The sequence below is a fragment of the Aquarana catesbeiana genome, linkage group LG02 (genome assembly GCF_042186555.1).
Source record: "Aquarana catesbeiana isolate 2022-GZ linkage group LG02, ASM4218655v1, whole genome shotgun sequence".
NCBI classification, from domain to species: Eukaryota; Metazoa; Chordata; class Amphibia; order Anura; family Ranidae; genus Aquarana; species Aquarana catesbeiana.
In genome coordinates, this window is record NC_133325.1 from 30,947,662 (window position 1) to 31,191,454 (window position 243,793).

Below are 243,793 nucleotides of genomic sequence, written 5' to 3' on the forward strand. Positions count from 1 at the left end.
AGCATGTCATCTCAGAACCGCGCGCACACTGTGTTTGGAGGATCAGCTGGGATCTTACAGCTGCTGACCGGCTTTCGTTATACCTGCATGGGCACGATCTACGGTGACCACTATACAGCGAGGACACTGTTTATCTGGCAGAAAGGTGGCTCAAGACAGATTTACACTCCTGCCATCTTCTGGGGTAGAGTACTGCAGGCTGCGGACGTTGGATGTCCTTTGGATGGTGAGATATGTATCGTTTCAACCTATACTGTTTATAATCCTCCTCTAGCTGCCAACACTCCCCCTACTGCTTCTGCCATGAACTAATGCTGTCACCATTCTTATATCCATAACTACCTTATACATACAGGATAGCATTGCTGATTACATGTGCTGTTTTCCCCGGGCTAATAATCTATTAGTTCAGGCTCTTACTTGCTCAATCTAATGTGCTGAATTAGTTCCTTTAATGGACTTTCTCCATCCACATTTACCCATATTCCCGTTATACCACGCCTCTGAAGAGTGATCCACTGATCTTCACTAGCAGCTGCTTTGTAATTTATATTTACTCTATCATCAGTGTTTATGAGTGGTGAATGGTGTCTGTGAGTGGTATGTTCAGCCGCGGTCCCCTTGTTTATAATGACAACGTTGTCAATTTTTAATAGGGTCTGTGATAATCATCTACCATAGCCTGCTTTATTTTTTGTAATATTCTACTAGTGTGGGGTTTATATTTTTGTTTAACCACTTCAATACCGGCGTATAGTAATATGACAGCCACAGATGGGATCTCCTATCCTGGGTGGCCGTCATATGATGTCCTGGGCTTCCCGGCCATCTAGGGGGCACGCGCGCCTGCCGCATTGCTCGGAACCTGGTGCGCATGCCCGGTGACCACGATGTCCGTCGGGCACCCACGATTGCCCGTTAACCGAGCAGAACCGTGGATCTGTGTGTGTAAAAATAAATAAATATTTTTTTTTTTTTAAAATGCCATAAATCTATCCCGTATTTTGTAGACGCTATAACTTTTGCGCAAACCAATCAATATACACTTATTGCATTTTTTTTTTACCAAAAATATGTAGAAGAATACGTATCGGCCTAAACTGAGGAAATTTTTTTTTTTTTTTTTTCTAATTGGGATATTTATTATAGCAAAAAGTAAAAAAAAGATTGTGTTTTTTCAAAATTGTCGCTCTTCTTTTGTTTATAGCGCAAAAAATAAAAACCGCAGAGGTGATCAAATACCACCAAAAGAAAGCTCTATTTTTGGGGGAAAAAGGACGTCAATTTTGTTTGGGTACAGTGTCGCATGACGGCGCAATTGTCGTCTAAAGTGCGACAGCGCTGAAAACTAAAAATTGGTATGGGAAGGAAGGGGGTGAAAATGCCCTGTATTGAACCGATTAATAAACTTTGACTTGCTTGTTCAGGTGGTTTTTTGCCCTCTTAAGAGACCTTCATTCTCTTTGTTTTTCTTTCCATGGTGTACTCCTCCCTGGGCCATGGTCCTACGGTAATCTCTCACAACGCCAAAGGACTGAACATCCCGGAAAAGCGAACTGCCCTCCTGAGAGATCTTAAAAAAGGTAGACCACGATTTGTTTTCATACAAGAGACACACTTTAAAACTCAACAAGTCCCCAGACTCACAGACACATTCTTCACACAGGCATATCACGCGACCAATGACCTGGCCAAATTCAAGGGAGTATCCATACTTATCAGTAGGGAGGCTTCCTTCGAACTTACAGACAAATTAGCAGACCCGGAGGGCAGGTACCTCTTCTTGAAAGGGAAATGTGTAGGTACCCCAGTTACATTAGCTAATGTATATATTCCTAATACATCTCAACTGTCATTCTGCAAACATATGGTAGATGAACTTAAAGGACTTCAGTTCTGGTTGCCTGATCCTGGGAGGCGATTTAAACCTACCACTGAATCCCCTTACAGATACATCTATAGGCAAAACTTATCTCTCCTACAAAATTCTCAAATGACTTAAAACACTATTATGCAACTCATAGACACTTGGCGTTTTCCTCACCCAGACGATAGGGATTTTACCTTTTATTCCGCGGTACACAACCGCTACTCCAGGATTGACTACATTTTTGTAACACAAAGAGATCTCAACCTGATCTCAGGGGCCCACATAGGGATACAAACCCTGTCTGACCATGCACCAGTCTCCCTGACCCTAGACCTGACGAAACCACCCACTAATTCAGACACCTGGAGATTAAACTCATCTCTGTTAACTGATCCCATTCTCCTACCCCGAATCACCGCCCTAATTAAGGACTATTTTGAAATCAACACAACCCCCGGAATAGACCCCATGATAATCTGAGAGGCTCATAAATGCTCCCTCCGGGGGGAACTCATTAAAATGGGCGCTAGACGTAAAAGAGAAAAAGAACAGGAAATCAAACACTTGACAGAGAAAATACACTCGCTTGAAACCAAACATAATTCTGGGAAGACAAAGATGCAGTGACTTAATTTCTTTTTTATTGTTCAACAGTGAGAACTATATTATTGTATAAACTTGATTCTATTTCTGGAAATACGCCTGTTTATGCTATTATGTATAATTTAATTGTAGACTTCTTGGACTGTATGTACTTGTTTTTCAATAAAAACTTTTTCTTGGATAAAAAAAGAAACCAAACATAAACAATCCCTATCAGAACAATCTGCCCTAGAATTATTGAACACCAGAAAGGCCCTCCAACAAATATACGAGGCTAGGACAAAACGTTTCCTTTTTTTTTTAAAGAAAATATACTATGAACATGGGGACAAAATGGGACGATTTCTTGCGAAAGCCTTGCGAGCTGCTAAATCCAACCAAAACATACGATCAAAAACAGGAACCATTGATGTTACCACCAAACAAATTGCCCAACACTTCCAGGAATACTATTCCACTCTATACAACCTTCCCAAACAAAAGGGCAGCAGCTCTCCTCAGGGAGATAGGCAACACTTTATATTAAACTATTTAAGGGAATCAAACTTGCCCACCTTAAAAGTCTATAGATATAGAAGCCCTAGAGAGACCCATGGAAGCTATAGAACTTTAGCAGGCAATAAAGAATCTCAAACCAGGGAAAAGCCCAGGCCCAGACGGCTACACAGCAATTTATTATAAAACTTTCCAAACCATCCTGCTTAAGCCGCTACTAGAAGCCCTTAACTCAATGTCAAAACCCAGAGAAATTCCGCCATCCTTTCTCTCGGCCCACATTACGGTCCTTCCCAAGCCAAACAAGGACCTAGCTGATTGCGCAAGCTACAGGTCAATATCCTTGCTTAATCTAGATGTCAAAAATTATTGCCAATAGGCTGAGACCCCTGCTTCATGTCCTGATAGGTCCTGAGCAGGCTGGATTCATGCCAGGCAGGGAAACCAGAGACCATGTTATTAAAGCTTTAAACTTGATACACACAGCCAGGGCAGACGACTTCGAAGGCCTTCTCCTATCCACAGATGTGGAGAAGGCCTTTGACGGAGTGGCCTGGGATTTTATGCTGGAGTCGTGCAAGTTTATTGGCCTGGGAAACCGTATGATGGCTTGGATTTCATCTCTATATAAAAACCCTACTGCACAACTTCGAATTAATGGCTCTCTATCAGGCATAGTTAAAATAAACAATGGCACGAGACAAGGTTGTCCTCTCTCGCCCCTCTTATTCATCTTAACACTTGAGCCTTCCATTAGACGAGTTATGGCGGAGAGATCAATACAAGGGTTTGAAGTGAAAAAAAGGGAATACAAAGTAGCGGCTTATGCGGATGATCTGCTGTTCTTCATAATGAACCCCCGCACCTCGATACCCACCTTACTAAAATAATTCTCCTTGTTCAAACTGGTTTCCAATTTAAAAATCAATTTCACCAAAACTGAAGCGATGAACATTTCTATTCCCAGACACCATTACCTCAATAAAATCTATTTGCCCCTTTAAATGGGTGGACTCAGCCCTTAAATATCTAGGGATATGGCTAACACCTGTGATAACCCAGATGTATGAACGTAAGTTTGTACCCCTACTAAAGGCGATCACCAAATACCTATTTATCACTGGCACATTGGATTTTTTTCATATACTAGATTTCTGATACAGCAGATATCCATATTTATTATTTTGGCATTTTAGTTTGCGGACTCCAGAGGGTGTAGCACAAAGTGGGACACCCTATCTGAAGTTCAGCAACTTTAAATACATACATTTTGTTACTCACCAACAGAGGGTGTAACACCATTATGCATATAGGCTACTTTTGATTTTGCCCCTAGGGGGTGTAACACTAACTAGTGTTTTTCTATATCATTGCATTTGTTTAGAAGTTTGGCATTTATATATATTTTTGCATTTGTCTATTCCAACACACCCTGAGACCGTCAGACAGAGGGTGTAACACAGTTTATTTCAGCACATTAGGTGCAATTTATTCACATGGTGATTTCATATTACTACCTTTCACTTTGTAATTTACCTCCATCTCTATGTCTCTATATTGGGAGAGACAGAGGGTGTAGCACACCCACCTCTTTCTGGTCTTGACTTACCATTAATGGGAGGTTCTTTTCATCAGGACCCAGTCAACTATCCCTAACATTTTTATATTTAATTGTACGTTTTTATTTTTTTACATATATTTTAAGGGAAACAGCGCCACGTCTACACTCTCTTAATTCATTTTGTGCTCCACCTAGGCGGTAGTAATTTGTAGAGGCAGCAAATTTTCTCTTTTGAATACCAGGGCACTCATCTGCCAATCCCTAAAATACCGTTATCACATTTTATTTGTGGATTCCATAGAGCAGTGTCATTTACGTTTTTCTAAGTTGTAATCATGTAGTAAACCTGTTGCACAGTCTACTTGTTTAACATTGTCTCTCTGTGCAAGAGAATTGATAAATTCAGGTTTGTTGGTGCTGTACACTCTGCTCTGGTCACCAGAGCGAGACAAGCCGGTGCTAGAGGTGGATGGACCTTATATACTCCCCTCTAGGCAGCAGATGGCAGAAAACTAGTGTTAAATGTGTGTGGGTGCTGTATGTCCTGGTCAGAATGTGGCAGTATGCAGCTCTTGGAGGTGTGTGGGTGCTTTATATACACTGCTCTGGCCACCAGGTGGCAACCACCTAGTGTTAAAGGTGTGAGGGTGCTGTATACTCTGCTCTGGCCAGAAGGTGCCAGCATGCAGCTGTTAGAGGCGTGTGGGTGTTTTATCCCAGATGGCAAGGATAACTTGCCACAAATTTGTGGCAGTGTTGAGTTGTAAGTCTTGTTAACTTGCTGCTGCATTTTCACTGACAAGTTGTACACTCGCAGAGCACTTGAAGCACAAGTTCTAGTTGACACTTTTCCAATTTGTAGCAAATTTGCGTGGCAAGTCACTAGCAAGCGCAAAGTTGCAGTGGTGAGTCTACAGCAAGAGCTCTGCAAGTCTACAGCATGACAATTCAGCCACAGCGACCCCTTGTGGTTGGATGACTATTGCACAACATAATGGAACCAGAACTTGTAGCAGACTTGCAGAATGTTTGCAAAGAAAGTTGATCTGGAGTCATGCAATGTGGACTTGCTGCAACTTGTGAACCCTGGCAAGTCTATGATAGTTTGATGATATCCTGTCGGATGAAACATGTCAGGCTGGCCGATGCAAGCACGATGAGAGCCGCGGATTATATTTTATTTCATGATGACTGTATTCTACTATTACCTGTAAGTGAACTACAATAAATGACTGCCTTTTTATCTTACGGGCTTCACTAGTGCTGCCTTTTTGTTTCCATTTGGGTAATGCTAAATTGGTGAACGGTTATCATATCAACTTTAGCCTTGGAGTTCGATAAATTGGTGGCTATACACTATTGGAAGTTTAGACCTCCTTTTAGTTTCATCTGTATCATTTGGAGAGTGACACCACAATTTCCTATGATTAATGATCACATGCCTATATATCATTTCCTTCTGGTAAGCAAATTGGATTTACTTGGGTGTGGTGTGCCTTTCCATACACACAGAAGCTGGTGAAGGGTCCTTTGTATCTTCTATCCGTTTATTGAAAGAACTTTCAAATGAGTTCAAGCGCTGCCTTTTGGACTTTTATAAGTCTAGCAATAGCAAGTCATTTTCAAATTTGCAGCTCAATTGCTTGCTATCTGGCATATACTCTGCTCTGGCCAGCAGTAGGTGGCAGTAGACCTATGTTAGCTGTGTGTGGTTGGTATATTTTTTTCCTGTTGCCAATGGGTGGTAGTTAGGGTGCCCACGTGTCCCAGATTGACCGGGATTGTCCCTTAATTCAAATTTGTGTCCCGGGCACCTTCATTCCGGGACAACACAGTGTCCCGGAATGAAATAAGGACACACAGCCACCCTGTTGGTAGGGCCGCCCCGCCTCGAGTTTAGCAACCAGTGACGTCAGCTGAGCGTGGCCTTACCAAGAGCTGCCCTGTGCAACGCTCCGGGGTCCACCCACCTCCTTTCCTTCTCCGCCTCCGACCGCACCACAGCAGCAGAGAGAGCAGCCAGACTCAGAGCCCATGCCAGAGTGAGAGAGCATCTCCTGTATCTCCTCCCTCCTGAGTCCTGACTCCAGTCCAGTTCATTCTGCAGTGCTAGCAGTGGCACTGCTTGTAAGCTAGGATCCACGGCAGCCTGTGCCCAGTGCCAGTCCCGGGGCCAACCTTCTGCCTGCAGTGCATTGCTACCATTTGCCAGCAGCCCGACTTCTCTCCTCCTGAGCCTCCTCCCGCCCACGAGGGCCACGACCGTCATCCGAGCCGCCCGACTGAGTGCCTGAGGACAGGATCCTAGGGGCCCCTATTCCTGGAATCATCAGGTGAGTCCTATGAGTTGTCCGAAAACTGCTGCAGAAACCTGTATGACATCAGAACAGAGAGATCATGGCGTGCTGAGCTCTTATTTTCATTACCTTTTATCAGACTTTTAATAAGACGCCAAATAATTGCACTAAAAGCTTGCTTCCACATTAGTGTGGAGTTGCGACACACACACAAAATGACAAAAAAAAGTGTTTGCGGCGCCATTAAATGTCCCTGAATGGCAGTTTGGAAATATGGTCACCCTAGTGGTAGTGGGCGGAAGCAAGCTGGTGTTGGAGGTGTGTGGATGCTGAAGTCTTTCCTGTGGCCAGCTGGTGGCAGCCGGCTCCTGTTAAAAGCGTGTGGACAATGTATTCTCTTCTCTGGGTAGTGGGTAGTGGTAGGTCTGTAGACTGCTGGAGATGGAGTCTCCTGCAAACATGCTGGCCGTGGATCAGTGGTGGTCAGATATTCTGATATGGGGGGGCTTTCACCATCATCACAGGGCCACACATAAAGTTCAGTAAATATTCAGTGTCACAGACTACAGACACACAGCAGGATATAGTCAAATACTGTGGGCATGATACAAGAGATGGTCAAAGTCCTGGAGATGGTCAGAGACTGCAAACAGGAAACAGATATGGTCAGAGACCACAGACACAATACAGGTGATGGTCAGAGACTGCAGACATGATAAAAGAGATGGTCAGAGACTGCAGACATGATAAAAGAGATGGTCAGAGAATGCAGACATGATACAAGAGATGGTCAGAGACTGTGACTATAACACAAATAGATGGTCAGAGACTGCTCACATAGTAAAGGAGATTTTCAGAGACTGTGGACATAATACAGGAGATGCTCAGAGACTGCAGACGGGGGGCTGTGAATATAATAAAAGAGATGTTCAGAGACTGCAGACACGGTACAAGAGATGATTAGAGACTGTGAACAAGCTAATGGAGATTGATAGAGACTGTAAACATGCTATAGAAGTTATTGGAGGCCGGGAACATATTGCAGAAGACATTTACAGACTAGAGAGACATATTACATGAGACTGTCTAGAGATTACAGCTATAAAAGGGGACTAGGGAAACACAGTTTGGAAGCTACATGGGCCCGTATGCTTCATAAAAAGTACCTAAGGGCAGCACGTGGCCTCTGGGCTGTAGATCCATTATATTGGGGAAATTTTGTTTCAAAAGGAAATCATGTGCATTGTTTACTCTTCTCAGGCCAGCAGGTGGCAGCAAACTAGTGTTTAAAGGTCTGTGGATACTATACTCTTCTCTGGCCAGTAGGTTGCAGCATGCTGATTTTACAGGTTTTGCAGCCACTGTATACTCTGCTTTGGCCAGCAGGTGCCAAAAGACGTATGCTAGTTGTGTTGGGAGGTTAATTCTGTGCTCTGGCCAGCAGGTGGCAGTAAATTTATGTTAGTTGTGGGTGGGTGGTTTATTCTGTGTTGTGGCCATCGGTTGGTTGGCGGTAGATTTATGTTAGTTGTGGGTGGGTGGTCTATTCTGTGCTGTTGCCAGCAGGTGGCGGTAGATTTATGTTAGTTGTGGGTGGGTGGTCTATTCTGTGCTGTTGCCAGCAGGTGGCGGTAGATTTATGTTAGTTGTGGGTGGGTGGTTTATTCTGATCTCGGCCAGCAGGTGGCAGGATGCTGGTGTTGGAGATGTGTGGATGCTGCATTCTTTCCTACAGTCAGCTGGTGGTGGTGTAAAGTCTGAAGAAGGGGTTTACAGCATCTATAATAACTTAATTAGCCATCAAGGATCATCACTTAAACTCCTAACTTACTGCAGTAATCAATGAATAAGGCAGTACAGTACACCACTGCTGCTAAGAAGGAAATCATACAAATGTATTGGTATAATGATTCATAATATGTTGCTGCTATTTAAATAGGGGGATAAAATAGTTTAAGTTGTCCACTGTAGCTGATATTATTGGTGGATGGTCTGTATTGTGTAGTATGATGTTCTACCTATATATAGCAAGCAAAAACCATCCATTGGAAATTATCACCTGTCATAGGTGTGCGCAGCCTCTTGCATTAGGGTGTGTAAGCTCAAATACATATGCATGTGTGTATGTACTGATGCTGTCAGTAGGGTAGTGGACAGTGTAATTTTGTTTATTTTATTTTTCAAAAAATTATTTTCTTTTGTAACATTTTTTTGGGGGATGAAATATCAGTGGTCTAAACAGGGGGGAATATGCACCACACAAGGCAATTAGGGTGTGCCCAGGCACACCTGGCACACCCTGTGCGCATGCCTATGTCACCTGTGATGTATTTCAGTTATCTTGCAAACCTGGCCTGTTAGTGGTCCTGAGGACAGGGTTGATGACCACTGGCCTACACAACCCCTTAGATGAAGCCGGGGATGGCAGTCCCCACACTGATCATTTACTGAGTGGTGTGATCATTCAACCTCCACCTTATTATGTCTAAAGCACTCCAAAAACTCACTTTCTAAGGACAAGCAGAAAAGACACCCTCCCCCTGTGTACTGTATATGTGATATTTTGTGCATATGGAGGAGGCGGAGGTGAAAGAGGAAGCTGTGGACACGCGGGTCTCAGAAAGTCCATTCTGTTGTAACCATCTGTATTTATAGAATGTTGGAACTCTGGTGATGATTAAAAAATTATTATGGTTGGATGGTGAGCCGAGAACAGGGCGAGAAACTAGATCCTAAACAAACCTCCCCGTGTGCAATTACACAGGTAAGGGTTCTGCTCTGTGTTATTCCTATCTATATGTATATTTATATTTGTATATGTATATCAGTATATCTACCTATATGAAGAGGAAATTGCCAGGCTTGAACCTCCCACTCAGCTCCATAAATCTGCCTTCGGGTTCTGACGTACTGTTGGGTACAGTAGGCATTTGCCTATAGGCAGCGGAGGAGAAGAGCATTTTGCAATCCATTGGATTCCATTGGATTCATGCTGAATCTGCAACACATACACTACATTGCCAAAGATATTGGGACAGCCCTCCAAATCATTGGATTCAGGTGTTCCAATCACCTCCATGGCGTATATAATGATGTATATAATCAAGCACCTAGGCATGCAGGCTGCTTCTACAAACATTTGTGAAAGAATGGAGTGCTCTCAGGAGCTCAGTGAATTCAAGCGTGGTGCCATGATAGGCCACCTGTGTGTAGCACCCTGATGTTCAGGCAGGGTTGCTATTAAATGTATCTGCTAAGCGATAGTTGCCTTGGCTAATTGTTAGGAGGTTAATTTATTTTGCCCTAATTCTGGAATTGCTGCACTTCTCTCTTCTGTCACTAGATGGCCAGGTGTCTGGTGACATTGGATAAGACAAGGGCATTGCAAGGACATATTAGGAATGAATGGGGTGTCTCAGCCAATGGGCAGGGATTTTCTTGGGTCCCTTGGTCCCTTGGCCTGCTGGGAGGGTGATTGGGGTTCTGTGCCAGCTGGACGGCTGTCTGGGTGGATGTGTGTTGTTTTGCTCCAGGCTGCTAGGCCAGAAACCTAAAGCCTATCCTGGGAAGATCTGGCTGCTAGGCTATATGAGAGCTTATCCAGAAGTAGTGCAGGGTTGGGACTGCAGGCTTGTAGTCCAACCAGAAGTAACGGTTCTGCTGGCCGGGGAACCAGTCGTGGTCAGAGGTAGAGGGGAAGCTGTCGCCACAAAGGGACCATCCACCTTGCTACCGGAGACCATTGTGAGTAAGCTGAGGCCAGTACCAGAGCAGACTTCTTGCCAGCCATGGACGGTAAGGAAGTGGGAAAACTTCAGCAAGTTCCAAGTCAGGGGCCCAGCGGGACAGCAGAGGTGACGCTTGTCGAGTGCTAACATATCAAGCAAGGGTGAAGCTTGAGGAGTATCTGTGAGTGCCAAGCCAGGAACCCAGCAGGGAATCAGGAGTGATGCTCGAGGAAGATACTGAGTGCTAACAGCGAAAGAGCTCAGGGGATCCAGTGGCAATGGATCTGAAGTCTAGTTAGACTGGGAGCTTGTTGAGTGAAGACCAGGGCTTTTTTTCAGGGGAAACTTGGTGGAACACAGTTCCACCACCTCTGGCTCAGACCCTTTGGTGCCTGCTCACCACAATCACTTGTAAACACAGAAGTCTGATATCTGTGTTTACAAGTGACAGCTCTGCACTCTGTATTTAATGCCCCTTTAAAACCCTCCTACTGTTTTCATGAAATTTGACTGAACACACCCACTATTTGATGTGATTTGGAGGGTGTGTGTAGGGGGGGGGGGGGAGGTTGTGGGGCTGGTTAAGTTCCAGCACCTATTGTTTGAGAAAAAAAAGCCCTGGTGAAGACCCACAGTGAGTGAATGTGGGGTAAAGAGAACTGTTTGTGTTGCAGATAGTTGAATACCTTTACTGTTAGTAACATCTACAATATTCCCATAGACACACTGCTAAACCTTGTGGACGGCCTTCCCAGAAGAGTTGAAGCTGTTATAGCTGCAAAGGCTGGGCCAACTCAGTATTGAACCCTACAGACCAAGACTGGGATGCCATTAAAGTTCATGTGCGTGTAAAGGCAGGCGTCCCAATACTTTTGGTAATATAGTGTATCTGTGGCCCCATTGGACAGGTTGGGAGTATTTTAGCTTATGGCTGACACAACCTCTGAGATAAAAACAGGGTCAGCAGTCCCCGCATTGTTTACTACATTGTGCGATCCTTCAACCGCCACCCTTTGTCTGTGGCTCTCCAAAAAATGTGGTGAACCCCCTTCTATGGACCAGCAAAGATACATTCCCCCGTTGTATATGAGACATTGAGCAAATATGGAGGAGGTAAAAGAGGTAGCTGTCATTGTATTTATCAACATATCAGTGATTGCTCCAGAGGAGCTTACACTCTAATATCCCACTAAAGTCACACATTTTTATTATTATTATTATTATTATTATATGTTTATGTAGCTCTGACATATTCCACAGTGCTGTACAGAGGTACAAAGGACACTTGTTTTTGCTTTCCCAAAATCCAGAACTGATTTTCTGTAATATCATGAGCCTGAGAGGACTTAGGCCTCTTTCACATGGACGATCCGTATGTCCGTTTTTCATCCTTCGGTTTTCGGATGAAAAACGGACATACATTCATCCCTATGGAGCGTCGGATGTCAGCGGTGACATGTCCGCTGACATCCGACCCCGCTCCGATCCGAAAAGTGTAACGGAGGAAAAACCTACTTTTCCATCCGTTTTCGGATCGGATCGGGTGGCGACGGACACTACGGTCCGTCGTCATCCGATCCCCCCATAGGGGAGAGCGGCGCTCTGACAGGTCCGTCGCTGCACAGTGTGCAACGATGCACCTGTCATCTTCCTGCTCAGCGGGGATCGGCGGAGCGATCCCCGCTGAGCCAGCGGATGTTCACGGGGCGGATCATCCCTGATCCGCCCCGTGAGAAAGAGGTCTTACTTGTCCATGATTCCTCATGGTATGTTTTCATTTAGGCCTCATGCACACTGGACGTTAAAATAACGTTATAAAAACGTCAGTAGCTTTGCAATGAGTTTTTCAACTTTTTTCAACGTTTTTGAAATAGCGGTTTTTAGAGTTTATTATCGTTTTTTTAGCGGTTTTCTGCGTTAGCATTATAGCAGGGTTTTTTTGAAGAAAATGTTTTTTTTTTTTTTTTTTCAATGGATCAAAAATGTTAAACACTGGTGAGCAACGTTTTTGAGCGTTTATAGACATTTATCAGCATTAGAGCGTTTTTACAGCTGAAAAAAGTCTCTCAGAACCCACTATTTTTTTTTTTTTTTTTTTCTGCCCAAAAACGCCACTGCCCAAAACTGATGCTAACAGCCTACTGTATGTGTGCATGGACACATAGGATAACATGATGGAGAGTTTAATGACTGTAGAAAAAAACGTCAACAGCCAAAAACAGCTGCTGTAAAAACGTAAAAACGTCCAGTGTGCATGAGGCCTCACTCCTCAGTCATATATCGGGGTATTGGCTTCTTCCCCACCTTTTCCCCTTTTGTGTCTGTCTTTATTACGGTGCCCCAAATATCACTGATTGAGGATACTGGATGGTATAAGAAATAATTGCTTCCCGCCGACCGTACGCAGATATGCGTACTCGGCTTTCCGGGGTTATACCGGGATAATGCCCGCAGCTGCAGGCATCATCCCGGTACCGTTGTTTACAGCGGGCGATCGCCTACCCGTGTATAACAACTGATGCAGCTAAAAGCCGCTCAGCTGTTATACCGGAGGAGCGGGAGGGGACATCCCCCCCCTCCCGCCGCTGTTACCGGGCCTCCCGTGCGATCGGGAGGCCCGGTGTCCATTCGGCTGCCTTCGGCGGCTGGGGGCGGGCTGGAACGAAGCTGCGAGCGGCTTCGTTCCAGCCTTCTCGTTGTAAACGCGGAAGCGACGTCATGACGTCACTTCCCGTTTACTTGGCTGCCAATGGCGCAGAATTTAAAAAAGTACACAGTATTCAGAATCGCCGTTTTCGGCGATCTGAATACTTTGAAGTGTAAAGGAGGGATCCCTCCATAAAGAGTACCTGTCACCACCTATTACTGTCACAAGGGATGTTTACATTGCTTGTGACAGCAATAAAAGTAAAAAAAAAAAAAAATTTTTTAAACACAATTTATAAAGTACAAAAAAAAAAAAAAAAAAAAAAAAAAAAAAAAAACATTTTTAAAGTGCCCCTGTCCCCGCGAGCTCGCGCAGCGAAGAAAACTCATACGGAAGTCGCGCCCGCATATGTAAACGGTGTTCAAACCACACATGTGAGGTATCGCCACGATCGTCAGAGCGAGAGCAATAATTCTAGCCCTAGACCTCCTCTGTAGCTCAAACCTGGTAACCGTAAAACATTTTTAAAGCGTTGCCTATGGAAATTCATAGGTACCATAGTTCGTCGCCATTCCACGAGTGCCTGCAATTATAAAGGGTGACATGTTTGGTATCTATTTACTCGGCGTAACATCATCTTTCACATTATACAAAAAAATTGGGGTAACTTTACTGTTTGGATTTTTTAAAATTCATGAAAGTGTCACTTTTCCAAAAATTTGCGTTTAAAACACCGCTGCACAAATACCGTGTGATAAAAAATATTGCAACAATCGCCATTTTATTCTCTAGATTCTCTGCTAAAAAAATATATATAATGTTTGGGGGTTCTAAGTCATTTTCTAGCAAAAAATATGGATTTTAACTTGTAAACACCAAATTTCAAAAATAGGCTTAGTCATGAAAGGGTTAATAATGGTAGATGCAAAAATTGGAGGAACTGGTTAGAGGACAGAAGGCAAAGCATCATTACTAATGCATCATGTTCAGAATGGGCTAAGGGCTGTGATAGAGTACAATAGGGATCAGTGCTCAGTCCATTCCAGCTAAAAATACTGCAGCTGCTGACTTTTAGCATAAGGACTAGGGGTGGCCCGTCCATTGTGGGCGCACGGGTGCCGCCCCCCCCCATCCATGCCACCGCCCTCCCTATCCATGCGCCTGGCCCCTTTCAGGACACTGGGCGCATGAATTCCTATGGTGGGGGGGTTTGAAGCACCTGATTAGAGCCAGAGGCCACAGAGCATTGCGTCTGGAGCCCAAGCAGGTGTGTTGCAACAGCGAATGAGTATTCGTGTTTGCAACGCTGATCCCCCTCCCGGCCAATCTGGAAGCGGGTCTGATACCCGTCACCCAATTGGCTGAAAGAACAGACGATCCTTATGGATGCCTAGGAGGAGGGGAGAAGATGCACGTCGGAAGCGAGGAGGAGAAGACACAGGAGCCGCTGCCCGATGCCCTCCGCAGCCTGATGTCCCCGCCGTTGCCCGATGTGCCCACTGATGCCAGATGTGCTCGCCGCTGCCCGATGTGCCTGCTGCCTAGATGGGGTAAGTGCCCAAACAAAATGCCACCAATGTTTACAATAACATAAATTTTCCTCACTATAATGTGCAAACATCCCCTACCATCTAACTACAAATAAATCATAAATTATTTCAATAGGTAAGCATATTTAAAAAAAAATGTATACAACATAAATAATAAATAATTCATTATTCAATTCTTCTGGGTACACACCCTATAGTATAAAAGGGGGCAGCTAACACCACATGCATTCAACCACCTGTGAAAAAATACAAAACAATGTACATTTTTATAAAAAATACTGCATCGCTCACCTGTCATGTGTAAAGAAGAAAAAAAAAAAAAATATATATATATATATATATATATATATATATATATATATACGCATTTTAAGGAAAAAAACTTACATTTAAATGCCCATCAATGCAGCCTTGCACAGCGTCCATCTGCATGCTTGTCCAGTGTCAGCCTTGCAGTCAGCAGCCTTGGTGTCATTTGCAGCCTTATCAGTGTCCATTTGCAGCCTTGTAGCTTTGCCAGTGCCGATCTGCAGCTTTGTCTGTGTCCTTTTGCAGCCTTGCCTAGGCTGCAGTTAAACTGCAGTGACATGTCAGTGTCACTGCAATTTGAAAATGGCGCTTCCGGCGCCGAAATACACAGAGCCGGTCCTCGGCTCTTCTCGACGGCTCTCGTTCACTTTCGGCCACTTTCGGCTCCACTCGTAGTCCCGCCCGGGATTGGCGTGACTGCGAGCGGAGCTAGCCGAACCTAGCCGAGTACACTCGGCTAGGTTCGGGCTGCGCTCGAGTGAAGCCGAAAGTGGCCGAGAAGAGCCGAGGACCGGCTCTGTGTATTTCGGCGCCGGCGGCGCCATTTTCAAATCGCGGTCGGCGATCGCTCCGCTCAGTCAGCGGGGGGATCACAGGGGATCAGCGTATAACACGCACCCGTGACTTTCCCCTGATTTTAAGGGGAAAAAAGTGCGTGTTATACGCCAAGATATATATATATATTACTTTTATATAAATATATGTAAATATATAAATGTATTTGACAATAGTGCTTTAAACAATAAATGGATGACCATGAGATAAATAACACATAACACAAATAACACATGTGAAAAAAATGCATCTAAATCATAAAAAATCAGAACATTAGTCCAAAAAAAAGGTCCATAAAAATCCAATAAAGTTGATATTCGTGACAGTGCAATCCCATCTACCAGAACAGATCTTGGCTTAAAGTGGTTGTAAACCCTTGTGGTTTTTCACCTTAATGCATTCTATGCATTAAGATGAAAAACCTTCTCTCATGCTGCAGCCACCCAGAGCCCGGCCGGTGTCTCGTGTCCTGATTGGATAGATTGATAGCAACGCAGCCATTGCCTCCCGCTGCTGTCAATCAAATCCAATGACGCGGGCACCGGGAGGGCAGGGCCGAGTCCTGCTTTCTCTGTCAATAAACGCAGAAGCAGGACACAGGAGTGTGCCTGCACGGGGTGTCCCAAAGGAGAGCACTTCTCCGACAGGGCACTAGAGAAGAGGAGGAGCCGCGAGCGCCGCTGAGGGACCCTAGAAGAGGCGGATCCGGGCCACTCTGTGCAAAACCAACTGCACAGAGGAGGTAAGTATGACATGTTTGTTATTTTTTTTAAAAAGGGGGGGCGTGGGTTGGAACTGGACTGTAATGGACAGACATCTGATCCCTGTGCTCCGGTCTACAGAGGAGCCTTTTATAAGTTTAGCGGAGCCATCTACCCCCGCAGACATGGGGAAATCGAAGGGAAGTTCATCCCCAACCCGATCCCGATCCCCTAGGGGAACCAACTCACAAACGAGCCACAGCATACAGGAGATATTCCGGACGCAGCCACACGAAGCCCAGGCTTCATCTTGGGCCTACTCCTCCACAGCCTCAGCCCTTCAGGCAGACACCAGGTGCACTCCCCACTGCCAAACACAGCTGCAGATCAGCCCCCTGAGCATCAGGGATCTAAGATCTATGACAGAAGATATAAAAGCCACATTAGCGACAGCCAATACAGACCTCAGGAGGGATATCCAGTCCATGACAGTAAGCATGGATGAAATAGAAGAAACAACAATGTGCAATGAGAATGCCATTCATCAGCTTCAGACATCCTCCCAAGCAAACAATGTCCAGCTCAGGGATCTACACAGGTACATGGAAGACCTGGACAACCGTGGTCGGTGACACAACATACAGGTAAGAGGCATGCCAGAAACGTTTGATCATACCCAACTTGCCCAGGCCACTATAGCCGTATTCAACGACCTTTTAGGCAGGCCCCCCGAATTCCCCATTGACTATGAATGCCTGCATAGGGCTCCCAGATCCAGGGGAAGAGACACTGATCCTCCCAGAGATATAGTGTGCTGCTTGGTCAATTTTAAGCTGAAAGAGGAAATCCTGCGTAGGTCCAGGGATCGCCGAAACCTAATGTACCAAGGCACAGATATGAAAAAAAATTTCAAGACCTATCGCCCATCACTCTCCAAATTAGAAGGGACCTACGCCCCCTCCTTGACCTACTACGCGCAAGCGAGATCCAGTACCGCTGGAAATTTCCCTTCTGCCTCTCGGCCTCAGCACAAGGCCGCACGGCCAACCTGAGGGTACCAGAAGATCTCCCTGCATTTTGCGAGGCACTGCACATACCCCGCATTGAACTACCTGACTGGTATAGAACCCTCCGACCTCCTCATCTCAGGAGATGCCATACCAGTCCGAGATGATTTCCATATCCGATGATGCAGATCCAACTCGCCCAGAACCAACACATCTGCAGAACCCAGGAACACCTCAAATAATAGCCCCACGGCTTCCCCTGCGCACAGAAGACCCCGCCATGGAGGTTCAGAATGAAGATTCATCTTTTCATCTTTTCTTTACTTCTACCTGAAGCCCTCAAACCTGGTACTTCGCAAATAGTTCATTAGGCTACTCTGCTCTCGGGATTACCACTAAGAAGTTATCTGCATGCAGAACCTCGACATCCGAGATGAACTGATCCACGTTTCAAATGACCAGTCCAATGTCTCCCCATCATTCTGAACTTGGAAGCTGCCACTTACTTTGACCCCAAGATTTGCCCACATCCAGATGAAAATCTCTTCTTCACTCCACTATACAGCGTCTACCCAAGAAGTAGGAACCCACTAAGACGCTTGAACACCCTCATCGGAAGCAACGAACGGTATCCTTTTCATCACATAATGCTTACTGCCAACCTGAACTTTCTCACGCAAGTATAAGTACACCTGCAATGAGATGAACAATCTCTAAGACTACTAGATAGTCCTCCAAGCAGCATCACCCCTTCCCATCCCCTCTCCATCTCCATAACCTTCCTCCCCCTCACCCACTCTTTCCAATCCCCCTCCAATCCCACTGATCGCATACTATTCCTGACAATGGATCTCGTATTGGCAATACCCCAAAAAAGGCCTTTCTATGCTAGTCTACAGGCCTCTACTAAAGGACTGGTCATTGGAACTATACAATGTATAATTGAACCCTTCTCCAGAGGGGCGACTTCACACAGAATCTTAGACTTACTCTTATCGCTACCCCTTCCCTTACTATCCAATCCCAAGCAAATCCTCTCTCTCACTAAGAGGATACCTCTAGGCATGTGCATTTCGTTTCGTTCCGAATCAAAATTCGGACGAATTTTTCATTATTCGGAAATTCGGATGCATCCGAATTTCCGAATTACAAAAGTAAAGAATTTAAACGAATCCGAAAAAAAAACGAACGAATTCGAAAACATATTCGAATCGAATTCGAAAACATATTCGAATCGAATTCGAAAACATATTCGAATCGAATTCGAAAACATATTCGAAAACATATTCGAATCGAATTCGAAAACATATTCGAATCGAATTCGAAAACATATTCGAATCGAATTCGAAAACATACTCGAATTCGAAAAAAATAGAAGACGTTTTTCTAAAAAAAAACAATAAGATAGAATATAAAATAATAAAGCAATAGCAATAGAATAATAAAAAAAAAAAAATTATATATATATATATATATATATATATATATATATATATATATATATATATATATATAATTTTTTTTTTTTATTATTCTCTTCTATTGTTTTTTTATGCTTTTCTTTTCTATTATTTTATATTTTATAATAGTCTTTTCAATTCAAATTCATTCTATACGAAATTCAAACTTCAGAAACCATGTACCGAAATTCGAATTTCGTATAGAATGAATTCGAATTGAAAAGACTATTACAGAATATATATATATATATATATATATATATATATATATATATATATATATATATATTATATATTCTGTAATAGTCTTTTCAATTCGAATTCATTCTATACGAAATTCGAATTTCGGTACATGGTTTCTGAAGTTTGAATTTCGTATAGAATGAATTCAAATTTGAATAGAAAAGATAGAAAACAGAATAGAAGAAAATATAATATATATATTATATTTATTTTCTTCTATTCTGTTTTCTATCTTTCCTATTCAAATTCGAATTCATTTTATAAGAAATTCAAATTTCGGAAGACGGTTATATATATATATATATATATATATATATATATATATATATATATATATATATATATATATATATATATATATATATATATATATATATATATATATATATATATGTATATGTGTGTGTATGTGTATATTATATATATATATATATAACCATATATATAGTTTACTTTTTCAAATTCAGTTATTGTTTTTTTCAAATGCGGTAGAATTTTTTCAAATTTTATAGTTTTTTTCGAATGTGGTAGAAATTGTTCAAATTTGACAGTTTTTTTTGAATGTGGTAGAATTTTTTCGAATTTGATATTTTTTTCGAATGTAGTAAAATTTTTTTTGAATTTGATAGTTTTTTTCGAATGTGGTAGAATTTTTTCGAATTTGACAGTTTTTTTCGAATGTGGTAGAATTTTTTCGAATTTGATAGTTTTTTCGAATGTGTTAGAATTTTTTCGAATTTTATAGTTTTTTTCGAATGTGGTAGAAATTTTTCGAATTTGACAGTTTTTTTTCGAATGTGGTAGAATATTTTCGAATTTGATATTTTTTTCAAATGTGTTAGAATTTTTTCGAATTTGACAGTTTTTTTCGAATGTGGTAGAATTTTTTCGAATTTGATAGTTTTTTCAAATGTGTTAGAATTTTTTCGAATTTTATAGTTTTTTTTCGAATGTGGTAGAAATTTTTCGAATTTGACAGTTTTTTTTCGAATGTGGTAGAATTTTTTCGAATGCGGTCGAATTTTTTCGAATTCGAATACGAAACGAAACAAATTCCGAAAACGAATGTAATGAATGCAACGAATTTAACTAAACGAATTTAGTTAAATAACGAATCGAAACGAAACTAAACTAAACAAATTTTTTCATCCTGCACATGTCTGGATACCTCTATATGCAGCTACCCCCCCCCCCCCCCCACCCCCTTCTTAAAAATCAGCAAACAGCTAAAAATGGGCCTCATAACCAAGGTACCACTAAGCTGGCCTAAATTGGCTATCCCTTAAATGCACAATGCCCCCGTAGACGTACTTTCCATGTGAATTTGCCCTCCCCCTAAACTACAATGGTAATCTAAGGTCTCCAGTTGAGACAAAATCTCTAGGCAAGCTGGGAATCCTGAAAGGGAGTACTATTACATACTGTTTACTGTTATCGATTTCTGTTGGAGATTGTCACATCTCCCCATTTTGATATACATAATTAACGACTGAATAATTAGTCTCATTGAAATGTTGTCTTTGTTCTCTATTATCTTTTTAAGCAGCTAAACAAAGAAATCTCGGTGGATCTCTGCCGTTTGAGGCCGACCTCTACACCTCACCTGCATTACGTCTCCTACCTCATCGCTTTTTAGGCGAGCATGCAGTCAGGTGAGTAAGACCGGTCTATTCTTATGACCAGCTCTCGGAAACCCATTCACAGACTAACTGGGGCTCGGCCACACACGCTAGAGATCTAATCTAGACAAGCTTGGATACTACAGCAAAGTAGACATATTGGTTGCCAAATGTTTAATTGACACAACAAAGGTATTCTTATAGAGAAGGTACTTCTGTCTCTACAATAGAACTAAATCCACTTTAACTTTAAATGACTGGTACTCACCCTCACAATGCCGATGCTGTCCCACTTTAAACTATGCTGATATACCCTAACCCCCAGTTGACCTCATATTTATACTCTGTTTTACAATTTTCTACCACTTTGCCATCAAGTTCTCCCTCTGTTGAACCATAGTCTTTCTGTATAGTGTTAAAATCCAAGGGCTCCACCACCTAAATCTAATACTTACATACCACTGAGGACCAGAGGACTTTACTTACCAACTTATTTGTTTCATACCGGTAACCTTCCGCTTCTCCACACAACGGGATCCTACTCATTCCAGTTGACCCCTGCTGGACCACGTAATAACTCATAAGGAAGGTCTCTGAACCCTTCCTTACCTCCAGAACACTTCCTTTCCTTCTCCCCCACCTTCAGTAATACTCCCCTTCTTTTTCTCTTTATCCTATTGACCCCCTTCCTACCACATGTTCCTCTCTCTTCCTCACCCCCTTTTTATTCCCTCCACTTCATCTTTTCTTCCCTTGATCCCCTTCCCCACCCCCCTCCTGCCTACTCGGTCTCCGCCACCCTAATATCACGACCACAACCCTATCCCCCGGGTTACCAATATTTTCATAACCCACCCCTAACCACACATAGGTGTGAAAACAGACGGTAACCTCAGATTCTCTCACTTACTCAAAGCCCTACCCCCCACACAATATGTCACATACAAGACCTAGCACTAAACATACCACGCTGAAAGTATCATCCCTAAATGCAAAAGGTCTCAATATCTCAGAGAAACGCAGCCAAGTTCTCTCTCAGATGCACAAACTAAAAGCCAACATTGTCTTCGTACAGGAAACACATTTCCACACAGATAAGATTTCTAAGCTCACAAACCACTTGTTTCCAACTTCCTATGATTCTAATAACACACATGCAAAAACCAAAGGCGTTTCAATTCTGATCTCCAAAAACCTGAACTGGAAACATACTGACTCGCTTATTGACAAGGAAGGCAGATTCATCTTTTTAAAAGGTAAGATTCAAGGCCGACCTGTAACCCTGGCTAATATTTACAGCCCTAACTCTGCACAAACCAGCTTCTTTAGGCAGATCTCCCATCTCACCCAACTCCCAATAAGTACGCTCCATTGAGTGACCTTGGTGAAACCAGTCAGGGACCAGCACTGCTGGAGCTGAGGGACTCTCTTAGCTGCCGGGGGAAGAACTCCTCCAGTGAGAGTGGGGGGGAAGTGAAGGGAAAGGAAAGACAGATTATGGTGGTAGGGGACTCAATTCTTAGAAGGACAGAGAGGCCAATCTGTAACAAAGAACTGAAGTGCAGAACAGTATGTTGTCTACCAGGCACATGGGTTTGGCACATCACGGATTTGGTGGACAGATTACTGGGATAGGCTGGGGAAGACCCAGCTGTCATGGTGCATGTTGGTACATGGAGTACATGGATTGAAAACTGGCTACAAGGGCGAATTCAGAGGGTGGTGATAAATGGGGAATACTCAGAATGGTCAGGGGTGGGTAGTGGGGTCCCCCAGGGTTCTGTGCTGGGACCAATCCTATTTAATTTGTTCATAAACGACCTGGAGGATGTGGACGATACTAAGCTAAGCAGGGCAATAACTTCTCAGCAGGATGTGGAAACATAGTTACATAGTAGGTGAGGTTGAAAAAAGACACAAGTCCATCAAGTCCAACCTATGTGTGTGATTGTGTCAGTATTGCATTATATATCCCTGTATGTTGCGGTCATTCGGGTGCTTATCTAATAGTTTCTTGAAGCTATCAATGCTCCCAGCTGAGACCACCGCCTGTGGAAGGGAATTCCACATCCTTGCCACTCTTACAGTAAAGAACCCTCTACGTAGTTTAAGGTTAAACCTCTTTTCTTCTAATTTTAATGAGTGGCCACGAGTCTTGTTAAACTCTCTTCTGCAAAAAAGTTTTATCCCTATTGTGGGGTCACCAGTACGGTATTTGTAAGTTGAAATCATATCCCCTCTCAAGCATCTCTTCTCCAGAGAGAATAAGTTCAGTGCTCGCAACCTTTCCTCATAACTAAGATCCTCCAGACCCTTTATTAGCTTTGTTGCCCTTCTTTGTACTCGCTCCATTTCCAGTACATCCTTCCTGAGGACTGGTGCCCAGAACTGGACAGCATACTCTAGGTGCGGCCGGACCAGAGCCTTGTAGAGTGGGAGAATTATCGTTTTATCTCTGGAGTTGATCCCCCTTTTAATGCATGCCGATATTCTGTTTGCTTTGTTAGCAGCCATTGCCATTGCTGAGCCTATCATCTACTAGGACCCACAGGTCCTTTTCCATCCTAGATTTCCCCAGAGGTTCTCCCCCAGTGTATAGATTGCATTCATATTTTTGCCACCCAAATGCATTATTTTACATTTTTCTACATTGAACCTCATTTGCCATGTAGTCGCCCACCCCATTAATTTGTTCAGGTCTCTTTGCAAGTTTTCCACATCCTGCGGAGAAGTTATTGCCCTGCTTAGCTTAGTATCGTCTGCAAATACAGAGATTTAACTGTTTATCCCATCCTCCAGGTCGTTTATGAACAAATTAAATAGGATTGGTCCCAGCACAGAACCCTTGGGAACCCCACTACCCACCCCTGACCATTCTGAGTACTCGCCATTTATCACCACCCTCTGAACTCGCCCTTGTAGCCAGTTTTCAATCCATGTACTCACCCTATGGTCCATGCCAACGGACCTTATTTTGTACAGTAAATGTTTATGGGGAACTGTGTCAAATGCTTTTGCAAAATCCAGATACACCACGTCTATGGGCCTTCCTTTATCTAGATGGCAACTCACCTCCTCATATAAGGTTAATAGATTGGTTTGGCAAGAACGATTCTTCATGAATCCATGCTGATTACTGCTAATGATACTGTTCTTATTACTAAAATCTTGTATATAGTCCCTTATCATCCCCTCCAAGAGTTTACATACTATTGATGTTAGGCTAACTGGTCTGTAATTCCCAGGGATGTATTTTGGGCCCTTTTTAAATATTGGTGCTACATTTGCTTTTCTCCAATCGGCTGGTACCATTCCAGTCAGTAGACTATCTGTAAAAATTAGGAACAACGGTCTGGCAATCACTTGACTGAGTTCCCTAAGTACCCTCGGATGCAAGCCATCTGGTCCCGGTGATTTATTAATGTTAAGTTTCTCAAGTCTAATTTTAATTCTGTCCTCTGTTAACCATGGAGGTGCTTCCTGTGTTGTGTCATGAGGATAAACACTGCAGTTTTGGTTACTGAAGCCCCCCGATTCACTCGTGAAGACTGAGGAGAAGAATAAATTCATTACCTTCGCCATCTCCCCATCCTATGTAACCAGATGTCCTTCCTCATTCTTTATGGGGCCAATATGGTCTGTCCTCCCTTTTTTACTGTTTACATACTTAAAGAATTTCTTAGGATTTGTTTTGCTCTCCTCCGCTATGTGTCTTTCATGTTCTATCTTAATTGCACTCTTACATTTCCTGTTGCATTCTTTATAAAGTCTGAATGCTGAGGATGATCCCTCAACCATGTATTTTTTGAAGGCCTTCTCCTTTGCTTTTATATGCATTTTTACATTGGAGTTAAGCCATCCAGGACTTTTGTTCGCTCTTTTAAATTTATTACCCAATGGGATATATTGGCTAATGCCCTTATTTAATATGCTCTTAAAGCAAACCCATCTCTCCTCCGTATTCTTTGTTCCTAATATTTTATCCCAATTTATGCATTTTAGCAAGGTTTGTAGTTTAGGGAAGTTGGCTCTTTTGAAATTCAGTGTCTTTGTATTCCCTTTATGTTTCCTATTTGTGTGATTTATACTGAAACTAATTGACCTGTGATCGCTGTTACCTAAATTGCCCCGTATTTCCACATCCGTGATCAGGTCTGTATTGTTGGTAATCAGTAGATCCAGTATTGTTTTATTTCTAGTTGGTGCGTCTACCATCTGACCCATAAAATTGTCCTGCAAGACATTAAGGAACTGGCGAGCCTTAAATGAATGCGCGGTTCCCTCCGCCCAGTCTATGTCTGGATAATTAAAATCCCCCATTATGATAACACTTCCCATCCTTGCTGCTAATCCAATTTGTGATAGGAGATCTGTCTCTACTTCCTCCCTCAGCATAGGCGTGCGCACAGGGTGTGCCAGGTGTGCCTGGGCACACCCTAATCGCCTTGTGTGGTGCATATACCCCCCTGTTTAGACCACTGATATTTCATCCCAAAAAAAAATGTTACAAAATAATTTAAAAAATAATCTAATAAAACTACTGAAACTGTCCACTGCCCTACTGACACCATCAGTACATATACACATGCATATGTATTTGAGCTTTGGGGTGCACACCCTAATGCAAGAGGCTGCGCACACCTATGTCCCTCAGGTTAGGGGGCCTATAGCATACTCCCAGTATTATTTTCCCCTTAGCTTCATCCCTTTGGAGCTCTACCCATAAGGATTTCACCTCCTCTCTAGCTCCCTCAGTGATGTCATCTCTCACATTCACTTGTACATTATTCTTGATATATAGGCATACCCCTCCCCCTTTTTTACCCTCTCTATCCTTGCGGTATAGGGTATACCCTTGAATGCTTGCCAGCCAATCATGAGAGCTGTTGAACCAGGGCTTTGAAATTCTCACACCTAGTAGATGATAGGTTCAGCAATGGCATGCAATGCCAAGCTGCTGCTAACAAAGCAAACAGAATATTGGCATGTATTAAATAGGGCATCAACTCCAGAGATAAAACGATAATTCTCCCACTCTACAAGACTGGTCCGCCGCACCTAGAGTATGCTGTCCAGTTCCGGGGACTCCAGTCCTCAGGAAGGATGTACTGGAAATGGAGTGAGTACAAAGAAGGGCAACAAAGCTAATAAAGGGTCTGGAGGATATTAGTTATGAGTAAAGGTTGCGAGCACTGAACTTATTCTCTTTGGAGAAGAGATGCTTGAGAGGGGATATGATTTCAATATACAAATACCATACTTTTGACCCCACAATAGGGTAAAACTTTTTTGCAGAAGGGAGTTTAACAAGACTCATGGCCACTCATTAAAATTAGAACAAAAGAGGTTTAACCTTAAACTATGTAGAGGGTTCTTTACTGTAAGAGTGGCAAGGATGTGGAATTCCCTTCCACAGGCGGTGGTCTCAGCGGGGGGGGCATTGATAGTTTCAAAAAACTATTAGATAAGCACCTGAACGACCGCAACATACAGGGATATACAATGTAATACCCACATATCACACACATAGGTTGGACTTGATGGACTTGTGTCCTTTTTCAACCTCACCTACTATGTAACTATGTACCTCCTGGCAGGCTTTTCTGCTGGACTAACCATACTCGCTGGGGACTTTAATGTTGCCTTATACCTATGCCATATCAAACTGCAATGTCAAGAGCTACTTACATGACACATGGCGCACCCTCCATCCCAGTGAAAAAAACTATACGTTCTTCTCCGCCCCCACAATAAATATTCCAGAATCGACTACCTCTTCCTCTCCCAGACAGATCTCCCTTTCCTCTCCCTTGCAACTATTGAACCAATTCTCCTATCCTGATCAACACCCAATCACTATGACATTAACCTTCCCAGACCAAAATACCTTTTCGAAGATTTGGCGCTTAGACTCAGTTCTATTGATCTCAGAAGAAGATATCAAAGACGTTAGGCAAGCCATACATGACTTCTTCCTAGACAACGACCGTGGAGAAACTGCTCCACTAACACAATGGGAGGCCCACAAATGCGTCCTAAGGGGTAAATTCCTTGCCTTAAAAACTTCACAAAAAAAGGGCCATCAAGCCAAAACCACAAACTTGATCTAAAAAATTAAAACCCTAGAGCTAGCTCATAAACAGACCCAAGCTCAAGAGACATACCATGACCTATCACAAACCAGGGAACTCCTACTTGCGGAATTATCCCACAAAACAAAATGTAAATTTGTTCTACAACAGAAATTATTTTATGAATTTGGGAACAAAAGCGGAAAGTACCTAGCCAAAGCCATTCAAATGAACAAAGCTCAGACCAATATCCATACTATCGATGACTCCTTTAACTCCCTCTCTTCCTCCACGCTCCCCTTCCACAGACTTCTTGAGGCACAAATTACAGTCATACCAAAAGAAGGAAAGGACACAACACTAGTTACTAATTATAGGCCTATTTTTCTACTGAATGTGGACATAAAACTTTTTGCCAAAATCCTTGCCAATCGCTTGCTTCCTCTCCTGCCATCTCTAATAGAAAAAGACCAAGTAGGCTTTGTTCCTGGGAAAGGAGCAAGAGTTAACACTATTAAAGCCATAAATCTCCACCACTGGATGACGACCAACAAGCACAAAGGGTTCTTCCTGTCGTTGGACGTGGAGAAGGCGTTTGACAGATTGGCCTGGGACTAGATGGGAGCAGTACTGAGATGCTTAGGACTTCAAGACCGAATGTTCAACTCAATAATGTCCTTATATATGACACCAACTGCTAGAGTCCGGATTAATGGCCATCTGTCAGACGCCTTCTTCATAACCAATGGGACAAGACTAGGATGCCCACTCTCCCCTATCCTTTTCGTACTAACCCTGCAACACACCTATAAGTTAGCAGCTTTTGCCGATGACATTTTACTTTCCCTTAGCGAGCCTCATATTTCAATCCCAAATTTACTGAAAGACTTCAAACTCTTCCAACACCTTTCTAATTTCAAAATTAACCTCACCAAATCCCATGCCCTCAATATCACCATCCCACAAGAGACGATTCCACATTGTGAAACTATATTCCCCTTTCAATGGCATCATGATGTGATTAAATACCAAGGGATTAGCCTAACAGCGAACCTTTCAGATCTCTTCGCCAAAAGCTACCCATTCTCAAAACTATATCTGATGATCTTAAAATATAGAACAAACCACAATTCTCTTGGTTCGGCCACGCGGCAATCCTAAAAATGAATATCCTTCCCCGTATTTTATACATCCTACAAACTGTCCCCATTAAACTCCCCTATCCTTCTTCCTATCTTACAGAAGATTAACTACAGGATTTTTATGGAAGCAAAAACATCCGAGAATTGCATATGACATTCTAACATGACCAAAAATAAAAGGGACATTGGTCTTCCAGACCTCAAAAAATACTACTGGGCCTGCCATCTTACTAGAATTGTAGACTGGACACTACACAGCCAATGCAAAGTCTGGGTTAGATTAGAGAACTCAATGTCCCTCATACCAATACAATCGACACCCTGGTTGTCGCCTAACCACATCCCCCTCCCCCACACTAAAGGAACACCCTCTTATTGACCCGACACTCTGCTGTTTTAGGGAAACTTGTAAAAAACTACACATCTCATCCGCTTTGGGACCCTTACCTCCTATAAGACTTAACCCTGCCTTTCTCCCTGGTATGTCTGCACAATTTTTAACACATCAATGGCAATACCCAGAAATACTAGCGCACCAATTTTTCCGTGACGGCTCTCTCCTAGATCGCCTCGCATTAGTACCCACTCTCACCGAAAAACCCTCTCCCGTTCTGGACCTACTTTCAAATCCGCCACTTCTTACAGGAGATCAACCCGGCTCCTCCATTACACGATCATTAACTACATTTGAACACCTATGCTCCCAATCTAGCCCCCAAAAACATTTGATCTCCAATATCTACACTATCCTATTTGAAGATATCTCCCCTAAGTATGGGAAAAGCCTATAATTCACTGGAAAGAGAAACACACTTATGCCCCGTACACACGGTCGGACTTTGTTCGGACATTCTGACAACAAAATCTAGGATATTTTCCGACGGATGTTGGCTCAAACTTGTCTTGCATACACACGGTCACACAAAGTTGTCGGAAAATCCGATCGTTCTGAACGCGGTGACGTAAAACACGTACGTCGGGACTATAAACGGGGCAGTGGCCAATAGCTTTTATCTCTTTATTTATTCTGAGCATGCCTGGCACTTTGTCCGTCGGATTTGTGTACACACGATCGGAATTTCAGACAACGGATTTTGTTGTCGGAAAATTTTATCTCCTGCTCTCCAACTTTGTGTGTCGGAAAATCCGATGGAAAATGTCCGATGGAGCCCACACACGGTCGGAATTTCCGACAACACGCTCCGATCGGACATTTTCCATCGGAAAATCCGACCGTGTGTACGGAGCATTAGAGTTATCAGAAGACCAATGGGAACGTATATTCACAATCGCCCATAAAGGCTCCCTAAACGTCTCCAGTCAGGAAAACAACTACAAGACCCTAACTCGCTGGTACAGAATCCCAGCAAATTAAACAAACACAACTCTTCCTATCCCAACAAATGCTGGAGATGCGCCGGAGAACCGGGCACATTGCTATACATTATGTGGTCATGTCCAGTAATCCAACCATTTTGGTTACAAGTCCGAGAACTCACAGAATCAATATCCACGTATACCTTAGATCATACCCCAGCCCAGTGCTTTCATCACTCAGATATACCAGCTCACCACTATTGTACCCTGATCTTACCCCTAATCAATGCAGCTAAAATGTGCATTCCAAGACACTGGGGCTCTCCTCACGTACCAACCATCCCAGAATAGTTTAAACAAATTATTAAAATAGCTTAAATGGAAGAACTCATTTTCATTGCCTGAGACTCCCCAGCCAAATTTTCCAAGACATGGGCCTGTTGGAAGCATTTTCGAACAACCAACAGGTATCTGACATTGATGAACTAACCCATGACCATGACCTGCTCATTTGTACAAACACCTACTGATTACACTACGTAGCCCCCCTATCCTCTTCCCCTTTTATCTCTTCTCCTTTTTCAGATGACATGGGCCTCCCACCCCTACCCAAGGGATGAGTATAGGAGACCACATGTCAGTATTTTCCTTCCGCTGTAAGACATCTCTGATACCATCTCTGATTGGGTCTTGCATACCCAATCCCCACCACCCTAAAGCGACAACACACCGAAACCACTTATCAATTAGCGGAGACCGAGGAGACAACCACTAACCCTTCAATCCCTCTGACCTTCCCTCTCCATTCCCACCACCCCCCACGCCTCTTTTTGCCTACCACCCTAAACCCCCCCTGTCTCTCACTATCCACCAAAACCTAGTCTTACTACCTGTTGCTACTCGGATGCTCAATGACAGAGCACCCGGCCAGCAACTTCATAATCCTATGTAGGGATGGGCCGAACACCCCCCGTTCGGTTCGCATCCAGAACATGCGAACAGGCAAAAACGTTGTTCGAACACACGAACACCATTAGAGTCAATGGGACACGAACATGAAAAATCAAAAGTGCTAATTTTAAAGGCATATATGCAAGTTATTGTCATAAAAAGTGTTTGGGGACCTGGCTCCTGCCCCAGGGGATATGTATCAGTGCAAAAAAAAGTTTTAAATACGGACGTTTTTTCGGGAGCAGTGATTTTAACCACTTCCCTACCCGCCCATAGTCATATGACGTCCACAGATGGGATCTCCCATCCTGGGTGGACGTCATATGACGTCCTGGGATTCCCGGCCGTCTAGGGGGCGCGCGCGCGCCGCCGGGTGCGCGCGCGCCCGCCGCGTTCCTCGGGACCCGGTGCGTGTGCCCGGCGGCCGCGATGTCCGTTAACCGGGCCGGCATGTGGATCTGTGTGTGTAAACACACAGATCCACAGTCTGTCAGCTCTGAGGAGAGCGATCTGTGTTCCCAGAACGGAGGAACACTGATCGGTCTCCTCCCCTAGTGCGTCCCCTCCCCTTTCAGTTAGAATCATTCCCTAGGAAACATATTAACCCCTCCCCGCCCCCTAGTGGTTAACCCCTTCACTGCCTGTCACATTTACACAGTAATCAATGCAATTTTATAGCATTGATCGCTGTATAAATGTGATTGGTCCCAAAAATGTGTCAAAAGTGTCCGATGTGTCCGCCATAATGTCGCAGTCACCAAAAAAAAATTTGCGATCGCCGCTAAAAAAAAAAAAAAAATGTTTTTTTTTTAAAAATGCCATAAATCTATCCTGTATTTTGTAGACGCTATAACTTTTGCGCAAACCAATCAATATACGGTTATTGCGATTTTTTTTTTTTTTTTTACCAAAAATATGTAGAAGAATACGTATCGGCCAAAACTGAGGAAAAAATGTGTTTTTAAAAAAAAAAATTGGGATATTTATTATAGCAAAAAGTAAAAAATATTGTGTTTTTTTCAAAATTGTCGCTCTTCTTTTGTTTATAGCGCAAAAAATAAAAACCGCAGAGGCGATCAAATGCCACCAAAAAAAAGCTCTATTTGTGGTGAAAAAAAGGACGTCAATTTCTTTTGGGTACAACGCCGCACGACCGCGCAATTGACGTTTAAAGTGCGACAGCGCTGAAAACTAAAAATTGGCCTGGGAAGGAAGGGGGTGAAATTGCCCGGTATTGAACCGGTTAATAAAGCTTAAAGTGAAACAATAAAAGTGTAATATTCCTTTAAATTTTGTACCTGGGGGCGTCTATAGTATGCCTGTAAAGTGGTGCATGTTTCCCATGTTTAGAACAGTCCGAGTGCAAAATGACATTTCTAAAGGAAAAAAAAAAAATTCAAAAGTACTAGCGCTAGCGCTGGCTATAATGAATTGTCGGTGCGGCAATACACATAAAAGTTCATTGATAAAAACGGCATGGGATTTCCCCACAGGGGCACCCCAAACCACAATTAAAAAAAAAATGTGTGGGGGTCCCCCCAAATTCTATACCAGTCCCTTCAGGTCTGGTATGGATTTTAAGGGGAACCCCGTGCCAAAATTTTTTTAAAAAATGGCGTGGGGTCCCCCCAAAAATCCATACTAGACCCTTATCCAAGCATGCAACCTAGCAAGCCGCAGGAAAAGAGGGGGGCGAGAGAGCGCCCCCCCTGAACCATACCAGGCCACATGCCCTCAACATTGGGAGGGTGCTTTGGGGTAAGGGGTCCCCCAAAGCACCTTGTCCCCATGTTGATGGGGAGAAAGGCCTTATCCCCACAACCCTTGCCTGGTGGTTGTGGGGGTCTGCGGGCAGGGGGCTTATCGGAATCTGGAAGCCCCCTCTAACAAGGGGACCCTCAGATCCCGTCCCCCCATGTGAATTGGTAATGGGGTACAAATGTACCCCTACCATTTCACAAAAAGTGTCAAAAAGGTTAAAAAGACAAGAGACGGTTTTTGACAATTAGTTTATTAATTTCTTCTTCTTTCCCCACTTCTTCTTCCATCTTCTTTCTTCTGGTCTTCCTTCAGTGTTCTTCTTCTTCCTCCATCTTCTTCTTCCCCTGCTTCTTCCTCCACTTCTTCCTCCGGTCTTCTCATATGGCATCTTCCTCCGGATTCTTCTCCGCTTCGTCCTCCGCACAATCCACCTCAGTGGGAGTCTTCCGCTGTGTGAAGCTCCTGTTCAGGTGACAGTTCTTATATAACGGAGGGCAGGACCACCCGGTGACCCTGCCCCCCTCTGAGGCACGGGGACTTCCCTATGGCTTTCCCCATGTTGTCATAGGGAAGACCCCATGTGTCAGAGGGGGGCGGGGTCACTGGGTGGCCCCGCCCTCCGTTATATACAAACTGTCACCTGAACAGAAGCGTAAGAAGAGGTCAGTAGCACTTTGCAGTAGTATAGTGGCACGGCTTCCACTGGCTAGATACTCAAAGTCCACAGCTCCCAGCGAGATGTCAATCATATAAATTATAAGAGGAAAGACCCATAGCTGAAAATTTGTAGATCACTCCTATAATAATTTATTCCAAAGTAAAATACATTTCAGAGGTCAAAAAACAGCATATCTCAGATGACTTCAGGCATTCAAAGCTCCGCCCGCCTCCTCCCAGCGTGATCCCATCACCGCCTACCTCACGTGTTGCACCCAATGGTCTTTCTCAAAGGGATAGAAATTTTTATGGACTTTTTTTTTCATGGACTGATGTTTATGATTTTTTTATGATTTAGATTTTGCCACATAATATTCTGTGTGTTATTTACAGTCAGGTCCATAAATATTGGGACATCGACACAATTTTAATCTTTTTGGCTCTATACACCACCACAATGGATTTGAAATGAAACGAACAAGATGTGTTTTAACTGCAGACTTTCAGATTTAATTTGAGGGTATTTACATCCAAATCAGGCGAACGGTGTAGGAATTACAACAGTTTATATATGTGCCTCCCACTTTTTAAGGTACCAAAAGTAATGGGACAGATTAACAATCATCCATCAAACTTTTACTTTTTAATACTTGGTTGCAAATCCTTTGCAGTCAATTACAGCCTGAAGTCTGGAACGCATAGACATCACCAGACGCTGGGTTTCATCCCTGGTGATGCTCTGCCAGGCATCTACTGCAACTGTCTTTAGTTCCTGCTTGTTCTTGGGGCATTTTCCCTTCAGTTTTGTCTTCAGCAAGTGAAATGCATGCTCAATCGGATTCAGGTCAGGTGGTTGACTTGGCCATTGCATAACACTCCACTTCTTTCCCTTAAAAAATTCTTTGGTTGCTTTCGCAGTATGCTTTGGGTCATTGTCCATCTGCACTTTGAAGTGCCATCCAATGAGTTCTGAAGCATTTTGCTGAATATGAGCAGATAATATTGCCTGAAACACTTCAGAATTCATCCTGCTGCATTTGTCAGCAGTCACATCATCAATAAATACAAGAGAACCAGTTCCATTGGCAGCCATACATGGCCACGCCATGACACTACCACCACCATGCTTCACTGATGAGGTGGTATGCTTTGGATCATGAGCAGTTCCTTTCCTTATCCATACTCTTCTCCTCCCATCACTCTGGTGCAAGTTGATCTTGGTCTCATCTGTCCACAGGATGTTGTTCCAGAACTGTGAAGGCTTTTTTAGATGTTGTTTGGCAAACTCTAATCTGGCCTTCCTGTTTTTGAGGCTCACCAATGGTTTACATCCTTTGGTAAACCCTCTGTATTCACTCTGGTGAAGTTTGAATTCTCTTGATTGTTGACTTTGACACACATACACCTACCTCCTGGAGAGTGTTCTTGATCTGGCCAACTGTTGTGAAGTGTGTTTTCTTCACCAGGGAAAGAATTCTTCGGTCATCCACCACAGTTGTTTTCCGTGGTCTTCTCATGTCTTTTGGTGTTGCTGAGCTCACCGGTGCGTTCTTTCTTTTTAAGGATGTTCCAAACAGTTGATTTGGCCACACCTAATGTTTTTGCTATCTCTCTGATGGGTTTGTTTTGTTTTTTCAGCCTAATAATGGCTTGCTTCACTGATGGTGACAGCTCTTTGGATCTCATATTTAGAGTTGACAGCAACAGATTCCAAATGCAAATAGCACACTTGAAATGAACCCTGGACCTTTAATCTGCTCCTTGTAAATGGGATAATGAGGGAATAACACACACCTGGCCATGGAACAGCTGAGCAGCCAATTGTCCCATTACTTTTTTTTGGTCCCTTAAAAAGTGGGAGGCACATATACAAACTGTTGTAATTCCTACACCGTTCACCTGATTTGGATGTAAATACTCTCAAATGAAAGCTGAAAGTCTGCAGTTAAAGCACATCTTGTTGCTTAATTTCAAATCCATTGTGGTGGTGTATAGAGCCAAAAAGATTAGAATTGTGTTGATGTCCCAATATTTATGGACCTGACTGTATCTGATGGCCATGCGTTTATTGTTTTAAGCACTATAGACAGAGGCATTTTTATATATATCTATCTAAAAACATATATATATATATATATATATATATATATATATATATATATATATATATATATATATATATATATTCTTTACACATGAGAGGTGAGTGCTGCACTATTTATTTATTTTTTTAATATTTTATACTGTTACTGTGGATAAAATGTATACTTTATTCTATAAATGGTCCTGTTAAAAGTGATACTAAAACTCTGATTCCTGTAAAAGCATTACAAAGGTATTTACAAATTAAATAATGGCGTTCATTTTTAAAATGACCGCGGGACAGGTTTGCTTTTGTAGCAGTCTGCTCATGAATTGATGATGTCCACTTCAGCCCCAGAAGGTTTTTATCCCCTTTAATGACCAGATCATTTTTTGCGATACGGCACTGCGTTTTTTTAACTGACAATTGACACGGTCGTGCAACGCTGGACCCAAATACAATTTATGTTCTTTTATTCCCCACAAATAGAGCTTTCTTTTGTTGGTATTTGATCACCTCTGTGGTTTTTATTTTCTGTGCTATAAACAAAATAAAAGACTGACAATTTTGAAAAACAATTTTTTTTTTTTTTTTTTTACTTTCTGCTATAAAACGTATCCAATAAAAAAACATATAAAAAAATCTAATTTCTTCATCAATTTAGGCTAATATGTATTCTGCTACATATTTTTGGTAAAAAAAAATCCAATAAGCGTATATTGATTGGTATGCACAAAAGTTATAGCGTCTACAAACGATGGGATATTTTTATGGAATTTTTATTTATTTATTTTTTTACTAGTAATGGTGGCGATCAGCAACTTATAGCGGGACTGTGACATTGCGGCAAACAAATCAGACACCTAACTGAAAGTTTTGACACTCTTTTGGGGACCAGTGACACCAATACAGTGATCAGTGCTAACAAATATGCACTGTCACTGTACTAATGACACTGGCAGGGAAGGTGTTAACATCAGGGACGATCAAAGGGTTAAATGTTTTCCCTGGCAGTGCTTGCTAACTGTGGGGGGGGGGGGGGTTGCTCTGACTGGGTGAAGACAGAGATCTGTGTTACTTCTAAACAGAAACACCTCCCCTGTCAGAACGGCAATCTGCCTTGTTTACATAGTGTGACACAGACATAGTGTTTACATAGACATTGAGCCTGCCAGACCCCTTGATTGGCTCCCCCTATGTCCAATCAGCGCACTATCAGGTCTCCAGCACCCCCTAGACGCTATTGCACGAAATGACATACAGGTATGTGATTTCGCACAATAGAGCCACTTTGCCGCAGTAAATGTACGTTACGTGGTCGGCAAGTGGTTAAACTGACCCCTCATATTTAAGTTTCCAGGACTTTAGCCATAATATAGCCTTCTTATTCCTGATAACATTGTAGCTATTTGTTGCTGTTGGCATTGTATTATAATTTACTGGAAAGCAGCATGATATCTTTTCTTTTCCAGGTAAGCCCCAGAGGAATATTAGTAGGTGTGTGTGGAATGTTCTTCCGTTGTCTTGTAGCCTAGGAGTAACTGTTGACACGACATCCAAGCTGTGTTGACAAGGCAGCCGGATAATTTCTATACTCTGTAAGACGTGTTGCTGAGACATCATACAGATAAAGAATAAATAATGATGTACTACTGCTAACTCCAATTAGTCTGAAGTTTTATTTCGAGAAAGAGTACATCTCCTACGGGACGCATGTTCTGCCCCTGATGAATTTCACCCATAATTGGGATTAGTTGAGTAGAAGGAGAACTATAACCAAGCCCAATTAGAGGTGAAATACACCAGAGGAGAAGCCTGCATTTGGCAGGTGAAGTATTCATTCTCTGAATTAACGATGGACTGACTGGATTAAGCAGAATTTTGGCTCTGTTCTTCTCCATTCTTGCTATGTTTGAATCTGGGAGTGTCTTAGCAACGTCCTAGCGACAAGTCAGGATTGGATGATGCTGTTCTTTAAGCCAGACTTTGGGAGGTATGTATATGACCTACACCTATAACAAATAGGTATTGTTAAAGTGTTACTAAACCCAAGAGCCTGCATTCACTATATCTGGTCTCCCCAGGAGCCTGCATTCACTATATCTGGTCTCCCCAGGAGCCTGCATTCACTATATCTGGTCTCCCCAGGAGCCTGCATTCACTAAATCTGGTCTCCCCAGGACTCTGCATTCACTATATCTGGTCTCCCCACGAGCCTGCATTCACTATATCGGGTCTCCCAGGGCTCTGCATTCACTATATGTGGTCGCCCCAGGAGCCTGCATTCACTAAATCTGGCCTCCCCAAGACTTTGCATTCACTATATCTGGTCTCCCCAGGATCCTGCATTCACTATATCTGGTCTCCCCAGGACCCTGCATTCACTAAATCTGGCCTCCCCAGGACTCTGCATTCACTATATCTGGTCTCCCCAGGACCCTGCATTCACTATATCTGGTCTCCCCAGGACCCTGCATTCACTATATCTGGTCTCCCCAGGACCCTGCATTCACTATAGCTGGTCTCCCCAGGACCCTGCATTCACTAAATTTGGCCTCCCCAGGAGCCTGCATTCACTATATAGGGTCTCCCGGGGCTCTGCATTCACTATATGTGGTCACCCCAGGAGCCTGCATTCACTATATATGGTCTCCCCAGGACTCTGCATTCACTATATCTGGTCTCCCCAGGACCCTGCATTCACTATATCTGGTCTCCCCAGGACCCTGCATTCACTATATCTGGTCTCCCCAGGACCCTGCATTCACTATAGCTGGTCTCCCCAGGACCCTGCATTCACTAAATTTGGCCTCCCCAGGAGCCTGCATTCACTATATAGGGTCTCCCGGGGCTCTGCATTCACTATATGTGGTCACCCCAGGAGCCTGCATTCACTATATATGGTCTCCCCAGGACTCTGCATTCACTATATCTGGTCTCCCAGGGCTCTACATTCACTATATGTGGTCACCTCAGGAGCCTGCATTCACTATATTTGGTCTCCCCAGGACTCTGCATTCACTATATTGGGTCTCCCAGGGCTCTACATTCACTATATCTGGTCTCCCCAGGAGCCTGCATCCACTATATCTGGTCTCCCCAGGAGCCTGCATTCACGATATCTGGTCTCCCCAGAAGCCTGCATTCACTATATCTGGTCTCCCCAGGAGCCTGCATCCACTATATCTGGTCTCCCCAGGAGCCTGCATTCACGATATCTGGTCTCCCCAGGAGCCTGCATTCACTATATCTGGTCTCCCCAGGAGCCTGCATCCACTATATCTGGTCTCCCCAGGAGCCTGCATTCACTATATCTGGTCTCCCCAGGAGCCTGCATTCACTATATCTGGTCTCCCCATGAGCCTGCATTCACTATATCTGGTCTCCCCAGGAGCCTGCATTCACTATATCTGGTCTCCCCAGGAGCCTGCATTCACTATATCTGGTCTCCCCAGGAGCCTGCATTCACTATATCTGGTCTCCTCAGAACTCTGCATTCACTATGTCTGGCCTCCCCAGAACTCTGTATTCACTATATCTGGTCTACCACAGTACACAGGACATGGGAATGCAATTATTTTAGTAAATATAAACTGCTAAATACCTTTTCTCATCAGCAGTGTCTGGCTGAGCACTGGTTAAAGCTTCTAGGAGGAGTTTTCATTCTCCCCTGATTGTCCTATGAGGCTGCAGGACCCCTGGCCCTCTGTCTGCATAGTGCTGATTGGCCCTGTGCTGATCACATGAACCCTCCCAAGAAAAAAAAACTCCCTTGGAATACACAACAAACTGAGCGCCCCACAAGGCTCTGTACCATCAGGGGATGGATTGGGGACAGTGGAAGAAGGGGAGTATCAGAGAAGACAGAATCAAACAGCTTTTTTACACAATGCAGAGGATTAACTCCTTAGGTTCCACAGTGAGTATAACAAGCATGCTTTACTGCATATACAGACTTATTTTACTGTTGTAGGTTTAGTAACATTTTAAACTTTAGTCAAAATTGCACTTTTTTTTTTATTAGGGGCTTTTCACAGAGTCTGTCCTCAGTTCCCCTTCACATCACAGCCCCCCTTTACATCACAGTACCCCTTTACAGAGCAGTCCCCTTTACATTACAGTGCCCCCCCCCCCCTACAGAGTACCCCCCTTTTATTACAGTGTCCTCTTAAAGAGCAGTTTCCTTTACATCACAATGCCCCTTTACAATGAAGTCCCCTTTATATTACAGTACCCCCCCTACAGAGTAGTTCCCTTTTATTACAGTGCCCTCTTGAGCAGTTTCCTTTATATCACAGTGCCCCTTATCAATAATGTAAAGGGGACTGCTCTGTAAAGGGGGCACTGTAATGTAAAGGGGGGGGGGTGTTGTAAAGGGGGCACTGTAATGTAAAGGGGACTACTTTGTAAGGGGGCACAGTAATGTAATGTAAGGGGGACTACTCTGTAAAGGGGGCACTGTAATGTAAAGGGGACTACTTTGTAAGGGGGCACAGTAATGTAATGTAAGGGGGACTACTCTGTAAAGGGGGCACTGTAATGTAAAGGGAACAACTCTGTAAGGAGGGCATTTTAATGTAAAGGGGACTACTCTGTAAAGGGGGTAACTGTAATGTAAGGGGAACAACTCTGTTAGGGGGGCATTGTAATGTAAAGGGGACTGCTCTGTAAGGGGGCATTGTAATGTAAAGGTGACAACTCTGTAAGGGGGGCACTTTAATGTAAAGGGGACTACTCTGTAGATGGGGCACTGTAATGTAAAGGGGACCGCTCTGTAAAGGGGGTACTGTAATGTAAAGAGGACTACTCTGTAAAGGGGGCACTGTAATGTAAAGGGGACTGCTCTGTAAAGGGGGCACTGTAATGTAAAGGGGATTACTTTGTAAAGGGGCACTGTAATGTAAAGGTGACTGCTCTGTAAGGGGGGCATTGTAATATAAAGGGGACTACTCTGTAAAGGGAGCACTGTAATGTAAAGGGGACTACTCTGTAAAGGGGGCACTGTAATGTAAAGGGGACTGCTCTGTAAAGGGGGCACTGTAATGTAAAGGGGACTGCTCTGTAAAGGGGGCACTGTAATGTAAAGGGGACTGCTCTGTAAAGGGGGCACTGTAATGTAAAGGGGACTGCTCTGTAAAGGGGGCACTGTAATGTAAAGGGGACTACTCTGTAAGGGGGCACTGTAATGTAAAGGGGACTACTCTGTAAGGGGGCACTGTAATGTAAAGGGGACTGCTCTGTAAAGGGGCACTGTAATGTAAAGGGGGCTGCTCTGTAAAGGGGGCACTGTAATGTAAAGGGGACTGCTCTGTAAAGGGACACTGTAATGTAAAACAGTGTAATGTAAAGGGGACTGCTCTGTAAAGGGGGCACTGTAATGTAAAGGGGATTACTTTGTAAAGGGGCACTGTAATGTAAAGGTGACTGCTCTTTGTAATAGGGGCACTGTAATGTAAAGGGGACTACTTTGTAAAGGGCAAGCAAGGGCGGCTGAGACTGAGCTCCCCGATCCTCAGCCGAACTGTAAATTGGCACACTGATCATACCTAAAGTGAAAGCAGTGTGTGCTGTGCTCTTTGTCTCCCCCTACAGTGCAGTACCTGACAGGAAGAATGGTACAGTACTGTCGTTTTTTAAAAGGCTATCTATGTACTGTAGTCTGTATGTGTGTGTGCATGTATGTGTGTTTATATGTGTGTGTGTGTGTGTATGTATGTATGTGTGTGCATGTGTGTCTGCATGTGTGTATATGTGTGTGTGTGTGTGTAGGGCCGGGACAAGAGGTGCGCAGGAGGGGCGTCTGCCCTTGGTGCAATGGTTTATTGCAGGAATGGGGGGGTACCCTGACCCTAACCTTAAGGGAAGGGGGGTCGCAGTTTGGCATCCTTGCCCTGGGCGCTGGATGACCTTGTCCCGGCACTGTGTGCGTGTCTGTGTATGTATGTGTGTGTATGCATGTGTGCATGTGTTTGTGTGTGTGTATGTATGTTATTGCATGTGTGTGTGTTTGTGTGTGTGCATGTGTTTGTGTGTGTGTTTGTGTATGTGTGTGTGTGTTTTTATATGTGTGTGCATGTATGTGTGTGTGTTTATATATGTGTATGTGTGTGTATGCATGTGTGCATGTGTTTGTGTGTGTGCATGTATGTTTGCATGTGTGTGCATGTATGTTTGTGTGTGTGCATGTGTTTGTGTGTGTGTTTGTATATGTGTGTGTGTTTTTATATGTGTGTGCATGTATGTGTGTGTGTGTGTGTGTGTGTTTATATGTGTGTGCATGTGTTTATATATGTGTATGTATATGTATGTGCGTACATGTGTGTTTACATACGTTTGTATGTATGCACATTACTTTTAATCCTGGCCCCCTATATATGTACAATCAGAACTAATCTTTGTTTTACTGTTTGCTTAAAGTACCAGCAAAAAAATGCAGTTCCTCTGAAACGTGATCCATGATCAGATCACTTTTCAGAGGCATTTGACAGGCGGTAAAGAGGCAATATGTTGCCTCCTCACTGCCTGTTTTAACCCCCTTAATGCATCATCACTATGCTGCAACTGCATGCAATGCACACAGTTGCAGGGTGGTTGCAGTGCAGCCCCATTCACCTAGGGGTATACTTCAAGGGCGCCCTGACTGGAAAAAGATTGAGAAACACCGACATAGAGGAACCAATCTCTCCATTTTCCTCCTGCAGCCGCTGAATGCCTGCGGGAGGGAGAGGAGGAGAAGCGGGGGAAAATTGAGAGATTGGTTCCTTTATATGCAGCCGCCCCCTGCCACTCCTCCTATCCAGCTTCTTTCTGCTGCCCCCCTGTGTGCTCTCCAGCCCCCCAGTGCTTTTTCCTGCCCCCACCCCTCCCCCCCGTCCCCACAGCTGTGCAGGGTTCCTCCCTCTCCCGCCGACTACTGTGGGGGGATCTGTCAGGTTGAAGCCTTTTCTGAAGGGTGTGATCATCATCTTGCCATTGCCATGATGAGTGTGGGCATATGATCCCCAATCGCAACCTCTTCCTGGATAACCGATATCGATATTGCGCATGCAAGATGCTGCGGCGGCCGTAGCGCCCATTGTTTATCAAGTTGCCATAACAATGGGCAATGACAGAGGAAGGTCCTGCCCCGTTGTTATGGCAACATAGATAGATAAATAGATCTGCCTTAAATTGCGTAATTTCCAGTCGGGAAAACGCAATTTTTGCACACAGTCCTGCCCACTGACTCCTGGGAAATGATGACTCACATTTCCCAGGAAGCACAGGTGAGGGAGGAAGTGATGCGGAGCGCCGCGGAGCCAGAAGTGGCAGATTAGGAGCCACCACCTAGCAACAGGGCAGTTCTGGTAAGTAAAAAAAAAAATGTTCTCTCCAAATGTTTTTAATTATTAATCAAGGACTTGGAAAATGTGAAAAAAAAATCAGGGTGGATTCAGAGTTTAAGAGATTGTCTGTTTGTGGGTGCAGTCCTTTTAATTTCCTCTGCAAAATGGTCAGACCTCAAAACCATATTCTGTTAGTCTCTCAAATTAACATACATGTGTTTTTGCTTTCCTAGCTCTTTTCCAAGTCCTGTTTTGTTGACCAACAAAATTTGAAGCAAATTTTTATGTTTTATGTGTTTTGTTTTGTATTTGTTTTGCAGATGCATGCAAGGGTTGCCACCTTTCCGGGATTCACACGGACAGTTCGGGTTTGGAATCATGTGTCCGGGTTTCAGGCTGCCTGAAACCCGGATACATTATTCAGACTGGACTATGTCTTCCCAGCAGGGTTTCTGGCTGCAGTTGTCTAAGCTGAGAGTGTCTGTTACACTTTCTTTCACACTGCCCAAAGCCAACACTAACAATCCCTCCCTAAACACACAGACGGCAGAGGAGAAAGGGCTTAATCTGCACCTCTTCCTCCTGGTCCTACCCCACTCCAATCCCCAGTGCTGTGCCTCAGAAAAGGAACGTGGGGGCTAGAAATTTGAAGTCCAGCAGCCTCAGATACATCTGGATGAGAGGTGCCAAGGGGTGAATGAGCTCACAATCCACCCCTGTCTGTGACTGAAGTCTCCCCCCATCTCTCTCCTGACTCTGAGTGAGTACACTAAGGTAAATCAGAGTTCTCAGAGCACCCCTAACTTCAGAGGCCGCAGTGTTCCCCCTTACATCCCAGTCCTCTCCATACATCAGAGTTCTCGGTGTTCTCCCTTAAATCAGGGTTCCCAGAGCATCCCTTATGTTAGAGTTCCCAATGTTCTCCCATACATCAGAGTCTGCAGAATCTCCCCTTACAGTAAAAGGGAACTCTGCGAGTTCATATGTAAAAGGGGAACTCTGTGGACTCTGATGTAAAGGGAGACTCTTGTTATTAACTTCATATGATTAGAAATGTTATTTAATATAAAAATATATGTATAGTTTAAACTATAACATTTTTTTTTTGCTGTTTGCGGCTAAAGTGTTCGGGTTTGACTTGAAGAAAAAGTGGCAACCCTTATGCATGCTCAATCCAAGTAATGCAGTTTACACTCCCTCCTAAACAATTTTCCTGAATTTTCCAGCTGCAGCTTTATTAGGCTGATTGGCATGGCAAAACAAAAAAAGGTGTGATTTGTCTAAAATAAAGCTACTTTAGAGCAGTGGTTCTCAACCTCAGTCCTCAAGTACCCCCAGCAGGACATGTTTTGGGAATTTATCTTAGATGAAATAGCTGGGCCAAAATACCAAGCCATTGACTCTGATTTAAAGCACCTGCGCAAGATAAAGGAAAACCTGAAAACATGGTCTGTTGGGGGTACTTGAGGACAGCGTTGAGAACCACTGCTTTAGAGCACTGAGCTAAATAAAATCTAGCTCAAGAAAATCCTATAATTCTAATTGTGGGCATTTGAGAGAAACCAAGTGTTAGAACCCCTGCTTGTCTTTTTAGGTTGGGCTTTGTGTCCCTTTTCTGAAAATTAGCTTCACTTCCTGTCTCATAGTCATACAGGAAGTGAGGGTAAAACCCTACCAATGTCTTTCCTTGGGGACACACAGGTCAATCTAACTCGTGCCCCCATTAGGCAAATTGCACTCTAGCACTTGGCTGTGGACACCTCAAATTATAAGGCATTTTGGACTTTAGGGTTTATTTACTAAAGGCAAATCCATGCTGCACTGCAAGTGCGCTGAAAGTGCACTTGGAAGTGCAGTCACTATAAATCTGAGGGGAAGATCTGAAATGAGCGGAAGCTCTGCTGATTTTATCATCCAATCATGTAGAAGCAAAAATGCTGTTTTTTATTTTCCTTGCATGTCCCCCTTGTATCTCCAGCGACTGCACTTGCAGTGCACTTGTAGTGAAAACTGGATTTGCCTTTAGTAAATAAACCCCAAATGTTTTTAATTATTAATCAAGGACTTGGAAAATGTGAAAAAAAATCAGGGTGGATTCAGGGTTTAAGAGATTGTCTGTTTGTGGGTGCAGTCCTGTTAATTTCCTCTGCAAAATGGTCAGACCTCAAAAACATATTCTGTTAGTCTCTCAAATTAACATACATGTGTTTTTGCTTTCCTAGCTCTTTTCCAAGTCCTGTTTTGTTGACCAACAAAATTTGAAGCAAATTTTTATGTTTTATGTGTTTTGTTTTGTATTTGTTTTGCAGATGCATGCAAGGGTTGCCACCTTTCCGGGATTCACACGGACAGTTCGGGTTTGGAATCATGTGTCCGGGTTTCAGGCTGCCTGAAACTCGGATACATTATTCAGACTGGACTATGTCTTCCCAGCAGGGTTTCTGGCTGCAGTTGTCTAAGCTGAGAGTGTCTGTTACACTTTCTTTCACACTGCCCAAAGCCAACACTAACAATCCCTCCCTAAACACACAGACGGCAGAGGAGAAAGGGCTTAATCTGCACCTCTTCCTCCTGGTCCTACCCCACTCCAATCCCCAGTGCTGTGCCTCAGAAAAGGAACGTGGGGGCTAGAAATTTGAAGTCCAGCAGCCTCAGATACATCTGGATGAGAGGTGCCAAGGGGTGAATGAGCTCACAATCCACCCCTATCTGTGACTGAAGTCTCCCCCCTTCTCTCTCCTGACTCTGAGTGAGTACACTAAGGTAAATCAGAGTTCTCAGAACACCCCTAACTTCAGAGGCCGCAGTGTTCCCCCTTACATCCAATCCTCTCCATACATCAGAGTTCTCGGTGTTCTCTCTTAAATCAGGGTTCCCAGAGCATCCCTTATGTTAGAGTCCCCAATGTTCTCCCATACATCAGAGTCTGCAGAATCTCCCCTTACAGTAAAAGGGAACTCTGCGAGTTCATATGTAAAAAGGGGAACTCTATGGATTCTGATGTAAAGGGAGACCCCAAAGTCCAAGATACATAATAATTTGGGGTGTCCACAGCCAAGTGCTAGAGTGCAATTTGCCAAATGGTGACACTAGTTAGATTGACCTGTGTGTCCCCAAGGAAAGGCATTGGTACAGTTTTACCCTCACTTCCTGTATGGCTACGTGACAGGAAGTGAAGCTAATTTTCAGAAAAGGAACACAAAGCCCAACCTAAAAAGACAAGTTCTTAACTTTGCAAAGACACATTCCTAAGTTCAACTGTGATGCATGTCAATGGCCCATTTGGACCTTGTTTAATAGAAAACACCAGCTGCCTTTCACATTTGTTAGTCCAGTGCTGGAAATCTGCATCTGCTTTCCTATTACATAGTTGCCAACATTGAAAAAAAAATATGTGGGACACTTTTTTTGGCTGTAGGTGGAGCCGTACAATAATTAGAGGGCGGAGCATTCGTTTGTAGTCGTGGCTTAGCAAAAAAATACAAGTGTGGCACGCTTTGCGCGTCGTGGCGAAAAGTGGGCATGGATTACGTGGAAAAGTGGGTGTGGCTTAAATGGGCGTGGCTCAAGAGGGTGTGGTTAGAGTCTGAGATGAATGAGGGATGGAGAGGGAAAGGGGGAGAAGGAAAGGGGGAAAGGGGGAGAGGGAAAGGGGGAGAGGGAAAGGGGGAGAGGGGAATGACGGGACAGCAGCCCCAGATCCTACACAATAGAAATATGTGTATTCTAGAAAGTTTAACAATCAGCAGATAAAGATACTCCAAACACCTGGTGTTAACGCTTCAATCATCCTGGCACCATGGTTGTTATGGTGTCAGGATGATTGAAGCGCATTATTTCTATTATTACATTGTAATATAACATTCAACTCACCATAATGCCGAATCAGTGGGATCCCTGAGCGTGTCACCTACCACGTCGCCTGCCACCAGCAGAGTCTGTCCTTGCATCAGGTGCCCCCGGCAGAGTCTGTCCTTGCATCAGGTGCCCCCGGCAGAGTCTGTCCTTGCATCAGGTGCCCCGGGCAGAGTCTGTCCTTGCATCAGGTGCCCCCGGCAGAGTCTGTATAGACCCCCTCAGTGCAGACCCTCTCCATCAGTGCAGACCCCCTCAGTGCAGACCCCCTCAGTGCAGATCCCCTCTATCAGTGCAGATCCCCTCCATCAGTGCAGACCCCCCTCTATTAGTGCAGACCCCCCTCTATTAGTGCAGACCCCCTCTATTAGTGCAGACCCCCCTCTATTAGTGCAGCCCCCTCAGTGCAGCCCCCCCCTCTATTTGTGCAGACCCCCCCTCTATTAGTGCAGACCCCCCTCTATTAGTGCAGACCCCCCTCTATTAGTGCAGACCCCCTCTATTAGTGCAGACCCCCCTCTATTAGTGCAGCCCCCTCAGTGCAGCCCCCCCCCTCTATTTGTGCAGACCCCCCCTCTATTAGTGCAGACCCCCCCTCTATTAGTGCAGACCCCCCTTAATTAGTGCAGACCCTCCCCTCAGTGCAGCCCCCCCTCTATTAGTGCAGACCCCCCCAGTGCAGCCCCCCCTCTATTAGTGCAGACCCCCCTCAGTGCAGCCCCCCCCACTCAGTGCAGGAGCGGCCGGTGTGTTCTGCCAAGAAAGTTCCCCTCGGCATGTAAGGACCCCCTGTACTGCGCAGGCGCAGCGCTTGCGCAGTACGGGGCTGGGGAACTTTTCAGCAAGACACGGCGATGGCGGCGCCGTGTCTTCTGCTTCAGTGGAGAGGGGAGGGGCTGTGCAGCTAAAAAAGCCCATTGGCTGCACGGATCGGGCCCCCTTCCTCTCTCCACTTACTCAACACTAGGGGGAAAATCGAGCGGCGGCACCGGCCGCCATTTTGCTGGAGCCAGCTGCTCCAAAAATAAAAAAAACAACATTCCCGATTTTCCTTATGGAAAATCCCGATTCTGGTCAGCCTCCAATCGGGACGAGGGTCCCAAAATCGGGATTGTCCCGGGAAAATCGGGACTGTTGGCAACTATGCTATTATTCGCCAATTAGGTAATGGGCCTGCAGCTAGATGCATGACCGCTGTGTGTGTTTATGTATGTTCCTGTGGAGCATATCTGTTTCCCGGAAGCGATGGCCAGCACACAGGAATGACATCACGCCCCTACAGGAAGTTGCTTGTACAGCTGCTAATTTCTTTCCACCACCATGCCCCGCTCACTGTTCTCTGAGGAAGAGATGATCCTTATTTGCAAATTTAGATAATTTTTTATTTATTTTTAAATGTGAATGACCCTCCCTGTTGCTGTTTTGCCCATCTAGTGCCTCTAACTTTTTCATCGTTTTCCTTACAGGATAATATGCCTGGGTGAGATTCATAGAAACACATATAATGGAAAATACAAAAAGGAAAGCCAAAGGTCTGGTTGAAGTGGACAGCATAGAGCTTCAGGATGCCAACTTTCAACAAGCCAACTTTCAACAAGCCAACTTTTCTTCCTCTTACCAACCCATCACTGCTAAAGCCAAGAAGAAGAAGAAGAAACAGAAGAAGACTGACCCACTTCTCCCGGATGGAGCCAAGGTTTGAAACATCATAATCAAAATACTAAGAAACATTAAAAGAAACACTAACCTAAAAAAAAAAAAATATATATATATATATATATATATATATATATATATATATATATATATATATATATATATATATATATATATATATATATTACTTGAATACTTTTTTAAGGCACTGTGTGTATATATATATATATATATATATATATATATATATATATATATATATATATATATATATATATATATATATATATATATATATATATATATATATATATGTATATATATATATATATATATATATTCCGTATTTATCGGCGTATAACATGCATCGGCGTATAACACGCACCCCAATTTAGGAGGGAATTTTAAGGAAAAAAAACTTTTAGGAGGGAAGTTGAAGGGAAAAAAACTTCATTGCAGCCTTGTCAGTGCAGCCTTCCCCAGTGCAGCCTTGCCCCAGTGCAGCCTGGGATCCCCTGTTCCTGCTTCCAGGGCTTCAAAATCGCGGTCCGCGATTTGAAAATGGCGCCGCCGGCGCCGAAGTACACAGAGCCGGTCCTCGGCTCTTTCCGGCGGCTCTCGTTTACTTTCGGCTCCACTCGTAGTCCCGAGCGGAGCTATCCGAGTAGGTTCGGATAGCTCCGCTCGGGACTACGAGTGGAGCCGAAAGTAAACGAGAGCCGCCGGAAAGAGCCGAGGACTGGCTCTGTGTACTTCGGCTCCGGCGGCGCCATTTTCAAATCGCGGTCCGCGATTTTGAAAATGTGACAGCTCGGGATCGGCGGGGATCGGCGTATAACACGCACCTGCGACTTTCCCCTGATTTTAAGGGGAAAAAAGTGCGTGTTATACGCCGATAAATACGGTGTGTATATAATATATATATATATATATATATATATATATATATATATATATATATATATATATATATATATATATATATATATATATATATATATATATATATATATATACACAGTGCCTTGAAAAAGTATTCATACCCCAATTTTCCCCATTTTGCCATGTTACAACCAAAAACGTAAATGTATTTTATTGGGATTTTATGTGATAGACCAACACAAAGTGGCATATAATTGTGAAGTGGAAGGAAAATGATAAATGGTTTTCAATTTTTTTACAAATAAATATCTTAAAAGTGTGGCATATGCCTTATGGCAACGTTGTGACATTTTGTGGCACATTTTGCATCGGAGAAGACCCCTAAGTGCTCACACATGAAATTCCCTCATATGTTTAGCGCCACAGCACCTAAAAAAGAAAAACGGGGTCCTGTTAGCTATCAGGGATACAAACTCTTGGACGAGCACAGCAGATTTATTGTTCTTATTGCTGAAGTGAACAATGTGTTATACACCATAGTTACTTTATACACCCCCAATAAGCACCGCATATGTGTCCAATAGGATTGCCTGTCCTTTCAGCTAATCGGGTGATGGGTCTCAGGACCCGCTTCCTGATTGGCCAGGAGAAGGATCAGTGTGAATATTCCTTTGCTATTGTCACTCAACTCGGTGGGCCTAGGGTGCAGTGCTCTGCTCCCCGAGCCCACCCTTTTTTGAAGACTATTAGAGCCTCTGGCTCTAATCACGTGCTTCAAAAAAATAAAAAATAAACCCATTGGAATCCATGTGTCCTGTGCCCCGCATGTAGATTTGGGGGCCAGGCGCATTGATGGGGGGGCGGCGCCCGTGCACCCCTAATGGACGGGCCGTCACTGTCGGCTACTACTGTTTAGTGTGCCCACAATGCATATATGAGGGGCTTAATGATACAAATGGCTTCCAGAGAGAGGAGAAAGAGGCAGCAGCATCTTAATTCCCTATTTGAAAAAATTGCTGAATTGGAGGCCTAGCATAAAGTATTAAACCAGTCCACGCTTCCCCCTTGCCTTATCGCATGTAGAAAGGAATTACGGCAGCTGCTTATTGCAGATGTAGCACCCTCTACATAAAGGTAAGTGCTAGAGTAGTGTTTTTCTAGTGCAGGAAAATTTAGCCAGGCCTGTGCTTTAGCCTGGGCCTGTTTGTTGTGATTTGGGACTGGGAGTGATCAGTGTAGTGGGGGGTGTGGTCACCTACACTCTGACTCAGAGATGCCTCCCCTGCTTTCAGAAGGATAATTCTGGAAGAGAGGTTGGACTTGAGATCTGAGTGGCAGGCAGTTCATATGAGGAGCCCTGACCAATTATTAACTTGCATTGGCAGGGGGCAGGCCTCCCATATAAGCTGGGGTCACATGCTTCCAGGGAGGTGTGTGGAGTTCCAGAAACTACAGCATGGAGTAGCAGGTGCTGTTCTGGGCATGCCCATGCGGGGATGAGCCATGCGTGGAGGAGGGATGGAGGAACCGCTGGGAAGGAACTAAAGATAAGGATCTTCATCTCTAAGGAGGCATCAAGCTGCTGTGACCGGGGAACACAGGACTTGGATGTAAAGAGGATCAAGCCAAGGAAGTAGCAGTCAAGCGGAGGAGAGTAGAGCAGAATTCTGTGACTGGGGACACAGAACTGTTCTGGAGGAGAAGGTCAGTGTAAGAGAGAAACTGGTCAGAGCAGTGTAGAATGCTGTGGCTGGGGAACACAGCATTAATCATCCTGGACTGATTAAAAGCAATAGTCCATTCACGGCCATATGTCAGGTCATCATGTGGGGATACAGAGTCATCTCCAACCTGGTTAGCATAATGGCGGTGCCTTCCAAAGACTGTGTGGGTGTTTAACTCTCTGGGACATTGGGAAGAAGCGGGTACAGTTTATGGCCTTTTGAGTCTCAGGGATGATCCTATCAAAGTCTACAACTGAAGAGTTATTCAGAGTGATTCTTTGTTGTTCAATTGGAAGGGAAGAAGTAGGACATTAGTATGTTTTTGCAGTAAGGATTTGCACAAAAGAAGAAGTAAAAGTCTGTAGAAGAGTTATCAAACCAAAAGAAACTGGGAAGAAAAGAGTGTATCTAGTATTCTTACAAGGCCACGGCTATTTACTACATGCAATACATCAAATGATAAAGGCATCTCATGTCATCCTTTCCCCATCCAAGTTTAATCCTGAAATACAGTACCTGACCGCAAGATTGTGTTTCCAGCACGATACCATTGCGCTGGTTCTCGGAGACAGGGTACTGTGCATGTCGTGCTGGCTCACTCATCGGGAAAGGAAAACTTTGTTTTCCTTTCCCGATGAGTGACAGGCAGTGCTGACAGCTGTCTGGTATGAATCCTGAGGGGGAACGCCGCGCCAAATTTTAAATGAAAAAAACGGCGTGGGTTCCCCCCCAGGGGCATACCAGGCCCTTAGGTCTGGTATGGATTGTAAGGGGAACCCCCTACGCCGAAAAATCGGCATGGGGGTTCCCCCAAAATCCATACCAGACCCTTATCCGAGCATGCAGCCCGGCCGGGAAGGTACCGACTTCGATTATCCACCGGGTTCCACTCAATCTACAAGGATCCTCATGGTGTAGCAAGGAAACAAGGAAAAAACCTCCACATAGTGTAAATCCGTTGCAAAGATGGAAAATTTATTGGTATAAAAAAGTGAAAAAAGTTATATCCAACAAATAATAAAATTATGGGCGGTAATAATTGGGTTCAATTGAACTGGACAGCGCAGTAAGAGCTGGCTATGGTAGCAAAACGGACCGACGTGTTTCGTCCTCTAGGACTTCTGCTGGGGTCCTAGAGGATGAAATGCGTCGGATCCGTTTTTGCTACCATAGCCACCTTTTACTGCGCTGTCTAGTTCAATTGAACCCAATTTTTACCACCCATAATTTTATTATTTGTTGGATATAACTTTTTTATACCAATAAATTTTCCATCTTTGCAACGGATACACTATGAGGAGGTTTTTTCCTTGTTTCCTTGCTACACCATGAGGATCATTGTAGATTGAGTGGAACCTGGTGGATAATCAAAGTTGGTACCTGGATAGGAAACAGTGTCAAGCAGGACGTCCGGGCCGAATTCATCTCCTCCAGCGATGCATTAGCCTTTTAGGCTTTTCTCCCCCACCAAGTCTACTTGCCTGATTGGAACCAGATTTATCTCACCGTTTGACGGTACAAGCCTTTCTGACTCACCGCCGACGGACTGTGAGTCCACCATCTCTGGTAAGGGCATTTTATTGCTGTTTGCTTGAAGTTATGTTTGGAGAAGATAATATTCTGCATGCTGAGATGTCCATAAGACCCCTTTCACACTGGGGCGGTTTGCAGGCGGTATTGCGCTAAAAATACCGCCTGCAAACCGCCCCTAAACAGCCTCCGCTGTTTGTTCAGTGTGAAAGCCCGAGGGCTTTCACACTGAAGCGGTGCGCTGGCAGGACGGTGAAAAAAGTCCTGCAAACCGCTTCTTTGGAATTGAAATCAATGGGACAGCGCGGCTATACCGCGGCAATACCGCGGCTATAGCCGCACTGTACGAGTGATTTTAACCCTTTTTCGGCCGCCGGCGGGGGTTAAAACCGCACCACTAGCGGCCGAATACAGCTGCAAGAACGACGGTACAGCAGCGGTAAAAATAGGGCTGTTGTACCGCCGACGCCCCCACCGCCCCAGTGTGAAAGGGGCCTAACACTCTTGTAGAAACACTTATGAAGATTTGGAGCACCGACAGTGTCATACTGCCACCTTTATGAGTTTACACTCTATATATGGACTATAGACTTATTATGCTATACCGACATGTCATGTATTTTACATCCCATCAGATGGATTTGATAGACATGTAGTATTGTTAATTTCATGTTACTCATATCTATATCAGCCCATCTGTATGATATTTCAATACGCCTTACTTCTATTGGGTTGCTTCCACTCTTTGATTTATTTATATAATTATTTATTTTCTTGATTTTCACCTTTGAGGTCACATTCAGCATGACCTACTCACCTTTATGACTAAAGGTCACATATAGTACCACCTATTCACTTTGATGGTCACCAATACAGTGTTGCACCTTCAGATTTATGTACCACAACACCTTTGTGGTCATACACCTCATATCAATTTTTATATTAATTACACTTTTTTTATGTGTCACTATCATCTACTGTGACTCTGCATTTATCAATGTAGATTTTCAGCACATCCTATGAGCGCCACACATTGTTGTTTCAATCTTAGAAGAAAACCTGTAATGCCGTGTACACACGAGCGGTCTTCTCGTTGGACTGAACACCGAAAGACTTTTCAACGGAGTTCCGACAAAGTTCCGATGAAACGGACTTGCCTACACCAAAATTATTTCGAATGTGATGACGTACGACCAGACTAGAATAAGGAAGTTCATAGCCAGTAGCCAATAGCTGCCCTAGCGTTGTTTTTGGTCCATCGGACTAGCATTCAGACGAATAGGACTATTGAAACATGTTCTATTTCTAAAGTCTGTCAGATTTTTTGACAGAAAAGGTCCGATGAAGCCCACACATGATCGGAATGTCCGACGGATTTGTTCCGTTGGGCCTTTTATGCTGAAAAGTCCGGTCATGTGTACACGGCATTAGAGTCTGCAAAAGACTTGAGACTGGGGTGGAGGGTCACCTTCCAGCAAGACAGCGACCCTAAACATACAGCCAGAGCTACAATGGAAGGGTTTAAATCAAAGCATATTCATGTGTTAGAATGGACCAGTCGAAATCCAGACCTAAATCCAATTAAGAATTTGTGGCAAGACTGGGCAAAAACTTCCCTATCTAGATGTGCAAAGCTGGTAGAGACATCCCCAAAAAGAATTGAAGCTGCAATTGCAGCGAAAGGTGGTTCTATAAAGTATTGACTATATACAAATGCACGCCACACTATAAACATATTTATTTGTAAAAAAAAATTGAAAACCATTTATAATTTTCCTTCCGCTTCACAATTATGTGCCACTTTGTGTTGGTCTATCACATAAAATCCCAATAAAATACATTTACGTTTTTGGGTGGAAAATTTTAGGGGGTATGAATACTTCCAAGGCACTATACCAGGGATATGCAATTAGTGGACCTCCAGCTGTTGCAGAACTACAAGTCCCATGAGGGATAGTAAGACTCTGGCAGCCACAAGCATGACACCCAGAGGCAGAGCCATGATGGGACTTGTAGTTTTGCAACAGCTGGAGGTCTGCTAATTGCAGATCCCTGCACTATACAGTATACAGCCTCAGACAATCCCTTGTTGGCAAAGTAACCAGCAGGGGGCTGAGAGGTGTACAGTATATAAGGTCTACAGCACATGCAATTGAAATGTCCTTTGCCTGCTGGAGAGTGACCCGGCCTGTACGTGCTGTTAAACCTTCCAAGGCCTTTGAGAATCAGGGTGGTTCTGGCTCAGGAGAGAGCTGAAGGATCATTCACAAGTCACAGGAACAGCTGAGGCAACGTCCAAGGAAGATCTGGTCGGGAGGCTCATGGTGTAGTGTCAGCTGATACTGGAAGGAGGCATCCAAGTAGACAGTGACACAATGAGTAAGCCTGAGATAAATTTTGGGACAGAGACTGTTGCCATTGTGCTCCCTTTTTGTTGGAGGGACTGTTTCAGACCTGCTGGCCAGGGTTGTTTCCACTATGGGATTCCCTCTGTGCTGAATTGTTTGCATTTTTCTACATAGAAGACTATTCTATTTAACTATAAAAGTTAACTGTTTGCTAGATAGTGTCCTTGATCGGGTTTGATTGCTCTGTGTATACCAAGGCCCACCCTAATCCCTATTTCAGTTCTTCAAATAATAAAAAAAACATAAAAAGACACTATCTGCTTGCCCATCGTGTGAAAGACTGAGTGAAACTTTGTGCACCTGGCTAAAAATACCTGGTAAATGTCCGCTCTGCACTAAATTGGGATCAGAACCTGGGTTAAAGGAGAAGTCCAGGCCTAAGCTTGTTTGGTTCAGCTTCTCCTATGGATCACAGGAGTGCAATTTGTTTTGCACTCCTGTGATCCATTTTCAGCTCTCTGCTGACGTCACAGAAATCAGTCCAAGCACCGCATCTTCCTGACAATGGAAGTCTGGATCCGCCAGGCGCCTGGACTGATGCCCATCTCATCGTCTCAACGAGCTGCTGAGACAGCCGCTCCCCACCCCCTCCACAGCTCAGCGCTCTAATGAGCAAGGAGGAGCAGAGCGGAGAGCTGCTGATTGACAGTCAGCAGCTCTATGCTTGAGGAGCTGTGAGAACCGAGCCATCGGCGGTGTTTGATCGCTCGGTTCCCAGAGGCACCAGGGTACCGATGCTGCATCCGAGGTAAGTAGAAACCTGCAAAAAAATTATTCCTTTACTTCTCTTTTAAACAGCGGGACCAAGTAAAAGGTCTGAGCTACATTTCTGTGAAGCCTTTTTTTTCCTTTTCTGATAACCAGAATGTTTTTTGTCGCTTTCAAATTTACAATCATTCATTTACAGGTTGATGACCTTAATTCCTGGGTTTCAACACATATTAAGAAAAAAGAGTGTGTTGTTTTCATCCCACAAGTGAATAGCGAAAAGTAAGTACATCATCGGCAACAAAGTTCTTTAGTTTTTTTTTTGGAATATTTTGGCTGAAAGTGATCAAAGATATTGATCAATGTGTTTAGTTGCAAAAAACAGGAGACCTATTCTTAAAAGCTCTATTACTACATATCACTTGATCTACTATGCTATGTCACGGATGTTCTGTCCCTTTAACCAGTTCTATAGCCAAAATCCTGCTACAGCATGGTCGTCCAGTTCTGGGAGGACATCCATAGACATCCTCCCAGAACCCCGCCCCCTGAGCACCTCCTGCTGCACATATCTGACGCGCTCTGTGATCGATATGTCTTTCGGACACAGCTGATCACAGATCGGGGTAAAGAGCCAATCATAGTGGCCCTTTACAATGTGATCAGTTGTTTCCAATCACAGCTGATCACGTGTAAATAGACTTGTTCTCTTATCGGCATGCCTCTCCTCTCACACTCATACCTCCCAACTTTTTAAGATGGGAGCGAGGGACACCAATTAGCAAATGTATGTAGGCATAGGACACACCCCCTGTCACGCCCCCTTAAAGGAGAATTATACAAAAAACATTATTAGTTAAACCCACAAGTGTTTTATTTTTACCACTACTATTCCTTGATATTGGTTTTTGAAGTTTGAAAAATGCAGCAATTTAGTAATTGGATGAAAGGTTTAGCACCGGGAAACATTTTTTGAAAGATATATAGTGCATTTTATATACAATTATATGGATCAGACCAAAATGAGGGACAAATGAGGAGGAATGAGGGACAGAGGGACTTTGTTCCAAATCAGGGACAGTCCCTCAACATCAGGGACAGTTGGGAGGTATGCACGCTGTGTCTGTGTGAGGAATGGAGAGGCGTTAACTGGCAAGCCCGTCATCACATCATTTACACCAGGGATATGCAATTAGCGGACCTCCTAGCTGTTGCAGAACTACAAGTCCCATGAGGCATAGCAACACTCTGACAGCCAAAAGCATGACACCCAGAGGCAGAGCATGCTGGGACTTGTAGTTTTGCAACAGCTGGAGGTCCGCTAATTGCATATCCCTGATTTACACTGATAATCAGTGTAGCCCCATCAGTACAAAAGCTGTGCACTGGTAAACGTGGGTGTCCGGGAATGTACCAAAAGTAAATGGATGGGAGGATAAACAAATCTTGCTTCAAAGAAATCCATAAAATACTTTATTTGTGAAGCAATGAGATATGAATGCAGTCTTTGTAAAAGGGTGCCATCCTTTTTTTACTTGTGGTAAAAACGAGGGTCTGTAAACACATGCCAGCCGGGAAAGTCCAAAGTAAACACACCGGGTAGTGGCCACTGGAGTCCTGCGGAGATGTCTGGCTCTAATCAATGTGTAAACAAGCAAGGACCCACCAAGAAGATGGCCACTCTGTGTAATCCACAGGACCTGGAAGTGATGTCATCGGCAGCTCTGCGGACCAGGGGTGGTGATGTCACCACCAACCTGGAGTGGGTTGTGGGAGTTGACCCAGGGTCACTCTCCCACCAATGGGATGACACGTTTTAAAGCTCCTCACTTCCTTATCAAATCTGAATAGATGAGGGAGCAAGGGAATTAAATAAGCACTACAGATCACATGGGGAGAAGGAGGGACTGGCTTATTGGTTCACAGACCCATCAATCCTCACACCAACCACTGAGCCGCTCTACTAAAGCCTAGTACACACAGGCCAAATGTTGGTCAATATTGGCCAGTTCAATAAAAAAAACAGCCAACATTCAGCCCGTGTGTATGTCAGCTGGTCTGACAGAAGCCGGCCTATTGGCTAGCTTCTTTCGGACGCACAGGTTGGAAAAGTACCACCTATCCGTGCCTCCTCATTAATGTCTGTCAGTGCTGCCTCAACAGTGCCCATCAGTGCAGCTGATCAGTGTCCATTATTACAGCCTATCAGTGCAGTCCATCAGTGTAGCTTCATCAGCGCACATCAGTGAAGAAGAAAAAAAATGTATAAAAATTGTATAACAGAAACTAAGAAATTTTTTTTTTATTAAAAAGTTTGGTCTTTTTCCGTCTGTTTAAAAATAAAAAACCCAACAGTTTTGTCTAAAAAAAAAAAAAAAAATACAATTTTCACATGGGTACAGTGTTACATGACCGCACAATTGTCATTCAAAGTGTGGCAGTGCTCAAAGCTGAAAATTGTCCTGGGCAGGAAGGAGATGAAAGTTCCTAGTGCTCAAGGGGTTAAGGCTCAGTTCAGGTCTTTGCAGCTGGGTTTTGCACGTAGGAAAGCCCATTCATTTTAATGGACTGCCCTACACACAGAAATGCAGTGAAAAAAGTTACTGACCCCTTTTTTAAACTGTGCCTCACCGGTTCTGCGACACCATTGGGTTTGGCATGTGTGGGGTACCATTAAGAATTAATGCAACCCCCAAACATCTGCTAAATTACAGCCTGTTTTCCTTGCGGGTCAGAAATGTAAGTGATTTTGCATTTTCCCCAAGCATTGGTGCCAGTGGACACCATAATAACCCCCAACACAGATATCAGAGGACGCATTAATACCCCCCCATTGATGTCAGTGGACACATTAATGACCCCCAACACTGGTATCAGAGGACGCATTAATAACCCCCAACTCAGGCATCAGAAGACACATAAATAACCCCCAACACAGGTATCAGAGGACGCAGTAATAACCCCCAGCAGTAATATCAGTAAATGAATTAATAACCTCCAACACTGGTATCAGAGGACACATTAATAACCCCCAGCATTGATGTCAGCGGACACCTTAATAATCTCTAGCACAGGTGTCAGTATTATTAACCCCTTCCTCCAAATTGGTGGTCAGTGGCGTTGCTATAGGGGTGCGGGCCGCACCCGAATGACACCCACCAGAGGGGTGACATCAAGGCCAGGACAAGGGGGTCATGAAGTGATGACAGTGCGGGCAGTGCCGGCTAAACTCTGCCCGATGGCGGTTGAACATGCACATCGATAAACAGATCTGCCAAAGTCAGACCCTGCAAAGTGCCCTTGCAGAGCTGCAGCGGGGTGCCGAGTGCTGGAATGTTCCCTGTGCTCCTACACTCAGCACTAGTAGACATCGGTTACACTTCTCTATCAGGCGGAGTGAACTCTGTCCAACGGATCATTTATAGTCTAGAAACTGCCACCAATGCTGGCGGTTATTATTGCAGAAACTATCACCAATGCTGGGGATCATTGCAGAAACTGCCACCAATGCTGGGGATCATTGCAGAAACTGGCACCAATGCTGGGGATCATTGCAGAAACTGCCACCAATGCTGGGGATCATTGCAGAAACTGCCACCAATGCTGGGGATCATTGCAGAAACTGCCAACAATGCTGGGGATCATTGCAGAAACTGCCACCAATGCTGGGGATCATTGCAGAAACTGGCACCAATGCTTGGGGGTTTTATTGCAGAAACTGACACCAATGCAGGCAGTTATTATTGCGAAAACCGACACATATGCTGGTGGTTATTATTGCAGAAACTGGCACCAATGCTAGGGATTATTATTGCAGAAACTGACAGTAATTCTGGGGATTATTATTGCAGAATCTGGCACTGATCCTGGGGGCTGTTATTTCCTGGGAGAGTTCTATTGTTTTCATATCATGTTGTTATTTAAATTTGCTAGTTGCTTTATAGTTGTTAATTTCACTACTATTGCCATTATATGCAGTGTTATATGGGGAAAAAAAATATTGTGGGGGGGGGGGGACACCATGTTTTACTGCACCAGGTGACACCAACCCTAGTGACGCCACTGGCTCCAGTCCCATTCCCCTAGTGCTCTGGTGCTGGACAGGGGGCAGCAGTAATTAAACAAGTACAGTTAGGTGAGCTTACCTCAGCACACACTCTTGATAAGCTCACATCTCCCTCTTCCAGGAGTTCAGGCAGGCAGGTGGCTGGACGTGTGGGAGGATTAGGCAGGCGGGTGGGCGGTCCAGGCAGGTAGGCAGGCTGGATCTCAGAAGTTGGCCACATCTCCATCCTACCCACACAACAAACATCTGAAACTGCCAGAGGAAGTAGGTGGAGGAGATCCAGTCCTAAAGCTGGAGGGAGAAGGGAGCAAAATCCTCCCTCCAGCAGCCATTACAGCCTGCACTGTGTGCTGTTTGGAATGATAGGAGTGATAGCAATCTCACTGCTGCTATTCAGGCAGTTGGAGAGCTGAGCGCTCATCTGCTCTCAGCACCCCCTTTCCACTCGCCCTCAGCTTATTTCCACTCTCCTAATGTGAGCAGTCGAGTGGAAATTTTGAGGGCTGTCTATAGGATCCTATACATTTATTATTTGTTGTGTGGTGGAATAGGTCTTCAGTGCTGGGTTCAATGTGTCTATTGTCTATTCAAATATAGCAATCACATTATGCAGAAAATATTTTATGAATGCTCTATTGCTCACTTAGGGAGACCTGTAGATGTGGTTACACCAGGGGAACCCATTTCGATGACACCTCACATCCTAATAGGCCACCTGAAACCAGTTGGAACCCTCAGAAACACGTCAAAGAATTCCCTAGTGATGCACATGGGGACATGACATTTACAGGAACCACCAGGACCCGGGCCAAGGTAAGCTTGTTGGATGGTAAAGCACATGACTGTATTCAGTAGAAGACTAGACTGCTGTTGGACACATTTTATCATGTTAATGGTTAGGTTTAAACATCTTGTTGTTGTATAAGTGACTTTAGACTGTTTGTCAACAGTATGTGCGAGCATCCTGCGACACTCATCCCAGCAAATTGTTTGAGTTGATGACAGAGAAGTGGGAGCTTTGTGTACCAAGTCTCCTTATATCTGTGACAGGAGGAGCCAAAAACTTCAACATCAGTCCAAGGCTGAAAACTCAGTTTGGTCGAGGCCTTGTGAAGGCTGCACAAAATACAGGTAAGGGGGCCTTCTACAATGACCATCCTTCTGTTTAACTGTCACTGCTATCCACACTTGTAATGCTTGGCAGAAACACTTTAATGATCATGATTTGCAGTGGCTATTGAGGATAGAGAATATATTAAGGCAATGTTTAACTTTGCTGGATAAAATGGCCACAAGCAAAGCTAATGCCGCGTACACACGGTCGGACTTTTCGTCTACAAAAGTCCGACAGCCTGTCCGACAGACTTTTGGCGGACTTGCGGCAGACTTTCTAACGAACGGACTTGCCTACACACGATCACACAAAAGTCAGATGGATTCGTACGTGATGACGTACACCGGACTAAAATAAGGAAGTTGATAGCCAGTAGCCAATAGGTGCCCTAGCGTGGGTTTTTGTCCGTCGGACTAGCACACAGACGAGTGGATTTCTGGGTCCGGCGTAGTTACGACGTAAAGATTTGAAGCATGTTTCAAATCTAAAGTCCGTCAGATTTGAGGCTGGAAAAGTCAGCTGAAAGTCCGGGGAAGCCCACACACGATCGGATTGTCAGCCAGCTTTAGTCCATCGGCGTCCGTCGGACTTTTGTAGACGAAAAGTCCGACCGTGTGTATGCGGCATAAGACTTGAGGCTTAAAGTAGACCTCTCAGTAACTTTTCAAGGCTATTCGAATAAATTCCTGACGTTTCACAATATACAATATATGTAATATACAATATGCAATAGTGTTCTCTTATCAGAAACACTCTATTTGTTATTAAAATACCCATCTTACCAACATACTTCTCTTTTTCAGACAGAGATAGGAAACAGAGGTAACATGTCTATGCAAGGTTCATTTTCATTCAGAAACCTTGCATAGACATGTTACCTCTCCAATAGGGATGAGCTTCGAGTTCGAGTCGAACTCATGTTCGACTCGAACATTGGCTGTTCGCAAGTTCGCCGAACAGCGAACAATTTGGGGTGTTCGCGGCAAATTCGAATGCCGCGGAACACCCTTTAAAAGTCTATGGGAGAAATCAAAAGTGCTAATTTTAAAGGCTAATATGCAAGTTATTGTCATAAAAAGTGTTTGGGGACCTGGGTCCTGCCCCAGGGGACATGGATCAATGCAAAAAAAAGTTTTAAAAACGGCCGTTTTTTCAGGAGCAGTGATTTTAATAATGCTTAAAGTCAAACAATAAAAGTGTAATATCCCTTTAAATTTCGTACCTGGGGGGTGTCTATAGTATGCCTGTTAAGGGGCGCATGTTTCCCGTGTTTAGAACAGTCTGACAGCAAAATTACATTTTGAAGGAAAAAACTCATTTAAAACTACCCGCGGCTATTGCATTGCCGACAATACACATAGAAGTTCATTGATAAAAACGGCATGGGAATTCCCCAAAGGGGAACCCCGAACCAAAATTAAAAAAAAAAAATGACGTGGGAGTCCCCCTAAATTCCATACCAGGCCCTTCAGGTCTGATATGGATATTAAGGGGAACCCCGACCAAAATTTAAAAAAAAATGACGTGGGGTTCCCCCTAAATTCCATACCAGACCCTTCAGGTCTGGTATGGATTTTAAGGGGAACCCCGCGCCAAAAAAAAAAATCCATACCAGACCCTTATCCGAGCACGCAACCTGGCAGGCCGCAGGAAAAGAGGGGGGGACGAGAGTGCGGCCCCCCCTCCCTTCTGAACCGTACCAGGCCACATGCCCTCAACATTGGGAGGGTGCTTTGGGGTAGCCCCCCAAAACACCTTGTCCCCATGTTGATGAGGACAAGGGCCTCATCCCCACAACCCTGGCCGGTGGTTGTGGGGGTCTGCGGGCGGGGGGCTTATCGGAATCTGGAAGCCCCCTTTAACAAGGTGACCCCCAGATCCCGGCCCCCCCCCTGTGTGAAATGGTAAGGGGGTACATAAGTACCCCTACCATTTCACGAAAAAAGTGTCAAAAATGTTAAAAATGACAAGAGACAGTTTTTGACAATTCCTTTATTTAAATGCTTCTTCTTTCTTCTATCTTCCTTCATCTTCTGGTTCTTCTGGTTCTTCTGGCTCTTCTGGTTCTTCCTCCGGCGTTCTCGTCCAGCATCTCCTCCGCGGCGTCTTCTATCTTTTTCTCCTCGGGCCGCTCCGCACCCATGGCATGGGGGGAGGCTCCCGCTCTTCTCTTCTTCTTTTCTTCTCTTCTTCGCTTCTTCATTTTCTTCTCCGGGCCGCTCCGCAATCCATGCTGGCATGGAGGGAGGCTCCCGCTGTGTGACAGCGCTCCTCGTCTGACAGTTCTTAAATAACAGGGGGCGGGGCCACCCGGTGACCCCGCCCCCCTCTGACGCACGGGACATGACGGGACTTCCCTGTGGCATTCCCCGTGACGTCACAGGGAAGTCCCGTCAAGTCACCATGCGTCAGAGTGGGGCGGGGTCACCGGGTGCCCCCCCCCCCCCCCCCGTTATTTAAGAACTGTCAGACGAGGAGCGCCGTCACACAGCGGGAGGCTCCCTCCATGCCAGCATGGATTGCGGAGCGGCCCGGAGAAGAAAATGAAGAAGAGAAGAAGAGAAGAAAAGAAGAAGAGAAGAGCGGGAGCCTCCCCCCCATGCCATGGGTGCGGAGCGGCCCGAGGAGAAGAAGATAGAAGACGCCGCGGAGGAGATGCTGGACGAGAACGCCGGAGGAAGAACCAGAAGAGCCAGAAGAACCAGAAGATGAAGGCAGATAGAAGAAAGAAGAAGCATTTAAATAAAGGAATTGTCAAAAACTGTCTCTTGTCATTTTTAACATTTTTGACACTTTTTTCGTGAAATGGTAGGGGTACCCCCTTACCATTTCACACAGGGGGGGGCCGGGATCTGGGGGTCACCTTGTTAAAGGGGGCTTCCAGATTCCGATAAGCCCCCCGCCCGCAGACCCCCACAACACCGGCCAGGGTTGTGGGGATGAGGCCCTTGTCCTCATCAACATGGGGACAAGGTGTTTTGGGGGGCTACCCCAAAGCACCCTCCCAATGTTGAGGGCATGTGGCCTGGTACGGTTCAGGAGGGAGGGGGGGCCGCACTCTCGTCCCCCCCTCTTTTCCTGCGGCCTGCCAGGTTGCGTGCTCGGATAAGGGTCTGGTATGGATTCTTGGGGGGACCCCACGCCGTTTTTTTTTTTTTTTTTTTTGGCGCGGGGTTCCCCTTAATATCCATACCAGACCTGAAGGGCCTGGTATGGAATTTAGGAGGACTCCCACATCATTTTTTTTTTTTTTAATTTTGGTTCGGGGTTCCCCTTTGGGGAATTCCCATGCCGTTTTTATCAATGAACTTCTATGTGTATTGTCGGCAATGCAATAGCCGCGGGTAGTTTTAAATGAGTTTTTTCCTTCAAAATGTCATTTTGCTGTCAGACTGTTCTAAACACAGGAAACATGCGCCCCTTTACAGGCATACTATAGACACCCCCCAGGTATGAAATTTAAAGGGATATTACACTTTTATTGTTTGACTTTAAGCATTATTAAAATCACTGCTCCTGAAAAAACGGCCGTTTTTAAAACTTGTTTTTGCATTGATCCATGTCCCCTGGGGCAGGACCCGGGTCCCCAAACACTTTTTATGACAATAACTTGCATATTAGCCTTTAAAATTAGCACTTTTGTTTATTCATGTTCGTGTCCCATAGACTTTAACGGTGTTCGCGTGTTCGAACGAACTTTTTTCCTGTTCGCATGTTCTGGTGCGAACCGAACAGGGGGGTGTTCGGCTCATCCCTACTCTCCAAGAAAATCCCCCAAAATATGTCCATTATGTTCAAGTTCAATGTGGAAAATTTACTGAAACTGGAGCACTCAAAATCTGGTGCAGCTGTGCATGGTAGCCAATCAGCTTCTAACTTTTGCTTGTTCAACTAAGCTTTGACAATGAGCCCACGTTCAAGACTGCACCGTCTGAATCAGTGTGACACTGACTTTGCGGCACCGCACTAATTCCCAAAAGCACTACCTTTGGCGACTTGGGGGGGGGGGGGGCAATTTGAATATACATCTGTGCATGAACCCGCACAGATGTCTGTCAAATCGCCCCCTGAAGTCGGACTGAAATGCCAGATTGAAATCATGCAGGTTCAGCTGAACTCGCACTATTTAAAACTGGCCCTCGGTGTGAAAGTGAGTTTAAATCTGGAAGTTGTTTTATTTCTTTGCAGAGCTTCATCAAATTTTGCACTCTCCAGTTTTATTAAATCCCCCATCCCTTATGACCAAATGTTTGTTGGCATCTGACCATTACTCATATATGGGCTTCTCAGACAACCAGTTCCCAAACCATGAGCAGTAACATAGAATCGCCCCCCACCTCCCTTTGTGCTGTTCTGACAGCCACCACCCTTCTAGGTAGGCTTTCCACAAGATTTTGGAGTGTGTCTATGATAATCTCTGCCCATTCAGTTAAAAGAGCATTTTGTGAGATTGAATGAGAGGTAGCATTACTGCGGTTGAATGAGATGACCTGTCTTATAATCAGCATTCCAGTTGATTCTAAAAGATGTTCAGTAGGCTTAAGGTCAGGGCTCTGCGCAGACCATTTGAGTTTCTCCACATCAAACCCATCAAACCATGTATTTATGGAGCTGGCTATGAACATAGAAGTATAGTCATGCTAGCACAGAAAAGGGTCTTCAACAGTGCTCCATGTTTTGGGGGGGTGGCAAACAAACCCTACAACCCCCCCCCCCCGTACACCCGCTCGACTGCTCACTAGCCCCGCGCTTACCCCATCCAGGTCGCGGATGGCTTCCCCGGCTTCTCCTCCCAGCCAATCAGATAGATTTTCCCCTCTGACAATCTGGTCTTAGGACCCATCTCCTGTCCTGATTGGCCAGGAGGAGAAGCAGAAAGAAAATAGTGAATGTTGATTCACTAATGTCATAAGTGGGTGGACTCAGGGTGCAGTGCTCTGCGCCCAGAGCTCGCCCTTTTTGAAGCCAATTAGAGCATCAGACTCTAATCATGTGCCTAATAAAAAAAAAAAGCCTTGTATAAATCTATGCGTCCGGTGCCCCGCAAGGAAATCAGGGGCAGGCGCATGGAGATTAGGGGGAGGCGCCCCTGTGCCCCTTATGGACCAGCTATCGCTGGTCTTCACCTGACTCTTACCACATGGTTGGAATAGCACAATTATCTAAAGTATCCTTGTATGCTGCAGCATTAACAGTACCCTTCACTGTAAACACCTGAACTCAAAAATCGTGTGCATTTTTTATTTTGGCCATACAGTTTAAGTAAGGAAGTGGGTGATAATATAGGTGGACACAGAGGATTACAGTGCAGAGAGTGAGATGACCCCAGGCACTAGGAGTACTCTATTTTTCCTATAGCTGATCTCTCCTCCTTTTCTTACATACAGGGGCCTGGATCATCACTGGAGGGACTCACGCTGGGGTCATGAAGCACGTAGGTGAGGCCATACGAGATTTCAGTAGAGGCGAAGAAGAATCTGAGATTGTCCTGATAGGCATTGCAACCTGGGGCATCGTCCACAACCGAAAATCACTGCTCAGTAAAGCGGTAAGTATACATATTCTACAGCATATAGAGTATTACTTTCATAGAAATACTCTGCACTAGCTGCTATCACTATAGGTTACAATTTGATCAGCTTTTTTTGTGACCTTTTCTTTATGGAACACAAGATTTAGGAATTAAGGGAAGCTACACATCTGTTATTCAGCTTAGAAAATCATTTTCCAATAAAATTGGGAGTTTGAATGAAAGTTGATCTTATGACACAATGCTGCTTGTGTATGGCAGCTATTAGCCTTTACAGTGCAGTATCTCTACGAATAAGCTCCGCAAGGAATGAAACGTGTTGCGGCTTGCAGCACCAGCTGGAACAGTTTGTGCATTGAGCTTTTGATTAGGTATACAAGGGGCTTCTCATGGAGAGGGCTTCCTTCATTTTCCTTTCATGTTCCATTCGGCCCCACATCCAATCAATAACCAAAGCCTGCCACCTCAACCTCTGCAGCATCTCTAAAATACGCCACTTCCCTTCCTAACCAATGACACGCCAAGCTCCTAGTTCACTCCCTGGTCATCTCTCACTTTGACTACTGCAACTCCCATCTCATTGGATTAGCTTTACATAGGCTACCCCCCCCCCCTTCAGTCCGCTATGAATGCTGATGCCAGACTCTTCCACCTTACCAGCCTCTCAGTGTCTGCCACCCCTCTCCGCCAATCCCTCCACTGGCTTCCGATCACCCAGTGAATTAATTTCAAAATACTAACAACTTAAAAAGCCATTCACAACTCGATCCCCAGCTACATCTCTAACCTAGTTTCAAAATACAAACCTAATTGTTCTCTTTGTTCCTCCCAAGACCTCCTGCTCTCTAGTTCCCTTGTCACCTCCTCCCATGCTCGCCTTTAGAACTTTTCCAGAGCCTCTCCCATCCTATGGAACTCCTTACCCCAATCCTACTATCTCCTACTCTGTTCACTTTTAGATGATCCCTGAAAACGCTTCTCTTCAGAGAGACCTACTCCCCCCCCCCCCCCCCAACAACTGTATTTCCACATTCTCCATCAGCTCATTCCCCAAAGTTGAGACCTTTTGTATCTATTGACCCTCCCTCTTTGATTGTAAGCTCTGAGGAGCAGGGCCCAATGATTCCTACTGTATTAAATTGTATTGTAATTGTACTGTCTGTCCTTATGTTGTAAAGTGCTGTGTAAATTGCTGGCACTACATAAATCCTGTATAATAATAATTTTCTTTTGTTTTAGGCCTCATGCACACTGGACGTTTTTGGACGTTTTTACAGCTGCTGTTTTTGGCTTCAGATGTTTTTTTCTACTGTCAATAAACTCTCCAGCATGTTATCCTATGTGTACACGCACACATAGGCTGTTATCAACTGTTTTTGGCTGGGGGGTGTTTTGGCTGTAAAAAAAAGAAAAATAGTGGGTACTGAGAGGAGTTTTTCAGCTGTAAAAATGCTCTAACGTCAAAAAAAGCCAATATGGCATCCTATGGCAGCCAGCAGATCCTGTGATTGGCAATATGACTTTTAATACACTTACACTAATGCCGCGTACACACGAGCGGACTTTACGGCAGACTTTGCCCGGCGGACGGGATTTGGTTGGACAATTCGATCGTGTGTGGGCTCCAGCGGACTTTGTTTTCTCAAAAGTTGGACGGACTTAGATTTGAAACATGTTTTAAATTAATCCGTCAAAATCGAGTCCGGTCGAAACATCTGCCGTCTGTATGCTAGTTCGACGGACAAAAAGCCACGCTAGGGCAGCTATTGGCTACTGGCTATGAACTTCCTTGTTGTAGTCCGGTCATACGTCATCACGTACGAATTCGACGGACTTTGGTGGATTGTGTGTAGGCAAGTCCGTTCATTCAGAAAGTCCGTCGTAAAGTACGTCGAAAAGTCCACCGGGCAAAGTGTGCCGTAAAGTCCGACCGTGTGTGCGCGGCATTAGTGGGCTGCTATGCCCTCTCCTGAAATCCCTCATAAGCTGCTCAACTAAGATCTTAGCTGTGTAGCCTACTCTGTACCGTGCAGCCTTTCCTTGAAAACTGTCATGTCAGCTCCTCCCAAGATTTGTGATTTCCATTCAATCCAATGAAGATTTTATAATTCACTTGTTCCAGCAGACCATTGGGGTTCACCCGGAGTAAGTGCACTTTGAGCTAAGAAGGTTTAATCATAGCCCCCAGATCTGTAATACCACAAAATCCAGGCAGAGCTGCTAATAATTCATACCAGTCCTTAGATGTGGCGGCTGCATTTGTTTTCTATTTTTTTTTTTCAGGCTAAGAACATTTTCAGCAAGTATAGAAAACAATCTCAAAAAAGACCAACATTTTTAAAAAAAAAAGTTTTTCTTTTTTTTCTGTTATAAAATTTTGTTTTCTCTTTCACTGACCAGCACTGATGAGCTGGCACTGATGGGCACTGATGAGGTGTCACTGATAAGGTGGCACCGATGGGCACTGATGGGGAGGCACTAATATGTAGAATTGATGGGCACTGATATGCAGCACTGATGGGCACCGATAGGCTACACTGATATGCAGCACTGATGGGCACTGATAGGGGGCACTGATAGGTGGCACTGATGGGCACTTATAGGTGGCACTGGGCACTGATAGGTGGCACTGATGGGCACTTATAGGTGATACTGATAGGCGGCACTGGGCCATGATAGGCAGCCCTGATAAAGAGGTACTGACTGGCATTGCTGATGGGCATCTGTGAAGGGCACTGACAGGCGTTACTGATGGGCACTGATTGGCACTTTGATAAGCACTGATTGGCGATTTGGGTGGGCACTGACTGGCAGCTGATGGGCACTGATTGGCATTGTGGTGGGCACCTCTGATGGGGGCTGCACTGATAATCAATGTGCTGATTACCAGTGCACACCCCCCTCTGAAAGGAGAGCCGCCGATTGGCTCTCCCTCTCAGCGTGAACCATGGAAACTGCTTACTGGCACTTCCTGGTTCACTTCCGTCAGAGGCTCTTTACCGCAATCCAAGATGCGGTGTGTCAGACTGACACACCACACCACCGATCGCCATGCTGCGTGCCCCCGTGGGCACGCGTTGGCTTGTTATCCTGCTGGATGTCATATGATGCCCATTCAGGATAACGGAACCACTTCCCGGCCGTCATTTTGCTATAGGCCAGACGGGAAGTGGTTAAAAACGATAATGCAGTACCCGTGGGCCCCCATACCCTTTTTATGGCCAATAACTTGCATATAAGCCTTCAAAATGGGGACTTTTGATTTTTCATGTTCGGGTCTCATAGACTTTAATAGAGTTCAAACTTTTTCTCTGTTCGGGAGTTCTGCTCTAAATCAAACCAGGGGATGTTCGGTCCATCACTTCTATTGCTTTCGCTCATACGAACAAATTGGATGAATGTAACATTATCTTGCTATAAAACCAGTAAATCCAGTTATTTTTTCACTATTATACACAAAATTTTAAAGTGGGTGCTGTTCATGAATGGTTACTTGATCCCAGGAGTTGCCATTTTCAATCTGTTGACTAGCCCTCACATTTCTTCCAAAGTGCCATGAGCTGATGTCAGACATTATTCTAGCAGAAGGTAATGTTATTGACTGCAGAACTCTTTTTCTCCCACAAGATGGTAGTAGCAAGCGTGCTTTGTTTAGCTTGTAACTGACTTTGGGCTGTGCACTCTGGGAGCTGTGTGGAGGAGTATCCGAGCCTTGGCCCTCACTGGGAAGCCAACTATAATACCCAGTGATATCTGACAGCAGGAGGGGTCTCATAAAAAGGAAAGCCTGGGAAGTAGCCAGGGGAGTTGGGGAGCACACCAACCGGTGAGAGGAAGGGATAAGAAGTACTATGCTATTTTGTGCTTGCTGAGCTGTTCCTGTGCTAAAATTCGCTGGACACTCCTACATCTGGGAGCTAGGAGGGTGCATTGGTCACAGTTCTATGCATTATCAGCTGTTCCAGTGCTCACCCTGAGATGCTTGCTGCTGATCTAGACCGCCATAGCGCAGATCTGCTGAGGAGTCCCCAAGAAGGTCGCCATCTCACTGGCTGCCAGTATCGGTCAACTATGGAAAACAAAGGGGGGGCCCACCTCCGGTCATCTAATCAGCTGCCATCAGAGAACTACAGAGAAATTAAGTAGTGAGAGGGTCACAGACCCACTGTTAAGTTACATTAATTTACAAATAGATTACATTGATAGACCCCACTCCTGCTGTTGATTAAGCTTCTCATGCTGTATAGGCCGGGCACAACACAATCCAGTTATTTTATCTGCTTCCCAACATGCTGATTTTGTGCATAATACCATCACATCTGACTACTGCAACTTGCCCACCCTTCCCTAACTAGTGCCACCAGGCATCTCAGACCTCCAGAGCCAGACTGCTAGTTTTAAACATGTGCCTGTGTTACACCCTAGCATCCTGTGAGTGCATTCCTTTTTGATTTTGATTTTAATACTTAATAAATTGACATACTTAGATGGTTGCACCTTCTCCTTCTTCTCCGCATCTCTTAGCACCTGGCTGCTGCATCTGGGTCCCTATTCTTCTAAGTATTCATATGCACCTAAGGAGTTCCTTCCTTCCTTAACACCAGTCTACTAGATACATTACTGCAATACTCAGTTCACTGACATAAATCCACTACCCAGCACGCAATATTCTTTAAGGGCCTCAACATAGCCAGTAGAAGATCCCCCAGAAAGCCTTAAACCATTTTAACCCAAGGGCAGATTTATGTCTAACTGTTGCTTTTTTGCAAGCCTAAACCTAGCCCCTTTGTTTGAGAGCTCTCAAGTGGCATAGTTGACAACATTGTTACTCTTGTTTAGTCACTTGGGGTGATTTATCTCATACGGAGAGCTACTGTTTATGCCTTTGGGGGTCACAGTATATGCTGGAGTCTGAAGTTTCTATAAGAGGACCTATGAAGTCAATTATTCGGTCATTATTGTGTTCATGCTGATTGATGTTCACGTGCCAATATATTCTGCTATACCTTTATGATCTTAACCTGCCAATACAGTCTGCTTATCTTTTCTAGAGTTGTGAGTCCAATTCTTCTGTGCCTGTTGAGGTTTACAGTATACAATGGTATACTGGTGGTGTCAGTGAGGGTGATGCCTCACCTAAGGCTGGACCAGAGCAGAGGACCAAAATTACTAATAGCTCCTCCTGGGTAGCGCTACATTATTAATGTTTTCTTGTGCCTCCTGTTCCAGAGAACCAGACTCTGAACAACACCATGATCAGGATGACCAGGTGATGTCTGCTACTCTGCCTCTCTGATGCAGTGGCAAAGCATTCTGCTAACAGCCTAAAGCATGGTCTGTCTCACAAAATGTCCTCTCCACATCTGCCTCGACCCCGGGAACAGACTTTTCTTTTCTTCTCCACAGAGCTCTATTAAAGCTGGGATACGTAGTCCAAGAGCCAATCTGTAATACAGGCTCAGTCTTTCCTGGGAACTACATTCACCACAAGTTTCAGTTCCTCCCAGCAGGCACTTGTTGTCCCAGAATGCACAGCAGTTTATATCCCCTTCCTCTGTGTACTCTGTCAGCCAATTACAATCCATCCAGCATACATATCGGCTCACCCAAAACGGCAGCCCCCAATGTGGAGAGGAAAATACATAGCTGAGTACAAATACATTGTTTATGGTCTAAGTGAACACTAAGTGAAAAGTGAACTGTGCGGTGATACTATAATCATAAACACATGCACTATAAAATTGATATATAAAAATATGTGCTGACAAAAAATGTATACAATTACTAATAAAGTGACAGTGATTAGTCCCTGATAAGTGCCATACTGTGCAAAATTCTTGGTAGCAACCCCACTGAATAATAGCATCTCTTCAGCCTATGCTGACAATCAGTCACCTGAAATACTGCGGTTAGATGGCTCTGATGTAATGCAGTTCAGAAGGCAGAAAGGATGACTCTAAATCATGGTAGGTGGGATAAAAGCATGGAGATGTAGACCATCAATTCAAACCCAAAAGACAATATGGTGAAGTACTGTGGAGAAAGATATCACTTGCGCATCACAGCGCTACTCACAAGATTCAGGGTTGCAATCAGGCATATCAGAAAAACTTCCGCGATCGCCGCTGTAAGCCTGCGTTCCACGGGAACAGGAAGAAGTGTCACTGGTTGAATGTGAGCCGGATATTGCGTCGATGCGTTTTGCCCCTCCTCCAGGGCATCATCAAAGACATAACCTTTGATTTATGTCGTTGATGACGCCCTGGAGGAGGGGCGAAACGCGTTGACGCAATATCCGGCTCACGTTCAACCAGTGACGATTCTTCCTGTTCCCGTGGAACGCAGGCTTACAGCGGCGATCGCAGACGTTTTTCTGATATGCCTGATTGCAACCCTGAATCTTGTGAGTAGCGCTGTGATGCGCAAGTGATCTCTTTCTCCACAGTACTTCACCATATTGTTTCTCCTTGTCTTTTGGGTTTGAATTGATGGTCTACATCTCCAAGCTTTTATCCCACCTACCACAATTTAGAGTCATCCTTTCTGCCTTCTGAACTGCATTATATCAGAGCCATCTAACCGCAGTATTTCAGGTGACTGATTGTCAGCATAGGCTGAAGAGATGCTATTATTCAGTGGGGTTGCTACCAAGAATTTTGCACAGTAGTCCAGCTTATGACACTTATCAGGGACTAATCACTGTCACTTTATTAGTAATTGTATACATTTTTTGTCAGCACATATTTTTATATATCAATTTTATATGTTCAGCACGTACTCTCTAAGTGCATGTATTTATGATTATAGTATCACCGCACAGTTCACTTTTCACTTAGTGTTACATATACGGTTGTAGTACTTGCTTTATTTACCAGCGCTGTATGTATTTTGTTTTTTTTATTATTTAAGTATTAGTACTTTCCTTATAGCAGCGGCAACACTTTCACTCTATTTTGGTTAGTCACAAGCGCTGCATTTATATTTTTTCTCCATTAGCAAACCTGGCTACATTAATTTTCTCTTTTTGTATGTAAAATTTTTTGTAGGGGGGAGCTCCTGCCCTGTACCCCATGGATGAAGGATCACAGGGGAGGCTGTGCTGTCTGGACAACAATCACACACACTTCATACTGGTGGATGATGGGACACATGGATGCTATGGGGTGGAAATCCCACTGAGAACTCGTCTTGAGAAATTTATCTCTGAACAGACAATGCACAAAGAAGGTGAGGGGGGGATGACATGGGGGTTTAGCTGGCAAACCAGGCTGATTTGGTGACACAATGAAGAAAAATCGAATAGATTTTATGGCTTGGTAACTTGAAGGACAACTCATCAGTATTATCCAGTCTTGCCATTGTATTGTAGAGAGACATATCATAAGGACTGTTCAGTATTAATGTGTCCAAAACCACATTTTATTGATAGGTAGAATCTTGGGACCCCACAACTTCATATCTACTGAGCCTTCCCATAGTGAGGACTCCCCCAAAGTCCCCCCAAAGTTCCTTGTCCCGTTCTTACCCACCTTAGTGTGTCCTTTATTTTTGTTGAAATCTCCAAGCAAAGGGAGAGTGGGAGCCCTTCATGATGGCGCACCTTAGCAAGTCTGCAGATCCTTGTATAAGCCACAAACATCTCAGCTATACTTTATAGTGTATCTAAAGCCAAAATGTTTTTTTTTTTTTTTTTTTTTAGTAGGGGCTGGTTAGGTCCTCTGTCAGGTCTTATTTCACTCTGTGCCCCTACAGGGGAGATTCACTGCCTCTGTTTTTATATTGACCATTGTCTTGGAACAGAAAACAATAGGAAGTTCAGAATTTCAAGGCATTAAGTTCTGGTACCATCCTAAAGGGTTATCTCGCTCCTTAGAAAATCTAGAACAGTGGGACATTGAAAGAAAAAAAAAAAAACCTGAGTATGGTTTAAACATTCTCTACCCACCCTATCAAAAACAAAAAAAAAAGTTTGACATTAGATATATTTTATCTCTCTAGCATCCACCAGACAAATGTCAGTTCTGGGTTAAGTGATCTTTAAAAGGATATCAGCACAGATTATTAGTTTGAAATATTTATATGCAATGTGCTCACAGACTGACAAATTATGAAAGTAGCAGGAGGAATTATCCATGTCACAATAAACTGAGATGCATGTTTGTTATTTTCTTTCTTTATCTCAGGAACAGCCATTAAAACGGTGTGTGTGGTGCTGGAAGGAGGTCCCGGAACATTGGATGTAAGTTCAAAAATGCCCAACCAGGTCTATATTTGCTATATAGTAGATATAAATGCACTTTGTGAGCACCAAATGCCTTTGCAAGCTTACTTACTACCCTGTAAAAACAGCATCAAGATTCATGTCGGAATATACTGTACATGCCTCTTGTAGGTATAGAATACACGATAACCCCAGAGTTCAGCTTCTACTGAGAAGCCTATAAAACCTTATAAAGCTACAGTTAACCTTCCAATGCCCCCTGGACTTGGATCTAACCACTCTTATTTGTTTTCAATAAAGCTACGCACTACACATTGTAACTCTTTTGGATTCTATTACTCTGAAGACAGTTTACTGACTTTTTCATGGAAAAGCACATGGAAAAATGTGTCTCATTGCCATTTGGCAAGAACTATTTCCCTATAGGCCTAGACATAGCTTTGGATTTAGGTAGATAGGGCTATAAACTAGTCTTTTGGTTCCTGTCTGGCAAATACAATTTTTCTGATATCAGATTGGTGCTGGGAATTGTCTTGAGGTCTGCATGCATGTACTGGAAGCATATCTAATATAGACCACACTATTGATAAAGTTTCTGTGTACACATGAGTGATTGTACTGCATAGTTCTGTGTCTGCGTGTGTATGTGCTTATGTTGCTGCCATTTCCCATATCTTTGTATATATTGTGTACCCATCTAAAAGTCATGCAACACTGTACCCAAACTACATTTTCTTCCCACAATACAGCTTTCTTTTGGTGGTATTTGATCACCTTTGCTTTTTTTTTAAAAGGATTTTTATTGAGGTTTTACAGGGTTACATAGAGAAAAGAAAAACAGAGGAACTTAACATTTTTATAGAACACATTGTCAGTACATCAAACCACTGAGACAAGTATATTGTAAACAATCAAGTAATCGTTGTAGGTATATGTCTTTTTCCACGCCTTCTATATACACACAGGGAGTGTCCTATTGTAAACCGACTTGTCTGTATTTATATGTAGTTATCAATAAAAAAACAAAAAATTGGCATGGGTATGGGGTATTATATAATGTTCCATAGTATGCAGTGGGAATTTGTTCGTGTGAAGAGCTCCATACGAGATCTGAACGTACACCGACAATATCAACTCTCCCCCCGGCCACCCCGAAAGGGCTCTGACTGTGGCCGAAGGGGGAGAGTACAAATGTGTAGTGATGGTGCGAGAACGGTCGGTACTTCGTATTGTGGGAAGGGGCCCGTGTCAGTGGTAGAAGGGTCCCACGTCCCTAAGTATGTGATGTATAAACTGTCTCTGAGAGACCTCCAGGGGAGTGAATTCATCCGTATAGGTTTGGAGAGCTCTAGTTTGAGATGTGTATAAACCATATTGTGCAGTGTATTAAACAGAAGGTAATTGTGAGGTGGGGAAATATGAGAGGGGGGATAGGTAGTGGGAGGCGGAGGACTGTGGGATGGTTAATAGAGATATCCAGGGATTATCCTAGGACGTGGAAGAAGTAGTCCCATGCAAAGCGGATGTTGTGGACGACTCTTTAAAGTGAAACCAACAGGCCCAGGTTTCCCAGTACTTTCCCAGTACAACAGTGTTGGCTGGTCTCTGGATTGGTGTATGAGATTTTCCATTTCAGCCATTCTGTCAACCCGCTGTATCCATTCTGTAATCGTGGGTGGGGAGGTACTTCTCCAGTGTACCGGGATACATTGGTTGGCAGCATTGATGAGGTAAAGTACAATGGATTTGTTTGTATGTTGACCTAGAGATGGACGTGTAATGTAATAGAAATTGGGCGTGAGTATAATCGGGAGTGAAAGTGGTAATTTGGGTGATCAGGTGGTGTATTTCTAACCAAAATGGTTGTATGAGTGTGCATCCCCACCAGATATGGAGAAATGTGCCAGGAGCTGCATTACATCTCCAGCATAATGGGGAGAGACTGGGGTAAAACTTGTGAATCTTGTCAGGTGTTCTGTACCATTTTGAAAATATTTTAAATCTGCTTTCTTGTATGGAGACGTTAATTGAGCCTTTGTGAATACGACTGTATATGTGTCCCCACTCCTCTAGGTGTAGGTCTGATTCCCATTGTCTGACCAGCTTGTCTTCTTTAATTTTGTGTGTGGAGTACAGGAGCGAATACACAGTCGATAGTAAGTGTCTTTGGGGTATGAGTTCCCGGTACCAGAATGTATTGGGTTTAGAGTTTTGAAAAAAGTGTCTGATTTGTAGATAGTTATAGAACGGGATATGGAAGTCTGGGAAATAAGCAGTCATAGCTTGATATGAGAGTAGTTTTTCATTGTGAAAGAGTTGATGTGCTCTAAGACGTGCTCTGAGTGGTCCCATCATTGGAGAGCCTAAGGGTAGTCCCGGTTGGAATTCTGGATTGTCGTCAAGGGGAGTCATGGGTCCATAGGTAGTTTTCAAGTTTAATTTTTTGCATGCAGCTCTGAAATTTAGCATTGTAGCATTGAATAAAGGATGTGAGTTAAGTTCTTTTGGAACGTAAGAAGGACTAAGCCAAGGTATATTTGCTAGCGGGATTCTAGAAAATGCGTTCTCAAGTTGGATCCAGTCCTTTTCGTGTCCATGTAAGTGCCAATCTACTATTCTGGTCAGAAGACATGCCCAGTGGTATTTCTGGACATACATAGTTACATAGTAGGTGAGGTTGAAAAAAGACACAAGTCCATCAAGTCCAACCTATGTGTGTGATTATGTGTCAGTATTACATTACATATCCCTGTATATTGCGGTCATTCAGGTGATTATCTAATAGTTTCTTGAAGCTATCAATGCTCCCAGCTGAGACCACCGCCTGTGGAAGGGAATTCCACATCCTTGCCGCTCTTACAGTAAAGAACCCTCTACGTAGTTTAAGGTTAAACCTCTTTTCTTCTAATTGTAATGAGTGGCCACGAGTCTTATTAAACTCTCTTCTGCGAAAAAGTTTTATCCCTATTGTGGGGTCACCAGTACAGTATTTGTAAATTGAAATCATATCCCCTCTCAAGCGTCTCTTCTCCAGAGAGAATAAGTTCAGTGCTCGCAACCTTTCCTCATAACTAAGATCCTCCAGACCCTTTATTAGCTTTGTTGCCCTTCTTTGTACTCGCTCCATTTCCAGTACGTCCCTCCTGAGGACTGGTGCCCAGAACTGGACAGCATACTCCAGGTGCGGCCGGACCAGAGTCTTGTAGAGCGGGAGAATTATCGTTTTATCTCTGCAGTTGATACCCCTTTTAATTCATGCCAATATTCTGTTTGCTTTATTAGCAGCAGCTTGGCATTGCATGCCATTGCTGAGCCTATCATCCACTAGGACCCCCAGGTCCTTTTCCATCCTAGATTCCCCCAGAGGTTCTCCCCCCAGTGTATAGATTGCATTCATATTTTTGCCACCCAAATGCATTATTTTACATTTTTCTACATTGAACCTCATTTGCCATGTAGTCGCCCACCCCATTAATTTGTTCAGGTCTTTTTGCAAGATTTCCACATCCTGCGGAGAAGTTATTGCCCTGCTTAGCTTAGTATCGTCTGCAAATACAGAGATTGAACTGTTTATCCCATCCTCCAGGTCGTTTATGAACAAATTAAATAGGATTGGTCCCAGCACAGAACCCTGGGGAACCCCACTACCCACCCCTGACCATTCTGAGTACTCCCCATTTATCACCACCCTCTGAACACGCCCTTGTAGCCAGTTTTCAATCCATGTACTCACCCTATGGTCCATGCCAACGCACCTTATTTTGTACAGTAAAAATTTATGGGGAACTGTGTCAAATGCTTTCGCAAAATCCAGATACACCACGTCTACGGGCCTTCCTTTATCTAGATGGCAACTCACCTCCTCATACAAGGTTAATAGATTGGTTAAATACATAGATTGGACATCTGGTAGGCTTAAGCCACTTTGCAAATTGGGAAGTGTCAGCCTCTCCCAACTCAATCTGGGTGGTTTGGATGTCCATATGAAAGTCCTGCATAGCCGTTTGTATGTTGAGAAGAAAGATGGAGGGAGTTTAATGGGGATGGCTTGAAAAAGATATAAAAGTCTGGGCAAAATATTCATTTTTAAAATAGCTATTCTTCTAAACCATGAGAAAGGTCCTGCATGCCATTTGTGCAGCTCTCCTTGGATGGTTTGTAGGATAGATTGAAAATTCTGGGAGTATAAATCAGTTAGTTTGGTAGGTATTTTAATACCCAGATAAGTAATGGCATGGGCTTCCCAGTTGAATGGGAAATTGTTCTTGCATTGTGCAACTAATGTGTTTGGTAGAGTTATGTTCAGGGCTTTTGATTTAGAGAAATTGATTTGCAAATTCGAGAGAGATTTGAAAAGTGAGAAGTCCTGAAGCAAATTAGGGATAGTATTTATCGGGTCAGTTAGGAAAAGTAAGATATTGTCTGCGTAGGCAGCTATTTTATAATGTTTGTGATTGATCTCAAGACCTTTGACGTCCTGATTCTCTCTAAGTTTATGGAGTAGGGGTTCCATGGTGAGTATGAAAAGTAACAGAGACAGGGGGCAGCCCTGTCTAGTACCATTGGACACGGAGAAATCGTCCGACAGGCGACCATTTACCCTAATTTTGGCTGTGGGGTGGGAGTACAAAGCTAGAATCATCTGCAGCAGGCGGTGAGGTATACCTACGGCACAAAGTGATTCCTCCATATAATCCCAGGCCATCCTGTGGAACGCCTTCTCCGCGTCCAAGGATAGAAAAAAGCCCTGAGTAGACGTAAATGAAAGCCAATGGTGGATATTGAGAGCTTTTGTAGTGTTGTCCCTGGCCTCCCTGCCAGGGACAAAACCAACTTGGTCCAAGGAAACTAATCTGGGAATTAGGGGAAGGATGCGGTTGGCCAGCGCTTTGGTGTAAATGTTCACGTCCGTGTTGAGAAGTGAAATGGGGCGGTAATTTGATACCAATGTGGCGTCCTTGTTAGGTTTTGGTATAAGGGTGATATGTGCCTCCAGGATGTCCTTGTGGGCTGTACTGGAGGGATTTAAGTTGTTGAATGCCTTAACTAATTGTGGGATAAGTGTGTCTGGGAATGCTTTATAATACCCGACCGTGAGGCCGTCCGGTCCTGGGCTCTTGCCCGACTTTAATTGCTTCAGAGCCTGTAGGGTCTCTTCTATTGATAATGGTGAGTCTAGTTCTGTGGATTCTTCAGCAATTAGGGGAGATGGAGTGTGGTGTTTTAGGAAATCTTGGAGCATTGCCCTCCTTTCATTTGTGGTGGATTGTATTTGTGGAGCGGGCAGATTGTATAATTTAGAAAAATATTGCACAAATTGATTAGCTATATCATCTGAGGTTGCAAAGGCTTTCCCTGTGCTGTCTTTAATCATGTGAATGGTGTTTGTCGCTTTTCTAACCTGTAAGGCTCTAGCCAACAGCCTCCCTTATTTATTACCAAATTCATAGAAGACCTTTTGGGTCAGGGTGTATTTACGTTTTACTGATTTATGTAATTCTTCTAACAGTTCTTCCCGGGTTTGTATCAACTCTGTCAGGGCCTCAGTTGCCATAGTGGCTTTGTGTTTTTGTTCTAGTGTGGATATGCGTTTAGTTAAATCTTCAATGCAAACTTTCCTAAGTTTAGTCCTTTTGGGGGCCAGGGATATGAATTCACCCCGAATGACGCACTTGTGTGCAGCCCATACTGTTTCCGGAGAGGATTCTTCCTGAATGTTTTCTGAAAAGTAATGTGCAAGGGTTGTAGATATGAGCTGGGTGGTTTCTGGATCAGTGAGAAGGGAATTGTCAAGGCGCCAGATGTGCGACCTGACCATTGTCATTGGTAGATTCAAGGTCATTGTAATAGGATTGTGATCCGATAGAATCATCGGTTCAATAGTAGCTTTCGTGAGATAGGAAAGGTCATTTTGGGAGATAAAGAAGTGGTCAAGTCTCGAGTACTTGTTATGTGGCGGAGAGAAAAAGGTGAAGTCCTTATCTTTAGGGTGTAACGTGCGCCATGTGTCATGTAGTAACATGTCGCTGAGTTGTGATTTAATCGCACGCAAGGCTCTGTATGTCAATGAGGATAATCCGTTGGATGTATCAATTGGGGGATTCAGGGCTACATTGAAATCTCCAATGATTAACGTGCCCGACTGGAAATTTAACAGATGTTGGAATGTTTTTTGAAAGAACGTAACTTGTTGAGTATTTGGTGCGTAGATTTTGACTAAGGTGATGGGTCTCTTATGAAGCGTGCCTTTTAAAAAGAGGTATCTACCTAGTGGATCCCTTTGGACCTCCGTTATGAGTAATGGGCATTGTTTGGATATCAAAATGGAAACCCCCTTGGACTTGGCATCTTTATTTGGTGCATGGTATACTGTCGGATAGTGCTTGTTGTGCATTTTGGGAATGCTGTCTGTTCTGAAATGGGTTTCCTGAATAAGTGCGACATGTGTTTTGGATTTCAGCTAAGAGGATAGCAATTGAGATCTCTTTTCAGGTGTGTTGAGACCTTTTATGTTTATGGAACATAGCTTGAGTTGTGTGTGTGGTGGAGACTTGTCATATGGTGAAGTGGGCGTACCCATTCCCTCCGCCAGGAAGGGATGTGTAGGTGGGGTAGGGGGTAGTTAGGAATGGGGGTAGAAGGATAACTCGGGGTCTAAGATAGACTTAGGTCAGACTTATCTAGTATGTCTGTATTACCGATGAGGTGGTGGGGTACTTATCCTCCCACCTCGGAATCGGGGGAATCGGTATTGTACAGAGCGGAGACAGTGTGCACCTCACTAAAGGTGAGACAGCACCCTTTTCCGCTACTGTGTGGGGGTCGGCCCAAGCCGTACACGGAAGTGTCCGCAAATCAAAGGGATACCTGCCACCATTCGACCGTGAGTGAAGATGCAGGAGGTATCTGACATTTACAAAGGTAGGTGTGAGGGATAGGGGTTAAGCATATGTCAAGAGTATAACAAGTATATTAAGTATATCAGATGACGGAAGTCCTATTGTAGGGCGACTAGTTCCAATTTATCTAGAGGAGGAGTGTTAAATGAACCGTCTGTGGGTGCAAACCATAAGTGATGTGAATTTTGAGAATTCCATCGAGTTGCCATTGTACCTAGGGAGGCTAACAGTGGGAAGTCCAGCGAGATAACGGGTGGGTATCTCTAGTTTGTCGTGAATGTTGTATCGTAACAAAAGACTGATATAATATTTACGTAGATAAAATGCATGTAGAAAACGCAACTTAAATGCATTACATTTTGAGTGGATAAATCGGATACCATACCGTATGTAAAGATAATATACTGCGGGTGAGTTCAGTACTTGAGTTCTTGAATGGAGAATAATATGTAAGAGAGAGGCAATGTATATACCTTTGTAAGTTCTCACCGGCATTGAAAAAGTTCGTCGGGGACTTGAAAGATGGTAGCGGCAACGGCAGAAATACATGTAACTTGTTGTTGTCCATTTAAGGAAGAGGAGTAAACGCAGGGGTCTGAGAGGTGTCTCGGAGTGCACAGGAGAGTTTGCAGTGCCATCACGTTTGGTGGGAGTGTCAGCCAGCTTGGTGCACGTAGTGCTATGAAGGGAGGAAGATTCCCTTGATAAATCGTGGTTATCTCCATGCTGTATCATATCCTCAGTCGAAGTCCTGTAGACCCGATTCTAGACCAACCGTAAGTATGGGATTCCGGACCGTGATGTAGATCCATGGAGGTCAAGTCTGTGCTTGTCAGGTGGTGGCAGAAGATCTCCTGTGTGTCTTGTGAAGAACACACGAGAGTAGTCCTGAATATCGTGGGATTTCCTGCAGAGTGTGGAGTTTGAGGTAAGTTGAGGAGAGCGTTGGTACAATCATACATGGTGGGCGGGACTTCAGCCACTGGGGGTTATGGGGATCATAGTTTAAACTATTCGGTGGGCCAACATTGCGGGTGGTAAATGGGAGCGCTGTCAGAGAGGTCTGAATGAAGCGGTCGTATATATTTGGGAGGAGCACCTAAGCCCCTAATAAAGTTCCAAGGGTGTCCTGTTGCAAGTAAAGTCCAAGTAAAAACAATGAAACATAACCTATTAAAACTAAAACAAGCCAGACAGGGCTAAACTCTAGTGCCATCACACTGATAAATCAAGAAGGATGTTAGCGATCCCTCCTGGCTCTCCTTGAACTGGAAGAGCTGAAGGGGTTAGGGCCCTGGTATGTGCCTCGGGAGGCTTGACGGTTGCCTGGAACCGAGGGAGAGCATCTCCTCCGGTGCCTTGATGCCTGCGCCTCCATTGGTTCCTCCGCTGGCTGTTCTCTGCTGACTGCCAAATGGCGGAAGCCGGCATACCAGTTCGGTACCTCCACCCGAGGGATGTTTAGGGTATCGCAGAACTGTGTAAGGTCTTCTGGCACCTTTAGAAGTGCGGTGCGTCCCTGTGAGGTGGCCGAGAGGCAGAAAGGGAATTTCCATTTGCATGGAATTCCCTGAGTGCGGAGAGCGTCTAACAAGGGTCTCAGGTCTCGGCGATGCTGTAGTGTTATCCCAGGAAGAGATCTTGATAGATTTGAATCGGCTTCCCTTCATGTACGATCTGTGGCTTGTCTCTGGCTTGTCTAAGAACTTCCTCCTTTAATTTAAAATCAACTATGCAGCATACGATGTCCCTAGGAGGACCAGTATCTCTCCCTCTGGGTCTCAGCGTTCGGTGGATCCTCTCTATCTTAATGGGGGTCTGTGGTGGTCTGTTTAGGAGCTTGTTAAAGAGGCTAGTGACTGCTGGTACTATGTGATTTCCCTCAATCGTTTCTGGGATTCCTCTGACCCGTAAGTTGTGGCGTCTGCCCCTATTGTCGAGATCTTCCAGGTGTCTTTGCATTTCCCTCATCTGAAGGGTGTGAGTATCAACATGATGAGTAGTTTTACGGAGCTGGGTGTCATGGTGCTCAGTTGTCTTTTCCACCGCTAGTACCCTGTCAGTGAGCTTGTGTATATCCAGTCGTTCCGAGATAGCCACTGATCCTTTTTATCAGTGGCAATGGTTCGTAGATCATTGATGTTTAAGTGTGGCAATGGGGCATCTTCTATGCCCTCCCTATCTGAGGAGATTGCCTGAGGTGAGGATGAGGGCATCCCTGACAGTGAGGGAGCTAGGGTCTGTGACTGCTAATGGCGGGCGGAAGCCGCATTCCCCCAACCCGAACGGAACATTTCAGGTATGTGTCCCTGAGATCCTGGTTGTTCCTGGGGGAGCGGGAACGGGAGGTGGAAGAGTTCCTTGAAGCAGTCCCCATCACACCAGCTTGATTTGGGGTGTTTTTACCTCAGTTAGGCTGATAACAGGTCGTGAGGTAGCAGGAGCCTCAGAGTTAAGCGGCCATCTTCATGACCTTTGCGGTTTTTAAGACTGACCATTTTGAAACAAAAAAACTGATGGGCACTGCATAGTTGGCAACATTGCAAAAAAAAAAAATTCGGGACACTTTTTTGCATGTAGGCGGAGCCTGCTATAATTAGGGGGCGTGGCATTCATTTGTAGGCGGGTCATACTGTAATAGACAAATGCGGCGGAAAATAATGGGCGTGGCTTGAGCGGAATAGTGGGTGTGTCTTAAATGGGCGTGGCTCGGAAGAGGTGTGGTATGAGATGAATGAGGGATGGAGGGAGAAAGAAAGAGAGTGAGAGAAAGAAAAAGAGAGAAAGAAAGAAAAAGAGAGAAAGAAAGAGGGATGGAGTGACAGCAGGTCCAGATCCTACACAACAGTAGAAATATATGTATTCCAGAAAGTTTAACAAATCAGCAGATAAAGATACTCCAAACACCTGGTGTTGGCGCTTCAATCATCCCGGCACCAAGGTTGTTATGGTGTCAGGATGATTGAAGTGCATTATTTCTATTATTACATTGTAATATAAAATGAAATTATTTAACTCACCATAATGCAGAATCAGTGGGAACCCTGAGCGTGTCACTAGCCACGTCACCTGCCACCAGATGCCATCAGGTGTCCCCAGCGGAGTCCCCCCTTACATCAGACATTGCAGCGGAGTCCCCCCTTACATCAGACATTGCAGTGGAGGGGAGGGAGAATTTTTTTTTTCCCCCTCAAACAGAAGCTGGGAGCACTTTGACTTACCGAGTGACACACTAGCTCCCCCCACACGGTGCTGACTGTTCCCTGGTGGTCCCGGCCTTGGGCTCCCCCTGACCTTTCACGGTCTCCTCCTCGGGGTCCCTCCCAGGCTGAGTCTGAGGTGCTGTGTAAACAGGAGGAGGCGAACCTCCTCCAAGTGAGAGTCTTGGCGTCCTGGCACTGACATAGCAGCAGCAGTCAGCGTGACACAGCGGCATGCACCTCCTCCCCCATCCATCCATGTGCTCCGACTACAAAGTAGCCACGCCCCCGCTTGCCATACTTGGCAAATCAAGGCAGGCAGAAAGAGCATGTGTCCTCCTTGTCCAATAGAAGACAAGGAGGACAAAATGAGGCGAGGGGGGACGCTCTGGAGTAGGGGAGGATACGAGGCTGCGGCGATATAATAATTAACGCTTTTATTGCCCACATTTTTTTTCCGATGCTCGGGACAAGTGGCAAAATTCGGGACAAATAGCGGCAAACAATAAAATCGGGACGAGGCTCCAAAATTCGTGAATGTCCCGGGAAATTCGGGACTATTGGCAACTATGGCACTGATAGGCAGCACTGATGGCACTGATAGGCAGCACTGATGGCACTGATAGGCAGCACTGATGGCACTGATAGGCAGCACTGATGGCACTGATAGGCAGCACTGATGGCACTGATAGCTGGCACTGATAGGCAGCACTGATAGCTGGCACTGATGGGCACTGATAGGTGACACTGATGGGCACTGATAGGTGGCACTGGATAGGCAGCACTGATGAGGAACTACTGATAGGCATTTCTGAGTGGCACTGATTGGCACTTTGATGGGGCACTGACAGGCAATACTGATTTGACACTTTTTTGGACACTGATTGGTACTGTTGTGGGCACTGATCAGCACTGTTGTGGGCATTGACAGGAGTTTATAGGGGGGGGACAGGCTGGCAGGTGATGGGCACTGATTGGCAGCTGATGGGCACCTTTTGATGGGGGCTGTGCTGATAATCAATGTGCTGATTATCAGCACAGACCCCCCCCCTCTGACAGGGAGAGCCGCCAATCGGCTCCGCCTGTCAGCGTGAACCAAGGAAAGCCGTTTACCGGCACTTCCTGGTTCACATAATGATCAGCTGTGATTGGTCACAGCTGATCACATGGTAAGAAGCCTCTGTACTCCTCACTTTTTAAAGATTGTAGGATGCGTTAATGTACTTTCTTAGCCACTATGATACACTGTACTTCCTATGAAAACCCCTGATGAAGGAGAATACAGTCCATCTCTGAAACGTCATTGGGTTTAGGATTGTGTATCATGTCTTTCCGCTAAACGTTTGTACTATACTATGCATCCTTCCATATGTGTTTATTCTTTATTTATTATGTGTTTTCTTAATGTACAATAAACTTTATAGTTTTCTATATATTTTTTGTTATGGTAGTGCCTTTAAAGTCCCACCCATAGGGGGTTCCTCCATTTCCATATCTATTTGGGATGTGGCACACCTTTGCTACAAGCAGTTTTATTTGGATATCCTTTTTTCATTAAGGTTACATCACATCATCTCCTCACTGCTTGCACACCATGGACTGGGGAGGTGAGGGGACCCATCAACAGACAGAAAACTCCTAGGAATCCTAGGACTTCTTGGAACAGTGGCAATGCTGGGGGGTTGATGGGATCAGTGGCAGTGGTGGGGGGTGGGACTAGTTAGGAGGCAGTACACTGTGGCAAATTCTGAATCATGTGGAGCGAAGCTGGAAATCTTTGGCAAGTATATAGTGGGGGATTCTACACTGACCACCAATCTAATGAGGAATTTACAATGACCACCAATATGAGGGGAGATTTACACTGACCACCAATGAGAGGGCGGATTTTATGCCACCCACCAATATAAAGAGGGATTTCTACACTGACACCAATGTAATAGGAGCATTTACACCAACCACCAGTGTAAGGGGGAATTTACACTGACAATCATTGTCAACGAGATTTGTACTGACAAGCAATGTAAGGTGACAATTTTACACCAACCACCAATGTTGGGGGGTGGGTTTGCACTGAACACCAGTATAAGGGCAATTCTGCACTTACCACCAATGTAAAGGGAAATGTACACTGATCATCAATGTAATGAAGAATTTACACTGACAACGAATGTGATGGAGGATTATACAGTACATCAACAACCAATAAAGGGGGATTTATACACTGGCCATCAATTTAAAGGGGGGGGGGTGTTACACTCACCACCAATTTAAATGGGGCTTCTACATGGACCACCAATGTAAGGGAGGATTCAAAACTGACCACAAATGCAAGTTTGGATTTTTTTTACTGCTTACCAATATAAAGAGGAGTTTCTACACTGGCCACCAATGTAAAGGGGATTTACACTGACCACCAATGTAATAAGAGCATTCACAGTAACCACCAATGTAAGAAGGGATTTACACTGGCCACCGATGTAAGGGTAAATTTGCTTACCATTGCAGAATGGGCTGATGTTAGGCTAAAAGACCAGCATAACCCTTTACCTCCCCAGTGGGCAGAATTCAGCAGAAGTGATGGTGGATATGACCTCAGAGGGCATGATATACATATGAATGCTGTCTCTATTTATATATGATTGCAGCGGCCTGCAGCTATTTACAAATTAATACTGTCGCTATTTACATATCAATGAAGGTTATTTACATGTAAACACAGGGTCTGCAGGTGAGTCATCTGTACATGGCAATAGGGCAGAGCTGGGCAGCATTAGTAACAGGACATCACACTGAGATATTGGGACACAGCATGGGACTAAAACTTCAAGGGACAAGGGAATTTAAACTGGGATAGTTGGCAAGTATGAAGCAGCTGCTTTGGGCCCCACAACATTGATGGGGCCCAGGGCATCTTCCCTTTTTGCCTTGCCTTAAAGACAACCCTGACCAACAGCAAACACTGAGATTGAACTGTTTATACCAACCACAATGTAATTTATGAACACATTAAACAAAATTGGTCCCAGGACAGAGCCTTATGGTACCCCACTTACTGCCACAGATCATTGAGAAGATACACTATTTATTACCACCTCTGGGCGCACTCCAGTTTTCTATCCAGGTACATACACTATTGTCAATGCCAACAGACCTCAGTTTGCAAATTAAACATTTATTGTTGTAACAAATGCTTTCTCGAAATCCAGATACACCACTTCCACAGGCATTTCTTTATCCATATTACAGCTCACCTCCTCCTAGGCCGTCAACAGGTTGGTCTGGCAAGAACAATCTTTCATAAATCTATGCTGGTTACTACTAATGATAGTATTTTCAACAGCCAATTCTTGGATATGGTCTCTTATTATCCCCTCCAATAGTTTACATAGTATTGATGTTAGACTGACTGGTCTGTGGTTTCCAGTTATATACTGTATATTGGCCCTTTTTTAAATATTGGGGAAACATTAGCTTTTCTCTAATGAGTTGGCACCACTACAGTTAGTAAACTGTCCTTAATGATTTGGAAACTTGGTTGGTTTGAGGGGTGGAAAAAGGGTGAGAAAGAGGGATTCAGGTCCTTGTACGCATTTATACAAGATGTACATCTTGACTTCTTTCAGATACTTTTATCTTTGTTATTCTTTCTATGCAGTCTGTAAAAATACTTCCAAACCTGCTTATTATTTATATCTTGATTGCATATGATTTTGTTTTGATTGTTCATCTGATATGTATAACTCTGTACACAACTTTGATTCCCTGTTCTCTCGCTCTGTATTTTTGAAAATTTTCTGTAAAAATAATCTGATTTAAAAAAAAAAAAGATTAGAAATAAAAGTCTGGCTATAACATGGTTAAATTATTTGAAGACTCTTGGGTGTAGGCCATCTGGTCAAGGTGATTTATTTACATTAAAGCGGAGTTCCACCCAAAAAAGGAACTTCCGCTTTTCCGGTTCCTCCCTCCCCTCCGGTGTCACATTTGGCACCTTTAGGGGGGGGTTTCTAGGGCTCCTCCTATGTTTATATGTTAATTCCTCTTGTCTTAGATTAAGATGAATCACTTTAATCCATTGATCTATCGTTGGTGGATATTTTGATATCCATTTTTGTAGTGTAATTTTACGAGCCATATACATAGTTCTCAACCACATCACATGCATTTCAACTGAGAGGGTATCTTCTGGTATAACCCCTAACAATGCTATTCTTGGGTCAAAATGAACCTGTGTAGTTTAAGGTATTTAAGGTATCAAATACACACTCTCACTAGCGATGCAGTTTGGGGCATCGCCATAGCATAGCAAGTGTACCTGTATTAGTAGTGCATCTTGGCCAATTTGGTGCATCTGCTTTACCCCAGGAGTCTAACTTTAATGGAGTATAATGGGCTCTGCGAATGTTGAATAGCTGAGTCAAGCATTGTGAGGAGGACAAAGGATACCTCAAATTCTTCACGGCTTGTTCCCACTCCTCATCGCTAAGTGTCTCTAAGACAGTCTCTACGCCATCGCCCAAAGCTGCCCTCTTGTGGATTATATCCAGCTGACATTTGTAAAGAAGAGTATATACTCCCTATAGGTTCCTGTTTAGAGCGTTTTACAGTTACTTCCAGGGCTAAAATTGGTGAAGAATTATATTTTAATAGGGAAGTTTTGCTTGACTCTGCAAAGTATGCCGTAGCTGTAAGTATTGAAAAAAATAATCTATTAGGCAAATGGTATCTCTCTGCCAACTTATCAAATGGATAAGTTGATAATGGAAAATCTCATTATCAAAAAGCTGACATAGAAGCTGAATGCCAGCATCTTATTGTTTGAAACAACCATTTACCGTGAGTGTACCAAAACCCATTTTCCACAGTAGAGTGCAAGTAACCTTCTTCTCTCCAATGTTTTAATTGTTCCCTCTTACAGACCATCTACAATTCTATGTGTAACAATACACCATGTGTCATTGTGGAGGGATCTGGTCGAGTTGCTGACATCATAGCACAAGTGGCAAATCTTAGTTCCTCCAGGATTACCGTCAACCTCATTAAGGAAAAACTAAAGTATCTTTTCTCAGAGTCGTATGACACTTTCACACGGGATCAAATCATCATGTGGACCAAGAAAGTGAGTGATGGTCAGGTCACACAATAACTAATCTTTTCCTTTTTTACTTTTTCAATATATACTGTCTTACACCTTTTACAAAGTTCAGCCATGTACAATATCACCCTTGTGGTCACCCTTATGTATAAGTCTACTTCTGAGTTCACATTAACCACATGCCGACCACAATACGTATATATACATTGAGGTTTGCAAGTGGTTTACCGGGATCATGGCTGAAGATATCAACCATAACCCTGGTACTGTTTTTTTGCAGCCGGCAGTTGGCTTTATCATGAAAGCATTCTGAGTGACTCATGAGCTGCTGGAATGGTTTCCGAAGTGGCGGGAGGGGACGTCCCCCCCCCCACCCCCCGCTGCTCACCGACATTTCTCAGGCTTATAGTTTCCACCGCTTCGCCGAGAAACAAACCGATGGTGCAGCTGGCAGCTCCCATAGGCGATCAAAGAGTATACTCATTGATCGACTCTATGGCCTTGGAGGACTGGAGCGACGTTCAGGTCCTGGCTGAAAGGATATATATATATATTTAGGACACATTTTTTTTTTTGCTTTTACAGGTAAAGAAGAGATTTGGAGTATTTTTAAACCCCAGATCTCTCCATAAATAGGACCTGTCATCCTTATTTCTATTTCAAGGGATGCCTACATTCCTTGTAACAGGAATAAAAGTGATAAAAAAAATTAAAAGAACAGTGTAAAAATAAAAAAATAAAAAGTGAAATAAATAAGTAAAAAAAATTTGGTGCCTCCAACCATCCTTTCTCGCGCGCAGAAGCGAACTCATACATAAGTCGCGCATGTATATGTAAATGGTATTCGCATCACATGTGTGAGGTATCATCGCGAACATTAGAGTGATAGCAATAATTCTGGCCCCAGACCTCCTCTGTAACTCTAGGTTACTTGTAAAGGCGTTTAAAGCGTCACTTATGGAGATTTTTAAGTACCATAGTTTGTCTCCATTCCACACGTGTGCGCAATTTTAAAGTGCGACATGTTAGGTATCTATTTACTCAGCGTAACATCATCTTTCACATTAAAAAAAAAAAAAAAATCGGGGTATATGTTGTGTTTTGCTTTTCTTTTAAATTATTAAAGTGTATTTTTTGCAAAAAAAATTGCGTTTGCAAAACCGCTGCACAATACTGTGTGATATAAAAATTCAAACAATCACCAATTTATTCCCTAGGGTCTCTGCTAAAACAATGTATAATGTTTGGGGGTTTTAAGTAATTTTTGTATCAAAAAATACTGATTTAAACTTGTAAACAAAAAAGTGCCAGAAAAAGCCTGGTCTTTACTACAATACCTAAAGGTTCTGTTTTTTTGTGCCTCTACTAGCTCTGAATGACTACCAGAGGGGCAGTCTTTGGCTAAAACATACGCTTAATCCCACTGCAGATATTCATGTGTCTCCAAATTTCTACACAGATTCAAGATATTGTCCGCATGGAGTCTCTACTCACTATCCTCCGGGAGGAGAAGGTTGGGGATCAAAGGATGGATGTTGCAATCCTGCAAGCATTGTTGAAAGGTCAGATTGACACCAGCAGAAAAAAAACATTGCTCTGAGGCTCAGTTACAGAGAAAGTATCCTCTTTCCACTAAACATTTTGCGGAGACTTGACTTACACATTAAAGTGAATCTATAGACATCATTTTTTTCCTTTCGTTTTAGATAGATGATTAAAAATTGTGGACTAAGGCAGGGATCCCCAACCCCCGGGCCACAGACCGGTACTGGTCCGTGGCCGGTTGTTAAGCAGGCCACCGTCCCACAGCAGGGGGTGAGTCCCGTCATGGACTGGGGACCATTTAGCAGCCTGTGTCTATTCTCCCAGGTCCAGCTGCCAGGACAGAGAGTGGAAGACTTTTCATAAAAACAAGCGGGTAATAACATGCTTGTTAATATAAGTTTGGGAGCTCACGATTTCTGTCCCAATCTACAGCTGATCCAGCCCCTTGCTTTGCCAATAGGTTAACATCGGTGACCAGTCAGGAGACCTGGGAGAATAGACAACCAGGCAGAGATTGGAAGGGGCACTGTGGATCACAGATGGGAGATCAGAGGAAAGGGGGGCAATGACTGCAGGGAGGACTGTGATAGGGGGGAGGGGAGCAATACTGCAAGGAGGACTGTAATGGAGGGGCCATGACTGCAAGGGACACTGTGATATAAAGATCACTTGCACTGTAAAGAGACACTGTAATCAGTACAGTGCAGCAGGGTGGATAAAAATCAATGATTTAAAAAAAAATCAAATCCAATTTTTTTTATTTAAATCAGATTTTTTTTTATTTTTATCAAATTTATTTTAATAAAATGCTTTTGGAGTTAAAATCTATTTAAGATACATCAACAATTTAGATTATTCAGCATAAAATGTAGCGTAGTTATGTAGCATGAGGCTGTATATTCTGCAATATTTACATTTTTGGTAAACTCATTCAATGAATCCAAGCTTTGTAAGCTGAGATAACATGCACTGCATTGCTGCATTCACACAATTTCACAGTAACCATGAGATAAAACAAAGTTCAGAAATATTCCTTTATCCATTTGTTTTGCAAATCTATGTACACTACAAACTGTATGATTGAATTGGTTCTGATATTGACCTGACAGCTTATTATTCTAAATAGGAAACCCGTATTTTGTTTGCAAATATTAATAACCACTTAAGGACCAAGCCTCTTTCTGAGATTTGGTGTTTACAAGTTAAAAACATTTTTTTTTTGCTAGAAAATTTTTTTTTTAATTAAAAATTAAGACAACAGTAAGCCCATTTTTTTTATATTGTGAAAGATAATGTTACGCCGAGTAAATTGATACCTAACATGTCACACTTCAAAATTGCGCCCGCTCGTGGAATGGCGACAAACTTTTTCCCTTGAAAATCTCCATAGGCTACGTTTAAAAAATTCTACAGATAAAGGTAATAATAACTGTAAGCGCATATACAGAAAAGTGCATACAATAGTAGGGGTATATATGGGTGAGCCAGGCATTTAGTCCATGGCTGTAGTACTGGCAGTCCAGGGGTTAAGTAAGTATCTGACAGTTCAAAGTGTGTAAAAAAGGCTGGTGGGATGGTTGATCTAGAAGACGGCTGCTGTTCTCAGAGAGGTGGCTCTGTGGTAGGCAAGAAGGGGGGTAAAGAAAGGAAGCGCCACCTGAGTGCAGTATTAGTATGTATATTTAATGACACATCATATGGGGCCGGCGTGGAGTGCACGGAGGATGTGCGTGACGTCACGGGTCATCCAGCAGCTTCCGGGTACACTCCAGGGGGAGGGCTTACACCGAGGGAGGGTTCTGGCAATGAGTGAGCACTGAATAGGGTGAGCACTGAATAGTGCCTATTCAGTGCTCACTCATTGCCAGAACCCTCCCTCGGTGTAAGCCCTCCCCCTGGAGTGTACCCGGAAGCTGCTGGATGACCCGTGACATCACGCACATCCTCCGTGCGCTCCACGCTGACCCCAGCTTCTCCCTGATGGCCACAGGAAGAACCATTGGCTGAACAGCTTCCACCTGCAGCCCTACACCACTGGTACACCATCCGGACTGGTGCTCGAGGAATCCATCAAGGACTGCCTACTCACAGATGAGCTTTGTATTCATGTTATTCCTGTAAAAGTTACCATATGATGTGCCATTAAATATACATACTAATACTGCACTCAGGTGGCGCTTCCTTTGTTTACCCCCTAAAAAATTCAGGTTGCATGTTTTGAGTTACAGAGGAGGTGTAGGGCTAGAATTATTGCTCTCACTCTACCGATTGCGGCGATACCTCACATGTGTGGTTTGATCACCGTTTTCATATGCGGGCCCTACTCGCATATGCATTCGCTTCTGCACACGAGCTCGGCGGGACGGGGCGCGGTTATTTATTTTTTCTTATTTATTTTACCTTTTATTTTTTATTTTTACACTGTTCTTAAAAAAAAAAAAAAAAATTGTGTCTCTTTTATTTCTATTACAAGGAATGTAAACATCCCTTGTAATAGAAAAAAAGCATGATAGGACCACTTGAATATGAGCTCTGGGGTCAAAAAGACCCCAGATCTTATATTTACAGTAATGCATAGACCACTTTTATCTGAAAGCGGACCGCCCGCTGAAGAAGAGGATACCGGGGTAATGGCAGCTAGCTTCTGCCATAACAACAATATTCCTCTTCAAAGTAGCGACGTAAAACGACGGCGGGCAGTCTGTAAGTGGTTAAAGAATCTAACTAAAGAGACAATGTAAAAAAATAAAAATAAATAAAAGTAATAAGAATTTATATATTTTTTTAAGTGCCCCTGTCCCCACGAGCTCACGCAGCAAAGAAAACACACACATAAGTCGCGCCCGCATATGTAAACGGTGTTCAAATCACACATGTGAGGTATTGCCGCGATCATCAGAGCGAGAGCAATAATTCTAACACCAGACCTTCTCTGTAACTCCAACCTGGTAACGGTTAAGTTATTTAAAAGTGTCACCTATAGAGCTTTTTAGGTACCATAGTTTGTCGCCATTCCATGAGTGTGCACAATTTCAAAGCATGACATGTTGGGTATCTTTTTACTCATTCAGTGTAACATCATCTTTCACATTATATAAAAACATTGGGCTAACTTTACTGTTTAGATTTTTTTAAATTCATAAAAGTGTCTTTTTTCCCAAAAAATTGTGTTTGAAAGACCGCTGGGCAAATACAGTGTGACATAAAATATTGTAACGGTCGCCATTTTATTCTCTAGAGTCTCTGCTAAAAAAATATATGTAATGTTTGGGGGTTCTAAGTAATTTTCTAGCAAAAAATACAGATTTTAACTTGTAAGCAACAAATGTCAGAAATAGGCTTATGCAGCGTACACACGAGCGGACTTTTCTATCCGGCGGACAATCCGATCATGTGTGGGCTTCATTGGACCTTCAGCTGACTTTTTCTGTCAAAAGTCTGATGGAATTTAGATTTGGAACATGCTTCAAATCTTTACGTCGTAACTCTGCCGGACCCAGAAATCCGCTCGTCTGTATGTTAGTCCGACGGACAAAAAACGACGTTAGGGCAGCTATTGGCTACTGGCTATTAACTTCCTTATTTTAGTCCGGTGTACGTCATCATGTACAAATCCGTCGGACTTTGGTGTGGTCGTGTGTAGGCAAGTCCGTTCGTTAAAAAGTCAGTCGGAAGTCTGTCGAAAGTCCGTCGGAAAGTCCGTCGGACCAGTCCGGTCGAAAAGTCCGCCCGTGTGTACGTGGCTTTAGGCATAAATGGGTAAAAGCATTACTGATGGCGCATCTGTTTACAAACATCAATGTATTTTTACTAAGTGTCCCTTACTGTATGGCTTTTTTTGTCAGATACCCTGGAAGATACTATGGGTGTAACATACATGTCTACAACCATTCCTCATGCTTCAAATTAATATAATAATCGTCAAGTTTGATATTACATAGAACCAGTTTGTCAAACCATTAGATTGTAGCTTTGAAAATACTATACTTCATTGATGTACCCTAAAAACCAGTACAAAGTACCCCTAAGGGGACACATAACTGGCTGGAAATCTTTGCTGGGGAGGTCACGAGATAATAAGTAAGTTAATTCTCTACCCCACCAATGTTACTAGTTAATGTGTACAAAGTCCAGAAAATAAACAAAGGCACATAAAAACACTATGGTAACATGATAAATAAAAACAACATAATGATGACTACTGATATCTGTCTTTCAGCCTCTCACAATGCTAATCACAATGGCCAGGAGAACTGGGACCATCAGCTGAAACTCGCCGTGTCCTGGAACCGACCAGAGATTGCTGAGACTCAGATCTTTACTGAAGATTGGATGTGGAAGGTTGAACAAACGTATTCTTTGTTGTCACCTAATACTTCTTGATTTCCCGCTTTCTGTCATTTTGATTATCGTGACAAAATATATGTTGTCTTTTATGAGAGGTGTGAACACATACAGTATTGTAACGCCGAAAAATAATAACAACCAAACATCGAACACAGACAAGATGTGGGGTAAAACCAAAGGAATGACTGTTTATTGAACAAAAATACAGGCTTTTTATTCACTTGAAAAGTAGGTCAGTCACCACATGAACAATAACCCAAATATTTACCCAAAACATCACACAATGGTTTAGATCAGTGTTTCTCAACTCCAGTCCACAAAGCCTTGAGGACTGGAGTTGAGAAGCACTGGTTTAGATAACGAGGTAGACCTGACTCATGGCTAATCCCATCATAGAGGACCCTCCAAGAGTTTGTCAAATTAGCCAACGTATACTAGAAACATTACGTTTCTAGATTGAGCAACAGCGTGCAATGTCAAGCTGCAGCTACCAAAGCAGGCAGAGTATTAGCATGCATAAAAAAAGGGATAAACTCCAGAGATTGAACAATAATCCTACCACTTTATAGAACATTGGTTACACCACATCTGGAGTATTCTGTCCAGTCCTGGTCACCAGTCCTCAGAAGGGATGTGCTGGAACTGGGGAGAGTCCAAAGAAGGGCAACAAAACTAACAAGAGGACTGGAGGACCTCAATTACAAGGAAAGACAACAAGCTGGAGAAAAGATGCTTGAGAGGGGACATGATAGCAATTTACAAATACCTCTATGGTGATCCCAGCATAGGAAAAAAAATATTAATTCTTAAGAGGTGTAAGAGGACACGGGGCCACACATTGAGATTGGAAGAGAAGCGGTTTAACCTTAAACTGCAAAGGGGGGGGGGGGGTTCATTGTCAGGGCAATATGGATATGGAACTCTCTTCCACAATTGGTGGTGGCTGTGGGGAGTATTGATAGCTTTAGGAGACTCTTAGATGTGCATCTTAAAGCAGGGTTCCACCAATTTCAAAGTCAGCAGCCACAAAAAATGTAACTGCTGACTTTTAATTAAAAGACACTCACATGTCCCATGGTCTAGTGATATACAGTGGGGCAAAAAAGTATTTAGTCAACCACCAATTGTGCAAGTACTCCCACTTAAAAAGATGAGAGAGGCCTGTAATTTTCATCATAGGTATACCTCAACTATGAGAAACAAAATGTGGAAACAAATCCAAACAATCACATTGTCTGATTTTTGAAAGAATTTATTTGCAAATTATAGTGGAAAATAAGTATTTGGTCAATATCAAAAGTTCATCTCAATTCTTTGTTATATATCCTTTGTTGGCAATGACAAACATTTTCTGTAAGTCTTCACAAGGTTGTCACACACTGTTGCTGGTATGTTGGCCCATTCCTCCATGCAGATCTCCTCTAGAGCAGTGATGTTTTTGGGCTGTTGCTGGCAACACGGACTTTCAACTCCCTCCAAAGGTTTTCTATGGGGTTGAGATCTGGAGACTGGCTAGGCCACTCCAGGACCTTGAAATGCTTCTTACGAAGCCACTCCTTTGTTGTCCGGGCGGTGTATTTGGGATCATTGTCATGCTGAAAGACCCAGCCACATTGCATCTTCAATGCCCTTGCTGATGGGATAAGGTTTGCACTCAAAATCTCACGATACATGGCCCCATTCATTCTTTCATGTACACGGATCAGTCGTCCTGTTCCTTTTGCAGAGAAACAGCCCCAAAGCATGATGTTGCCACCCCATGCTTCACAGCAGGTAGCCAGTCTCCAGATCTCAACCCCATAGAAAACCTTTGGAGGGAGTTGAAAGTCCGTGTTGCCAGCAACAGCCCAAAAACATCACTGCTCTAGAGGAGATCTGCATGGAGGAATGGGCCAACATACCAGCAACAGTGTGTGACAACCTTGTGAAGACTTACAGAAAATGTTTGTCATTGCCAACAAAGGATATATAACAAAGAATTGAGATGAACTTTTGATATTGACCAAATACTTATTTTCCACTATAATTTGCAAATAAATTCTTTCAAAAATCAGACAATGTGATTGTTTGGATTTGTTTCCACATTTTGTCTCTCATAGTTGAGGTATACCTATAATGACAATTACAGGCCTCTCTCATCTTTTTAAGTGGGAGAACTTGCACAATTGGTGGCTGACTAAATACTTTTTTGCCCCACTGTATTTCTTCATAAATATTGTTGATAAATATTTCTGTCCCAAGAAATAATCCAAACCATGCTCTCAGCGCCCATTAAGAAATTGTCCATCACTTTCTCGGTAACCCTGTGCCCCTAATAGACACAGGGTAACTTACACATAAGAGGGGCCTGGGGAGCTGAAACATGAGTTTCCCAACCTCTCTAAGGTAAGCTGGGTTCCACGAGACCCCCTCCAAAGTGACTCCCATCACAGTGAGCTAAAGCCTGCTGCTGGCTGACGTCACTTAGCCAGCCCAGGCTGTGGAAAGATCCTGGCTTTAGTCGGGATCCACCCAGGTGCCTGGACTGGCAGCTGGCTCAGCCTCTCAGTGAGCCATTGGCCGACTGAGCCAGCTTCTCCAACCACCTCCGCAGCCCAGCACTCCAGTGAGCGCTGGAGGGGCAGAGCAGAGAGCCAGTAACCAAACTATCAGCAATCTTTGATCGCTCAGTTCTCAGTTTTAGAAGCAGCAGAGGAGAGAGAATTAGTGATGTATTGTTTTGTTTTTTTTCCATAATAGATATATTGTTATGTTATTTACTGATGTTGATTTTTCAATTTAAAGCTTCTTCTTGCTTGTCTTCTAGCCCTCTGATCTGTATCCCAGCCTGACATTGTCACTAATCGAAGACAAACCTTCATTTGTGCACCTGTTCCTGGAGCGTGGAGTCAGTCTGGCGGAGTACCTCACCTGGGACACTCTTACCGAATTGTACAACAATACAGATCCATCCAGTTTAATTCACAGCAAGCTTGAGAGACAAGCCAAAGCAGAGAGATCAAAGGAAGTAACTAAAATAGAACTTCATCACGTCTCCTGTGTCCTGCAGGATCTTCTGGGAGATGTAACAGAATTATTATATCCAGAAGCCAAGCCTAAACACACGTGGAGCCTAGCAGAAATCAGCATCAAGGTGAGAAATGTGGCCTTTTTAAAGTGAGAAGAACCTCAAATTCTCAGACATAAGATGTCATTCATAGAACCTACCAGGATATTAGACAGTGAGAAATGTTCATGGAAATTTGGGGATTTAGTGCTATTATATTACAGGTTAGGATCGTCTGTGTCTCAAAAAAGTGCCTGATATGGTGGTTTTGCAGCAAATACAGATGTAGCATTTACCCCCAAAGTAGCCATTGTTTTCTCAGTTCCCCTGTTCTCAGTGCCCATGACTCTCCAAACAGTACCATGCACTTCGACATACAAGAGATGAAGGGTAAATATTTATTGCAGTAATGCACAATAATTAAGCAATAAAGGATGGAAAATGGCAATAAACACTTTAACAAGTATGTGAAACAGTTCTAAAATAACATATTCACTTGGTCATAAACAAGCAAACCAGTGACTGACGTCTTATCTCTACACTATGGAAGGTGCTGTCCAAGGGGAAATGTTAGGACAATGGTCTGGCAGTCTTTGGCAAACCCTCCTCCACTGGCCAGGGTGTCAGGGCCTAAATCCAGCATTGCAGAGCTCAAACTTAATTCCCTCCATACCCAGGTGTAGGTGTGTGAACGGTTTCCCCAGTAAGCAATACTGTTTCTCTAAGAAGGGTATGACCAGTGGCCTCTCACTAACTCCCAGGGTGATGACCTGTAAGTAACCCTGTGTCTATTAGGGGCACAGGGTGACTGAGCAAATAATGGACAAATACTTAATTGACGCTATGAATGTGGTTTGGTTTACCTATTGTCTGCTAGCAAAGTACTGGGGATGTGTTTATACTTGTAATAATGTGTATTGTACTTTGTGAGCTTGATGCCGGCAAGTCTGACTTGGAATGAGATATCTGATTAGTCACAAAATTGTCCAGGTGGCTAGCTTAATTAACTTAATGTTTATAGTGTTAATTATATTTCTGTATACAGTTGCAATTGCATGTGATCAGCCTCAGCTGAGTGTGTAGTGTATAAATGCCTGTATTGTTTAATAAAGAGTTCCAGTTTTGCAGCTAAACAAGTCCTGCCTAGTTCTTGGTTGCAATATGCGGCTATAATATCTGATATCTATATTCAGACTGGAGGAAGCATTATACTGACGGAAGCACTCAAGCAGAGTGTGGGACGGTTCCGTCACAGAGTTATCATCTTTAATTTGTATATTATCTTTTGCCATTTTCCCTGTTTCATCTTCTCCAAATATTCCCACCCCCTATTTTTTTTGATCAGTTGGTGTTGATGTGGTTAAAAATTAATAGAACAGGAAAATGACATGATGTTGACCACTTTTGTTGAGTGCTAGAAGTAATATTTGATATATTTTACTCTTGATATCTTGCAATTGTGCATGAAAGGAAAATAGCAATATGAGTCTAATATGAATTCTGTATTCTCAGATGACAGGGAAAGTAAGAACTATGAAGCACATAAACTACAAGCAGTTGGACCACCCTGTGAGGGATCTCCTCATCTGGTGTATCGTGCAGAACCGTGCTGAAATGGCAGATGTTTTCTGGAATCTGGTAGAGAAATGTTGTTCCCTCTTATCCAATTATTGCCCTCTTTTCCCGAATCGCTGCTGTTTTGTACTCATCCTTAGTGATCAGAAAACTATAAATAGCCTAAAAATGACTTTGATTATGGTGGGCTTTGACACTCAAGGAAAAAATAAATGTCTATCAACAAAAATTATTTTGTGTCCATAAGCTGTTGACCTGTTTATAATTCCTATAGCACTGTCCATGAAATATTATATAATGGTTTGTCTAGACAACACCATCAGATAGTTGTTATGGGTAGGGATGGACTAACGGTTAGGCCCGAGCATCAGTTCCAGCCTTGGCGTCCTTAACAACTGATGAGTCATCAGCTGTTAATGGGTTTCTTCGCTCAACAATAAAAAAAAAAAAAAGTAGTGGTTAAAAAAATAAAGAAAAAAATGGCATGGGGTTCTCCCCTAGTCCATACCAGGCCCTTTGAGTCTAGTATGGATTTGGAGGGGAAACCCACGCCAAAATGAAAAATAAAAACGCTGTGGGGCCCCTCCCAAAATCCATACCAGACCCTTATCTGGGCATTCAGCCCAGAAGGTTAGGCGCTCGCTTGTCCCCCCCCTGGACCATTCCAGGCCACATGCCCTCAACATAGAGTGGTGGGTTCTTTGGGCAGCCCCCCCACCTCAAAGCACCTTGTCCCCAAGGGCCTCATCCCCACAATTGTGGACATTGGTTGTGGGGGTCTGTGGGCTTATTGGAATCTGGAAGCCCCCTTTAACAAGTGGGCCCCCAGATCCTGCTCTCTCCCTATGTGTACATAGTACCCCTACCCATTTATCAAAAAAGTGTCAAAAATAAAAAAAAAACACTAGAGACAGTTTTTGCCAAATTCTTTATTAAAAAATAAAAAAATTGTTTCCCTCAATGTAAATCCATCATTAATCATGCTGCCCGCCGAACCCAAGAAATAAAAAAGGTCAAAAACACTCCGCCTCCTGGGAGGCCTCCCACGGAATGCCTGCTCTGTGCTTTGACATTTCTTATATAGGTAAGGGACGGGCCACCTGGCCATGTCACCTGGTGGCCCTGCCCCAATGTGTACATGCCCAGCATGCACCAGTCAGTGATGTCAGAAGGGGCGGTGCCACTGGGTGATTAAGCTAGATTTCCCCGCCCCTTACCTATATAAGAAATGTCAAAGCACAGAGCAGAAATTTGGTGAGAGGATTCCCAGGAGGCGGGATCATTTTTGATTTTTCGGGTCGGCAGGCGACGTGATTGATGATGGATTTACATTGAGGGACACTATTTTTTATTTTTTTTAAATAAAGGAGTTGTCAAAAACTGTCTCTTGTGTTTATTACATTTTGACACTTTTTTGGTGAATGGGTAGGGGAACTATGTACCCCATACTCATTCACATGGGGGCGGGATCTGGGGGCCCCCATGTTAAAGGGAGCTTCCAGATTTCAATAAGCCCCCTGCCTGCAGACCCTGACAACCACCGGCCACGGTTGTGGGGATGAGGCCCTTGTCCACATCAACATGGGGACAAGATGCTTTTGGGTGGGGGCAAACCCCCCTCCCCGCCCCAAAGCACCCACCCCCATGTTGAGGGCATGTGGCCTAGTATGGTTCAGGAAGGAGGGGGGCACTCACTTACCTCTTCCCTTTCCTGACCTGCTGGCCTGCATGTCCAGCTAAAGGTCTGGTATGGATTCTGGGGGGACCCCAATGCCGTTTATTGTTTTATTTTGGTGTGGGGTTCCCCTCCAAATCCATACCGGTCCTGAAGTCCCTCAGGTATAGACTGGGGGGGCACCATACCTTTTGTTTCTTTATTTTTTCAATAGCTGGGTGACGGCAATTGTAACCGTGAGTCGTTTTAATGGGATTTGACTTGTTTTTTTTCTTTAGAAATTTCATTTTTGCTGTAGCATGTTTTTATGCATGCTAAAGATGTGCCACTTTACAGGCACATTAGAGGACCCCACAGGCACTATATTTAAAGGGATTTTTCATTTTTATTGTTGCACTATAAGCATAATTAAAAATCGCTGCTCCTGAAAAAATTATTGTTTTTTTATATAAAAAAAATATATATTGATACATGTCCGCCAGGGCAGTACCCAGAGTCCCATACCCCTTTTATGGCCAATTACTTGCATATAAGCCTTCAAAATGGGCACTTTTGAATTTTCCTGTTCGGCTCCCATAGACTTCAATGGGGTTTGCCGTTCGGGTTAGAACATTTGCCCTGTTTGGGAGTTCTGTCACGAACCAAACAGGGGGGTGTTCCGCTCATCTTTAGTTATTGGTAACCCTGACTAATAATTTCTGAATTTATACTCTATGTCTCGCTAGCGCAACTGTCTTGTGTCACTCCCCTCCTAAGTCAGCAGACTGGCTAACTTTATGACACTAACAAGATCAGACACCACTGTGTATGGCTCAGTGGAGAAAAGAGACCGTTTCCAACTCTGACTTGGTAATCCCAGAATCAACTATTAGGATTGTTAGGCAAAGCATTGCCCTACTGTGGCAGCTATGTTCAATGTGTAATTAACCAAAGTGGGCGAGCTGTAAGTAAACTATTATACCAGTGAATATACACAGGCTGTTCAAGAACAGCAGCAATACAGGTCAGGCACCATGGCAATTTGGAACATTTAACTCTACAAAAATACAGTATGTATAATAACTGACAGGAGCATGATGTGGGTGATGCTACTGCAAGACTGCAGTTGTAGGCCAGGCCTTTTATGTCCTATACAGAGAGCCAGATTAATATTACCTGGTACATCAGCTTTTCTTCCCAATCTGTCTCCCAGACAATACACATCATCTGTTAATGCACACATATATTTCTGTGTCTACTTCACTAAGAGTCCAAAAGTAATACATTTATTTAATTTTATGTTGCACATATGTAGCGCTAGCCCCGAAGGAACCACTTAGTAGATTGGCTCGAGTCCTTTCCCCAGTAGTTGCCCCGCAGCCAGGCACATGGTCATAATCACTCTTTGGTTCAATGAACAGTCCAGAGGTTTTCTTTCTGATGGTTATTATTTTTTTGAGGGGATAGGCAATTGAGTGGGATGCTCCAAAACTTTGTACAAATAGGAGGACTATAGAACCATGAGCCTGTAGCAAACTTGAGGAGATTTATCTTCCTCTGGGGGGAAGTCCAAGCAATGTCCTGTCACTAGGAATGAAATAGATTAAGCTCTTCGGGAAACTGGTCACTATGTCCCTATTATTATTATTATTATTATTATTATTATTATTATTATTCAGGATTTATATAGCGCCAACAGTTTATGCAGCGCTTTACAATATAAAAGGGAGACAATACAGTTATAATACCATAAAATACAAGAGGATTAAGAGGGCCCTGCTCAGAAGAGCCTACAATCTAATAGGGTGGGGCAGGTGATACAAAAGGTTGTAACTGTGGGGAATGAGCTGGTGGAAGTGGTAGGAGGTTAGTTAGAGACGTGATAGGCTTTCCTGAAGAGATGAGTTTTCAGGGAATGCCTGAAGGTAGCAAGAGTAGGGGATAGCCGGATAGATGGAGGTAGCGAGTTCCAGAGGATGGGAGAGGCTCTGGAGAAATCCTAGAGACGAGCATGGGAGGAGGAGATGAGAGAGCTTGAAAGCAGGAGGTCTTGAGAGGAGCGGAGAGGTCGATTTGGATGATATTTGGAGACAAGATTAGTGATGTAGCTCGGGGCAGAGTTGTGAATGGCTTTGTATGTTGTGGTTAGTATTTTGAATTTAATTCGCTGGGTGATTGGGAGCCAGTGTAGGGATTGGAGTAGAGGGTTGGCAGACACTGAGCGGTTGGTAAGGTGGATAAGTCTGGCAGCGCATTCATGATATACTGAAGAGGGGATAGCCTATGGAGAGGTAAGCCAATGAGAAGGGAGTTGCAATAGTCAAGGCGAGAGATAACAAGGGAGTGAATGAGGAGCTTGGTGGTTTCATTTGTTAAAAAGGGGCAAATTTTAGAGATGTTACGGAGGTGAATTCTACAAACTTTTGACAATGATTGCATTTGGGGCTGAAATGACAAGTCAGAGTCTAGGATTACACCTAGTACCCTGGCATGAGGGGAGGGACTGATGGTTGCATTGTTGATTTTGATGGAAAAGTCACGGAGGGGGGCACGGGCGGGGGGGAATATTAATAGCTCAGTTTTAGAGATATTTAGTTTAAGGAAGTGGTGGGACATCCATGCTGATATGTCAGTTAGTAAGTTAGTAATGCGGGAGGAGACTGAAGGAGTGAGGTGAGGAGTAGACAGATAGATTTGGGTGTCATCAGCGTATAAGTGGTATTGGAAGCCGTGGGCAGTTATTAAGTGACCAAGGGAGGAGGTGTAGATAGAGAAGAGAAGGGGTCCAAGAACCGAGCCTTGGGGGACCCCCACAGAAAGGGGCAATGGAGAGGAGGAGACAGAGTTGTAGGTGACACTGAAGGAGCGCTGTGATAAATAGGCGGAGAACCAGGATAGAGCAGAATCTCGGAGGCCAAGGGAGGAAGACGTACGCACAGTGGAGATGTCCTCACGAATTGCATCGATCTTGTCTTTGAAGTGATTGGCAATCTCTTGGGCAGTGAGTGAGTTAGTGGGTAGAGGGTGTGGTGGACGAAGCAGAGAGTTAAAGGTTGAGAAGAGCCGACGGGGACTGGATGACAAGGAATTAATAAGAGAGACAAAGTAGGCTTGTTTGGCAGCATGGAGGCATGAATTGTATTTTAAAAGGGCAGATTTATATAGGGTATAGTCTTGCAGGCATTTGGTTTTACGCCACAGTCGTTCAAGAGCACGGCAATGTCTCTTGAGATTTCTAGTGTTGTCAGTTTGCCAGGGTTGTAGAGGTCGGGGCCTGATTCTGCGTGTGGTTAGAGGAGGAAGTGCATCTAGTGATGATGAGAGTGAACTGTCGTAGACAGAGGTGGCCAGGTCAGGACAGGTTGCCTCTAACATACGAGGGATAGACCTAGCCCACAGTCTCTAGGATCTCTCTTTCTAGTCTGTACCCACAAATGTCCTTGGAAAATTAGTTGCCTCCGTCCAGTATCCTTGCAGCATTTTCACGCTTTGATACCAGACTAGATCCTCAGATGACAGTCCCTCAGTCAGCTTCATTCAGCTTCCAGCAAAGCAGGCCTCCAGGTAGCCAGCCTAAAGGCTTCAGTGCTCCACAGGCACATAGCAGAATGGCCTAAGGGGGCAAACAGCCTCCTGTGGTTTCCTTCTAGGAAAAGATCCTGCTGCTCCCGGAGTTTTTATACAGGCTCCTAGCTACCATCAGGGTGACCCTCCCCAGGGATTGGTCAGGGCTGTATGAATATTTAGCTGCTGATTATACTCTCCCTGCCCACTAATTGCCAGACTAATCAGGGGGAAGTAGTCAATCCAGGAACTACTGTAACTTAGAAAAGACCAAAACAATCGAAAAAGCTACACTAATTTTACTGAGGCAAAACTAAATTTGCCCAACAACAAACTGCATCTTTACTGGATAGAGTGAGCCATAACTAAATTTACCTAATCCTATCACCTATCTAGGAGGATGCTACACATATTATCCAGAAAGTGTAAAAAGCATTACTTCTGTGTCATTAGATCTGGTGCCCTGGGTGTCATGCTTTGGTTTGTTATTTTCTCTTCCCAACAGACTCCAGACTGTGTAGCTTCAGCCCTGGCCTGCACCAAGATCCTGAAAGCTCTCTCTAAAGAGGAGGAAGACTCTAAGGAAAAAGAGGAGATGACGACACTTGCAGACCTTTATGAGGAACGTGCTGCAGGTAAGACAAATGTGTTAAGATTATAGCTTACCATCTAATAGGGAACATATGAGAGTCCTGCTCACTACAGCTTACATCTAGTGAGGAACTGGAGGTATGAGGGTCCTACTCATTACAACTTACAGTCCAATAGGGAACAGGAGGTATTAGGATCTTGATTGTCACAGCTTACATCTAATAGAGAAGAGGAGGAAGGTCTTATTTATTACATCTTCGAGGCTAATAGATAACAGAATGAATGTCAGCAATCCTTATAAGCCATGTAAATAGACCCCAAACATTTAAATAGCATGTATATTTACTTATATATGTTTTCTTTATTTGGCCCCTCACACAATCTGTCTAATCCGCTCTGATCAGCAGTGGATCTGTGGGAGACAAGTCTTCTAGTCGCTGAAGTACCTCTCCTTAGGGAGAGAGCCCACCAAAGCCATAACATACACTGCCATGTTGGAACACATGTTTAAAACAACTAGATGCCTTGTCTATTTAATCCTCTCTCAGGATTGATCTTCCTGGTGCCCCTGATGATGTCAAAAGGAAAAGGCTTGACAGCACTCTGTGAGAGAGGTTTCCATGCAGCTGGTGGTTTTTAAATGGTATTGGCGATTTTATTCAGTTATAATTTGTGTGTATTTTTTTCTTTCTATTCTTATGCCCTGTACACACGGTCGGACATTGATCGGACATTCCGACAACAAAATCTATGGATTTTTTCAGACGGATGTTGGCTCAAACTTGTCTTGCATACACATGGTGGCACAAAGTTGGCGGAAAATCCGATCATTCTGAACGCGGTGACGTAAAACACGTACGTCGGGACTATAAGTAGCCAATAGCTTCGGTCTCTTAATTTATTCTGAGCATGCGTGGCACTTTGTGCGTCGGATTTGTGTACACACAATTGGAATTTAACCGATTGGATTTTGTTGTCGGAAATTCCGACGGAAAAAGTCAGATGGAGCCCACACACAAACCGATCACACTTTTTCCGTCGGAAAATCCGACCGTGTGTACAGGGCATTAGTATAAATATCTCAGTAAGCACTATGTCAGTTTTTGCATAATTTTTAGCACTGATTCACCATGGATCCTGCACCTGGGCTGAGAGGATTGCTGGATTTACCAAGAGATTTCTGGGGAAGATTGCTTGAACCCTGGATGAGTCCAGTTGGGTTTATGGAGTCCAATTGATTAACCACTTCAGCACTGCGCTATATCCAAAAGATGGCTACAGAACCGTACTGTAGTTCTGGGAGAGTGTCTATAGAGGTCCTCCCAGAATCCCGCCCCCTGTGCACCCCCCTGCAGCGTGCATTGGGCACGCTGTGTGACCATTGTTTCCTTCGGACACAGCTGATCACAGATCGGGGTAAAGAGTCAATCACAGCCCTTTACTATGTGGTAAGCTGTGTCCAATCACAGCTAATTGCATGTAAACAGACTTGCTGGTTATCGGTAGTCCTTTCCTCACACGCTGTGTCTGTGTGGGGAAAGGAATGGGAATAACTAGCAACGCTGTCAGCACACTGTTTACGCTGATAGAGCACTGATCATCAGTGTCCTGATTATCAGTACAGCTTATCGGTGCCTATTGGAGCTGCCCATCAGTGCAGCCTCATCAGTGCCCATCATTGCCCATCAGTGAAGAAGAAAAATTATTAATTTTTAAAATTTTATAAGAGAAACAAAACATTTTTTCTTCAACATTTACAGACTTTTTTTTATTTGTTTAGCAAAAAAAAAAAAAAAAAAAGTGGTGAATAAATACCAGCAAAACAAAGCTTTCTCTGTCTCAAAAAAAATGATAAAAGTTTCATCTGGGTAGAGTATTGCATGACTTCTCAATACTTATTACAGTTTTATTAATGGACATTTATATTAAGGACTGTTATTCATTCATGTTGGCTTATTACACAAGTCAGCACAATTCAGATGTATGTTAATTTGGTTTTTTTATGCTATTGTGTTTTTGGTAATTGAATTGACGCAGTATATTTTTATGCAGAAATGCACAAACAAACAGCGCTTCAATGGAGCCAGAAATGAAAGGACTGTTGTGAAACTGGATACAATTTGATAAAATTTAATAAAATGCACGCCAAAATAATTAAAAGTCACAAAAAATGGAAAGAGTCAGTAGTAAAAACTGAATAGAGAAACACCAATTCTATAGTTGAAATATGTTGAAAAAAATAGTATCAGTACCGCCAGCTGTCAAGGGGTTAATACCGGCAAATGTGTTACGTGGGTAAACACAAGAAAAACATTCCAGTGATCCAGCTATGCAGAGGGGATGGTGGAATACCAGGGGACCGCTCGTAATGATGTAGCTGATAGTAAAACTGTAGACAGCGATCTATCAGGGAGGGATGTGGAGACCAGATGCAGCGTACCTGTGGTGTAGAAGCTGGAAACAGCACCGCTGCCACTGGCGCTCCGTGCTGGGGAAAAAGTAAGTTTTGGCCTGAAAGAGAGTAGTAATGTGGCGCATAGTTCACTGCAGCAAACCGTGCGCGTGGATGAATTGTAAGTGTTCTGCACAGAATGCAGGGGTCAGATATGTCCTGGGGAGAGGGCTAGTGCTAACAGGGATGGGGAGAGTTAGATATGTGCTAAGGGTCAGTGGCGGCTGGTGTTCAAAATTTTTAGGGGGGCGCAAACAAACTGAGAAATTTGGAAAAAAAACCCTCAATTGCAGCCTCACTGTGCAATTAATTGCAGCCACTGTGCCCATAAAATGCAGCCACTGTGCCCCATAAAATGCAGCCACTGTGCCCCTCATATGCAGCCTGTGTCCATCATATGCAGCCACTGTACCCCATCATATGTAGCCACTGTACCCTATCAAATGCAGCCACTGTGTCTCATCATATGCAATCTTTGTCCATCACATGCAGCCACTGTGCCCCATCATATTCAGCCACTGTGCCCCATCATATTCGGCCACTGTGCCCCATCATATGCAGACTGTGTCCATCATATGCAGCTTGTGTCCATCATATGCAGCCACTGTGCCCCATCAAATGCAGCCACTGTGCCCATCATATGCAGCCACTGTGCCCATCATATGCAGCCACTGTGCCCCATCATATTCAGCCACTGTGCCCCATCATATGCAGCCACTGTGCCCATCATATGCAGCCTGTGTCCATCATATGCAGCCACTGTGTCCATCATATGCAGCCACTGTGTCCATCATATGCAGCCACTGTGTCCATCATATGCAGCCACTGTGCCCCATCATATTCAGCCACTGTGCCCCATCATATGCTGCCACTGTGCCCATCATATGCAGCCACTGTGTCCCATCATATTCAGCCACTGTGCCCCATCATATGCAGCCACTGTGCCCCATCATATGCAGCCACTGTGCCCCATCATATGCAGCCACTGTGCCCCATCATATGCAGCCACTGTGCCCCATCATATGCCGCCTGTGTCCATCATATTCAGCCACTGTGTCCCATCATATTCAGCCACTGTGTCCCATCATATGCAGCCACTGTGCCCCATCATATGCAGCCACTGTGCCCCATCATATGCAGCCACTGTGCCCCATCATATGCAGCCACTGTGCCCCATCATATGCAGTCACTGTGCCCCATCATATGCAGCCACTGTGCCCCATCATATGCAGCCACTGTGCCCCATCATATGCAGCCACTGTGCCCCATCATATGCAGCCACTGTGCCCCATCATATGCAGCCACTGTGCCCATCATATGCAGCCACTGTGCCTATTATATGCAGCCACTGTCAGGGCCGTCTTTAGCGCAGGGCAAACGGGGCACTTGCCCCGGGCCCAATCTTTGTTGGGGGGCCCGCGCTAGCCGTGAATTGGGGCCCCGATGACAGCTTTGCAGAGCGCACAGAGGACACGGGAGGATCTATTCCTCGCTAGCCAGCTGAGAGGGGGCGGGGCCGGGAGCTCCACTGACGCTCTGACCCCGCCCACGTGCAGCCTGTGTACTCGGAAAAGAGCTTCTGTAGTGAGAGCCAGTGATCGGAGTGTGACTGTCAGTGGAGCTTCCAGCCCGCCCCCTCTATACTGCCTGGTGAATACAGAGGTCCGGGGGCGGGGCCGGGAGCTCCAATGACACTCCCACTCCGATCACTGGCTCTCACTACAGGCGCTCTATTCCCAGTACACAGGCTGCACGTGGGCGGGGTCAGAGCGTCAGTGGAGCTCCTGGCCCCGCCCCTCTCAGCTGGCTAGCGCGGAATACATCCTCCCGTGTCCTCTGTGCGCTCTGCAAAGCTGTCATCGGGGCAACCATTCACGGGTGATGTGGGCCCAGGGCCCACCCAACAAAGCATCAGTGGAGCTCCCAGCTGCTTTAGTGAGAGCAGAGAGTGGAAGCCCCGCCCACAGTCCGGAATGTATGTAGTGAGTTTGGCTGGCCAGGTATGTCCTTACAACCATAGAATGCCTGACTGTTTAAACCCTGAGCTGTGTTATTTAACTGTAAAGCTGTGCATTGCTGAAAGTTCTCTGACCATCCCCTGTATAATGTCTGCAGTCTCTGATTGTCTCCTGCAGTATGTCCGCAGTCTCTGATTGTCTCCTGCAGTATGTCCGCAGTCTCTGGTAATCTCCTGCAGTATGTCCGCAGTCTCTGATTGTCTCCTGCAGTATCTCCACAGTCTCTGATTGTCTCCTGCAGTATTTCCGCAGTCTCTGTCTCCTGCAGTATGTCCGCAGTCTCTGATTGTCTCCTGCAGTATGTCCACAGTCTCTGGTAATCTCCTGCAGTATGTCCGCAGTCTCTGGTAATCTCCTGCAGTATGTCCGCAGTCTCTGATTGTCTCCTGCAGTATGTCCGCAGTCTCTGAACCTCTCCTGTAGTATGTGTATTAATGTGCCCCTTTACTTGCTCAATTATTTGGGATTGCTCCACTGCTCAGTGAGAGGTAATGATGTGCATGAACCTCTAGCAACCAATCAGCAAACAGTAGTGATCTGCTTTAATCTCTAGCAACCAATCAGTAAGTGCTAATGATGTGCTGTAACCCCTAGCAACCAATTAGTGAGCGCTAATAATGTACATTAACCTCTAGCAACCAATCGGCAAGCAGAAATTATGTGTTGTAACCTCTAGAAACCAGCCATTGAGCAGTAATGATAGGCTGTAACCTCTGGCAAACAATTGCAATCGCTGCGTGATCTGCTGCAGTAAACCGATTTTGCGTCTACCTGCTATTTTTTGTATGTCTCAGAATGGAGGGGGGCCCCAAGAAAATGTTTGCCCAGGGCCCAATCAAAATTAAAGACGGCCCTGGCCACTGTGCCCCATCATATGCAGCCACTGTGCCCCATCATATGCAGCCACTGTGCCCCATCATATGCAGCCACTGTGCCCCATCATATGCAGCCACTGTGCCCCATCATATGCAGCCACTGTGCCCATCATATGCAGCCACTGTGCCCATCATATGCAACCACTGTGCCCCATCATATGCAGCCACTGCGCCCCATCATATGCAGCCACTGTGCCCCATCATATGCAGCCACTGTGCCCCATCATATGCAGCCACTGTGTCCATCATATGTCCATCTACACAGTATAGAAAACTTTTACAGACCTGAGATCAGTGCATCCCTGCTCCCCCCTCCTTCTCCTCCTCCTCCTCACGTGTGTGTATACAGAGCGGAGAAGGAGGAGGAGAGGAGCTTTGATTTACTGACACTCTGCTGAACCAGGCTGCCATCAGGGAGGGGGGAGACATCAGATGTCATTCTCGGTGCAGTCAGTGTGAATGATGCATTCAAAAACTGGACTGTCCTGGAGAACACCGAACAGATGGCAACCCTAGTATTAGGTCCACTCTGTCTTGGTAGCAAACTATTGTGGGATGTTACCGTATATGTTTATGTGGATTAGCTTATGGGTTAATTAAATCACTATCAGCTATTAGTTGCTAGAGAGGGGGAATTTCTTCAACAGCCCTTCCTGCGGATAAGGCTGTCTGCATGCCTAGTTACTGATTTGAATTATTTGTTGAAAAGTTTGAATATACCTGTGTCTCATCTTACTGAATGTACAGTTTACCCCACTCTGTGTCATTTTGCAAAGAAGGGGGGATTGTCCCCAGAGTGTATATCTCTTTATGCCTGTGTTTCACTAAACAGTTGATGTTCCACGCCACCCTATGCTGTGTCCCGACAAGTGACAGGAGGAGCTACGCGATCTTTGATCGTTCGGTTACTGGGCAAGGGAGGCTTATACAATGGACATACTCTTCTTGAGTATCGGGATCCGTCACAAAACATCCACAAAATGACCCTATTTTAGAAAGCAAATACCCCAAGGTATCTTCTGAAAGGCATAGTGAGTCTTTTGAAATTGTAATTTTTTCCACACATTTTTGGAAAATGCGGGAAAAAATGTAAAATGTATTTTTTACACAAACTTGTACATTTTATAACACAGCATAAGCATAATTAGAAATACACCCCAAAACACATTATGCTACTCCTCCCCAGTATGGCGATAACTAGGGATGGGCTATCTGTTCGAGTCGAACATGAGTTCGACTCGAACATTGGCTGTTCGCCCGAACAATTTGGGGTGTTCGCGGCAAATTCGAAAAGCCACGGAACACCCTTTAAAAGTCTATGGTAGAAATCTAAAGTGCTAATTTTAAAGGTTAATATGCAAGTTATTGTCATAAAAAGTGTTTGGGGACCTGGGTCCTGCCCCAGGGGACATGGATCAATGCAAAAAAAAGTTTTAAAAACGGCCGTTTTTTCGTGAGCAGTGATTTTAATAATGCTTAAAGTGAAACAATAAAAGTTAAATATTCCTTTAAATTTCGTACCTGGGGGGTGTCTATAGTATGCCTGTAAAGTGGCGCATGTTTCCCGTGTTTATAACAGTCCGAGAGCAAAATGACATTTCTAAAGGGAAAAAAAAGTCATTTAAAAGTGCTAGCGCTAGTGCCGGCTATTAATGAATTGTCGGTCCCGACAATACACATAAAAGTAATTGAAAGTCATTGAAAAAAAAAAATGCATGGGGGTCCCCCACAATTCCATTACCAGGCCCTTTAGGTCTGGTATGGATTTTAAGGGGAACTCTGCACCAAAATAAAAAAACAAATAGCGTGGGGTTCCCCCAAAAATCCACACCAGACCCTTATCCGAGCATGCAACCTGGCAGGCTGCAGGAAAAGAGAGGGGGCGAGAGAGCGCCCCCCCTCCTGAACCGTACCAGGCCACATGCCCTCAACATGGGGAGGATGTCCCCATGTTGATGGGAACAAGGGCCTCATCCCCACAACCCTTGCCCGGTGGTTGTGGGGGTCTGCGGGTGGGGGGCTTATCGGAATCTGGAAGTCCCCATTAACAAAGGGGACACCCAGATCCCGCCCCCCCCCCCATGTGCATTGATAAGGGGTACATTGTACACCTACCATTTCACAAAAAGAAAGTGTCAAAATGTTAAAAAAAACACAGGAGATGGCTTGGGACAAGTCCTTTATTAAAATAAAAAAATTAAAAATAAAAAAGAGATTCCAGCGATGTAATTTAATAAATCCATGCTCCTACTCCAGCGATGTAATTCAATTCTCGATCTCCAGCGATGGATGATCTCCAGCGACTCCAGCGAGGAACACGCACAGGATCCTGCCTCCACCGGAGGCACCCAGCCAATGACGTGGCGCTAGCTTGACAGCTCTTATGTAGCTGACACCAAGTTGTCAATTTAATATGATTTTTTTTTCAAATACAGCATGGGCATACTTTGAATTCAACCCAAAAACACATTCTGCTACTCCCCCTGGGTAGGGAGATACCGCATGTGAGATACTTTTTCAATTCTAGGATTGATTATGTACCAGACTTTTTTTTTCTTTTTTAACTGAAACTTTTTTCAAATTTTTTCAAGTAATACAGCCACAAATCACTTATTGTTCATAGGTAAAACAAACAGTTTAAACAATATATGAATGTACTTTATGGAATACATGGTTGGCTTACAATAACTTGCCAACTGTTTCAATCTAAGAGAGCACAGTAGACATTGCACAAACAGTAAATGGCGTGAATAAAGTAATAAGTAACGTAATGTAAAATGGTGTTGTCTGTATCATAAGCTGTTATAGTCTAGATAGAAGTAAAAGTCATAGAAGAAATAAAAGAAAGGCGGTCCTGTTGGGTTATCAAGTGATAGGCAATGGTTGGAACTTATTAGAGGGATCACAGTTTCGTTGAGAGATAGGCACTTGGGATGATTGATCCAAGGACCCTAGTTTCTGTAGAATTTTGGGGTCTGAAGGTGGGCCTTAGCGTGTATATATTCCATTAGACAGTGAGTATTGAGAATATAAATCATTTCCATAATAGAAGGGGGTTTGAGAGATTTCCAGTTCCTAGCTATTGCTAGTCTGGTGGCAATAAGTACATGAGCTAAGACGGTGAACATGGTTGGAGGCAAGGAATCGATTTCCAAACCCAACAGGACCATCTGTGGAGAGAGGGGGACAGTGATTGAGATAATGGAGGTTATAAACCTGGAAAGGAGAGGCCAGAAGGGAGCAATTACCTGGCAGGTCCACTATATATGTAAGGACATACCAGGGTGTCCACAATTCCTCCAACATAAGTTAGTGGTGTTAGGACAAATCCGTGCTAGTTTACATGGGGTAAGGTACCATTTGTGTAGGATTTTTTGGACAGATTCCCAATGGAGTATGCATCTGGATATTTTTGTTGGTAAATGAAGGGCTTGGTTGTTGGGGTGAATAGGTGTGATTGAGGAGACGCTCCCAATGAAGCATTGCAGAGGTTTTGTGTTGGAGCTGTGGGTGCCAGAAGAAGGGGTTATTTGACCAGTGTATCCGGGAGAGGGCTGAGCGGAGTCTGAGGTATTTAAAGAAATCTTTGGAAGCAATATTGTAATTGGCTTGTAGTTGTTGGAATGTAAGTAGTATGGAGTTATGGTATAAGTTCCCAATGTTTTGAAGACCAGCAGTGATCCAGTCTGAAAATGAGATGTCAGGTATGAAGGTTTTTAATGCTACTAAGGGGATGAAGGATAGTGATCTGTGCAGGATACCCTTGGTTTTCTGGTGAGTTGCTCTCCACATTTTTACGATTGCATTGATAGTGCTAAGGTAGATGTGTGTTCCATGGTGACTAAGAAGCAGGGCGCTGAGGTGCAACTTGGAACAGAAAGATAAGACTGTTCTTTAGATCTGTAGCCAAGTGTGTTGCGAGGCAGGTTTCCACCAGATTCTTGCTTGATCTAGAATGATTGCCTTGAATGATGCTTTTATGTTTGGGGCGCCCATTCCACCAGCTGATGTGGGTGTGCACTTAATGGCTCTTTTGATCCTGGGATGTTTCCCTTTCCAAATGGTTATAATGGCTTGTATTTTGTTGAGGTGTGATTGCAGAAAGGTACTGTAATAGGGGTAGTTCTGAATGTGTACAGCACGTGTGGTAGAAGGTACATTTTGGATAAGGCGATGAGACCAGCCCAAGAGGCTTGCACACGTTGGAGATACCGCATCTTTTTTTTTTTAGTTTGAAAATAAGATGTGAAAAGTTAAGGGAGAGTAAGCGAGAGGTGGGAGTAACCAGTTGAATACCTAAGTAAGATAGGATAGAATTAGGGGCCCACAAGAAGGAGGTGTTGGCATTGATATTGTGTTTAGTGTTTGGGTCATTGTGTGCACCCAACATGCAGGATTTAGTGTAATTGATTTTGTAAAGTGAAGCTTTGCTAAAGAGGTCTAGAGTGTGATGGAGGTGAGGTAGGGATTCAGCCGGGTTGGTAAGGGAGATGTTTATATCATCGGCATAGAGGGCAATCTTGTAGGTGGATTCTCCCACTTGAATGCCAGAAATAAGAGGATTTGTGCATATGGCGTGGGTGAGTGGTTCCATAATTAGCATAAAAATTAAGGGGGAGAGAGGGCAGCCTTGCCGGGTCCTATTAGTTATATGGAAGGGATCAGATAGGATACCTGTAGTGACAACTCTCACGCTGGGAATTGAGTAGAGAGCCATTGTGGCTTTATGTATGGGATCCAAAAAGCCAAATTTTATCAAGACTGCTTTGAGAAAGTTCCAATCCACCCTATCAAATGCCTTCTCTGTGTCAATTGATATGAACAGAGAAGGTGTTTGGTGATGTTCGACCCCCTGAAGTAGATCTATGAATCTTCGAGTACCGTCTGACATTTGTCTGCCAGTCACAAATCCCACTTGGTCAGGATGGACCAAATGCAGAATGATGTTAGACAGATGAGTGGCTATCAGTTTAACATAAAGTTTGGTGTCTGTGTCCAAAAGAGAGATGGGTCTATAACTGGCAGGGTCGTCAGTTGGTTTGCCAGGCTTCGGAATTGTGGTGATGGTGGCAGTTAGTGATTCTGCCGGGATAGAGCCTATGAAGGCAATGTAGTTGAAGGAATGGCAGAGGTGTGGGGTGAGCAGTTCAGCAAATCTTTTATAGTATTCATTGCTGAACCTGTTAGGGCTGGGTGCTTTGTGTAATGGAAGGGAGGTAATAGCTTGTTGGATTTCTAGTTGGGAAAAGGGGGCTGAAAGGGTTTGGAGTTGTTCTGGTGAGACCGATGGTAGCTGTATTGCCCCGTACACACGGTCGGGTTTTCCGATGGACAATGTCCGATCGGAGCGTGTTGTCGGAAATTCCGACCGTGTGTGGGCGCCATCGGACATTTTCCATCGGATTTTCCGACACACAAAGTTGGACAGCAGGAGATAAAATTTTCCGACAACAAAATCCGATCGCGTCAATTCCGACCGTGTGTGGCCTGTTCCGACGCACAAAGTGCCACGCATGCTCAGAAAAAATTTCCGACACGGGACAGCTCGTTCTGGTAAACTTAGCGTTCGTAATGGATACAGCACTTTCGTCACGCTGCAATGTTAAAAATGGTTTAATACAGCGCACTCTCTTCTTCTTTATAATGTGACAAGGATTAAGTCGTTTTGCTGCTCATATTCACACACACTTCTCACAAACTTATTTCGTTACAATTTCTCGGGATTCCCTCAATATATTTTGATTTCTCACATCTGACAACATATTTTTTTTTTTTTTTTGGTGATTTTGATTTGTACTTCCGAAAATGTTTGTGTGTTTTTTGTGACAAGTTCCCACAACACCACTAATATGTTGTTCTATTTAATCTGTAGGAGATTGTTTGGTGTTGTTGTCCCTTGTTAATTTCACATTTTATGTTAGAAATGTACCTGAATCGTCACCAACAAACTGTCCTTTTTGGATGAAAACACACACAGGAGAGTAGAATTTACCTAACTAAATTTTATTAAGGGGTCATAACTATAAACAAAGAGGGAGGCAACGCTGGAGAAACTGCAGAAGTGGGTGAAGCCTTGGACCCCCAGGGCAGACATCAATTATTTAAAAGCAAAATTGGTGGCCTGAGGAGTCCTTATCTAAGGGAGGGCAGTCTGGTCCAGAAGTCCCAGAGATCCGGAAAGCAGCAGATGACATCTGTGTCCCCAGGCTGTGGTCATACGAGAGACTGCATCTTCTGTCAGACCAGACTGAACCCAGGGCCATCACTCTTTGGTCTTCTTTCCACGCTTCCTTCCAGCCTTTGGCTGTGGTGGTGGAGTTGTGGCAGCAGGAGGAGGAGGAGGATCGTCCCTCTCCATGACATCCGTCTTGTGTGTCAGTTCCCCACTCAACCCCTTAGGAAGGACTTTATAAATCAGGTCCTCAGAGATCTTGCGTTGGCCCTCCTGCATGCCCTGCAATTTGGTGGCAGCCATGCAGGCAAAGGCCTCTTCAGGACTGGGGAAGGCTCTGAGGGACGCAGAAGCCTCCTGGATCAGCCTGTATGCTAAATCCTGCACAGGACTGGGAGTGGCCTTCCTGGCCCTTTTGTATGGCAGGCGGAGGGGAGGAACCTGAGACTCAGTCAGGCTGCGACTTGTCCCAGGCTTCTCTTGGCTGACACTTAGCCCCGCCTCCTCCTGGCTGCCACTAATCCCCGCCTCCTCCTGACTGCCACATTCCACAACCTCCTCCTGGCTGTGGTCTTCCTGTGTATGAAAAAGGGACATAGTTTTAGTATTTTTTACATCAATCACACACAATTTTCACCTCCTGACTGCTGCAAATTGAATGTTAACAAATATAACAGACTATCCTTCTGAGCCCAGCAGTTTTCATTCTTGTCCCAATTTTGGGTGCCCACTACTGTCTATTGATATGTAAAACACTTTTTTTAATCAGCAATTAGTGATCAATAATAACATCTAGTAAACATCATTTATTTATTGCCCAGAAATCTGTAGAAGAATGCTATACCTGGCTCCAGCTGGGCTCCTCCACTTCTTCCTGGCTGGAAGGCCCAGGTTGGACATCGGAAGCCTCAGCTGGTATGGAAGGAAGCGTGGAAGGAAGAGTGGAGAGGGATTCCCTGACTTCAGTGTGGTCTGACAGAAATCGCAGTCTCTCATAGTACCACAGCCTGGGGACATAAACGTCATCTGCTGCAGCTCCGGACCTCAGGGAATCTGTGACCTTCTTGCGCTCCCTAAGATAAGCGCTCCTCAGGCCACCAATTTTGGCTTTTAAATAAGGGATGGTTGCTGTGGGGACCACCGGCGTCACCAACTCGTAGCAGTTTCTCCAGCGTTGCCTGCCTCTTCTGTTTGTGGTTATAGTGGGGGTGTCTCACTTGCCACAGACAGGGCAGCTCCCTGTACTTGTCAATGAACAGGGGCAGGAAATTGTGGTCGTTGAACCCATCCATTTTCTCTGCAAGACACAACACAAGACAAACCCTAATGTCAGGCCAAACTCCCCTAATCTTGTTACAATATAGGCTTCAATTTCGAAGCAGTATAGGCCCAAGTTTAGATCCTACCTTCGTTAGCACGATCGGCGTCTCCGATGCTCCTTCCTCCGCTCACAGATCGTACGTAAGACGCGCGCGTTACGATTTATACACACTGCGCATGCGTATAACTCCGCCCGCCCCTGACATTCTTTCTATTCTATTCCCCGCCCCTTTTCGTTCGGCGCAGTGGAGGAAGAGCACATGGCGGATAGACAGCAGGATCGTGCTAATTGTAGCAACGAGGAGGAGGAGGAGGAAAGGCCGGAGCCTGCAACGTCCCAATCCAGAAGGAGATTGAAGGACTCAAACATGTCCTTTGGGGAGATGTTGGAGATGGTGGACATCCTGAAGAAGGCCGACTATGATGGAAAGTATGGGCCTTACCCCAACCCTAATGTCCGAAAGGCCAAGATCATGGCGAAAGTGGTCAGGAGTCTGCACCAGAAATTCGGGGTACGACGATCGAAAGATCAGCTCAGGAAGCGGTGGTCGGACTTGAAATTACGAGAACATGAGCAGTACAGAAAGATCCGGAGAGTGCTGCAAAAAAGTAAGGATTTGTGCTGTGTTCCTATTGTTCTTGTGTTTATTTTGTTCGTGCTGCTCCATGTGCTTTTAGGAACTGTTGTACAGTTTAAAATGGCAACTTTCATGTTCATGGGCACATTATTCGTTCGGATCACACATTTTTATTTCAGACTATAAAATACCATTGTTTAGCCCATATGCATTTGGCCACCATTTTGACGCCCTATACTTGGCTTCAAAGAATTGGGTTGTGTAGATGGCTTTGTTACTAGAATGAAAAGCCAACTAGATTGTGTGTAAGGAGAGGACAATGAGCAGCTGTTTTCACATCTGGAGACTGGAGCACTAGTGTGGGACACAAGAACACCCTTTTTATTATGGGGGCCACACAGGTGCTCCACTGTATACTATAGGGGGGGCTACATCTGTGAAGCTTGTACCAAACAGGTAAAGTATTGCAGCTTGACAAAGGACACTAAAAAAGCTACATCTTGGAACTCTGCTAAAATAGACAATTGTACCCCACTTCCAAGCAATGTTTCATCTTTATAGTTCTGCCATTAAATATCTGTGTGCTAATTATACCATTTTTGTTTTACATAGGGGGATAAAAGACTCGGAGGACACCCCTCATCCGAGGAGACCAGAGCCCCCCCCCCCTCTAGAAGAAGGGGAAATCCCCCCCAACACAAGATGAGCAGGAGGAAGAAGACGTGGTGGAACTAGTCACCACAACAGGTGAGTGTCTGCGACCACAGGCTCAGATAAGAGATGGATGGCGGCATTTTTTGGGAAACCTAATTTATTTTGGGGTTCGTCTCTTTTTAGGTGATCGTGAGGTTGTGGATGAAGATCCTTTCACATCCGAAAGTGCCCAGATCGTGATCGGGGAGATCATGGGGTGTAATTTACAATTGGAAAACATCAAGCATAACATCAATGATGTTATTCCAAAATATAAAAACATCATTGATGTTTTGGGGCGAGTTTAAAATCACTTTCTTCTTTTGTGTGCTACAATGTGCGAAATGTTTTTGTGATTTTTCCCAAAGCCAAATTTGGAGGATGCACACAGTGTGCCAACATGTGCTATCTGCCATCACGGGAGATCAATGGACGCGTTTTGGGGGTGCAACCCCTTCCTCAATAATAAAGTAACGGTGAGGAAGGGCTTTCTCCCCCAAAACACGTCCCTACATCCCCCGTGATGGCAGATATCACATGTTGACATTGGGAAATTTGTGTGCATCTTCCAAATTTGGCTTTTACTGGGGTGATTTCTCCCCATCTGAACGCAATATCAAACACAGTTCCTAAATACTCATGTATGATATTGCCTTCCAGTTCTACCAAATGTGAACATTGTAAGATCAAGATTTTTTTTTTTTTTTTCAATTAATAAACTTTTATTAAGGGGAGATGTGATACAGCTTAAAATGCAAGTGTCATTGTTAACATTTGATAATAGAAAAACAAAAATAAGTAGGGCAGTGCTGGTCCTCATGAATATTGAAGTTAAAAAATAATAAATTTAGTTCAAATTCACTGAGTGTCCTAATTCCTCCTTCCAAAACCTCCTCGTCTGCCTCTTCCTCTATTTCCGCCTCTGTGTGATGAATTTCTGTTGTTGCGTCTGTCAAATGATCTGCCTCCTCTACCACGTGAACCTTCTTGGTCTCTCCTTGATTCTTGAAGCGCTGGGAGCTCAGTTGCCACAGAAAACTGCCAACGCCTTGAATCTTTCCAGGAATCATGAAAAGTCTTTAAAGTGTCTTCCTTAACATCAAAACAAACGCCCATGGCATCTTTTAGGAGGCACATCCGGTAAATTTGGGAATCAATTTCTTCTCCCATTTGTTCTTTAATTGCACACAAACATAGCTCAAGGTATGGATGGGAACTGAAGTCTTCAATACAACGGTGATATAGCCAGTTTCCATATTAAGAAGCGATCGTTGTTTCAAGGATGAAGCTCCAGAAATATGTGCTAAAGCTGCTGCAAGAGCATTTAATGCTCCCTTCTTTTCAATAAGTTCTTCTGCATATACTTTAAAATGTTCAATGACATCAGCTGGGATGGATTCCAGTGACTTTATTCCATCAGCACTGGAGGACTCAGCAACATTAAGTATGGATGGGATACCAACCCGCTTGAACTTAATACCCGTACTCCTCTCCACCATTGGAAGGCAATGTCTGTCTCTGGGTTCATAAAGAGAAATACAAATTCCTGTGCGCCCAGCTCTACCCGTACGTCCTGAACGATGGACGTATGCATCCGCTTCCCTTGGTGCAGAATATAACACAACTAGATCAACTTCTGGGATATCTAGACCTCGAGCAGCAACATTTGTTGCAATAAGAATTTCAAATGATCCATTTCTAAAGCCTTTCAAGATGACTTCACGCTCCTTTTGTTGAAGGTCACCATGTAGAGCTTTGGCAGACTGTTTGTTTCAATGAGCAGTTGGTCGACAATTCATGAGCTTCTAGTTTGGAGTCACAAAAAACAATTGTTTTCCCATAACTTCCACTATAAACCTGGATAATGTCACCAAGGACAGCTGGCTTCTGGAATCTGTTACACTCAATGGCCAAATGCTCAACAGTGATGGCAGCCCTCTGACTACGGTGTCCAACAAGGTCGATCTTTGAGAAGTCCTTTTGCATGTATTTTTTGGCAACGTTGTACATCCAGTCTGGACATGTTGCAGAGAATAGAAGAGTTTGTGGATTCTGTTCAGGATCAGATGTATAACGGACAGATAAAATTTCTTCCACCTGTTCAGCAAACCCCATTTCTAACATCATATCCACCTCGTCTAGCACCACATGTTTCAGTGCAGTGAGGTTTATAATTCTGGACAAGGTCCCGTATACGACCAGGTGTCCCAACAAGTATGTCAAGTCCAGTTCTTATAGCAAATACCTGCTGCTGATAGGGACTTCCACCATAGAAGCAACAGGTCTTTAGCTTTTTAGATATGCTGCGAATTTCATTCATAATCTGAATTGCCAGCTCTCTAGTAGGAGTTAGGATCAGCACCCTTGGTGGGCGTCCTTGTGCCAGTGGAGCTTTATCTTGGATTAGCTTCTCAATTAAAGGAATGGCAAATGAGAAGGTTTTTCCAGTGCCAGTACGAGCCTGAACAACAACATCTTTCCCACTGTAGGCAGTGTGGAAGGTTTTCATTTGTATGGGGAACAGGTAAGCGACTCCTTTGGCTTGTAAGTTTGCAATAGTTTCTTGGGAAATTGGAAATTTAGAAAAATCACCCTCAATTTTCTCCAAGTTAATTTCCTCTTCCTCTGTTTTAGGTTCCTCATTCAGCCCATTTATTTCAGGCTCAATCTTTCTTTTCTTAGCTACAGGAACGCCACTGTCTTCACTGTCAACATTTTCCTTTACTTTCTTTGAACTTTTCTTTTTTTTTGTTTTTTTGCCACTTTGTTCTCCATTGGTCTCAGGTTCAGCTGCTTCTTGCTGTGTTTCAGGCTCTTCCAGATCCTTTTTTTGTTTTTTCTTTTTTACTTTCTTTGGTGTTGGAGCGTCCGAGTTGTCCGGCTCCTCACTACACTGCTCAGCTGCTTCAAAAGAACTCTCATTTTCCGCAAGCTTCTTCTTTTTCTTCTTCAGTTTCGGTGTCTTCTGATCATTTATATTTAAATCTTCGTTCACCAAGCCGTTCAGTTCGGTTGCTTGCTCAAAATCAAGTTCTTCTGTGTCCCCATTTTGGATTTTCCTCTTGATCTTCTTGGGTGTGGGAGTTTTAGAGCATTTCTTATTCTTGCCGACTCCGCTCTCCATTTCTTCGTTTAGAATTATCCCGGGCATGGATGGGCTGCTCTAAAAGTTCCGCACCTGACAGACTTGGGATCAACAGCTGGCCACGCTACGAGAGGCAGCGTGAAAAGGGGTAAGATCAAGATTTGTGTCTTTCTTGTGGGTTTTACACAGGCCTGTTTTCTATAAAATGCACATTTTGATTTTGGGTAATGACACCACAAAAATTGATATACAACAAACATGTTGGTTTGTCAGAAAAACCTTTGGTAAATGCACATGTGATTGTGCAGGTATTAAAAAGATTGCTCATCAAGAATGTGTGGATTATTGTCTCAACGCTACGACACTTTTGGGGTGATGTAATTGTTTTATGAGAAAATGTGGGTAATTTCCTAAGGGCAAATCCACTTTGCACTACAAGTGCAGTTTCAGTGCAGTTGCAAGAGCACTTGTAGTGAAAAGTGTCTTTGCATTTAGTAAATAACAGCCAACAGTGCTTTGTATAAGGTTACACAATCACGACATTTTCTGCACTCCACACATTTCTGTCAGGGTCAGCTAAAACAAACACAAGCAGTAAATGTCCACAAAGAAAAGCCTGGGGGGAGATGCCTGTCGAGAACTTGAGGTCCTGCAGGCTTCTCTCTGTGGCCAAATACCGCAAGGTAGCGACCAACCTCTGCTCCGGAGTGATGTCTTGCCTCATGCAGGTATCCTGCCTGCTGATATAGGGGGTCAGCGAAGCCAACAAACGGTGAAACACGGGGTCCTTCATCCTGAGAAAGTTCCTGAAATCATCAGGATTATTCTCACGGATCTCACGGAGCAAAGGCATATGAGAGAACTGGTCACGCTGAAGCAACCAATTCTTGGTCCATGAACTCCTCCCCACCCTGTTCATGGACTGGACTTGTGTCAAGGTCAGGACCCCAACACCAAGCCCCCGCACAGCACGAACTCTATGAGGAGTACGTATACGAAACATGGCTAGAAAACGGTCGGCTGCTCAGAACGAAGTAACAGAACGCACTGAAGAACAGCAAGGCCTGTGAAGAGCGACCTGAAAACCAGTAACGAACGAACAAGAATACAATGACTCTTTAAAGTCACGCGGAACTTGCTTGCACGCACTGAAGAGCAGATACAAACCCACAAGCACAAACTGAACGTCAGAAAACGATCTGAAAGCCACAAGTCTGAAAAAGCGCGAATCGTCTCTCACCAAACTTTTACTAACACGAGATTAGCAAAAGGAGCCCAAAGGGTGCCGCGCTTGGTTCTGAACCGGCCTTTTCTAGTCTCGTCGTACGTGGTGTACGTGACCGCATGGTTGTCGATCGGAAATTCCGACAACTTTGTGCGACCGTGTGTAGGCAAAACAAGTTTGAGCCAACATCCGTCGGAAAAAATCCTAGGATTTTGTTGTCGGAATGTCCGATCAATGTCCGACCGTGTGTACGGGGCATTAGTGTTCTAGAAAATGTGTTATATCTTCTGGAGAAGTAGCTGGGACATTGCCTAAGATGGAGAGGTTGTATAGGTTGGCATAAAAGGAGCTAAATTGGTTAGCTATACCCTTAGGGTTGGTGAGGCGCGTACTGGAGGGGGAAGTAAGGTACTGGATTTTGGAGTGGGTTAGGGCTGTTTGAGCTGTCTAGCGAGACAAGCTCCCGGTTTGTTATTCTGTGTGTAGAAGTGTAGACAAAGTCTTTTAAGAGATAGATCAAAATTGCTGTGGAGATGTTCACTAAGTGTACTAATTCGTCGAAGTAGTGATAGTTGTGCTTTGTTGGCAAGTTCTAGAGTGCGTATGCGGTCTAGGAGGTTATTGGTGGTGGTAGTCTGGAGAAACTGGGGCTGGTTTGGCTAACAATTAAGAACACTGTTGCTGACTTAGAGTGCTCTTGTAACAATGGGACTGATGTGGCAGCGATCAGGAACACTGTTGCTGGGTCACACTGGTCTGGTGACACTGGGACTTGTGTGGTTGCAATCAGGAACACTGTTGCTGCTCGTGTAGTGACACTGGGACTGGTGTGGCGGTAATCAGGAAAATTGTTGCTGGCTGCACTGGTCTTGTGTGGCAGTGATCAGGAACACTATTTCTAGCTACACTGGTCTGGTGATACTATGACTGGTGTGGTGGCGGTTGGAGACATTGTGACTCGCTGATCTATTAGGATTTGTTCACACATGAGGTTAAGGTGGGGGGTGATAAAACCTTGCAAATGAGCAATGGTTTTACTGCCCCCAACCACTACCCCTTTAAGCTGCAGAAGCAGCAGTCGGGGATGTACACATGCCACCACTGCGATGCTTTGCTTTACAGCTGTGGCAGGAGGTATACCCCTTGTTGCTTTTGGTGGGCGGTGGGGGTGTTGTGTAGGGTCCAAGGGGTCTAATGCTCTCTGAAGAATGATCCAAACACAATGGGCAGGAGGTGTTTGAAGCTAAAGTTTAGCTTAGTTTTTTGCATTGGTCCAATGTAAGTATACTTTGACATCCTTGTGGGATCCCATGGAAGGTGAAAATCACTACCACTACTACAGAGGACCGAGGTGGACCAATGTAATGGTCTTAAAATTGCCCTACCTCCACTTCATCTTTAAACTTACATAGTTACATAGTAACTTGTTTTCCACTTTCTACTAACTACATTTTAAAAAAACCTCAGCAATCTTTCCATGCATCACCTTCCATCAATTTCTCTTTCTTAACAGGAGTGTTTTCCGAATGTTATCGCAGTGATGAGAAACGGGCAGAACTTCTTTTGATCCATGTGACCCCCAAGTGGGGAAGGACCACGGCCCTGAAACTGGCTCAGCAATCTCAAGCTCTGTCTTTTATGTCACAAGGAGGTGTCCAGGTTTGTCAGAAATGCCTTTTTTACCTTACCTGATATACTGTATGTCCAAAACAGAAAGTTGTAGCCTTTATTATGAAGAGACAAAAAAACATTAGTGGTCTAACAATTACCAGTAAAAAATTCTATGGAATTGTACTAAAAGTGTCCAGAGGACTGTGAAGCTCAAGGTTGGTAGTGTATACCATGCTATGAAACATGATGCCACAATGGCTTTTTATGTAGAAAATCTATTCCAACACCAAATCTTAATGCAAATTCTATATTCCTCTGTTACAGTTGTAATATTCGGTAAATTAAGTAACCCCAGTGGATTTTCTGAGGTAAATAAAACTCCAATCTTACCAAGCATTAACCAGTTCCCTCGAGTCACCTTTTATCCCCACCAGTAAATTCCAGCATTCACAAGTCACCTTTAGTTTCCACTCAGCACCTGCATTCTCCTCCCATTCCACCTAGTCCTCTGGAGTCCCGTCAGTCTTCAGCAGCCTCCTCATATTCTGTCCAATCTCTTCTTGTCCCCTCCAGTTCCCTCCAGTCTTTACCTGTACCCTTCAGCTTCCTATAGTATGTATTATTTTCTCCTCCAATTATTTTCAGTCTTCTCCTGCCTCCATCCAGTCTCATCCCATTCCCTGTAGTCTTCTCCTGTCCCCTTCTGCTTGCAGTTTTCACTTGTCCCATTCAGTCTCCTACAATCACCTCCTGTCCCCTCCAATCTCCCTCAAACTCCTCCAATCTCCTCCGACCCCTTCTGTTTCCTCCAGTCTCCTCCTGTTCTCTCCAGTCTTCTGTCTTTTCTTGTCTATTCCAGTCCTCTCTGGACCCCTCCAGTCACATTATGTCTCCTCCAGTCTTCACCAGTCACGACCAAACTCCATCAGTCTTTTTCTCTCAGCAACTCAAGTCTCCCCCTGTCCCATCGAGTCTCCTCATGCCCCCCTCCCATTCTCTTCCAGCCCCCTCCAGTCATCTCCAGTCACCTCCAGTCTTTTTGGCCTCCTCCTGTCCCCTCCAGTTACTTCCACTGTCTTCCAGCGCTTTCCAATTTGTCTGCTCCAATATACTATAGTCTTTTTCTGTCTGCTCCAGTTTTGCCCATCACCCCCAATCTCTTCCAGCCTCCTGTCAACTCCTGTTTCACCAGTCTTCTTCGGTCTCTTCCAGTCTCCTCACATCTCCCCCAGTCCCCTCAAATCTCCTTTATTCTCATCCAATCACTTCATTCTCCTTCAGTCTCTTCTACTCTCCTTCTGTCACATCCAGTATTTTTCCCTCTCCTCCTGTCTATTCTAGCTTTTTTTTTTTTTTTTTTCAGGCTGCTTCTAGTCCCCTCCAGTGTTCCAGTCTCCTTGAGTCTCCTCTTGTCCCCTTCAGGCATTTCCAATTTTCACCAGTTTTCTTGAGTCTACTCTAATGTTATCCAGTTTCCTCCTATGCCCTCCAGTCTCTTCCACTCTCCTCCAATCTTCACCAGTACTTTGAAGCCACCTCCAGTCCTTTTCAGTCTACTTCTGTCTACTCTAGTGTCCTCCAATCTCTTCAGCCACCTACAATCACATTAAGTTATGTCCAGCCTCCTCCCGCCTCACCCAGTCACTTTCAATCCTCTCCAGTCACTTCCATTCCCCTCCAGATACCTACAATAATTCAAGCAGTTCTTGCCTTTTTGACCATAGATTCAGTTTAAGTTTAATAGATAATTCAACTTGTTGAGCTTACAGAGTAGCCATATTGATAATTATTCTGCAGCTCATTGGTCTGATTTCTGGCACCACACATGCCACGTTAGACAATAAAACCGTAGCCTGTCTATTGTATTTTCACAGACATTCCTCACAAAGACCTGGTGGGGGAAACTTTCAGTGGACAATGGCTTTATCCAGCTTTTTCTGTGTATGTTGCTTTTCCCACTCATCTACAGCAACCTTGTCATCACCTACAGGTCAGTGTTTCATAATTTCTTAGTGATTTCTGGATTTTTGAGTATACTGCTGTCCAGATGTCTGGCCTATGGAAAGCCAGGCTGTTTGAATATCAGTGGTGAAAGGTCTGCCAGTGCCTTGGTAGGTGGATGGTTATCAATGATAGATACCATTGGGATTGGGGCCCAGGGCATGCAGAGCACTTTCCATGTCTGCAGTAATAGTGATCGTTAATTGGATAACTAGTGAGGATAATGCCGCGTACACACGAGCGGACTTTACGGCAGACTTTGCCCGGCGGACTGGATTTCGTCAGACAATTTGATCGTGTGTGGGCTCCAGCGGACTTTGTTTTCTCAAAAGTTGGACGGACTTAGATTTGAAACGTGTTTTAAATCAATCCGTCGAAATCGAGTCCGGTCGAAAAGTCCACTCGTCTGTATGCTAGTTTGACGGACAAAAATCCACGCTAGGGCAGCTATTGGCTACTGGCTATGAACTTCCTTGTTTTAGTCCGGTCATACGTCATTACGTACGAATTTGACGGACTTTGGTGGATTGTGTGTAGGCAAGTCTGTTCATTCAGAAAGTCCGTCGTAAAGTCTGTCGAAAAGTCCGCCGAGCAAAGTCTGCCGTAAAGTCCGCTCGTGTATACGCGGCATTAGACATCAATGCTTGTTAGTTTTCTTACATTTTTGCTTTTTTTTTTTTTACTTTTGGCTGTTTGAACAAATCTTGCAATAATGCCAAGGAAACCAACCTAGTTGTATATGAATGTGCTTTTAACAAACAAGGATGCTGCATATTCCCATCTACTTACAGTTACAGGAAAACAAGACATACAAAGAGCAACAAATATGCATAGTGGGGACATTAATAAAATGTTTTGTTATGCTTAGATATGCATAGATATCAGTTTCTATTGCTCTATTTCAGACAATTCTACCTGTGTTTTTTTGTTGCAGGAAAGGGTTTACAAATTCCCCATCATTCCTCAAAGAAGGGCCAAATGAGCGGAGAAAACAAGGTATCCGTAAAGATTCCAGAAACAAACCAAAAGGGTAAGGCAGAGCAGAGAGACTGTTATAATTTTACAAACTCATGATTAATGATTATCAGTGCTGACAATGACAGCTTTTATATGGTTGGGCATAGATGATTTGCTTTTTTCAATCAGCCACAGGACTGATTAAAAAAAAAAAAAAAAAGAACTGATCCCCCCATCCGAGTTACTGCAACGCTGATTGGTGTATTCTGACATTGGAGGAATCACCGCAGTCAGAATACAATAGCACAGCGAGAATTCCTCCTCTGTCATAATACACCAATCAGTGCTGCAGCCGATTGGCTGCAGCTACTGATTGAATGAAAATTTTACAACATTCCTGATTGAGAAAAGTCAGTTGTGTGGGTGACTTCTGTTGAGCTTAAGCAGCAATGGATGTATACAAATTTGGCTGGTCCCTGCTGAACCAGCTGAATTTTAATCCATTTATGGCCAGCTTAACCACTTTTTGCTAGAAAATTACTTAGAACCCCCAAAAATTCTATATTTTTTTTTAACACCCTAGAGAATAAAATGCCAGTTGTTGCAAACTTGCAATACTTTCTGTCACACCATATTTGCGCAGCGCTCTTACAAGTGCAATTTTTTTTTGAAAAAATACGCTTTTTTGAAATTAAAAAATAAGACAACAGTAAAGTTAGCCCAGTTTTTTTTTATAGTGTGAAAGATGATGTTATGCCAAGTAAATTCTAAAATCTCCATATGCGACGTTTAAAAAATTACAGAGTTACAGAGGTGGTCTAGGGCTAGAATTATTGCTCTCACTCTAACGATTGCAGTGATATCTCACATATGTGGCTTGAACACCGTTTTCATATGCGGGCACTACTCACGTATGCGTTCGCTTTTTACACTGTTCTTTAAAAAAAAAAAAAATTGTGTCACTTTTATTCCTATTACAAAGAATGTAAACCTCCCTTGTGATAGAAATAAGCATGACAGGACCTCTTAAATATGAGATCTGGAGTCAAAAAGACCTCAGATCTCATATTTACACTAAAATGCAATAAAAAAAAAAAAGTTGTTTAAAAAAAAAATGTCCCTTTAAGAGCTATCGGCGGAAGTGATGTTTTGAGGTTGCTTCCGCCCTGCAATTGTATGGAGCCGAGCAGGGGCCATCTTCCCCTCACTCAGCTTCATGCCAAGCAGGGGAGAGGACACGATCGCCTCCGCCGGCGGCTCTGGTAAGCGGCGGAGGGCACCAGAGAGATAAAAGTGATCTTGTGGCGAATCTGTGGCTGTGACCACTTTTATCTGAAAGCGGACCACCCGCTGAAGAAGTTGATACCTGGGTTATGGCAGCTAGCTTCTGCCATAACGATATTCCACTTCAAAGTGCCGCCGTATAATGACAGCGGGAGGTCCACAAGTGGTTAAGCTGTGTAATTTCCATGTGCTCTTTTTCAGGCGCGTCTCAAAAATTTGAATATCATCAAAAAGTAAATTTATTTCAATAATTCAGTTCAAAAAGTGAAACTCGTATATTTTATAGATTACACACAGAGTGATCTATTTCAAGCATTTCTTTCTTTTAATTTTGATGATTATGGCTTACAGCTAGTGAAAACCCAAAATTCAGTATCTAAGAAAATTAGAATATTACATAAAACCAATAAAAATAAGATTTTATATCAGAAATGTTGTCTTACTGAAAAGTCTGTCCATGTACAGTATAGTATGCACTCAATACTTGCTTGGGGCTCCTTTTAAATGAATGCATCAATGCAGCGTGGCATGGAGGTGATCAGGCTGTGTCACTGCTGAGGTGTTATGGAAGCCCAGGTTGCGTTGATAGCGGCCTTCAGCTCATCTGCATTGTTGGGTTATGTGTCTCTCATCTTCCTCTTGACAATACCCCACAGATTCTTTATGGGGTTTAGATCAGGCGAGTTTCCTGGCCAATTACGCACAGTGATCCCATGATCATTAAACCAGGTATTGGTAATTTTGGCAGTGTGGGTAGGTCCCAGGTCCTGGTGGAAAATAAAATCAGCATCTCCATAAAGCTTGTCAGCAGAGGGAAGCAGGTAGTGCTCTAGAATTTCCTGGTAGAGGAATGCTCTGACTTTGGACTTGATAAAACACAATGGACCAACACCAGCAGATGACAGCGCTCCCCAAATCATCACTGACATTTTAAACTTCACACCAGACCTCATGCAATTTGGATTCTGTGCCTCTCCACTCTTCCTCCAGACTCTGGGAACTTAATTTCCAAATGAAATGCAAAATTTACTTTCATCCAAAAGATGGACCACTGAGCAACAGTCCAGTCCTTTTTCTCCTTAGCCCAGTCAAGACGCTTCTGAAGTTGTCTCTGGTTCAGGTGTGGCTTGACACCAGGAATGTGATAGTTGTAGTCCATGTCCTGGATAGGTCTGTGTGTGGTGGCTCTTAAAGCACCGACACCAACCGTAGTCCACTCCTTGTGAATCTCCCCCAAATTATTGAATGGCCTTTGCTTCACAATTATTTCAAGGCTGCAGTTATCCCTGTTGCTTGTGCACCCTTTTCTACCAAACTTTTTCCTTCCACTCAACTTTTCATTATTATGCTTGGATACAGCACTCTGTGAACAGCCAGCTTCTTTAGCAATGACCTTTTGTGACTTACCCTCCTTGTGGAGGGTGTCAATGACTGTCTTCTGAACAAGTGTCAAGTCAGCAGTCTTCCCCATGATTGTGTAACCTACTAAACCAGACTGAGAGACCATGTAAAGGCTCAGGAGTTAATTAGCTGATTAGTGTATGACACCATGGGGGGTTATTTACTAAACCGGAGCATGCAAAATCTGGTGCAACTCTGCTTAGAAACCAATTGGCTTCCAGGTTTTATCGCCAAAGCTTAATTGAACAAGCTGAAGTTAGAAGCTGATTGGCTACCATGAACAGCTGCACCAGATTTTGAGTGCACTAGTTTTAATGAATCTCCCCCATAACGTTTTCACAATATTCAAATTTTCTGAAATACTATTGTTTTGGGTTTTCACTAGCTGTAAGCCATAATCATCAAACTTAAAAGAAATGCTTAAAATATATCACCCTGTGTGTAATGAATCTACATAATATACGAGTTTCACTTTTTGCGTTGAACTACTGAAATAAATAAACTTTATGATGATATTCAAGTTTTTTCAGGTGCACCTGTAGATGAGATACATCATTAGAGCTTTATAAACACAGGGGGGGAATTAACTCTTTGGCCTGTAGCTGCATCATCATCCTCTTTACAAACGACCACCTAGATATGACCCACCCATGTCACTTACCATCATCTCACCACAAACACCTGAACAGCAGCATTCAGGTTTTCATCAATTTCCATTCATAAACTTCTTTAATCATTCATTTACGGTGGTTAAAAACTGCTGGCCATTGGTCATGGGCTACTAGTGGGAATACCAATCTGTTCTTTCTTTTTCCTTTTTTTTTTTTTTAACTTCTTTATTTAATTTGACCAGGTTACAGGGTGATTAATACAACTTTCTCTAAAATTCCATTCAGCTGATACATGAACATTATTATCAAGATCAAATTCCTTCTATAAAAATCAGACAAAGAGAGCATGCATTCTGCAGAAAAGGTCCATCAGAGCATCCATTCATACTAACCCCTTCATGGTGGTTGACTCCTTATCCTGTTGTGGTTGTTTTTTCCAAAATGTTTAAGTACAGGGTGAAAATTGGTAAAAAGGGCGTAGTGAACAAACAGGAGAAGTATGGTAGGATGGGGATGGATCAAGATCCTCCCTCCCTTCAGTGGCATTCTCTGGACCGGAGGGGAAACATTTCAATAGAAGTCCCATTATAGCAATCACGGCGTCCTGATTTTAAAGTGCTTGTCAGATTGATTTTTGAAAAAAGCAGATATCAGAGACCCTGGCCTGTGTTGGTGGATCTGTTTTTTTTTCCAGAGTACCAGTATGCATGCTTTCTCAGCATTCAATAGGTGTTTAAAGCGGAGTTCCGCCGAAAAAAAAAAAATTAAAAGTCACCAGCTACAAATACTGCAGCTGCTGACTTTTAATATTAGGACACTTACCTGTCCAGGGTGCCCGCGATGTCCTCACCCGAAGCCGATCTGTCCCTCAGGTCCTGGGTGCAGGCGCCGGCATCTTCAGTAAGGGAATAAGGAAGTGAAGCCTTGCAACATCACAGCCTGGCTTCCTACTGCACATGTGCGAGTCGCACTGCACGTCCTCACTGGTCCCTGCTGTCCTCTGGGACCTGTGTGTCTCCCAGAAGACAGCGCGGGGGGGACGGAGGAGAGGCCGGACATGGCGTAGATCGCCACGGAATCTGCTGCGCTCTGTCGCCGGAAGTGGGAGCAAATACCTTGCTGGTGAGTCTGCAAGGGACCATCAGGTGAAAATTTTAATGGTGGACTTAACGTGATTGTAAAGGTGTTTTTTTTTTTTTTTTTTTTTAACCACTTAAGAACCGGAAAGGATTTGCCCCCTGACCAGGCCCATTTTTTGCTATATGGCACTGCGTCGCTTTAACTGACAATTGCTCAGTCAAGCAATGTTGTACCCAAACAATGTCTTTTTTTCCCCCACAAATAGAGCTTTCTTTTGGTGGTATTTAATCACCTCTGCGTTTTTTATTTTTTGCGCTATAAACAAAAAAGAGCGACAATTTTGAAAAAAAAAAAATATATATATATATTTTTTTTATTTTTTGTTATAATAAATATCCAAAAAAAAAGTGAAAAAAACAAATTTCTTCCTCAGTTTAGGCAAATATGTATTCTGCTACATATTTTTGGTAAAAAAAAATAGCAATAAGCTTATATTGATTGGTTTGCGCAAAAATTATAACTTCTACAAACTTTGGGATAGATTTATGGTATTTTTATTATTACTTTTTTTTTTACTAGTAATGGCGGTGATCTGCAATTTTTAGTGGGACTGAGACATTGCGGCGACAGATCGGACACTTTTGACACTTATTGGGACCAATGACATTTATACAGCGATCAGAGCTAAAAATAGCCACTGATTACTGTATAAATATCACTGGCGGGGAAGGGGTTAATGCAACTTTAAGTGTGTTCCCTGGGAGTTGTTTCTAACTGTGGGGGGATGCGCTGACTAGAGGAGCAGACAGATCGCTGTTCCTAATCACTAGGAACAGACGATCTCTCTCTCCTCCCCTGTCAGAACGGGGATCTGTCTGTTTACATTGACAGATCCCTGCTCTGCCTGTCTCTGCATAGAATGCATTAAGGCGAAAAACCATAAGGGTATACAACTCCTTTAATTTTTGATCAAAAAGTAGTGAGTACTGGGCATTCTCAGAAAATGTGTAACAGAGAGTCTTCTACCTTTAACCACTTCAGTACTGGGCACTTTTACCCCCTTCCTGCTCAGGACAATTTTCAGCTTTCAATGCTGTCACACTTTGAATAACAATTATGCAGTCATGCAACACTGTACCCATAAGAAATGTTTATAATATTTTTCACACAAATAGAGCTTTCTTTTGGTGGTATTTATTCACTACTGTTTTCCTGTTTTTGGGGTTTGTTTGTTTTTTGTTTTGTTTTGTTTTTGTTTTTTTGCTACACAAAAAAAAAAAAAAAAAACGACAGAAAATTTTATGAAAACAAAAAGATGTTTTTCTTAGTTTCTCTTATAGAATTTTGCAAATAAAAAAATCTTTCTTCATAAATTTCATCACAAAATGTATTCTGCTACATTTTTTGGAAAGTAGACTGTTCCAAGGTATTTAGTAAAAGGCATGGCAAATTTTTTAAAGTTGTATTTTTTATTGTATTATTTGGAAAATTAAGAAATTTTAAACATACTGTCACCAGTGTAGTACAGTGCAACGTTATCATATAAGGGGACACTGACTGGTGACAGTATGTAAAAAAAATAAAATAATAATAATAAATACATATTTTTATTACATTTTTTTTTTCTTTTTTTTCCAATATTTTTTTCCAATACACTGTGACCAGAGCAATACAGTGTTACCATAGTAACACTGTACTACTCTGCAGCAGTGATTGTGATTTTTTTTTTTTTTTTTTTACACATGATTGCATATACCAATGAATTTCATTTGTTTAAGCAACCATTTTTACTGATTGAAACTAGTTCATTCAGTGTATTTTGCTGTGATTAGCTGTAATTGGTCAAAGCTAAACACATGGTACAGATTGGCTGTGATTGGCCTGTCTGTACCATGTGTTTACTGTGACCAATCACAGATAGCAACACAAATTCATTGTTTACCATTGTCATGTGATCTGCTGTGATTGGTCAGAGCAATCACATGACACTGGCAGTGGGCTGGTGCAGTGATCAGTCATTGGCACCTGTCTCGATCTTAAACACAGCCACACCAGCCTTCATCACTAAAATCTGCATATTGGTCTCCATTTAAATCCTGAATGATAATAATAATAATTAAAAACACCTTAACCTTAACCTCAATCATAAACATGCTCACACTGGTCTCCATTATAAAAACCTTCACACCAGGCTCCATCATAAACACCTCCACGTACCAGCCATCATCACAAACATCACAACATCGACCTCCTTCACAAACATCTTCTCCCCAACCTCCATTATAAACATCTCTAATCTGACTTCCATCATAAACACTTCTATAGCAGCCTCTATTATTAATGCCCCTAAATGAGCCCCCGTCATAAGAACCTCCCCATTGGATTAATTATAATATCCTCTATACCAGTCTCCTTCATAAACACGTTCACACTAACCTTTATCCTAAAATATATCTACAATGGCCTTTAATAAGCACCTTCACACCCACCTCTATTATCAATACCTTCACCCAGGTTTCCATTATAAACACCTCTACCCAGGTCTCCAACATAAACACCTTCACAATCTTTATATCTTATATCCATTGTGTCAGTCCATTTTCTGATTTTCTCAGTTGGTGCCCAACATCCTCTCCAAAACAACCATTCATCAAATCTATTCACGCATCACCCGAAGTCTCCTGGAAAGAGCAGTTCTTTTGTGTTCTGCTCAGGCCCCCAGTACTGAAGATGATTGTTTCTGTATATTAGTAATGATTGAACTCTGCTGACCAACTCTGTCCTAATTTCTCCTACAGACTTAAACCGTACAGCTGTCTCTGGAAGCTTCAAGCTTTCTTCAACGCTCCAATTGTGAAGTTCTATTATAATGTTGTGTCATATATTGGATTTTTGTGGCTTTTTGCATATGTTTTAATGATTGATTTCCAAACCTATCCATCCTGGAGGGAATATTTCTTGTACGTTTGGGTCTTTTCCATCTTTACCGAGGAGCTACGTCAGGTATTGTTATTATATTGGATTTTTATAGCTCCATCAGTTTTCTCAGAGCTTTACAAAATAAGATGAGACATTAGAGTTACAATACTGTTCAAGATATGAGGTTCAGGAGGGCCCTACTCTAGTAAGCTTTTAATCTAAAAAGGAAGGGGTAAGTTATATAAACGTAAATAACTATCAGGTGAGTTTTTAGGGATTGTCTAAAGGTGGATAGATAACTAGAGAAATTGGGTAAAGGAATTCCAGAGCATGCAAGAGGCGCTGAAGAAATCTTAGAGGCAAGCATAAGTGAAGGTGGAGGGAAGGTTAAAGAGTAGGGCTGAGATTAGTGCACCTGGGTTTGGTTTGCAGGAGGTTCGTCAAATACCACTGCTAAATGTGGCTTCCCGCTGAGGTTTGGTTTGGAGGGAGGGTGGGCGAACATTTTGTTCTCTGAATGCGAAATAGACAAAGTTCAGACCGAAACCTATTCACCCCAACAAACAAAGCTTTGCCCAATCAGGGCGCAGTGTACGCTGGTTGTTAAGGAGCAGAGCCGGGAAACCGCCTGTGCCTCCCTAATGTCAGATGAGTCGTCAGCTGTCAATAGGTTTCCTTGCTGACAGCTCAACAATGAAAAAAAAATAAAAATAAAGATAAAGTGGCGCCCCCCCAGTTCATACCATTTGGAGGGGGACCCCACACCAAAATGTAAAAAATGGCATGGGGTCCCGGGCATGCAGCCTGGCAGGAGGTGCTTTGGGGCAGGAGGCTCTACCCCCCCCCCCACTCCAGAGCACCTTGTCCCCATGCCCCCATGTTGATGGGGACAAGTGCCTCTTTCCAACAACCCTGGGATACAGTTGTCGGGGTCTATGGGCGGGGGGGTTTATTGGAATCCGGAACCCTGCTTTAACAAGGGGGCCCCAAGATGTGAATGAGTATCATGTACATAGTACCCCTACCCATTCACCAAAAAAGTGGCAAAAAATAATAAATACAAGGGACAGTTTTTAAAAATATCTTTTATTAAAAAATAAAAAAATAGTGCCCCTCGATGTAAATCCATTTGTCAATCATGCCGCCCGCCGGACCTGAAAAATAGAAGAAAAAAAACGCTCCCGCCTCCTGGGAATGCCTCCTCTCCGCTTTAACATTTCCTATATAGGTAAGCGGCTGGGCCACCTAGCTACTTCACTCAGTGGCACATCACAAGGGGAAGGTGCCACCGGGAGGAGAACCAGGAGAGCACAGAATATTGGTGACTAAGGGAGTAGAGTTTTTTTGAGGAGGAACAAATGGTCAACTGTATCAAAGACAGCAGAAAGTTCTAATCGTTTTAAGGAGCGATAGTCATTGGTTGTAGCAGTTAGCAGGTTGAGAAGGTTGTTATCAGTGATGTATCAGGAAAGACTAGGCTTATTAGAAGTCTGGAACAACCTTAAAAAAATAGCAAACAATATGTGTGAAAATTAAAAAAGTTTAAATATTAGTGGTAAAAAAATATTATTGAATCATAAAGAAAAAGCTAAGGGGATGAAAGAGTTAATTAGGTTTGATTAGTGCCAACTAAAGGGCTATAAACGGCTAAATAGGAACAATATACAGTATATAGTATGTGTTTACTGTATGTGTGTGTTACTGATAAGGCTGCTTTGACTGACATTACAAGCAGATTAAAGGTCACCCCTTTGATCTGCAGATGAATGAAACAGAGCAAATACTATATAATAATAGTGTTATTACATGGTACAGGGGTTGGACAAAATTATGGAAACAAGTATTGTAAAAGAACAAAATTGTTACCTAATACGGTATTGACTCTTTTTGGCATCCAAGATGGTCTGGAATCTCCTGGGAACTGACATATTTTACTGCACCCCCTACATCAGACAGCCTAGACCTGGCCCTGCAAAATGTTAATTATCTCAACAGTTGCTGGCTACAATGCAGTCCCTATTTTAATGGCGTTCTTCTTTAAGGCAGGCTCAGACAAAGCAATCACAGCATAGTTTATAAGTAGAAGGACGTCTAGGTTTCGTTTAACCATACTCCTTAAGCCCCTCCCACTGTTAAGAGTTTGGCCACACCTACAATTTTCCATGGCGCAGATCGAGTGTCCCTCAGTCTGAAGTTCAAAAGTTGGAAGGTATTGACAACATGAATTTCATTAAAGTAGAGCTATAGGCAAAACGTTTTTTTCCATATTGGTTAGAGTAAGTGAGAGTTATAACCCCTGTCGTTTTATTTTTTAGTCATCTGTGTCCCATTGGGGAGATTTACCTTCACTTCCTGTCCCATAGCCAAAACAGGAAGTAAGGGGAAATCCCGCCAAATTAAGGAAATTCCTTGGGGACTCCCAGGTTACTAAAACTGGTGCTCCCATTGGAACATTTCCTCTGTTACGTTTCTGGGGACAACCAAAAATGTAGGGTTTTCTTTTACTTTCACTTTCAATGCTCATGGTGAACAGGACAAATAGAGAGGGTGAATCTTCCTATGTTAGGTGCCCAGACCGCAATAATAATCCCTCTCCACTCTGTCTAAAAGTAAAAAAAAACATTTGCCTATAGTTATACTTTAAGATTTCTTAGTAGAAGATCAAAATAACCTATTAGCAGTGCATTAGGGACACACGGGTGTGCCCCCCCCCCCCCCCCTTATCCATGCGTCCAGCCCACTGATCTTATCTACATACAGGGATGCCGGACACATGGATTCCAATGGGGGGGGGTGTTATTTTGAAGCATGTGATTAGAGCCAGAGGCTCTAATAGGCTTCAAAAAAGGGGTGGGCGCCGGGTGCAGAGCACTGCGCTCAAAGCCCACCCAGCTGTGTGACAATAGCAAATGAATATTTGTTATCGCCACACTGATCTTCCTCCCGGCCAATCAGGAAGCGGATCTGAAGCCCATCACCCAATTGGCTGAAAGGACAGGTGCTCCTACTGGATGCCTAGCAGGAGGAGAGAAGAGATGTACAGCGCCCGTCACCCGCTGCCTGACCCGTAGCCGGCCGCTTGTCACCCACCACCTTCATGGGGTAAGTGCTGGCCAGACTTTCAGACAGCGAATGGGCAGGGGGAGGGGGTGGTGCTGGTTAAGTGCCGCCACCCCCCCTACAAAAAAAAAAAAAGCACCAGCCGCCACTGCTTATTAGTATCATAAATTTAATTGAGACAGCTAAGCAGTGTAGAAAGTTATCTGACTGTGGTTTAGCAGGTCTGTAAAACCATGCTACAAGCCCGTAATTAGCATACTGCTAATGGCTATCTTAAAGAATGTGTGGAAAACATTCCAGTTCCAGGCCTAAGTAAAAGAATCAATTAACATCAATTAGTCCAACATCTCCAAATTCAACAACCCAGCAGGCCAGGACTAAGCACTGCATCATACGAGGTGCAGCAAGCTAAGTAGGGTACAGTACTATTTCTGAGGAATCTATTGACTTGGGACTCGATGCTGGGTAATATTATACTGGATGCCTCACTGTAAAATATGGTCATCCAGAAATATTGGTATACCTAGAATAATTACATCAAAGACATGGCAGATGAAGTATAATAAAACATTTCAGCTCCTACATCCCAGATCTTTGCTCCTGTGATTGGTTTAGGGGAGGTCTCAGTGATGCTTTCTAGAGAGTCCACAAAAATCTCCTGCAATTCCATCTTGATAACTACTTTTTCCATCAAAATGAAATACATGTCGCCAGAGTCATTTTTGAAGGGCAATGACTCTGATACCTCAGATCATCTTTATGCTCAATTGACTGAACTCTGCCTGAACCCATGTAAAGCACTTTTTCTTTCTTAACGCTATTTTGCTTTTGTATTATTGTGTCCTTTTGGTTGTAATATCTTTTCTTGTAAATAGTTTCCTGCACATTTTTCTATTAAATGCACTAAACCACAACTCCTGTCCCCCTAACAAATGCTACTAGATTTTCTATAATGGATCGGTATAAAATGTAGCGTTAAAACATAAACATTACACAATATAACAAAATATTGTATATAAAAGTGATCAGAACTTAATAATGAATCCCAAATAAAATAGGTGCAACAGAGCATATGAAAAATGAGTGGAAACACAGGTGAGAAAGTCCCCAAGGCGAAAAAATCTTCTTGCCTCTCAGCACAAAAACAGATACGCAAATCTGCAGCCCCGTGGATAAAGACCGACTTCTGTGAGGCCGCATATATGGTTTTTGGCTTTCCAGTCTGGCTGCCTAGCCTCTTGAGTTCCAACCTCACCATCATTGATTCGATTCCCTGGATCCATTCTTGGAGTTCTTCGGATTCCCTGGATCATTTTGGCTATCTGTTGATTCGGCTATCCTCGCCTTGTTGACTTGTTGTCGCTGACATTCGAGTCCACTTGTTCTGGTACGAGTATATATCCCTTATCCTGGGTGGAGCTCTGAAGCTCTACATGCCTGCTGAGGCCTCTGTACCCCACTGAACAACCATTTTCTGTGGTGGATTTTTTATATGTTTGCCACAAGATTTTTTCACCTTTGGGACTTTCTCACCTGTGTTTCCACTTATTTTTCATATGCTCTGTTGTACCTATTTTATTTGGCACTGGTATTCACTATTAAGTTCTGATCACTTTTGTATACAATATTTTGTTATATTGTTTAATGCTTATGTTTTAGCGCTACATTTTATACTGATCCTTTGCATTTGAATTTTTGTCATATTCTTGCTATTCTAGCTGCTATTCTTTTATTACCTTTTCTTTATTTATTGAGTTACTGTAGCGCAGTAATGCCCCCCATTCACAATTACTAGATTTTATATCCCTGTCTGGTGTAACAATGCGTTTTCCAAACATTTCTTAAAAGTCAGAATAGTTAAAGCAGATACTGTGAATGGTGCTTGTTGCCACTGGAACGTGGGGTGGTGGCTATTTTGGTGTTGAAGTGTTAACTATATAGTTAACCTTCCCCAGTGTTCATCACTTTTAGTCTTCTAGTACTTAGATTGTTTTCCCGTGGCGGGATAATGACACTGCTGTGATCACATGTTTAGCTGGGTTTTGATACCAAGTTCATTGCACAAAAACAATGGCCCCTAGAGGGATATGAAATCTAATTATTGCATACAGCTCTGTGCCTGTGAAAAGAGACTTGTGAAGTCTGGTTTCGATGGGGTATTTCCAGTTTGTGGTTGCGTCAATTGTTTACAAAAGCCAAATTGTCCAGATATAAATCCACATGTAACTATATACAGTAAGTGCACCTTCCCTTTCTGAGATCACCCACAATATCGTCTCCATTATCTGCTGATTGGTATTGCGTTTGCTTATTGATTCTTGTATTGCCACACAAAACACATGAACTTACAGCATCCTAGTAAGGGTCTTTATTAATGCACCTCATGATATAGTTAGTAGCATAAATGCTGAATGGGTTTGTTCCCAACACTCACTAGAACTGAGAAAGTTACTTGGACGAGTTGTGAAACATCTTTAATGTTACAAAACAGGTCTGTTTATGTTACTATTATTACCTATCCTTGCTTCCTGAGTCTTCTCACAACTAGCACAGGCTTTCATATTGTGGCAGTCAAATTGTCATGGAAGACATAATAAATATGATTTACTAAATGCAAATGGGTTGTTCACTATGGAAGTCAATTTTCACCTTACAAGGACATTTTTCCATATCTTAATGTAGTGCCCCCTAGGTACGAAGTCATGCCCAAGTCTCCCCAGCTGGTGGCCTACAGTGAAATCCACACCATTAGAACATAAGTGCAACCCTAGAGCAGGGTTGTTAAGCCTATTCCCGACACAGGTGCCTACCCAGTTTCACAGGGAAGGAGCAGCAAAGTCCAACCCTATCTCAGGTTACAGCACATCATTTCCATTAGGCCTAGTCAGGAGCATACATTACCTTGCTACACAGGTTGTAAGGACTTGTGTCCTCAGTAGTTCTTGGTAAGAAGGTTAGCCAAAGAATCCTATTGAGTTTGTCCATAGAATCAATCTATACTACCAGATCTGCCTTCTCCAGACCTCTACCTGCTCCTGACTCAAGCTGGCTACAACTACACTTTTCCCAGGTATAGGCTGTGCTTCTAAGCTCAGAAGGCTTAGCAATATTTAAAGAAGCTCACAAATATATGATTGCACCGTGGCCATTGTGGTCCCAAATAATTGGAAATAGCAAGCCCTAAATAGTATGACATAACATCCAGAGACTGGTCATTAATAGGGCCTCATGGTGTCTCTCCCAGAGGGGGGGTGCTCCAACACTCTCGCCCTACATGGTTGTTCTCTGCTCATAGACTTCTCCACCAACAGCCCCCATTATATAGAAAAAGGGCAGGGCTACAAAGGAACTCGTGCCCCAAGAGGAAGGAATTTTACATTAAAGGGAAACACTCTAACATTAGTGAATGTGGTAAAAATTCACTATGCAAAGAATAAATATTCACATACAAGAAAAAAAAAACTATTTTTGCTTGCACATGATTGGATGGTGGAAGCTAAAGAAAATTCCTTTATGAAGTAAACATACCCTTGCAAAATGTTTGTTGCTCTTTTTTTTTTGCATCTTTTCATCGATCATCTACATTATGTTCCTACCAGCCTGGCTGTTTGTATAGATCTTAGGACATGTTCTAATTCTTTGAATGCCCTGTCCTCTGTCTCCCAGCTGTTGCATGACCCGGAGCATCGTGGCTTTGTGAAGAGTGCTGTCCAATACATTACAGATTTTTGGAACCAGGTGGATTCGCTGGCTTTGGGGTTATTCGCTGTTGGGCTGATATGCAGGTGAGGCATCTAGCAATAGTCCTTTCACTTTAACTTTACAAAATTTAACTTCTATTTAAGCAGTAAGAACCAAAAAAAGAATTTGTGGGATTTTTAAGGTGCCAAACAACAACCATACATAACATTATAAAATTTTTATTGGATGTTTCCATAAAATCAGAAAGTATCTTTAAATAAAGAAAAATGCACAGCATATTCCATGTTTTCAGTGATGCTTATGATACGTTAGACAGTATTCACAAGTATGTTGCTCCAAGTAATTCTCTCAACATGTTTCACCTTATATACGGCTTCCCCAGGAGAGTATACTGCAAAATACAGGTTGCATCAAAAGAATTCTAAATAGGAAAATATAGGAAAACAATTGTTTAGGACCAGACGACATATACATTTTATACAGCAACTTTTTTTAAGAAAACCGAAAATACATAATAATAATAATAATTACTGCAGTGTTATGAATGGCACCTCACTAAATTACTACATGCAGATATGTAAAAAATTAGACAGCATGAGTGAAGAAAGCGGTTGGTTCATACAACTACATTGACACCAGACGAGACACCCAACAACCTCCAGGTGTAAGCAAGCCTGCGGCTCTGGAGGTCATTAGGTGTCATGTAGTTGTAAGGACCATTTCATATAGTTTCTATCATCTGGTAGGAGAAGACAGCACAAGGTCAGGTAACCTTTAGAAATGGGATAGACTCCCATGAAAAAGTCAAATTACAGATGTCATTCTGTATGAACCAGGGGCGGATCCAGAGTCTAGTCTCAGGAGGGGCACTGCCAGAAAATACATTTTTTGTGGACAGTTTATCGGGGAAATGGGTGGTGTTGGTGCTTCAATCATCCTGGCACCATGGTTGTTAGGGTGTCAGGATTATTGAAGCGCATTATTTCTATTATTACATTGTAATATAAAATGAAATAGTTCAACTCACCATAATGCAGAATCAGTGGGAGCCCTGAATGTGTCACTTGCCACCGTCGCCTGACACTAGATGTGGATTGTCACTTGCCACTAGGGATGAGCCAAACACCCCCTGGTTCGGTTCGCATGTTCTGGAACATGCGAACAGGCAAAAAATTTGGCAGAACACCCAAACAACATTAGAGTCTATGGGGCATGAACATGAATAATCAAAAGTGCTCATTTTAAAGGCTTATATGAAAGTTATTGTCATAAAAAGTGTTTGGGGACCCGGGTCAATGCAAATTTTTTTTTAAAAATGGCCATTTTTTCGGGAGCAGTGATTTTTTTAATGCTTAAAGTGAAACAATAAAAAGGTGAGGTAAGTAAAACGGGGGGGCTGGGGGCGGCAGTATTGTCGGAAGTTTTTTCACCTTAATGCATAGAATGCATTAAGGTGAAAACATTTTTACCTTTACAACCCCTTTAAGGCGAAACAATAAAAATGAAATTTTCCTTTAAATATTGTGCCTGGGGGGTGTCTATAGTATGCCTGTAAAGTGGCGCATTTTTCCCGTGTTTAGAACAGTACCACAGCATAATGACATTTCTAAAGGAAAAATTGTCATTTAAAACTGATTGCGGCTGTAATGAATTATCGGGTCTCGGCAATATAGGTAAAACTCATTGAAAAAAAGAGCATGGGATCCCCCTCAGTCCATTACCAGGCCCTTTGGGTCTGGTATATATATTAAGGGGAACCCCGGACCAAAATTTAAAAAAAAAAATTGCGTGGGGGTCCACCTAAAATCAATACCAGGCCCTTTGGGTCTGATATGGAAATTAAGGGGAACCCTGCGCCAATTTTTTTTTTTTAATGGCGTAGGGCTCCCCCAAGGGATTTTAAGGGGAACCCTGCTCAAAATTTAAAAAAAATGGCGTAGGGGTCCACCCAAAATCCATACCAGACCCTTATCCGAGCAAGCAACCTGGCAGGCCGCAGGAAAAGAGGGGGGGACGAATGAGCTCCCCCCTCCTGAACCGTACCAAGTCACATGCCCTCAACATGGGGAGGGTGCTTTGGGGTAGTTGATGGGGACAAGGGCCTCATCCCCACAACCATTGCCCGGTGGTTGTGGGGGTCTGGGGGCTTATCAGAATCTGGAAGCCCCCTTTAACAAGGGTACCCCCAGATCCCGCCTCCCCCCATGTGAAATGGTAACTGGGTACAAGTACCCCTACCATTTTACAAAAAAGTGTCAAAATGTTAAAAATGACAAAACACAGCTTGGGACAAGTCCTTTATTGAAAAATAAAAAAAATAAAAATGTCCCGCGATGCCCATTCATTTTCTTCTATCACGCTGCCCGGACCAAAAAAGAAAAAAAAAGAAAAATCCTTGACCGATTTGCCTCCATGGGAGGCTCCCGCCATCTGACGCTTCATCGTTTGTGACAGTTCTTATATAACAGATGGTTGGGCTACCCAGTGATGTAACTGGGTGACCCCGCCCCTCTCTGACGCCACGGGACTTCCCCATGGCTTCTCCATGGTGTCAGAGGGGGCGGGGTCACCCGTTTACGTAACCGGGTTGCCCCACCCTCTCTGACACCACGGGGAAGACATGGGGAAGTCCCCGTGCATCAGAAGGGGGCGGGGTCACCCATTTATTATTTTATTATTTTTTAATAAAGGACTTGTCGTAAGCTGTGTTTTGTCGTTTTTAACATGTTGACACTTTTTTTGTGAAATGGTAGAGGTACATGTACACTGTTACCATTTCACACAGGGGGGAGAACGGGATCTGGGGGTCCCCTTGTTAAATAGGGCTTCCAGATTCTGATAAGCCCCCCGCCCGCAGACCCCCACAACCACTGGGGAAGGGTTGTGGGGATGAGGCCCTTGTCCCCATCAACATGGGGACAAGATGCTTTGGGGGGGCTACCCCAAAGCACCCTCCCCATGTTGAGGGCATGTGGCCTGGTATGGTTCAGGAGGGGGGTGCTCTCTCATTCCCTCTCTTTTCCTGCAGCCTGCCAGGTTGCTTGCTCGGATAAGGGTCTGGTATGGATTTTGAGGGGACCCCTACACCATTTTTTAAAATTTTGAGCAGGTTCCCCTTAAAATTCCTTGGAGGGGGACCCTTACCCTTACTTAGATCCAAAGGGCCTGGTAATGGACTGGGGAGGACCCCATACTCTTTTTTTCAATAAGTTTTATCCATATTGCCGAGACCCGACAATTCATTACAGCCGCGATCAGTTTTAAATGACAATGTTTCATTTAGAAATGTCATTATGCTGTGGGACTGTTCTAAACACAGGAAAAATGTGCCACTTTACAGGCATACTATAGACACCCCCCAGGCACGATATTTAAAGGAATATTTCATTTTTATTGTTTCGCCTTAAAGGGGTTGTAAAGGTAAAACATTTTTCACCTTAATGCATTCTATGCATTAAGGTGAAAAAACTTCCAACAATAGCGCCGCCCCCAGCCCCCCCGTTTTACTTACCTGACCCCTCGGAAGTTAGCCGCTCTCTTCTGACATCCATTTCGCTGCTCAGCCTGGCCGCTGATTGGCTACAGTGGATGGATTGAAAGCAGCGCAGCCATTGGCTCGCGCTGTTGTCAATCACATCCAATGACGCCGGGGGCGGGGCCGAGTGATACAGTTAGCGGCTATAGCCGCCGGCTGTATCACGGGAGCGTGCTCGCAAGAACTAACCACCATGCGAGGGAGCTCGCATTAAGGTGGTTAGTTCTTGCAGGGAGGAGCTGAAACAGCCGCCGAGGGACCCCAGAAGACCAGGTTCGGGCCACTCTGTGCAAAACGAGCTGCGTGAAGGTAAGTATAACATGTTTGTTATTTTTATTTTTTTGAATTACCTTTACAACCCCTTTAAGCATTAAAAAAAAAATCACTGCTCCCGAAAAAACGGCCGTTTAAAAAAAAAAAATTTGCTGTCCAGTTCTGGGCACCAGTCCTCAGGAGGGACGTACTGGAAATGGAGCGAGTACAAAGAAGGGCAACAAAGCTAATAAAGGGTCTGGAGGATCTTAGTTATGAGGAAAGGTTGCGAGCACTGAACTTATTCTCTCTGGAGAAGAGACGCTTGAGAGGGGATATGATTTCAATTTACAAATACTGTACTGGTGACCCCACAATAGGGATAAAACTTTTTCGCAGAAGAGAGTTTAATAAGACTCGTGGCCACTCATTACAATTAGAAGAAAAGAGGTTTAACCTTAAACTACGTAGAGGGTTCTTTACTGTAAGAGCGGCAAGGATGTGGAATTCCCTTCCACAGGCGGTGGTCTCAGCGGGGAGCATTGATAACTTCAAGAAACTATTAGATAATCACCTGAATGACCGCAATATACAGGGATATGTAATGTAATACTGACACATAATCACACACATAGGTTGGACTTGATGGACTTGTGTCTTTTTTCAACCTCACCTACTATGTAACTATGTAACTATATGCATTGATCCATGTCCCCTGGGGCAGGACCCGAGTCCCCAAACACTTTTTATGACAATAACTTGCATATAAGCCTTTAAAATTAGCACTTTTGATTTTAATGTTAGTGTCCCATAGACATTCTGGCGGCTTTCGAATTTGCCCTGAACACCGCATATTGTTCGGTGTTCGCAGAACATCCGAACAACCAAAGTTCGGCCCGAACTTATGCTCGGGCTGAACCGTTCACCCATCCCTACTTGCCACGTCACCTGCCACAAGCTGTGGAGTGTCACCTGCCATGTTACCTGCCAGAAGTTGCGGATTGTCATCACTTGCCACGTCGCCTGTCACCAGATGCAGATTGTCACTTGCCACGTCACCTGCCACAAGTTGTGCATTGTCACTTGCCTGCTACAATTGTCACTTTTCTGCTAAGGTGGGGATTGTCACTTGCTGTGTCCCAGAGTGGAGTCAGGCAGCAGAGAGATTATGCAATCTTTCTGCTGCCCACCGCTGCCTGCACAGTGAGGGCGGAACTGCAGGGATGCAGGTGGGCGGCGAGTGGTGAGAGATGTCATCTCTCTGCTCCCCTGCCTGCCGGCCCACTAAGTGACCAGCTGCTTGCTCAGCCCCTGACTGGCCTGCCCGCTCACCCACTGAGCCACCTGTCCGCTCACTCACCCATCTGCCGAGCTGCCCACATGCTGAGCTGCCCACTCACTCACTCGCCGAGTAGCCCGCTCACTCACCCACCCGCCTTCTCACCCACTTATCGAGCTGCACACCCGCTGAGCTTGCCGCTTATTCACCCACTGAGTGGCCCGCCGCTCACCTGCAACTAATTTCTCGGGGGGGGGGGTATGAACTTGATTATTCCCCTTCTATTTTTTTTTCTTCTTAATGAATCCTGAGTGGATAGTAGGAACTAAAAGCTTCATGTTTTTCTCCAGTTCTCAAAAATCTATTAAAATTAAACATGAACTGCTTGCTATAAGCAAGGCAAAAACATTTTGATTTGACTGTTTCATATAAATTAAGCCCTGGGACCACAATCTTAGATCTATCAGTTAAGGATGTTATAATATTTCACACTTCTAATGGCCCACTTTCTGTGTCCAGATTGGTTCGGACAGACACTGTCTATCTGGGTCGGGTGTTCCTGTCTCTAGACTACATGATATTCTGCATCCGCCTCATGTACATGTTCACTGTCAACAGAGTTCTGGGTCCTAAGATTATCATCCTCCGCCGAATGGTAAGATGGTGATCTAGAACAGGTTGTAAATATCTACTTATTATTCTTGAAAGATAATTTGTCATCCTACAGTTATGGTATATGACAAATGTTTGTGGACACCTGACCATCACACCTACATGAGCTTGTTGGATAACCTGTTCCAAAATCATGATTATTAAACTGGTTTCCTCTCCATTCCTCTTTGCAGTTATAACAGCCTCCGCCTCTTTTGGAAAAGCTATCCAAAAGTCATAAAACCTTCTTTTTTTTTTTTTTTTTTTAGAGCTAGCTTTGCACAGGTTACAGTCATGCTGGAACGTATATAGAACTTTTCCAAACTGGTGCAACAACACTGGAAGTGCATCATTGTCTAAAAAAAGTTTGTATGTTGTAGTATTAACAGGACCCTTCACTGGAAAAGCCTGAACTCAATAATTTGGAGGTGTGCCAGCATAATTATGTCCATGTAGTAGATGTGATGGTCAAATGTTCATAAACCTTTGGGCATACAGGGCATAACCATCAGTTAATATAATACTGGGTACTAAGTTAAAAAAAAAAAACATATGCTATAATTTTAAGATCTTTAATCATTCATCACATCCAGGTGAAAGACCTCTTCTTCTTCCTCTTCCTCCTGGCTATTTGGATTGTGTCATATGGAGTAGCAAAGCAGGCGATTCTAACTACCAATGAAGAAAGGTGGGACTGGATTTTACGCAATGTGATCTATGACCCCTACCTCACCCTCTTTGGCGAAATCCCATTAGATATAGACAGTAAGTTGGCTGGAGCTTCTTGTGGTGGGTTGATGACAAGATGGTTGAAGGTCATTATGATTGGGTGTACATAATCTATGTGTTTTTCAGGTTTAAATTTTGACCCAGCAAAATGTTCTGAAAATGGCACCGACCCAGCCATGCCTAAATGTGTTGTCAATGATGGAACCAATGTTCTCTTCCCAGAGTGGCTGACCATAATTCTCATGTGCCTATATCTCCTTATGGCCAATGTCCTTCTGCTCAATCTACTTATTGCCATATTCAGGTAAGAAGAGGACTGTTCATTTACAACTGGTGAAGAACACTGCAGGTAGAACTTTGGTTTAGAGTGGAGCTTTTTTAAAACAGACGGAAAAAACTGCATTCAGTTCCAGCTATTATACAATTGTCTTCTTCCTGGCACTGTTCCCTGAGGACTTGCAACAGATCCTACACCCTATCATGCAGAAACAGGCAGTTGAAGGGATAAAGAGCAAAGCTAAATGACTAAAAATGGTTGAGGAGCACCAACCAATGTATTTGAGGACAGGCTGGTTAGCAAGCATTTGCATCCTTACAGCATAAGTGTGACAATGATTTTAATGTGGAGCAGTTGAGTTAGAACCTCTGCCAGGTGTAAATAACCATCTGTGTCCCAATTGAAGACACAATGGGAAGTGGTAAGATGCACATGGAAGGTCAACACACATCACAAACAAACAACGATTTCCCAACACACTTACTTGCTAGCCTGCAAAACAACAAAGTTGACCCTGTCTAGATGGGGTCAGTGTAGTTGTTTTGCAGGCTAGCATGTAAGTGTGCTGGGAAATCTTTGTTTGTGATGGACTCTGAAACTACAGACCAAGCAAAACCTTTATTATGAACATCTGTATTTTTAGTTACATTTATTTTACTGTGGCATTATTGAAAACTGTATCTTGTAATCTATTTTTCTGTACAGTATGTTTTTTGCTGCATCGTTTTTCCTTTTCGTTTATTAAAATGATGCTTGTTACGCCTTTTTCTAAATGTTCTAAACCAGTGGTCTCCAAACTGTGACCCTTTGCTTGTCTTTGTCCAGCCCTTGAGGCACTATCCCCTCTACTGACTCCAATGATGAGGCACCATTCCTTTCACTACCACGAACAGCAGGGCACTATTCCTCCCATTGGCACCAATAATAGGGCATAATTACTCCCGCTGACACCAACAATGGTGCACCGTTCCTGCCACTAATACCAATGATGTGGCACTAGTCCTCCTCCTCCTGAATACATTTTTTAAATCCCACCAGCCACCAAACCTGAGATATTGCAGACTCCCATTGATGCTGGGGCATTTTCTACTCCTACTGGCCACGGTTCAGCCCTCCTAACGTCTGAAAGGCAGTAAACTGGCCCTTTGTTCAGGAAGTTTGGAGGCCCCTGCTCTAAACTAGCCATTCTCAACTAGGGTTCCTCCAGGGGTTGCTTGAGCTGTAGCTGATTGACCTCCCATCTGGTGGTGCCTGCACAATTCTGGGTCCAACGCCACTTGGCAGATCTTTTTAGGTGGTATTCCACCACTGCAAGGGGGCAGTTTTTTCCACTGACCACCAATGTAAGAGTCATTTTTACCATTAACCCACAATAAATGTATTTTAGCAGGGCTTCTCTAAGACCTGGAAATTATTTCAAGGGTTAATTTGGGTTAAAAAGGTTGAGAAAGGCTGCTCTAAAATCTAACTGAAGGAATTCTTGCTCTTTCAAGAAGCGCTACTATAATTATTATTATTATACAGGATTTATATAGACAACATAGTTTGTGCAGTGCTTTACAACATGAGGGCAGACAGTACAGTTGCAATACAATTTAATACAGGAGGAATCAGAAGGCCCTGCTTGTTAGTGCTTACAATCTAAGAGGGGGGTGTCAAATGATAAAACAAGTAATAACTGTGTGGGATGAGCGGATGGTGAAAATAAAAGTACAGTTGTTAGGTGGGGGCAGAATAGACTCTGAAGACTAAGGTTTTAAGGGATCATCTAAAAGCAAACAGAGCATGGGAGGAAGCGACGAGGGAGGAGGTCTTGGGAGGAATGAAAAGAATGATTAGGTTGGTATTTTGAGACTAGGGTACTGATGTAGCTGGATGGCTTTGTAAGTTGTTGTTAGTATATGGAATATGCAGTTCAGTTTTGGACACCAGTTCTCAAAAAAGATATCTGGGAACTGGAGAAAGTGCAGAGAAGGGCAACCAAATTGATAAGAGGCATGGAGGAGCTCAACTATGAGGAAAGATTAGAGGAACTGAATTTATTCACCCTTGAAAAGAGGAGATTAAGAGGGGAAAAGATCAACATGTATAAATATATAAGGGGTCCATATAGTGAACTATTCATTTTACAGTCAACACTGAGGACAAGGGGGCACTCTTTAGGTCTAGAGGAAAAGAGATTTATGCACCATTCCCCCAAATGCTAGGGCCCATAATCGGTGGGCAACAGGCCTGCATACAGTCCTCTCCAACAGCCTCCGTCCCGGCCAGGTCCGTGACAATCTCCAACTATGGAAAGGTTTATTCACAGTAAGAGCTGTGAAAATGTGGAATAGACTCCCTCCAGAGGAGGTTCTGGCCATCTCAGTAAATTGCTTTAAGAAAGGCCAGGATACTTTCCTAAATGTACATAATATAACTGGGCGCTATCATTTATAGGTAAAGTTGATCCAGGGAAAATCCAATTGCCTCTCTGGGATTAGGAAGGATTTTTTCCCCTGCTGTAGCAAATTGGATCATGCTTTTCTGGGGTTTTTTCACCTTCCTCTGGATCAACTGTGGATATAGGATTGGGTATATGGGATTGTGTGATATTTTTTATTTTTATTTATTTATTTATTTATTTATTTATTTATTATGGTTGAACTAGATGGACTTGTGTCTTTTTTCAACCTGACTAACTATGTAATTATTTTAAATTTAATTTGTTTGGTGAGTGGAAGCCAGTTAGCGGATTGACAGAGAGGAGCATCAAGATATTTATTGTGTGGGGGTTAACCAATCCCTGTACCAATCACACTAATTCCTTACGGCATTTAAAGTAGTTCTAAAGTCAGAAGATTTTTATCTTTATTATCTTTAGGCATTCTATGCCTAAAGATAAAAAAAAAAAACCTTCTGTGTTCAGCAACCCCCATCAGCCCCCTTAATACTTTCCTGGGCCTCATCTCAATCCAGCAATGTTGCACGAGAGTCTTGGCTGTCTCCCTCCTCATCAGCTGAGACAGCAGTGGGGTGTCATTAGCTCCCACTGCTGTCAATCAAAATCAGTGAGCCAATGAGGAGAGAGAGGGTGCCGAGCCACAGCTCCGTGTCTTCATAGACACACAGAGCAGCGGCTCAGCTCGGGCACCCCCTATAGCAAGCTGCTTGCTGTGGGGGCACTCGGCAGGAGGGAGGGGCCAGGAGCACCAACGAGGGACCCCAGAAGAGGAGGATCTGGGCTGCTCTGTGCAAAACCACTACACAGAGCAGGTAGGTATGATATGTTTGTTATTTTTAAACGAAAAAAAAACAATACTTTAGCATCACTTTAAATCAATGGTCCCATGGGCTGGAACAGAATGAGGCTATGAATGCCATCATCACATACTGGTGACAGCAGCAGGTTAGTGATATTACTATGGTCACATATTTGTTGCAGTGGCTGCGATCTAAAACTAACTTCCATCACACCACCCAATATGCAAAGGATGGAAAAAATGGGGTAGTCTAAAGTTCGGCTTTAAAGTTACAACTTTTATTTTCCACATAAATTCACTAAACATATCTAAGCCGGCTTTTCACATCTGGTTGAGGGTTGCAGTGCCTGCACTGACTCCAAGAAGGAAAAACAAGGCTTAGAACAGGGGTGGCTATTTCAAATCATATTTAAAATCTCCCGTTTGTACTGTATGTATAGTGTTACATTGTGCACATTGCTGTGGGGCCAAAAATGCGTGCAGGTAGCTCACAAAGGTCAGGCAGAGTTCAGACACTTATCGATGCAACCTAGAGAAAAGAAATGCAAGTTCAGAAGCCTTGATCTACTTCATAACTCAGAGTTGTATTTTTAAATAATACAGCCTGTTTCAGTTTTTAACCTCATCAACCTCATCTACTATGTAACTATGTAACTAAGTAGCTGAATCTGTAAGGATGTTATAAAGATGTATATGTTATAATGCTGATAGCAGTGGAGGGTAACCATATTTTCTTTCCTGTCTGACAGTTACACATTCGCAGATGTGGAGAATAACACAGATCAGGTCTGGAAATTCTACAGATTTGGTCTCATTAAAGAATATAATGAGCATCCCGCAGCTCCTCCTCCATTCATCCTACTTACTCACTTATATGACTTTATTAAATATGGAATTTGTAGATACCAAGCCCATGGCCACAAAGTTCTAAGTAAGTGTGAATCAGTGGGAACACCAAATGCATCACCGGGTAGGCTGCTAATAATACTGGCCCCACTGAGGCCTTTGCGATTGTGCTCCTTTCAGATGACCAGATGTTCGGGATAAACCAAACATCAAACTTGGGATAAGAAGCTAGAGTTGCATAATGCTGCATAAATGCTATTCTGGACTCCTGGAGCTTTCAGCTTTGTTGTTACGGGCTTATTCCAAAATGGATTAAATTCATTATGTTCCTCAAAATTCTACAAATAATACCCCATAATGACAATGTGAAAGAAATTGGTTTTAAATCCTTTATTAATAATAAAAAAAAAAAACTAAAATCACATGTTCATAAGTATTCACATGCTTAATACTTTGGTGAAGCACCTTTGGCACCAATTACAGCCTAAAGTCTTTTTGAGTATGATGCTACAAGCTTGGCACACCTGTTTTGGGGCAGTTTCTCCCATTCTTCTTTGCAGGACCTCTCAAGCGCCATCAGGTTGGATGGGGAGCGTTGGTGCACAACCATTTTCAAATCTCTCCAGGAGATGTTCAATTGGGTTCAAGTCTAGGCTGGGCCACTCAAGGACATTTACAGAGTTGCCCCTTAGCCACTCCTTTATTATCTTGGCTGTGTGCTTAGGTTTGTTGGCTTGTTGGAAGATGAACCTTCGCCCCAGTCTGAGGTCCAGAGCTCTCTGGAGCAGGTTTTTATCAAGGAAGTCTCTGTACATTGCTGCATTCATCTTTCCCTCAATCCAAGCTAGTCTCCCAGTTCCTGCCGCTGAAAAACATCCCCACAGCATGATGCTGCCACCACCATGCTTCACTGTAGGGATGGCATTGGCCAGATGATGAAGGGTGCCTGGTTTCCTCCAGACATGATGCTTGCCATTCAGGCTAAAGAGTTCAATCTTTGTTTCATTAGACCAGAGAATTTTGTTTCTCATGGTCTGAGAGTCCTTCAGGTGCCTTTTGGCAAATTCCAGGTGGGCTGTCATGTGCCTTTTACTGTGGCGTGGCTTCCGTCTGACCACTCTACCATACAGGCCTGATTGGTGGAGTGCTGCAGAGATGGTTGTTCTTCTGTTCTTCCTCTCTCCACAGAGAAAAACTAGAGCTCTGTCAGAGTGACCATCGGGTCACCTCCCTGACTAAGGCCCTTCTCCCCCGATTGCTCCGTTTGGCTGAGCCACTCACTCTAGGAAGAGTCCTGGTGGTTCAAAACTTCTTCCATTTATGGCTGATGGAGGCCACTATGCTCATGGGGACCTTCAATGCTGCAGACATTTTTCTGTACCCTTCCCCAGATCTGTGCCTTGATACAATCCTGTCTCGGAGGTCTACAGACAATTCCTTGGACTTCATGGCTTGGTTTGTGCTCTGACATGCACTGTTAACTGTGGGACCTTATATAAACAGATGTGTGACTTTCTAAATCATGTCTAATCAACTGAATTTACCACAGGTGGACTCCAATCAAGTTGTAGAAGCATCTCAAGGATGATCAGAGGAAACAGGAGGCACCTGAGCTCAATTTTGAGTGTCTTGGCAAAGGCTGTGAATACTTATGTACATGTGATTTTTTTCGTTTTTTATTTTTAATAAATTTGCAAAGATTTCAAACAAACTTCTTTCACATTGTCATTATGGGGTATTGTTTGTAGAATTTTGAGGAAAATAATGAATTTAATCAATTTTGGAATAAGGCTGTAACATAACAAAATGTGGAGAAAGTGAAGCGCTGTGAATACTTTACAGATGCACTGTATGTTAGAACATTTCTATTCCTTCTTAATTGTACAGAACACCTGCGCAGCTTGTAATACATCTATACATTATAGTCATTCTTATAATTATTATTATACAGGATTTATATAGCGTCCACAGTTTGTACAGCCATTTACAACATAAGGGCAGGCAGTACAATTACAATACAATTTAACACAGTAGGAATCAGAGAGCCCTGCTCGTTAGAGCTTACAATCTAAAAGGGAGGGTCAAGAGATTCAAACGATATGGGCTGATGATGAAAATAAATGTGCAGCTGTTAGGTGGGGGCCAGATAGACTTTTCTGAAGAGATGGGGTTTCAGGGTTCTTCTGAAAGTGACAGAGTAGGAGATAGTCGGACAGATTGGGGTAGGAGGTTCCAGAGGATGGGAGAGGCTCTGGTGAAGTCCTGGAGGCGAGTATGGGAGGAGGTGACAAGGGAGATAGAGAGCAGGAGGTCTTTGGAGGAATGAAGAGAATGATTTTGTTGGTATTTTGAGACTAGGTTAGTGATGTAGCTGGGGGCAGCATTGTGGACAACTTTGTAGGTTGTTGTTAGTATTTTCAGTTCAATTTGTTAGGTGAGCGGAAGCCAGTGGAGGGATTGGCAGAGAGGGGTGGCAGATACTGAGCGGTTTGTAAGGTGGATGAGTCTGGCAGCGGCATTCATGATGGACTGAAGAAGGGGATAGACTATGTAAGGGTAAACCAATGAAGAGGGAGCTGCAGTAGTCGAGGTGAGAGATGACCAGGGAGTGATTTAGAAGCTATGTGGTGTCATTGGTCAGGAAGGGGAGTATCTTGGAGATGTTGCAAAGGTTGAGACGGCAAGCTTTTGACAGTGATTGGATGTGGGGCCGAAAGAATAGTTTGGAGCGCAGAATTACACCTGGCGCCCTGGCAGGCAGGGACGGCATGATTACACTGATTGGTGCCACTTTCTACCTCCTGGCAGGGTGGGAGCCAGATGAAGAACAAGAAGCCTCGCTGCTCTCCTGGGAGTCCTACATGAAGGACAATTACCAGCAGATGAAGCAACAGCAAGATAATGAAAGGTAAAATATGTAATCTCCTCTGCTTCAACTTTAAAGGGTAACTACAGAGAATGGTTTTATTAAGACACTGTTGGGCCCAGGGCAAACTTATGCCCCTGTCTTTATTAACATGTTAGCCACCAGGACATGTTCTCCTTTGTCAGCTAGCATGGCAGAAGTGCTTTGAATTGTTTGTGCACTTTAAAGTGAATGTAAAAACTCATACTTACCTACCCTGTGCAGTGGTTCTGCAGCCCCTATCCTCTTCTTCTCGGGGTCCCTGGCTGGAGCTTCTGGCCCCTCCCTCCTGTTCAGTGCCCCCACAGCAAGCAGCTTGCTATGGGGCACCTGAGCCGAGCTGCAGCTGCGTGTATGCACTCAGACACAGAGGGCGCTCGTGCTTATCCCCCCCCCCCCCCATTTCCTGGCCTGCATGCTTATATAAGGGTTTGGTATGGTCTGATGCTTTTCAGACATCTGAGATATGTTGTCTCCCTGCTGATTCTGCAGCCAATGATCTGGTGAGGTGATAGTTGTTCACCATTATCTGCACACAAGACTGTCAGAAGCTACTTGACATCTACAGTAGGTGTTAAAGGCCTCATTCACACCTGAGCATAGCATTTTCAGGCAGAAAGTCATGCGATTTTTTGCCACGTTTTTTACCCCGTTTTTGCCGCAATTTTATACAGGTCAAAAGGTCACCAATGTAAAAAGCAGAAAAACACCCAAATCTTAGTCCCCAGGCTCAAGAGCGGTTTATCGAGATTCCCAAATTGTAACTTTTTGAAGCATCTCTTTGCATCCTAATATTAAATGGCAAGTAGTTTTGGTGTTCTTACAATTATGATGGGACCAATGGGTACTTAATCCCAGGATATGGAAAGTACCCATAGCATAGTTTTGATATATATGCTGATTTGAGGAGGACTTCAAATACATGTTTTGTGCCCTTATACTGTATATGTCTGGAACATATAATCTGTCTTGGACTGCCTATTATGAGTATTCGGGTCCCACTTGCAAATACTTAATCACCCTACTGAAAGAGCGGGCCAGGTTGAGTGGTCTTAATATTGGCCAATTGTACAGTATGTGTTTTAATGTTTAAATTTCATGTGTTCTAGCAGGGGAGTTGCTAGGTCTGCAAAAGATCTGGGGCTAGAGCCCATAGCAGCGGTCACCAACCTTTTTGCATGCCCGCGGGGGGGGGGGACCAGTGGTAAGCAATTTTTCATGGGCGATGGCTGGTGTTGGTGCTTCAATCATCATGGCATAATGGTTGATATGGTGTCAGGGTGATTGAAGTGCATTATTTCTATTGTTACATTCTAATATATAATGAGGTGGTTCAACTCACCATACTGCAGAATCAGTGGGAGCCCTGGGCGTGTCACTTGCCACATCTTCTGCCACCAGATGCAGCGTCTTACTTGCCACCGTCACCTGCCACTAGATGTGGCTTGTCACTTGCCATGTCGCCTGCCACCAGAGGTGGATTGTCACTTGCCATGTCTCCTGCCTCCATTTGCAGATTGTCACTTGCCACATCTCGTGCCACCATTTGCAGATTGTCACTTACTTTAGTGAGAGCAGGAGAGCGGTGATGCTGGGCTGGCAGTGAGAGATGATGTCACCTCACTGCTCCCCGCCGCACCTCCGACATTGAAGCAAGGGGGTCTGGCTGCAAAGTGGAGCTCCACGATGACCGTGCTGTGAGGGCGGAAGAGCGCCGATTTGTGGCGGACAGTGACAGATTATGTCATCTCTCTGCTGCTCACCGCACCTCGCTCAAAAATTGAAGAGGCCCGGCTGTGAAAAACTCACTTCTTTCCTCTCCTCCGCCTCTCTCATGCAGCCAGCCCGCCTGCCGCCGCAGCTGCAACCCGCCGGTTAGGCAGGGACCCTGCGGAAAGAGACTCTGGGCTATGGGCCCCAGATTCGGGGCTATAGCCCCAATAGCCACTCCCTAGCAACGCCCCTGTGTTCTAGGATTTGCAATAAAATTGTACTTTTGTATTAACTGTAATGTGCTGGACTATTTCTAGAATTTACTATATCTTTGACCTCATATTTTATTATTATTATTATTATTATTATTATTATTATTATTTAAGGATTAAGGGGTTAAGGTTAGGGGTTAATTTTTTTTTTTTTTTTTTTATTGTTACATAGTATTCATGTATTGTATTTATTTATTATTTATTTATGATTTTTTGTATTTATTTGTGTATTTACTTTACATTTATTTATTCATTTATTATTAGTAGTAGTAGCAGTATTAGTATCAACATCCTAACCCTAACAAAAAAAATAATAATTATAAGACCATAAGTAAAATATTAAACCATAACCTCTAATTCTAAACCTATCCCCAAGTCCTAATCCTAATGTAATCTTAACTCTAACCCCTTACCCTAACAAAAAAAAAAAATAAATAATAATAATAAAAATAATAATAATAATAAATTAATAATTATAATAATAATAAAATACATAAAAGCTGATTGAAAAGCTAAAAAAGCTGAAAAACCTAGCAGCAAATGATGCAACAGATGATAGTTTTCTCTATTGGCTAATAAAAAACCAGCAAAGCTCAAAAAAGTATGAAAACGTGCAAAAACGCATGACAAATGTTCAAATTCACTACGCTCAAGTTTAAATGCAGCCTTATGCCGCGTACACAGTTTCCGGCAGAAAAGGTAAGACGGAACATTCCGTCGGACATTCCAATCGTGTGTGGGCTTCATCGGACCTTTTCTTTCAAAAATTCAGACGGACCTTAGAAATGGAACATGTTTCAGATCTTTCCGATGGACTCAGTTCCTATCGGGAAAAACGCTCGTCTGTATGCTATTCCGACGGACCAAGAACGAAGCAAGGGCAGCTATTGGCTACTGGCTATTGAACTTCTTTTTTCTAGTCCCATCGTATGTTATCACGTTCTAAACTAATGGACTTTGGTGTGATTGTGTGTAGGCAAGTCCGTTTTAGCAGAACTCCGTCGGAAAGACCGCCAAAGTTCAGTCGGACGAGAAGTCCACTCGTGTGTACGCGGCATAAGAAGTAGAGTCTACGCCAGGTTTTTACTGAATAATTTTAACGTAATAACTGATATGTACCACCAACTCCTCCTCAATATATTATCTAAAATTAAGTAATTTTGATAAGTTTGTTACAGTATTTCATGATTGAATTTAAGGGGCTTTGAGGACTTTTTATTTGTTTTTTTGCTTATTCTAAACTGTGACAAATGGCTACACTGACTGCTGAATTAAGAAAATGCTGTACCTGTAATCTCATACAACTTTTACATATATGTTATATAATGTATTCCTGGCATGTCATATTTGTGTCCGTTGTAGTGTCTTTGCCGTGCTGCGTCTGCTGGAGAAAAGGGTGACTGCGCTGGAAGAGCAGGTAATATTCCTCAGTTCCCCTCTACAGTCCCATAGCGGAGGGGTATGGCCCCCTCTATAGTCCATTGTGATGGGATATCTGCAAGCCAAAAATATATCCTATTTATAGCCCCCCATTAAATGTCTGTATCCTATATCACTCATCTATATTCCACTGTGATGGTATGCCTGCTCTCTATATTACCCTCCTAGTTCACCATGATAGAGGCAGCTAATAGGTCATATCAAACTGGACATGCAATCATCATTTTGGAAGCACACAGTTCTAAAAGCTTGCTCACAATTAGGTGACCAAAGTCCCATGAGTTGCGCTTAGCAAAACCGAGCTCGACTGAAGCTGTTGGATCAGGATTATGGGTATGGAATGCAGAATTGCTGAGATCCTGACAATGGGAGCTACACTGGTGATGTCAGAGCTAGGGTCACCCATAGTAGGTGCTGAACCAGACTACACAGGGTGCTGTCCAGTTTGAGGGTTTGGCATGGGGCTCAAGGCTCTTCGTGTCTGTAGGGGTCTCTAGGTCTCTAGTAGAGAGAAGACATTGCTGGAAGTGGCAGCAGAGGAGAGATTCAACCAGCCTTCACTTCAGTTTTTTTACGTGACGCATCGTTCCCTCTGATCCGCACCTTGGCCATCCTTTGGGAGGACCCACCTGGCGGCCCCGGGAGATCCACGCAGAGTTTGACCCAGAAGGTTCGCAGAGCTGCGATGTCCGTTCACAGGCCCTGAGAGGCAACCTGCTCGAGTGACTCCCTGTCGCTGACAAGGGGGTCCATTGTATCTGGTAAGAGTTTCTTACACACCATCTTCATTAAGTCGCATGCAGTTGTGAGATACAGCTTGGTGATGATCTGATGAATTACCCGTGTTATAACATCTGCCGTCTCACATCCACTTATTGTTTCCAGTGGGATATTCCATGTTATTTGTTCTCTATTCACTCACAGGACTTTACTCACCTTTATTGAGAGACTTATAAGTTTTACCACTGTTATGTTTACCATCTGTGGACATTTGTTTTTTTCAGTTGTTTTCTTGATTGAAGACTTTTTGCACAATTTATGCGCTACATTTTACTTTCACATGATTTTTTGGTTACTGTCACCTTGTATGGAGCTGCTCCGCACCATATACTTTTTTAATTTAGCGCAGTGTATACTTCTATTATCTTCAGACTTCCAGGAGGGCCCAAACGGCTTATAGGTGCAAGAATAAAATTAATGAACATTTTTATATACTGGGGTCCCATCACAGCATGGGCTATTTTCTGTAAAAGGTGAATTTAGCCTTTAAAATGTTTGTAAATTCCTTGTGACCTTGCTGGTATCCCTTTTAGTTTATACAGTTGTTAACTAGTGTGTGTGTCTTTTTTTAAAATTACAAGGCTAAATACCTTTCCTCACACCATAGCTGTGCAGCCATGTGATCCCCCTCTGCTCTCCATCCCCGATCGAAGGAGAGCAGCAGGATTCCCCTGTGACATCAGCCAACCAGCAGAGGGAAGTCACGTGACTGCACAGCGGCAGTGTGAGAAAAGGTATTTAGCCTTCTCATTTAACCACCTCAGTCCCGGAAGGATTTATCCCCTTCCTGACCAGAGCACTTTTTGCGATACGGCACTGCGTCGCTTTAACTGACAATTGCGTGGTCGTGCGACGTTGTACCCAAACAAATTGACGTCTTTTTTTCCCACAAATTTGGTGGTATTTGATCACCTCTGCGTTTTTTGGGTTTTTTACGCTATAAACAAAAAAATAGCGACAATTTTGAAAAAAAAGCAATATTTTTTACTTTTTGCTATAATAAATATCCCCAAAAAATATATAAAAAACTATTTTTTTTTCTCAGTTTAGGCCGATATATATTCTAAAAAAAAATCGCAATAAGTGTATATTGATTGGTTTGCACAAAAGTTCAAGCGTCTACAAAACAGGGGATAGATTTATGGTATTTTTACTATTATTTTTTTTTTTTATTAGTAATGGCGGTGATCTGCAATTTTTATATTGACTGCGACATTATGGCGGACACATTGGACACTTTTGACACTATTTTGGGACCATTGTCATTTATACAGCGATCAGTGCTATAAAATGCACTGATTACTGTGTAAATGGCACTGGCAGGGAAGGGGTTAAACACTAGGGGGCGATCAAGGGGTTAAGTGTGTCCTAGGGAGTGATTCTAACTGTGGGAGGGATGGGCTATCACTGACATGACAGCAATCACTGCTCCCGATGACAGGGAGCAGTAGACCCCTGTCATGTCACTAGGCAGAACAGGGAAATGCCTTGTTTACAAAGACATCTCCCCATTCTGCCGCTCTGTGACACGATCGCGGGCCCCCCCAGCGGACATTGAGTCTGCAGGACCCGCGGGCACAGTCACGGAGTATGCTGCGCGCGTGTGCTCCTCCGGTGACGCACTCCCACAATGCCGTGATTTAACCACTTCCCGCCTGGCCTATAGCGGATTGACGTCCGGGAAGTGGTTCCGTTATCCTGACTGAGCGTCTTATGACATCCAGCAGGATAACATGCCGTTGCATGCCCGTGGGGGCGTGCATCGTGGCAATCGGTGGAGCGGTGTGTCAGTCTGACACACCGCTCCACCGATCTTGTTAAAGAGCCTCCGGCAGAGGCTCTTTACCACGTGATCAGCCGTGTCCAATCACGGCTGATCACAATGTCAATAGGAAGAGCCTTTGATGGGTTTTTCCTCACTCGCGTCTGACAGACGCGAGTAGAGGAGAGCCGATCGGCGGCTCTCCTGACAGGGGGGGTCTGTGCTGATCGTTTATCAGCACAGCCCCCCCTCAGATGACCTCACTTGACCACCAGGGATCGCCACTAGGACCACCAAGGAAGGGGCAACATGTGGATGGCCAGGTATGTACCCCATGGCCATCCACATGTGCCCAATGTGCCCAATCTGTGCCCACAAATGGTCACTGATTGGCACCATAATATTGCCTAGATGCCCAGCAGTGCCACCAATCAGTGTCATCAGTGCCACCCATCAGTGTCCATCGGTGCCACCTGTCAGTGCCCATCCGTGCCCATCAGTGCCCACCTATCAGTGCCCATCCGTGCCACCTATCAGTGCCACCCATAAGTACCCATCAGTGCCACCCATAAGTATCCATCAATGCCACCTACGAGTGCCCATCAGTGCCACCTACGAGTGCCCATCAGTGCCACCTATGAGTGCCCATCAGTGCCACCTATGAGTGCCCATCAGTGCCACATACCAGTGCCATCTATCAGTGACCATGAGTGCCACCTATCAGTGCCGCCTATCAGTGCCCATCATCAGTGCCCGTCTGTGCCCCCTCATCAGTGCCACCTCATTGGTGCCACCTCATCGGTGCCCATCAGTGCCGCCGTATCAGTGCCCGTCAGTGCAGCCATATCAGTGGCCATCATTGAAGAAGAAAACGTACTTATTTACAAAAAAATTTAACAGAAACAAAGAAAAACGTGTTTTTTTTCAAAATTTTCGGTCTTTTTTTATTTGTTGCACAAGAAATAAAAACCACAGAGGTGATCAAATACCACCAAAAGAAAGCTCTATTTGTGGGAACAAAATGATAAAAAATTTGTTTGGATACAGTGTAGCATGACCGCGCAATTGTCATTCAAATTGCGACAGCGCTGAAAGATGAAAATTGGCCTGGGCGGGAAGGTGTCTAAGTGCCTGGTATTGAAGTGGTTAAAGGGGAAGTACCTGTACGCCCATTTGCCCAGCCGTGCTATTGTGCTGACGTACATCATCGCGCGCTGGTCAGCATGTGGTTAAAAAAAACACACACAATATAGTTAATAACTGTTTAAACCAGAGGGGATACTAGTTTTTTTGCCACATATTGCAGTGGAATAAGGGCGGGAGGAAGAGATCGGCTCTCACACTTACAGGCAGGGAGGGTGGGGGAGAGGGGAGAGACTCAGAGCAGAGAGCGGGATGACGGAGGCACGTAACCGGACCATGGTAGCATGGATTAGCAGCCGTGATTACCGCGGTCAGAACAGACAGGGGGACACAGAAACAGACAAAATTAATCAGGTATATTACAACATAGAGAAGGACAAATTACACGGCACAAACACTATGCTATAGATCAGCCCTCAAATTTTAAACTCGCCTGCTTGCATTTTGCGAGTGGAAAATGATGGCTGGCGAGCGTGGGCTGCCCTGGAGGAAGGGGGGGGGCGAGCACTGCCGGCAGGCGGGGTTGAACGGGAAATGTTCTCCCAGCCAGGGGAAGAGAGGAGGGGATCAAATACCACCTGTTTGTGGGGAATAAGAGCGGAAACGCAGGGTCTCAACAGAACAAAATAGTGCTCATAAGGATGCATAATAAAGTGCAAAAAATATAAAAATACAGAAAAAAAAACAAACAGAAATCCTCACCATTAAACCCCCCGGAGAAAAATAACAATTAAAGTGTTTGAAAACTAACTATTTTTACATTTATTTAGATTGAGTAGAATTTTTTTTTGTTTCCCAACTGGGAGATTTCCCTTTATTTCCTGTCCCACACAACAGGAAATGAGAAGAAATCAAAGCAAGGGGAAGTCCCCTCTTGGGCCAATGTCACCCTAACTATTGTCCTTATTGGAAGATTATTCTGGTTCTGGTGACAACGCAAACATTTTGTTCTTCAGATCACCTTCTGTACAAGAGACAAGGGGCATCAGGACAATGAGATAGAATGATTTCCTCCCCAGTGACATATAGACAGTGATAAAAAACAGACGGTGATTTAACATTTCCTCAATTAACCACTTCAGCCCTGGAAGATTTACCCCCCCCCCCCCCCCCCCCGGTCATGACCAGGCCATTTTTTGCGATACGGCACTGCGTTAATTTAACTGACCATTGCGCAGTCATGCAACACTGTACCAAAATAACATTGATGTCCTTTTTTTCCCCCGCAATCAGAGCTTTCTTTTGGTGGTATTTAACCACTTCAGCCCCGGAAGGATTTACCCCCTTCCTGACCAGAGCACTTTTTACAATTTGGCACTGCGTCGCTTTAACTGCTAATTGCGCGGTCATGCAATGCTGTAACCAAACGAAATTTGCGTCCTTTTCTTCCCACAAATAGAGCTTTCTTTTGATGGTATTTGATCACCTCTGCCGTTTTTATTTTTTGCGCTATACACGGAAAAAGACCGAAAATTTTGAAAAAAAATGATATTTTCTACTTTTTGTTCTAAAAAAAATCCAATAAACTCAATTTTAGTCATACATTTAGGCCAAAATGTATTTGGCCACATGTCTTTGGTAAAAAAAATGTCAATAAGTGTATATTTATTGGTTTGCGCAAAAGTTATAGCGCCTACAAACTAGGGTACATTTTCTGGAATTTACACAGTCTTTAATTTATGACTGCCTATGTCATTTCTTGAGGTGCTAAAATGACAGGGCAGTACAAAACCCCCACAAATGACCCCATTTTGGAAAGTAGATACCCCAAGGAAATTGCTGAGAGGCATGTTGAGCCCATTGAATATTCATTTTTTTTGTCCCAAGTGATTGAATAATGAAAAAAAAAAAAAAAAAAAAACAAAATTACAAAAAGTTGTCACTAAATGATATATTGCTCACACAGGCCATGGGCCTATGTGGAATTGCACCCCAAAATACATTTAGCTGCTTCTCCTGAGTATGGGGATACCACATGTGTGGGACTTTTTGGGAGCCTAGCCGCATACGGGGCCCCGAAAACCAATCACTGCCTTCAGGATTTCTAAGGGCGTACATTTTTGATTTTACTCCTCACTACCTATCACAGTTTTGAAGGCCATAAAATGCCCAGATGGCACAAACCCCCCCCAAATGACCCCATTTTGGAAAGTAGACACCCCAAGCTATTTGCTGAGAGGCATGTTGAGTCCATGGAATATTTTATATTTTGACACAAGTTGCGGGAAAGTGACAATTTATTTATTTATTTTTTTTTTTTTTGCACAAAGTTGTCACTAAATGATATATTGCTCACACAGGTCATGGGCATATGTGGAATTGCACCCCAAAATACATTTAGCTGCTTCTCCTGAGTATGGGGATACCACATGTGTGGGACTTTTTGGGAGCCTAGCCGCGTACGGGACCCCGAAAACCAATCACCGCCTTCAGGATTTCTAAGGGTGTACATTTTTGATTTCACTCTTCACTGCCTATCACAGTTTCGGAGGCCATGGAATGCCCAGGTGGCACAAAACCCCCCCAAATGACCCCATTTTGGAAAGTAGACACCCCAAGCTATTTGCTGAGAGGCATGGTGAGTATTTTGCAGCTCTCATTTGTTTTTGAAAATGAAGAAAGACAAAAAAAAAAATTTTTTTTTTCTTTTTTTAATTTTCAAAACTTTGTGACAAAAAGTGAGGTCTGCAAAATACTCACTATACCTCTCAGCAAATAGCTTGGGGTGTCTACTTTCCAAAATGGGGTCATTTGGGGGGGGGTTTGTGCCACCTGGGCATTCCATGGCCTCCGAGACTGTGATAGGCAGTGAAGAGTGAAATCAAAAATTTACGCCCTTAGAAAGCCTGAAGGCGGTGCTTGGTTTTCGGGGTCCCATACGTGGCTAGGCTCCCAAAAAGTCTCACACATGTGGTATCCCCGTACTCAGGAGAAGCAACAGAATGTATTTTGGGGTGTAATTTCACATATTCCCATGGCATGTTTGAGCAATATATCATTTAGTGACAACTTTGTGCAAAAAAAAAAAAAAATAATAATAATTTGTCTCTTTCCCGCAACTTGTGTCACAATATAAAATATTCCATGGACTCGACATGCCTCTCAGCAAATAGCTTGGGGTGTCTACTTTCCAAAATGGGGTCATTTGGGGGGGTTTGAACTGTCCTGGCATTTTATGCACAACATTTAGAAGCTTATGTCACACATCACCCACTCTTCTAACCACTTGAAGACAAAGCCCTTTCTGACACTTTTTGATTACATGAAAAAATTATTTTTTTTTGCAAGAAAATTACTTTGAACCCCCACACATTATATATTTTTTTAAAGCAAATGCCCTACAGATTAAAATGGTGGGTGTTTAATTTTTTTTTTTCACACAGTATTTGCGCAGCGATTTTTCAAACGCATTTTTTGGGGAAAAAACACACTTTTTTACATTTTAATGCACTAAAACACACTATATTGCCCAAATGTTTGATGAAATAAAAAAGATGATCTTAGGCCGAGTACATGGATACCAAACATGACATGCTTTACAACTGTGCACAAACGTGCAGTGACAACAAAATAAATACATTTTTAAAAGCCTTTAAAAGCCTTTACAGGTTACCACTTTAGATTTACAGAGGAGGTCTACTGCTAAAATTACTGCCCTCGATCTGACCGTCGCGGTGATACCTCACATGCATGGTGCAATTGCTGTTTACATTTGACGCCAGACCGACGCTTTCTTTATTATTTTTTTGCTTTTTTATCTTATTTTAAAACTGTTCCTTTCATTTTTTTTTTTTTTTAATCATTTTTATTGTTATCTCAGGGAATGTAAATATCCCCTATGATAGCAATAGGTAGTGACAGGTACTCTTTTTTGAAAAAATTGGGGTCTATTAGACCCTAGATTTCTCCTCTGCCCTCAAAGCATCTGACCACACCAAGATCGGTGTGATAAAATGCTTCCCCAATTTCCCAATGGCGCTATTTACATCCGGCGAAATCTAAGTCATAAAATGCTCGTAGCTTCCGGTTTCTTAGGCCATAGAGATGTTTGGAGCCACTCTCGTCTCTGATCAGCTCTATGGTCAGCTGGCTGAATCACCGGCTGCATTCTCAGGTTCCCTGTTGAGACAGGAGAGCCAGAGAAAAACACGGAAGACGATGGGGGGGGGGGGGGGCATTCTCTCTGCTTGTAAAAGCAGTCTAGAGGCTAATTAGCCGCTAGGATTGCTTTTACATGAAAGCCGACCGCTGGCTGAAAAGAATGATACCAAGATGATACCTAAACCTGCAAGCATCATTCTGGTATAACCACTCAAAGTCGTGAATGCTGTACCTGAAGACAAAAATATGGCTAACAATAAAGCACAGTAAACGGTAAAGTATAAAAAACTGCATACCTGAAAAGCAAACATGATAAAACATAATAACAATAAAACATTGCAGAATAGAATACAGTAAAAAAGAGCAGAACAATAGAGAGAATAGAGAGAGAGAGAATAGAGAGAGAACAATAAAACGACAACTATTATTTTTTATTTTATATTTTTGTTTGTGTTTTTTTTTTTTTTTTTTTTTTTTTACACTTTTTTTGTAACTGTACCTTTTGTAACTGTAACCGGTTCCAGGTTCGGGTCTCTCAAAATGCGATGGCATCTTGGGAGACCCTGTGAAAGTGTGCCTAGTCTGTGCAATGCTGTACCGTACGCTAATACTCAACTAGTGAATGGTAGCGTTCAAAACATTCACCAATGCAAAGACCAGGATTGTCAGGACAGGAGGGACAATAATAGCGGGTGTCATGCCTATATCCGCGCTTGCTGCAGACACAACATCTTTTTTGGGGGGGTTCGCTGGGTAGGGGTACTCGGGAGGACATAAAAATGCCTCTCATGCAGCCGACTGCATTTGGTTGGGGATGTGAATGGGGGAAGTACGGGCGCTGCAGAAGCGGTAGGTTCCCAATTAGGATTGGCGAATGCAGCAGGAAGGGCATTATGGGCACGACGGGCCTGTGTTTGTCTTTTTGGTGGCAGCGGGACACTACTTGTGCTTGCCACCTCACCAGCTTGAACTGCACTTATGGGACTCGCCACGTCACCAAGTGTTACTGCAGTGCTGGTTTGAGTACGACCGGGGTGTACTAGGCCGCTGGCGCTTGCCAGTTCACCAAAACGCTACCAAAAAAACTGTTAACGATCGCAGGGATCAGGCCTGACTCTGCGAACGCTGCAGTTATGCATTTAGTGTTTTGTAAGTGACAGTGATCGATCGATACTGCACTTGGGTGGGCTGGTCTGGGCCGGGCGGAGGGGCAAAACGCAGGTGCTAGCAGGTATCTGGGCTGATCCCGCTAACACTGCGTTTTTGGGAACCCTAAACTGCTGGGGACGCCAGTATAGATCTGATCGGATCAGATATTGATCAGTTCAGATACTATACCACTAAGGGAGGTGTACAGTGCGTGCGTGGGTGTTAGCGCTACTGGCACTAACCTGACGCTGCCTGGGGCTGGTGCTTGCCAGTTCACCAAAACGCTACAAAAAAAACTGTTAGCGATCGCAGGGATCAGGCCTGACTCTGCGAACGCTGCAGTTATGCGTTTAGTGTTTTGTAAGTGACAGTGATCGATCGATACTGCACTTGGGTGGGCTGGGCTGGGCCGGGCGGAGGGGTAAAACGCAGTTGCTAGCAGGTATCTGGGCTGATCCCGCTAACACTGCGTTTGTGGGAACCCTAAACTGCTGGGGACGCTAGTATAGATCTGATCGGATCAGATATTGATGCGTTCAGATACTATACCACTAAGGGAGGTGTACGGTGCGTGGGTGTCAGTGGTACTGGCACTAACCTGACGCTGCCTGGGGCTGGTGCTTGCCATTTCACCAAAATGCTACCAAAAAAACTGTTAGCGATCGCAGGGATCAGGCCTGACTCTGCGAACGCTGCAGTTATGCGTTTAGTGTTTTGTAAGTGACAGTGATCGATCGATACTGCACTTGGGTGGGCTGGGCCGAGCTGGGCGGAGGGGCAAAACGCAGGTGCTAGCAGGTATCTGGGCTGATCCCGCTAACACTGTGTTTTTGGGAACCCTAAACTGCTGGGGACGCTAGTATAGATCTGATCGGATCAGATATTGATGCGATCAGATACTATACCACTAAGGGAGGCGTATGCTGCGTGCGTGGGTGTTAGCGGTACTGGCGCTAATCTGACCCTGCCTGGGGCAACGCATATCACCGCCGGGCGATCAGGGGGCTAAATCTTTATTCGGTAATAAACGGCGGGTTCCCTGACACTATAAAAAATAAACAAACTAACCAGCGTCACCCGTAACGGTTATACAGTGATCAGTGGTGAAAGGGTTAACTAGGGGGCAATCAAGGGGTTAAAACATTTATTAGATAGTATATGGGGGTCCCTGTCGCTATAAAACTCTGACGGCGAACCTAAATATTTACGTTCCTAACTAGCATCACCAGCGACACTAATACAGCGATCAGAAAAATGATCGCTTAGCGACACTGGTGACAGGGGGTGATCAAGGGGTTAAAACTTTATTAGGGGGGGTTAGGGGGGTACCCTAGACCTACAGGGGGCCTAACACTCACTGCCCTGACACTGTAACTGTCACAAACTGACACCAATACAGTAATCAGAAAAAAAAAAAAAACTGCTGGTGTCAGTTTGTGACAGGGGGGGGGGGGGGGGTGATTGGGGGGGGATCGGGGGGCGATCGGGGGGGGGATCGGGGTGTTTTGTGTGCCTGGCATGTTCTACTGTGTGTGTAGTGTTGGTGCACTTACATTGCAGTCTTCTCTCCTCGGCCCGGAACGGAAAATACCGAGCCGAGGAGAGATGACATCATTTCCTCTGCCTCTGTGTACAATACAGAGGCAGGGAAATGATCCCATTGGCTGAGAGCGATCGCGAGGGGGGGGCCACGAATGGATGGCCTCCCCCTCACCTCCGATCGCCGGGGGAGATTTGCCGACCGCCGCAGGCACCGGGGGGGGGTCCGATCGGACCCCCCACCCGCGGGCAGGCAAGGACGTACATATACGTCCTTTTGCCTGCCCGTGCCGCTCTGTCGACGTATATAGTCGTGCGGCGGTCGGCAAGTGGTTAAACACCTCTGCGGTTTTTATTTTTTGCACTATAAGCAAAAAAAAGACAATTTTGAAAAACAATATATATATATATATTTTTTTTTTTACTTTCTGCTATAAAAGATATTTAATAAAAAAATGTACAAAATCTAATTTCTTCATCAACTTAGGCCAATATGTATTCTGCTACATATTTTTGGTAAAAAAAAAAAATCCCAATAAGTGTATATTGATTGGTTTGCGCAAAAGTTATAGCGTCTATAAACTATGGGATATTTGTATGATATTTATGTTTATTTAAATAGTTTTACTAGTAATGGCGGGACTGTGACATTGCGGCGGACACTGGCAGGGAGAGGGGTTAACACCAGAGGCGATCAAAGGGTTAAGTGTGTCCCTAGGGTGTGCTTTCTAACTGGAACACAACTAGCAGGAACACAAGATCACTGTGTGCTTCCCTGTCAGAACGGCGTTCTTCCTTGTTTACATAGGCGGATCACCGTTCTGCCTCTCTGGGGAACGATCGGCGGGTCCCGGCGTCTGCCGGACTCACTGATTGGCTCCCCCTCTGGCCAATCAGCACGTGCGCCCCTGCTATCTATTGCAAGAAATGACATACAGGTACGTTGTTTTGCGCAATAGAGCCTCCCTGCCTCAGTATATCTGCTGTGGGCGGTCTTTAAGTAGTTAATAAAAAAACATACAAAAAAGGCTTTAAAGTGGTTGTAAACCTCAGACATGAACAAATCATATTGATCTATAGTGTGTACTTGTCTCAATCCAGAGCACCAAGTGTCATTTCTGTCCGCTGTTTCCTTCCTCTGCTCTCAGCATGAGTCATTTCTGTCAAGTTTTCCTGACACCAAGAGAAAAAAGGTGACAGGGGAGGGCACATCCTGGGATTGTGTGTGCGCGTGTGTGTGTGTGTGTGTGTGTGTGTGTGTGTGTGGGGGGGTCCCTTCCCTACCCTCCAATCAGCTCTCAGAGCTCTCCTCACTGAACTCTGCATTGTGTAACTTCAGCTCTCCGCCCCCTTCTTTTCAGAGCTGAGAGATCCTGTGTATATTCTGCACTTTGAATGGATGTAGGGTGCAGAAAGCTGCAGATAAACAGGTACAATTTAGGAGTATTTGCTTGATCTATATGTATATCAAGTGAGGCCAGTCACTTCACTGGGTATACGTAAAGTTTATAACCACTTTAATGTAAACTTTGTAAATGTAATCACATAGGGGTCTGTCTCCTTTTAAGCCAAAGTATGGCTGGGCCCCTGTAATTCTAAATTCTAATAATTCTAATTTTAAAGCTGACCACACACAATCTTATCGTGCAATCCCCTTTAGATCAACCATCTTGTAGAGCAAGAACTTGCCTCGTTTGATAGAAAATGATTTGCTTGTTTTGGTTTAAATTCATATGATATAGTTTGGGCAAATCTAAATGTGATTGTATAGAGATTGTCCAATATAATTGTATAGTGTATGCCCATCTTAACTGTGGTTTTTTGTTTTGCATATGGATCAGTCTACACAAAAACTGAACTGGATCATCACAGCCCTGAAGGAGAAAAGTTCTAGCACTAAGACACAAATATTAGGTAAGATTGGTCTGTTATGTATTGTATATAATGAGATGTGGTGGGTTCTGTTGTTATATCTGTCTTGTCTTCCCATTCAGTAGATAGCAGCTTGCAGAACTCAGAAGAAAAGGCTGCGGCAAGCCCAAATGGAGGCGGGGAGAAGCACTGTCTGTACCACGTGAACTCTCGGATCCTGCAGTACCCGGACTCTAAAATGACCCGCTACCCAGTGCCTGATGAGTTTGTGCCATGGGAGGCGAGTACCTGTTGGTGACAGGAAGGCCGCTGAAGTGGTGGGACGAAGTTCTCTGGCTCCTGAGGCAAGGATGCCAAAGAGCGCCTTCCTCACTAAGCTTTTTAAATTGGCACTAAGCAAACTCAAAAAATTAAAAGAAGCTAACATTACATGTAGCACCCTCCTAGGTAGGTGCTAGGATAGTTAGATAGCTGTTAAGTTGTGTTTTAGATAGGCAAATGTAGTTGCCATACTGTAGGTACTGTGCCTATAATTGTGTGACAGGCAAAAGCATATCCTGCTCACTGTAATCAGTGAAGCTGCAATCTGCTAGTTAAGTCTGCTCCGTGTGCTCAGCTGCTGCCAGTCTGGCCTATAGTTTCCTCTGTATCCAGGAGACTGGAGAAGTTTCTGGATAGTAGGCATGAAGCTATGCAGATGACAGCATGACTATGAAAACAACCCTGGCCTATCCCAGAGAGGCAGGCTCTGAAGACAGGCAGGGTAAATGTATTTATTCAATGAGCACACTGGGCTCTGGGTCTTGTCCCAGAGTGGGGAGGGCACGCTGCCCTCCCAGGTACAATCTGCTGAAGAGAGCCTCAGGTGGGCAGCCTGAGGGGAGGAATGCAGGGACCTGGGAGCCTTGAAGAAGCTGACTGAGGGGAGCTGTCCACCACATATCTGCCCGGTATCACTTAAGGGCATTGCTTAGAAGATTGGCATCCATCTGTCATCGGGGCTCGTGAGTAAAGACACTGCTGGAGCTTGGGGAATTTGTGCTCTAGCTAGCCGCCTGGTATAGTCAGATGTGGGTCTATTTTAAAGGGGACATCGGCTGGTAGTTCTGAAGAGCTCTGTCCAGATACTTTCCACTAAAGAAAAGGGGCTTTGCTCTAATTGTTCTACTACTACTTAAGCAGGAAGGAAGATTAAGTCCTTAGTATACATAATTCTCATTTTGGAGTATCCCACCACTACCCTCATCCCTAACCAAGTCCATCAAAAATAAAAACAACATAGAGAAGAGTGAATGAGCCTGGCTGCGGGGCTGACGTTTTCGGAAGACCTGAGCAGAAATCTTTAAAACAACTAACTGGGGTTAACTACACATTTTATTCTGTGATTTGTCCCTTTTCTAAAGGTGGTATGCCCCGTACACACGGTCGGACATTGATCGGACATTCCGACAACAAAACCCTAGGATTTTTTCCGACGGATGTTGGCTCAAACTTGTCTTGCATACACACGGTCACACAAAGTTGTCGGAAAATCCGATCATTCTGAACGCGGTGACATAAAACATGTACGTCGGGACTATAAACGGGGCAGTAGCCAACAGCTTTCATCTCTTTATTTATTCTGAGCATGCGTGGCACTTTGGTGTCCTTTTATGAAACTGCGGTAAAATACCGCGATTCAGTTCTCAGGCATTCTCAGAGGAGATCGCTCTCCTCTGAGTGCCTGTTTATGAAAGTGTGTAGATCGCTTCTCATGTTGAGTTGAGAAGCGATCTACAAACGCCGGGAACCCCTGAGAACGGCTCCTCTCACTGTAATCTCGCGTGATATAGCGGGATTACAGTATGAGGAACCATAAAAAATACAAAAGTTTAACACACAGCACACATTAATCCCCAACATATTAATAAAATAATAAAGTTAAATTCCCCCTATACAATATACATTAACCTAATTATTAAAAAAAAACATTGTTTTTATCAATATTTAAAGATCATACATGTCCCTATTTAAATGTGAATGGTGTATAGTAAATGAATGTAATCCACATATGTAATGCAGCTATACACCATTCATATAAATGCAAAATACATTTATAATCATTCAAAAATAATTTTAATAAAATATACAAGTATAAATATTTATTAATAAATTAAAATAAAATATATTTCATAATTGATAAACATAAAAATTGATAAACTGGTGCGATGCGAGAACACTGCGAATCCACTGCGGGTTCCCGCATCGCACCGACTTGCATGTCAGTTCACACCGCCATATGCGAATCGCTGGGGAGTGTCAATACATTGTTAACGACACCCCCAGTTCAGCTTCCATATTGCACTGCGAACTGACAGTTCGGACATGAATCGGATCGCATATGTGTGATATATAAATTCCTACCCTGCTGGTTTTGGGGTGTGTGATGGTGGGGAAGATGTACTCTGACTGTTTGGTGAAAGAAAGAAGTCAAGGGGGCACAGTTTTTGGGTACTGGGTGAACCTGTCCCAGTACTGCTTACCTCAGTATAACAAGTGTAGGCAACACAAAGCAGCTGCAAGTACCTCTGTGAGTTTTCAAATCTTGCTTTTGACCTCATGCCAATCACATTACATATAAGTGAGGAGACATGGAGAGTGAGTCTTAATGTCCATATGCTGCACATTAGTGCCCACAGTGGCTGAGGCTTCTATGCTGAGTATGTTCACTGTGCGCTCCCAGCACAGTGACTGAACTGTCACAGACAGTCTCTAGTTATGATTGAAAACCAGAGAGGTTGGCTCCTGATCATTTGACCATTGTGACAACCGATTGGGAAGTCCATCCCAATCCCACCCCCCACCACCCCTTAAAGGATAAGTTCACCTTTTTTTTTTCTAAATTCCAGCTCCCCTATGTACCAATATAACATTAGTGTACTTATTTTGCAGAAGTAAAAAGCTTTGTATTTATCTTACACACCCCTAACTTCTGTGTCTGGCTGGCTGTAAAATAATCTTCTGTATTACTTCCTGGACAGACCTTGGGACCTCATTAGCACACACCATGCATCATCTACCCTCCTACTCCAGCAGATAACTACCAACTCTTATCAGGTGCACATTTTTCATATGCAATTAATGAATACCATTCTCACTAAATACACAGCCATAGATCATTCATTTGGCAGAGTGTGGAGGAGCTGAGTGATCAGCCTATGTGGATATTACAGCTCTATCTACATAGGCTGTTATATAATTGATCAGCTCCTGCACACTCTGTCAAATGAACGATCTATGGCTGTGTATTTAGTGAGAATGGTATTCATAGAAAAAAACATGCACCTGATAGTGGATGGTATATTGATACATAGGGGGGGTGGAATTAAACAAATAAAATAAAAATTAACTTATCCTTGAAGACCCAGTTGAAGGACCACATTGGGTGGGCAAAAAGGGGTTAATGACTTAGACTTAGAGGGTGAATATCTTAGGCCATGTAAAAGACTACCAGAGAAAGGCAGCAACACAAAAGAGAAGTGGTGACATTGGAGAAGTTCCTGATTTGAAAGGTATCAGCTTACCTTGTACATTATCCACAGGTGGAATTTCCAGGATATAATCCTCCCCTATACAATGCTGAGCGGAATGACCGTGGGATGTATGATCCAAAAACTGAGTAAGTTGTTCATTTTTAGCATTTTTTCTTTCCAAAATGTTTTTTATTGATTTAAAAAAAAATAATAAGATACAGACACTGGAGAACTACAGTCTCCAGGATAATGTTGTTGAACATATTATATCACATTTTCCACTATAAATCTACTTTCAGATGTTTACTGAATTGCATAACTGACAGTATTACCATCATTTAAACTTATATTCCTTAATACTGTGTTTGAGATGAATCAAATTTTCGTTCAAAATAGATAACTACTATCGTAACATAATGAATACTGAATGAAGATTTAACAGAAGAAATCATAAGGGTTCGGCCACTTTAGATAATGTGGCAAATTTTGTGGTTATTTATTTAATTAATTAATCAATTAATGAATTACATAATTAATTGCAAGCTCTACAAGGTATACAGGTGTGTGGTATGCCTTATATACAGTAAAGATGTAATGTCCACTTGTCCTAAAGGCTAGGCTCTCTCTTACTTTTTTTTTGTTTTTTTCATAGAACTGTTCCCAAATTGACCAGTGCTTTATAACTCTGTTATGACTGCCTTCTTTAAAGCCGCGTACACACGAGCGAAATGTCCGACAGAAAAAGTCAGACGGAAGCTTTTCATCATCTATTCCGATCATGTGTAGGTCTCATCGGACTTTTATTTCTAAAATTCTGACGGACCTAGAAATGGAACATGTTCTAAACATTTCTGACGGAACCAATTCCTATTGGGAAAACTGCTCGTCTGTATGCTGTGCGACAGACCAAAAACGACGCATGCTCTGAAGCAAGTACAAGACGGAAGCTATTGGCTACTCGCTATTGCACCTCCTTTTTCTAGTCCTGTCGTACGTGTTGTACGTCACCGCGTTCTGGACGGTCAGACTTTGGTCGGACTTTGGTTTGACCGTGTGTAGGCAAGACCGCTTGAATGGAATTCCATCTGAGTTCCATCGAAGAAACCTTCGGAGTTTATTCCGATGGCAAAACTGGTCGTGTGTACGCGGCATTAGAGCTATGGTTTTCATGTATGCATAGGAATCATCAATCAGTCTCAATGCTTCTTCTACTGATGGGGAAGCCGTGGTTTTCCGCTTAAATGCAATTACCAACCTTGCTGCATATAAAATGTGCATCACTAACGTGCGGCAGGGAGGTGGGTATATATCCAAGTTAATGCTTAACAAGGCCTGTTCAGCTCTAAGTTTATTGAGAATTTCTGTAACTTCTGCAATTAGTTTTGCTATTGCTGCCCAGAAACTACGGAGAGATGTGTAAAACCAGAGTATGTGAGCCAGGTTGCCTACCTGTCCACTTTCTCTCCAACATAGGTTGGAAGTATTCTTCATACATTTTGCTAGAGTATATGGTGTTTTGTACCATCTTAAATGTAATTTTTGGGCTATTTCCCTAAAGTTTGAACATTTGGTGTGAAGATAATTAAATTTTATTGCTCGAAGCCATTCGTCTTGGGATATGGTTATGTTCAAGTCTATTTCCCATTTGTGTAGTTGTTTTGGGGTTTCGAAGTGCATTTTGCTTTGTAGTAGATTGTAAATTTTAGACATGTGCACACTGAAATATTTTGTTTCGGAATTTCGTTTTCGTCCGAAAAATAAATTTATTTAGTTACTCCCGAAATTCGTATTTATTTATTTTGTTTCGTTAAAAAATACAGTCGTCCAAAATAATTAAGGTCGAATATGTCATTGAAAGCTTATGGTAGCTGTCGAATGTTCTAAGAAGATTCGATGGAGCAGCTAAACTGTACAACACCGCAATCTTACATTTCTGGTCAAATGTTCTGCCTACAAGCTATAGTATATTACTATATATAGGAATTACTAGTAAACCAACATTATGCCGCGTACACACGATCGGACTTTTCGGCTACAAAAGTCTGACAGCACGTCCGACAGACTTTCGATGGACTTTTGGCGGACTTTTGGCGGACTTGCGGCGGACTTGCGGCAGACCTTCTAACGAACGGACTTGGCTACATACGATCACACAAAAGTCCGACGGATTCGTACGTGATGACGTACACCGGACTAAAATAAGGAAGTTGATAGCCAGTAGCCAATAGCTGCCCTGGCATGGGTTTTTGTCCGACGGACTAGCATACAGACGAGCGGATTTCTGGGTCCGGTGTAGTTACGACGTAAAGATTTGAAGCATGTTTCAAATCTAAAGTTCGTCAGATTTGCGGCTGGAAAAGTCCGCTGAAAGTCCGGGGAAGCCCACACATGATCGGGTTGTCAGCCGTCTTTAGTCCGTCGGCGTCCATTGGACTTTTGTAGACGAAAAGTCAGACCGTGTGTACGGGGCATTAGAATTCTTCTATAGCCTATTGGCGGAGCATTTGACCATAAATGTCTGCTAGCGGTGACTGTTCGTCGAATCTTCATGTTGAATCTTTTCTCTCTATGTCGAATCTTTTCTCTCTATGTAGAATAATCTTGGACTAATAGAGCTAAGGTTAGGCACATTCGACCACAGGTCATGTCGAATCTCCTATCTATATTGAACTGTTGTCGCAACAAAAACGAAAATAAAGCATTTGTTTATGTCGGATATTTCTATTTTCGGATTCTGCACGTTTGTTATCGTTCGTTTATTAACCACTTCAGCCCCGGACCATTTGGCTGCCTAAAGACCAGAGTACTTTTTCCAATTTGGCACTGCGTTGCTTTAACTGCTAATTGCGCGGTCATGCAATGCTGTACCCAAACTAAATTTGTGTCCTTTTCTTCCTACAAATAGAGCTTTCTTTTGATGGTATTTGATCACCTCTGCCGTTTTTATTTTTTGCGCTATAAACGGAAAAAGACCGAAAATTTTGAAAAAAAATGATATTTTTTAATTTTGTTATAAAGAGAATCCAATAAACTCAATTTTAGTCATACATTTAGGCCAAAATGTATTCAGCCACATGTCTTTGATAAAAAAAAATGTCAATAAGCGTATATTTATTTGTTTGCGCAAAAGTTATAGCGTCTACAAGCTAGGGTACATTTTCTGGAATTTACACAGCTTTTAGTTTATGACTGCCTATGTCAATTCTTGAGGTGCTAAAATGGCAGGGCAGCACAAACCCCCCCCAAATGCCCCCCTTTTGGAAAGTAGACAACCCAAGGAAATTGCTGAGAGGCATGTTGAGCCCATTGAATATTATTTTTTTTTTGTCCCAAGTGATTGAATAATGACAAAAAAAAAAAAAATTACAAAAAGTTGTCACTAAATGATATATTGCTCACACAGGCCATGGGCATATGTGGAATTGCACCCCAAAATACATTCAGCTGCTTCTCCTGAGTACAGGGATACCACATGTGTGGGATTTTTTGGGAGCCTAGGGGCGTACGGGGCCCCGAAAACCAATCACCGCCTTCAGGATTTCTAAGGGCGTAAATTTTTGATTTCACTCCTCACTACCTATCACAGTTTTGAAGGCCATAAAATGCCCAGATGGCACAAACCCCCCCCCCCCAAATGACCCCATTTTGTTTTGTTTTTTTGTTTGTTTTTTTGTTTTTTTTACATATGTGTTTACTTTATTGCAAATTCTAGATAGTTGCAAACTGGGACTGGACAATCCAGTGGTTTTTAAAAAGCAACTAAAAGATTTGGGAAATATGAAATAAATTGAGTAGATCTTTTCTAAATATTATAATGCACTCATCACTGTCCATACACCCTGATCCTAAAAAGGAGTACACGCCGAAAACTCTCTTCCACGGTCAAAGGACAGGTTCATCACTTTGCAGTGATTGGGCATCGATTCATAAAATGTTGCAGAGGACAGTCATGCAGTAACCACCTGCTCTAACTTGCACCTGCTAAAAAGCAGATATACGCCGGTTTGTAATGGGTTACTGCACATCAATGATCTGTGCAATGTTATTTCTATGTAATTAAGGCAGGAACACTTAACCCTTTAACTGCAAAGTTAGCCATGTAACTTTGGCAGTTTAAGGACAAGATTGAGCATACATGCCAGCAAATAACTAGGGACAAGAGATATTGGAAATACATGAACTGCTCAACTGGGCAAAACACATCAACTTTTGCTTCAAATAGCTAGTTTCAATTCAGACAAGTGAAAAGCAAGAAGCATATAATGCTATACCCCGACGTGGCAAAAAAAATCACCCTCCATATACATGTTAGGCATGTTTGCACAGCAAAATCACTGTTACAGAGCAGGCCAGCCCAAAATTATGTTTATTATGGACTTCTAATGTAATGATACGTGAAATATGTAAATACCATTAAATAGATTAAAAAATCCTAATATAAACTCCGGACAAAACAAACTGATAAAAAAAAAAAGAAAAAAAAAAAAAGAAAATAAAAGGATAAGGGGACACTGTTAACATTGACATTTTCTTAAAAAATAGAACTGTTTTCATGGATATTAACTTTTGATGGGGGGGCGGTGTCCCACAAGACTCTTGGTTGTTGGTGTACATGTTAATCACTGCCTATGTGGGCCTGCCCCACACAGAGAGAAGTCCGCCTGGATCAAGTCCGGAGGAGTTGAACTCTGCAGAATCGGTTTTTATTTTTTGTTGCCTTGTCAATCCAAAGGGAGGAGTTGGAGAGAAGAAAAAAAAAGTTTCAGTCAATGTACTGAGAGAGCCAACGAAAGCCCTCGCCATAGCCTTGCCTCTTGAGCACGCTGCACATGAACACTTCCATGGGGCGAGCATTAAGATCCTTCAGTGGCACATTTCCTTTTCCTGTGGTTTGTCCATAAAGTCCAAATATTTCTCTCAGCTTCTCTTCACTAATTGCTTCAGGTCTGTCAATTTTATTCCCAAGGATTAGGATTGGCACATTAGATATTGTTTCATCTGTCATGAGCGCATTAAGCTCCACTTTGGACTCCATAAGGCGTGAATGGTCTACACAATCCACAAGAAACAGAATTCCATTGATTGCTGGTAGATAGTTTTTCCAAACACGCCAAACTTGTTCATGCCCACCAAGGTCAAAGGTTGTGAAGGTCATTCCAGCAATCGTCAACTCTTCTGATGTTGGATGTAGTGTGGGGACATGCTGTCCAAGCCGGTCATCCTTCAGCATGTGAAGCAGTGTTGTTTTGCCAGCATTGTCCAAACCTAAAAACACTAGTTTCCCCGACTTTTTGTATAACCCTAAAAACTTCAGCATACTGCTGAAGCCATTATAAATCCACTCAAATATGAAAGACATTTCTGTATCTGTTTCCTCCTTCCGTCTCTCCGCTTCTCCCCGTTCGCTTCCCGGCGACTCCTCCTCTTCTCCCGGCTCGGGGCCTTGGACACTGGCTAGTAAGAGGGAACAGACACCGCACCAAATGACCCCATTTTGGAAAGTAGACACCCCAAGCTATTTGCTGAGAGGCATGTTGAGTCCATGGAATATTTTATATTTTGACACAAGTTGCGGGAAAGTGACAATTTTTTTTATTTTTTTTTGCACAAAGTTGTCACTAAATGATATATTGCTCACACAGGCCATGGGCATATGTGGAATTGCACCCCAAAATACATTTAGCTGCTTCTCCTGAGTACGCCGATACCACATGTGTGGGACTTTTTGGGAGCCTAGCTGCGTACGGGGCCCCGAAAACCAATCACCGCCTTCAGGATTTCTAAGGGTGTAAATTTTTTATTTCACTCTTCACTGCCTATCACAGTTTCGGAGGCCATGGAATGCCCAGGTGGCACAAACCCCCCCCCAAATGACCCCATTTTGGAAAGTAGACACCCCAAGCTATTTTCTGAGAGGCATGGTGAGTATTTTGCAGCTCTCATTTGTTTTTGAAAATGAAGAAAGACAAGAAAAAAAAAAACTTTTTTTTTTTCTTTTTTCAATTTTCAAAACTTTGTGACAAAAAGTGAGGTCTGCAAAATACTCACTATACCTCTCAGCAAATAGCTTGGGGTGTCTACTTTCCAAAATGGGGTCATTTGGGGGGGTTTTGTGCCACCTGGGCCTTCCATGGCCTCCGAAACTGTGATAGGCAGTGAAGAGTGAAATCAAAAATTTACGCCTTTAGAAAGCCTGAAGGCGGTGCTTGGTTTTCGGGGTCCCGTACATGGCTAAGCTCCCAAAAAGTCTCACACATGTGGTATCCCCGTACTCAGGACAAGCAACAGAATGTATTTTGGGGTGTAATTTCACATATTCCCATGGCATGTTTGAGCAATATATCATTTAGAGACAACTTTGTGCAAAAAAAAAAAAAAAATTGTCTCTTTCCCGCAACTTGTGTCACAATATAAAATATTCCATGGACTTGACATGACTCTCAGCAAATAGCTTGGGGTGTCTACTTTCCAAAATGGGGTCATTTGGGGGGGTTTTGAACTGTCCTGGCATTTTATGCACAACATTTAGAAGCTTATGTCACACATCACCCACTCTTCTAACCACTTGAAGACAAAGCCCTTTCTGACACTTTTTGTTTACATGAAAAAATTATTTTTTTTTGCAAGAAAATTATTTTGAACCCCCAAACATTATATATTTTTTTAAAACAAATGCACTACAGATTAAAATGGTGGGTGTTTAATTTTTTTTTTTTCACAGAGTATTTGCGCAGCGATTTTTCAAACGCATTTTTTGGGGAAAAAAACACACTTTTTTAAATTTTAATGCACTAAAACACACTATATTGCCAAAATGTTTGATGAAATAAAAAAGATGATCTTAGGCCGAGTACATGGATACCAAACATGACATGCTTTAAAATTGCGCACAAACGTGCAGTGGCAACAAACTAAATACATTTTTAAAAGCCTTTAAAAGCCTTTACAGGTTACCACTTTAGATTTACAGAGGTCTACTGCTAAAATTACTGCCCTCGATCTGACGTTCGCGGTGACACCTCACATGGATGGTGCAATTGCGGTTTACATTTGACACCAGACCGACGCTTGCGTTCGCCTTTGCGCGAGAGCAAGGGGGGACAGGGGTGCTTTTTTTTTTTTTTTTTTTTTTTTTTCTTTATTTTTTTTTTGCTTTTTTATCTTATTTTTAAACTGTTCCTTTCATTTTTTTTTTAATCATTTTTATTGTTATCTCAGGGAATGTAAATATCCCCTATGATAGCAATAGGTAGTGACAGGTACTCTTTTTTGAAAAAATTGGGGTCTATTAGACCCTAGATCTCTCCTCTGCCTTCAAAGCATCTGACCACACCAAGATCGGTGTGATAATATGCTTTCCCAATTTCCCAATGGCGCTGTTTACATCCGGGCGAAATCTAAGTCATGAAATGCTCGTAGCTTCCGGTTTCTTAGGCCATAGAGATGTTTGGAGCCACTCTGGTCTCTGATCAGCTCTATGGTCAGCTGGCTGAATCACCGGCTGCATTCTCAGGTTCCCTGTTGAGACAGGAGAGCCATAGAAAAACACGGAAGACGGTGGGGGAGCATTCCCTCCCACTGCTTGTAAAAGCAGTCTAGAGGCTAATTAGCTGCTAGGATTGCTTTTACATGAAAGCCGACCGTTGGCTGAAAAGAATGATACCAAGATGATACCTAAACCTGCAGGCATCATTCTGGTATAACCACTCAAAGTCGTGAATGGCGTACCTAAAGACAAAAAAATGGTTAACAATAAAACACAGTAAACAGTAAAGTATACAAAATTGCATGCCTGAAAAGCAAACATGATAAAACATAATAACAATAAAACATTGCAGAATAGAATACAGTAAAAAAGAGCAGAACAATAGAGAGAGAATAGAGAGAGAGAGAGAACAATAAAACGACAACTATTTTTTTTTTTTTTTTTTTACACTTTTTTTTGTAACTAACTTTTATAACTGTAACCGGTTCTAGGTTCGGGTCTCTCAAAATGCGATGGCATCTTGGGAGACCCTGTGAAAGTGTGCCTAGTCTGTGCAATGCTGTACCCTACGCCAGTGTTTCTCAACTCCAGTCCTCAAGGCGCACCAACAGGTCATGTTTTCAGGATTTCCCTCAGATGAAACTGCTGTGGTAATTACTAAGGCAGTGAAAACTGATCAAATCACCTGTGCAAAATAGTGGAAATCCTGAAAACATGACCTGTTGGTGCGCCTTGAGGACTGGAGTTGAGAAACACTGCCCTACGCTAATACTCAACTAGTGAATGGTAGCGTTCAAAACATTCACCAATGCAAAGACCAGGATTGTCAGGACAGGAGGGACAATAATAGCGGGTGTCACGCCTATATCCGCGCTTGCTGCAGACACAACATCTTTTTTGGGGGGGTTCGCCGGGTAGGGGTACTCCGGAGGACATAAAGAAAATGCCTCTCATGCAGCCGACTGCATTTGGTTGGGGATGTGAATGGGGGAAGTACGGGTGCTGCAGAAGTGGTGAGTTCCCAATTTTTAGGATTGGCGAATGCAGCAGGATGGGCATTATGGGCACGACGGGCCTGTGTTTGTCTTCTTCTTGGTGGCAGCGGGACACTACTTGTGCTTGCCACCTCACCAGCTTGAACTGCACTTATGGGACTCGCCACATCACCAAGTGTTACTGCAGTGCTGGTTTGACTACGACCGGGGTGTACTAGGCCACTGGTGCTTGCCAATTCACCAAAACACTACCAAAAAAACTGTTAGCGATCGCAGGGATCAGGCCTGACTCTGCGAACGCTGCAGTTATGCGTTTAGTGTTTTGTAAGTGACAGTGATCGATCGATACTGCACTTGGGTGGGCTGGGCTGGGCTGGGCCGGGCGGAGGGGCAAAACGCAGGTGCTAGCAGGTATCTGGGCTGATCCCGCTAACACTGCGTTTTTGGGAACCCTAAACTGCTGGGGACGCTAGTATAGATCTGATCGGATCAGATATTGATCCGTTCAGATACTATACCACTAAGGGAGGCGTATGCTGCGTGCGTGGGTGTTAGCGGTACTGGCGCTAACCTGGCGCTGCTTGGGGCTGGTGCTTGCCAGTTTACCAAAACGCTACCAAAAAAACTGTTAGCGATCACAGGGATCAGGCCTGACTCTGCGAACGCTGCAGTTATGTGTTTAGTGTTTTGTAAGTCACAGTGATCGATCGATACTGCACTTGGGTGGGCTGGGCTGGGCCAGGCGGAGGGGCAAAACGCAGGTGCTAGCAGGTATCTGGGCTGATCCCGCTAACACTGCATTTTTGGAAACCCTAAACTGCTGGGGACGCTAGTATAGATCTGATCGGATCAGATATTGATCCGTACAGATACTATACCACTAAGGGAGGCGTATGCTGCGTGCGTGGGTGTTAGCGGTACTGGCGCTAATCTGACGCTGCCTGGGGCGACGCATATCACTGCCGGGCGATCAGGGGGCTAAACCTTTATTCGGTAATAAGCGGCGGGTGCCCTGACACTATAAAAAATAAACTAACTAACCAGTGTCACCCGTAACAGTTATATGGTGATCAGTGGTGAAAGGGTTAACTAGGGGGCAATCAAGGGGTTAAAACATTTATTAGATAGTATATGGGGGTCCCTGTCGCTATAAAATGCTGACAGTGAACCTAAATATTTACCTCCCTAACTAGCGTCACCAGTGACACTAATACAGCGATCAGAAAAATGATCGCTTAGCGACACTGGCGACGGGGGGTGATCAAGGGGTTAAAACTTTATTAGGGGGGGTTAGGGGGGTACCCTAGACCTAAAGGCGGCTAACAGTAACTGTCCTACCACACTAACTGTCACAAACTAACACCATGCAGTAATCAGAAAAAAAACAAAACAACAAAAAAAAAAACTGCTTGGTGTCAGTGTGACAGGGGGGGAGGGGTGATTGGGGGGTGATCGGGGGGTAAAGGGGGGTGTTTTGTGTGCCTGGCATGTTCTACTGTGTGTGTGTAGTGTTTTCACTCACAGTGCAGTCTTCTCTCCTCGGCGCCGGAACGGAAAATACCGAGCCGAGGAGAGATGACATCATTTCCTTTGCTGCTGTTTAGCATACAGCAGCAGAGGAATGATCTGATTGGCCGGCGGCGATCGCGAGGGGGGGGCCACGAATGTATGGTCTCCCCCTCACCTCCGATCGCCGCTGGACAAAAGCAGACCACCTTGGGCACCGGGGGGAGGTCCGATCGGACCCCCTGCCGGCTGGAGGCAGATCACGAACATGCACGTGATTCTGCCTGCCCGTGTCACCTTGCCTACGTACATCGGCATAAGGCGGTCCTTAAGTGGTTAAAACGATAACGAGAAGACCCAAAATTTGGACTAAAATGCATTCGGACGAAAACAAATGCACATGTCTAGTAAATTTCTGTTATGCCTTTTTTAGGTATGGAGGTGGGGTTCCACATGACTATGGAATCAATGGGGCAGCGCGGTTATAACGCTGGCATAGCGCTGCTACAGCAGCACTTTGCGGTGGTTTTAACCCTTTCTCGGCCGCTAGCCAAATACCGCCGCTAAAATGACGGTAAAGCGATGCTAAAAGTAGCGCCAATTTACCGCCGACACCACCCCGCCCCAGTGTGAAAGGGGCCTAAAGATGATTTTTTATTTTGGGATTCTAGGCTGGAAATGCCATTTAAAATAGTGTCCATATGCTGCCTCCTTTTCCTCTAACATAGTGCTTGCAATAACTTGTTGGAACTAAAAGAAAAACAACAGTCTTAGGAACAAAGTAAAACAAGAAAATACTGAGGTGAGTGCGGAACTAAGCGCACTTTAAAAACTTGGGATTCCTTTTTGAAAACTGAGCAGGGATCTAACCTGCTGATTTTGGGGTTCGCAAACAACAATATTTAAACGCCGGTTAGATCTTCCGGAGTGTGCTGGTCAAATCAGTTAAATAGGGCATTATGTGCTTAATCTTGACTTATAATCATGCTGGAGGTGTAGAAGGGGACTCATGTAGGGTTTGGTTCTCATCTTCCTCCTGAGTTAGGATTTTCCACTTCTCAAGTAGCCGTATTCCCTCCTCTAATGTAATTACCAGGAAGTCTCGCTCTCTTTGGTTATTATCAGGTTGGCTGGGTAATTCCAGTGATATGGTATATTGTGGTTTCTGAGTGGTTTAGTTATGGTCATGAGGTTGCATCTCCTTTGCATGATGTGGGCAGATAGGGGAGGTGTTGACCCCTTCTTGTGATGTACATTAGTTTTTCTCTTACCCTGTAATAGTGAACTCTAGCAATGGTATCCCAAGGTAGCTTTGCAGGGATATGTTGTGGTTTAGGAAGTCTATGTATGCAGTCAATGATCTTCCAATGGTAAGTCAGGGAGAGATTCTTTCATTATGTTGGTTAGGAAAGCCGTTAGTTCTGACGGTTTGACCATCTCTGGTATTCCTCGTATGTTAATATTGTTCCTTCTGGAATGGTCCTTGAGTTCGGCGACTTATGTTTTTAGACACATGATGTCATCCTCGTGCTCATTATGCGCATCGACCATGGTATTAAAAGTTCCAATGAATTCCCCCATTTTGCTTTCTATGTGGGTTACTCTTTCACTAACTTCAGAGACTTCTGACTTGCATGGTTTCATAAGCTGCAGCATATCTGTGTGAATAGCACTCCTGAGGGACACCAGCATATCTTTTAGCATAGAGTCCATGACAGGCTGGTTATTTGTTGGAAAGGCAGCTATGGCATCATGAAATTCTAATGTGTCATCTAGTGCATTGCACGTGTCTTTCTTCTCATTAGCAGTTTGGGTTTGCTGTGTCATCCTCTGCTTAGCTTTGGCAGGGCTGTTGGAGCTAGAGGATAATTGTGAACTTGCCTGTCCCTGGTTGTGCTGTATGCGGAGATTGTGTTCTGTCCTCCAGCCCTGCTTAGCTTTCTGGGTGTGAGCAGAGCGGCATCTTGGCGGCTAATGTGAAAAAGTCTGTCATCTTACCGGGTTTGTGTCTTTCTTTCCTCTTCCTCGGCATGCTCTGTGAGTATCCCCTACCTTCAGGCGTATAAAACCACTGTTTAAATGTCCCCTCTGTAGCTGTGAGAAGCTCCGGAAGATCTGTGTGGCAGAGAGCTGTGGTCTAATGCGGCCATACTCCTCGCTCACCGGCTCCGCCCCCCCCCCATTTTTAGCATTTTATCACTACCATTTACAGGGAGAAAAAGAAGGAAAAAAACATTTTGGTAAATTAATTCAGAAGAGCATTAATTCTTCTTTCTTTGTATTGTGGATAACATTACCAATGGGGACAGCCAGCAATTTGACAGAATAAAGAGCAGAATGATTTTAAATTAACATTATGTTATAAGAGAGAGAAAGTATATTGCTGAAATAAATTTTAAAAAATAAAAATATCCAAAGAATACTCTAATGCCGCATACACATGATCGGATTTTCTGACAACAAATGATGGGTGTGAGTTTGTTGGCGGAAAGTCCGACCGTGTGTGTATGCTCCATTGAACATTTGTTGTCAGACTTTCCACCAACAAATGTTGGCTAGCAGGTTCTCAAATTTTCCGCCAACAAATTTTTGTTGTCGGACTTTCTAATCGTGTGTACACAAGTTCGTCGCACAAAAGTCCACGCATGCTCGGAATCAAGTACGAGCTGACCGCGCTCGGTCTTGTAAAACTAGCGTTCATAATGGAGACATCACATCGGCTCGCCAAACGTCTTGTACGTCACTGCGTTTGTAATTGTTGGCCAACGTTTGTATGACCATGTGTATGCAAGCCAAGTTGGAGCCAACAACCTTCGAACAAAAATCCACGGTTTTGTTGTTGGAAAGTCCGATCGCGTGTACGGGGCATAATAATATGAATCTATGGTAGGATTAAGAATAGAGAATTTAGCCAGCATAAAAGACTTCATGAAAAATGATATGACACGATGCACATTGTGATTTAAGCATCCATAAAAACTATACATTATATAAGCTATATTGCCTAGCATTGTGGACATGTGACCATCACACCCATTTATATGGCCAAGTGTATGTAGAATCCCCCCTTTCAAGTTATTCAGGTGTCTACAGTGTAGGGTACTGGTAATGCAACAGCATGCAAAGACATTTTAGACAATTGCGCTCTTCCTGTCTTGTGGTAACAGGTTGGTGAAGGCCTTTTTCTGACTACGCCCCTATGTACAAAGCCAGCTCTACATGGGTTGATAAGTTTGTTGTGGGCCAATTCGAATGGCTTGACCTCAACCCTACCGAACAAATTTGGGATGAACTGAAACATTGATTGTGGGACAGGTCTTCTCAACCAACATCATTACCTGACCTCACAAATGCTCTTTTGGCTGAATCAGCTCAAATTCCCACAGGCACTCTCCAAAGTCTTGTAGAATCCTACCTAGTGAATTGTAGCTGTTGGTGCAAAGTGGGACCAACTCCATAATAATGTGCATGGTTTTGGAATGGGATTTCGAACAAGCTAATACATGTGTGATGGTCATATGTCCATACCAGCCTTTCTCAACCTTTTCAGCACAAAGGAACCCTTGAAATAACTTTCCGATCTCAGGGAACCCCTGTTAAAAATGAGTATATCTCGTGATACATTAGTGTGATGGTCAGTGAGAGGGATGCTCCTTACACATGTGGTCATTGTGAAGAATTCCCCCCTACAGATAACTTAAAAGATCAATGGGGTCAGTGGGAACTTATCTGAGAGGCAGAAATTGTTCATTGCTCAGGAACCCTTTGTTTATAAAGAAGGACATTATGCATGTTACATGAATATTTTATTGATGGAATTAGAATTTTGATGTAGGTTCTGTCATGCATGTTATGTTTTGAACACGTTTGATCACATATCATAAGACAGCGCTGCACTGAGATAACAAATTGCTCAAGGAACCCTACTTGAGAAACCCTAGTCTACACACTTTTGGGCATAGAGCGTATTTCACATGTAGTTTTACCATGAGCCAAATGGTGACAAAATATACAAAATGAAAGCTATACTCACAAATTTATACACCACTAAATACAATATGAACATTTGCTGTGCTGTCTGCATTCATATGATGAGGAATGGTTACATTATTTCTTCATGTAACCTACAGAGGTTATCACACAGCAAACTATCGGTGACAGTGTCTAAGAGTATTTGTATAAATGAATAAAGAGGTCCTGTCCTGTGTACAGCCTCTGCACTTAACCTGTGTTCTCTTTGTATGTCTCCTGAATCTAGGATGGAGCAGAAGAGCTGCAAATACAATTCTATAGATGGACTCCACGACTTCCGCAGTTGCTGTGGCACCTATATAGTAAAGGACGGTTTGCCCCTGTGAGTCCAATATTTTTTTATGTTGTCTTCTGTCATTTAGAGCAGATCTGTATCTGTCCCAATCCCTGACCTCCGTTAGAGGTGTCTGGTGGGCCCCCTGACCTCATATATGTAAAAATGATAAAAGCAGAAAATGGTGAAGGTGAATTTTATTAATGTGAATTGTACAGAGCCCAAGAGAGGGCAAGCAGATAGTCGGAGCAAGGCAGTCACCTACTTGTGGTTTGTAATCAAGATGCCTCCAAACTAATGATAAGGTCTTTGGAGGGCAAGACTACTTTCGGGTTTGACACTTGCCATCATTGTAGCAGTGGCTTCACCCTAAATCAACAATGTACCAGGGGCTTTATCACTGTCTGGCCAGTGATATACCAAACTATATACCAGTGATATACCAGACTATACCAGGCCATAGTCAATGCCATGACCACCAATATCAAGCATCCATCATCACTGGCCACCAGTGTAGTACAGCCTTTACCACAGATTAGCCATTTAACAATAGCTTTGCCACTGGTCACCAATGTAACTGTGACTTCTTCACTGATCACAGTGAAATGGAGACTTTGCCACTGACCATTAAGATATTGAGGGTGTTTTGTTACTGACAATTAAGGATGAGCCAACCCCCCCCCTGGTTTGGTTTGCACCAGAACAGGCCAAAAATTTGGACGAACACACGAACCCCGTTAAAGTCTATGGGACACGAACATGAAAAATTAAAAGGGATCATTTTAAAGGCTTACATGCAAGTTATTGTCATAAAAACTGTTTGGGGACCTGGGTCCTGCCCCAGGGGAGATGCATCAATGCAAAAAAGTTTTAAAAACTGCAGTTTTTTCGGGAGCAGTAATTTTAATAATGCTTAAAGTGAAACAATAAAAATTAAATATTCCTTTAAATATCGTGCCTAAGGGGCGTCTATAGTATGCCTGTAAAGCGGCGCGGTTGTCCTGTGTTTAGAACAGTACCACAGCAAAATGACATTTCTAAAGGAAAAAAGTAATTTAAAACTGAGTGCGGCTGTAATGAATTGTCAGGTCTCGGCAATATAGATAAAACGCATTGAAAAAAATGCCATGGGTTCCCCCCCAGTCTATTACCAGGCCATATGGGTCTGGTATGAATATTAAGGGGAACCACGAACCAAAAATGTTTTAAAAAATTGTGTGGGGGTCCCCCAAACCCATACCAGGCCCTTCAGGTCAAGTATGGATATTAAGGGGAACCCAGCGCCAAATCTAAAAAAAAAATGGCATGGGGTCACCCCAAAGTCCTTTATTAAAAACTAAAAAAATAAAAATGTCCCGCAATGTAGATCCATCCCACGCCGCCCGATGGACCAAAAAAAGAAAAAACGAAAAACAAAAGCTGCAACAGCTCCACCTTCATGGGAGACTCCTGCTGAGTGAGCTGAGGGCGGGGCCACCCGGTGACGTAAACAGGTGACCCCGCCTCCCTCTGACACCATATGACATCAAAGGAAGGCGGGGTCGCCCATTTACGTCACCGAGTGGCCCCACTTTCAGCTATATAACAGTTGTCTTCGAGAAGAAGCGTCACTTTTTTTTCTTTTTCCGGTTTGTTGGGGCGGTGTGAGATCGCGGGACATTTTTATTTTTTTAGTTTTTAATAAAGGATTTGTCCCAAAGTGTTTCCTGTCTTTTTTACTATTTTTCACACTTTTTTTGTGAAATGTAGGGGTACAATGTACCCGTTACCAAGACACATGGGGGGAGGCCGAGATCTGGGGGTCCCCTTGTTAAAAGGGGCTTCCAGATTCCGATAAGCCCCCTGCCCGCAGACCCCCACAACCACCGGGCAAGGGTTGTGGAGATGAGGCCCTTTGTCCCCATCAACATGGGGACAAGGTGCTTTGGGGGCTACTCCAAAGCACCCTCCCCATGTTGAGGGCATGTGGCCTGGTACGGTTCAGGAGGGGGGAGGTGCTCTCTCGTCCCCCTCTTTTCCTGCGGCCTGCCAGGTTGCATGCTCGGATAAGGGTCTGGTATGGATTTTGGGGGGACCCCTACGCTTTTTTTTTTTTTTAGAAATTTAATTTTGCTGTGGTACTGTTCTAAACACGGAAAAACTGTGCCACTTTACAGGCATACTACAGACATCCCCCAGGCACGATATTTAAAGGAATATTTCATTTTTATTGTTTAACTTTAAGCATTATTAAAACCACTGCTCCCGAAAAAACAGACGTTTTTAAAACTTTTTTTTTGCATTGATACATGCCTCCTGGGGCAGGACCCAGGTCCCCAAACACTTTTTATGACAATAACTTGCATATAAGCCTTTAAAATTAGCACTTTCGGCCCGAATTTATGCTCGGGCCATCCTTTTCCCAATCCCTACTGACAATCAATCCAGAAAGGGCTTCACTGCTGATCAGCAATATTATTTGCCATGGACTATCAATATAAAAGGGGCTTTGCCATTGTCTACCAATGTTATCAGAGCTTCGCCACAAACCACCAATATGTAGGAGGCTTTGCCAATGACCACAAATGTAAGGGCTACACAAATGACCACCAGTGTGGAGGGACTTAGCCTTTACAATGATGGTCCATGTGGAAGCCATCAACATAAAGGGGGCTTCGCCACTGACCAACGTAAATTAGGCTTGGCTGCTGACAAGGGGCTACACCATTAACCACCAACGAATCTTCACCTTTTCCCATCAATGTATCATGGGTTTTGCCTCCAACTACCATTGTAATGAGGACCTTAATCCTGACACCAATGTAAGGGCCACTTTGGAATGTGTGTGCCTCTAACTGAAATTTTGTTATGGGGCCATATGCCATACCAGAGTGGATTGAAGAGGTGGCAGATAATTCCTTCACTTACAGTAGACCAGGGTCGAGGTAGCAGCAATGATGGTTTGGTGGCATTATATTCCTGCAGGGTAGTCCTAGCTATGACTTCTCCTCTACAGAATACAAATGATGGCTTTTATGGGCCAGTTATATGAATTAAAAAGCACAGTCAGTATGTACTACTTTGCTGCTCAGGAGAAGCTCTTACACTTTCTTAATGCTGGAAATCATATGTAGAGTTTTTTTCAGGGCTAATAACTGGACAATGAATTCCCTCTGTCCTCATCATTTGAATGATGAACAATGGGACCAGATGTACTCTGTGCTCAAAAAAGACAATCTTGTCACTTTATGCAGAAACCCGATGGGACGAACTGGGCTGAAAGGAGTCGGGAGTCTGCGCTGGTTTGGACCAAACCATTCTTTGCACCCTGTACTGACACGGTGAGCGGCAATCATGATTTTTTTGTATACCCTTTTCTGTACAGTTGATGACTAGATGTGTATCTCAGAAATTAGAACTGAGCAGGATAGTATAGAGGACTGAATAGGAAAGAATAGAGAGGATTGAGTAGATCTTAGCAGTACAGCACAGAGGGCAAAGCAGGTGCCCACATGTGGCAGAACAGAACAGCACAGAAGGCCGAGCAGGACAGCACAGTGAGCCAAAGAGAACAGCTAAGAGGGCTGAGCCGAACAGCACAAGGGGTTGAGAAGAACATCACAGAGGGCTGAGCAAGGTAGCACAGAGGGCTGGGCAGGACAGCACGGAGGACTGAGGAGAACAGCTAAGAGGGTTGAGCAAAACAGCACAGAGGGCCAAACACTACAGCACAAAGGGCCGGGCAGGAGCATACAGAGACACAGCAGGACAGCACAGAGGGCAGATCAGGAAAGCCCAAAAGGCAGGGTAGACAGTGCAAAGGAGCCAGCAGGACAATACAGAGGACAAAGCAAGTGTCAGGAGACTAGTAGACCAGACTGTGTGGACTGCACAGAGATAACCCAAACGCATGTAAATGAATAAATAATATTTATTAAAAATAAGTGATAACTCAGAAAATACAAACAGTGCAAAACCAACACAACAAACCCACAGCAAACAATAGTATATACAGCAAGGGGCAATACCGGAATCACAGATGTCAGCCAGGCCAGGGTCATACACAGCAGGTAAGCAGGAACAAGGGATAAACCAGAAGCATAAACGTTAGCCAAGCCAGGGTCATACACAGGAGGTCAGCAGATGGGTAAGGACGGGAAACCAGCAAGAAGGGGAGAGGATGGATGGTAAAGCTGCAGGGTAGGGATCCAAGGGAATCAGGAGGGACAAGAACAAGATGGGCCTGGGATAGGGATCGGATCGGATCAGAGCGGAGCGAAGTGGAGCGGAGCGGAGCAGAGCAGAGCAGGTTCACAAACAGGATACAGGCGTCAAGGCACAGGGAGAAAGATACCAAGGCGAGCATGTGAGGGCTTGCCGGGTATTTATAGGGCTGACTCTAATTGGCTTCAAGTCACACCTGAGCGCAGGGAGTGTTGTCTGCTCCATACTGCCAGGATCCATCCGCTGGTGGACATCAGTACTGCGGCCAAAAGATGAAATGACACCAGCAGGGAAATATTCTCCTGACAGTTCAACACTGCCAGGAGACACCTGCTGGTGGACCCCAGTACTGCATGCCAAATGATATATCTTACCAGCGGATGGACCCTTTCCTGACAGTACCCCTCCCTAAAGGAGCGGCCTCCGGACGCTCCAACTGGTCTTAATTGTCCATGGTCTATGGCATCAGGCAGAATGGTGGAAGAAGGCATTTCAGGCTGGTCATCAGGCACATCCGGGCAGACGGCTGGCATGTCAGAGTCATTGAGCTGGGCAGCAGACAGGAACAACTTGAGCTGGGCAGCAGACAGGAACAACTTGAGCTGGGCAGCAGACAGGAACAACTTGAGCTGGGCAGCAGACAGGAACAACTTGAGCTGGGCAGCAGACAGGAACAACTTGAGCTGGACAGCAGGCTCCGGGTCATCGAGCTGGGCAGCAGGCTCCGGGTCATCGAGCTGGGCAGCAGGCTCCGGGTCATCCAGCTGGGCAGCAGGCTCCGGGTCATCGAGCTGGGCAGCAGGCTCCGGGTCATTGAGCTGGGCAGCAGGCTCCGGGTCATCGAGCTGGGCAACAGGCTCCGGGTCATCGAGCTGGGCAGCAGGCTCTGGAACATTGGGCCGAACAGCGAGCACCGTAAGGGCAGGCCAGATTACAGGCACCGGCTCAGCAAGCTGGGTAACGGACCCCGGCCCAGTGGGCTGGGTAACAGGCCCCGACTCAGCGAGCTGGACACCGGGCACTGATTCGGCAAGCCGGATAACGGATACTGGCTTGACAGGCAAAGTGACGGACTTCGGTTTAGCAGACTGGGTAACGGGCACCAGTTCAGCAGACCGGGTAACGGGCACCGATTCAACAGACTGGGTAACGGGCACCGATTCAGCAGGCTGAGACACGGGCACCGAAACTCCAGGCTGAAACACGGGCACCGAAACTTCAGGCTGAGACACGGGCACCGAAACCTCAGGCTGGGATACCAACATCACGACATCAGGCTGGAAGACAGGTACCAGGATATCAGGCTGGAGGATGGACACATCAAACCGGAAAGCAGGCTCATCAGGCTGAACAGCAGGTACTGGCACAACAGGCTGAACAGGTACATCGGACTGGTCAATAGTCACTGGAGCGTCAGACTGGAACATGGACACTGGGATTTCGGGCTGGAAGGCAAGCTTCAAGACATCCGGCTGGAAGGCAGGCATATCAGACTGGATAGCAGGTGCATTAGACTGGAGAGCGGGTGCATCAGACTGGAAGGTGGGCACATCAGACTGGAAGGCAGGGACATCAAGCTGGAAGGCAGGCATGAAGACATCAGACTGGGGAGCGGGCACTGGAACTTTAGACTGGGCAGCAGACACAGGCGCTGGCACATCGGGCAGAACAGCAGGTGCTGGCATACCAGGCTGAACAATAGGTACATCGAACTGGACAGTAGTCACTGAAGCGTCAGACTGGAACATGGGCACTGAGATGTCAGGCTGAGCAGCAGGCACTGGGACCTCAAACTGGACAGCGGGCACAAGCATTGGCACAACAGGTTGAGTAGAAGACACTGGCGCATCAGGCTCGGTAGCAGGCACTGGACTGTCAGGCTGGGTAGCAGGCAGAGGTTTGACAGAATCAGGTGGGTTAGTTGGTGTGGAAGCAAGTTGGGTTACTAGCAGGATCGTGTGGGTAGTAAAGAATTTTTGTTTCTTTTTTGGTTTAGCCCGTGCAGTTTTGTATGTAGGTGCAGGGCTGAAAGAAAAGAAAGTAGCTGGATCGAAGGAAGACCAAGGAACTGTAGCTAGAGAGGGGTTTTGTGGGACTGTTACAGGTGGAGGAGAAGAGACAGGTGGATTGAAGGCGGGATAGGTGCTACACTTGGAGACTGGGTAGTAGTAATTGGTAGGGAGCTGATTAAACTGGGTCGTAGCTGAGGTTGCCATAGGTGACGGGGAGATAGATCTTTTGGAAGGCAGATGATTAATGGCAGGGCTGGAATATTGTGGCTTAGCTAAGGACAGGAGATCTGACCACGCCTGCAGCATAGGTTGAACAAACGCTGATTCACACACAGCCTGACTAACCAGAGATTGTACTTAATAAATGCAATCGGATAACACCTGCTGGGAACAAGCGGAATAATGTTCATCAAAGAAAGCCGGATCATCCTCTTACAACCATACTAGGGATTCAACCTGGTCACAACTGAAAGGAGGGGAGAAATCGTCACTACCTTCGGGAATGCATGACAAGGCTGACTTTGTACATAATTGGATCAAAGGCTGAACATCCTCAAATAACGCATGACCCTGATCTACTAGTAAATGGGCTGTTTGGATCGTTTCCAGCAGTTGGTCACGGGTCCAACCTTTAAGAGACTGACGGCAATATTCATTATCCTCTGCTGCCAGCAGAGAATAATAAACAATTTCATCAAAGTTCATTTTTTGCGCGCCCACCGTAACAGGACGGCTTCTCAGTGCAGCCACGTCTGGTCAGGGATGGCCTTGGTATACTGTCAGGAGACTAGTAGACCAGACTGTGTGGACTGCACAGAGATAACCCAAACGCATGTAAATGAATAAATAATATTTATTAAAAATAAGTGATAACTCAGAAAATACAAACAGTGCAAAACCAACACAACAAACCCACAGCAAACAATAGTATATACAGCAAGGGGCAATACCGGAATCACAGATGTCAGCCAGGCCAGGGTCATACACAGCAGGTAAGCAGGAACAAGGGATAAACCAGAAGCATAAACGTTAGCCAAGCCAGGGTCATACACAGGAGGTCAGCAGATGGGTAAGGACGGGAAACCAGCAGGAAGGGGAGAGGATGGATGGTAAAGCTGCAGGGTAGGGATCCAAGGGAATCAGGAGGGACAAGAACAAGATGGGCCTGGGATAGGGGTCGGATCGGAGCAGAGCAGAGCAGAGCAGAGCAGGTTCAGATACAGGCGTCAAGGCACAGGGAGAAAGATACCAAGGCGAGCACGTGAGGGCTTGCCGGGTATTTATAGGGCTGACTCTAATTGGCTTCAAGTCACACCTAAGCGCAGGGAGTGTTGTCTGCTCCATACTGCCAGGATCCATCTGCTGGTGGACATCAGTACTGCGGCCAAAAGATGAAATGACACCAGCAGGGAAATATTCTCCTGACAGTTCAACACTGCCAGGAGACACCTGCTGGTGGACCCCAGTACTGCATGCCAAATGATATATCTTACCAGCGGATGGACCCTTTCCTGACAGCAAGACAGCACAGAAGGCAGGGTAGACAGTGCAAAGGAGCCAGCAGGACAATACAGAGGACAAAGCAGGACAGCACAGAAGGCAGGGTAGACAGTATAGAGGGAACAGCAGCACAGTAGAGAGAATAGAGCAGAGAAGGCAGAGAAACAGTACAGAGGACACAGCAGGACAGCAGAGAGGATAACATGACATCATAAAGAACACCATAGGTTAGTGCAGATGATGGAACAGATGGCATATAGGACACAGCAGGGCAGCACAGAAAATTTAGCAAGATAGAGCACAGAGTTGCACAGCACAAAAGACAGTATGCAGTATCCTGGTACAGTATACATATCTCTGGGCAGGCTGATTTAAGACATCTAGTAAGAGGGCCCAGAACAGAGGTCATGTTAGTGACTCCTGGGGTAAATTGCATCTTTTTATGGTATCTAACATTCTTGTTTTTGGCAAACACATTGTAATGCGACTGCACTTACTGACCGATTCGTCTTGTGACTTCATTGCTAGATGGAGCACCAGCTCAGCCAATGGTCCCAACCGGAAAGCATCTAAGAATATAGAAGTTCTGATAGTGAGGTGGAGAGGGAATGAGCTTTGGTCATTACCGGGGGTAAGGAAAAAAGATATACTAATAATTATCATTGTTCACAGAGGGAATAATGTATACCAGTTTGATATAAAGTAGGTGTTTGGGGACTCTGAGTTTACAATGTATTACAAGTCATTAGACATGTGCAATTTGTTTCGTTCCAAATTTTTTTTTTGTCAAAAGCATTAACACTCCATTTATTTTTGTAATAGACGTATAGATATGAGATATATAGATATGCACTTACACTGGTTTAAAATTATTTAGCAGTAAGAAACAGGAACTCCGTGATTCCCATGCGCTCCACGGACCAAACAGGAAGTGACGCAATGATGCTATGGCTTCTGATGACGTCATCAAGACTTCATTGGGAGCGGCTGATTAGACGAAAATATGTCTATTACAAAAATAAATAGAGTTAAACAGTATTGCACTATGGAGTGTTATTTCTCTTTGCATATACTGTGTAATAACGAGGTGAAGGCCGATGAAAAATACTACCATCGGAGGTCTGTGTTTCAATATACAGCAGTGTGGCTGTGAAGGCGCAAGACCCCCTAGAAGGGAGAGCCCCCTGGTAAGTGCATTCACATAGGAGAGCACGGAGTGAAGCACTTGCACCATAAGATCTCTAGAAAGCACACAGAAAAAAAAGGCACAAGTCACTTTGTTTTTGAAGGATGGTCTTTACTTCCAAACAGACTGCTTACTTTCAGGACTTGAATATGATAATAGGAATTTTTATCACAATTTATCACTTCATTGCACCTAGGATTTAACTTATGATATAAGGTTTACACTGTGAAGACTGTTGATCAATTATTGCACCTGCTACTTTATATGTATAATATTTATATGATTTATATATGTCTATTCTCTAAGGATTGTCTCTAAGGATTGTTGAGTAGCATTAGCATTTGTCACTTTATTTTGATGGAATGATCCACACATATTTATAAAAAAAGGTCACAAAGTTTTTTATTGTATATCAAGTGAATGTAAGCAATGGCACCTTAATAAGAATACGCATACAATGCTGTGAAAAAGTATTTGCCCCCTTTCTGTTTTTTTTTTTGCATATTTGTCACACTTAAATGACTCAGATCATCAAATAAATGTTATTATTACACAAAGATAACCCGAGTAAATACAAAATGCAGTTTTTAAATGATGGTTTCATTTAATAAAGGAAAAAAGCTGTCCAAACCTGCCTGGCTTTATGTGAAAATGTAATTGCTTCCTAAATCTAATAACCGGTTGTGCCACCCTTGGCGGCAACAACTGCAATCAAGCATTTGCGATAACTGGCAATGAGTCTTTCTCATTGCTGTGGAGCAATTTTGGCCCACTCTTTTTTGCTGAATTGTTTTAATTCAGCCACATTGGAGGGTTTTCCAGCATGAATGGCCTGTGTAAGGTCATGATACAGCATCTCAATTGGATTTAAGTCCGGACTTTGACTAGGCCACTCCAAAACCTAAATTTTGCTTTGTTTGAACCATTTGGAGGTGGACTTGCTGTTGTGTTTTGGATCATTGTCCTGCTGCATAACCCAAGTGCACTTGAGCTTGAGGTCAGGAACTGATGGCCGGACATTCTCCTTTAGGATTTTCTGTTAGAGCTCAAAATTCATGGTTCCATCAATTATGGTAAGTTGCCCAGGTCCTAAAGCTGCAAATCAGCCCCAGACCATCACGCTACCACCACCATGTCTGACTATTGGTATGATGTTCTTGTTATGAAATGCTGTATTTGTTTTATGCCAGATGTAATGGGACGCACACCTTCCAAAAAGGTACATTTTTGTCTCATCAGTCCACAGAATATTTGCCTAAAAGTCTTGGGGATAATCAAGATTTTTTTGGTAAATGTGAGATGAGCTTTTGTGTTCTTTTTGGGCAGCAGTGGCTCTGGCCTTGGAACTCTCCCACCTATGGATGCCATTTTCGACAAGTATTTCTTATTGTTGAATCATGAACACTGATCTTACCTGAGGCAAGTGAGGCCTGCAATTATTTACATGTTGTTGTGGGTTCTTTTATGACCTCCTGGATGAGTCGTTGTCATGCCGTTAGAGTAATTTTTGTAGGCCGGCCACTCCTGGTAAGATTCACCACTGTTCCAAGTTATCCCCATTTGTGGATAATGGCTCTCCCCATGGTTCACTGGAGTTCCAAAGCCTTAGAAATGGCTTTGAAACCCTTCCTAGTCCGATACTTGTTTGTTTCTAATCTGTTCTTGATTTTTTTTAAATTGTGGCATGATGTGTGGCTTTTTGTGATCTGTTAGCGTGCTTCACTTTGTCAGACAGCTTCTATTTATGTGATTTCTTGATTGAACAGGTCTGGCAGTAATCAGGCCTGGGTGTGGCAAGTGAAATTGAACTCAACTTTCCAAAAAATTGTGGTTAATCATAGTTCATTCATGATTCAGCATGGGAGGGGGCAATTACTTTTTCACATAGGGCCAGTCAGGTTTAAACAGATTTTTTCCTTTACTAAATGAAATAATAATTTAAAAACTGCATCTTGGATTTACTCGGGTTATCCTTGTGTAATATTAAAATGTGTTTGAATATCTGAATCATTTAAGTGTGAGAAATATGCAAAAAAAGAAAAAAAATCAGAAAGGGGGCAAATACTTTTTCACAGCACTGTATTACAGATCACACCCACTAGAATTCTTTCATTTTTTTGCATAAACCCTACTTAGACCCCTTTCACATTTGGGGTGCTTTGCAGGTGCTACAGCGCTAAAAATAGTGCCTGCAAAGCGCCCTGAAAGAGCCGCTCCTGTCTTTCCACTGGAGCAGTGCACTGGCAGGACGCTATATAAAGTCCTGCTATTAGCATCTTTGGAGCAGTGAAGGAGCAGTGTGTATACCGCTCCTCCACCGCTCTTGCCCATTGAAATCAATGGACAGGACAGCTATACCGCCGGCAAAGCGCTGCTGCAGCAGCGCTATGCGGGTGGTTTTAACCGTTTCTCAGCCCGCTAGCGAGGAGTAAAAGTGCCCCGCTAGTGCCCGAATAGCACCGCAAAATTGATGGTATAGCACCACTAAAAATAGCGGCGCTTTACCGCCGACGCACCGCCCCAGTGTGAAAGGGGCTTTAGGTAGGTGTCACGGTGGAGACAGTAGCTGTCATCATAGTATAATTAAATATTAGCACAGAACAAACCTATAACCATTTCAATCACTGAGGATTATAGTATCTGGAACTGCCTCCTCCCAGCCACGTACTACTCCCAAGGGTTCTGGAGATGGAAAAACCATCTCTTACTGTTTGACGTATGTCTTCCTCTGCTTAAATGCCTCCAAAACAGCCAGAATCCTACTCTTCCCCCTCTCCCTTGTGTGTTTGGTGGCATAGGAACAATGGTGTCTGCATAAAGTGGGCCTTGAGAGGAAAGGGAGTCCTCCTCTTTGTCCCGCTGCTCTGCCTCAAGTGCCCTGTCTATAATGCCATGCAGAGTCTGCTCCAGCAGGAACACAACAGGGATTGTGTCATTGATACATGCATTGTCACAGCTCATCATCCTTGTGGCCTTCTCAAATGGTGACAGTACAGTGCATGCATCCTTTATGAGCAGACATTGGCGTGAGGAAAAAAAAACAAGCTAGCCTGAGCCTGTCATTGTGCCATATTCACACAGGCACTCGTTGATGGCCCTTTGCTGCACGTGCAGCCGCTGTAGCATTGCCAAAGTCAAGTTCCACCTGGTGGGCATGTCACAAATCAGGCTGTTTACAGGCAGGTAGAATTCCGCTAAATTTCAGCCAACCAAGCACTGGCTGTGTATGACCGCCTGAAATGGCTACAGACTCTTCTGACCTGCTTTAGCAGATCTTCCAACCCTGGGTACCTATTTAGGAAATGCTGCACCACTTAATTGAGGACATGTGCCAGGCATGGCACATGTGTCAAATTTCCCTGTCTAAGGGTGGACAGGAGGTTTGTGCCATTATCACACACCACCATTCCTGGCTCCAGCTGGTGTGGTGTGAACCACCTCTGGGCCTGCTCATGCAGAGCTGCAAGAATCTCTGCTCCGGTGTGGTTCCTGTCCCCTAGACACACCAGCTGAAGCACTGCATGGCACCTTTTAGCCTGACTCATTGAATAGCCCCTTGAATGCTTAGGAGGTACTTGTGGTTCATAGGACAATTCAGCAGAGGAGGGCATGGAAGAGGGGGAGGGGGTAGAGCTGACAAATCACACATTATCACCACTAGCTGTATGGAGACGTGGGGGCACATCAAGCTGCAGCACTGAGCCCTGTCCTGCATCCTTCTGAGTCGCAAGCAGAGTTACCCAGTGTGCTGTGAACAAAGTATCGTCCTTGACTATGATTGCTGGACCACATTGGCAGCTGTAACATGGACTTTGTGGTTGGCTGCCTTGCCCAACGATGCCAAAACATTGCCTTTCACATGGTGGTACAGAGCTGGAATGGCCTTACGTAAAAAAAATAGTAACTGGGAACCTACCATTGTGGTACAGCACATTCTGCAAATTCACGGAAGGGGGCAGAATCCACCAGACTTAACGGAAGTTGTTGAGCCAGCAGCTTTGACAAGCTTGCATTTAGACGCTGGGCATGTGGGTGGCAGTGACTGTGTTTTTTTTTTTTTGCTGCAGCAGATGGGACAGAGAAATTAGCCAGCTATAGTCTACTGCTGGTGGTGTGCTGCTGGCAGATGTGCTGCAAGGACCTGGGACACCCTGCGCTATACCATCATCCCTGTCAGTGGAGGCTGCTGAGAGGTCATGAGGTATAGCGGGGGCAGACTGAGGTGAGTAAGGAGGAAGAACAGATTTGCGACCCTTTTGTGTGGATTTCAGGTGCTCTTGCCAATGGGCTGAGTGGTGGGAGATTAAATGCCTTGTCAAGCATGTGGTACCCAAATGGCTGGTGTTTTTGCCACGTTTGATATGCTTGAGACAAAGTTTGCAAATTGCAACAGTGCGATCAGCTGCACATGTGCTAAAAAAGGCTCAGACAGCTGAGCTGTGAGAAGTGGGCTGGGAGATAACAGCTCTACAATGTGATGGAATAGGGTGGCTGCTCTCACCCTCACTTTCCTCCTCTGCTCTATCTTGGCACCCAAGTTGCGTCAATGACCACATCATCCTCATCATCTCCTACATCCTCATTACCACTGGAGACAACTTGGCAATACGCTGCGGCTGGAGGAACATGACTGCCAATTTGTGTACCAGTGTTCTCCCCTCTCTGTAGGCTCATGTTCCTGCCTTCCTCAACCTCAACCTCAGAACCAACATCCGAATCATTCCATCGACATTCAAAAGGGTTGAGGTCAAGACTCTGTGGAGGTCACTTGAGTTGTTTCTTGCCACACTGGTCAAATAATAGATGTACTATGCTACAGTTCCCCTTGCTGTAAATGCTAACTTTCATTGCAGAGCTTACTAAGTAATAACTTTCTTCTGTATTCTGTGGTTATTTTTTTCAGGGCACACTGGATCCTGAACAGCAGATTCCCATTAAGTTCCAGGCACTGCTAGATCATACATACTTGAGTGAATTTCTGGCATTGCTAGACTCTGGGACAGAGGTTGGTAGACTGCCGCTTCAATGTTGCTACACTGATCATGCTAAACTGTAAGATACAACAACATATCTGTCTTCTCCTGATAGGTCTTCCATGGGTACCTGGATGATCCTCGAAACACAGACAATGCCTGGATAGAGACTCGTGCCATCAACATCCACCTTGACCCAAAGGAGAATTTGGACAAAGTGCTGCAGGTGCATGAAAGTTTTATTATTGCCACATCTCTCCTGACTGCTGTTGTGTCCAGGTGTACTTATGAGCTGTGGGACACCTGGTTGTATTCTAATTGGCAAAGTATTGAAAAGCAAAGAGCATGGGGAGATGGACACTGCCAGTAGGGACATAACCCAAAAAAATGCAAAAAAAAAACAAACTTTAAAAATACCATTCGGCAGACAAAATTATAAAATAAGCAAATACTTTAAATAACATGCTTTACAGATGCATTTAACTTATATATGATATTAGAGAAAATTACAATTCTCTTGGACAGCACCAGTGTCACTGTATTCTGCCATCACATAAATTGGAGGTGTAATAGTTTTATTCACTTTTACAATATTGCTTGGCTTTCATACAGCAGCAGCGACCCAAAATGATTGACTTCCACAAAAAAATAATTTATTGGGCAGCTGTTGCAAAAACAACAGATTTTTTTTATGTTACAGTAATAGGACAGAATTGAGCAGTGGAAATAGCAGACACAATAGATTTAAAATCAGAGGATATATACTTGGAAAAAAAAGCTAAAGCCATCAACTTTGTACAAATTGCCAAACAAGTTTTATTGTCATAACCACAGTGTGCATCAAAACACCTCAAAACCACAAACCTATATCCAAAAGATGAAGCAGGTTGTTATGCCAAAATAAAAATGACAGTGCCATGTTTTAGACACAATACCCAGAAATAAAGCACTAACCATATAAGAGGGAGAGATGAGGCATTGTTTATCATAAACAAATTAGAATGTGTATATTTTCAAATTCACAAGCCAGATAAATTGTACAGACTTAATGCATAGTATGTTGCAAAGAGGGGACACTGGAGAGAAGGAAAAGGGTTTCTGCTCACCCCTAAAAGACTAGAGACAAAAGGAACGGATTTCCCCCAGGTGGGGTTTTTTGGCAGCACAGTGACAAATTGAGTCAAAAATGTATGAAAAATAGAACAAATTTATTTGTACAAAAGTAACATGGTATAAAAATTAAAACAATGAGCTCCAGTGGGAAGTACCTTAACACTAAAAAATAGCTAGACATACATTGGCAGACACATATTCATAACAAAACTTGATATCATGAACATTGAAACTGACGCGTTTCAACCCATACACTAAGGGTCTTCTTCAGAGGGTCTGTCTGCTGGAAAAATATATACAAATAGAGTTGACATACATATATGAATCCCATTATATATGGCAAAAGTTGTGTTTACCGTACAGTATACAATATAGTATAATTACCCAACAATGTAAGTCCAGCGAGAAAGGAGAAAAGCCTCCCACATGGAGATCCCTTAAAAAGCTATCTTCCTCTCCTCCCCAGGGCAGAGTCCCATGCACCTCCACCGCCACAGCAACTCAGACCAGGGCAGTGAAAACAGTGACGTAACTTACGAGAGGTCACACTCTCATGCACCGCCCACCAGGCAGAACGGCCGAAAGACAAACCACTCCTGCGATGAAATTAAAGAATAAACTACATCAACGCCCATTACATATACAACAGATTAACCAAATTTATTATGGACAAGGAGGGCCACTAGGGGACTAAAGCCTCCAATTATATCATGCGTACAATTCAAACAAGGAATTCAGCCATGTTAATATATAAGATAAATTGGTAAGGATAATTCTTGGAGTTGTATCATAGGTATTATAAAACACTCAGTCTGTGCCATATGTGATAATAATAATGAGGTGATGAAGGGGGGGAAGGGGGAGAGTGAGGGAGTGAAGGGAGGGGGGGAGTAATAGGTGAACAAACCATTCAGTGTATGTGTGTAGGGGTGGGAAAATGGGTGACCTGTGTGCCAAAATGTGTGAGGGATGACAGTGTGAAGGATGGGAAGTGCCAGAAAAAATAGAGTAGACCCAAAAGGGGGGGGTAAAAAAAACAAACTGTGATTCCCAAACTTTGTACCTCAAAAAGTGTTAGGTAGCGCATGTGACTGCACCATATTGCCTCATGTAACTGGACTGTTGCCTGTCAGCCAACCCGGAATTGGTCGCAAGCTTAGTCAGATTCAGCAGGATTAATATCCAATGCGAGTCGACCAGTCTAAAGTATAAAAACAAGCAAAAAATAATGTCACTATAAAAATAATAATGATTAGTAAATGAAGATCAATGTGGAAATAAGATGATTTCCACATAAACCATAGTTATATTGGGCAAAAAAATGGTGCAACGGCACATGGCTAGGTAGTGTACTTACATTGTGACAGGTGCTTCTAGTCCACCAAGCAGGGAGAGACTGAGAGTGTGTTGTTACTACCGCTCTATATATGTTGCTTATTGGGGGCGTGTATGTCTTATTCTTGTCCATCACAGGTGTATGCGATCACCCGATCAGTCCATGGCAGGAGGAATGGCCGCCATCCAAGCGGCCGAGTGTGGCCTCCCTGGCGTTCAGGAAAAGCCATAGGCTCCAAACAGACGTCACTCTTGCCGAAATCTTGCGATGCGCCCACGTCACGTCGCATGCACGGGGCCCCGCGCATGCGCAATGACGGGGAGCATCCGAGAGTGTTCCGGAACGCCGGAAGAGGGGGAGTATCCCTGACACGGCGCTCGGTACCCGCCCGAGCGTCCAATGGGCGATAGGGGGGAGGAGCCGCCTGGATAGGCCGGCCCCTCCCCCCCCCTTGCCGGGAAGTCACATCAAAAAGAGATCACCCCCGGCCCGAAAGCAGCAGCGGACGAGGCGCCGGGGCCCCGGCGGGTAATAGAGAAACAGTCAGAAAAGGGAATACAAAAACACTATCGGCAAGGCAAACTTGTGAGGGGGAGGGGACCGAAGGCGCCATCTAAACAGACACAACGGACACCATTCTCCACACCTCCACAATACCCTGCATATATACATTGTCCACATTTGAAAAGTGATCACACACATTATGTATATATAAAGCATCAGTAAATATAGGAGAATTTAATCACATACATTGGTAACTCTGCAACATCAGATTTCAATTTTCAAACAGAAATAAATGAAAACAAAAATAAAAAATGAAATGAAAAATAAGCAAAAAAGAAGAAAGGAAAAATACATTGCACAGGGGGAGAGAAGAGACGAAGGCAAGGGACATGGTCAGAAGAACTTATATGTTTTAATTTTGTTTATGACCACTCTTTAACAGTTTGTTTTTTTCACCCCCCCCCCTTTTGGGTCTACTCTATTTTTTCTGGCACTTCCCATCCTTCACACTGTCATCCCTCACACATTTTGGCACACACGTCACCTATTTTCCCACCCCTACACACATACACTGAATGGTTTGTTCACCTATTACTCCCCCCCTCCCTTCACTCCCTCACTCTCCCCCTTCCCCCCCCTTCATCACCTCATTATTATTATCACATATGGCACAGACTGAGTGTTTTGTAATACCTATGATACAACTCCAAGAATTATCCTTACCAATTTATCTTATATATTAACATGGCTGAATTCCTTGTTTGAATTGTACGCATGATATAATTGGAGGCTTTAGTCCCCTAGTGGCCCTCCTTGTCCATAATAAATTTGGTTAATCTGTTGTATATGTAATGGGCGTTGATGTAGTTTATTCTTTAATTTCATAGCAGGAGTGGTTTGTCTTTCGGCCATTCTGCCTGGTGGGCGGTGCATGAGAGTGTGACCTCTCGTAAGTTACGTCACTGTTTTCACTGCCCTGGTCTGAGTTGCTGTGGCGGTGGAGGTGCATGGGACTCTGCCCTGGGGAGGAGAGGAAGATAGCTTTTTAAGGGATTCCCATGTGGGAGGCTTTTCTCCTTTCCCGCTGGACATACATTGTTGGGTAATTATACCATATTGTATACTGTACGGTAAACACAACTTTTGCCATATATAATGGGATTCATATATGTATGTCAACTCTATTTGTATATATTTTTCCAGCAGACAGACCCTCTGAAGAAGACCCTTAGTGTATGGGTTGAAACGCGTCAGGTTCAATGTTCATGATATCAAGTTTTGTTATGAATATGTGTCTGCCAATGTATGTTTAGCTAATTTTTAGTGTTAAGGTACTTCCCACTGGAGCTCATTGTTTTAATTTTTATACCATGTTACTTTTGTACAAATAAATTTGTTCTATTTTTCATACATTTTTGACTCAATTTGTCACTGTCCTGCCAAAAAACCCCACCTTGGGGAAATCTATTCCTTTTGTCTGTAATGCGTAGTATGTTATCCTTTACAATTCAATTTTATAGGGAGAGAGTAGGCAGATTTAATATGAAAATAAACATGACAGTGTCCTTTTCTGAAATAAGAAACAGAATAAGTGTGCAAATTTGATGCACATTTGATGCACAGTATGTTATGCTTTTTAGGCCCCATGTACACTGGGCATTCAGCACTGGTGCATGGGACTCTGGCATCTAGTTGCAGGAAGAGGGCACAGGTGCCTGTCAAACTCTGAGAGGCTAATTGCTGCTGTGGCTGGACGGGGCTGGATGGTGCATCTACAGTAGCTGTATAAACTTAGTGGTGTTTGATCTGTTCTGGGTCTAAGAGGTGGCGAGGGACAGCTACAGCTGGGATTGATTTTTTTATTTAATTTTTTAAAACCAAACCTCTCTTTTAATAGTGATGTAATAACTCAGTAGATTGCTTTAATTTTTTCCCCTGTTGTATCAAATTGGATCATGGTTTGCTGGGGTTTTTCGCCTTCCTTTGGATCAGCTGTAGGTATAGGTTTGGTTGATATTTTTTATTTATTTTTATGGTTTAACTAGATGGACTTGTGTCTTTTTTCAACCTGGCTAACTATGTAACTATGTAACTGTTATGCCCCGTACACACGGTCGGACTTTGTTCGGAAATTCCGACAACAAAATCCTAGGATTTTTTCTGACGGATGTTGGCTCAAACTTGTCTTGCATACACACGGTCACACAAAGTTGTCGGAAATTCCGATCGTTCTAAACGCGGTGATGTAAAACACGTACGTCGGGACTATAAACAGGGCAGTGGCCAATAGCTTTCATCTCTTTATTTATTCTGAGCTTGCGTGGCACTTTGTCCGTCGGATTTGTGTACACACGATCGGAATTTCCGACAACGGATTTTGTTGTCGGAAAATTTTATATCCTGCTCTCAAACTTTGTGTGTCGGAAAATCCGATGGAAAATGTGTGATGGAGCCTACACACGGTCGGAATTTCCGACAACAAGGTCCTATCACACATTTTCCGTCGGAAAATCCGACCGTGTGTACGGGGCATTAGACTACGATATTTCAGAGAGACTGTGTTCGCAAATATTCTTTATTGAGGCAGTGCACTGAAATAGGCCAAAAATTAGACAAACTGTCATGGCCAGGGGTCAGGCTCAGAGGCCAGTGTCTATAGCAGTGAAGGTTTACACAGGAAATCAACAGGATAGTACACATGCAGGTCCCCTGGCAGGTGACACAGGCTCACCTGAGGCGTGGGGTCTAAGCACTTTCCAGTCTTTACCAGAGCTACTGCTGTTGAGGTTTTGCCACATACTAGTACAAAGTTGTGGTCCTCAGGATCACCCCACTAGGAGGTGGGCAAACAATGGTAATGAAGACATGGATAGCAACAGGAGTGCAAGAAGCAAGATATTTGCTGGAGAGGAGCACAATTATCTGGTAAACAGGAAGTGCAAAGGCATAGCCTAAATGGAAAGTTCATGGGAGGAGTAAGGCATTTAAGGTTCACCAGAAGTTAAGACAGAAAGTAAGGTTTTCCAAGCGATCAGGCAGGGAGCTATCCAACACCTCAGGTGGCACAGCAAGAAGAGCTACTGCCAAATGTTACAGACGTCCTTAGCTCAGATCTGGGTCCTGACACAAACAACATAATTTAGCCTGCCTCAGACCAAAAAAAATGTTCCCACTGAGGAGCAGTAGGCATAATTTTATTGTCATGAAGCACCTTAAGGCAAAACCAATTAATGGTCAATGCAGGATTGACCCTGCAGAAAAAAATATTAAGATTTTGTACAACTTAGAAACAGCTGAGGAAACATTTTGCGTGGTGTCTTGAAAGTGCCATAGCACCAGCCAATAGATGTAAGTACAGAACTAGATGGTATGTCCTACAGTGATGGCAGTATATGGCCCACAGTGGTAGAAGAGGCTGTTAATAGTGTGTGACAAGACGTGGCTGTGGTGGAAGGAGATGATACTAGTCACAAGAGGAGGTATATATAGGCAGGTTGAGTTGCCACGGATTTACAGACAGCTGGACACTGGCTGGGGTTGGCAGTGAAGTGGGTACATGTTTTTCAAGCCTGCCTTAGAAGATCTTGTAACCAGGGGACCTAACTTGAAATCGTTGCACCATCAGGTTGAGTAAGTGTGCCAGGCAAGGCAAATGTATGATCTTTCCCTGCCGAAGGGTAGACAGCTGGTTGTCACACACATCCTTTCTCGCCATAAGACGACATGAGGTTAGCCACCCCTGGGCTTGTCCCTGCAAAACTGACAAAATCTCTGCCCCAGTGTGGCTCCTGTCCCCCCAGGAATAACAGACGCAAAACAGTGTGACAGTGTTTTGCTTGCCTACGGTACAAAAAAGTGGCAACCACCCAAACCTATACCTATTTTTTGCAGGAAGGTGCACATGGAAGGGCAATACACATCACAAACAAAGATTTCCCAGCACACTTACCAGCTTGTCTGCAAAAAAAAAAAAAAAAAACAAATTGGCCCTGTCTAACATTTTACGTTAAAATCAGAGAGATTTGTTTGAACACATTTGCAAATATATGCATAAGCCGCAGTGCCTACATCAAGGCTCCTTTGTGCATTGTTGTCCTAATTTTCAGAGTCTCACAAATTAAAGCCCATATAACAGTGGATAGATTAAGGGCAGGTTTGCCTGGAGGGATCCTACCCCTCTTTAAAAACACAAGGATGCATGGGAAGCCTGGCAAGAGCACAATGGCAGCTAAAGGCATCCAGTGCGTCCCTAAATCAACCAACTGTACAAAAAAGTGGCAACCATTCCAACCTATAACTAGCCTTTGCTATAAGGTGCACATGGAAGAGCAACGCACATCACAAGCAAACAAAGGTTTCCCAGAACACTTACAGAAGGAGAGCAGCAACATCTAAGTGCAACATTATGAAGACATTTTATTCCATAAAAGACAATTGGTAACTCACAAGATGTATGAGATGTCACCGGATGTGGGATTAATAATGTGATTCAGCTGCTCATGGAAAAGATGATCTTCTCATTGGTGAAGGGGCAGCTGATGGGTCCAGGGACGCCGGTGGTTCCCAGCGCTTCCAGACACTCAGGACTAATGGATAGCCTGATGAATGAGCACGTATGCTCCGAACGTGCACTCCTCCCCACTCTCTCTCCAACCAGAAGTGACATACACTGCTGTGTGTGAGCTGTCCTGAGTGTCTGGAAACGCTGGGAACCACTGGCGTCCCTTGACCCATCAACTCCCACTTCACCAGTGAGAATATTGTCTTTCCAACAAGTGGATGAACCACATTATTAATCCCACATGCGCTGACATCTCATACATCTTGTGAGTTACCGATTGTCTTTTATAGAATAAAATGTCTTAATAATTGCTGCACTTAGATGGCACTGCTCTCCTTTTGTCTTTGAATTCCACAGAGTTACTTCTAGCCTTCACGAGCTGGCAGCCATCCACAGTCAGCTTATCGTAAAACACTTCAACTGTCCTTGTGCCACAAATGTACCCCTTCACCTGAACTCGATGTGAAAGAGAGTTCTAATTACCCACTCTCTCTTTGTTCAGCTGATCAAGGGCACATGATTGAATGTACTTTCTCTTCCCAGAACACTTACCAGCTAGCTTGCAAAAATATTTAAAGTATGTGCAATTTTACATTGAAAAACATTATTTTTAAATTGTTCAACAACTTTGGACGCAGCTTTTCACAGATTGATGAACCTCTGCCCATCTTTACTTTTGAGACATTCATACTCTCTAAGATGCTCTTTTAATACCTAATCATTACTGTTGCCAATGACCTAATTAGTTTCAAAATATTTTTCCAACTCTAATGCCGCGTACACACGGTTGGACGTTTCGTCTACAAAAGTCCGACGGACTCCGACGGACTAAAGCTGGCTGGCAATCCGATCGTGTGTGGGCTTCCCCGGACTTTCAGCTGACTTTTTCAGCCTCAAATCCGATGGACTTTAGATTTGAAACATGCTTCAAATCTTTACGTCGTAACTACGATGAACCCCGAAATCCGCTCGTCTGTGTGCTAGTCCGACAGACAAAAACCCACGCTAGGGCAGCTATTGGCTACTGGCTATCAACTTCCTTATTTTAGTCCGGTGTACGTCATCACGTACGAATCCGTCGGACTTTTGTGTGGTCGTGTGTAGGCAAGTCCGTTCGTTAGAAAGTCTGCCGCAAGTCCGCCGAAAGTCTGTCGAAAGTCTGTCGGAAGTCTGTCGGACAGGCTGTCGGACTTTTGTAGACGAAAAGTCCGACCGTGTGTACGCGGCATTACTTGTTAGTACCACTTACTTTGCCAGCTTTTTGTTGCACTGTTCCAACGTTTATGAGTGTTGCTACCATAAGTTTCAAAATTACCTTTTTTTACAAGCAGTCCATGGGTTACGAACAAGATAGGTTGTGTAGGTTTGTTCTTAAGTTGAATTTATATTTAAGTCAGCACATTATTTTAAGTGTAACTCCAGTCCAAAAAATATTTTTAAGTTTTGGATCGCATAGGGAATGGTTAAAGTGGTTGTAAAGGTAAAAGTTTTTTCACCTTACTGCATTCTATGCAGTAAGGTGAAAAGACATCTGACAATACCGCCCCCCCAGCCCGCCCGTTTTACTTACCTGACTCCTCGAAAGTCCCGCGTTCGTACCCGACATCCTCTTCGCCGCTCAGCCTGGCCGTTGAGTGGCTAGAGTGGATGGATTGAAAGCAGCGCAGCCATTGGCTCGTGCTGCTGACAATCACATCCAATGATGCCACGTGCCAGGGGGCAGGGCAGAGTGATACAGTGAGCGGCTATGGCCGCCAGGCGGTATCACGGGAGCGCGCCCGCAAGCACTCAACACCATGCAAGGGAGCTCGCATGAAAGTGTTGAGTCCTTGCGGGGTGGAGCCGAGACAGCCGCTGAGGGACCCCAGACCACCAGGTTCGGGGCCACTCTGTGCAAAACGAGCTGCACAGTGGAGGTAAGTATAACATGTTTGTTATTTAAAAAAAAAAAAAATAGCTTTAGTGATCCTTTAACACCCCTGTTTTGCTGTTCCTGTGACAATTGGATTTTAAAAATTTTGGGTTGTCGTAGAAACAAGGATTGGTGATAAAGCTTCAGTTGTCTTCCAGGACAGCCCTTGAGAGATGGAGTCCCTCCCATCGACCCAGGAAACACATTACCAAAACAGTTCAAAAAGCGGTCCCTCAGGTCCCTGGCCAGTCATTTGTGTTTCCTCCTTCGGAGGAACATGTTGCCAGGAACCAGGTCAGAAGGACTCTATCTCTCAGGGGCTGCCTGAGGGGAGCGAAGCCACACAGGGGGACCGGGTCCTATCCAGCGGCTCCAGATTAGTCCTACCTCTTTTTTCTGGGCTCGGGTACCATCCGGCTGGCAGGAGCAGACCCGTTACCCCCCTCTTTCCGGTGCCGAGGTGGCCAGTGGCAGGTTGATGCTTGTTCCCCCCAGGAGTGGTGTAGATGGTTTCTTCCATCTCAGCTTCGTGCTGTAAGGGCGGTGGGGGTCGGAGACACCGAGCGTCATTTCCGGCGGAACCGCGCCATCGCTGTGTGCCGAGACTTCCGGTTCCGGGTCTCTGGAGGCACAAAGAGGAAGGGAAAAGCCCACGCTGGGCCTACAAATCCCGACCAGCGTCCAGCCATACCGGACTAGCGGCGGGATCCGGAGCTCGAGAGGGGGACCATGGAGGCTAATCCCCAGGACACTCCGGTGGATGCAGGCACCAGCCAAACACAGGTAGGCTGCTGGGCAAGCCCTTACTGTGTTTATTTCTGGGGGTTTGTTGTAAGGCTGGGATTGGTAGTACCCCATGGTGGTGGTTATCTCACAGTCCCGGGTTTATGCAGCAGTGGTGGCAGCATGGGTGTTTTCTACTGAAAGTTAGAGGGATTTTGATGCTAAAGATCGTTTATTCTTTATTGCAGGCTAAGGAGGCCCCAAGGGAAGACAAGTCAGGCCGCAAAAAATGCCCTAATTGTGGAAATAAGTTGTCCTCAGGCTCTAACAAAGCCTTATGCAAGCAGTGTATTGCAGGCTTACTTAAAACAGAGGCAGACTCTCCCTTGGCGAAATTCCTTGGCTCCTTTAAGGATGAGATGGCATCAACCTTTAAATCTCTCCGCGAGTTAATCGCAGATGTAAGCACGTCTGCTTCCACCAGTAAAGCAGCTGCGATTCCCTCCTCACCATGCCTTACAACACCCAGTTCTGGGGAGCCCCGTACAGTTAGGGAGCATAGCCCCGTGTTGGTTAGCCCTGAATCCTCTGACGCAGACTCAGATCAGTAGGAGGATCAGGTTGTAGTTAACAAAGCAGCAAAATACAAGCTGTCTCTTGAGGAGGTAGATGAGCTGTTGAGCGCTATTTATGATACGCTGGAAATTGATGAGGAAGAAACTCAATTGACCAGACATGATAAAATGTATGAGGCTCTGGGGAAAAAGAAAGCTAAGGTATTCCCTATACATAAAGGGCTTTCTGACCTTGTCCGCAAGGAGTGGGTAGAGCCAGATAAAAAGGTCTTCTTTCCAAATTCCCTTAAAAGGAGATTCCCCTTTGATGAGAGCCCAGAGGCGGTCTGGAATAAAAATCCTAAACTAGACGCCCCTCTGTTCAAAGTCTCAAAACAGTCTGACCTTGCTTTTGAGGATATGGGTCATTTAAAGGACCCAATGGACAGGAAAACAGACATAGTCTTAAAGAGGGCCTGGGATGCTTCTATGGCAGGCTTAAAACCAGCTCTATCCACTTCTTGTGTGGCTAGAAATCTGGAGTTCTGGTTATCCCAACTAGAAGAACACCTAAAGGCAGGCACGCCTAGGGGGGAGCTCTTGAAAACCTCCCCTATGCTTTTTAAGGCGACAAGTTTCATCTCTGACGCTTCCACTGATGCCATAAAATTTACGGCTAAAACCGCGGCGCTTTCTGTCGCAGCCAGGAGGTCAGTATGGATGAAAACTTGGGGGGGAGACACGGCATCTAAAACATGCCTGTGCAGTGTCCCCTTTACAGGAGACTTAGTCTTCGGGCCTGAACTAGATACCGCATTGGAAAGAACGGCGGATAAAAAGAAAACCTTTCCCATTAAAAAGAAAAATTTTCAAAGAAAATTTTTTCGTCCCTCAAAGAAACCCTCCAAGTCAGAGAAGGAGTTCAAACCCAAAACTGGACAGGACAAAAAGGGAAAGGGAAAGGGGGCATATTTTTAACCGCCCCAATTCAAACCCTAAACCCCTGTGACATCAGGGTTCCGGTGGGAGGAAGGTTAGTGAATTTTCTCCCACAGTGGGAAAAGATAACCTCAAACGAGTTTGTCTTAAACATTATAAAAAGAGGGTATGCGCTGGAATTTCACAGCGATCCACCCTCAAAGTTTCTTGTGACAAAGCTTGCAAGACACTCAGAAAAGGCCAAGGCCTTACCTCTGTTAATAGGGGGAATGGTGGATCAAGAGGTATTGACACCAGTCCCTATTCAGGAACAGGGGGGCGGTTTTTACTCGCACATTTTTGTGGTAAAAAAGCCGTCTGGAAAGTTCAGACTAATCATGAACCTCCGACCTCTGAACCGCTCCATCCGATACAAAAAATTCCGAATGGAGTCCATTTACTCGATAAGGAATCTTCTCCAAAAAGAGGTGTTCATGGCTACCCTGGATTTAAGGGACGCCTATCTGCATATCCCAATAAGGAAGGAATGCCAGAAATTTCTTCGGATGGCGATCCAGATAGACACCAAAATTTATCATTTCCAGTGCAGAGCACTTCCCTTCGGACTGTCGTCCTCCCCGAGAATCTTTACCAAGGTTCTCGGGGAGGCATTAGTTCCGTTAAGACTACAGTCAGTCTCGATTATTCCATATCTAGATGACTTACTCCTCACGGCCCATTCGGAGAAACAACTTCGTCGGGACCTAGAGTTGACACAGCTCAGCCTGAGTCAGTTGGGGTGGATAATCAGTCTCCAACACAGAAAATTCTGTACTTAGGGTACAAGATCCTGTCAGTAGAGCAGAGAATAGTCCTGCCGGAAGAAAAGATATTGAATCTGCGGCAGAGAATGTCTTTTCTTCAAAGCAGCGCCAAATGTACATTGAGGGAGGTGATGTCGGTCTTAGGACTTATGACAGCAGCCATTCCAGCTGTACAATGGTCCAGGTTCCACCAAAGAGACCTTCAGAGGTTTCAGTTGGAACAATTAAAAGACAGGGATCTGGAAGAAGAGATTTCAATACCCACCAGAATAAAGCGTTCCCTCTGGTGGTGGAAGGAGACAGAGAATTTAAACAAAGGGGTTCTCTGGATCTCTCCTGTCACATCCATACTAACTACGGATGCGTGCAGCTGGGGCTGGGGAGCCCACCTCAACTCAGACTGGGCACAGGGCAGGTGGACGTCAGAGGAGAAGCTTCTCTCGTCCAATTGGAAGGAGCTAACCGCTGTCCTCAGGGCTCTGCTATTCTTTCAGAATACAATACAAGGGCATCATCTACAGGTCCGCTCTAACAATATGACGGCTGTAGCTTATATAAACAAGCAAGGAGGCACCAGAAGTCATCGACTAATGTTGGTGGCCAGTCGCATATTTCAATGGGCAGAATCCAATCTAGCATCCATCTCTGCAATACACCTCAAAGGGGAGCTGAACAACACTGCAGATTTCTTGAGTCGACAACAAGTGTCGAATCAAGAATGGTCTCTACACCCGGAAGTGTTCAACTACATAGCAGCTTACTGGGGAAAACCAGTAGTGGACCTGTTTGCAAACAAGAAGAATGCAAAAGTTCCAAATTCAACCCTGGGCAGTAGACGCCTTACAGACCCCATGGACCTTCATCTTAGCGTATGCGTTTCCTTCACTTCACCTCATTCCGAGGGTTTTGGTGAAGTTTCTAGTAGAGGAAACGTGTCTAATCTTAGTGGCACCGTTTTGGCCCAAGAGACTACGGTTGACAGACCAACCTCCTCTGAGGCTTCCCTGCAGACCAGACCTTCTGTCTCAGGGACCTCTCTTTCATCCACAAGTATCCATGCTGAACCTCTCAGCGTGGTTACTGAGGAGGAAATATTGAGGAGCAAGGGCCTGACTGATAGAGTGATTCAGACTCTGCTACAGAGTAGAAAACCTGTCACTCAGGCCTTTTACAGGAAGGTCTGGAGAAAATTTAACAGCTGGTTGAACAGCCGAGGTGAGGTAAACATGGATACAGCAAATATCTTACAGTTTCTCCAGGAGGGGATAGACAAAGGGCTAACACCTAGTACTATTAAGGTCCAGATAGCGGCCTTAAGTGTATACTTAGAGAAAAGGTTGCAAGAAGATCCTTTTATTGATAGGTTCTGTAAAGCGATCTCCAGACGCAAACCAGTTAACATCGCCCCATCCTGGGATCTATCAGTCGTTCTAAAGGCATTTTTGGGGTCACCTTTTGAACCGATCTCAGAGGCCTCTCTAAGACTGGTCACTTTCAAGACAGTACTACTTGTGGCAATCACTTCAGCACGCAGAGTTAGTGAAATCCAAGCTCTCTCTGTCAGAGAGCCATTCCTCCAAATTCTTGAAGACAGAGTCATCCTAAAAACAGACCCTGGGTTCTTACCAAAGGTAGCATCTAATTTCCATAGGTCACAAGATATTGTCCTTCCTTCTTTCTGTCAGAAGACCTCAAACGAGAAAGAAAAGTGTTTTCTTTTATTAGATGTGAGGAGGTGTATCTTAGAGTATCTTAGGATAACCAATCCATTTAGAATCTCAGATTCACTTTTTGTTCTTTTTTCCGGACAACGAAAGGGGCAAAAAGCTTCTAAAGTCACCATAGCCAGGTGGATTAGGCTAGCTATAGCAGAGGGTTATAAGACAGTAAACAAAGGTCCTCCTGGGGGTATTAAAGCCCACTCCACAAGGGCATTATCAGCATCCTGGGCAGAAAGAGCTGGTGCCACCCCGGAGCAAATATGTAAAGCAGCCACGTGGTCAAGCTTTTCCACCTTTACAAGGCATTATCGACTAGACTTAATGTCCAGTCAGGATCAGGCTTTTGGGAGAAAAGTTTTCCAAGCCATGGTCCCCCCCCTAATCTGGTGAGTACTTGGGGATTCTCTCAAGGGCTGTCCTGGAAGACATCTGGATAAAACTGGAGTTAGACTTACCGGTAACTCCTTTTCCAGTGGTCTACCAGGACAGCACGATCCCACCCTTTTTTGATTGTGTTAATGTACTAATATTACCTGTTATGGTTATGTTTTTGCAGTTCCATCCTTCGGTTCTTGGTAAATGACTGGCCAGGGACCTGAGGGACCGCCTTTTGAACTGTTTTGGCAATGTGTTTCCTGGGTCATTGGGAGGGACTCCATCTTTCAAGGGCTGTCCTGGAAGACCACTGGAAAAGGAGTTACCGGTAAGTCTAACTCCAGTTTTCCCATGATAACTCTTATAGGAGTGAATTTTCCATTCCTAGGGGGGTAGCTTTCCTCTCACTTCCTGTTATCTTAGGGACAGGAAGTGAGTTTAACCACTTCCCATTGTCGCTGGACTTTCAGTGGTTATGCCAGGATGATGCCTGCAGCTGCAAATATCACTCAAGTATCATTATTTAGAGCCGGCGGTCTGCTCTCTTGTAATAGCAATCGAAGTGGCTAACTATCCACTTCGATTGCTATTACAAGCAGTGGGAGGCGACATCTTTTCTGGTTTACTCTGAAACAATTGGCATAATTTTTAAAAATCAAAAGCATTCAAAAACACTGATCTTTGTGTTTTGAATTTTTTTAAGTGCAGAGGAGGGATTTGGGGTCTTATATTCCCCAGATCTCTCCATAAAAAGGACCTGTTACATGCCTGTTGCTGTCACAAAGATGTTTACATTCCTTGTGACAAAAGTCATAAAAAAGAAAAAAATATAAAGGCAACAGTGTAAAAATAAAAATAATAAAATAAATTATTAGTTTTAAAGAAAAAAAAGTAACGTGCCCCCATCCTCCCATGCTCACGCGCAAAAGCGAACATGCCCGTCGGTCACGCACGCAAACAGCGATTGTTCCACACATGTGAGGTATCACCGCAAACACCAGATCATGGGCAGTAATTCTAGCACCAGACCCCCTTTGTCAATCTAAAGTGGTAACATTGGGAGCAAGATTAGCGCAGGTCCGCAATATTCTGAAACATAGAATGTAGCCCTCAATATAATAATAAATCTGTTGAATATGTCTATAATCATACATTATTATGTGCAAATATACAAATTAATATGTGTCATTTATACACTGTGCAAACATGCAGTGGAACTGATTTTATATGTGAATAAATCAATAATATTTAATGGATAAATAATTATATAAGTGGTATATATTGTTATCACAAATCTAAAGTGCAATGTGTGTGCATTGAAAAAAAAAAAATTGTTGTAAGAGCCCTTGCACACTGGGGCGGGGGGCGGCGTCGGCGGTAAAACGCTGTTATTATTAGCGGCGTTTTACCGTCGGTATGCGGCCGCTAGCGGGGCGGTTTTACCCCCCGCTAGCGGCCGAGAAAGGGTTAAATACCACCGCAAAGCGCCTCTGCAGAGGCGCTTTGCCGGCGGTATAGCCGCGCCGTCCCATTGATTTCAATGGGCAGGAGCGGTAAAGGAGCGATATACACTCCGCTCCTTCACCGCTCCGAAGATGCTGCTAGCAGGACTTTTTTTAGCGTCCTGCCAGCGCATCGCTCCAGTGTGCAAGCCCTCGGGGCTTGCACACTGGAATGAAAGTAGCGGCACTTTCGGGGCGGTTTGCAGGCGCTATTATTAGCGCAATAGCGGCTGCAAACCGCCCCAGTGTGCAAGGGCTCTTAGTAATATCACCAATGTAATATACCATATGTGTGAGACTTTTTCATAGCCTAGATGCATATGGGGGGGGGGGGGGGGGCAAAATCTAAGGAGTATCTTTTGGGCTTTCAAGAAGTATAAATTATGCATCTAATTTCCTGACTACCTATCACATTATTGGAAGCCCTGGAACAATTGAGTACAATTTTGTTAAAATATAAAAGATGATGTTATGCCGAGTAAATAGATACCAAACATGTTACGCTTTAAAACTGCGCACCGCCGTGCAATGGCGACAAACAAGGTCAATTTTATTATCCATAGGCAACGCTTTAAAAGCCTTTACATGTTACCACTTTATATGCAAAACAGTTTTAACAGCGCCACAGGTAAATAACATCAATCAAGGAATAATCAAACAATGGACCGCAGCTTTCTCAGTAATGACATGAGTCAAAATTGGAAGGACAAGATTGAGAGCAAGATTAGCGCAGGTCCGCAATATTCTGAGGCATAGAAAGTGAGGCCCGGAACGACAAAAAGAAAAAGAGAATAGTGTAGGGCCGGGCATGACAGTGTGTCTAGTGACACACATAGGGTTAAGCTGGCTGGTGTTTTGGTGGGGGTGGAGTCAGCAAGAAACTTGGGGGGAGCGGCCATATAAAGGAGAGGCGGAGCTTGGACGGGGGCAGTGGATCAGGAAGAGACACGAGGAGGCAGATTTTCTCTGCTCCTCTACAGCAATGGCCGACATTGATGTAATCTTGGCTCGTTTGGGGCAGGCAGCGGCGTCCAGGGGACCGGAGTGGCTTCACAGTCAGGTTACTGGGCTTATCGAGGAAGAAGCAGGCGGTTCGGCAATGGAAGGTGACGGGACTGCCCGTGCGCGGAAGTCGCGGCCTCCCGCGCGGTATTCGCCGGGACCCGATGGACGAACGGGTCGCCAGGCACGAAGCCCTAGGGGGGAACAGTCAGCTCCACCGGCCAAGAGAAGTCACCCGACGGCTGCTGCTAGGCCCAGGCGGAACACACGCCGTGGTCACAGCGCGGTGGGCGGGGCCACGGGTCAACATGTCGCCGCTTCTCCGAGTACAGGGCCCAGGCGTGTGAAATAAGCGGACCCCCCAGCAGCTCTGCACGAGCCGAGGGGGAGGACAGAAGGGAGAGAGCAGCTGCAGCAGCGTCCAGGGCAGTGAGTAGAAGCATGACTGACACCGCAGGTGGACATCGGTCGCCTGGCGTGGGGAGGGACCTTCAAAGGGGCAGACAGAGGACTGATCAGGCCGGCCCGGTAGCAGCCATTCCAGGGCGGCGTGGACTCCAGTCGGGAGGCGGGGTTTCGGAAGTCGGACAGGTCACGTCACAGCGGGTGCATACGGCCTCCAGGAGGGATGCGCTTGGGGGGCTCACTACGCCGGCAAGCCCATCCCAAGGGGACCGGTCGGAAGATAAGGAGTTGGAAGAAGGTGAGGTGGAGACACGCCAGCAAGATACGGCGATGGAAACCAGATCAGCGGCTGTCGGGATGTCTCCAGGTCAGCCCGGTAAGTCCAGCGATAATGTATCTTTTACTAATGCTTTACAAAATTTATGGGGTGTGGTTACCACGGGTATGGCAGGGGCAGTCTCCCATTCGCCACGTTTGTCGGGACAGGGCCATGACTACCAAGTGGCGGGACAAGTATCCGCCAGTTCAGGGTCAGGGGGACAACTTAAGGAGCTGTTGGAAGGCCTAAGGGCGCTAGTAGGGCGTTTTGGGGAGCAACCTCCTCAGGCGACCACGAGTGCAGTCTCGCAGGGAGCGTAAGGAACTGGCGGGGGTGTGTCCTCTGGGGGGAGGTGGAAGTTTCCTCTGGGGTGTCTACTGACAAGACCCCGGAGTGGGGGGTTGGTAAAGAAAATCCGGGAGAAAAAGGGGCAGCAGAGGCTGCGGGTAGGACGGACATAGTCAGGATTGCAGACGCAGCAAAATGCGAGGTATATGTCTGTTTTGAAGGTCCGCTGGGTGCGCATCTGAAACAGGAGGTTCGGGAAAAAATTCACAAAGGGGAATACGTGGAAATCTTTTCCTTGTTGCCGTTGGAAAAGTTTAACCTGGACAGGGTTAAGCCCGATGACTCCAAGAAGGAAGATGAGGAGAACAGGAGATACAGGTTGATTCCACGGACGTTTGTTAATTGGTTACAAGCGTTCGCAATCATGGCCAGCGTCATTGGCGAAAAGAATCCCGAACATTGTTTGGGGTTATTTTGTTATATGGATGCTATTGGGGAGGCACACAGAGTTTATGGGGGAACGGCTTGGCTGCGTTATGACGAGCAGTTCCGACAATGCAGAGCGGTTCGTCCGGTCCTGCGTTGGGACCATAAGGACATTAGCCTGTAAATGAGACTGATGTCCTCGGCTAGGGCCTCGCCTCAGTCTTTTCAAGGGGGGGCCAGGGGTACACACTCCCCAGGACTACCGGCCGGCAAGAAATGGGGAGTGTGCTGGCAATACAATGAAGGAAACTGTAAGTTTGGGGGATCGTGCAAATTCAAGCACGAATGCTCAGGGTGTGGGTGAGCCCACACACTGGCCAGATGCTTCAAAAAAGGAAAACGTACCGGGGAGCCTGCTAACAAGAGGGATGACGCCGGTGAAGGTGGAAAGGATGCTGCCTTTCCTAAGTAAGTATCCAGATAGGGAAGCGGCATCGCTGATTACCGCAGGTTTTCGGGAGGGGTTCAAAATACCATGTGCCTTGGAGGTGGTTCCTCCTATGGCACGGAACTTAAAATCAGCGTTGCAACACCCAGGGGTGGTGGGAGAAAAATTGGCAAAAGAAGTGGCATTAGGCCGCATGGTAGGGCCATTTGCGTTAAAGCCATTACCGGATTTGGTGGTGTCCCCACCGGGTGTGGTGCCCAAAAAAGAGCCGAATAAGTTTCGGCTAATTCAGCATTTATCCTTTCCAAAAGGGGGCTCGGTCAATGATTTCATCGACCCTGATGCCTGCGCTGTGTCCTATACTTCCTTTGATGCAGCGGTGCGGTGGGTTAGGAGTAGGGATGAGCCGAACACCCCCCGGTTCGGTTCGCACCAGAACCTGCGAACGGACCGAAAGTTCGCACGAACGTTAGAACCCCATTGACGTCTATGGGACTCGAACGTTCAAAATCAAAAGTGCTCATTTTAAAAACTAATTTGCATGGTATTGTCCTAAAAAGGGTTTGGGGACCCGGGTCCTACCCCAGGGGACATGTATCAATGCAAAAAAAACTTTTAAAAACGGCCGTTTTTTCGGGAGCAGTGATTTTAATGATGCTTAAAGTAAAAAAAAAAAGTGAAATATTCCTTTAAATATCGTACCTGAGGGGTGTCTATAGTATGCCTGTAAAGTGACGCGTGTTTCCCGTGTTTAGAACAGTCCCTGCACCAAATGTCATTTTTAAAGGAAAAAATCTCATTTAAAACTGCTTGCGGGTTTAATGTAATGTCGGGTCCTGGCAATATGGATGAAAATCAGTGAGACAAACGGCATGGGTACCCCCCAGTCCATTACCAGGCCCTTTGGGTCTTGTATGGATATTAAGGGGAACCCCACACCCAAATTAAAATAAGGAAAGGTGTGGGGCCACCAGGCCCTATATACTCTGAACAGCAGTATACAGGCGGTGCAAACAAGACAGGGACTGTAGGTTTGTTGTTAAGTAGAATCTCTTTGTAATTTTGAACGGGTACATTTTTAACGTGTTTAGCTCCAGCCAAAAAATCTTTTTTAAGCTTTTTGGAAAACATAGGGAAGGGTTATCACCCCTGTGACATTTGTTTTGCTGTCTTTCCTCCTCTTCAGAAGATTTCACCTCACTTTTTGTCCCAATGGATTGGAAAGCATCAGTGGAAAGGAGAAATGTTTTTCCCATATTAACTCTTACAGGAGAGAATTTCCCTTCCTAGGGGTAGATTTCATCTCACTTCCTGTTGTCTCCTTCCGTTTGCAAGTAGGAGTCATTTGTAAGTTAGTTGTTTGAAAGTAGGGTCCTGCCCTATATACTCAGCATAAATTTGGGCCTTAGGTGTTGCTGTGGCCACAACACTGTAAGCCCTCACAGGGCCCTGCTGTGAAATATTAGATCAAGAATTGTAATTACATGCCCCTGTTGAACAGGAGCTGAAAAATTAGGCCTTAGGCACTGGTGCTGGTGCCACAACACTGCAACCCCTCACAGACACTCTAGTTGGAACGCAGGAACGAGCCCTGCTGCAAAGTATTGCATCAAAAATTGTAATTACACACCCCTGTTAAACAAGGGCTGAAAAATTGGGCCTTAGGCACTGGTGCTGGTGCCACAACACTGCAACCCCTCACAGACACTCTAGTTGGAACGCAGGAACGAGCCCTGCTGCAAAGTATTGCATCAAAAATTGTAATTACACGCCCCTGTTAAACAGGGGCAGAAAAAATGGGCCTTAGGCACTGGTGCTGGTGCCACAACACTGCAACCCCTCACAGACACTCTAGTTGGAACGCAGGAACGAGCCCTGCTGCAAAGTATTACATCAAAAATTGTAATTACACGCCCCTGTTAAACAGGGGCTGAAAAATTGTGCCTTAGGCACTGGTGGTGGCGCCCAGAACCAAAAATGTTCTTACAAGCTATCAGCGTGATGATTGAGGAGGAAGAGGATAATTACTCAGGGATAGTCACTCAGCATCAGCATAGGCAGTCTTTGAAGGGATCTGAGATTTCAAAAAAAATTATTCGGTTACATCAGCATCAGGTGCTTGGTAGCTGGTGGTGATCCAAGACTGATTCATTTTTATGAAGGTCAGTCGATCGACCGAGTCAGTGGACAGACGCACCCTGTGATCGGTTACCACGCCTCCAGCAGCACTGAATGTGCGTTCCGAAAGAACGCTGGATGCAGGACAGGCCAGTAGCTCAATTGCATACTGTGCAAGCTCTGGCCAGTGATCCATCCTCAAGACCCAGTAACCCAGAGGATTTTCGGTGGGAAAGGTGTCCAAGTCTGATCTTGCCCCTAGGTATTCCTGCACCATGTAAAACAAACGCTGGCGATGGTTGCTGGAACCGATCATACCTTGGGGCTGCGGACCAAAAAATTGTCTGAACGCATCGGTCAGACGGCCACCTTCTCCACTGCTCCTTCTTTGACTGACCGAAGCCTCAGCAACACGTTGTCCAGAAACAGGAGTTTGTAACCTCCCAGTCTCTGGGAACGCGTTGCACAGACCTTTCTGCAAGGCCTCCCGAAGATGTTTCATCCTCTGCTCCCTCTGTGATGGCAAGATAAGGTCCGCAACCTTACCCTTGTAACGTGGATCAAGGAGGGTTGCCAGCCAGTATTGGTCCTTCTCCTTGATACCACGAATACGAGGATCCTTACGCAGGCTTTGCAGGATCAGGGAGGCCATGCAGCGTAGGTTTGCTGAGGCATTCGGTCCGGAGTCCTCTGGGTCACTAAGGACGACATGGTCCGCAGCCACCTCCTCCCAGCCACGTACAAGTCCATGTGTTTCTTGGGACTGATCCCTTAAAGACTGCTGCTGATGCTGAGTGCCAGGCTCCACCTCCATACTGACACAATCTTCCTCCTCCTCCTCCTCCTCGTCCTCTTCCTGTGTGATCGGCGGGCACGCAGGAACACTGTCTGGATAAAGGGGGCCTTGAGAGCTAAGGAAGTCCTCCTCTTCCTGCCTCTGTTCTGCCTCAAGTGCCCTGTCCATTATTCCACGCAGCGTGTGCTCCAACAGGTGGACAAGGGGGACAGTGTCACTGATGCATGCACTGTCACTGCTCACCATCCTCGTGGCCTCCTCAAATGGTGACAGGACAGTGCATGCATCCCTGATCATGGCCCACTGGCGTGGGGAAAAAAAACCAAGCTCCCCTGACCCTGTCCTGGTGCCATAGTCGCACAGGTACTCATTGATGGCCCTCTGCTGCGTGTGCAGCTGCTGCAGCATGGCCAACGTTGAGTTCCACCTGGTGGGCATGTCACAGATTAGGCGGTTCTTGGGCAGGTTAAACTCCTTTTGGAGGTCCGTCAGCCGAGCACTGGCATTATATGACCGGCGGAAATGCACACAGACTTTCCTGGCCTGCCTCAGGACATCCTGTAAGCCCGGGTACCTGCCCAAGAACCGCTGCACCACCAAGTTAAGGACGTGAGCCAAACAGGGCACATGGGTCATTTGTCCCTGTCGGAGGGCAGAGAGGAGCTTGGTGCCATTGTCGCAAACCACCATTCCTGCCTTAAGTTGGCGTGGCGTCAACCACCTCTGAACCTGCCCCTGCAGAGCTGACAGAACCTCTGCCCCAGTGTGGCTCCTGTCCCCCAAGCACACCAGCTCAAGCACCGCATGGCATCTTTTGGCCTGCGTACTTGCGTAGCCCCTTGAACGACTACGGAGCACCGCTGGTTCCGAGGAAGAGGCCATGGAGGAAGAAGAAGAGGAGGGGGTGGAGGAGAGAGGTGTGTCACAATCATTAGCATTTTGGAGGCGTGGTGGCGGAACAACCTCCAACACTACTGCACCTTGTCCTGCATCCTTCCCAGCTGCCAGCAGAGTCACCCAATGCGCCGTGAAACTTAGGTAACGTCCCTGTCCATGCCTGCTGGACCATGAGTCAGCGGTAATATGCACCTTACCACTGACAGCCCTGTCCAGCGAGGCATGGACATTGCCTTCCACATGCTGGTAGAGAGCCGGAATCGCCTTCCGTGAGAAAAAGTGGCGTTTGGGTACCTGCCACTGAGGAACCGCACATTCCACAAACTCACGGAAGGGGGCAGAGTCTACCAACTGAAAAGGCAGCAGTTGAAGTGCTAGCAATTTTGCCAAGCTAGCATTCAACCGCTGGGCATGTGGATGGCTGGGAGCAAACTTCTTTCGGCGGTGCAGCAGCTGGGGAAGGGAAATTTGCCTGGTACAATCTGACACCGGTGTACCAAAATCAGATTGCCCACAAGTACTTGGCTGTGACACACCTAATTCTACACCTTCATTCCTCTCAGTGCAGGTCTCAGAGAGGACTGAAGGTCTAGTGGGGTTGGAAATCTCAGCTGATGAGGAGCAAGGAGAGGTCCTCTTTGTTCTTTGGTGTGGGTCTTTTAGATACGCTTGCCAACGAACTGCATGGCAGGTCAACATATGTCTGGTCAAGCATGTGGTACCCAAGCGGGAGATGTTTTGGCCACGCGAGATACGCTTGAGACATATGTTGCAAATAGCAGCGGTGCGATCTGATGCACTCGTCTCAAAAAAGGCCCACACCAAAGAACTTTTTGAATAACGCGCAGAGACTGCAGCGCCCTGCACATGTGGAGCTTTGGGGTGTGATGCAGTCAATGTGCTGCCCTTAGGCTGGCCCCTGGAGGGCATCCTGCCTCGTTGGTGATGTGCCGCCTCCTCCTCCTCCTCCTCTCTCCTATCAGGCACCCACGTTGAGTCAGTGACCTCATCATCCCCTCCCTCCTCATCACTGGAGCAAACCTGGCAGTATGCTGCAGCAGGGGGAGCATGACTGCCAGATTGCTGTCCTTCTTGGGCACCCCCTCTGTCCGTGCTCATGTTACTGCCTTCATCGAGCTCAGTATCATCATCAGAGCCTTCCAAACGCTGGGCATCCTCCTGGAGCATGTACCCAACACTGTGGTCAAACAGTTCGAGGGACTCCTCAGGAGGACATGGTGGAGCTAGGGAAGGAGTCACTGATGACATTGAGCCGAGGGAAGAGGCCGCTGCTTTGCCAGACAAAGTACCCTGGGCATGGGTGAGAGAGGATGAGGAGGATGAGGACGGCTTGGTCATCCACTCGACCAAGTCTTCCGCATGTTGCGGCTCAACATGGCCAGCTGCCGAAAAAAAGGCCAAGCGTGTCCCATGGCCACGTGCTGATGAGGATGCACCGTCTCCACGACCAGCACTAGACACAGAGCCTTCTTGCCCTCTCTTATTGGCTTGTGACTGTCTGCCTCTCCTTCTTGGCCTTCCAGACATACTAATGGCCTGTAGCTGCACTAAGCTGGGATATATATATATATATATGTACTGATACTGCAGCTAGCAAAATCAACTGCCTGCCTGTAGTATGAGAACACCACCAACCTTTAGGGATGAGCTTCGAGTTCGAGTCGAACTCATGTTCGACTCGAACATTGGCTGTTCGCAAGTTCACCGAACAGCGAACAATTTGGGGTGTTCGCGGCAAATTCGAATGCCGCGGAACACCCTTTAAAAGTCTATGGGAGAAATCAAAAGTGCTAATTTTAAAGGCTAATATGCAAGTTATTGTCATAAAAAGTGTTTGGGGACCTGGGTCCTGCCCCAGGGGACATGGATCAATGCAAAAAAAAGTTTTAAAAACGGCCGTTTTTTCAGGAGCAGTGATTTTAATAATACTTAAAGTCAATCAATAAAAGTGTAATATCCCTTTAAATTTCGTACCTGGGGGGTGTCTATAGTGTGCCTGTAAAGGGGCGCATGTTTCCTGTGTTTAGAACAGTCTGACAGCAAAATGACATTTTGAAGGAAAAAACTCATTTAAAACTACCCGCGGCTATTGCATTGCCGACAATACACATAGAAGTTCATTGATAAAAACGGCATGGGAATTCCCCAAAGGGGAACCCCGAACCAAAATTAAAAAAAAAAAATGACGTGGGGGTCCCCCTAAATTCCATACCAGGCCCTTCAGGTCTGGTATGGATATTAAGGGGAACCCCGGCCAAAATTTAAAAAAAAAAATGACGTGGGGTTCCCCCTAAATTCCATACCAGACCCTTCAGGTCTGGTATGGATTTTAAGGGGAACCCCGCGCCAAAAAAAAAAAAAAAACGGCGTGGGGTCCCCCCAAAAATCCATACCAGACCCTTATCCGAGCACGCAACCTGGCAGGCCGCAGGAAAAGAGGGGGGGACAAGAGTGCGGCCCCCCCTCCCTCCTGAACCGTACCAGGCCACATGCCCTCAACATTGGGAGGGTGCTTTGGGGTAGCCCCCCAAAACACCTTGTCCCCATGTTGATGAGGACAAGGGCCTCATCCCCACAACCCTGGCCGGTGGTTGTGGGGGTCTGCGGGCGGGGGGCTTATCGGAATCTGGAAGCCCCCTTTAACAAGGTGACCCCCAGATCCCGGCCCCCCCCCTGTGTGAAATGGTAAGGGGGTACATAAGTACCCCTACCATTTCACGAAAAAAGTGTCAAAAATGTTAAAAATGACAAGAGACAGTTTTTGACAATTCCTTTATTTAAATGCTTCTTCTTTCTTCTATCTTCCTTCATCTTCTGGTTCTTCTGGCACTTCTGGTTCTTCTGGTTCTTCCTCCGGCGTTCTCGTCCAGCATCTCCTCCGCGGCGTCTTCTGTCTTCTTCTCCTCGGGCCGCTCCGCACCCATGGCATGGGGGGGAGGCTCCCGCTCTTCTCTTCTTCTCTTCTTCTTTTCTTCTTTTCTTCTTTTCTTCTTTTCTTCTCTTCTTCTCTTCTTCTTCATTTTCTTCTCCGGGCCGCTCCGCAATCCATGCTGGCATGGAGGGAGGCTCCCGCTGTGTGACGGCGCTCCTCGTCTGACAGTTCTTAAATAACGGGGGGGCGGGGCCACCCGGTGACCCCGCCCCCCTCTGACGCACGGTGACTTGACGGGACTTCCCTGTGGCATTCCCCGTGACGTCACAGGGAAGTCCCGTCAAGTCACCGTGCGTCAGAGGGGGGCGGGGTCACCGGGTGGCCCCGCCCCCCCGTTATTTAAGAACTGTCAGACGAGGAGCGCCGTCACACAGCGGGAGCCTCCCTCCATGCCAGCATGGATTGCGGAGCGGCCCGGAGAAGAAAATGAAGAAGAAGAGAAGAAGAGAAGAAGAGAAGAAGAGAAGAAAAGAAGAAAAGAAGAAGAGAAGAAGAGAAGAGCGGGAGCCTCCCCCCCATGCCATGGGTGCGGAGCGGCCCGAGGAGAAGAAGATAGAAGACGCCGCGGAGGAGATGCTGGACGAGAACGCCGGAGGAAGAACCAGAAGAGCCAGAAGAGCCAGAAGAACCAGAAGATGAAGGAAGATAGAAGAAAGAAGAAGCATTTAAATAAAGGAATTGTCAAAAACTGTCTCTTGTCATTTTTAACATTTTTGACACTTTTTTCGTGAAATGGTAGGGGTACTTATGTACCCCCTTACCATTTCACACAGGGGGGGGGCCGGGATCTGGGGGTCACCTTGTTAAAGGGGGCTTCCAGATTCCGATAAGCCCCCCGCCCGCAGACCCCCACAACCACCGGCCAGGGTTGTGGGGATGAGGCCCTTGTCCTCATCAACATGGGGACAAGGTGTTTTGGGGGGCTACCCCAAAGCACCCTCCCAATGTTGAGGGCATGTGGCCTGGTACGGTTCAGGAGGGAGGGGGGGCCGCACTCTCGTCCCCCCCTCTTTTCCTGCGGCCTGCCAGGTTGCGTGCTCGGATAAGGGTCTGGTATGGATTTTTGGGGGGACCCCACGCCGTTTTTTTTTTTTTTTTTTGGCGCGGGGTTCCCCTTAAAATCCATACCAGACCTGAAGGGTCTGGTATGGAATTTAGGGGGAACCCCACGTCATTTTTTTTTTTAAGTTTTGGCCGGGGTTCCCCTTAATATCCATACCAGACCTGAAGGGCCTGGTATGGAATTTAGGGGGACCCCCACGTAATTTTTTTTTTTCTAATTTTGGTTCGGGGTTCCCCTTTGGGGAATTCCCATGCCGTTTTTATCAATGAACTTCTATGTGTATTGTCGGCAATGCAATAGCCGCGGGTAGTTTTAAATGAGTTTTTTCCTTCAAAATGTCATTTTGCTGTCAGACTGTTCTAAACACAGGAAACATGCGCCCCTTTACAGGCACACTATAGACACCCCCCAGGTACGAAATTTAAAGGGATATTACACTTTTATTGTTTGACTTTAAGCATTAATAAAATCACTGCTCCTGAAAAAACGGCCGTTTTTAAAACTTTTTTTTGCATTGATCCATGTCCCCTGGGGCAGGACCCAGGTCCCCAAACACTTTTTATGACAATAACTTGCATATAAGCCTTGAAAATTAGCACTTTTGATTATTCATGTTCGTGTCCCATAGACTTTAACGGTGTTCGCATGTTCGAACGAACTTTTTTCCTGTTCGCATGTTCTGGTGCGAACCGAACAGGGGGGTGTTCGGCTCATCCCTACCAACCTTCTACAGGTAGCTTTAGCTGAACACTGTGAGGTGGACGCACCCCACTAACTTGTAGGTTTAGCTGAACACTGTGAGCAGGACGCACTGCACTAACTGTAAATAGTCTAGCTGCCTGACTGTGGTACTAATAGGATCAAAAGAACACCAGCAATTTTCTTCAGGTAGCTGTATTTACTGTAACAAGACAAGCCTGCCTGTCAGTAAGAAGATAACAGAAACGGATCTAGCTGAACACTGTGAGCAGGACGCACCCCACTAGCTTGTAGGTTTAGCTGAACACTGTGAGGTGGACGCACCCCACTAACTTGTAGGTTTAGCTGAACACTGTGAGCAGGACGCACCCCACTAACTTGTAGGTTTAGCAGAACACTGTGAGCAGGACGCACTGCACTAACTGTAAATAGTCTAGCTGCCTGACTGTGGTACTAATAGGATCAAAAGAACACCAGCAATTTTCTTCAGGTAGCTGTATTTACTGTAACAAGACAAGCCTGCCTGTCAGTAAGAAGATAACAGAAACGGATCTAGCTGAACACTGTGAGCAGGACGCACCCCACTAGCTTGTAGGTTTAGCTGAACACTATGAGGTGGACGCACCCCACTAACTTGTAGGTTTAGCTGAACACTGTGAGCAGGACGCACCCCACTAACTTGTAGGTTTAGCAGAACACTGTGAGCAGGATGCACTGCACTAACTGTAAATAGTCTAGCTGCCTGACTGTGGTACTAATAGGATCAAAAGAACACCAGCAATTTTCTTCAGGTAGCTGTATTTACTGTAACAAGACAAGCCTGCCTGTCAGTAAGAAGATAACAGAAACGGATCTAGCTGAACACTGTGAGCAGGACGCACCCCACTAGCTTGTAGGTTTAGCTGAACACTGTGAGGTAGACGCACCCCACTAACTTGTAGGCTTAGCTGAACACTGTGAGCAGGACGCACCCCACTAACTTGTAGGTTTAGCAGAACACTGTGAGCAGGATGCACTGCACTAACTGTAAATAGTCTAGCTGCCTGACTGTGGTACTAATAGGATCAAAAGAACACAAGCAATTTTCTTCAGGTAGCTGTATTTACTGTAACAAGACAAGCCTGCCTGTCAGTAAGAAGATAACAGAAACGGATCTAGCTGAACACTGTGAGCAGGACGCACCCCACTAACTTGTAGGTTTAGCAGAACACTGTGAGCAGGACGCTCTGCACTAAATGTAAATAGTCTAGCTGCCTGACTGTGGTACTAATAGGATCAAAAGAACACCAGTAATTTTCTTCAAAATACTGTAACAAGACAAGCCTGCCTGTCAGTAAGAAGATAACAGGAACGGATCTAGCTGAACACTGTGAGCAGGACGCACTGCACTAAATGTAAATAGTCTAGAAGATAACAGGAACGGATCTAGCTGAACACTGTGAGCAGGACACACTGCACTAAATGTAAATAGTCTAGAATTTAACAGGAACGGATCTAGCTGAACACTGTGAGCAGGACGCACTGCACTAAATGTAAATAGTCTAGAAGATAACAGGAACGGATCTAGCTGAACACTGTGAGCAGGACACACTGCACTAAATGTAAATAGTCTAGAATTTAACAGGAACGGATCTAGCTGAACACTGTGAGCAGGACGCACTGCACTAAATGTAAATAGTCTAGAAGATAACAGGAACGGATCTAGCTGAACACTGTGAGCAGGACGCACTGCACTAAATGTAAATAGTCTAGAAGATAACAGGAACGGATCTAGCTAAACTGAATACAGTGTATATATATATATATGCAACACCTGGGATGCATATATATACACAATACACTGTAAGTGCAGCTAACTGACTGACTGTTCTGCCTAATCTATCTAACTCAAATCAAATGACACTGTCTCTCTGTCTATCTCTTTCAACGCCGGAACACACACTACACAGGGCCGCCGTGCAGGCGGCCTTATATAGTGTGGGGCGTGTACTAAATCCCCTGAGCCATAATTGGCCAAAGCCTCCTTGGCTTTGGCCAATTACGGCTCTCTGTTAAGGCGGCGCTGTGATTGGCCAAGCATGCAGGTCATAGTGCATGCTTGGCCAATCATCAGCAAGCAATGCACTGCGATGCTGCAGTGAATTATGGGCCGTGACGCGCCACACGAATTTGGCTCGAACGGCCCATATCGTTCGCAATTCGACGAACGATCGAACAGCCGATGTTCGAGTCGAACATGGGTTCGACTCGAACACGAAGCTCATCCCTAGTTAGGAGGTATGGAAAGGGGGCACTAATGGCGAAATCCGACATAGAAGCGGCGTTTCGGCTACTTCCAGTGCATCCGGACAGCTTTAGGCTACTGGGTTGCCACTGGCAGGAACAGGTTTACGTTGATAAATGTTTGTCCATGGGTTGCTCCATTTCTTGCGCCATGTTTGAAGCGTTCAGTTCCTTTTTGGAGTGGGTGATTAGGGATGTGTCGGGGCTGGACTCGGTTATCCATTACTTGGATGACTTCCTTTGTATAAGTCCTCCTTCCTCCAGTGTGTGTGCGATTCTATTGTCAATGTTGCAACACATTGCGGAAAGGTTCGGAGTGCCATTGGCAGCCGAAAAAATGGAAGGCCCGACAACCGAGATTAGTTTTTTGGGTATCATAATCGACTCCATAGCAATGGAATACAGGTTGCCGCAGGAAAAATTTGTGGATTTGCAGAAGGAGATCTGGAAGATTCATGGAATGCGGAAGGTGCAATTGCGGACCCTGCAGTCATTGCTAGGTAAGCTAAATTTTGCTTGTAGGATCATACCCATGGGTAGAGTGTTTTGTCGGAGACTGTCGGCAGCCACGGCGGGAGTAAAAGCCCCCACACATTTTATTAGGCTGACTCAGGAGCATTGGGAGGACCTAAAGGTATGGTATCAATTTTTGTCAGTGTACAACGGAAGATCAGTGTGGATGTCAGGTCCGGTAAGTAACTTCGATGTGGAATTAGTTACGGACGCAGTGGGTTCTACGGGTTACGGAGCGTATTTTTTAAGGGTAATGGAGTGCGGAACCTTGGCCACAATCGTGGGTGAAGGCGGGGTTTCTTCGTAACCTGGTACTGTTGGAACTGTTTCCAGTAGTGCTCGCTATGGAGTTATGGGGGCGGTCTTTCCAGAATTGAAAGTTGAGACTTAATTGTGATAACATGGGGGTTGTACAGGTTGTCAATCGCATGTCAGCGCCTTCCCAACCTGTCAGAAGGCTGATGCGACAGTTGGTATTGCGGTGCTTGCAATTGAATACCTTTATATATGCTGTACACATACCGGGGATTGACAATACACTGGCTGATTCGCTGTCTCACTTTCAGTGGGACAAGTTCAGGGAACTAGCTCCGGGAGCAGAGAAGGAAGGGATTCCTTGCCCGGAGTGGATCTGGGAGCTGGCATTGGAGTCGCCACAGGATGAATCCAGCAGTCAGTGAGTAAGTCCACTTGGATGGCCTATGTGAAGGTATGGAGAGAATGGGTGGGTTTAATCCAAGAAGCTGGGGTGGACAAGGATGGGGTTGAGGTGAGATTGCTGGTCTTGTATTTTGTGTCCAGAAATATGGAAAACGGGGTTGCTGTGTCTTCTATTGAAAAGAAGATGGCGGCTTTGTCATTCCTTTTCAAGTTACAAAGGGGGGAGGATTGGACTAAAGAATTTTGGGTTAGGCAAGCCCTCAAGGGGTACAAAAAAGGACAAAAAAGGAAAGATACGAGAAGGCCTGTCACTTTTGCAAACCTGGTGTCCATTTGTGGGCAGTTAGGGTCAATATGTTCTTCGAGTTATGAATGTTTGCTGTTTACAGCAGCTTTTTCGTTAGCGTTTTTTGGGGCGTTCAGGATTGGGGAACTGGTTAGCCCGGCACGGAGGGATGCGGGTGGCATTTTGGTGCAGGATGTTAGGTCACACAGGGATAAAGTGTGTTTGTGACTGCGGAGGTCAAAGACTGATCAGACGGGGAAGGGGGTGGACGTATGGTTGTTTGCTCTGCCAGGATCCACTGTATGCCCGGTAAGGGCGGTCGAGGAATTGGCACGGGTAAGGCCGATGGGTGGAGGGCCATTTTTGTGTCATGAGGATGGGTCTTATTTATCTAAATTTCAATTTGTTGCAGTATTTAGAAAATGTTTGACGAAGTTGGGTTTGGATGGAAAGGCTTACGCTTCACACTCCTTCCGCATTGGGGCGGCTACGGAAGCTGCCAGATGTGGGTTGGATGAGGCAGCCGTGAGGAGGATCGGTAGATGGGAATAGAGAAGGTTCCGCACCTACATACGACCTCAACTGATCGTGGAATAACAAAAAAAAAAAAAAAACTAAAGGGTGGGGGTTTTGTTGGGGGTTGTTAGTGTCCAGGTACGTGGGGATTTTGTTTCAGGTTTGTTATAAATTATGTCACCTTGGTTTGTGATCTTTTAATTTCAGGGGGAGGTGCTCCACGCCTCGTCTGGATTCTTGGGCACTCTTATGCCCCGTACACACGGTCGGACTTTGTTCGGACATTCCGACAACAAAATCCTAGGATTTTTTCCGACGGATATTGACTCAAACTTGTCTTGCATACACACGGTCACAAGTTGTCGGAAAATCCGATCGTTCTGAACGCGGTGACGTAAAACACGTACGTCGGGACTATAAACAGGGCAGTAGCCAATAGCTTTCATCTCTTTATTTATTCTGAGCATGCGTGGCAATTTGTCCGTCGGATTTGTGTACACATGATCGGAATTTCCGACAACGGATTTTGTTGTCAGAAAATTTTATATCCTGCTCTCAAACTTTGTGTGTCGGAAAATCCGATGGAAAATGTGTGATGGAGCCTACACATGGTCGGAATTTCTGACAACAAGGTCCTATCACACATTTTCCGTCGGAAAATCTGACCGTGTGTACGGGGCATTATGTGTGTTGGGGGGCCAGGAGAGGTGATGCGAGACCTGATGGGCGGCAGCTGGGAATATCGAGGAGAGAGGCATATATCTGGTGGTTGGGGAGACCGGGTATGATGTGGGGTAGAGTGGTTATGGAAGTGGAACGTTATGCGTGGTTAGACAGACCACCAGATGTGTTGGTCATTCACGCAGGAGGGAATGATTTAGGGGTACGCACGGTCAGAGAATTAATAGCTGATGTTAAGTCGGATTTGCTATATATCCGCACGTTTTTTCTCAATACTCTTCTGTTATGGTCCGACATGGTGGCACGAACCACCTGCCGGATGGCAAGGTCTGTTGAACGGCTTAACAAAGCACGTATACGGGTTAACAAAGTGGTGGGGAGGTTTGTGGTGCAGCAGGGGGGCATGGTGATACGGCATAGAGAGCTGGAAACTAATGTAGGCCTTTATTTACGCAGGGATGGTGTTCACCTCACGGATGTGGGGATTGATCTGTGGACCATGGGGCTGCAAGATGGAATCCAAAGGGCATTGAGGGTGTGGAGGGGCCCTTAAGGATAAGGTTTCATCCTTTCGGGCTGTGGCTGTGTTTTTTCTGTTGGTCGGTGACGGTAGCGGTAAACAAATGTGGTAAAAAGGGGTGGGGGGTCATCGATAGTATGGCCCCTCTGGTGTATTCCCGAAAAGGAATACCGGTATGTTTACACTGCGGGCAAGGGGTTGTCTCCGAGTGGCACAGCTGGAGGCCTATCAAGTTGAAAATGGTTCCCGCAGTGTATTGTTTTGATATGTGGTAAAAGGGGGTAGCTCCGTCATTGACCAACAGATTGCGGTTAATAACATGTTGTTTGCACTGAAGTTATATGGTATATATATTTAAGGTTATTGGAGATATTTATTCAGTTTGTTTAATAAAAAAAAAAAAAAAAAAAAGGCTGTTATGGCCATTTTATACTCCAGTAGCTTGGTGTGGTCTCGTTAATTTAAGATAAAGAGGTAAAAAGGGGTTGGAGTAAAATGGTATAGCAGTAAAAGGAAATAGGTGGGTACATCTGGAATACACTTGTCATGTAGTCCTCAATATAATATACTGTATACTATATAAGTGGTATATATTGTTATCACCAATGTAAAGTGCAATGTGTATGTGCATTAAAAAAAAAAATTTTTGCACATACACATTGCACTTTAGATTGGTGATAACAATATATACCACTTATATAATTATATTATATTGAGGACTACATTCTATGCCTCAGAATATTGCAGACCTGCACTAATCTTGCTCTCAATCTTGTCCTTCCAATTTTGACTCATGTCATTACTGAGAAAGCTGCGGTCCATTGTTTGATTATTCCTTGATTGATGTTATTTACCTGTGGCGCTGTTAAAACTGTTTTGCATATAAAGTGGTAGCATGTAAAGGCTTTTAAAGCGTTGCCTATGGATAATAAAATTGACCTTGTTTGTCGCCATTGCACGGCGGTGCGCAGTTTTAAAGCTTAACATGTTTGGTATCTATTTACTCGGCATAACATCATCTTTTATATTTTAACAAAATTGTACTCAATTGTTCCAGGGCTTCCAATAATGTGATAGGTAGTCCGGAAATTAGATGCATAATTTATGCTCCTTAAGGCTCGATTCACACCTATGCATGTTGCTTTTGAGCGTTTTTGGAGGTTTTTTTTTCATGCTTGCCGCGTTTTTGAGCCGCGTTTTTGCTGCGTTTTAGCGGCGTTTTTGCCGCGTTTTTGCCGCGATTTGCGTTTTGCGTTTTTTTTTTTTTTTTTTTTTTTTTCATTTTTTTTTACAGTCTTACAAAAAAATTACAAAAAAAAAAAAAAAAAAACGGCAAAAACGCACTAAAAACGCACCAAAAACGCATCAAAAACGCTGCAAAAAAGGTGCACTTGCGTTTTTGATGCTTGTCCATTGAAAACCATTACATGCAAAACGCTGCATTTTGCATGAGAAAAAGTCCCCGACCCTTTCCAAAAACGCGGAGATACAAAAAAGCATTGATGTGAACATGTTCCATAGGAACCCATGTTAAAAAATTCCCGTGCATTTCTGCAAAATGCAAAATGCATCAAAAAACGCGCTAGTGTGAATGGGGCCTAAAAGCCCAAAGATGCTCCTTAGATTTTGCCCCACCCCATATGCATCTAGGCTGTGAAAAAGTCTCACACATATGGTATCCCCATTCCCGATAGGCATAGCAGAATGTATTTTGGAGTGTAATTGTAAGATTGCCTATGCAGTGTGTGAGTAATAACTTGTTAAAATGACAACTTTGTGAAAAAAAGTTTCCAAAAAATTGTGACAACAAAATTACAACTTCAAAAAACTCACCATGCCTCCTACGTGGATTGTGTACTTTTTTGTTTCAGAACCTTAAGAAATCAGATGATGAGATAACACTGCGATGGCAACTCCTGGATTACAAGATTCCTCTTTATGGCAATGAGAATGAGATTCTCCAGAGGACAGCCGAGCACCTCCATGCTCATTATTAATTTACCGTTTAAAGCTTTTTTTTTTTTTTCATATGGTTTTATCTTCTATCCCTGATTTTTTAAATACCATATTTTAGATTCAGTGGCATCTTCACTGGATTTTTGTTCTTCTCTATTCAAGGCAGGCAGATCATGGCTGGTGGGAGGAGCTGGTAGAGTGATTTCCCTGCCATCAAAATACACTAATTAGCGTTGCTTTATAAAGTCAGCGGTGCTGATCAAGCAGAAATTTTCCAACAGGGCGGTTGTACAGAACCCTGCCCAAACATCAATCAAAATTTTCCCAGTCTTTGCTTAACCTCTTCTTGCCCATAGGACGTCATATGACGTCCTAGACTTTAACCACTTGCCGACCAGCCACCGTCATTATACTGCGGCAGGTCGTCACGATCCCGCGAGCCGTCGTAGCTGTACGTCAGCTCCTTTAAGCGGAATAGCAGGTGTGCATGTGCCCGCTACACTGTGGGGGTGCCGACGCTCGTGACCGGGGTCGCGATGACCGCTGGCCACGAGCGATCGCGGGCACAAGAGGCAGGACAGGGACGTGCGTGTGTAAACACACAAATCCCTGTTCTGTTCTGAGAGGAGATGCAGATTGTGAGTTCCTAATAGCTAGGAACAACGATCTGTCCTCTCCTCTAGTCAGTCCCCTCCCCCTACAGTTAGAACACACAGTCAGGGAACATAGTTAGCCCCTTGATCACTCCCTAGTGTTAACACCTTCCCTGACAGTGACATTTATACAGTAATCAGTGCATTTTTATAGCACTGATCGCTGTATAATTATCAATTGTCCCAAAAATGTGTCAAAAGTGTCCAATGTGTCCGCCATAATGTCGCAGTCACGATAAAAATTTGACCATTACTAGTAAAAAAAAAAATAATAATAAAAATGGCATAAATCTTTCCCCTATTTTGTAGACGCTATAACTTTTGCGCAAACCAATCAATATACGCTTATTGCGATTTTTATTACCAAAAATATGTAGAAGAATACATATCGGCATAAACTGAGAAAAAAAATTTGCTTTTTAAAAAAAAAATGGAGATATCTATTATAGCAAAAAGTACAAAATATTCTGTTTTTTTTTTCAAAATTGTTGCTTTTTTTTTTGTTTTTTAGTGTTATCGCTCTCACTCTCTCATACTGGTCATTGGTAGTTAAACATGGCAAGGAATTCTCTGAGGATCTGAAAAAAAGAATTGTTGCTCTACATAAAGATGGCCTAGGCTATAAGAAGTTTGCCAAGGCCCTAAAACTGAGCTTCAGCACAGTTTCCAAGACCATATAGCGGTTTAACAGGACAGGTTCCACTCAGAACAGGCCTCACCATGGTCGACCAAAGAAGTTGAGTGCACGTGCTCAGCGTCATATCCAGAGGTTGTCTTTGGGAAATAGACGTATGAGTGCTGCCAGCATTGCTGCAGAGGTTGAAGGGGTGAGGGGTCAGCCTGTCAGTGCTCAGACCATAAGCCGCACGCTGCATCATATTGGTCTGCATGGCTGTCATCCCAGAAGGAGGCCTCTTCTAAAGATGATGCACAAGAAAGCCCACAAACTGTTTGCTGAAGACAAGCAGACTAAGGACATGGATTACTGGAACCATGTCCTGTGGTCTGATGAGACCAAGATAATTTTTGTTCAGATGGTGTCAAGCATGTGTGGTGGCAACCAGGTGAGGAGTACAAAGACAAGTGTGTCTTGCCTATAGTCAAGCATGGTGGTGGGAGTGTCATGGTCTGGGGCTTCATGAGTGCTGCCGGCACTGGGGAGCTACAGTTCATTGAGGGAACCATGAATGCCAACATGTACTGTGACATACTGAAGCAGAGCATGATCCCCTCCCTTCAGAGACTGGGCTGCAGGGTAGTATTCCAACATGATAACGACCCCAAACACACCTCCAAGATGACCACTGCCTTGCTAAAGAAGCTGAGAGTAAAAGTGATGGATTGGCCAAGCATGTCTCCAGACCTAAACCCTATTGAGCATCTGTGGGGCATCCTCAAACAGAAGGTGGAGGAGCACAAGGTCTCTAAAATACACCAGCTCCGTGATGTCGTCATGGAGGAGTGGAAGAGGACTCCAGTGGAAACCTGTGAAGCTCTGGTGAACTACATGCCCAAGAGGGTTAAGGCAGTGCTGGAAAATAATGGTGGCCATACAAAATATTGACACTTTGGGCCCGATTTGGACATTTTCACTTAGGGGTGTACTCACTTTTGTTGCCAGCGGTTTAGACATTAATGGCTGTGTGTTGAGCTATTTTGAGGGGACAGAAAATTTACACTGTTATACAAGCTGTACACTCACTACTTTACATTGTAGACAAGTGTCATTTCTTCAGTGTTGTCACATGAAAAGATAGAAGAAAATATTTACAAAAATATGAGGGGTGTACTCACTTTTGTGAGATACTGTATGTTGCAGGCCTTTTTATCCATTGATTATACAACTGTAGCCTGAATTGCTCTTATTCCCTCGAATCAAGTGGATGGATAGTATATTAACTGCTACTGGGCCTACACGAGTTAAGAATCTGTCGCCATTTATTCAACACTTGAGGAGGGTTTCCCTCTATGCTCCAACTCCCTGCCCGGTGAACCACCGTGCCGGTGCTATTCTGTGCTGAGATAAGTGCTGTATGGTTTTCATGAACCCTTATAAAGCAAAAAGTTGGCGAAATGCGTTGGTACATAAAGACCCTTTTGTATCAGCATTCATTCTGTTGCATATCTAAAACACAGTGAATTGTATCAGCACCATTGTTATAAAATACTGGGACATAAATGTTTGTATGTACTCTTTTATTTGTCTGTGTTATCAATAAATTGTATGATTTTATAACAATTTCCACTTCTTGTGTGGCCCATACAGTCCAATATCTTTCTGTCCATTTTCTATATCTTCTATGTTTTTTGTTTTTTGTTTTTTTATCTCAAGCTTTCCAGAGCAGAGGAGAGATGTCTCCATAAAGATGACCTGTCATGCCTTACTTTTATCACAAGGGATGTTTACATTTCATGTGACAGGAATAAAAGTGATAACAGTGTAAAAAAATAAAAATAAAAAACTAATTTTTAAACATGTGAGCACCCCGTCCCCCCCGTGCTTGCTTGCAGTGGTGAACACATACCTAGGTCGTGCCCGCATATGTAAATAGGGTTCGTACCAAGTGTGAGATATCGCAGCAAACGCATGACGTTGCAACACCCACCATATTATTCTCTAGCAAGAGAAAAACTCACTCAAGCTCTAGCGCTATATAGTATAGTTGGTGTGTAGAGTAGTCGGTGCTCTGGCCAATTAAGTTCACAAAAGATCCATAGAAAGTACAGGCCGGCATTGCATTTGGTGAAGGCCTAAGGCCGAAACGCGTCAGTATTTCTGGATGATGTTATTGCTGTAATGCTCAAATAAATATTTTCTATGGAGAAGCTGTCGAGTTGCCGGCCTGTACTTTCTATGGATATTGTATTCTCTAGGGCCTCTGCTTAAAAAAAAAATGTATGTATGTATGTGTATATATATATATATATATATATATATATATATATATATATATATATACATATTGTTTGGGGGTTCAGAGAAATTTTCTAGCAAAAAATGATGATTCTTACATGTAGAAGAGAAAAGTCAGAATTGGCCTGGGCTGAAAGTAGTTAACCGACTGAATTTCAATCCATGTGTGGCTGGCTATACTGTAAGTATCCCCAAACACATACAAAGGCACCAGAAATTGACACCAAACTGGTTGGCTGCAAGCATAGTATATTGTCACAGGTTAAAGAGGAGTTCCACCCGAGGTCCATTAAAAAAAAAAAAAAAAATTAAAAGTCAGCAGCTACAAATACTGCAGCTGCTGACTTTTAATTGGACACTTACCTGTCCCTGGGTCCAGCGATGCAGGGGATCGAAGCCCCGCTCGTCTCCCCCTCCGTTCGGCGGCGCCGGCATTGCAACTGTGGGCGCCGGGCTGTGGCTTCACAGCCTGGCACCCACTGTGCATGCGCGAGCGGTGCCGCTCGCCGTGGTTGGCCGCTCAGTCACCTGGGACCTGTAATGGGTCCCAGATGATTGACAGGAGAGAGCAGAGCCGAGTCCTTCCTGTGCCGAGGGGGAAGTGATGTCACCAGCCCAGGCACTGGAAGAGGCAGACTACGAGGGACCACCTAGCAACAGGCATTTAGAGGTAAGTAAAAAAAAAAAAATATCCAAATGTTTTTTTGTATTTTTTTTTTTTTAGGATTTTTCATGTTTTTTTTTTTTTTTTTTTGGGTGGAACCCCACTTTAAGTCGGAAAACTACTATTTTACGTTGATTAACAGTTAGAAAGCATCAGCCTATAGTAGCTCACAATTGACTGTTATACCACAGAATTGCATCAGATAAAGAATAACAGCAGCGATAAACAGTATTCAATGATAAGAAGACAGTGGCTGAACAATTTACCTGTCTGGCAGCAATCAAAAAGGCCCCGTTCACATTAGGCGATTTGGAATCATGGCCAGAATCACTGCAATTCTGCCTGTAATTCCAAATCGCAGCAAAATAAGCATCGCACTTTTAGGTGGCATTATTATTATTATTATTAGCACCCCGAAGGTGGTAGGATTCTGGTGTGATTGTCGCGTGACAGAATCGTATGGCAATCGCAGCAAAACACCTGATTTTGCAAAAGCATTTGACACAGTTCCCCATAAACATTTACTGTACAAAATAAGGTCCGTTGGCATGGACCATAGGGTGAGTACATGGATTGAAAACTGGCTACAAGGGCGAGTTCAGAGGGTGGTGATAAATGGGGAGTACTCAGAATGGTCAGGGGTGGGTAGTGGGGTCCCCAAGGGTTCTGTGCTGGGACCAATCCTATTTAATTTGTTCATAAACGATCTGGAGGATGGGATAAACAGTTCAATCTCTGTATTTGCAGACGATACTAAGCTAAGCAGGGCAATAACTTCTCCGCAGGATGTGGAAACCTTGCAAAAAGACCTGAACAAATGAATGGGGTGGGCAACTACATGGCAAATGAGGTTCAATGTAGAAAAATGTAAAATAATGCATTTGGGTGGCAAAAATATGAATGCAATCTATACACTGGGGGGAGAACCTCTGGGGGAATCTAGGATGGAAAAGGACCTGGGGGTCCTAGTAGATGATAGGCTCAGCAATGGCATGCAATGCCAAGCTGCTGCTAACAAAGCAAACAGAATATTGGCATGCATTAAAAAGGGGATCAACTCCAGAGATAAAACGATAATCCTCCCGCTCTACAAGGCTCTGGTCCGGCCGCACCTGGAGTATGCTGTCCAGTTCTGGGCACCAGTCCTCAGGAGGGATGTAATGGAAATGGAGCGAGTACAAAGAAGGGCAACAAAGCTAATAAAGGGTCTGGAGGATCTTAGTTATGAGGAAAGGTTGCGAGCACTGAACTTATTCTCTCTGGAGAAGAGACGCTTGAGAGGGGATATGATTTCAATTTACAAATACTGTACTGG

General features: G+C 44.2%; 1 protein-coding gene and 2 pseudogenes across 6 annotated transcripts; 1 reads left to right on the forward strand and 2 right to left on the reverse strand.

The window, feature by feature from the left end:
• The first annotated feature begins 9,458 nt into the window (after positions 1-9,458).
• LOC141126759 (transient receptor potential cation channel subfamily M member 2-like) lies at positions 9,459-241,139 on the forward strand. Of its 6 annotated transcripts, none has more exons than XM_073612738.1 (35): positions 9,459-9,590; positions 20,570-20,678; positions 47,274-47,503; positions 54,915-54,997; positions 59,429-59,594; positions 59,732-59,912; positions 65,283-65,443; positions 72,472-72,652; positions 73,609-73,664; positions 88,667-88,867; positions 90,303-90,405; positions 94,608-94,729; positions 97,542-97,868; positions 99,294-99,419; positions 105,080-105,209; positions 125,097-125,242; positions 127,069-127,184; positions 128,130-128,225; positions 135,327-135,531; positions 142,174-142,292; positions 147,795-147,930; positions 148,520-148,691; positions 148,782-148,959; positions 152,924-153,105; positions 155,829-155,928; positions 159,273-159,327; positions 171,666-171,738; positions 171,819-171,976; positions 175,278-175,354; positions 189,454-189,549; positions 192,735-192,821; positions 197,745-197,847; positions 203,306-203,407; positions 203,491-203,601; positions 238,163-241,139. In XM_073612738.1, the coding sequence occupies exons 3-35, from the start codon at positions 47,312-47,314 to the stop codon at positions 238,286-238,288; spliced, it is 4,467 nt and encodes a 1,488-aa protein (XP_073468839.1). In that variant the 5' UTR covers positions 9,459-9,590; positions 20,570-20,678; positions 47,274-47,311; the 3' UTR covers positions 238,289-241,139. The 6 variants fall into 6 exon arrangements, with proteins under 6 accessions (XP_073468839.1, XP_073468837.1, XP_073468842.1 ...); XM_073612736.1 differs by having other exon boundaries at positions 20,573-20,678; XM_073612741.1 differs by having other exon boundaries at positions 20,573-20,678; positions 171,822-171,976.
• LOC141126760 (nucleolar RNA helicase 2-B-like) lies at positions 120,116-122,526 on the reverse strand (annotated as a pseudogene).
• LOC141126761 (small COPII coat GTPase SAR1A pseudogene) lies at positions 179,694-180,710 on the reverse strand (annotated as a pseudogene).
• Positions 241,140-243,793: the final 2,654 nt, after the last annotated feature.

Bases quoted from the DNA above. Each gene is read 5' to 3' on its own strand.
- LOC141126759 (XM_073612738.1), top strand. From the start codon at position 47,312: ATGGAAAATACAAAAAGGAAAGCCAAAGGTCTGGTTGAAGTGGACAGC. The intron at 88,868-90,302 runs GTGAGTGATGGT...ATTTCTACACAG, and splicing joins TCATCATGTGGACCAAGAAA to ATTCAAGATATTGTCCGCAT. The intron at 142,293-147,794 runs GTGAGGCATCTA...TTCTGTGTCCAG, and splicing joins GCTGTTGGGCTGATATGCAG to ATTGGTTCGGACAGACACTG.